General features: G+C 39.8%; 2 protein-coding genes and 1 long non-coding RNA gene across 6 annotated transcripts; 2 read left to right on the top strand and 1 right to left on the bottom strand.

Annotated features, from left to right (window-relative positions):
- Positions 1 to 26,096: 26,096 nt before the first annotated feature.
- On the top strand, positions 26,097 to 36,595 carry ZFAND5 (zinc finger AN1-type containing 5). 2 transcript variants are annotated; one of them, NM_001101045.1, is given in 6 exon segments: positions 26,097 to 26,138; positions 30,291 to 30,448; positions 30,865 to 30,976; positions 31,604 to 31,707; positions 33,885 to 34,010; positions 34,945 to 36,595. In NM_001101045.1, coding segments are annotated over 5 exon segments (642 nt in total). In that variant the 5' UTR covers positions 26,097 to 26,138; positions 30,291 to 30,297; the 3' UTR covers positions 35,094 to 36,595.
- Positions 36,596 to 66,594: 29,999 nt separating this feature from the next.
- On the top strand, positions 66,595 to 182,921 carry LOC104969353 (uncharacterized). 2 transcript variants are annotated; one of them, XR_808313.4, is made up of 5 exons: positions 66,595 to 75,276; positions 78,674 to 78,744; positions 167,394 to 167,548; positions 171,502 to 171,701; positions 179,542 to 182,921. It is a non-coding gene; the product is annotated as an uncharacterized lncRNA (long non-coding RNA). The 2 variants fall into 2 exon arrangements; XR_003036038.2 differs by lacking the exon at positions 66,595 to 75,276 and adding an exon at positions 75,286 to 75,742.
- On the bottom strand, positions 139,324 to 266,678 carry GDA (guanine deaminase). 2 transcript variants are annotated; one of them, XM_010807880.4, is made up of 14 exons: positions 266,444 to 266,678; positions 195,561 to 195,649; positions 187,974 to 188,145; positions 179,064 to 179,151; positions 176,366 to 176,471; positions 174,337 to 174,364; positions 173,170 to 173,277; positions 170,011 to 170,118; positions 168,654 to 168,751; positions 165,602 to 165,669; positions 150,074 to 150,220; positions 146,497 to 146,627; positions 144,781 to 144,808; positions 139,324 to 143,907 (listed from the first exon to the last, which is right to left on the bottom strand). In XM_010807880.4, the coding sequence occupies exons 1-14, from the start codon at positions 266,564 to 266,566 to the stop codon at positions 143,885 to 143,887; spliced, it is 1,317 nt and encodes a 438-aa protein (XP_010806182.1). In that variant the 5' UTR covers positions 266,567 to 266,678; the 3' UTR covers positions 139,324 to 143,884. The 2 variants fall into 2 exon arrangements, with proteins under 2 accessions (XP_010806182.1, NP_001179549.2); NM_001192620.3 differs by having other exon boundaries at positions 142,928 to 143,504; positions 266,444 to 266,654.
- Positions 266,679 to 288,358: the final 21,680 nt, after the last annotated feature.

Raw genomic sequence — 288,358 nt, 5'->3', positions numbered from 1 at the left:
TAGATTTTTCTACCATTTCTGGTGTGTAAATATAGTACTAGGAAGAAGAAATATGAACACATAAGATATTCTAGTCCTGGTTTATTGATATAACAGGTTGACCTCTACAAAAATGCTCATTAGGAATGTCATAATAATAATCATGGACATAATAATTGTTTACAATTATAATTACAAGTTGGACGAATGCAACTTTCAGGCAAACAAAGATTTTGGAGCAGCATGATCCTCTCCACAAGCTGATAGAATACGTATTTGTGTGTGTTCAATTGTTTAAATGGTTTGGGAACCTTGTTTTCAAAAGGCAATTTCAAGACCTAAAACTGTTTTACTCCATTAAAAAAAATATATACGTTTGAGAGACTAGCTAGAGAGTTACCCACTAATTCATGTAGCAAGTATTTCTCTAAGCATTTACTGAGTGCCTGGTACTGTGACAAGCATTGGAACACAGAAATGGAAAAACAAACATGGTTTGATGACTATACCAGTTCACATAAAAATATTAATTAATATAACACATTACCTATGGTGGATAAATAACATACTGTCAAAAGTAATTTTCTATAAAAAACAAAAAAATGATTTTCTGCCTCTGGTTTAGCAGAAGGTGCTAAACCACAAAAATTTACAATTCTGTGTGCAAATGAAAATTCACAATTTCTTCAATATGAGTGTGGAAATATACATATATTTTGGCCTTTGAGAGAGAGAAGTGTCATCATAATTTTTAACTACTGTTTATTGAGTACTATTATTGGACCTGTGTTTAATATTAACTCTGGATCTTCAAAACAACCCTGAAAGTAGGTATTATTTACATTTTATGGATGATTTATGTTGAGAATCCCCTCCCAAATAAGCCCATGATATTTTGAACAATTTGCAGTTCCAGGGCAGCAGCTGCAGCTCATTTAAAAAGATGAAACAATAGTGACCACTTACTGAACGTTAACTCTCTCCTTGTATAGTTCCAGGTCCTTTAGATTTATTGGTTCATTTCATTCACAAGAATCCTTCAGGATACATAATAATGTCCCCATATTATAGATGTAGCAACTGAGGCTGAGAGAGGCTCAGCAATGTGCCCTAAATCATACAGTCAGCGAATGACCACCAGCAAGGTTATCAAACCTGGGGCTTCTGACCTTTAAGCACTTACTCTCTTCTCTCTAACATATCCCCACGCTCCACTGACGTTCACTTCTTCAGGCCTCCTTTCACGCTCTGCCCTCTGAGTGAAATGGCCTCTTCTGCCTAACTCCCTCTCACTCTCCAAGGTCAAATGCAGTCCCAACCACCCCAGGCAAAATGTGTAATCACAGCACAGGATTTTGCTACTAGTCTAGCACTTATCACATCTTATTGTAATTATTTGTATTTCTCTCTCAGGGAGGTTAAGAAGACCTTGAGGGCAAACAATTGTTTATTATTCATTTTTTAGTGCCTAACACATAGTAATCAGCTTGGCACATAGACTGACACCCTAAATTAATCGGTGGCAGGCCCAATAACTCACTCAAGCACACTGTCAATTAAAATCTCCTCTTAAAAAGTGACAAAAAAACAATCCTCCTGCCTCTATAAACTATTTTGTTTGCATGTTTTTATTTGCTTGTTTAAAAGATCCTCAAAAGAGTAAATGCTACCTCCTCCCAATCTCTATTTGTGATTCTCCTAAAAGTGAAAGTGGAGAGTGAAAAAGTTGGCTTAAAACTCAACATTCAGAAAATGAAGATCATGGCTCTGGTCCCATCACTTCATGGGAAATAGATGGGGAAACAGTGGAAACAGTGTCAGACTTTATTTTTCTGGGCTCCAAAATCATTACAGATGGTGACTGCAGCCATGAAATTAAAAGACGCTTACTCCTTGAAAGGAAAGTTATGACCAACCTAGATACCATATTCAAAAGCAGAGACATCACTTTGCCAACAAAGGTTCATCTAGTCAAGGCTATGGTTTTTCCAGTGGTCATGTAGGGATGTGAGAGTTGGACTGTGAAGAAGGCTGAGCGCCGAAGAATTGAAGCTTTTGAACCGTGGTCTTGGAGAAGACTCTTGAGACTCCCTTGGACTGCAAGGAGATCCAACCAGTCCATTCTGAAGGAGATCAGCCCTGGGATTTCTTTGGAAGCAATGATGCTAAAGCTGAAACTCCAGTACTTTGGCCACCTCATGAGAAGAGTTGACTCATTGGAAAAGACTCTGATGCTGGGAGGGATTGGGGGCAAGAGGAGAAGGGGACGACAGAGGATGAGATGGCTGGATGGCATCGCTGACTTGATGGACATGAAGTCTGAGTGAACTCCGGAAGTTGGTGATGGACAGGGAGGCCTGGCGTGCTGCGATTCATGGAGTCGCAAAGAGTCGGACACGACTGAGTGACTGATCTGATCTGATCTAACAGATCATTCTAGCCCATTTCTGCATGTTTCTGTCCTCTAAGAAAATTGTGCCTTCTCCTAATTCAGAAAACACAAAACAATTTTCACAAAATCTGTCTTAATTTTGCCTGTTTATTGGATAACTAAGCTGTGCATGGCACAGAATTTCTCTCTAGATTCTCATCACAGTGATATGTTTTTTTCTTAACAATGAGAAATATGATGACCACAAAGGAGTCTCTGGTGCCAGAAGGAAGGAGCACACTGAAAAATGGTGTGTGGCTTCGCCCTTTAAACACAGCAAATGCATTTTTATTTACCAATGCTTTATTTCCCTGTAAGAGATAGTAAATGCTTTGATTCTTGTTTAACAGATTGGAAAACAAAGATATAGAAAGAGTAAATTATTTGGCCTAAATCCTACTGTTCTAGAGTTTGGAATTTAATCCAAAAGTTTTCACCTTCCAGCCTGCAATCAAACCCAAGGGCAAATTTTCAGAAAATGGACTGTAACTATGTTATTTTCTTTATCAAGACAATCAGGTCATTTCTTTAAATAACTCCTTTCTTCTTTAAAAGTGATATTAATATACAATTATCCTAAAAGCCTATATGCAAAACAGGCTAATAAAAATATCTGGCTTTTTTTAAAGTCTATGCTGAATAGAAATATCACAGATAATTGGCAGTGCTGTCTGGACAGAGAGTTGCAGCTTTGTGGTGTAAAAACATAGGCTGTATGTCTAAATTAGCTCAAGAAATTTCCCATTTCTGAGAGGGAGGGCGGGCTGGCTGCCAGTTCTCTAAGAGAATAAAACACCCTCCTAGAACATGAATCATTACACAGCACATAAAGCAAGTGTGCACACACAAATGCATACACACAGAGGCATTTTAGATAATTGTGCAAGACTTTCCTTCACCACATATATCAACATTTTATCAACCAAGACCAGGTTGTCCTTTCCTCATCCATGCTGTCAGAAAGGGTAGACTATTTATCAGTAGCGTTGCTACATGAGAAGGCTCAAGATGTGCTGTAAACAAGGGTGCCAAACACACAGGGCAGATGACTCAGAACTGATTTTAGAGTACATGCTGGTAGGCTGAACTTAGTGCCTACAGCTGGTTATTTCTCAATCCTGTTTTATAAACAGATTGGCTGACCTTTGTGCCTAGAACTAGTTACCTTCTAAATCTCATACTTTAAGTGCAACATTCTTAGAGAAAGAATACCTAATCAGTGCTCTTAGTATAGGTGAACTAAGATTAGCATTCTTCTTCAGAAACGTAGATTGAAATTTTGAACAACGACAGAGGTGAGTTCCCCAAGCTGAGACACAACACAAAACCAGAGGCAAAGTGACCTGCCAGAAACGAGAGTGGGCATTTGGATGGCTCCCATCCGTGTCATAAATGAATACAGTGTGTGTCCTTATTCTTTTTACTGTAAATACTCAAAATTACTGACACATTACAATTAGCTGGAGAGTTTACAATTGAAATGAGACCAAAATAGTTCCAAAATCTAAGACTAAGGAAGCCAGATGTCTCAACATGCGTCCCTAAAAAGCAAGTGTAAAGCACACAATCAAATATAGAAAGAAAACTTACAGGAATAATTGTGCTTTTTAACTGCCTTGAGACAACATATTTCTAACAACAATAAGTTCTACATTAGCTGACAAAAAGAGTTACTAATTTGGCCCAAAAGTTTTTTTCCCTTCTATCAAAATTTCTAATTTCATCATAAATGTTATGGTATCACTATCCAAAGGTCTCAGAATTTAATACATATTTTTAGAAAAATTAATAGAGCAGAATCTCAGCTTTCAAATTTCTTTTCTTTTAGTATTAGAAGAATATTTGTCCATCTTATACTACTTTTTAAAAACTTTTTTTTAATAAGGCATTTTTGGAAAGAATATTTTACACACTTTTTTCAAGCTAACTCTACTTCTTTTTAATAAAAACGAATCCACAAATGTAAGTGCAAAAGAATCAAAAAATAAATATGTTCCCTAAATTAAAAGCAAACTTTTTTCTTGCATGGTGTATCAGTAAGCTCAAAATACACTTAAACTGATAAATAAAATGATCTATAATTGTTTTATCTTCAATAATCCAAAGTCCTAGAATAAAACAATGAGAACGTCGGACACTAAAAGATGTATGTACTTCCAGCTAAATACACTGCAACACCCGTGAAGGGACAGATAATGAGAACATTGTTCCTGTAGGAGGCTTCTTAGAGGCATCCATAATGCTGGATTTTTGAAGAGATACAACAATTTTCTTCTGCGTTTTTGGTTAGTGATAGTGGTGGTAGTTGCTTATGAAAGCCATCATATATGGTTATTTATTAACACAAAAGCCTTTAAAGTGTAATGAAGCAAGGAAAGATAAAAAGTCAACTTAAAACTATAATATAAACTCTTCTATCGCAGTCCTAAATAACTGTACAAAAAGTGAGATTTGACTTTGAAAACAAAAATCCTTTTCTCATTATTTCTATCCTCTCAAAGTTCTCACAAGTTATATGAAAAGTTACACAGAGAAATTAAAGGATTTTTGATAACCTGGAAGAATGTTCAACCTACCACACAATTGCACTCATCTCACATGCTAGCAAAGTAATGCTCAAAATTCTTCAAGCCAGGCTTCAACAGTATCTGAACCATGAACTTCCAGATGTTCAAGCTGGATTTAGAAAAGGCAGAATAACCAGAGATCAAATCGCCAACATCTGCTGGATCATCAAAAAAGCAAGAGAGTTTCAGAAAAACATCTACTTTTGCTTTATTGACTACACCAAAGCCTTTGACTGTGTGGATCACAATAAACTGTGGAAGATTCTGAAAGAGATGGGAATACCAGAACACCTGACCTGCCTCCTGAGAAGTCTGTATGCAGGTCAGGAAGCAACAGTTAGAACTGGACATGGAACAACAGACTGGTTCCAAATTGGGAAAAGAATATGTCAAGGCTGTATATTTTCACCCTGCTTATTTAACTTCTATGCAGAGTACATCAGGTAAAATGCCAGGCTGGATGAAGCACAAGCTGGAATCAATATTGCTGAAAGAAATATCAATAACCTCAGATATACAGATGACACAACCCTTATGGCAGAAAGCAAAGAGGAACTAAAGAGCTCCTTGCTGAAAGTGAAAGAGGAGAGTGAAAAAGTTGGCTTAAAACTCAACATTCAGAAAACTAAGATCATGGCATCCTGTCCAATTACTTCATAGCAAATAGATGGGGAAACAATAGAAACTGTGACAGACTTTATTTTCTTGGGTTCCAAAATCACTGCCGATGGTGACTGCAGCCATGAAATTAAAAGACACTTGGTCCTTGGAAGAAAAGCTATGACCAACCTAGACAGCATATTAAAAAGCAGAGACACTATTTTGCCAACAAAGGTCCATCTAGTCAAAGCTATAGTTTTTCCAGTAGTCATGCACGGATATGAGAGTTGGACTATAAAGAAAGCTGAGAAGTGAAGAATTGATGCTTTTGAACTGTGGTGTTGGAGCAGACTCTTGAGAGTCCCTTGGACTGTAAGGAGATCCAACTAGTCCATCCTAAAGGAGATCAGTCCTGAATATTCATTGGAAGGACTGATGCTAAAGCTGAAACTCCAATATTTAGGCCACCTGATGCGAAGAACTGACTCACTGGAAAAGACTCTGACGCTGGGAAAGATTGAAGGTGGGAGAAGGGGACAACAGAGGATGAGATGATTGGATGGCACCACCGACGTGATGGACATGAGTTTGAGTAAGCTCCAGAAGTTGGTGATGGACAGGGAAGCCTGGCGTGCTGAAGTCCATGCGGTCATAGACAGTTGGACACGACTGAGCGACTGAACTGAACAGAAAATAACTCACTCAAAAATTAAAATTCTTCAAATTAAGTTAACTCAGTCAATAAATGTATTTGGTTATAGTCTGGTGTCCAGTCATACAGGTGTTTTTAAAATACAGGAATGTAAATATGTGATAGATTTTCTTGGTTATAAAATTAATAAGCATACATTTATATATTATTTTTCAATGGAAAATACATTCTCCTGTTAACGACATTTAGCTTGTTCCTATGTTGAAGCTTATGAATAAAGTTGTTATAAACTTTCCTATACCTGTCTCCTGGCACAAATGGGGGTAGACTTCTGTTGGACATATACACCTAAGAGAGGAATTGCTAGCTCACAAGCTGCTGTGTGTCCTCAGTTATGTCCAGCTCATTGTGATTCCCTGGACTATAGCCCACCAGGCTTCTCTATCCATGGAATTTTCCAGGCAAGAATACGGGAGTGGGTTGCCATTTGCTCTTTCAGGGGATCTTCCTGACCCATGGATCCAACCCACATCTCCTGAAGCTCCTGTATTGCAGGCTGATTCTTTACCCCTGAGCCATCAGCAAACTCTTTCCAAATTGGTTAAACTAGTTTCCATTCCCACTGGCAACTGTATGAGAGTTCCAGGTGCTCTACTTCCTTAGCAATCCTCATTATTTTGCCTTAATTTCAGCCATTCTGAGGCATATGTGGGCTTCCCTGGTGGCTCAGATGGTAAAGAAACCACCTGCAGTGCGGGAGACCTGAGTTCAATCCCTGGGTTAGGAAAATCCCCTAGAGAAGGGAACAGCTACCCACTCCAATATTCTGGCCTGGAGAATTCCATGGACAGAGGAGCCTGGAAAGCTATAGTCCTTGGGGTTGAAAAGAGTGAAGGACTGAGCAACCTTCACACACACAAATGTATGCAAAAAAATATGCAAATGTAGGGGCAGGGACATCTCTTTGCATTTTTAATTTGCATTTCTATTTTGACTAATGAGATTGTCCACCTTATCATATGTTTGTTGACCAATTGGATATTCCCGTTTTAAAGTGGTTATTGAGTCTATTTGCCCATTTTTCTATTAAATTGCATTTTCTTACTGAGTTGTATCAGTTCACATATTCCGGATACAGGGCCTTTGTTGAATTTATGTGTTCCAGATACCCTTTAATCTGTAGCTTGTTTTTACATGTGAGACTCTTTGTGACCCTGTGGACTATAGCCCATCACACCCTCTGTTCATGGTATTTTCCAGGCAAGAATACTGGAGTGGGTTGCTATCTTCTTCTCCATGGGATCAAACCTGCATCTCCTGTATCTCCAGCATTGGCAGGCAGATTCTTCACCACTGAGCCACCTAAGAAGTCCCTTAGTTAATTTTAACATTCTTAATTTTGCCAAAGTCTTTGACTGTGTGGATCTCAACAAACTGGAAAATTCTTAAAGAGAGGGGAATATCGGACCACTTTACCTGCCTCCTGAGAAATCTGTATACATGTCAAACAGCAAGTTAGAACCGGACATGGAACAATAGACTGGTTCCAAATCAGGAAAGAAGTACGTCAAGGCTGAATATTGTCACCCTGCTTATTTAACTTCTATGCAGAGTACATCATGTGAAATGCCGGGCTGGATGAAGCACAAGCTGGAATCAAGATTGCTGGGAGAAATATCAATAACCTCAGATATACAGACCCTTATGACAGAAAGTGAAGAGGAACTGAGGAACCTCTTAATGAAAGTGAAAGAGGAGAGTGAAAAAGCTGGCTTAAAACTCAGCATTCAAAAGACAAAGATCATGGCATCCGGTTCCATAACTTCATGGCAAATAGATGGGGAAATAATGGAAACAGTGACAGACTTTATTTTCTTGAGCCCCAAAATCACTGCAGATGGTGACTGCAGCCATGAAATTAAAAGATGCTTGCTCCTTGGAAGAAAAGCTATGACCATCCTAGAGAGCATTTTTAAAAAGCAGAGACATTACTTTGCCAACAAAGGTCCGTCTAGTTAAAGCTATGGTTTTTCCAGTAGTCATGTATGGATGTGGGAGTTGGACCATAAAGAAAGCTGAGCGCCAAAGAATTTATGCTTTTGAACTGTGGTCTTGGAGAAGACTCTTGAGAGTCCCTTGGACTGCAAAGAGATACAAGCAGTCAATCCTAAAGGAAATCAGTCCTGAATATTCATTGAAAGTACTGATGCTGAAGCTGGAGTTCCAATACTTTGGCCACCTGATGGGAAGAACTGACTCATTGGAAAACACCCTGATGCTGGGAAAGATTGAAGGCAGGAGGAGAAGGGGATGACAGAGGATGAGATGGTTGGATGGCATCACCTATTCGATGGACATGAGTTTGAGTAAGCTCCAGGAGTTGGTGATGGACAGGGAAGCCAGGAGTGCTGCATACCATGGGGTCACAAAGAGTTGAACATAACTGAGCAACTGAACTGAACTGAACTAGGTTTGTCATAGCTTTTCTTCCAAAGAGCAAGAGTCCTTTAATTTCCTGGATGTAATCACCATCTACAGTGATTTTGGAGTTCAAGCAAATAAAGTCTGTCACTGTTTCCACTTTTTCATCTATTTGCCATGAAGTGACGGGGCTGGATGCCACCATGATCTTAGTTTTTGGTGAGTTTTAAGCCAGCGTTTCCTCTTTCACCTACGTCAAGAGGCTCTTTAGTTCCTCTTTGCTTCCTGCCACTTGGAGTGGTATCATCTGCATATCTAAGGTTGTTGATATGTCTCCAGGCAATCTTGATTTCTCTTTGTGCTTCATCCAGCCCAGCATTTCACATGATGTCCTCTGCATTTAAGTTTAATAAACAGGGTGACAATATACAGCCTTGTATTCCTTTCCCAATTTTGAGCCAGTCCATTGTTCCTTGTCCGATTCTAACTATTGCTTCTTGACCTGCATATAGACTTCTCAGGAGACAGGCAAGTGGTCTAGTATTCTCATCTCTTTAAGAATTTTCCAGTTTGTTGTAATCCACACAGTAAAAGGTTCAGTTAATGAAGCAAAAGTAGATGTTTTTCTAGAATTCTCTTACTTTCTCTCTGATCCAAAGGATGTTGGCAATTTGGTCTCTGGGTCCTCTGCCTTTTCTAAATCCCAGCTTGTACATCTGAAAATTCTCAGTTCACATACTGTTAAAGCCTAGCTTGAAGGATTTTAAGCATTACCTTGCTAGCATGTGAAATGGATGAAATTGTAAGAGAGGTATACATATGTGTATACCTTATATAATACTTCTTTCTTTATCATATTATACATATAAGATATCATGTTACATAACATATTAAAAGGAAAATATGACCTAAGTGACTTTATTTTTTTTTCTGTATTCTTTTTTTTTTTCTAATTTTATTTTATTTTTAAACTTTACATAATTGTATTAGTTTTGCCAAATATCAAAATGAATCCACCACAGGTATACATGTGTTCCCCATCCTGAACCCTCCTCCCTCCTCCCTCCCCATACCATCCCTCTGGGCCGTCCCAGTGCACCAGCCCCAAGCATCCAGCATCGTGCATCGAACCTGGGACTTTATTTTTAAAATAAGATTTTCAAAGCTGGTCCTATCTAAAGAAAAACAACAGAAAAAAGTATAAAACTCTTACTAGGTTCCAGATGCCAGTTGTGGTGTACAAGAAAGAACGCTGGCTTTGGCATCAGAAGACCTGAGTTTGAGGCCTGGCTCTGCTTCTGTTGTCTCTGTAACTTTGATCAAGTTACTAAACTTTTCTGAGTCACAGGGCTTTCATCCAGAAGCAGAATGATAACACATGTGTCTCACCACTGTTATGAGGCTGAAAACAAACAACAGACAAGAAAGAACTTTATAAGTTGAAACATAAATAGAAAAATAAAATACATTTGCCAAAGAACTACATTCTCTGGGAGGGTTCAGAGGAAAAAAGTCTACATCTCTCTGAACATCTTTTCTCAGACAAAGAAAAAAAAACACACAACAGTCACCTGAATTTCCCGTGGGTCCCACCAAATAGATAAACACACCCACTGGAAACAATCATAAACATAATCATAGACTCTAAAATGGTATATAAAAACAAGTTCCTAATTCTAAGCCTATTCATTTATCTCTCCTTCAGCAAACATGCAATGAATACCAACAATTTTCCAAGCCCTTGAAACTTTTTTTAAAACATCAATTAGACAGTACTTTCAGTCATTCAGAAAGCTTCTTGCTTACAGGGGTGGGGTGCTCATGCATGTATCCTTATAGCCACAGTATAATATTGGGTTTAACAAGTTACACATGCCTGATTCAAACTAATAAGACATAGTACTTGAGTTGAGCCTTAAAAAATTAGTAGGTGATATATCATTTCCCACTAATGAGAATCACAAAATTCCAAAACGTGACAATAAACACTACTGTAAACAATGTAGAGAATCAGGCTCTCATAAACATTGCTGTTGAGAATGTAAGATGGTACAAACTTTATGGCAAAGAACTTGGCAATATTTAACAAAATTAGACATATCTTTCCCTTGTATTGCTGAGACTCAGCAGTCCCACCTCCTGGAATGTATGTAAGATACACCATCAAAAAATGAAAAGACATATGCTCAAGTCTATTCACTGCAGCTGCTGCTGCTAAGTCGCTTCAGTCGTATCCGACTCTGAGCGACCCCATAGACGCCAGCCCAGCAGGCTCCGCCGTCCCTGGGATTCTCCAGGCAAGACCACTGGAGTGGGTTGCCATTTCCTTCTCCAATGCATGAAAGTGAAAAGTGAAAGTGAAGTGGCTCAGTCTGTCCGACTCCCGACCCCGTGGACTGTAGCCCACCAGGCTCCTCAGTCCATGGGATTTTCCAGGCAAGAGTACTGGAGTGGGGTGCCATTGCCTTCTCCCCTATTCACTGCAGCCTTATGCATAATATCAAAACTGGAAAAAACCCAAAGTCCATCAATAGGAAACGTGTTGAATAAAACAGGGTCCACTCAAAAAAATAGAATATCACATGATCAATTAAAAGAAAGGGGGTGAGGGGGAAGGTCTCTAGCACATGATCTCCAGAATACATTGTTAAATGACAAAAGCTACCTGAAGATACGCATTAGTATGTTACCATTTAGGAAAGGGGTATATAAATTAACACACATATTTGCTTATTTTTAAATGGAGCAGGAGAAAAAAATGAAAGTAAAGTGTTAGTTGATCAGTCGTGTCCAACTCTTTGTGACTCCATGGACTGTAGCCCACCATGCTCTGTGTCCAAGGAATTCCCCAGGTAAGAATACTGCAGTGGATTGCATTCCCTTCTCCAGGGGAATCTTCCCAACTCAGGGACCAAACCCAGGTCTCTTGCACTACAGGTGGATTCTTTACAGTCAGAGCCACCAGGGAAGCCTGGAGAAAGAATAGTCTTTTCATAAATACCACTGGGAAAACTGTATACTTAACATCCAAAAGAATGGAGTTAACCTTTATTACACAATATAGAAAAATTAAAATGGTTCAAAGACCTAAATATAAGACCTAAAACTACGCATGTCTTAGAAGAAAACAGGAGAAAAGCTTCAGGAAAAGAAAAAAAAATTAAGAAAGAAATAAAATTTTTTAAAAAAGGAACAGTAGGTTTTCAATTGGCTAAAATAAGTAGAAGACCATTCCAGGAAAAAGGAACTAAGTTCACAATGGTAACAGATATGGGAAAGTAAGGCTTTGTTCAGGGAAGTGAAAAGCCTGGATTACCTGAAGAATGGGTTATGTATAGAGGATATAAAGCATAGGCCATAAAGGAGAGGGCTTCTTAATAAAGGCTAATGCATGTGGACATTATTCCATAGGCAATAAGAAACCCTGGAAGGTTTTCCTTATCAAAGAGGCACGTAATAAAATAGAACTTAATACCAATACTATTTTGGTTTTGTATTGACCTTTACTCTTTTTATTTTTCCTTTTTTAAGCTGTGCTGCCTGGCATGTGGGATCATAGTTCCTCAATCAGGGATGAGCCCCGTGTCCCCTGTAGTGGGAGTACAGTCTTAGTGAACCACCAGGGAAGTCCCTTGATCCTTTGATCTTTACTCCTTACAAACTGCTTTTGTAGCCACGTGATCTCATTTGATCCCTGCCACAACTCTGTGGTAGAGGTTTTGTTACTACTTGTCAGTGGAATAATCTTTAAGACATATCTTTAATAATCTTTAAGACAAATCGTAAGACATACTCCCACGTCTTATGATTTCAAATTCAATCTGCTTCAAATCTACTTCCATTGTAGGAAGATTGAAGTGTTGAAGTTGTGTACAAAATACACTGAAATGAGAAGACACTGAAGGCAACAGGGCAGCTCCTGAAGAACAAAGTAACTGCTGAGACAGAGCTGGCGATTAGGAGCCAGTGTCTAGCCAAGCAATTCAAAACAAATGAGCAGGCCTCTTCTCTTCTAGTAAGTTTGACTCTGTTCTGAAGGCAGCAGGAACAGGATTACGGAGATGATCTCAAATTTCTTTAAAATTCCCCCACTGACCACTGTGCTAGGTATAGAGCATTGCCAAATAGGTGCCTGGGGCATTCATTCCTCTCAATGGGCACTAACATTGCATGCCAAGGACAGGGAGAACCTTGATCGCTACAGGATTCTGAACTGTACTACATGCTTCCAATTGTTTAGTGAAGACCCAGATCACATCACCCCCACAGAATGAAATTAGATGCCTCTTCCAACGTGACAAAGATGTTTGTTTAAATGACAACTGTAGGATTCCCCCAAGGACATGTGGGCCATGTGAAAACTGGGAGTACAGAGCTCACAGCTGTTCATTTCAACAGTCAACAGTGGACAACTGGTAACAATCTAAACAATTTTTTATTGTTTAAGTCTTAGGTGCTGTTGTTTTTCTAATAGCTTCCCTGCTAATGATGCAAATTTGATCTCTCAAAATAAGGATTTTTCAGGAAAAATGTCTGGTGTATGTTAACAATGACTAGTGTTTGACTCAACTTTTCTAACACTGAAATTTAAAGTGATTAAGATGAAAATTTCCTAACATCATATTACCTTTAAAGGCTATTTTCTAAAACAGTTAAAAGATTAAAGTCTAGATTTGTTTCAAGACCTCCCTCCCACCAGATTCTATGTTGGAGTAAGCTGAGCTTTCACAAGACTAAGTACAGACTCACTCACCTAGTTCAGATCCTTCTTCGGGTTCCCTGAGAAATGCTGATAGAAGTGTTAAAGCAAAGGATTAACATCCCTCACCCAAATTCCCTAAAATAGTATTAATAGTTTTCTTTTTTTCTGCTTTTTTTTGCTTGGTGTATTTCAGCTCAAGAAATCCTATATTTATAAGGTATCTTTTGTTGAAGTCCACTATGTGCTGTGTGCTGTGCTTAGTTGCTTCAGTCATGTCCAACTCTTTTCGACCCCATGAACTGCATCTCACCAGGTTCCTCTGTCCATGGGATTCTCTGGACAAGAATACCGGAGTGGGTTGTCATTTCCTTCTCCAGGGGATCTTCCCGACCCAGGGATCAAACCTGTATCTCCTGCATTGCTGGTGGATTCTTTACTACTGAGCCACAGGGGAAGCCTGCTGAAGTCCACTATACAAAACTGCTAAAAGCAGAGTTGTAGTTGATGGAAATAGGAAAAGAGGTGAGGGAGAAATAGAGAACTGATCATTCATCCTCCCTGTGCCCAAAGTCTTTTGCTGGACAGAGTAAAACTGTTGGCCTTGAAGATTTCTGAAGTAGCTTAGAATTTGATGCATGATCTTCAAGATTTGGGAGCATGAAAACACTGAGTTAGACTGACCTCCTGGGTGTGAATAATAGAGCAGTCTACCTGACCTCTTCACTCATTCATTCTTTCCACAGTTATTTGCTGGATATTTACAAAGTGCCAGACACTGTTCTTGGCACAAGGGGTAGAGCAGGAAACAAAAGAGACTATTTTTCTCCTCTCACAGAGCTTACAAGATAGTGGGGGGAGACATTTAATAAAGACATAAATAAATGTATATATATTTTATGTGATAGGAAATGGATATGAAGAAAAGTAAAATAGGGTAAGAGAATAATAGTTAAGAGGGTATACACATATGAATGTGAGTGTGTGTGCTCTCTTATGTGGTAGGCAGGAAAGGACACCCTCCCATGAGGGTGACATTTAAATGGGGAATCAATAAAGTGAAACATCTGGAAAAAGAGCTATTCAGGTGGAAGAAACAGTAAGTAGAAAAGCACTGAAGCAAGAGAGCTTGGCATGTTTGAGGAAAAGTGAGGAAGTCAGAGTGGCAAGAGCCAAACAATGAAGAGTGAGAGAAGTAGAAGATGAGGCCAGGAAGACATCAGCTCTTATGGAGAAGAGGCAAGGTCATCCTTGATGTTGCTCTGAAAGGGGCCAGCTGCAAGTTATGGAGTTGATGGTCAATAAACATATGTTGAGGAGAATCAGAAAGTCCACCGTTTCAATAAAAAGAACAAGTTAAAGGTAATACATAATTTCTTAGTTCTTCCATGAGAAAGTCTGAGGTGGAAATTTTGTAATATATTTGTCTGATTAGAGTTCAGAACATCTCCTCCCTCCCTAGTGATCCCTGTCTTGGGGACAAAGTGCCCTCAGTGTTTTCAGGGCCACATCTCCCACCAGTCAGTTTCTGATGTTCTTATTGCTCGGATTACATAGGATGGCGTGTTCCAAGGAAAATGATGGTTCTTGAAGGATAAACGCCATTAGTAGATTAGATCCCCTGGCATGTGAAAATCACTTTTGTTTTAGATCAGAAAAGAAACCAATTATTGCAAAATCAATGGCTTTGCACTATAGCCCTGAGCTTTACTGCACTTCTGTCAAGTTTTGGTCAACGATTTCACTCCCTCAGTCACTTAGTGATGCATTAAGCACAATTCCAGGGCTAAACTGATATGAGGCAAAAACAGGTTGACTCTTTTACTTGAATTTCTGGGAGCAGGCCACTTTTATCATGATTTCTTAGGTGGGGTAATTTTCAAATGAAGTTTTATGGCAAGCTTTATAAAATCTCACCAAACAGGCATATGTCTTGTGTTTCTTTTTGAAAGGAAAACCATAGTTTCATTGTTCCCTCTCTTGGCACCCACTATCCAGCAAGAAACAGGAATGACTCTGTTTTTCTGATCGCTTTTGCAATTTGTAACTGAGTGAACAACAACAAGAAAAGTCATTCTGTTTGTAACTCTAAATATATCAAGACTGCCAGACTATTCAATAAAAAAATGCAATCTTTGATTTTTACTTAAAGGGACATTTTATCTTTGTTGTAATGAGATTAATTCCAGGTAACACACCCAAAAAAAGCCCTAAATCTGTGCAACATAGATAATGAAGTAACTTAGATTGTTGACTGCAGGTGAAACAAGGAAGAGTAGAATATTTTGTACGCCTATTATGAGTAGAAGCAGGACATTATATTCAAATTGCATGACATTAAAAGTCAAAAAGGATAGGAACGTTTGTAGTCAGAGAGTTTGGTTTGGTTCCTCATCAGCATCCTTTGTGCCCTGATATATCAGAATGCAACTCAAGTGGTAGGCCTCTTACTCTTTTTATCTTTCTCTGCCACACAGGGGGTACCCTACTGACCTTGTGGAGAGGGTAAGTCAGCAGCCCTGATCTCACCTTACCATTTATACAGTTGGGTTTACAAAAAGACATTCACTGCTAGAGTTCACGATGAAAGTCCTGCCAAACTCGTTGATGACCACGAGGTAGATCATCCACCCACCTGCTTCAGGTATGAACTCCCTCAACTTTCCTCACAATAAATACTACTTAGACTAGAATGACCAACCAGCTAGGACTGCCCATGACTGAGGAACTGCCTGAGATCTGGGACTTCCAGTGCTAAAATTGGGAAAGTCCCAGGCAAAGCTGAGGAAATGCTCACTCTAAGCTGGACCTCCCACCCTCCCCGCCGGAAATGTGAAACAGCTCTTGACTGGGAGCTGTGGACACTGGGCCCTGGTGGGAGTTTTGCTTCTCCCTTTCACCATACTGGGGGTAACACCTCACTGTCCAGGCCTTTGAGGTACACCATGTAGAAGTCCTCTCGATTGTCCAGTACCAGGGTAACCTTTGAGGATTTCCACACTAGCAAAATGGGGGTAATAATTGTGCCTACTTCCTAATTCTTGAGGATTAATTAAGCTAATATTAACATGGATAAAGTGCTTACAGCAAAGCTTGGCACTTGATCAGCGCTTAACAAACATTACCTACTGTCATTATGGTCATTAGTTTCTGGATGGGAGAGAAATGATGCAGGACTTCACATTGTAGTTGACACTGTCCTAATGAATCTTAAGCATCTTATGCATATTATCTTTTCAAAAGTAAGAAAGAAAGGGAAAGAAAGAAAGAAGGAAGGGGAAAAAAGAAGGAAGGAGGGAGAGAGGGTAGGAAGGAAGGAAACATTATGGTCAGTAAAGTCAGTAAGATTTATCTACTTTCTTAAAAAGTGCTCAGGCCCTAGATGTAAGGAATGCTACACTTAGAAGCTGCATAGAGAAGTCAGAACCAGCTAGTGAAACTTAGGAGTCGTCTTTTTAGGTTGGAAGAAATGATCTAATAAAAATTTCTATTAAGGTCACAATTTTGGGTGAGATGAGTGATATACAAGATATATACGGGGGGTTCACATTATAATGGGAAACATAATTATGATGCAAATTTTAAAAGGAAATGCTTTTGGAGAGACAGCAGAACTAAAAGACCAAGGGACAGAAGGCTAGAATTAAATTCCCAGCTCTGACTCTTACTAAATGAATGACATGGGATAGAACACATAATTTGCTCTGAGCCTCAGTCAATTCCCTTGCAAAAGCAGAGATATTAATATTGACCTACCTCAATGGGCTGTTGTGAGAATTTATTGAATTAATGTTTTCAAATATACACTGTAAATGAAAAATATTATACAAGCATAAGGCACTTGCCTTGGCTTTCTGCCTAGAATTTATATTCTTCCAGGACAAGTGCCCACCCTACCCATTTCTCTCTTACCAGTCTTCTGATTGAATTCTGCCTATCTGATGGCATCTACGCACATTCTGTTATCTTTTTCTGTGGCCTGATAGCTAGGGCCTTAGTACCAATTGCCACTCCCAGAGATTTATGCCATTCCAGTTGATGTGGTGTACTTGCCAAACCACTGACCCCATTCTTAACTATCTTTCTGGCCCACCCAACACCCATAAGTCCAAGTTACAATATGCTCCAAGGTGTCATTTCAGAACTAGTCCCACATAAAACTTACTGAGATTCAAAACATACAACATTCATACCTAGTTTGTTTGTTCAGTCACAAAGATTTCTTAAAGTTCTTGAGACCAAAGTACCTTGTATCTTAAAAAGGTGATATCCACAGCAATACATATAAATATAAATGAATGTATATTCACCAATTTATTTCACCTTACGTTTTTATCTCCATAAAAAATAAAGGCTTCTGTTCATTCAAATAGTCATAAAAATTGCTTATGGTTGTCTGAGGAAGCCTTACAAATAGCTGAGAAAAGGCAAAGCTAAAGGCAAAAAAGAAAAGGAAAACTATATCGACCGGTCTGAATGCAGAGTTCCAAAGAATAGCAAAGAGAGATAAGAAAGTCTTCCTAAGTGATCAATGCAAAGAAATAGAGGAAAACAATAAAATGGAAAGACTAGAGATCTCTTCAACAAAATTAGAGATACTAAGGGAACATGTCAAAGATGGGCATAATAAAGGACAGAAATGGTATGGACCTAACAGAAGCAGGAGATATTAAGAAGAGGTGGCAAAAATACATGGAAGAACTATACAGAAAAGATTTTCATGACCCAGATAACCACAATGGTGTGGTCACTCACCTACAGCCAGACATCCTGGAGTCCAAAGTCAAGTGGGCCTTAGGAAACATCGCTATGAACAAAGGTGGTGGAGGTGATAGGATTCCAGTTGAGCTATTTCAAATCCTAAAAGATAATGCTGTGAAAGTGCTGCACTCAATATGCCAGCAAATTTAGAAAACTTAGCAGTGGCCACAGGACTGGAAATGGTCAGTTTTCATTCCAATCCCAAAGAAAGGCAATGCCAAACAATGTTCACTCATGTTGCACTCATCTCACACACTATCAAAGTAATCTTCAAAATTCTCCAAGCCAGGCTTCAATGGTACGTGAACCGAGAACTTTCAGATGTTCAAACTGGATTTAGAAAAGGCAGAGGAACAAGAGATCAAATTGCCAACATCTGCTGGATCATCGAAAAAGCAAGAGAGTTCCAGAAAAACATCTACTTTTGCTTTATTGACTATGCCAAAGCCTTTGACTGTGTAGTTCACAGCCAACTGTGCAAAATTCTTCAAGAGATGAGAATACCAGAATACCTTCTGTGCTTCCTGAGAAATCTGTATGCAGGTCAAGAAGCAACAGTTAGAATTGGACATGGAACAACAGACTAGTTCCAAATCGGGAAAGGAGTATGTCAAGGTTGAATATTGTCACCCTGCTTATTTAACTTCTATGCAGAGTACATCATGTGAAATGCCGGGCTGGATGAAGCACAAGCTAGAATCAAGATTACCAGCAAAAATATCAATAAGCTCAGATAGGCAGATGACACCACCCTTATGGCAGAAAGTGAAGAGGAACTGAGGAACCTCTTAATGAAAGTGAAAGAGGAGAGTGAAAAAGCTGGCTTAAAACTCAACATTCAGAAAACTAAGATCATGGCATCCAGTCCCATCACTTCATGACAAATAGATTGGGAAACAATGGAAACAGTGACAGACTTTATTTGCTTGAGCTCCAAAATCACTGCAGATGGTGACTGCAGCCATGAAATTAAAAGATACTTACTCCTTGGAAGAAAAGTTATGACCAACCTAGACAGCATATTAGGATAAGGCAATGGCAACCCACTCCAGTACTCTTGCCTGGAAAATCCCATGGACAGAGGAACCTGGTAGGCTGAAGTCCATGGGGTCGCACAGAGTCGGACACGACTGAAGCAACTTAGCATATTAAAAAGCAAAGACATTACTTTGCAAACAAAGGTCCATCTAGTCAGAGTTGGACTATAAATAAAACTGAGTGCTGAAGAATTGATGCTTTTGAACTGTGGTGTTGGAGAAGACTCTTGAAAGTCCATTGGACTGCAAGGAGATCCAACCAGTCCATCCTAAAGGAAACCAGTCCTGAATATTCACTGGAAGGACTGATGCTGAAGCTGAAGCTCCAATTCTTTGGCTACCTGATGCAAAGAACTGACTCACTGGAAAAGACCCTGATGCTGGGAAAGATTGAAGGCAGGAGGAGAAGGGGATGATAGAGGATGAGATGGTTGGATGGCATCACCGACTGGATAGATATGAGTCTGAGCAGGCTCCAGGAGTTGGTGATGGACAGGGAAGCCTGGCGTGCTGCAGTCCATGGGGTCGCAAATACCTGGACATGACTGAGTGACTGAACTGAACTGATGTCAACAGTTTTTGGATTGTGTCTAAAAGTCTTCTCTAATTAGGTAAGCCGTTCATGTTACTTTTTTGAAGATTCTTAGATCGAATTTTTTTCATTGTAAATAATTACAGCTTTAAAATTACCAAAAGGTCTATACAATAATTAAATTTCTACCTGCTGGATCATTTTCCTGGGGAAAAATATTCAGTCACTTGTTGGGCTAAGTCTAAAACCAATCCATTGGATTAACTGATATTTTAATTAATATTATAAAAAAGGAAAATTTTAGTTAAATAACGGCATGTTCTCTTAATATTTAATTCACAGCAAATCGCTCTAACTACAAAACTAAATCCTTTTATCCTATTTGAGAATAATAAAAATACAATTTTAAAAATAATAAAAATACAATTGAGTCTTATTACCTTGATCTTTGAGATTTGGGAAAGGGCGAAGAAAGGAGACAGAAGGATACCATGAGAATATCAAATGACATCTAATGGTTTTTAAAACCCCAGCAAAGACTTTGTGCTTCACCAAGCTCTACTCAGGCACAGAAGGAAAAAAAAATGTAATACCCATGACAGGGTATTACAATTATGCCATAGAAGTAATTCTTATTCCAAAACGGAAAGCTACGTATCAAACTAAAATAACTCCAGGTCTTTTACATTTTACACTGGACTAGTAATTTTTATTGCAATTTTTAAAGGATGTCAATTTCTACTTTCTAAGAAACTAAATTTAATTTGCTCTTCTCCAATTATTAATCCTCTTTTGGCTCATCCCCAGATTGCAATGAAAAATATTAGTGAACTCGTAATGACTTTACCTAAATTTTTAAGTAGAATACAAACTGTTTCAACTTTCTCATAGGACATGCCAGTTTGCTATAGCCAACTACGTTAAGGAAGTACTCCTCGTTCCGTTGGTGATTGGGGATGACTGGTGATGGGGATAACTGGCAATGGAACTCAGATCTGGGTGAGTTTCAGCATCCATTGTCATGGGTTATATTCTCCCTGTGTTAGTCACTCAGTTGTATCTGACTCTGTGACCCCATGAACTGTAGCCCACCAGGCTCCTCTGTCCATAGAATTCTCCAGGCAAGAATACCGGAGTGGGTTCCCATGCCCTTCTCCAGTATGCTCCAATAGCTTTCTGTATCTTTCTTTCAAAGAGTTTACCAGTTTATATTTATATGCTGCTGCTGCTAAATCACTTCAGTCATGTCCAACTCTGTGCAACCCATAGACGGCAGCCCACCAGCATGAAAGTGAAAAGTGAAAGTGAAGTCGCTCAGTCATGTCCACTCTTAGCAACCCATGGACTGCAGCCTACCAGGCTCCTCTGTCCATGGGATTTTCCAGGCAAGAGTACTGGAGTGGGTTGCCATTGCCTTCTCCTCATATTTATATATTTATGTGATAATATTGCTGATGTCTTTCTCCCTAATATGACAGAAAGATCCGTGACAAAAAGGGTAAGATCAATTTTTCCCACCAACGTATATTCCAGCACCCAGTTCAGTGGGTACCTAGAATGTAGTAAGTATGCATAACATTTTATGAGAAAAAATGAATACAATATAATTCAGTGTATTTTCAAGGAATATTTAAGAATGGAGAATTCTAGGCACAGAGGAGCCTGCAGGGCTACAGTCCACAGGGTCGCAGAGTCAGACATGACTGAGCGACTAACGAACACACAGTACGAATCACTTGGTATGTCCCATGTAATGAAACTCTGCAAGAGGTATTTTTCAACAATCAATTAATAACACCACAATTAGAGTATGCCCCACTTTCCCTGTTATTTTTTGCAGAGGCTGGTTTCAACCTTCTCTAACAAACATGGTGACAGCCTTTTTGAACACTATATTAAGAGCATTCTATCATATATTTGGTGTTCTACAGTTTGTCTTTACAGTCCAATAGAAAATTCAGAACTCCAAAAACAAAACACTCCTTAGAAGTATGTCCCCTAATCTGTTACACCAGTAATAGTAATATAAGAAAAAATTTTTTTCACTTTTTCCCTTCACATGGTGTGAATATCTGAGAGATCTCCGATGGCATGGTGGGGTAATTGCATGGTTCTCAAACTTCAGCATGCATCAGAATCATATGGAGAACCTGTTTTAACAGGTTGGACAAAGTGATCTCACTCAGAGTTTGTGATTCCACAGGTCCAGTGTGGGGTCTGAGAAATTTTGTTTCTAACAAGTGCCCAGGTGGTGCTGATGTGGCTGACCTGAGGACTATACTTTGAGAAGGACTAGCGTAGTTAAACGGAGAAGGCAGTGGCACCCAACTCCAGTACTCTTGCCTGGAAAATCCCACGGGCGGAGGAGCCTTGTGGGCTGCAGTCCATGGGGTCGCTAAGAGTCGGACACGACTGAACGACTTCACTTCCATTTCTCACTTTCATGCACTGGAGAAGGAAATGGCAACCCACTCCAGTGTTCTTGCCTGGAGAATCCCAGGGACAGGGGAGCCTGGTGGGCTGCCTGTCTATGGGGTCGCACACGACTGAAGCGACTTAGTAGTAGTAGTAGTAGTAGCGTAGTTAAAAACTAGGCTCAATTCCAGGTATATTCCTGTTTGAAACAGTCTCATACAGAAAATCATAAATGGTTGTTAGAAAAAACAAATTATCAGAGGGTGCTACTTAACATATACTACACAATCCATTATTAAATAACCAGCTTGCCTCAGTTGTTTTTTTTTTTTTTTTTCAATAACACATCTTCAGAGATTATCTTGTTTCACTTTTTAATAACTAAAATGGGGGAAGGGGAAAATCTCCAAGTTATTTTTGTCCTCAGTAAAAACCACCTCTATTGATTCCCTGTCCTTCAGTGCCTCAAGGGAGTCACTTATCCTCTTTAGGCATTATTCACTTATCTGTAAAAATGGATATATCAGTACCTATCCCAGTGAATTCCTGTAAGGATTAAATGAAACCCTAAACGGAAAATACTTAGGTATCTGTAAATGGTAGCTGCTAAGTTTTTACTAATCTGTCTATTCAAGAAAGTCAATTCCAATGGTCCTGGGACCAGTGTCTGAAACTACTTCTATCTCTAATACATTAATTGCTTACAGCAATAACCTTAAAAGATGGAAGGCGGGAGGAGAAGGGGACGACAGAGGTTGAGATGGTTGGATGGCATCACCAATGTGATGGATATGAGTTTTAGTAGATTTCAGGAGTTGGTGATGGACAGAGAAGCCTGGCATGCTGCAGTCCATGGGGTCACAAAGAGTCACGAATGAGCGACTGAACTGAACTGAAAAACTTTAAACTGTAAAGAAAACGTTCAGTTATGTTCTAGGTATTCTGCTTACTTTGGCAGAGATCTGTTTGATTTGGAAATTTCGGCACAGGGCAACAAGACAGCATCCTCCTAAATACACAAAATTTAAAGAAGAATCACCTGGAGCACTACTTAAATATGCAAGTTTCTGAGCTCCACCCCAAACAACCAAAACTATCTACAAGGGAGGGGTCTAGCTGATTATTTAAAAGTAAACAGTTTCCCATCACTTCATGACAAATAGATGGGGGAATACTCAAAATCTTAAAAACTCAGCTGAATGGAAATAGTGACAGACTTTTATCTTTTTCGGCTCCAAAATCACTGCAGATGGTGACTGCAGCCATGAAATTAAAAGACTCTTACTCCTTGGAAGAAAAGTTATGACCAACCTAGATAGCACATTAAAAAGCAGAGACATTACTTTGCCAACAAAGGTCCATTTAGTCAAAGCTTTGGTTTTTCCGGTAGTCACCTATAGATGTGAGAGTTGGACTATGAAGAAAGCTGAGAGCCAAAGAATTGATGCTTTTGAACTGTGGTGTTGGAGAAGACTCTTGAGAGTCCCTTGGACTGCAAGGAGATCCAACCAGTCCATTCTTTAGGAGATGAGCCCTGGGATTTCTTTGGAAGGAATGATGCTGAAGCTGAAACTCCAATTCCTTGGCCACCTGATGAGAATTGACTCATTTGAAAAGACCCTGATGCTGAAAATGATTGAAGACGGGAGGAGAAAGGAACGACATTGGATGAGATGGTTGAATGGCATCACCGACTCAATGAATATGAGTTTGAGTAAGTTCCCCGAGTTGGTGATGGACAGGGAAGCCTGGAGTGCTGCAGTCCATGGGGTTGCAAAGAGTCGGAAATGACTGAAAGACTTAACTGAACCAATTAGTCCAGGTGATTTTTCTGATCAGCAAGCTCGGGAAACAAGGAAGGAACCTCTCACTCCCCTCTAATGATGACTATTACACGCCCTAAACATCGTTTCTATTTCTTCATTCAGTTCAGTCTGTCAGTCATGTCCGACTCTTAGCCACTCCATGAACCGCAGCACGCCAGGCCTCCTTGTCTATCACCAACACCCGGAGTCCACCCAACCCCATGTCCATCGAGTTGGTGATGCCATCCAACCATCTCATCCTCTGTCGTCCCCTTCTCCTCCTGCCTCAATCCTTCCCAGCATCGGGGTCTTTTCAAATGAGTCAGCTCTTTGCATCAAGTGGCCAAAGTACTGGAATTTCAGCTTCAACATCAGTCCTTCCAATGAACACCCAGAACTGATCTCCTTTAGGATGGACTGGTTGGATCTCCCTGCAGTCCAAGGGACTCTCAAGAGTCTTCTCCAACACCACAGTTCAAAAGCATCAATTCTTCAGCGCTCAGCCTTCTCTATAGCCCAACTCTCACATCCATTCATGACTACTGGAAAAACCATAGCATTGACTAGACGGACCTTTGTTGACAAAGTAACGTCTCTGCTTTTTAATACGCTGTCTAGGTTGGTCATAACTTCTCTTTCAAGGAGTAATTGTCTTTTAATCTTATGGCTGCAATCACCATCAGGCTATTGTTTACCAGGAAATTTCATAAGTCCTTTCTGTCTTACTAAGTTTGTTTTTTGAGTTGAACAAGTCACCTGGAGAGGCCAGCTGCAAACGGGGTATTTTTTTGTTGGTGCTTTGAAAAGGTTCTCAGTGTTTTTAGTTAACTCACCCTTTCAAACTAGTCGGAGCAGGTGCCTCATTTCTGAATTGCACCCTCTTGAACTTCCTCTTACAGCGTCTCCTTATTGATCTCTCCCTCAGGTCTGGCTTGTTTGTCCCTTAGCTTCATTTCTAGAGTAGAACATTTGGTGCTTTCCCAGTTCACGAGGCTTTGCTGGAATAGATGATTTCCAGGGATTTTACATGCTGGCCAAAACAGTTTGTTCAGAACCGTGACGCCAAGGCCGAGGGCTGGCAGCCAGTCCGGCGAGCCTTTCCTGACTCTGCACAACCACCCGTGACCTTGGGCGAGCGAGGAAGCGAGTGAGCGCCGCCTTGCCCCGCTCCTTCCCGGTAGCATCAGGGCAATGCTCAGGTTGGACTTTAGAATCGAAAAGGGTGTGAGGGAACTGGACTTGGGAGCTTCATAAACCGGGGAGAAGACCCAGAAGCAAAGAGCGGTTCATTTTCTCTTCTCGAAGCAAATCCTTCTAACTCGTTCTGGATGGGTGGGTGAGGAGGGAGAATGAGGAGGGAAGGGAAATGTCTGCCAAAGACTCTAGACAAAGCGTGAGAACTTAGAGGGCGAAAAGCGGGCTTGACTGAGAAAATCGGAAGGAGAAAGGCTGAGGGCGGACAATCGAGCTAAAAATAGAAACGCATCCTCCACAGGACTATTTCTTTCCAGCTCCACCCTGGAGCCGGCAGCCGGGCCAGTAACTAGGCCCCGCGCAACAGCAGCGCGGTCAGGCTCGGCCCCGCCTCCCCGGCCGGGTGACTGAAGACAGAGGCGCGGCGTCGGGCACGTGACGTCAAGGCGCTCCCCGCCGCCGCCGCCGCCGTCGGGGTTTTCGCTGACGCACAGACCCCGCCCCCTCCCTCTTTCCATCGCGGGGCGGAGAGAACGCGTCAGTCGGCCGGAGCGCGGACCTGCCTGCATCACCGTTTGGGGCTCCTAGTTCCCGGGAGCTGCAGAGCTTCCCCGGCGGTAGCGAAGCGACGGACAGCGCCGTTCGCGGGCCCTTGCGGTCCCCGGGCTTAGCTGCGCGTGCCCCGCTCGTCCTCGGAGTCAGCCAAACTCGAGGCTGGTGGAGGTGTGAGGCGACGACGGGCGAGCGTAGCGAGCAGCCTTAGCCGCTGCGGCCTTCTGTACTGCTCCCTCCGCCCCCTCCTCCTCCGCTGCTCCCCCCACCGCTTCCCTCCCCCCACTTCCCGAGCTCCGGCGTGTCCCGGCCACGCTCGGGGCTGCAGCGGGAACAAAGGAGGACTCCGCGGCGGCGGCGGCGGCGCCACCTCCGCCTGCGGCTCCAGCCCGCGGCGGCGGCTCTAGGGCTTCCGGCTCGCCCCTCCCGGAGGGCTCGGCCCGGTCCCCACCTCGCCGGCGTCGTGCGCGAGCCCGGCTCCCGCGGTCGAAGAGTAAGTAGCACTGGGCTAGGGGAAGGCGTCCGGCTGCTCGTGCCGGGCCGCGGGTGGGAGTGGGGGACTAAGCGCCGCGAGCCGGCGAAGCCCGAGCGGCCCACGGATGGCGGCGTCAGGGGGAGGGGAGCCCGCCTGCCAGCTCAGGAAGCACAAAGACGGAGGCGGCATCCTGTCGTCGTGACCGGAGGCCGGTTCCCTGTGCCCCGGACTCGCTCTCACACGCACGGTCGGAGAAAAAAATGCCCGGCGTGCGGCCTCGGGGAGATTCGAGCTCCGGGCCTCGCTCAAATCCGTCCCGGCCGCCTTCTGCGGTGGCGTCCCGCCTGGGCCGCGGAACCGGGAAAGACAAAGAGGCGGTGGCGATGGCCGCGCCCCCAACCCCTTGCCCGCCGCACCCCCCTTCTCCGCCTCCTCCGAGGAGCGTTTCAGGGTCGGGGGTCGGGGGTCGGCGAGGCACCGGCAGGGTGAGGGGCCTGCTTGGCCTACGGAACTGCTGTTCTGCATGACTCAGTGGTTTTTGGAGAAGGCCTTGCTGGGCTTTCCTGAACGAGGCCTCTGCTTGGAAGGGCATGGGGGTAGGGGTGGAGGACCAGTGGGATTCGAACTTGTATTAAAATCCCCTGGAACGTTGGGCGATAGGGACTTATCTCAGTTTTACCGAGATTGCTGAGTTTCTCGCCGGAGATCCTTTTCATGAAGGAAATGGAGCACCTTCCCCTTTGTTTCGTGCATTTAGGCTGATGAACGTGAAATATTTTGCTTTCTTTCCACGCACTCCGTGGATATGTGTTTTGGGAAAAGGCCTGGGTTATCTTTATTGACTGAATGTTTGCTATTAATCTGGTCTAAGAACACAGTAGTATGTAGGTCATAGAGCCGCTGTTCTTTAACTTGGCCTTTGGCTGATTTACAGACTTTCTTAAAAAATTAAACGAATCATTATTTTACTCCTTATTTTTAAAGTAGGGATTCAGAACTGAATTGGTGAAAATACTGAAATTTTATTTTTTCAAGTTTTCTTCTAAAAATGTCCCCCTCGAGAGATGTTTAAACCTTCCCTATTTTCTCTCTCTCTCTCAGGCTCTGTATTAAGCCTGAAAAGGAGCCTTTAAAATCACAGTAATCTTCTCCATTTGGCAAGAGGGAACGAAGATCTGGAGAGTAAGGGCTTGCCCAAGGTCACTGGCTTAGTTAGAGGTAGATTAGAGACTAGAACTCGTCTCAACTCCGGGTAGGGTGACGATTCTTAACGTCTTGTGCACCTGAGAGAAGTAAATTCACACAGTTGTAAAAGCCTTTTTTATTCATGTTTGAGGCTGGAGAATTTTTCAGTTACCTGCTCCTGTCTTTTTGGGTTTTGTTTTTCAGCTATGAATTAGAGGAGGCCGCAAACTGTAAAGTATATATATACACACACGTACATTTCATCCTATATTTGATAGAGCTGACACAATGAATGCTCAAGTTTCTAACAACTTTATTAAAGATGCTAAGTAATAACGGTATTGTATTTTTTTCTAAAATACAAATAGGGAAATGGCAACTTATTCCCCACACCCACCTCAAAATTGCCACTAAACAGGAGGGTTGTTTCTACCTTTGTGCTCTCTTCGTTGTGCTTGGATTTTACAAACAACTCTGACCGTTTCGTCTTTGAGTGATTGGTGATACTTGCCTTTCTGATTTGAGATTGTTCTCCTTCCCTACCTCAGAAAAAACTAACAACCTTAATGGCATCTTTTTGTTGTGTTTGCTTATTATATTAGGTATACAAGTGCTGCATCTTTAGTTCTTGGGGTTGTGTAGGAGTTGGCAGGCTCTGAGATATAAATAGAAGCTGATTTCAGAGGCCCCTGTTGACTAGGCTTTATGTGAGAGCCTCCATCCAGCTCAGCCTGTCACATTGCAGCCTTGTGACAGGCTGAAGCGCCCGCCCATGTGATCTAAGCTTCTGAGAAATATTAAGGCAAGCTGTGCACTTGTGATGGCATTTAAAAGCTGCCTTTCTAGGGGGAGAAAAGTCTACAAGATGAGAAGCCATGTATAAGACTAATGTCCTGTTATCTTCTGTGTCTCAGTTTGGAGGCTATTTATGGTAAGTTGAAGGTAGATGTGTTTCCTGAAAAAAGTTGGAATACTTTGCATGTGAAATCATTGGTTAAGATCCCCACCCACATTTATATAAACAAAAGATTTTAAGAATCAGGTTAATATTAATGTAAGTTGACTTTTAGGCCAGTTTACTCTTTAAGCCACTTGTCAAATGATAGCAAAAGTTAAAAATATAGCAGGTAAGCTAAAGCATAATTCTTAAGAGGACTTCCAGGAGTGGCCGTCCTTTTTGCATAGGGCAAAGATTCACATATTTTGCATGGTGAGCATGCAAATAAATGCACAATGCATTTTTTTTTTGCACGTTATACTCAAAATATTAAAAACTCAACTGAAAGTGTTTATCAATAAACTTCGTAAGTAATGTTGAAATGTTTACACTACCCTGCTCCAAAATGAGTCAGCTAAATTCCACTTACTATTTAAAGAGATGGTGTTAACTAAATTAGTACTGTTGTCTGAAGTAAGTTGCAAATATTGGTCAATTTCCATGCAAGCTTCATTGGCTTAAAATATTTTCAAGCTTGTAATATGTCTTTTTGCTAACAAAAGGAAAGATTACTATCATTTAAATGGTTGGGGGAATAATTGTCAGGATTCAGGCCACATCAAATATAGTCCTCTTTCTTTGTGTAATTTTAGTTAAAAGTGTTAATACTTGTTAATACTTTATGATAACTCCCTAAAGAGTGTATTCTGGTTCCTGCTGGTTGGAACAAGCAACATGAAATTATAGGAAGTAACAAGCTCTAGCTGGAAGTACTTTCCTATATATACCTGAAATGTTCATAACTTGTAAGTCACCTCTATTGTCAACATTTAGGTACAGTTAAATGACAATGACCGGAATTATTACAATCTCCCTTTGATAAAATGCCCAAATAAGCTTTCTTTACATTCATACACAATTTAAGGTGACATGGAAACCTTTTCAGGTTTTTAAAATTTTTTTCTTAAATATTTATGTTCTCTTAACTCAGCAAATTTTACTAAATTTAGCAAAACATTACTGTATTTGTGTTAATTTTAAGAAGGCTTCTGGAATAGCAAGGTTATATTAAGTTATTTCTGGTAACCTAGCATTGAATATTAACCATTATTAAAGATTGTGTATATTGCTTTACTTTGCTGTCTTGAAATTGAGCTTGGAAAAGTTTCGTTATTTTCTGGCACGAGGAAGACAAACGCTTGTTACAAGTTTTAATAGAGTTGTTGGTTGAGAAATCTGTGGCTAATAATTTGTGCTTTGCAGGTTTCTAGGCACTGGCTTTAAAGTATACTTAGACCCAGATTTCACATGTCAAATGTAGAACAAAAGAAATTTCCTAGGCAACTGACCCCTGAATTCTTAAAGAGCTTCACTTTTGGTGCCGGGTAACAGGAAGAGCTAGATGATCTACCAGCTCTCTTTCAGTGTCCTATGTGCTTCAGGTGCTGCAGCATTTTTAAAGTACCCATGCTCTGCCCTGCAGCAGAATTGACTTAATTACAAGGGCCCAATATGTTCAGGTGTTTTAAGAAACCTTTAGAGCTGCATCCACATACTAATAGCTTAAAGAACCACTAGTAGATATGAAGAGTCAGTTAATTTTTGATGATTTGAAATGATCTGCCTGTAGTGTAGGAGAACAAAAAGTGATTTAAAGATACCAGTTAGAAAAATTAATTTAAACATAAATTAAACAATGGAAGGGTGACCTTTTCAGGAATTAAACAGTGACAGGTGAAATTTTAATGTTTAATGATAGAATTTTTTTGTCCTAAAAATGTCAAGTCATGATAGATCATTGTTTATCAAGCTAAAACAGTTCCTTTCATGTACTTTGTTTTATAAAAGCAACAAAACATTCATAATTTAGCCAATTTTAAGGATTAATAACACAATTTAGGCCTTTGTTAGAAACAGTGTTTAGAAATGACAAAGATAAATGATGACTATTGTACTAATTTAGTGATTGTATGGTTTTTTCCTCTTCTTTTTTTTTTTTTTTAAACTAAATTCTGGTTTCTAAAATTTTGATTTTGTTCTGTTTATAGCAGAAAAATGGCTCAGGAGACTAACCAGACCCCAGGGCCTATGCTGTGTAGTACAGGATGTGGCTTTTATGGAAATCCTAGGACAAATGGAATGTGTTCTGTTTGCTACAAAGAACATCTTCAGAGGCAGCAGAATAGTGGCAGAATGAGCCCAATGGGTAAGTTGTTTCCAAGAAATAACGCATTTGAAGAACTGGTGACCGCAAAATATACAACCAAGAATTGGGGCCTCAAACTGAGAATCAGTGCTGAAAGTCCAAGGAGAGAAGACCTGAGAAAACCTTGAAACTTAAAGCAACAACCAAGTACTTGGAATGACTGCATGAGGAATGAGTGACATCTACAAGCATCTTCTAGCTTTTTCTTTTCAGTTTTTGAGGTTTTATTGGCTATGACTTTTTTATTTATATTTTTTGTTGTTTGGATATCACTTAAGTGTAAGATTCTGCAGCACAGTGAAAAAGTGCGTAAGTCACTAACCTAATTAAATGCAAGTATTTGTTACTTATTAATAGTTTTGATAATGAGTGTTTCTAGTGTTGCTTCATTTCTTACCAATCCTTTTTTTAAACAGGAACAGCTAGTGGTTCCAACAGTCCTACCTCAGATTCTGCATCTGTACAAAGAGCAGACGCTAGTTTAAACAACTGTGAAGGTGCTGCTGGCAGCACATCTGAAAAATCAAGGTAAGATTAAACATTTCTGAGTATTTATAATAATGCAGGGAGGAAATAAAGATGACTGACATAATTATGAATGTTAATAAATAATGATGTTGTGTTACAACATACATATTACATTATAATAAGGATGTTAATACCTTAGATGCCTGCATGTGTTGCACAATTGGGGATTCCAGTGTCCTTTAATATATGATCTTCTAGGTCATTGAGTAAAGATGTGTATAATAATGCACTGCTGCTGAGTAGCCTCAAGGATACTGTGTTGAAAATGCTGTGCTTTTTCTTGTAATTGAGCTGTGAAGATTACAGAGAATGAGGCTCTACAGATTATTGCACTGCTACATGAGGCATTCTGGCAAAGTTGTCCCTTTTGCCTTTAAATTACAGGCACAGCTAAATATTTTTAGTTGCCTCTGATGGAACACTGTAACCTTTACAAATATGCAGGCTTGAATTGATGAGCCATTTATCAGATTGGTCTCCTTATTCTCAGACATTTGTGCTGGGCATCCTTTTTAGAGTATTTAGCTCCATTTGATCACGCTAGAAATTATATATATTGAACTAACAACTTACTATCTCACCAAGTACCCTTAACATCTTTAAAAATGTTTGCTTGAACTCAAATAGAAATATGCCTGTGGCTGCCTTGCCTGTAACTCAGCAAATGACAGAAATGAGCATTTCAAGAGAGGACAAAGTAACTACCCCGAAAACAGAGGTGTCAGAGCCAGGTATGGTTTTTATCTGATTCTTTAATCTCTGTCCATCCCCTGTTAGCTTTGCACCTACACATCAGCACTTTATCATGCAAAGGCTGGAAATGTCAAGAATTTAATGAATTTAGAAGGTAGGTTACCATTACATTTTAGAAGTATCTAAACATTAAAGAAGGTATTGTGAAACATTAAAGAAGAAATTATGAAAGTTGAATTGCAAAGCCATGGAGAAAAAAATAATCAAAAGTGTTTAGTCTTGGATATTGTCAGTAGTGCAGGAAATACTCAAACAAAAGAACATATTGAACACTGAAACTTTGAAGATGAAGTTTGAGATCCCTATGGGAGTTTAAAACTCAGTGTGGAATGGCATTTTGGTTTTCATTAAATAGTGACTTGAGTCTGTGCTGAACTTAACATTAAAGAAAGCACTTCTGGTTGTGCTCTGTTGTCAGGTCAACTTTTTTACTTTTCATTGCTAGACCCTGGAACCGTGATTTGCATACTCTGGTGGTGCACATAGTTGGTTTGATCAATTCATTGTTTCCTAGTATAGTGTTGACTGGGACACAATGTTAAAACCTTTAGTGAGAAAATAGCGTTGAATATATAATCTGCTTTGGAAGCTTGCTTTTGCTAATATTACATAGCCAAGCTTATGTGAACCGTATAAATCTTGACTGATAAAGCTAAGGTGAAAATTTTTATGTTGGGTGGTTGAATCCATATTTGGTATTTAAAGTTCCATCCTTATGATGAAAAACTGACTAAATTAGTGTTGTTCCGTTTCATTTGTTTGTTATTTAAAAAACAAAATCTTGGAACAGTACTCTTTTGGATTAGATCTGTAACTATTTCTGTGCATTTATTATTTTCTTCACCTGAATGCACTTTGCTGCTCTGCCTTTTCTGTATTAGTTTTCTTTTTTTAACTACCCCCACCCCCACCAAAGTCTTGTGTATATTTTAAGAACCACTGTCCAGTTTTCACATGTAGCCAGGGAAATGGCTGTCACATCCCCTAGACTATTCCACAGACTGTCGACACTTCATTATACCATCACGAAAATACATTAGGGTTGCCATGGTAGATTGTTAGGAATAAGTAAAATAGCTAGAATATTACCAGTGGTCTCATATTATACTGTTAATTTCACTGGATATATCACTAATGTAAATGAATTCTAAATTTGGAAAGGATTTCAGTAAGTTGTTATTAAACCAGTTGGTTTGCTGTAGAGTTTGGATTTATACTGATAGCATTAATGCTGGCCTATTGTTTAGGCAGTAATTCTAGTATTATATGCTTCAATTTGCTGTTCTTGGGATTTGGACTAATACTAATTTTAAAAAGGTAGGATTAAATTTTGTTTTAAATAACCTGGAGGTAATATGAACTTACAGTTTTATCTGCAGTTTTATCTTTATATTGACAAATTCTGTTGATGTCATGAGTGAACTTAAAACTTAGACCCCTTTTACCTGGAGAAATGGACTTTTTAAAGTAGGTCCTATCTCTCAAGTATCACAAAGTAAAGCTGTGCTATAAAAATTTTGTTTTGCCTATGGAATCCTTAAGCTTCACAAGTATTTATATTGTCCTAAAGACAGTGTTTGCTAATCTTCAAAAGAAGGTTTTTTTCTTTTTCTTTTTTTTAAAAAGGCTTCCATATTTTCTGCATAAGACAATATAAAGCACTTTTTAAAATGATACAATAATTGTGAAATTTTAGAGTCTGAGAGGTTAATGATTTGGGTTTTACTTGTCAAAATTTACTGTTTATCTACAGTTTTTCTTTTAACTTTTCAGTATAAAAACAAAATGACTTTATAGCTAAGTACCTCAGAAGTTGGCAGCCTTATTTGCTGAGTATTAATGAACTTGAATCTGCCCTAATTAAGAAGATTGCATTTTGGTGTTTGCAGTGTGGAAACTGAGCAGATGACCACATTTCTCAGGTTTTTAAAACCTAGAATTAGGATTTTGTTAGTCCTAAAGTGAGTTTAATGGAATTTGAGTGGAGTGATAATAAAGTGAAAGACTGTATTTAAAATACATGTTATATGTTTTCTTTCAAGAAGGGCTTAAACATTTTCATGAGGAGTCTTAACTGTTGTTTTGTTTTTGACTTATTAGATAATTGTCAGCCAAACAGTTGACAAACTTCTAATTTTTATCCTTGTTTTTTCAGTTGTCACTCAGCCCAGTCCTTCAGTTTCTCAGCCCAGTACTTCTCAAAGTGAAGAAAAAGCTCCTGAGTTGCCCAAACCAAAGAAGAACAGGTGTTTCATGTGCAGAAAGAAAGTTGGCCTTACAGGTATTCAAGAGCTTCCTGGTTACTGCCTGTGGAACTAGTCAGTCTTAAACATAAAACACCCAGCTTTCAAGAATAGGAAGTTTCCACAGTAGACTGGAAAGGGGACAGTAAGAAGAAGTTGATTTGCTTTCCATTGGTCTCTCTAATCCTATGAAACCCTTTCCTGACTTCAGGCCTTCTGAATTATTTTCCTTTATAGGATTAGTAAAACTTAATCTCTTGATTCTTTGCTTTGTCTTTCTGGGGGAAAGATAGTTGAACTAAACAGTAATCACCTACTTTGAGCCAGACACAAAATCTTCTAGATACTTTTTAATTATTTCCTTTTAAATCTCAGAACTGTATGTGGTTGTCTTCTACAACACATTTCCTTCTACAATGTGTGGAAACATTATTAGTCAGTGTATAGTAGGAAGGCAATGGCACCCCACTCCAGTACTCTGGCCTGGAAAGTCCCATGGACGGAGGAGCCTGGTAGGCTGCAGTCCATGGGGTCGCTAAGAGTCGGGCACGACTGAGCGACTTCACTTTCATACATTGGAGAAGGAAATGGCTAACCCTTTCCAGTACCCTTGCCTGGAGAATCCCAGGGATGGTGGAGCCTGATGGGCGGCTGTCTATGGGGTCGCACAGAGTCGGACACGACTGAAGCGACTTAGCAGCAGCAGCAGGACTAGAATTTAAATCCAGTTCAGTCTGACTCCAGAGCTTTGTGATTTTTCTACTGTGTTTGATATCTACCAGAGTTTATGGAAGATAGTTACTTGTATTTCTCGCCATGTCAAAAGAGGTTGAAAACACTTTGACAATTTAAAATGACAATTGGTTTAATGTTACAGAGAATCATGAAAATCTGGTTCCTTTTCTATATTGACTTTGTTTCTTCTAATTGCTATAAGTTCCTAAATGACTCTGCTTCCTTTTATATGTACAGGGTTTGACTGCCGATGTGGAAATTTGTTTTGTGGACTTCACCGTTACTCTGACAAGCACAACTGTCCATATGATTACAAAGCAGAAGCTGCAGCAAAAATCAGAAAAGAGAATCCAGTTGTTGTGGCTGAAAAAATTCAGAGAATATAAATTACTACTTGTGAAGAGACTGATAATTTGTTTTTATTTTAATATACCGTAGGAAAACATTAAAGAGCAGATGCATGGCCATTTTCCTTTGATGTTCTCCAGAGTTTTACTTTACACTTGTCTGTCTTATAATTGATATTTTAGGATGTTTGGGTGTTTGTTACAGGCAGAATTGGATAGATACAGCCCTACAAAATGTATATGCCCTCCCCTGAATAAAATTGGATGAAAATCTGCACAGCAAATTGAAATACACAGATAATAAGGACAAAATTTAGTTCCTTCGTGCCAAACAAAATAACTGAAATACCTATCTGCATGTTTGCAGCATATCTGCCTTTGGGAATGTAATCAAGGTATAATCTTTGGCTAGTGTTATGTGCCTGTATTTTTTTAAAGAAATGGTACACCAGAAAAGGACTGGCAGTCTACTTCTACCATAGTTAAACTTCACCCTGTTAATTTCCACATGTTCCTTGGAAGCAGGAAGAAAGCTATAAAAAGAATCAGACCTTTCTATGAAACCAGTGTTCGGTGCCATATGTAAGCCTGGTTAATTGGTGTTCTAAAAACTGTCAAATAAGACACTCTGTGAAAGGTACACATTGTTTAACTGGTTAAAGAGTAAAATGCATCAAGCCAACAGGGTCTTGAGCTGTCTTTGAAGCTTATTATGCTGGCCTGCACCAGACGATGTCTGCATTACTCATTGCTAAAAATGTTGTGTAGAACAAAACTGCACTAGGATTAATTTATTTACAAGAAGAAATTAAAACTCTACGTTTGGTTTTCACATACAGCAGCTCTTTGGAGTAACATGCATCTGAATTTTAAGTTGCAAAGGTATCTGAATAGTTAATTTTTCATGTGCATATTTTGTTGAATGTTTTGGTTCAAGAAAGAATGTTTAAAGCTTTTTTAAAGACTTCAGTTCTTAATGTAACTGTACCCTTCTGCATGGAAAATCATAACCAACATGGCTGCAGTAGACTTCTTAGTGGTATCCAGCACCACTTGCAGAGGGCTGCTTTATATTAATTGTACTTGGGTGTAGGACTCTAGTGTTCTTGGGTGTATTGCATGGGCTGCATTATCTACAGCATTGTACAATAACAACTAGAAGAGGCAGTATACTTCACTGATGCTTGTCTGGTAATATCACTTCTGTGTTATAATGGAAGGTTTTTTGTGATGTATGAAACTTGTGTTTTTTATATATAAATGAGTATAGTTAGATTAGTGTCGTGGTAATGCCTGTTTCATCTGTAAATAGTTTTAAGTATGTACACGAGGCACTACTTCTGATTTATTGCAGTGTTCAGTCTTAGTTTTTACTTTTATTCTTAAAGCATTCAGTTTTGCTTTCAATTTTATGTACCTTAGTTCTAAAGTTAGATCTGCAGATGTGTACAGATAGTACATATTTATGTATTGCACATAATCATGCTATTCAGCATTGATGCTATATTGTATTATGTAAATAATAAAAGCCATGTACAGAGGGAGACTTTCCACTTGTTTATTGGGTTTTTAAGCCATAGTTAGATATCCTAAAGGGGGATAATTAGGAAATGTTTGATATTGAACTTTAGTCGTATTTATAGACTTTGCATGGCTATATTATAAATTTTTTTTCATTTCCATCCCTAAACATTCACATGAGAACCATGAGATGAGTGTCAAACATCTCTTATGGTACATAATAGGCAGTTTAATCTTGAAGACATGAATAGGCACTTTTAGGATCAAAACAGTGTTAGAATTTAGGTCAGTTATTCCATCTATCTCCCTTTTCTTTCTTTTTTTTTTTTTTTTGCTTTATAAATGGCACTTTAGGCATTACAATTGGTTTATAGCAACTGGCATAGTTTTATTTGGGGTTTGATTCTAATGTTGAGATGGTCCCATGGGCTTGGTCTTTGCAGGTGTCATGTGAGATAACAAAGAACAAGAGCTAACAGTGGCATGTTGACTTGGCCAATGCAATAATAGCTGAAGCCAAAAAGCAGAACCATTACATCTCAGTGATGGAGTTGGAAATGGAAATATTCAGTACTTACTATGATGATTCGCTGCCACCTGTCACAGTTCTCTGCTGCTACTTTTGCTTCAGGTGAGGGGATATGTATACTATTGAAGTATGAGACAAGGATAGTGTCTCGAATTATGAAGGATACTGAATCATAGTTGAGCTAAAAATTGTGGTGTTCGAAGGCAAACAATTTTTATTCAAAGTTTAAGACTTTGTTTTCCTTCAGTGCTACCTCTGTAAACATTTGCTTGGTAAGTTTTTAAATCTTCAGGTTTTGAAATCCAAGAGGGGTATATTGGGGACAAAGAAGACTTAGATGGAAAGATGACGGACCCTTAGGCTTCACTTGTGTGTAATGGCCTTTGAAATAAGTAGCTTGAGATTATGGTAATGTTTCCATAATCATTTCTTACGTGAAATATTTAGAACATATCTGACTTAAGGATTTGATTTGTCAGGAGCATCAGTTGGGGAGAAGGGATCAAAGTGTGTAAGGTAACTAGGAAGATTCAATTGTACCAGGACTCGGGTATTCAAACCTGAAAGTTTCTCAGGCAAGATTATATATAAATGGGCTTTAACTTTGAAATGCACACTGACATAAAGCATTTAAGACTAATACCACATTTCTCCTTGCACTTTGTACATCCCCACCCCAGACATGTTTTGACAGTGATGATATGAATTACCTATTTAGCCTAGGGATAGTCTCTGTATCATAGCTCTTTTCAGTGGGCTTTATCTGCAAAACTAGGGCCTATGGTTTGAGCAGAAGTGGTTTTTCCACAGCATAAAATTGCAATATAGGTGAAATGACTTAATAGTTAAGATCATGGACCCTAAAACCAGGCTTCTTTGTCTGTAAGTAAGGATAAAAATACCTGGCACTTAATGTTCCATATTAAATTTTTTAAGGACTTAATTTTAGGTTCACAGCAAAGTTGAGAGAGAAGTGCAGAGATTTCCCATGCACCCTCTTTACCCACACCACATACATTGCTGTATTACCAACATCGACCACTAGAGTGATAACATTTTGTTACAGTATGAACCTATATTAACAAAGTCCATAAATTATAGTCAACCTTTGGTGTTTTCTGAATTTGCACAAATCTATAGTGACAAATCCATCATAATATACAACTGCCAACTACTGACCTTTTTACTGCTGCTATAATTTTTCCTTTTCCAAAATGTTATATGTGGAATTGTACATTACATATCCAACCTTTTCAAATTGGCTTCTTACGCTTAGTAATCAACTTAAGTTTTCTTCATGCCTTTTCATGGCTTGACAGCTCATTTTTTTTAGTCTTGAATAATCCATTTTCTGGATGTGCCATAGTTTATTCCATACACCTACTGAAGGATATCTTGGTTGCTTGCAAGTTTGGGCAGTTATGAATAAAGCTGTTACAAACATTAGGAGATTTGTTTGGAATTAAGTTTTCAACTTGGGTAGGTAATATATAAGAATATATATTTGGTTTTGTAAGAAATCATCAAACTCTTCCAAAATGGTTGTACGATTTTGTATTCCTACAGCATTGAAAGAGTTTCTATTCCATATCTTCACCAGCATTTATCAGTGTCTGGGTTTTGGCTGTTCTGATAGGCGTGCAGTTAAATCTCATTATGGTAACTTGAATCTTTAGTATTAATTTGCAATCTGTTTATCTTTAACATGGTGTCTAATAAGCTCTTTGGCCCAGTAGTTTGTTTTCCTATTTTAAGAGTTCTTTTCGTATCTTAGATAACAATTCTTTATCAGATGTGTCTAGCAATCTGTAGTTTGTCCTCGGGTTATTACTAATTTTAATATCCTAGAGTAATGACTTCTAGAACTTGGAAAGAAAATTTTTTGATAATAGGATTGGTTACATTAAGTTGTATAATGAAAAGGTAAAGATCTGTAACTTTCAGTTTTAAGTGATTAGAATCATTCTTTTCAGTTGCATTAAATCAAGTTCTTTGCTAAGAGTGGGCAAAACTCTAAGTAATATAACTGCATATTAAGCATATTAGTTATGATCGTATTTTTTGAATTGGTAATATATTCTCAGGGTTTGAAAATGAATTCATTGATACACATTGAGAAACAAAGCATCTTTCATTTTGTTGCATATGACCCATTCCAAAGATAAGTTTTAGGTAACTGTCATAACTTAGAAAGTTTATCTCCTCTGTGTCATGTAAATTTTTGTGTACAGAGACTTAATTTGACTCATTTGCTTAAATATTTGAATGCAAAGTTACAGTGAATTTTGTTTATAAATTTAGCTTATAATTTTGGAGGGAATGATGGGTGTGGTTTATGATTGATTAGCAGTAAGATTATATAGCCTTAAACTACGTAGAAAGGTTTCCATGGGCAAAGCAGCGTGTTGTTAACAAAAAGTAATTTTAAATTTGATAAAACAGTTTCTTATGTTTGTACAGTCTGCTTTAAAGCAAATGTGCATATACAACAACACAGAAGTGCTGTTTAATGCTTATTACTGTTTTCAAACACAAACTCTGGATTTTAATTCATATAAAAGCAAAGAGCATTATTTTGTGTTTTTCCCTAGGGTGCATTTCTGTTCTAGAAGTAAAAGTTAAACCACAAAATGGTTTACATAAATGTAAGACTCCATTTTGTTTACAATTAAGTACTCTCTCCTTTCTGGGATAAGTACTGACTTGTGATTGTACCTCACACGTGATACTTAAGTAAACAGCAAGATGACAGAAGGTATATGTTACTTTCTAGTTGGTTAATAGTCTGTTGTGAGTATATTTTTTGCTGACAGTTTTGATTGAAACAGTCACCACATACCCTCAAATTATATACATCTGAAACCATCAATAACACACCAAGGCTGTTCAGGAATTCAGTTGAGTCGCTCAGTCATGTCCAACTCTTCGCAACACTGTAGACCACAGCACACCAGGCCTCCCTGTCCATCCCAACTCCCGGAGATTACTCAAATTCTTATCTCCATTGAGTGGGTGATGCCATCCAACCATCTCATCCTCTGTCATCCCCTTCTCCTTCTGCCTTCAAACTTTCCCAACATCAGGGTCTTTTCCAATGAGTCAGCTCTTCGCATCAGGTGGCCAAAGTATTGGACTTTCAGCTTCAACAGCAGTCTTAGCAATGAACACCAGGACTGATCTTTAGGATGGACTGGTTGGATCACCTTGCAGTCCAAGAGTCTTCTCCAGCACCACAGTTCAAAAGCATCAATTCTTAGGCACTCAGCTTTATAGTCCAACTCACATCCATGCATGACAACTGGAAAAACCATAGTCTTGACAGACCTTTGTTGGCAAAATAACATCTCTGCTTTTTAATATGCTGTCTAGGTTCAAAACTTTCCTTCCAAGGAGTCTTTTAGTTCATGACTGCAATCACCATCTGCAGTGATTTTGGAGCCCAGAAAAATAAAGTCAGCTACTGTTTCCACTGTTTCCCCCATCTATTAGCCATGAAGTGATGGGACCAGATACCATGATTTTAGTTTTCTGAATGTTGAGCTTTAAGCCAACTTTTTCACTCTTTCACTTTCATCAAGAGGCTCTTTAGTTGTTCACTTTCTGCCATGAGGGTAGGGTCATCTGCCTATCTGAGGTTATTGATATTTCTCAGCAATCTTGATTCCAGATTGTGCTTCCTCCAGCCCAGCGTTTCTCATGATGTACTCCGTATATAAGTTAAATAAGCTGCATATAAGTTAAATAAGCAGGGTGACGATACACAACCTTGACGTACTCCTTTTCCTATTTGAAAACAGTCTGTTATTCCATGTCCAGTTCTAACTGTTGCTTCCTGACCTGCATATAGGTTTCTCAAGAGGCAGGTCAGGTGGTCTGGTATTCCCATCTCTCAGAATTTTCCACAGTTTATTGTGATCCACACAGTCAAAGGCTTTGGCATAGTCAATAAAGCAGAAGTAGATGTTTTCCTGGAACTCTTGCTTTTTCGATGATCCAGCAGATGTTGGCAATTTGATGTCTGGTTCCTCTGCCTTTTCTAAAACCAGCTTGAACATCAGAAAGTTCACGGTTCACGTATTGCTGAAGCCTGGCTTGGAGAATTTTGAGCATTACTTTACCAGCGTGTGAGATGAGTGCAATTGTGCGGTAGTTTGAGCATTCTTTGGCATTGCCTTTCTTTGTGATTGGAATGAAAACTGATCTTTTCCAGTCCTGTGGCCACTCCTGAGTTTTCCAAATTTGCTGGCATATTGAGTGCAGCACTTTCACAGCATCACCTTTTAGGATTTGGAATAGCTCAACTGGAATTCCATCACCTCTACTAGCTTTGTTCATAGTGATGCTTACTAAGGCCCACTTGACTTCACATTCTAGGATGTCTGGCTCTAGGTGAGTGATCACACCATCGTGATTATATGGGTTGTGAAGATCTTTTTTGTACAGTTCTGTGTATTCTTGCCACCTCTTAATATCTTCTGCTTCTGTTAGGTCCATACCATTTCTGTCCTTTATTGAGCCCATCTTTGCATGAAATGTTTCTTTGGTATCTCTAATTTTCTTGAAGAGATGTCTAGTCTTTCCCATTCTATTGTTTTCCTTTATTTCTTTGCATTGATCGCTGAGGAAGGCTTTCTTATCTCTCCTTTCTATTCTTTGGAACTCTGCATTCAGATGCTTATATCTTTCCTTTTCTTCTTTGCTTTTGGCTTCTCTTCTTTTCACAGCTATTTGTAAGGCCTCCTCAGACAGCCATTTTGCTTTTTTACATTTCTTTTTCTTGGGGATAGTCTTGATCTCTGTCTCCTGTACAATGTCACAAACCTCCATCCATAGTTCATCAGGCACTCTATCAGATCTAGTCCCTTAAATCTATTTATCACTTCCACTGTATAATCATCGGCCATTTGATGTAGGTCATACCTGAATGGTCTAGTGGTTTTCCCTACTTTCTTCAATTTAAGTCTGAATTTGGCAATAAAGAGTTCATGATCTGAGCCACAGTCAGCTCACAGTCTTGATTTTTCTGACTATATAGAGTTCCATCTTTGGCTGCAAAGAATATAATCAATCTGATTTCGGTATTGACCATCTGGTAATGTCCATGTGTACAGTCTTCTGTTGTGTTATTGGAAGAGGGTATTTGGGAATTAGGGTAAAAGTCTACTCAGAAATGAATAAGAAATCTTTCTAACATATTTCTTAAATTTTAGTTGAATGCAAAAACTGTTTACAAAACAGCAATTACTTGAGCACTTACTCTTTTAAAGTTAGGAATCAGCCAGAAAAAATATAAACAAACTAGCCTAGATGAACTCAACTTGAACACCAGCATCTTGAGTAATTTGTGTGTATGGTGGTTTAGTCACTAAGTCGTGTCCGACTCTTGTGACTCCATGGACTGTAGCCTGCCAGGCTCCTCTCCGTGGTATTCTCCAGGCAAGACTACTGGAGTGGGTTGCTGTTTCCTTCTCCGGGGGATCTTTCTGACCCAGGAATTGAACCCAGGTCTCCTGAACTGCAGGCAGTTTCTTTACTGACTGAGCTATGAGGAAAGCCCTAATTTGTGTGTATAACCCACAGCAAATTAAAAAATAATAGCTAATTCTTACTATGTTAAAAGCTTCTGTTCTTTTGTCCCCTCCTCATTACTAAAAAAAAATGCATTCAAACATGCAAATTAAAATACCAAATATGATTTCGTTTCTTTAAGCATTTCTTAAAAAAAAAAAACTTACCCTGATGTGCTGGTTCCATGTCCAAACCTATGAGAAAAGTACTTCCTTACTAGAGTGATGTTTCTTAAGGTATTCCTCCCCTAAACATACTTCATGTGCTTAGAAGTATCACACATGTACTAAAAATAATTGGCTTCTAATGTCTTGTACTAAACAATGCTGTTGATGTAATTCTGTAAAAATTATACTTAAAAATTTTAAAATATGAATAGTTAGTATGCTCCCCTACCCATTAGCCTCTAGCATCTATGTTATTTAAGTGGCTGCTAAAATTATCCATGTTTGAATACTTTTAATTACTAGCTATTCTGTGGCTTATTTGGTTGGCATGAAAATGAGATTGAATATTCGAGATAACCAGTTTTTTCGGTGACTAGATTATATATCAGGTGACAGAAACATGAGACTTAGGAAATTTATCAAAGTGATAACACCTGTTAAAATGCAGTCAACAGGCATCAAGATATGCATTCATATTCATGCATGGCCCTTTAGCAGTCAAGAAATGGGCATGTTAATTGGGGTTTTTGATTAAAAGAAGGTGAGGCTTTTAAAGTTGATGAAGAGAAGCACTTTTTAGTTGGTTAATTGGAACCAAGAATTTTCTAGACTCTTAAGAAAGGTATTTTTAAGGATCCTAGTGTTACAGCTAACCAATGATCAAATCTGCCCAGTGATGTACAACCCTTGGAAAGACCCCATACTGTATTAAACATAATATTTAGTATTGAGTCAAGCATTTCAAACTTTGCAGTAAAGTTACCTTGTTCAGTGTCATGTAAAGCTTAAGGACCAATGGCTGCTTTTTTAATGAGCTGGATGTATGACATGTAGAAGAAACCAAATAAAACAGACCTATTAAAATTGTTACAAAAGGGTTCTCATAGGTTTTATCTGGAAAGCTATGTCATCCTTTACTGAGAACTGAGAGGAGCCAATAAATTATGTTTGACACTGAGCTTCTCCCTATGTCTGAGACATGCTGTGTGAGCAGGAATAGTGAAGCATACATCGTTTCTGCTTTCAAGAAGCTTATGATGTACTATATTAGGTAAGAGTGACCTCAATTACTACATTGGCCATGTTGATTCTATAACTGAGAATGTATGTTTGAGTTTTAGAAGGATGAGTGGTTAGAATTAATGTTGGATATCATCCAATATATATCATTACTTGAAAATTTGTTGTAAGTAGAAAGCAAATTTTTCATTCCAAGGTGGGAAAACTGGAGTAGGTGGTGGTTAGATAATAGCTTTAAAGTCAGTTCAGGTTTGTGACTGAAAAAGTGTGACTCTGGAAAAGTTACTTAATCTTGAGTAACTGAGTACCTTCACCTGTGCAATCTTTAAAGATTAAAGTGAGATTGACTATAACAGTAACGTCAAGTAATGTTAAGCACATTTTAAGTGCTTAATACAGATTCAGTGTTTCATAGCTATACTTACATAGCTATATTTGAGGCCAGATTCTGATCTTTGCAGTGTAACAGTCGTTTTGCAATCAACTAAAATTCATTTGGTGGAATGGAAAGAAAACCCCACTGCTAGTTCTTAAGCTGGGATACACACGTCCCTGGAACTGCATGCAAAGTCTGGAGTCTGTGTTTCTTGGCAGAATTTTCAAATTGATCCATGACTCAAAGATGACTCAGGATCTAAACAGCTTTCCTAGGAAGAACCTTGAGTATTTTAAGAGGGAGCTAGCTGTTATACAAGCCAGAAATAACAAATCCACCATGTTCAGACAATATTAAAAGAAAAGCAGAACCTTTTCTCTTGTTAGAGGCAGTAGCAATGGCTCCATGAGCTAAAGGAGGAAATGAATTCAGTTCAGTTCAGTCACTCAGTCAATATCCGACTCTGTGACCCCATGAACTGCAGCACACCAGACCTCCCTGTCCATTGCTGACTTCCGGAGTTTATTCAAACTCATGTGCATTGAGTCAATGATGCCATCAAACAATCTCATCCTCTGTTGCCTCCTTCTCCTCCTACCTTCTATCTTTCCCAGCATCAGGGTCTTTTCCAATGAGTCAGTTCTTCGCATCAGGTGGCCAAAGTATTGGAGCTTCAGCTTCAGCATCAGTCCTTCCAATGAGTGTTTAGGACTGGTTTCCTTTAGGATGGACTGGTTGGATCTCCTTGCAGTCCAAGGGACTCTCAAGAGTCTTCTCCAACACCACAGTTTAAAAGCATCAATTCTTTTGCACTCAGCTTTCTTTATAGTCCAACTCTCAAATCCATACTGAATTGGAGGGTCACAAACAGTTCTCCAGTCTTCTAAAAAATAATCTTTCTTTGCCATTTTAAATTGGCTTTTCCCTGATACCCCTGTCCTGCTCTTCCCAAAACCAGTCCAGGGCCTTATGACATCATGCTTTGCATGATACACATTCTTGCAAGCCAAGAAATGAGAGTTTCAAGCACATTATATTAACATAGTGATTGTCTTAACCTTATAAGTCCTACTGTCCTCTCACAGCATTGGCTGAAATTGTAATATGTGCTAGAGAGAAACTAAAGCATCTTTATGCTATTATTTTCCAGGCTAAAATAGTAGAGAAGTTGAAAGTTACTCAAGATAATAGCACTTTATTACTGAGTGATTCCTCTTCTTGTGTGTATTATCTCCCTGAACCCGTACCCCAGCCTGTTATTACTGGAAGAATGTCTTAGAATCAATCTTTGAAACTCTTCTAATGCTTCTTTCCCGGTCCATTGATTTAGACACAGAAGATGGATGAGATTTGCCTAACTCATGCTTAAGAGTAGCAAAATAGCCTAAATCTTTTACCACAGTTATTCCCAAACCTGTGGATCACCAAAGTCAAAACAGCAACAGCAAAAACAAATACTTCTGATTTACTTTTTGGTAAATCAGAATATCTGGGAGAATCTGTATTTTTGACAGCTCTCCCCTACATGATTTTATTAAATCAGATTTGGAAAACACTGTTTAGAATATATGTCTCCTCTCACACAAAATAACCCATGATGTATAAGTAGGGGTGAGCTTGAACAGTTCAGTGTCTCCTTCACTGAACTATTGCAAATGGAGCTTTCTGTTTCTATTATCATCCCCACTTTAAAGCACTGGTACATGTGGCTTCTTTTAGAACTCTTGTATTTTCTATCCATGATTTCTAATACCATGTTAGAGTATTTGCGAAGTACTAAGGTAAAAGCAGATCCATTTTAGTTGTAATCCCATGGTTCCTTAATATGTGGCTCAGACATTTCACCTGGAAAATCCTTCCCAAGAGTAACAACTTAATCACATTGTCTTTGGAGTTCTGTGAAACTCAACAATAAAATTCAATAAATGCCTATGCTTTAAAGGTTTTGATGCCTGTCTACCAAACTCACTTTAAAATTCATTGGTGGCACTTGCTGACTTTTCTACAACTTCTCTGCTTGGGTATATATCTGACCCTTCATGACTCCATGGACTGTAGCCTGCCAGGCTTCTCTGTCCATGGGATTTTTCCAAGCAAGAAAAATGGAGTAGGTTGCCATTTCCTACTCCAGGGGATCTTCTCGATCCAGGGATCAAACCAGTGTCTCCTCCACTGGCAGGCAGGTTCTTTACCATTGCGCTGTCTGTACCCACCAGAGAAGTTGGCTTTTCTACAACTTCTCTGCCCGAGTACACCATCCTTTTTACTTGACATTTTACCTTACTTACTTTAACTTTACCTTACTTGTGCACTGATAACACTTTATTTGCCAACCAGCCTTGAAGGAAGGCTATTTAAAGATGTAGTTAACAACAACAAAAAAAGATGTAGTTGCACTTCCCTAGGTCTGGAGAATAGTTAAGGAATGACAGTGGGAATAAAGGTTTCATTAATATTTTTCCTCTTCGTTGTGTGAATTCTTGATAAAGGTTTAGCAAGAATCCAAGACAAGGAAATCAGACAGCTCCCAGCATACCTACTGTCAGTGCTCCCTGGCACAACTTCAGAATCATTCAAAAGCATTTTCACAACAGTAGATACCCATTTATGTAAGTATAACTATATAATCAAAAGGTAGATATGAATACGTAGTCATTACCAAGGTCTTGACTTCATCTCTCTAAATGCAATCCAGGGTCACATGAGCATATTCTAAGGGAATACAGAAGGGTTACTAGATTGAGGTTTTGGTCCCAAGAGAAATGGAACAGAGTCATTCAAAAAAGTGTGCCTCGTGATCTTCTTAGGAACAGAGGAAGGGCCCTGGGGCTGGAGTGAGGTAGAGGTGACTTTAACTGAAGAAGCTGGGCATCCTTAGATAATGTGTCTCAAAGAGGAACATTGTGGAAAAATATCAAGGACCTTGAAATTATACTCAAGTCATTGCTTCAGTTCTTAACAGCAGTGTGGTTTGGAGCATGTTACTTAACCCCTATGTTTCTTTCAATGGGAAGGTGGGACTAACAAGACAACTTTATGGGCTTGTTGCCCCAATTAAGTGAAACAAAATCTAAAGAGGTGAGCACAACATTTAGCACAGGACTGATGCTGATGCTTAAAAATATTTGCACCCTTTCTTTGCCATCACACCTTCACTCTGCCTCCCCTCATCAACCCGAATTATCTCAACCAAGTTAAGCAAGATCAGAGCTGGAAAGGAGTGGAGGAGATATCAATGTTAAGCTCTCAATCATTATTATAAAAGCAGAATGGTTTATCTGCCTCCTGTGGAAGAGAAAGTGCTATTAATATAACAGTTGAGATGAATTCTGGTAGTGAAACCCCTTAGATTGATACTTAAGTCAGGTTACCTATGTTGCAAGAATAGGTCATCAGCTGTAGCCCAAGATGGATTGGATTTATGGGGGTCTGGGGAAGATATAAGGTATCTTCTGCAAGGTATTTAGAAGGATTCTGAGGCCCCTCCTGCAAAGAGCAGCAGATTTAAGAAGTGGTTTACATAGTGGCAAGTGCAGACAGAGTAGGTGGAATGACCGTATAGGAGCCAATAGAGTTCTTGAGAAGTATAATGACTTTGGGGACCTCCTGAGAGAAGGTAGAGATGAGCTATTAGGCAGTTTTGTTTTCTTGGTATTTTTTGACCTAAGTATCTGCTATGTGCTAGGCCATCTTGTAATTTAGGTTTACAGCACTTCCTTGGTGACCTGTGATACATGGACTGCAAATGAACTTCACTGTAACCTGTTGTAAATTATCTGTAGCTGACTGGTATATATACCAGTATATACTATACTCCCATGAATTGAGTTGAACTAGATTTGACTTTATATGCCAAACCAGAGCTGACTTGTTTGAAAATTCCTCTTTATCTTTTCTTGCTTTGGGAACTGTATGACTGCATAAATATTTGAACATGACAAATTTAATGTGACATTTTCTACCTGTACTGTCAAAATTGAGCCAATGAGATTCATTGAGTTCATTTTATTTGGTCCATTAGAGAATCCTAGGATTTGAAAACAGTAGTTAATCACTTGTGTAGCAAAGTTAGGTCAAAAATAAAACCATAAAATGCCAAGAGTAACACATTCATGGAGTCAGGACCCCATTATAGTATCACAGTAGTTCTTCAGTAATGAACTGACAATTATTTGGTCTCACATTTTAGCAGATATAATATGAAGGATAATTCCAAAAGCAGTCAAATAATTATCAGCACCAGTATCTATATGAAGGAAGAATAAGAGGTGACAATGTAAAACATAATTTTTGATATTTTTCTTTTTTTAGCTGAAGATTTGGAAATATAAAAATGTTTTCCCACAGTTGAATTCAAATGTCTATTTACATGTTTTTCACCTCCACTAATTTGCAAGTTCCTTATACCCACCTATGTATCACCAATGTCTAAGTGTCTGTACACAGTAGGAGCCCAAAGATGGTACGTCTCTCCTAAAGATCAATTTCTTTGCAAATCAAGGTACAAAGTTTCCTAGAGCTTCCATAACAAATTACTACAAATTTGGTGCCTTCAAACAATAGAAATTTATTCTGTCACAGTTCTTGAGGCTACAAGTGTGAAACTGAGTTGTCAGCAAGATTGCTTCCTTATGGAGGCTCTGAGGGAGAATCCAACCTGTGCCTCTGTCCTGGCTTCTGATAGTTGTCGACAATCCTTGACATGCCCTGGCTTAAATCACTCCAGTCTCTGACTTTGACTTCACATGGCCTTCTTTCTTGCTATGTGTCCAAATTTCTCTCTCCTTTCTCTTATAAAGATGACAGTCATTGGATGTAGAGACCGTCCTAACCCAGTATAACCTTTTTTTAACTTGATCTTCTGAATAAGATCACATTAACAGGTTCCAGAGATTAGGACATAAATGTGTCTTTTTGGGAGACACAATTCAACCCACTCCATAAAAGACATGACTAAGGATTAGAATAAGGTTTCAAGGATTAGAATAACTTTCCAAGGAGTCTTGCTTTAACTATTATGATGCAGAAAAAACAATTATGTTGACTATGATGAACTATGGAATGAGGTTCATGACATTGTACAGGAGACAGGGATCAAGACCATTCCCATAGAAAAGAAATGCAAAAAAGCAAAATGGCTGTCTGGGGAGGCCTTACAAATAGCTGTGAAAAGAAGAGAAGTGAAAAGCAAAGGAGAAAAGGAAAGATATAAACATCTGAATACAGAGTTCCAAAGAATAGCAAGAAGAGATAAGAAAGCCTTCTTCACCGATCAATGCAAAGAAATAGAGGAATACAACAGAATGGGAAAGACTAGGGATCTCTTCAAGAAAATCAGAGATACCAAGGGAACATTTCATGCAAAGATGAGCTCGATAAAGGACAGAAATGGTATGGACCTAACAGAAGCAGAAGATATTAAGAAGAGATGGCAAGAATACACAGAAGAACTGTACAATAAAGATCTTCACAACCCAGATAATCACGATGGTGTGATCACTCACCTAGAGCCAGACATCCTGGAATGTGAAGTCAAGTGGGCCTTAGAAAGCATCACTACAAACAAAGCTAGTGGAGGTGATGGAATTCCAGTTGAGCCATTCCAAATCCTGAAAGATGATGCTGTGAAAGTGCTGCACTCAATATGCCAGCAAATTTGGAAGACTCAGCAGTGGCCATAGGACTGGAAAAGGTCAGTTTTCATTCTAATCACAAAGAAAGGCAATGCCAAAGACTGCTCAAACTACCACACAATTGCACTCATCTCACACACTAGGAAAGTAATGCTCAAAATTCTCCAAGCCAGGCTACAGCAATATGTGAACCGTGAACTTCCTGATGTTCAAGCTGGTTTTAGAAAAGGCAGAGGAACCAGAGATCAAATTGCCAACATCTGCTGGTTCATGGAAAAAGCAAGAGGGTTCCAGAAAAACATCTACTTCAGGTATATTGACTATGCCAAAGCCTTTGACTCTGTGGATCACAATCAACTGTGGAAAATTCTGAAAGAAATGGGAATACCAGACCACCTGATCTGCCTCTTGAGAAATTTGTATGCAGGTCAGGAAGCAACAGTTAGACCTGGACATGGAACAACAGACTGGTTCCAAATAGGAAAAGGAGTACGTCAAGGCTGTATATTGTCGCCCTGTTTATTTAACTTCTATGCAGAGTACATCATGAGAAACTCTGGACTGGAAGAAACACAAGCTGGAATCAAGATTGCCGGGAGAAATATCAATAACCTCGGATATGCAGATGACACCACCCTTATGGCAGAAAGTGAAGAGGAACTCAAAAGCCTCTTGATGAAAGTGAAAGTGGAGAGTGAAAAAGTTGGCTTAAAGCTCAACGTTCAGAAAACGAAGATCATGGCATCCGGTCCCACCACTTCATGGGAAATAGATGGGGAAACAGTGGAAACAGTGTCAGACTTTATTTATTTATTTATTTATTTATTTTGGCTCTAAAATCACTACAGATGGTGACTGCAGCCATGAAATTAAAAGACGCTTACTCCTTGGAAGGAAAGTTATCACCAACCTAGATAGCATATTGAAAAGCAGAGACATTACTTTGCCAACAAAGGTTCGTCTAGTCAAGGCTATGGTTATTCCTGTGGTCATGTATGGATGTGAGAGTTGGACTGTGAAGAAGGCTGAGTGCCGAAGAATTGATGCTTTTGAACTGTGGTGTTGGAGAAGACTCTTGAGAGTCCCTTGGACTGCAAGGAGATCCAACCAGTCCATTCTGAAGGAGATCAGCCCTGGGATTTCTTTGGAAGGAATGATGTTAAAGCTGAAACTCCAGTACTTTGGCCTCGTCATGAGAAATGTTGACTCATTGGAAAAGACTCTGATGCTGGGAGGGATTGGGGGCAGGAGGAGAAGGGGACAACAGAGGATGAGATGGCTGGATGGCATCACTGACTCGATGGACGTGAGTCTGAGTGAACTCCGGGAGTTGGTGATGGATAGAGAGGCCTGGCATGCTGTGATTCATGGGGTCATAAAGAGTCGGACACAACTGAGCAACTGATCTGATCTGATGATCCAGATATGATTTTTACATGAATATTAGTTATCAAGACTTTATTAATCTTCCCACAGATAAAAATTATATTAATATAGTTTCCTTGACTTGACAGATTCATAAAGAAACCAATAACTCTCTTTGAGATTATCATGATGATTCTAAAAATTTTCATTTCCTTCTGGTTGTGAAAAATATTGGCATTTATTTTCAATGTTGACACATATTTTGAAGGATTCAGAAGAAACTAATCTCTGGCTACATGGCAGCAAAAGTGCTGCCTGCTCACCATCCCAGTTCCTCTTCCCCAGCACACGGGAAGACAGTTCTTCTCAAGGTTCTTTGCAGTTAGACATTTGTCACAATCTGACCAACAAGCTAGGTAGAACTGAAGTAAGCTACTTCTAAATTTAGGCCCTGAAACATTCTGCTTAAGGCTCCTTCCGCCCCTTTCCCTGTTAGGATGACTTTGGGCCACACTTTCCAGTAGCACAGTTACCAGATGGAGGAGGTCTACCTGGACTTATCCCAGTGGGACAAGAGTAATGAATGAAGTTGTACTAGTGCCTCCTGGCCCAGCTCGCTAAGGCAACTCTGGCTCATCCAAATACATAACATCATCTAACTCAAAGAAAACAGAGTTGATGCATTTAAAGCTCTTTGAATACAAGGACTGACTGAGATGAATTTATCCTTATATTTCTAGCATTGTTCATTGTGATGTCTGTTTTTCTTTATAGCAGGAATCAATCTTCAAGATCTAGTATGTATAACTTTTTCCAGCTTTCATGCTATTTGTAACGAAAATTCATTGTTTGGCATCTTATAGTTTTTAACTACTTAAAAGGAACAGAAAAATAAGCAGCAACAACAAATGCAAAAAACAGTGAGTGCCTCCCGTGTCACGCTCTTTCTCATTAAATAGGTAATAGAACATACTTATTTTATTTTTGGATGGGCTGGGTCTTTGTTCCTGTGTGCTGACTTTCTCTAGTTGCAGTGAGGGAGGGCTATTCTTCTTGCAATGCACAGGCTTCTCATTATAGTAGCTTCTCCTGTTGTGGAACACAGGCCCTAGGCGCAGTGACTTAAATAGTTGCAGCACGCAGGCTCAGTCGTTGCAGCACACAGGATTTAGTTTCTCTGAGGCATATGGAATATTCCCAGACCAGAGATCAAACCCATGGCCCCTGCATTAGCACCAGGGAAGTCATGGAACATAATTACTTTAGAGGACAAGATCGTGATAGTAGTGCTCTCTAGGTTTTGGAAACTAGCTTATAAAGTTCCCAAAGCACCCTGCAATATCCACCAGGGAGTAATTGGTTATTTTATTTATGAAAAGGTTCAGTTCAATTCAATTCAATCGCTCAGTCATGTCCGACTTTTTGCAACCCCATAGACTACAGCACACCAGGCTTTCCCTGTCCATCATCAACTCCCGGAGCTTACTCAGACTCATGTCCATCGCATCGGTGATGCCACCTAACCATATCATCCTCTCTTTCCAAGTTGAATTTTTCCCAGCATGAAGGTCTTTTCTAGTGAGTCAGTTCTTCTCATCAGGTGGCCAAAGTATTGGAGTTTCAGCTTCAGCATTAGTCCTTCCAATGAATATTCAGGACTTATTTCCTTTAGGATAGATGTTGGATCTCCCTGCAGTCCCAGGGATTCTCAAGTATCTTCTCCAACACCACAGTGTTGAAGAAGATTAATTCTTTGGCACTCAGCTTTCTTTATAGTCCAACTCTCAAATCCATACATGACTACTGGAAAAACCATAGCTTTGACTAGGCGGACCTTTGTTGGCAAAGTAATGTCTCTGCTTTTTAATAAGCTGTCTAGGTTGGTCATAGCCTTCCTTTCAAGGAGCAAGCGTCTTTTAATTTCATGGCTGCAGTTACCATCTGCAGTGATTTTGGAGCCCCCCAAAATAAAGTCTCTCACTGTTTCCATTGTTTCCCAATCTATTTGCCATGAAGTGATGGGACTGGATGCCATGATCTTATTTTTCTGTATGCTGAGTTTTAAGCCAACTTTTTCACTCTCCTTTTTCACTTTCATCAAGAGGCTCTTTAGTTCCTCTTCACTTTCTGCCATAAGGGTGGTGTCATCTTTGTATTTGAGGTTATTGATGCTTCTCTTGGCAATCTCGATTCCAGCTTGTGCTTCATCCAACCCGGCATTTTGCATGATGTACTCTGCATAGAAGTTAAATAAGCAGGGTGACAATATGCAGCCTTGACGTACTCCATCGCCGATTTGGAACCAGTCTGTTGTTCCATGTCCAGTTCTAAGTGTGGCTTCTTGATCCAAATACAGATTTCTCAGAAGGCAGATCAGGTGGTCTGGTATTCCCATCTCTTTCAGAATTTTCCACAGTTGGTTGTGATCCACACAGTCAAAGGCTTTGGCATAGTCAATACACCTGAAGTAGATGTTTTTCTGGAATTCTCTTGCTTTTTCAATGATCCTGCAGATGTTGGCAATTTGATCTCTGGTTCCTCTGCCTTTTCTAAATCCAGCTTGAATATCTGGAAGTTCACAGTTCACATACTGTTGAAGCCTGGCTTGGAGAATTTTGAACATTACTTTGCTAGTGTGTGAGATGAGTGCAATTGTGTGGTAATTTTTATATTGTTTGGTATTGCCTTTCTTTAGGATTGGAATGAAAACTGACCATTTCCAGTCCTATGGCCATTGCTCAGTTTTCCAAATTTGCTGGCATATTGAGTGCAGCACTTTCACAGCATCATCTTTTAGGATTTGAAATAACTCAACTGGAATTCCATCACCTCTACCAGCTTTGTTCGTAGTGATGCTTCCTAAGGCCCACTTGACTTTGTATTCCAGGATATCTGGCTTTAGGTGAGTGATCACACCATCGTGGTTATCTGGGTCATGAAGATCTTTTTTGTATAATTCTTCTGTGTATTCTTGCCAGCTCTTCTTAATATCTTCTGCTTCTGTTAGGTCCATACCATTTCTGCCCTTTATTGTGCCCACTTTTGCATGAAATATTCCCTTGATATCTCTAATTTTCTTGAAGAGCTCTCTAGTCTATCTATACACAGAAAACAAATTATCTAGAAGAAAACTCACAAATTTGTAAAATAGTCTTAAAAGGATGGAAAATCACCCCATTCTAGACTGATCCAGAGCAGCAGCTGTTTTATGACTAACCAGACCCAGAATGCAGTAGGAGAGTTTACAACTGGACATGTTGGTAAATACCAAATCCATGTGTGAATATTGGGACAATTGGGGGAGGAGGTTTAGTGGGCTGTGCAGACAGGGGAATTTTAACCAAAATGACTAGAGAAGTAAAAAGAACAATTATAACTGACAGATCTGAACAGCCGGCTCAGATAATCTAAAAATGAGTCAGACCTTCAGTCTGATGACAACTTTGACAAGACTTTTGGAATTGACAACAAATGGAAAGCTTTTTGCATCTAGATCAACATAACTGTTAATTAGAGCCCCCAAGGGGTTGATGCGTTTAGCAAATGATTGTTTTATGTACATTTTCATTTTCAATGCTTCAATAAGTTGCTTGCTGATAAAAATATAAACTCATTTTCATATTCTCGAAATGGAAGACACTTCTTTAGAGCTCGGTAAATGATTTGAAGCGTGAGTCCGAAGTTGGTGGAGGTGAGAATGTTTTGTGTCTATTAGGTATGACAATAGTCTGGCAAAGGTTTCAAAGACTGTGCTCCATTTGCAAACAAATTTTGCAAATTCCTTTGGAAAAATAAAAAAATAACTCCTATGCTGATTACAGCTCTTTCTTATCCAGGACTCCCCAACTAATTTTTTTTAATCCATAAATGCATTTGTTGCTGCTTTGTTAATTTCTTTCAAAATAGTATATGATTCAGTCTTGCCTTTTTTCTCTTTAGACAGATTGGTGAGGTTTTTAAATTATAGATTTAATAATACTTTTCTATTGTGTACAAGAATTAAACAATTAACTAGCATGTCCTTAGCATTCAAAGTAACATTGCTAGAATTGAGAAATTTCAGAGGGCAATGAAAGATGGGAGTAAGAATAATGTGAATCATTGGAGTGGGATCAGGAGCAGACCCTCTGAAAGTTTCTGTGTCATCTAGCCATCCTCTAGAAATAAGAAAGGATTTTTTTTTTAATTAAAAAATTTTTTGTTTTGTTTAGTTGCAGCATGCAGGATCTTTAGTTGTGTCATTTGAACTCTTAGTTTCAGCATGTGGGATCTAATTCCCCAATCACAGATTGAACCCTGGCCCCTTGTATTAGGAGCAAGGAGGAGTCTTAGCCACTGCACCACCAGGGAAGTCCCAAGAAAGAATTTTATTAAAAAGAAAGAAAACTTTTAGTCAATAAACAAGACATATTTTTGATAGAAATCTAAAATTCTTAATTTTTAGTTAAATGTTTTAGTCCTCTTTCCCCATCCTTTGCAATTGTAAGAATAGAGAATGGAGAGAATCTATATCCCCCACTTCCCTTTATGATGATTGGGAAATAAATGGTTCCCCAGAACAGTGTTGGAGAAAAAAATTATTCATGACACTTGTCAAAGAATGGTAAGGCCGACTTAACTCAGGACTGTTATGATAGGTATAGGGACCACTGCAATGGATCCAACTCAAAGTACAAAAAGGAAAAACGGGAATTTGTAATCTAGCAACAGTACATTGGGATGGGGGAGGTCAGTGAATAGAAATGAGTAAGAGGAAGGAGTAAGGGAGGATTCTGGTTAAACCAGCCCAACAGGATTTTTGCTGAAAGGCAGGCTAGGACAATCAGAGTGTGCAATTATGGTTAAAATGATTTAGGATTTCTTATTAAAACTGGACAATGCAGAGACAATAACAGAAGCCCAAAAGTCAAGGCCTATTTGAGAAGAGAGTGCACAGAAGCCTGACTAGAGTTTGGTCAAGGACAGAATCTTTATCAGTGGACAGAAGTGAACTGGGTCTCGAGAAAATCACAGGGTGCTTCTGGGTCTGTGAAGCGGCTCTGTGACCACAGACAGATTATTTTACCTCTGGACACCTGTAAAATGGAAGGTCCACTTTAGATGGTATTCACCTTCTTTCCAGCTTTAACATCTGGAGACTTCGGAAGAGGTTGTTGTTCAGTCTCTCAGTCATGTCTCATTCTTTGCAACCCCATGGACAGCAGCACTCCAGGCTTCCCTGTCCTTCACTATCTCCCGGAGTTTGCTCAAGCTCATGTCAACTGAGTCAGTCATGGCCTCCAACCATCTTATTCTCTGTCACCTCCTTCTCTCCTGCCTTCAATCTTTCCCAGCATCAGGATCTTTACCAATGAGTCAGCTCTTTGCGTCAGGTGGCCAAAGTATTGGAGCTTCAGCTTCAGCATCAGTCTTCCCAATGAATATTCAGGACTAAATCAGTCCCTTTAGGATCGACTGGTTTGATCTCCTTGCCGTCCAAGAGACTCTCAAAAGTCTTCTCTAGCACACCTGGAAAGCATCAATTCTTCAGTGCTTATCTTTCTTTATGGTCCAACTCTCATCCGTACATGACTACTGGAAAAACCATAGCTTTGACTGACCTTTGTTGGCAAAGTGATGTCTTTGCTTTTTAATATGCTGCCTAGGTTTATGATTGGTTTTCTTCCAAGGAGCAAGCGTCTTTTAATCCAAAAGAGGAGAAGGACTCTTATTTGGGCCTCATTTCCTCATAAATAGAAGGACAGAGTTAGAACTTGCAGAAAGTTAGAGGTTCAGCCATTAATCCTCTTCAGTGATGCTTTCCCACTTGGAATATTTGCTACTCCTAAGGGTCATCTGGGGCATTCTTCCTGGTCACAGACATCTCTGTCTAGACTTTCCTGCACTATCCACCAGCAAGAAGAGTTTCATTTTGCTAAAGCTTAACTGTAGGCCAGTTCAAATTTAAGTATGTAATCTGGCAATGCCTACATCTTTCTTTCTGGAATGAATCAGTCAGTAATTTTCGGGAGAGGAGGGTGAGAAGCACAGCGGGTGGTAAATGCATGTAAGTGGGATCAATAGTTTCACTGACCTCATAACGAGTCTATGAATTGAAAAGACAAAATTCTCCACAGTTCCATTTCTCGATTGAAATTCTGTGGAAGGGCCTGGATTCACTGAGGCTAGAAAAATATACCCATGAAATGAATTTCTGGTAACTGATTCTGACAGAACCAGAGGAATCATGTTTCAAATGCCTTGTTCTTCACAAAGGCCATGACTTCCTCACATGGTTTGTTTCACTGACAAATAGTTGCTCTCCTCAGACAGAGCTGAACCCCTCATGTGTGAGAAGCCACTTGCAATTGGCTTTCTCAGGAGAGCCACTTGGCTACTACACATTTCTCTGAAGGGCCACCTGCCTTTCCCTGAATGGATGCAGGATTCTGCCTCCAAGAGGAGGGGAAATCCATTGTTGTCCTTCCCCCACAGCAGCTCTTCTTGGGCTTTTAACTTAATCAGTCTCCATTTCGAGACCTGAGTTCTCTCTCTTCCTCATTTCCCCATCAGTCCCACAGCAGAACATATTCCTTTTCCAAATATCTCCAACCTTTGATCACTAATCTTCCCATCAGCTGTCAGTGAGAGGCCTATTAAATGTTCCAATCTTGAAATCCTTCTGATGAAGACAAATGAGAAATAAAGTTGTTGTGAAATGGCTCCTGGAACATTTATGTCTCTCAATTGCTTTTACTTTCTCTCTGCTCTGAGGCTTAGATTTAGAATGTAGACTGGGTTTCAGTGACAGATGGCAGAGGATAATCTTTCATTTCGTCATAAAGTTACCCGGAGAGGGGCTTGAAAAAAAAGACCTTTCTCTTGGAAAAGTGGTGGCTTCATATTTCCTTGCTTTTGATGAAGTAGAAAATGCATCTCTTTTCTGATTTTCAAGATAGAGAACATGCCTTTCCTTTTAAGCTAACCCACCCTGCAAAATTCTAAGTTGAGGCTGCCTTCTCCACCCTGTTTTATTTATGCTTTCTGTGAGTGCCTTGCACATTTTAATTAATGATGATTTGACTGCACTAGAGCCCTAAAAATAAATAAGAAAATGGGGCTATTAAAGATAATCCAATAAACAAACCCAAGAAAAGCTATCTTCCACTGTTATTTGTTGATATTTTTACAGGGGACAGAAGATCAAATAAAATGCAGTGCTGAAATTAATTTTCAAGGTTGATAAACAAAGACAAAACATGTGATTTTTAAGATGTCTTTTAAATCTTATACTGGCTAAGAAATCAATGGGCTATAATCAGATGAAGCATTTGTTTTATTCTTTGAGCAAGTTTAGCCAAAGACGGTTGTGATTTAATGAACAAAGAATATGCATACTAGGTGTTAGAACAAGGCTAAGAGAATGTCACTGAGACCAGTAGCTTCTGACTTTAATCACTAGAAGACAAAGAAGCCCCAAAACACATTATATACTGGACAAGATCCTGGGTATTTTATGATTACCTAATAAAAATGAGAGTTAAGATGGTTCCAAATATGAAAGGAGGCAGATGGTTAGTTCAGATTGAAGGGAATGTTGAAGAATAAAAATCTTAACCTGGGCTGATGCCTGGACATCCAAGTCACAACATGTTCAGGTAAAACTCTTCACATTTGGGCTTCAGGGAAAAGTAAAAGGGCACAAGATCATATGAAGAAGAATGGGCCTCTATGTGGCTTTGAATAATAGTGATGCATATTCTCCTTCAGGTAGCTTCACATGATGGTAATGATTGGAGAATACATGTATGATATATGAAGGGAAACCTGGATTTCATTAGACTCCAGATCAGGGACAAACTATTATTGCATACGTTAACAATCTCTCCTAAACTGCCCTCCTACATTGAAAGTCTAACTCCAGAGAAGCTGATGAGCAAGAATAACCTCTGTCAACTGAAAAAAAAAAAAAAATACATAAGCTAAAAGTTGAGAATTATGTTTTATTTCGGATCCTTACTGAGGACTATAGCCCAGAGAATCAGCCTTCCATACCTCTAAGCCACTGTTCTAAAGAGGTAAGGGAAGAGCCAGGATATATGGGAGTTTTAGATGGGAAAAAAGCTGTAGTCAAATAAAAAAATATCCCTGCTATCAATAATTATGGGCTTCCCAGATGGCTCAGTGGTAAAGAATCTGCCTGCCAATGCTGGAGATGCAGGTTTGATCCTGGGTCAGGAAGATCCCCTAGAGAAGGAAATGGCTACCCACTCCAGTATCCTTATCTGAAAAATCCCATAGAGAGAGGGGCCTGGGGGGCTACAGTCTATGGGGTCTCTAAGAGCAGTATATTTCTTAGTGACTCAGTTCAGTTCAGTTGCTCAGCCATGTCCGACTCTTTGCGACCCCATGAACCGTTGCACACCAGGGCTCCCTGTCCATCACCAACTCCTGGAGTCTACCCAAACCCATGTCCATTGAGTCAGTGATGCCATCCAACCATCTCATCCTCTGTCGTCCCCTTCTCCTCCTGCGCTCAATCTTTCCCAGCATCAGGGTCTTTTCCAATGAGACAGCTCTTCACATCAGGTGGCCAAAGTATTGGAGTTTCAGCTTCAGCATCAGTCCTTCCAGTGAACACCCAGGACTGATTTCCTTTAGGATGGACTGGTTGGATCTCCTTAAAGTCCAAGGGACTCTTAACAGTCTTCTCCAACACCACAGTTCAAAGCATCAATTCTTCGGTGCTCAGCTTTCTTTATAGTCCAACTCTCACATCCATACATGAAGTGAAGTCGCTCAGTCGTGTCCGACTCTTTGCCACCCCATGGACTGTAGCCTATCAGGCTCCTCTGTCCATGGGATTTTCCAGGCAATAGTACTGGAGTGGATTGCCATTTCCTTCTCCAGGGGATCTTCCCTGGAGACCTGGGATCGAACCCGGGTCTCCGGCATTGTAGACAGGCGCTTTACCATCTGAGCCACCAGGGAAGTCCACATCCATACGTGAGCACTGGAAAAACCATAGCCTTGACTAAATGGACCTTTGTTGGCAAAAGAATGTCTCTGCTTTTTAACATACTGTCTAAGTTGGTCATAATTTTCCTTCTAAGGAGTAAGCGTCTTTTAATTTCATGGCTGCAGTCACCATCTGCAGTGATTTTGCAGGCCCCAAAAAATAAAGTCAGCAACTGTTTCCCCATCTATTTGCCATGAAGTGATGGGACCAGATGCCATGATCTTAGTTTTCTGAATATTGAGTTTTAAGCCAACTTTTTCACTCTCACCTTTCACTTTCATCAAGAGGCTCTTTAGTTCTTCACTTTCTGCCATAAGAGTGGTGTCATCTGCATATCTGAGGTTACTGATATTTCTCCCAGCAATCTTGATTCCAGCTTGTGCTTCCTCCAGCCCAGTGTTTCTCATGATGTACTCTGCATATAAGTTAAATAAGCAGGGTGACAATATACAGCCTTGACGTACTCCTTTTCCTATTTGGAAACAGTCTTTTGTTCCATGTCCAGTTCTAACTGTTGCTTCCTGACCTGCATACAGATTTCTCAAGAGGCAGGTCAGGTGGTCTGGTATTCCCATCTCTTTCAGAATTTTCCACGGTTTATTGTGATCCACATAGTCAAAGGCTTTGGCATAGTCAATATACCTGAAGTAGATGTTTTTCTGGAACTCTCTTGCTTTTTCAATGATCCAGCGGATGTTGGTAATTTGATCTCTGGTTTCTCTGCCTTTTCTGAAACCAGCTTGAACATCTGGAAGTTCACGGTTCATGTATTACTGAAGCCTGGCTTGGAGAATTTTAAGCATTACTTTACTAGCATGTGAGATGAGTGCAATTGTGCGGTAGTTTGAACATTCTTTGGCATTGCCTTTCTTTGGGATTGGAATGAAAACTGATCTTTTCCAGTCCCGTGGCCACTGCTGAGTTTTCCAAATTTGCTGGCATATTGAGTGCAGCACTTTCATAGCATCATCTTTCAGGATTTGAAATAGATCAACTATTCAAGTGGAGGTGAATTCCATTACCTCCACTAGCTTTGTTCATAGTGATGCTTCCTAAGGCCCACTTGACTTCCCATTCCAGGATGTCTGGCTCTAGGTGAGTGATCACACCATCATGATTATTGACTTAACAACAACAATAATTGGTAATTATAGAAACAGACATCTCAGGTTAGTGATTTCAGTATTTTTCTATGTATGGAAAGATGCAAGAATCTGGGCTATTGAAATTACTCTTTTGAAATGCATCTTAACTATCTGGGGTCAGTATCTTGTTTTTCTCCATCCTGAATTCCCCTCAGGGTACATCGTCAGTTGTGGCTGAGATGGCTGATTGCCTTATGGCCATAACATCCCTTGTTTAGTGAATGCCATTTTTTGTCCACATCACTTTGTAAAGAATGAGGGAGTGGAGAAACTGGATTGAGAGAAGGTCAATGTTGAACCCTGGTTCTGTCACATCCCAAGCCCGTTCTATGACCAAGTAATTGCTTCTCCTGCTCTAAAGAACAGACACTTATCCCAGGCTTGGGGAATATTTGTTGTTGTTGTTCAGTTGCTAAGTCATGTATGACTCCCTGTGACCCCATGGACTGCAGCACTCAAGGCTTCCCTGTCCTTCTCTATCTCCCAGAGTTTGCTCAAACTCAAACTCATGTCCACTGAGTCAATTGACTGGTTGATTGATGCCATCCCAACCATCCCATCCTATGTTGCCCCCTTCTCCTCCTGCCCTCAATCTCTCCCAATATCAGGAGGAAAATTGGAATTATTGTTGAAAAGGACAGGCAATCAAGGTAGCAAAGAATAACAAGAAAGGATTTGGAGGCAGAGGAGATAGGGGCTTTAAAACCTGCAGTATGGGGATTTCTCTAACAGACTATCGTATCCCCAAAGGCTTTCTTGCATGCTTTCTTCCGCTAAGTAGTGTCCCAAGACTGGGGACACTCAACCTCCCATCTAAGTTTCATTGCATAGTTCCCTTTAAGAAAGGAGCTTGTCTTTGTGCTGTGCTTAATCGCTCAGTTGTGTCCAACTCTGCAACCCCATGGGCTGCAGTCTGCCAGGCTCCCCTGTCCATGGGATTCTCCAGGTAAGAATACTGGAGTGGGTTGCCATGCCCTCCTCCAGGGGATCTTCCCAACCCATGGATTGAACCCAGGTCTCCCGCATCACAGGCAGATTCTTTACTGTCTGAGCCATGAGGGAAGCTTGTCTTTGGAGCGTAAGAACTCTTTATCTTTTTTTTTTTTTTTTTTGCTTCTAGACAGAAATGAAATGAAGGACAGCTTCTTACTATGTAAAAATAAACGCTACATACTCATCCACACATCCTTCAAATCTTTGTAAATCAGTTTTCTTAGAGAAATTGTTATAAATAGTGATTGACATCTATACTATCATGGATCAGTTTTACCATGGGTGAAATTATCTTTTGAGTGCTATCAGAAGAACCTAGTTATCATTCTCCATGCTTCCCTCCACAAAATTTTTTCTTTAAAATCTAGAAATAACTGATTTACAAATTTTGGGGCCCACAACATATTTAACAGTATTTTAGGTGCCAGTGACAAAAATGAAGCAGATAGCAGCACAGACAGAATGTGACACATACACATTTCTCCAAAAATAAATTAGAGGAAGATGATTCTTGAAAGGCAAAAAGGTTGACCCTTTAGTTACTCATGTATAGTATTTACCATGATGTCTGTCCCTTAGTGAATGCCCAATCAATCTGGATTAACAAAAAGGAGTCTTACTTTGTGCCATCCCAGGGAGTATCAGGAGAGTTGTTCTGAGGAGGTGACAATGCTCAGTCATCTCAGATGATACAGAATCAATTAAGATGAAGATTGAGAAAGGACCTCTGTAACTGGCAAGGAGTTGCTTGGTGACCTTGAAGATAACAAGGAGTTGTTGAGTTTGGAATCAGATTCCAGTGCACTAAGGAAAAGGATGAAGGCATGAAGGGAATTTTTATAAGAAGGCAAATCAGGGCAGATCAAGGTAAATTTATTTAGGATGGCACAGAATTAAGCAGACTAAGGAAATAGAGTTATTGTGCTAACTATATAAAGACATAATGGTATTAAATGTTGATGTTGATTGAATGGGCTAATGCATATAGTTCTACTATAATTTCAAGAATACATAAACTCAGGACTTCCAAGGAATCAAAATCTATAGTCTACACTTATGGTTCTGCAATTAATTCCCTTGACAGCCTAGATAATTAATTCACTTTCCCTGGGTCTCAGTCCATCAACAAATATTACAAAGTGTATAATATTATAGTCCATAATGATTAAAATATGTGTATAGTATATATACATATTTTATAAGAAGAAGACAGAAAATGCTTTGAAAGTGAGAGTAGTAGAAGACAGTGGTAAAGAAGTGCTAAGTGTTATTAGCAAAGTGAGTGTTGCAATGACTGCTACTATGTGCTCCTCTCTAATGATGATATTATATATTCAAATTTCAAATGCTAGGGCTATGGGACCTAGTTTATGCAGGTCTAGGAAATTATTATTCTTACCAACGTGTCATCTTTGAAGCAAAGGAGTAATTTTAGGAATAAAACATTCACAGAAGTATCAAAATAATACCTGTAATGCCTCAATAATTAGTGAAATTACCTTGAGATAATGAATGCTTCTAGGAGGCAGCAGGAGTGAGGGATGAGAGGAACTGATGAAAATGCCCTAACTAAATTTTCCTATAATGGAGTTATGATATAATCTGTATTAGTTGGGTTAGGATACAAGTTAAAGATCCTAATTTGGTTCATGTAAAATCTCTCTGAAAGCATCTTTTATTTTGTAATTATTATTATTATTTTTGGATCCATAAATTTTATTTTATTTATTTTTTTTAAGTAAGTAATGATGTTTATTTTATTTTTTTACACATTTTTTTTTCTAATTTTATTTTTATTTATTTTTTTTCCCAATTTTATTTTATTTTTAAACTTTACATAATTGTATTAGTTTTGCCAAATATCAAAATGAATCCACCACAGGTATACATGTGTTCCCCATCCCGAACCCTCCTCCCTCCTCCCTCCCCATACCATCCCTCTGGGCCGTCCCAGTGCACCAGCCCCAAGCATCCAGCATCACGCATCGAACCTGGACTGGCAACTCGTTTCCTACATGATATTTTACATGTTTCATTGCCATTCTCCCAAATCTTCCCACCCTCTCCCTCTCCCTCTCCCACAGAGTCCATAAGACTGTTCTATACATCAGTGTCTCTTTTGCTGTCTCGTACACCGGGTTATTGTTACCATCTTTCTAAATTCCATATATATGCGTTAGTATACTGTATTTATGTTTTTCCTTCTGGCTTACTTCACTCTGTATAATAGGCTCCACATTGAATCCATTTATTTCTTCTCATATTGTATGCTGCTGCTTTTTTGTATTCTATTTTTTTTTAATTTTATTTTATTTTTAAACTTTACAATATTGTATTAGTTTTGCCAAATATTGAAATGAATCCGCCACAGGTATACCTGTGTTCCCCATCCTGAACCCTCCTCCCTCCTCCCTCCCCATACCCTCCCTCTGGGTCGTCCCAGTGCACCAGCCCCAAGCATCCAGTATCGTGTATCGAACCTGGACTGGCGACTCGTTTCATACATGATATTATACATGTTTCAATGCTATTCTCCCAAATCTGCCCACCCTCTCCCTCTCCACAGAGTCCATAAGACTGATCTATACATCAGTGTCTCTTTTGCTGTCTCGTACACAGGGTTATTGTTACCATCTTTCTAAATTCCATATATATGCGTTAGTATACTGTATTGGTGTTTTTCCTTCTGGCTTACTTCACTCTGTATAATAAAAAATAATTTTGTAATTATTTTTTAAAAGAGTTTTGTGTCAGCTCTGAGCATTCTCATTTTTATTCTTTCCAGCTTATTTTTAACCTTCAGGTAGCTACTCAAAAGCTAATGAAGTAGCAGAGTTATACCTAGTAAAAGAGAAATTGAGAACCAGTGGTACGGGATGGTGAAAGGAAAGGCAGTGATTTAAGATACCCTTCTCCTTCCCTGGTGGTTCAGACGGTAAAGAATCTGCCTGCAATGCAGAAGACCCAGATTCAATCCCTGGTTGGGAAGATCCCCTGGAGAAGGGAATGGCTACTCACTCCAATGTTTTTGCCTGGAGAATTCCATGGACCAAGGAGCCTGGAGGGCTGCAGGCCATGGGGTCACAAAGAGTCAGACACAACTGAGAGACTGATACTTTCACTTTACACTTTTCACTTTACTCTTTCCAGGGCTCCAACATAAACAATTTAATCATCAACACTCTGATAATACTGAGTGCTTTCACATGCCAGCATTTTACATGACTCTTACCTATGAAATAGGTACTATCATTGTCCCCCACTTCTCAGATGAAAAAAATTAAACTTGAGGTCAGTTGGCCCGGATCACACAGCTGGTGTGTGGTGTGTACCAGCATAGTACTCAAATGTAGACTCAGCTATACTAGTCCTTTTAAACATTGTGCTGTCTGGCTTTCTAGTGAATCCTAACTGGATCACTGTTATCACTGGAGTCGGAGCACAGACTTGTCCTAAAGCAGGTCTCAACCTCAACTGGGCATTTTGCTCCCCTTGACTCACCTAGCAACAACCTGATGTTTCCATTGTTGGCATCTTCCCAGTGCTACCTGGAGTTGTGTTTCCTCGTACTTATTTTAAGGAAACTAGAAGCTAAGATTCTGAAATGCATTCAAATAGAGCTGCTTAGGGAAACAGACTCTGTGAAGGCCATACATTAAAAAAAGCAATCAGATCCTAGGAACCAGTTTTTCACCCTGAAAATCAGAGAGAGGAGGGAAGGAAAGACAGAGACACAGAGAGCTCTATTGTCTTGACCAAGCAGCAGACTATCCTAACATTGCTTATCAAGAATGAGCTTCTGGGCTTTATGTAAATTCTAAAAGTTTTTCTTGAAATTTGGTGGATAATTAGGCAGTTATTTTATATAATCTTTGCCAAGAAAAAAATTCTATGTAAAAAAAAAATACATTTTATGTTATTGGAATTATCTCATGTTTCTTTTCACTGGCGAGATAATAGAGAATTATGTAATGCAAAAAAGAAAAAAATGTGTTCCTGGAATAGTACAAATCCAGTTTCAGGGATTTCATCCCACAAAGGAGACCATTAACCAACATTTCCCCCATCTTTTCTAGGATATGTGAAAAATCAGAAGAAGAATTCAGAAGACTCTCCAGATGACAGTGATTAAGAGAGACTCTAAAGTCAGATCAGCTGAGTTTAATTTGGTTCCATCATTTATCAGGTGAGTGGATCTTTATGTATGTATGTTATGTTTACATATGTTACTCGACTTCTCTGGATGTCAGTTTTCTCATCTCTAAAAGGGATAAGTGAAGTTGCTCAGTCATGTCTGACTCTTTGCGGTCATGTCTGACTCTTTGCGATCCCATGGACTATAGCCTACCAGGCTCCTCCATCCATGGAATTTTCCAGGCAAGAGTACTGGAGTGGGTTGCCACTTCCTTCTCCAGGGGATCTTCCTGACCCAGGGATCGAACCCAGGTCTCCCGCATTGCAGGCAGACACTTTACTGTCTGAGCCACCAGGGAAACCTGTACAAGGGACAAGAATAATCCAAATTCATAAGATAGCTGTGAATATTTAATATAATAACCTGTGTAAAGCCACACATAAGAAATTCTAAATAAATATTAGCTATTACTAGTTTAACACTTAACTTGGAGCTTGTATTAGCTTCTGAGCTTTCTCATAGCAGTTAAACAAACTGCTGCTGCTGCTGCTGCTGCTTCTAAGTCGCTTCAGTCGTGTCTGACTCTGTGCGACCCCATAGATGGCAGCCCACCAGGCTCCCCCGTCCCTGGGATTCTCCAGGCAAGAACACTGGAGTGGGTTGCCCTTTCCTTCTCCAATGCACAAGAGTGAAAAGTGCAAGTGAAGTCGCTCAGTCGTGTCTGACTCTTCGTGACCCCATGGACTGCAGCCTACCAAGCTCCTCCATCCATGGGAGTCTCCAGGCAAGAGTACTGGAGTGGGCTGCCATTGCCTTCTCCGAATTAAACAAACTGGGTGGCTTAAAACAACAGAAATGTAGTTTCTCACATTTCCGGAGACAGAAGACCAAAATCAAGGTGTCAGGCAGGGCTGCACTCCCTTGTGGGGGCTCAAAGGGAGATGGCTTTCTTGCCTCTTCAGGCTTCCAGTGGTTATGGGCAATCTTTGTGTCTCCATCACTCCCGTCTCTGCCTCATTCTCAGTGACCCTCTCTTCTGCGTGTCTTCTCTTTGTCTCTTGTAAAGATACTTGTCATTGGATTTCAGATCCATTTGGGTAATTCAGGATAATCTCATCTCAAGATCCTTAATTTAATTGCATGTGCAAATATTTTTTTCTATATAAAGTCACATTCACAGTATCCAGGTATTAGAAGGTGAGCACAATTTTTTAAGGGCCACCATTCAACCCTCCATAGGTGTTAAGCATGTTTTTTAACTTCTCTTTTCAACTGTATTTGTATTCTACTCTTAACTATTTCCTAAATGCTAATAATCCTGGCCTCCGCATTTCCCATCCCCACACCTCACACCACCTTTCCCCAACCCCACTCTACCCCCCACCCCCACCCAGCCATGCCATGCCACTTGTGACATCTTAGTGCCCCAAACAAGGATCAAACCTGTTCTCCCTGCAGTGGAAGTGCGGAGTCCTAACCACTGTACCCCCAGGGGACCTCCTCATTGCTATCAGAGGGGTATAGATGAAGGCATTTAAGAGTATAAGCAGTTGCTTTGTAAGGGAGAGAGTAATCAAACCAGGTTATGAGTGCAATATGGAAGTGTATGGATGAGAAAACAACATTCCAAGTAGAAGAAGCAGCAGGAACAGTGGAATAGAATAGTATACATATTTACAATAGCAAATGGCTTTTGCTTAGAATAAAAGTCTACAAACCCAACCATCCTACCATCTGTTTTTGTATGGCCTCCAATCGGCGGCAGGGGGTGGGGAGGCGTACAGGTTATATTTTTAAATCATTGGGGAAAAAACTGCAAAGGTTGAAGAAGAACTTGCAGCATGTAAAAATCACATAAATTTCCAATTTCAGGGTCCATAACTAAAGTTTTATTGAAATACAGCTACACTCATTCATTTATTTATTGTCTATGGCTTCTTTTGTACTACAATGACAGAGCTGAGTAGTTGTGACAGAGACCTTAACAGCTAAAGAACTGAAATATTTACTATCTGACTCTTTACAGAAAAAGCTTGTAGACGTGTGCTTTAGCAGAAGTGTAAAGGGCCTAAAGGCAAATAGTGAAAGAAGACGACCTGGTGGTTTGCTTATGCCTGTTCAGTCCTTTGTAATAGCCCATGTTTTTCACTTTGCATAGTCTTTTTCTACCCATTTAAATATACTGTTCTAAATCTTATTCTTTCAAGGCTTTGTGTAGTTATTTGCAAAATTGCCTGAGAGGTAAGTTTGCAATCCTCTTTAAACTGTTCAGTTCAGTTCAGTCGCTCAGTCATGTCCGACTCTTTGCGACCCCATGAATCACAGCACGCCAGGCTTCCCTGTCCATCACCAACTCCTGGAGTTCACTCAAACTCACGTCTATCGAGTCGGTGATGCCATCCAGCCATCTCATCTTCTGTCGTCCCTTTTTCCTCCTGCCCCCAATCCCTCTCAGCATCAGAGTCTTTTCCAATGAGTCAACTCTTCGCATGAGGTGGCCAAAGTACTGGAGTTTCAGCTTTAGCATCATTCCTTCCAAAGAACACCCAGGGCTGATCTCCTTCAGAATGGACTGGTTGGATCTCCTTGCAGTCCAAGGGACTCTCAAGAGTCTTCTCCAACACCACAGTTCAAAAGCATCAATTCTTCGGCACTCAGCCTTCTTCACAGTCCAACTCTCACATCCATACATGACCACAGGAAAAACCATAGCCTTGACTAGATGGACCTTTGTTGGCGAAGTAACGTCTCTGCTTTTGGATATGCCATCTAGGTTGGTCATAACTTTCCTTCCAAGGAGTAAGCGTCTTTTAATTTCATGGCTGCAGTCACCTTCTGCAGTGAAACTGTGGTCGAAACAAATAACAGTTTAATGTATAATTTATTATATTGTACCTGGTAGGTAACATACTTTGAATTTAGGAGAACCCAAGTCACAGAATTGCCCCCTTGGCAGACTGGTGGGACAGAGATACTTGCAGAGATGAGCCTTTCTTCAACCCTCTTGATGCACCATATAGGCAGCCAATTCTTCTACCAATTGAAGCCAAATTTATTTGGTTGTTAGTTTTATTTCCAATTGGTTAAGGTAATAGCGAGACACATGCTGCTAAATTGCACCTTGGGGGAGGGAAAAATGGCAAGAATTACCATGCAATAATTGCCAATCATTGAGTGTTGAGTCTCTGTGCCCTGGGTAACAATCATTAAGATGGAAAATTTTCCATGAAGGAGAAAACAGCCTCCCGAGATTAGAAATGCTGGAAGAAATATTCTCAAACTTTATCACAGGGAAGACTTTCAAGGGAAATCTGTTAATATTCAGATTCTCTAATCTCTCTCCCAGATAATCTGTGGGTCTTCAGTGGAACTCAGGACTCTGTAGTAAAGATTTAAAGGAAAAAAAGAAGGGGCCAAACTGCATCCCACAAAGGAATTTTTATATTTTGTTCTTCACTTTCCTACAATTCCCTAATTTGTTATGCTTACATGTATGTTCTTATATATAGCAAGAATAAAATAGGAATGGGCATCATTTTGAAAAACTTTCCTACTCTCTCACCTTGCTTAGCTAGTTTATTTGTTTAAATATAAATTGGTTCCTAATCTAAGTAAAAAATAACTTGACCCAAAGAAGGGCTGGTTTTTGAAGGCGGTTTTATATATATGATGGAATGTTATTCAGCCTTAAAAAGGGGAAATTCTGCCATCTGTGAGAGCAGAGATAAACCTTGAGAACATTCTGCTAAGTGAAATAAGCCAGTCACAGAAGAAAGCAGTGAACTCTCTCCTCAGTTAAAGAGGTGCTTGCTCTCCCAGTCATAGTATTCTACTTTAGATTCAAATTGCACGGGGGAAGTCTGTTTAACTTAATCACGAGTTCTCCCTAGGCTAACCAACCATGGCCAGGGGTGTTCTATTCTGTTTGTAAACAGACTTTGAAGATAGGATTCATGTCTATTTCGTTCTTGAATTTTCTGAAGTACTTGCTCTAGTGCCTTGCACATAGCACATATACAAATATTGGTTGAATGAATAACAGAATGAAACACCAACTCTTCAGGGCTTATCTTGACCTTTGTCTCTTATTTTGTAATTATAGCATGTGGTTGTGTTGTTTCTGTGGTAGATTTAACCTAAGAATTATGTGGAAAAGCCTTTTTTAAAAAGTTAAAGTTCAGGTTCAGAAATATGCTATTATTAAACTAATTTTCAGAGGTTTCCTCTTTATAGTAAAAAATGAACTGAGAGTGTTCAGAAGGAACCAGACTATAATTTAAACCCAGATATACATAGTGCATTAAGTAAATCAACAAAGAAATGAATAAAATTCATAGTTTATCAGTTTGGGCTCACTAATATACTTTTATTCAACCTAGTAAATATTCTCAGTTTTCTTGAATTACAGCAAACCACAGCCCACAGGTTAAAGCTGGCCCACTGCTTGTTTTGCAAATAACATTTCATTGGAACACAACAATGCTCTTCTCCTTACTGCTTTGTCATAGCTGCTTTGGTGCTACGATGGCAGAGCTGAGTACTTAACAACAGCAATCCTGTGGCCGGCAGCGCTAAAATGTTTACTATCTAGCTTTTTACAGAAATATTTGCTGACTCCTGATTTGGACTCTACAAGTCTCTTTATTGGCAATGTACACTAACCTTAACAAAAAAGCTCAAAAGCCTACCCCTTACCCTCTTTTCTCACTCCAAGAGGAGAGGATTGTGAACTGAATCAAAGACAGGTGAAGGGCACTCAGATTATAGTGGGGCTTTGTTGGGAGGTGAAAGGAGCCAAATTCTTTTCCTATTCATGATTTATGCTATCCTGTCTCATAGTGTCTTTGGAGATAGATTGCAGAAACAAAGTGGAACCACGGTGGGTACTGGGAAAGCATCCTGCAGTTGTTGAGAGCAGATTTAGGTTTACATTTCCAGAGAGAAAAGTCAAAGCAGGGTGTATGAAGCTGACCCAGACAGGCATTGGAGCAGGGCTGGGAATAGTGAGCCTAAACTCAGCGAAACCATCCTGTCATTCTTTAGCTCTGTTCCATTATGGGAAATGTTAAAATATTACAAAGCTTCCTTCTCACAGTGAACAGAAATTCTCTTCACTGGTATTGATCCATTCTTCTAGAACTTTCTTTGTGTTGTGGGCTGAACTATCACCCCACCTCCCCAAATTCACATGTTGAAGTCCTAATCTTCAGGACCTCAGAACATGGTATCTTCCTTGAAAACAGGGTCTTTAAAGAGGTAATTAAATTAAAATGAGGTTATTAGAGTGACCCTAATCCAATCTGTCTGATGTCCTTAGAAGAGGAAACTGGAACACAGACACACACAGAGGAAAGGCTATAGGAACACACAATACCATCCATAAGTCCAGGAGAGAGCCTTCAGTTAGCCCTGCTAACTCCCTGATCTTGAACTTTTATCCTTGGAAACTGTGAGAAATTAAATTTATATCATTTAAGCCACCTGATCTGTGGTACTAGCACATGAATATGCCATGTATCGGCCTTCATATATGAGTAGACAGCTATCATCTCTTCTGTTCATCTGTTAAATATCTCTTCTCTCACATAGTTTAGTTTACTGACTGGATACCATCTCCAGTATATATTATCTTTTAAATATATATTTCTCCAAAGGTTTCTATCCATTGGTTCAACAGTTCTACCTCCAGGAATCTTCCATTTTAAGGAAATCATTCTACAGTAGTGCAACGCTTTATGCACAAAGATTTGCACCCCAGTGCTGCATTTTATTTTCAACTTAGAAAAATGGTCTATATATCTATACTACTTTATTTATTTTACAAACAAAAATTAACCCCAAGTGCATGTCTGGTGAAGTTTTCAAAAATATGAAAATTTGTAAGTAAAAATTTCCTCTTGCACTCTCCAGAGATAACTATAAACTTCACATATGATTATAAACAATATACTCATACATATTTTTAAACAGAAATGGGGAGACTTGTACATAATATTAAAATTTTTTCCCTTATGATAGCAGGGAGATCTCCCTACAGTTATTGAATTCCTCATTGTTCCTTCCATCACTGCTTTCATAACTCCTGCCCAGCTTTAAAGATTCTGGTTGTCATCTTCGTCTTCTTCCCTAGTGGTAAGTGTCCTTTCTCTAGGCTCTAAACCATAGTTAAGAATAATGGGGAAAAAAAAAAAAGAATAATGGCTCTAGAGTCAAACTGCCTGGGTTTGAACCTATTGTTTTCATTTTGTATGGTTGCTATAACAAGTTATTACAAACTCACTCTGGGGATTAACAGGTAGACATCTTTAACGAGCTATTATTCTATCAATACCTAGAAATACCACCTTGTTAGCAAGATGTGCCTCAGTCTCTGACAACTATTGAAATAGTAGAGAGATTGTCCCTACTCATGAGGTTGCTAAGAGAATTCAGTGAGTTAATTCATGTGAATAGTGCCTGGAACGAAGTATATGCTCAGTACCGTTAGCTATCATAAGCATATAGTTATCTATGTGTCTTATTTGCCGAGTTACTAGACTGCTAGTTCCTTGAAGGAAAGAACAGTGTTGCATATTATGTGCTCAATAAATGTTTCTTAAACTGAATTGCTCCACCTAAAAGACTATTACGTAGCCAATAAAATAATAGAAAATTTGAATTGTTATGAAAAATATCATATCTTGTTGTCTTGCTGCTGCTGCGAAGTCACTTCAGTCGTGTCTGACTCTGTGCAACCCCATAGACAGCAGCCCACCAGGCTCCCCTGTCCCTGGGATTCTCCAGGCAAGAATACTGGAGCGGGTTGCCATTTCCTTCTCCAATGCATGAAAGTGAAAAGTGAAAGTGAAGTCGCTCGGTTGGTCCGACTCTTCAGGACCCCATGGACTGCAGCCTACCAGGCTCCTCTGTCCATGGGATTTTCCAGGCAAGAGTACTGGAGTGGGGTGCCATTGCCTTCTCCGATTTTATTGTCCTATTAAGTGACAAAAACAAAATAAAATATGCATAGACAATCACAGCTGTTTTAAATGTGCAGAACTAAAAATTATGCATAAAAATAGACTGGAAGTATGCCTACATGTTAACAGTTGGTGGTCTAGGAATGATGGAATGATGGGTAATTTTTTTATTCCTATTTTTACTTTCAGACTTTCTCTATTGAGATTTAAGGTGTACAAATAATTTATATCTGATTTACACACACACACACACACACACACACACACACATACCTCTTGCTTGTTAAACATTAGAGGTGATGTTATATAGAGCCAGAACTCAGGTTTTGAGTTATTAATATTACCTAGGTTAGTGACAGTTCTGGTTCATCATTTAGGAGCCCTGAGTGCAGGGAAGCAAGCTGCTGTTGCCAATGTTGTTATCATTGTAATTGTGTTTCTGCTTCAATGTCCTCACCTGAGAGTCAAGGTGAACGACCCTCCACCCAGAGGGCTATAGTGGTTCCAGTGGGATAATGCATGTAAACTCCTAGCATGTCATATGACACACAACAGGCCCAGAATAAATGTCAGCTCCCTTCTCGGGGTTCTTATTCCTGAGAGAATGATGCTGATCTGATCAGACACTTCAAGTTTTAAGGAGACATTTGTTCAGATGAAGGAAAGAAGAGAAAATAGAGAATAACACCAGCTTGATGAATCTCAGGATCTATAAGGCTTGTTTAAACCCCTCGCGTGTAAAGATGTGCCAAATCTGATTCTACAAGAATGTTTTTCAAGTATTCTGTTTTTAGCAACAGAACTCCCTACCCCCCTCCCCAAATCTCATGCAGATTCCTCTAGATTTAAAACAGATCAAAACCGCTGCTCTGGTAAAACAGAGGTCAGGTCACTCATCTGAGCTCCACATTACTCTTACAGAGCTGAGGCTTCTCAGAGAATAATGTGGAAAATGCTCTTCGAACATAAATGTAACTGGTTCACAAACTGTAACTTGGCCAGCCTCTTCTGGGAGAGGGGGCATAGTGTCATTGGCTCTCTATTGTGGTTTGCAGGGCAGCAAGGGGCAGAGGGATCATGAGCAACAGCTGTCTCCAGGCTCTTGAACTACTTGGCAGGGCATTTGTGCATGTCTCAAGCCTGTTCCTTAGGAGCTGTGCCCTTATTTGAGCCAGAACTACACAAAGGCATTGTCCTCAAACACTGGGTCTCCTCTTTCTTGACTGGCCCTGTTTACCCATTCATCAGCAGGTGGTGGCTGGAACATTCCCCTTTGATTTTGTGGTTCAGGAGCGGCAAGCTAAGACCTAAGCTGAATAAACATAGTATCATTTGGCACTGGCAAGATTCCTGGTAGTCCGGGTCAGGAGAGGTTTAAGGAGGATTAGGTTTAGATTAGAAAAGGGGTTGAGTTATTTTTTTTCCCTGTGGTTTCTCTTAAGTGCCTTAGGGTTTTGTAAGAGGAAAGTGGGCTGACAGCCTGGACTCAGTTGCTCCAGAGATAAAAGTGGTGAGCTCAGTGTTCTTTTCTGGACCATCAGGAGGGTATGTTCTTCTCCTGAACATGGTTTTTCCCATGAGACTCATGAGTTCCTGGGAATCTGCTGAAAGCTCTAAACCTTTTCTCTAGAAAACTGGGGGCATCTGTGCACAAGCACGCACGGGCAGGTACACAAGGGCACGCCCACACCTGCTTGCGCGTGCGCATACATCTGATTTGACTTACTCGCAGGCGTTCCTGAAATTCACCAGCCAGAAAATTTTCAAGAGCCTACACAACTCACTTTTCAGAGAGACCTCACCCTTCCCAGAGGTGAGCTAGAGGAGGGTGGGGATGGTTGTTCTCCATAGAGTGGCTCCTGAGTGACCACTGGCCGTGCTGCCTGGCCCTTGCTGTCACGACGCCAGGTTCCTTTGGCAGGCTGGCCCTGGAGGCTGGCCGGGGGCTCTGGCACTTGCTCTTGTTTATAGCACAAAGTCTTGCTCCACTCCCTGGCGACGGCTTGCAAACCAAAGCTGTTTCATTTCCCCCAGACAAAGAGGTTAGTGGGTAGTGGAGGAGGGGAACAACACCAAGGTAAACACCTTTGGAAAGCACACTTTCTCCTTAGATTCCCTGGAAGACTGTCCTTCCACCCCAGTGTCTGCCAGCTCCGGCTTTGCTTCTGGGGCAATTGTGGCTGGCTCTGCCCTCCAGGGAAAGAAACTGATGACTGCATTTTTCCTCCTTGTTCTTCTTCTCTGTGGTGTCCTCCCTACCATCATCGTTTATTTAAAGGGTGAGCCTAACGTGTTTTTTTCTCAAACAGATGGATGTTCCCACTTAAAATTAAACACGGGAGTGCCTAGGCTGCTGTTTACTTGTGTAACAATGACCAAGTCTCTCAACCTCTCTGAGCCCTAGTTTTCTCCTGAGATTAAAACAGTATCTGCAGTATGGGGTGGTCAGGAAAAATCAACACTGGGCAAGTTGTTAGCAGTTCTCTCATTCTATAAGTGTATATTGGGGAATGGTTTACCATTTTATTATAAGCACATTCTTATTCTCCAACGGAACATGATTTTCTCTCTAGAAACATCTCTAGAACCTTAAATAGAAGCAAAAAGCTTTCTCCAACTTGGCATAGGGAATTTCTATTTGCCACCTCTAGGGTGAGCAGCTACTCAGGTGGTGTCAATTTTAGGGACTGTTGAAAATTCTAAGGGCTTCCCTGATAGGTCAGTTGGCAAAGAATCTGCCTGCAATGCAGGAGACCCTGAACCCAATAGTACTCTTAGCATGAAGGTAAGGGAACTTGGTGGTCCAATCTAGTCTATTGTGTAATAAGCATATTTTAAAACATTCAAATTCTGTTTTTAATTATTATACCACTATATATATACACACACACACACACACACCATTATATATGGTGAAGACCAAACTGGTTTCTACAATAATTAACATTCATTTGCACACTTTCCATGTCCTGGTAAATGTCTTAAGCATTTTACCTAGTTTAATCCTTTCAGTAACAGTCCAAAAAGGTCCTATTATTATCATTTTATAAATGGAAACAGAGACTCAGAGAGGTTAAGTAAGTGGTCCAGGGTCACAGAGCTTGTACGTATCAGAGCTGCTGGTAAATCTTCAGCCTCCTTCTGCTTTGATCTCTCCAAATTTTTATGAGAATGTGTTGCTTCTCTTTACACTCGCTAAAATAATAATTTTCAGTTGAGAAGTTCATTCTTGCTAGCTTTGATCGGCCTGAGAGTCCCCTCCTAGCAAGAATCTCAGATGGCTTAACACTGTCCAGAGCTTCAGATTTATTTAATGCAGCCTTCACATTGTTTGTAAAGCTGCTGGATAATTTATTTTTTAACCTCCATGCTGAAGAAAATTATGTAAGTGCTCACATGCTTCAGTGCTCATCAGTGAGGGAGGAAGAAGTAATAGTGTCTGTTTACATCATACAGAATGTTTGCTACTAAACATAAGAAATCGTGAAACCCAAACACAGACTCACATGGTGGAGCTTATGTTGGGTTGGCCAAAAGTTTGTTCAGATTTTTGCATACGAGCTTACAGAAAAACCTAAATGAACTTTTTGGCCAACCCCAGAAAGTACGCCATGCTCTCCAGCTTATCCTCTCATTTTTATTGATCATGAGCAAGTTTTGGATATGAACTAAACTTCTTTATGTGATTTTTTTCCTGATTATAAAAGTGATGTAACCTCAATAAAAAGTAGGGGAAACCAAAACATAAATAAATAAATAAATAAAAAGTGATATATGTCCATGGAAGGAAATTCAGAAAATACGGAAGAATATAGAGAAGCCAATAAAATAGAGCTAAATTTCTTAGTATGTGATCTGGGCCTGGAATCAAAGCTCTTTTGGGTTTAGAAAATACCTGTTCAGTAATTTTTGTGATGAACTACAAAGAAAAACCCTTTGATTCTAGTGCAATTTTAGGGTATTTTACCATAAGTCATTTTAAAGCAATCAAATGAGAAAAAATAAAATTTTCCTGTTCCTCATTGTTACAGATGAGTCTCTAGAGAGTTTTTGAATGGGGTGGGGGGGGGGAGAGGTTAGCTTTTCATATCCCCAAATGCTTTGTATTATTTGGCAAACTAGATTCTTGCTTTCTTTAAACTTCCAAAGTGATCTAGAATCTTGAGTTTCCAAAACTGTGAGTTAAAAAGATTTAACTAAAAGTGTGATTTCCTGCTCCCCATTTTCCTTCCTATCTATAGAAAATTAAAGTACTGTTAAAAAGAAAATTTACAAAAATCAAGTTTTCCATAATCACATTTGAATATTTGCAATACTTAATATTTACATCTCACCTGAATATGACTCAAAGAATGAGTTATCCCACATGTATTTCTCACTATAGTGGCCATCAAATATTTTAAAATATTTAAAAGTTATTTTTATGCACTGACTGCGTATGAACACATAATAGAAAAAGATCAGGCTATTTAATTATCCATGTCCTTATATCAACTATCCTGAACTGATACTGTGTTCAGAATGTCTCCTGTGGTACATAACAAGTTAGATAGATTGGAACTTTATTTTCTTCTTTGGTAAGAGAGCAGTTGATTTCAGCATCACTTCCAATATTGTCTACAGGCCTGGGTCCTATAAAGCAATTAGGGTTTTCCAATTTACAATCCATAATTTCAGAGGCATTAATTGTGTAATTATTCATGTAGTATTTATTTACTTATCACTTCACTTCATCTGAGAGCCTCAGTGTGATTTGTAAATATTAATACATTGTAATTATGTTTCATCACAAGAAAAATATGATATACTGTCACTGGTAGTTTGAAACCATTATTAGCTTTGTACTTGACCTAGAAATCTCTCATTTAGATTTGTAGTTGTGGTTTCTCTCTGCTGCTGCTGCTAAGTCGCTTCAGTCGTGTCTGACTCTGTATGACCCCATAGACGGCAGCCCACCAAGCTCCCCTGCCCCTGGGATTCTCCAGGCAAGAACACTGGAGTAGGTTGCCATTTCCTTCTCCAATGCATGAAAGTGAAAAGTGAAAGGGAAGTCGCTTAGTCGTGTCCGACACTTTGCGACCCCATGGACTGCAGCCTACAAGGCTCCTCCGTCCATGGGATTTTCCAGGCAAGAGTACTGGAGTGGGGTGCCATTGCCTTCTCCGGTGGCTTCTCTCTAACCTTCAGTAAATCATTCTTTTTTGTGTCAGTGATTTGCTACCATGTATTGAGAGAAGACTGGATGATGCTACATTGCCACATGATACCATAAGAACTCAATGTAAGTTTACTCTTCCTGCTTTAAGATTTTCACTGTTTTTCCTTTAAGATGTTAGGAGCATCTTTAACTGAACACATGAGATTTTATTCTTAGGGTCCTCTAAGTAACTGATATCACACTTCCTAGAGTGACCTTTGAGAACCAATCAACCAACCAAAGTCTAGAATTATAAGCATTGCATTTACCAAGATGAAAAACAATAAATGAGCAAGCCAACATTACAATGATACCTAGTTAGTCTGCCTGGGCTTGTGACCTTTCCGCCTTTGCCTTTTCCTCTGGACATTTTGCCATTTTACTTATAAACTTCAGATCCCTGACCTGTGTTACTTGTTGTCATTGCCTTTACTCTTATTGTTGCTTTTTAATTACTTTTGTTAGGATGGTGGGGCTCCATGCTGTGAAATATGGTTTATAATCTTTTGTCTTATGTTCATGACTTTCTGCCTCTTTCCAACATGATTTATTGCTGAACTTGTTTGTAATATTTGGACGTAATGCGTTTATATTTCAAAGCTGAACTTTGATCTCTGTGTGTTATATTTTGTTAATCTTGAGCAATGAATCTGGGGAACCATAGATGAGAAGCAGGAAAAAAAAATCCCCGAAATGCAATAGTAGCGGCTGTGATTCAGCAGCACGGATGGTAAAGCTGCGACGTACACAGCCACTCACAGTAGGAACTTGTTTGGACTGTAAATCTGAGTCACTCCCTGACCCAGTAACACTTTCCAGTGCCTCTGAATCTAGAAAAACGATCATCTTTGACTTTATAGTGAATAACAATGTCTGCTTTTCCCAAAGAATGGAGAAGGATGGAAGGGGAAGGCACTGTTATCTACTTTTAGTTATACATTTTCCCTAGCAATATGCTAATTTAATAAACAAATATCTGAATATTATCACAACATGTCAACGATATTAGTCATGTTCATGTTAGCATGTTTAAATGTTGGTAACTGTGTCATTCTGGCCATTTGTGTTTGTACTAACTATAACACAGCTGTGTCCCCATGAGGACATCCTGAGATGATCTTAAATTTTCAATTTTACATTTAATGTTAACAGAAGTAATTACATTATAAAAATCATACTTTTCCAAAAGGCTTTTGAATCCAGGTTCTTACTGTCCTAAATGAAGAAGGAAATGGCAACCCACTCCAGTGCTCTTGCCTGGAGAATCCCAGGGACGGTGGAGCCTGGTGGGCTGCTGTCTATGAGGTCGTACAGAGTCGGATATGACTGAAGCGACTTAGCAGCAGCAACTGTCCTAGAAGGTGGCGATTACTGATTGTAGATCTTAGACACCATAATTTTCATTAAGGCAATTCTATTAATTGCTTGGTGGTCCGTGCTTACACTGAGTAACCCTCTTTCTAGGATACCGTCTTTATAAGTAATAGAAGTTCCTTTTGAAGCAATTTAAAACTGACCTTTTATAAATTATTATTCCTCTTAAGCAGTCCTCAGTAGAAGCAGAGAACAGTGATCATTTTTCTTCCTTTGTTTCTTCCTTCCTGATTTACAGTATAGTTAAAGCAAATATATGAAATCTGTACCGAAGCCATGTAAATGTACAGAAGCAAATCAGTATTCTATTTCCAAAGTTTATCTCATCTTTAGCTGAGATAAGAGATCCACCAAACTCTACCAGATAAGGGCCTCTGAAGAATATCTTTTGGCAAAAGCACAAGCATTAACTTTAGATGCATCTCTATCCAAATATGGGATTTCCAGGTGGCGCAGTGGTAAAGAATCTGCCTGCCAATGCAGGAGACCTGGGTTGGGAACATCCCCTGGAAAAGGAAATGGCAATCCACTCCAGTACTTTTGCCTGGAGAATCCCATGCACAGAGGAGCCTGGTGGGCTACAGTCCATGGGGTTGCAAAGAATCAGACATGACTTGGTGACTCAACAGCAGCTAACTAAATATGTCTCTTCCGTGTAACTTACCATGTGACCTTGGACAAGTTTATCCTGAGTTTCAACACATGTAAAAGGAAGAATATGATAGCAAACTTGTAAAAGGACTAGATAAAAATATAAGTACCTAAAATTACACTTTCTTCTTGCTAGACCTAAGGTAATGAACTAATCTGCAAAATATTCTTACAACTCTCATTAAATCTTCTCATAATTCTCTCTAGAAGCTTATGAAAAATAGTTAGCTTTTCTTTATGTAAAAATAATCTCACCTTTCAAAAAGAAAATTGCCACTTTCTCCTTACCGACAATTATTTCTTATTCATTTTTTTTTGTGCAGTTAAAGACATATACAATAATTGAAACAGATGAAGAGGAGTCAAGACACTGTGCCCTTATTCAGGTTGCCACAGTTGATAATGATGTTCCAAAAGGAATAATACTTTTTATTTTTAAAATATTTATTATGTAATTTATGTATTTGGCTGTTCTGGGTCTTAGTTGTGGCACGCAGGATCTTTAGCAGTGGCATGCAAACTCTTAGATGTGGCATGTGGTATCTAGTTCCCCTGACCAGGGATCAAACCCACGTCCCTGGTATTGGGAGCACAGATTCTTAGCCACTGGGCCACCAAAAGGAATTATTATCCCTAAAGGAATAATATTATAGGCAGAATGAATTAGAATTGAACTTCAGAAAATCTAGAAAGATAAGAAGCCACATAGATACGGCATCAGAAAAATGTTAAGATGAAATTCAAGCAACGTGTTCCAATATATTGGCAAAATGGAAGGGGTTGTTAAACCCTGGAATCACTTAACCTTAGAAGTAATTATGAAGGAAAAATCCATTCTAAGAAGGTAAGTTCAAAAGAGCCACTGAAAAAAATGCAATTAATCCTATCAAATATTCATTGGAAGGACTGATGCTGAAGCTGAAACCCCAATACTTCGGCCACCTGATGTGAAGAACTGACGCATTGGAAAAGAGCCTGATGCTGGGAAAGATTGAAGGCAGGAGAAGAAGGGGACAACAGAGGATGAGATGGTTGGATGGCATCACTGACTCAATGGACATGAGTTTGAGCAAGCTCCAAGAGTTGGTGATGGACTGGGAAGCCTGGCAGTCCATGGGGTCGCAAAGAATCGGACACAACTAAACTGAACTAATCCTATCAAAAGCAATAGGCAGAGGGGATCAGAATAATAATGAGACTTAATCATTTAATGACAACCTTTTATCATGCCATCTCTGTTTCTCAGCGCAGGCTTGGAAGAGAAGAACCTTATTGTTTCATAGATGTGAAACTGAAGCTCAGGCACAATCAAGGGACTTGCTTGAGGTCATATAGCTAGTACAGGATTCAAAGTCCATTATAACCTGCTCTTAGGGAAAATCTGATGTGGCCGTTTCACTGAAACCTAATGATTTTGGTTAACGCTATTTTTTATAGAAGGCAAACTGTTTTTCTGCCTTGAATATGTTCACCTGACTAATTTAGGAAAATATTTAGAAGTCTTAATTGTAGACATTATCTTTTGGGTTATCTTCAGCCTCTACATGTTTATGTAAATACACTGAATTTCTGAGGGATATAGAAGTCCCAAAAGAGACTTCAGACAGACGCAACTGTATTCCAACTAAGACCTGAGCCCAAATCCATATTTAGGTTTTCTATTCTGATAACCTCAGCTAAGCTATGTCTTCACCTCTGGATGAATAAGGCTTAGTGTAAAGGCAGACCAAAGATAAGTAGCTTGATTATTGCACTGCAAATCACACTGGACATTTGTTGGTCATATTGAAAAAATTAAAAAATAGTATTAACTGAAGTGTAATAACAAGTATATGGTAAAATACACAGATCTTAAGTGTACATCTTGATGAATTTTTAATTTGTACAAGGAGAGTGAAAAAGTTGGCTTAAAATTCAACATTCAGAAAATGAAGATCATGGCATCAGGTCCCATCACTTCATGGCAAATAGATGGGAAAACAGTGGAAACAGTGAGAGACTTTATTTGGGGGGGCTCCAAAATCACTGCAGATGGTGACTGCAGCCATGAAATTAAAAGATGCTTGCTCCTTGGAAGAAAAGTTATGACCAACCTAGATAGCATATTAAAAAGCAGAGACATTACTTTGCCAACAAAGGTTCGTCTAATCAAAGCTACAGTTTTTCCAGTAGTCATGTATGGATGTGAGAGTTGGACTATAAAGAAAGCTGAGAACTGAAGAATTGGTGCTTTTAGACTATGGTATTAGAGAAGACTCTTGAAAATCCCTTGGACTGCAAAGAAATCCAACCAGTACATCCTGAAGGAAATGAGTCCTGAATATTCACTGGAAGGACTGATGCTGAAGCTGAAACTCCAACACTTTGGCCACCTGATGAGAAGAACTGACTCATTGGAAAAGACCCTGATGCTGGGAAAGATAGAAGGTAGGAGGAGAAGGGGGCTACAGAGGATGAGATGGTTGGATGGCATCACCAACTCAATGGACATGAGTTTGAGTAAGCTCCAAGAGTTGGTGATGGACAGGGAAGCCTGGCATGCTGCAGTCCATGGGGTTGCAAAGAGTTGGACATGACTGAGTGACTGGACTGAACTGAATGCTGCATTCCCATATACACTGATAAGCAGAGGGATGTACATGTGACTCACTCCTGCCAACTCAATGCAGTGAGACTGCTGAGACTTTTGGAATTGAGGCAGGCTCAACGTTTCAGTTGGTGTTGAATGCTGCAAGATGTGAAAAGTTAGTACAACGATCTTGCTACTGTGAGCAAAAGGTATTTGAGAGGGAATCAGTATCAGGGAGAATGGAATCAACAGACTGAAAGAAGGAAAGCTGGTCTGCAGGCAGGGCAGAGCTTCTGCATCCAGAGGTGCCTGAAATAAGATCTAGTTCTGGACTTTCATTAAAAAGACTCAACAGATTCTCTTGAGTAAACTGATTTGAACTGGGTTTTTTGCCACTTGCAGTCGAAATGACCTAAAATGTGTCTATTAGGGAAAATTATTCTCTATAAGTGAATGAGGGGATTTTTCTTTTCCTTCTTTTAAAGAGCATGGGCACACAGGAAGGGGGCAATGAAGACAGGGTGGCTGGAGTGAGAATTGTTGCTGAAAAGGATGAAGGACTTATTTTTAAAACATAAGGATGAGATCATACGCATGTTTTTGCAGTGTGACTTTCGTCTTTTCAAAACTCTAGTAAAGTTGACTACATACAAGAATGCCTTGTGTGGATTGTAATATTATGTATGTGTGTGTGGTGGGGAGGTGGGAGACTTCCCAGGTGATTCAATGGTGAAGAATCGACTTGCCAATGCAGGAGACGCAGGTTTGATCCCTGGGTTGGGAAGATCCCCTGAAGAAGGAAATGGCAACTCCAGAATTCTTGCCTGGAAAATTCCATGAACAGAGGAGCCTGGTGGGGTGCAGTCCATGGGATCACAAAGAGTCAGACATGACTGGACACAACTTAGAGACTGAGCATGCACGTTCAAGAGGGAAGGAGGGAGACAGGAGGACTGGATTCTGTGTTATACTGAGATGGTACAAATAAGGAAAACAAGAGGTGATGAAAAGATCAACTTTAAACTCAACAAATTCAACAGAAAGTAACTTGGAGTCAGAACTGACAGTGAGAATATAAGCCCTCCAGAAATTCATAGAATTGTTGAGGAATGCCTTGGACTTTCCACATAGTGTAGAGGGTTGAGACTATCTCCCCTAGATCTGAAGGGGCAAGAGGATCCCAGCTAACTATGACATATTATTCCTAAGACTGACAATAACATTACTTGCTAGTAAGAATTTTCTCAACTAATTCTAACTTTGGATCCATCAAACAGGAACCCAGAAGGCCAACAAATACAATTCTGTGTGTAGAATTAAAATAAAATGGGAAGACATTTTCCAGATATTTCTTGAAATAAAGAACTTTAAATTAAACTTTTCACTTTGCAAAACGTCAGTTTTCCCAAGCCCAGCTGAGCCACCAGGAAAGCCCCTCCCCAACCCCAAACCCCAATTCCCAAAGGGAATCAATATGCAGCACTTCCCAGTGTTTATAATGTAGCTGCCTGTGCATAATGCTATTCCAAATGAATTTAACTCAGAATCCCCTGAAAATACTAGTTAGCCCCAGTCAGATATTTACCACTTAATGTGAGTAATAATATTTGCTACCCCAGCCTACCCTGAAGCTTCTTCTGTTCAGTTGTTGCTGCTAAGTCGTGTCCTACTCTTTGCAACTTATGGATTGTAGCACGCCAGGCTCCTCTGTCCTCCACTATCTCCAGGAGTTTGCTCAAATACATGTCCATTGAGTCAGTGATGCTATCCAACTATCTTATCCTCTATCACCCCCTTCTTCTTCTGCCCTCAGTCTTTCTCACTGGAAAGATTCCCATTGGCTCCTTGCTTCAGGTGGCCAAAGTATTGGAGCTTCAGCTTCAGCATCAGTCCTTCAAAGAATATTTGGGGTTGATTTCCTTTTGGATTGATTGACTTGATCTCCTTTCTGTCCAAAGGATTCTGAAGAATCTTCTCCAGCACCACAATCCAAAAGCATCAATTCTTTGGTGCTCAGCCTTCTTTATGGTCCAACTCTCACATCCGTACATGACTACTGGAAAAACCATAGATTTGACTATACGAACTTTTGTCAGCAAAGTGACGTCTCTGCTTTTTATTACACTGCTTAGGTTTGTTATCCTTTTTTTCCAAGAAGCAAGTGCCTTTTAATTTCATGGCTGCAGTCACTATCTGTGAATTTGGAGCCCAAGAAAATAATGTCACTGCTTCCATATTTTCTCCTTCTATTTGTTGTAAAGTGATGTGTCCAGATGCCCTGATCTTAGTTTTTAATGTTGAATTTCAAGCTGGCTTTTTCACTCTCTTCTTCCACCTTCATCAAGAGCCTCTTTAGTTCCTCTTCACTTTCTGTCATTAGGGTGGTATCATCTGCATATCTGATGATGTTGGTATTTCTCCTGTCAATCTTGATTCCAGCTTGTGAATCATCCAGCCCAGCATTTTGCATGATGTACTCTGTGTATCAGTTAAATAAAGCAGGGTGACAATATACAGCCTTGACATACTCCATTCCCAGTTTTGAACCAGTCAGTTCCATGTCCAATTCTAACTGTTGCTTTTTGACCTACATACAGGTTTCTCAGGAGGCAGGTAAGGTGGTCTGGTATTCCTATCTCTAAGAATTTTCCAGTTTGTTGTGATCTGCATAGTCAAAGGCTTTTGTGTAGTCAATGAAGCAGAAGTTTTTTTAGAACTCCGTTGCTTTTTCCATGATCCAACAAATGTTGGTAATTTGATCTCTAGTTTCTCTGCCTTTTCTAAACCCAGCTTGTACATCTGGAAGTTCTCAGTTCATGTAGTGCTGAACCCTAGCTTGAAGTATTTTAAACATAAACTTGCTAGCTTGTGAAATGAACCCAATTGAATGGTAGTTTGAACATTCTTTGGCATTGCCCTTCTTTTGGTTTGGAATGAAAGCTAATATTTTCCAGTCCTGTGGCCACTGCTGTATTTTCCAAATTTGCTGGCATATTGAGTGCAGCACTTTGACATCATTTTTAGAATTTTAAATACCCGAGCTGGAATTCCACCACCTCCACTAGCTTTGTTCATAGTAATGCTTCCTAAGGCCCACTTGACTTCACACTCCAGCATGTCCAGCTCTAGGTAAGTGACCAGTCCATCATGGGTATCTGGGCTGTTAAGACTTTTTTTTAAAATTATGAAAGTATGGTAACACATTTACAGGAGACTTGGAAAATACAGAACAAGATTACATATAGTTCCAGTATATATTATGATACTTTTTAAGTAGATAAATTAAGATTTTTAGTTGGAGTTTCAATGTCACACTCTTAAAAATTAATAGAATGAATATACAGAGAAGTAGAAGGATTTAAGATATAGTAGACCTAAAGAGCACTATGAACCAATTCAACATAATTAACATAATTAAGATTTATACAATTTTCACACAACAAATTCTATTCAATTTCCATAGACTGTAAACTAGGAGACACTGGAACATATCCAGGGACATAAAATAAGGTACAAAAATTAAGGTATTGAAATTGTATATAATCTGTTTTCTTGTCACTGTGGAATTATGTTAGGAATCAGTATCAGAAGATACTTGAAAATAACCCATATATTTTCAAGTGCAATATGACATTTACCAAGAGAGATCTTTGACTTGGCCATTGAAAGCCTCAATAAAGTTAGAAGAATGAAAAAAAAAAAAGAGTTATTTGAGAGAAGAAAACATTTAAGTGAGAAATTAATATCTCAATGAGAATTGATACTTTTAAAAATCACGTGTATTTCATAATTCAATGTCCACTATGAAATGATGGGTGTATCTAAGAAGCCATAACAAGGAAAATTAGAAAATATTTGTAATAGAATAATGAAAAGAGATTACCTAACAATATAAAATATATACAGTTTGAGGCATTAAGTAAAGTGATGTGCTAAGTGGAAGGGCATACATGCATATGTTTTCATCTGCCTCACCAGTTTGTCTTTTGGTTGGTGCATATAATCCATTTACATTTAAAGTGATTATTGATATGTAGTATTCTTGGGCTTCCCTTGTGAGTCAGCTGGTAAAGAATCTGCCTATAATGTGGGAGACCTGGGTTCTATCCTTGGGTTGGGAAGATCCCCTGGAGAAGGGAAAGGCTACCTACTCCAGTATTCTGGCCTGGAGAATTCCATGGACTCTATAGTCCATGGGAATGCAAAGGGTCAGACATGACTGAGCGACTTTCACTTCCATGGTTCTATTACCATTTTCTTAATTGTTCTGGATTTATTTTCTCTTTTCCTTCTCTTGTGTTTCCTGCCTAGAGAAATTCCTTTAGCATTTATTGTAAAGCTGGTTTGTTGGTGTTGAAGTCTCTTACTTTTGCTTGGCTGGAAAGCTTTTGATTTCTGCATCAAATTTGAATGAGAGTCTTTCTGGGTAGATTATTCTTGGTTGTAGGTTCTTCCTTTTCATCATTTTAAATATATTGTGCCATTCCCTTCTGACTTGTAGAGTTTCTATTAAGAAATCAGCTGATAACCTTATGGGAGTTCCCTTGTAGGTCATTTGTGGTTTTTTCCCATGTTGCTTTTAGTATTTTATCTTTGTCTTAATTTTCATCTTTTTGATTACCATATGTCTCAGTATGTTTCTCCTTGGGTTTATCCTGCCTAGGACTCTCTGTGCTTCCTGGACTTGGTTGGCTAGTTCCTTTCCCATGTTAGGAAATATTTCTCTTCAAATGTTTTCTCAGGTCCTACTCTCTGTTTTCTCCTTCTGGGATCCCTATAATGCAAATTTTAGTGCATTTAATGTTGTTCCAGAGATCTCTTAGGCTGTCTTCATTTTTTCATTCTTTTTTCTACATTCTGGTCTGTGGCAGTGATTTCCACCATTCTGTTCTCCAGGTCATTTATTCATTCTTCTGCCTCAGTTTTTCTGTTATTGATTCCTTCTAGTGTATTGTTCATCTCTGTTTGTTCTTTAGTTCTTCTAGGTCTTTGGTAAACATTTCTTGCATCTTCTTCATTCTGTTTCCAAGATTCTGAATCATCTTCACTGTCATTATTCTGGATTCTTTTTCTGGAAGTTTGCCTATCTCCACTTCATTTAGTTGTTTTTCTGGAGTTTTAGCTTGTCCCTTCATCTAGGACAAAACTTTCTGCTTTTTCATTCTGATAAACTTTCTGTAATATGGTTTTTGTTCTAGCTAGTGGGATTGTGGTTCTTCTTGCTTCTTCTGTCAGCTCTTAGAGCTTCCTGATGGGAGGGGCTGGTGGTGGGAAAAACTAGTTCTTGCTCTAGTGGGCAGGGCCAAACTCTGTAAAACTTTAATACAATTATCTGCTGATGGGTGGGGTTGCACTCCCTCCCTGTTGTTTTGCCTGAGGTGACCCAGCCCTGGGGTCTACAAGCTCTATGGTAAGGTTAACGGTAACCTCCAAGAGGACTTATGCCAAGGGGCACCTTCAGGTTAACGGTAACCTCCAAGAGGACTTATGCCAAGGGGCACCTTCAGGTTAACGGTAACCTCCAAGAGGACTTATGCCAAGGGGCACCTTCAGGTTAACGGTAACCTCCAAGAGGACTTATGCCAAGGGGCACCTTCAGGTTAATGGTAACCTCCAAGAGGACTTATGCCAAGGGGCACCTTCAGGTTAATGGTAACCTCCAAGAGGACTTATGCCAAGGGGCACCTTCAGGTTAACGGTAACCTCCAAGAGGACTTATGCCAAGGGGCACCTTCAGGTTAACGGTAACCTCCAAGAGGACTTATGCCAAGGGGCACCTTCAGGTTAACGGTAACCTCCAAGAGGACTTATGCCAAGGGGCACCTTCAGGTTAACGGTAACCTCCAAGAGGACTTATGCCAAGGGGCACCTTCAGGTTAACGGTAACCTCCAAGAGGACTTATGCCAAGGGGCACCTTCAGGTTAATGGTAACCTCCAAGAGGACTTATGCCAAGGGGCACCTTCAGGTTAATGGTAACCTCCAAGAGGACTTATGCCAAGGGGCACCTTCAGGTTAATGGTAACCTCCAAGAGGACTTATGCCAAGGGGCACCTTCAGGTTAATGGTAACCTCCAAGAGGACTTATGCCAAGGGGCACCTTCAGGTTAACGGTAACCTCCAAGAGGACTTATGCCAAGGGGCACCTTCAGGTTAACGGTAACCTCCAAGAGGACTTATGCCAAGGGGCACCTTCAGGTTAATGGTAACCTCCAAGAGGACTTATGCCAAGGGGCACCTTCAGGTTAACGGTAACCTCCAAGAGGACTTATGCCAAGGGGCACCTTCAGGTTAATGGTAACCTCCAAGAGGACTTATGCCAAGGGGCACCTTCAGGTTAACGGTAACCTCCAAGAGGACTTATGCCAAGGGGCACCTTCAGGTTAATGGTAACCTCCAAGAGGACTTATGCCAAGGGGCACCTTCAGGTTAATGGTAACCTCCAAGAGGACTTATGCCAAGGGGCACCTTCAGGTTAACGGTAACCTCCAAGAGGACTTATGCCAAGGGGCACCTTCAGGTTAATGGTAACCTCCAAGAGGACTTATGCCAAGGGGCACCTTCAGGTTAACGGTAACCTCCAAGAGGACTTATGCCAAGGGGCACCTTCAGGTTAATGGTAACCTCCAAGAGGACTTATGCCAAGGGGCACCTTCAGGTTAACGGTAACCTCCAAGAGGACTTATGCCAAGGGGCACCTTCCAGGACTGCTGTTTCCAGGGCCCCATCACCACGACAAGCCACTGCTAACCCACACCTCCACAGAAGACTCTCCAATAATAGCAGGTCTGGTTCATTCCCCTATGGGGTCACTGCTCTCTTCCCTTGGATCTTGGTGCACACAAGATTTTGTTTGTGCCCTCCAAGAATGGAGTCTCTGGTTCCCTCAGTCCTGTGAAAGTCCTGTAATCAAATCCTGCTTACCTTCAAAGGCAGGTTCCCTCGAGGTTCCCAGTCCCTTTGCCAGATACCCAGTCTGGGAAGCCTGATGTGAAGCTCTGAACCTTCACAACAGTGGGAGAACTTCTTTGGTGGTATTGTTCTCCAGTTCGTGGGTGACCTACCTGGTGGGTGTGAGACTTGATTTTATCTTGTTTGTGCCTCTCCTACCATCTCACTGCAGCTTCTTCTTTGTCTTTGAACATGGGGTATCTGTTTTGATTGGATTCCAGCATCTTCCTGTCAATGCTTGTTCAACAGCTAGTTGCAATTTTTGTGCTCTCACAGGAGATGAGCACACGTCCTTCTATTCCACTATCTTGAACCTGTCCCTGCATTGTCTTAAAGACCAAGACCTTTTTGGTATAGTTCTATGTATTCTTACCACCTCTTCTTAAACTCTTCTGCTTCTGTTAGGTCCTTACCATTTCCGTTCTTTATCATGCCCATACTTGCGTGAAATGTCCCTTGATATGTACAGTTTTCTTGAAGAGACCTCTAGTCTTTCCCATTCTATTGTTTTCCTCTATTCCTTTGCATTGTTCATTTAAGAAGACCTTATCTCTCCTTGCTATTCTATGGAACACTGCATTCAGTTGGGTATATCTTTCCCTTTCTTCCTTGCCTTTCACTTCTCTTCTTTCCTCAGCTATTTTTAAAATCTTGTCAGACAACCACTTTGCCTTTTTGCATTTCTTTTTCTTTGGTATGGTTTTGGTCATTGCCTCCTATACAATGGTATTATCCTCTGTCCATAGTTCTTCAGGCACTCTGTCTACCAGATCTAATCCCTTGGATCTATTTATTACCTCCACTGTAACCATACAGGATTTGGTTTAGGTTATACCTGAATGCCCTAGTGGTTTTCCCTACCTTCTTCAGCTTAAGCCTGAATTTTGCAATAAGGAGTTCATGGTCTGGACCACAGTTAGCTCCAGGTCTTGTTTTTGCTGACTGCATAGAGCTTCTTCATCTTTGGCCCCAAAGAACATAATCAGTCTGATTTCGATATTGACCATCTGGTGATGCCCACGTGTAGAGTCATCTCTTGGTTTGCTGGAAAAGAGTGTTTGCGGTGACCAGTGTTTTCTCTTGACAAAACTGTGTTGGCCTTTGCCCTGCTTCATTTTGTGCTTCAAGACCAAATCTGCCTGTTATTCTAGATATCTCTTGACTTCCTACTTTTGCATTCCAATTCCTTGTGATGAAAAGGACATCTTTCTTTTTTTGGTGTTAGTTCTAGAAGGTCTTGAGGTCTTCATCAGTTCAGTTCAGTCACTCAGTCGTGTCCGACTCTTTGTGACCCCATGAATTGCAGCACGCCAGGCCTCCCTGTCCATCACCAACTCCCGGAGTTCACTGAGACTCATGTTCATCGAGTCAGTGATGCCATCCAGCGATCTCATCCTCTGTCATCCCCTTCTACTCCTGCCCCTAATCCCTCCCAGCATCAGAGTCTTTTCCAATGAGTCAACTCTTCGCATGAGGTGGCCAAAGTACTAGAGTTTCAGCTTTAGCATCATTCCTTCCAAAGAAATCCCAGGGCTGATCTCCTTCAGAATGGACTGGTTGGATCTCCTTGCAGTCCAAGGGACTCTCAAGAGTCTTCTCCAACACCACAGTTCAAAAGCATCAATTCTTCAGCACTCTGCTTTCTTCACAGTCCAACTCTCACATCCATACATGACCACTGGAAAAACCATAGTCTTGACTGGATGGACCTTTGTTGGCAAAGTAATGTCTCTGCTTTTCAATATGCTATCTAGGTTGGTCATGACTTTTCTTGCAAGGTCTTCATAGAACCCGTCAATTTCTGCTTCTTCAGCATTAGTGGTTAGGGAATGTTGAATGGTTTACCTTGGAAATGAATCGAGATCATTCTGCAATTTTTGAGACTGAACCCAAGTACTGAATTTTGGACTGTCTTGTTGACTATGAAGACTACTCCATTTCTTCTAAAGGATTCTTGCCCACAGTAGTAGATATAATGATCATCTGAACTAAGTTCACCCATTCCTGTCCTTTTTAGTGCACTGATTCCTAAGGTGTTGATGTTCACTTTTGCCATCTTCTGCTTGATCATGTCCAATTTACCTTGATTCATGGACCTAAGATTCCAGGTTCCTGTGCACATTGTTCTTTACAGCATTGGACTTTACTTTCACCACCAAACACATCCACAGCTGAGTGTTTTTCCCACTTTGGCCCAGCCACTTCATTCTTACTGTTAGCTGTTCAGTTAACATTTACTAAATTGTAACTATATTTGATTTTCAGTGAATATAGACTGTAAAGTAGGCAAGATCTACATCCTCAGAAATTCTGTGTGCAAATCATACATAGACATGATTAACACATTCTCCACTGGCTAATTCCAGTTGCAAGAAAGCAATGGTATGTATAAGGTAAGGAAAAGGGAAAGTCAGATATTTGCATGTTGATTCTTCAGGAAGTGGACTGTGAGGTAGAAATTAGTATGTAAATTGTTAATTAGGGAGTACTCTAAGGATTAAAACCTGTGGAAGGAAAGAAATGGGAAGGAGTAGGATTAGAAAGAGAAAGTGTTAGTGCCACAATGAAGTCTAGTGGATCCCACAAGGAGCGCTGAAGCTGGAATGGTTAAGAGTTTTCTTATTTGGGAAGAGGAAGCATGAACCAATCATTGGACCCTGGCTGCCCAAGGGAGGGATGTGACATTGGGTAAAACAGCCCTGTGGACTGTCAGTTGACATCCTTCCCAGAAATGGCCCCTTCAGTCCTGGAAGGGACATCTGTGGCAAGGCACACAGCATCTGCACCACCAGAAATTATTTAAAGTTTTGAAATTCAATTAATCTAGTTATGCTCTAGACATATTAACTTCCTAGGTCTTTTGCAAGGTGCAGGGTGGGTAGTTAGAGTGACTCTCCTGGACAGATTTCCTTGAGAAATAAGCCTCTTCATTCTTAGCCACTTTATTAATCCATCTGATATAGTTTTCCCAGAGGGGGAACATGTTAGCCACAAGACAATCTTGCTTGGGATAAGAAAGACGTTACTGATATTAGAGCAAAGCAGTTTGGAGTTGATTCTGAAGTCAGACAGAATTCTAATCTTGTCACTAGAGTGGTCTAAAGGCTTTGCATACTGTTAACTCACTCAGAATTTTGGGCTTAAGGGGGCACCAAATGGTTGATAATGTCTGTCATGGGAACACAGCTGAAATGCTACTCAATTCCTACTATTTGCAACTTAAACATGTGCTGTCAATGAAGAGAGCAAGTAGCCAAGCTTGTGAAGATGCCCTGAGTTCAGAGCTACCAGCTGTGACTTCATATTTTCAACCACATTATTAATGTTGGTTGACTATCTGAAGACACTCAAGAAACATGGAAATAATTGCTGCATCTACAGATTTCGCAGATGTGACTGGAATGTGTCCCACTTCAGGATAATGGGAATGGGCTGTCTGCATTATTGCTCAATTAATTAATTATCATAATGGTCCCAACCACATTATAAAGGCCAGCACCTCACAAATGATTGGCTTTGTGTGGCAGAAGCAACTGAAAATAATACATGAGAGACGGTTGTGGCTAGACCCTGTGCTAATTCAATTCATAATAACTTAAAAAACAAGAAAATCAGTTCAGTTCAGTCTCTCAGTCTGTAAAGTGTCCCAACTTTTTGTGACCGCTGTAGACTGCAGCACACCAGGCTTTCCTGTCCGTCACTAACTCCCATAGCTTACTCTTAATAAGAAACATCAAGTGCTCTTAATTGGTGATCTCTTCCTTAGAGAAATATGCCTTGCCATATTTTTGTCTAAGAACCACCATGAAGTGTACAGGGAGTTTGGAGACAGCTCTGAGCAGAGTTAATCATAGCCTGCTCAGTTGATTATAGTACGCTTTCTGTTTGCTTGTCACGTGAGTAGAGAGAGCTTCAGCCGCCTGACATAAAAGGACTGGACGTGCCAGAGGATTATGTATTGTGTTATTTGTTAAACTTTAGAAATGAAACCAATGCTTAATGCTGAAAACCTCTAATCAGCATTGGATGGTTCAAACTCAAAACTGTGTTTATAATAATAATAGTAGACAGTAGGATGGAGGTAGTATCTTCCATTTGCAAGTTAAATGGAAATACTATAATTGAAAGCTCATTAAATTTTCCCACATAGAGCTAAAAATTAATAACAACTTGAGTTTACTGGAAAAAAAAGGAAAAACTATTTGTTAAAGTTTTTTCAGTTGCTTGAAGCATCTCTATCTGTCCCCAGTGAACACTGGGGGGATAACACAAAGTAACAAAGCCTAATTTATTATATTTTTCATACTAATAGGTAATATCTAAAGAAAACAAGATATTTTAGCTGCCATATTAATAATTGTAATACCCAGTGTAGGGGGAAAAATCACTTCCCTTGTCCTGCAATATACCAAAATTTGAGTAGAATGCACAGGAATTTTATTATAGTAAAGGGTACTCATGCAAAGATGGGCTCAATAAAGGACAGAAATGGTATGGACCTAACAGAAGCAAAAGATATCAAGAACAGGTGGCAAGAATACACAGAAGAACTGTACTAAAAAGATCTTCATGACCCAGATAATCATGATGGTGTGATCACTGACCTAGAGCCAGACATCCTAGAATGTGAAGTCAAGTGGGCCTTAGAAAGCATAACTACGAACAAAGCTAGTGGAGGTGATGGGATTCCAGTTGAGCTATTTCAAATCCTGAAAGATGATGCTGTGAAAGTGCTGCACTCAATATGCCAGCAAATTTGGAAGACTCAGCAGTGGCCACAGGACTGGAAAAGGTCAGTTTTCATTCCAATCCCAAAGAAAGACAATGCCAAAGAATGCTCAAACTACCGCACAATTGCATTCATCTCACATGCTAGTAAAGTAATGCTCAAAATTCTCCAAGCCAGGCTTCAGCAATGTGTGAACCGTGAACTTCCAGATGTTCAAGCTGGTTTTAGAAAAGGCAGAGGAACCAGAGATCAAATTGCCAACATCCACTGGATCATGGAAAAAGCAAGAGACTTCTAGAAAAGCATCTATTTCTGCTTTATTGACTATGCCAAAGCCTTTAACTGTGTGGATCACAATAAACCGTGGAAAATTCTTCAAGAGATGGGAATATCAGACCACGTGACCTGCCTCTTGAGAAATCTGCACGCAGGTCAGGAAGCAACAGTTAGAACTGGACATGGAACAACAGACTGGTTCCAAATAGGAAAAGGAGTATTTCAAGGCTGTATATTGTCACCCTGCTTATTTAACTTCTATGCAGAGTACATCATGAGAAACGCTGGACTGGAAGAAACACAAGCTGGAAGCAAGACTGCTGGGAGAAATATCAATAACCTCAGATATGCAGATGACACCACCCTTATGGCAGAAAGTGAAGAGGAACTCAAAAGCCTGTTGATGAAAGTGAAAGTGGAGAGTGAAAAAGTTGGCTAAAGCTCAACATTCAGAAAATGAAGATCATGGCATCCGGTCCCACCACTTCATGGGAAATAGATGGAGAAACAGTGGAAACAGTGGCAGACTTTATTTTGGGGGGCTCAAAAATCACTGCAGATGGTGACTGCAGCCATGAAATTAAAAGATGCTTACTCCTTGGAAGGAAAGTTATGACCAACCTAGATAGCATATTCAAAAGCAGAGACATCGCTTTGCCAACAAAGGTCCGTTTAGTCAAGGATATGGTTTTTCCTGTGGTCATGTATGGATGTGAGAGTTGGACTGTGAAGAAGGCTGAGCACCGAAGAATTGATGCTTTTGAACTGTGGTGTTGGAGAAGACTCTTGAGAGTCCCTTGGACTGCAAGGAGATCCAACCAGTGCATTCTGAAGGAGATCAGCCCTGGGATTTCTTTGGAAGGAATGACGCTAAAGCTGAAACTCCAGTACTTTGGCCACCTCATGCGAAGAGTTGACTCATTGGAAAAGACTCTGATGCTGGGAGGGATTGGGGGCAGGAGGAGAAGGGGACAACAGAGGATGAGATGGTTGGATGGCATCACTGACTCGATGGACGTGAGTCTGAGTGAACTCCGGGAGTTGGTGATGGATAGGGAGGCCTGGCGTGCTGCAATTCATGGGGTCGCAAAGAGTCGGACACGACTGAGCGACTGAACTGAACTGAACTGAACTGAAAGGGTACTAAAGTATTGGTTTTAGAATAGTACCTTAAAACTTTAAGGATATCTCACTTTGTTTTCCCCTGTTCATAACCTCCATAGTCACTTTTTGTTTTCAATTAGGGTGGGGAAGAGGGGTATCTTTTGCATTATTTATTTTTTAGCAGATAATTTTTAATAGACAATTTTTTGAGCAGTTCCAGGTTCATAATAAAATTGGAAGGAAGATGCAGAGATTCTCCATGTGTCCTCTACCCCCAACACATACCATAACCCTCTTCATTGTCAGTGTTACCCACCAGAATGGGACACTTGTAACAACTGATGAATCCACATCTGCGTATCATCATCACCTAAGGTACATAGTTTACATTAGGGTTCACCCTTGGTGTTGTACATTCTATGAATCTGAACAAATGTATAACATGTATCCACCACCATAGTATCATATGGAATAGTTTCACTGCTCTAGAAATCCTCTGTGCTCTGCCTATTAGTTATTTTTAATAACATAATTAAAATAACAGGCAAACTCTGAAGGCAGCTCTTAAAAATCAGCCTGAAAGATGGTAACGATGACCCTATATGCGAGACAGCAAAAGAGACACAGATGTAAAGAACAGACTTTTGGACTTGGTGGGAGAAGGCGAGGGTGGGATGATTTGAGAGATTAGCATTTTCATATGTGAAACAGATCTCCAGTCCAGAGTTGATGCATGAGACAGGGTGCTCAGGGCTGCTCCACTGGGATGACCCTGAGGGATGGGATGGGGAGGGAGGTAGGAGGGGGGTTCAGGATTGGGAACATATGTACACCCATGGCTGATTCATGTGAATGTATGGCAAAAACCACCACAATATTGTAAAGTAATTAGCCTCCAATTATAATTAATTAATTAAAATAAATAAATAAAAACATTAAAAAAAAAGTCATCAGCATGAAGAAATCCTATCTGGCTCACAAGACTTAGATGACTGTGGCCTGCATTTATCGTTGTATTCTGTTCTCTGAACTATCAGCATCTGATTGTAGCTCACATTACACAGGCCAGGAACATCTGCCTGAAACAAATATATTTGAACTCACCCACTAAGGCAGTGGCGTGAAACTGAGTTCTGAGATGACTGTACAGCGTGACAAGGAGACACATTTTCACTTACACTATTCAAATATGCAGGCAGGAACTTTTTTGCCCTGCTTTGGTCTATGGCTTAATTCTTCTAGTCTTTACTTTCCTCTTAAATTCCATCTCATTTGATTAAATGAAACAGAAAGTAAATTAGGAAAAGCCCAAAATACTTTGATGAATTTAGGTCATTGAAAAGGCCTAAGAATTTTTTTTTCTTCTCATTAGAGGATCAAGTTCATTCATTTGTTTGTTCATTTGTTCAGTAAGTCAAGAATTATAAATTGAAAGTCCCTGTGTTCCAAACCCTATAAGACCCTTGGGGTGCAACAATGACATAGTTTTGAGAAATGGAAAGCCCTATCTTCTCTCCTCCCATTTCCTTTGTTTCTCCTGTTTGTTTAGTACACGCATACTCTGAAATACGCCTGTGGATCTACTTACCTCTTTGGGCTCCACTGTACATCATTTTAACAGAATTATTTTATGTCAGGGAGCAGCAACTATTTAGGTTTTTTTTGAAAAATCAAATACTCCTTTCCTAGTATATCTTTCTGGGTTGTATGTTACCACAGAGTCAATTGCAGTGAATTTATAAATGAAGCCCCAGTTTTCTTTGTATCATCAAGTAGGTGGGAGATGTGCCAGTCTTGTTAATCCCTTAGTGATTAAATATATCATGGTTGAGAGCATGGGAGAAAATAGGCAATGTCATGTATACACTGTGGAGTCACAAAGACATGGACTTGAATCCAGGCTCTATCACTTAGGAGCTAAGTGATTCTGGGCAGGCTGTTTACTGTTTCTGAACCTTGGTTTCCTGCTTTGTAAACATTAATGATTTTACCTGCTATTCTCATATTTTGAGAGTTAAATGTGAGTCTACCCAAGTTGCTCCAGGCTTCCCTGGTGGCTCAGATGGTAAAGTATCCGCCTGCAATGTGGGAGACCTGGGTTCTATTCCTGGGTTGGGAAGATACCCTGGAGAAGGGCGTGGCAACTCACTCCAGTATATTTGCCTAGAGAATCCCCATGGACAGAGGAGCCTGGCAGGCTACAGTCCATGGGGTTGCAAAGTCAGACATGACTGAGTGACTAAGCACAGCACAGCAGTCAAGTTGCTTCAGGTCTTCTCAGCCTGAGGGCATGAACCTGATCTTAGGGATAGTGTATAAGTCTGCTAGGGATGCCATAACAAAATCCCACCACAGACTGGGTAGCTTAAACAATACAGTAAGTCTCCTACGTACAGACCTTCAAGTTGCCAACTTCCAAAGATGGGAATGTGTGTTCCATCAGCATCAGGTATGAGTGAAATCGCAGCTTGCCCTCTGTCTCCTATTACTGACGACCCCTTCAGCTCCACCATCTCCCACCTCCTCCTCCTCCTGCAGTCAGTAACTCTTCTTGCCTGTTCACTCGATGCCAGCCCCTGTATGCCAGCTGTTGTTCTATACTGCTATAGTCTTCAAGATACTGCACTGTGAGATTTAAAATATTTATTTTTTGTGTTTGTTTTTTATGTGTTGTGTGAAAAGTATTACAGAGCTATTATAATACAATACTATATAGCTGATTGTGTTAGTTGGGTACCTAGGCTAACTTTCTTGGACTTATAAACATGCTCTTGGAAGGGAACACATTCATATGTGGGGGACTTACTGTAGAATTTATTTTCTCAAAGTTCTGGAAGCTAGAAGTCCAAGTTCAAGGGGCTGGCCAGTTTGGTTCCTCAGGGCCTCTCTCTTAGGCTATCTTTTCGCTGCTTCTTCACATGGTTGCCTGTTTACGCATATGTACCCCTGGTATTTCTTCCTCTTCGTGTAAGGTTACCAGTATGTTGGATTAGGGTCCACCCTGACAGCTTCATTTTAACTTAATTGCTTCTTTTAAAGGCCTTAACTTCACATTTTGAGGTTTTAAGAGTTGGGCTTCAACATACAAATTTACAGGGATTCAATTCAACCCATCAGATCAGATCAGATCAGATTAGTCACTCAGCCGTGTCCGACTCTTTGCGACCCCATGAATCACAGCACGCCAGGCCTCCCTGTCCATCACCAACTCCCGGAGTTCACTCAGACTCACGTCCATCAAGTCAGTGATGCCATCCAGCCATCTCATCCTCTGTCGTCCCCTTCTCCTCTTGCCCTCAATCCCTCCCAGCATCAGAGTCTTTTCCAATGAGTCAACTCTTCGCATGAGGTGGCCAAAGTACTAGAGTTTCAGCTTTAGCATCATTCCTTCCAAAGAAATCCCAGGGCTGATCTCCTTCAGAATGGACTGGTTGGATCTCCTTGCAGTCCAAGGGACTCTCAAGAGTCTTCTCCAACACCACAGTTCAAAAGCATCAATTCTTTGGCGCTCAGCCTTCTTCACATTCCAACTCTCACATCCATACATGACCACAGGAAAAACCATAGCCTTGACTAGACGAACCTTTGTTGGCAAGTAATGTCTCTGCTTTTGAATATGCTATCTAGGTTGGTCATAACTTTCCTTCCAAGGAATAAGCATCTTTTAATTTCATGGCTACAGTCACCATCTGCAGTGATTTTTGAGCCCCTCAAAATAAAGTCTGCCACTGTTTCCACTGTTTCCCCATCTATTTGCCATGAAGTGATGGGACAGGATGCCATGATCTTCGTTTTCTGAATGTTGAGCTTTAAGCCAACTTTTTCACTCTCCACTTTCACTTTCATCAAGAAGCTTTTGAGTTCCTCTTCACTTTCTGCCATAAGGGTGGTGTCATCTGCATATCCGAGGTTATTGATATTTCTCCCGGCAATCTTGATTCCAGCTTGTGTTTCTTCCAGTCCAGCGTTTCTCATGATGTACTCTGCATAGAAGTTAAATAAACAGGGTGACAATATACAGCTTTAATGTACTCCTTTCCCGATTTGGAACCAGTCTGTTGTTCCATGTCCAGTTCTAACTGTTGCTTCCTGACCTGCATATAAGTTTCTCAAGAGGCAGGTCAGGTGGTCTGGTATTCCCATCTCTTTCAGAATTTTCCACAGTTGATTGTGATCCACACAGTCAAAGGCTTTGGCATAGTCAATAAAGCAGAAATAGATGTTTTTCTCGAACTCTCTTGCTTTTTCCATGATCCAGCGGATGTTGGCAATTTGATCTCTGGTTCCTCTGCCTTTTCTAAAACCAGCTTGAACATCTGGAAGTTCACGGTTCACACATTGCTGAAGCCTGGCTTGGAGAATTTTGAGCATTACTTTACTAGCGTGTGAGATGAGTGCAATTGTGCGGTAGTTTGAGCATTCTTTGGCGTTGCCTTTCTTTGGGATTGGAATGAAAACTGACCTTTTCCAGTCCTGTGGCCACTGCTGAGTTTTCCAAATTTGCTGGCATATTGACTGCAGCACTTTCACAGCATCATCTTTCAGGATTTGGAATAGCTCAACTGGAATCCCATCACCTCCACTAGCTTTGTTCGTAGTGATGCTTTCTAAGACCCGCTTGACTTCACATTCCAGGATTCAGCCCATAAGGGATAGTAACTTTACTGTCATACATTGGTCTGCATCATGCTGGGATGTAGCTCAATATAAATCCCAGAAGGTACCATATAGTTGTTCGTGGTTTTCCAGTTTTTCCACTCTTTTCCTGCCCAGGAAACTGCTTGGGGAACCTCTCTACCACCTCTCCCACCTGAGCACAAGATGTCCGTGCCCAAGATGCCCTGGCTGGTGCTGAGCATGCCTGGGCAGCACACCCCCCTTTGCAGACTGTGCTGCAGAACAGCCAGGTCCTAACAGTGGGAAGCATGACATTCACCCTGCTCTGCATCACAGCCTGTGGCTGAGTCTGCAGCCACACAGCGTATACCTCTGTGTTTCTGCTTCCCTTGTGAAAACAGCTGCTTCCTCATCTTTCTGCATCCCCTTGCCCTAGAGGGTTGAGACAGTCTGGAACCAAATGCCAAGCTCTGTTCCCTTCCCTGGTCCTTCTGGTCAGGCAGCAGAACATCCCCCATCACCACCCTCCACAGCTGAGCCTGTGGGCAACCTGGTAGGAAGGGTTGCCAAAAACCTCATTGACATTGACTTCTGGCAACCCTTCCTACCAGGTTGCTCGCAGGCTCAGACAAATATGAATCCCAATTCCAGCTTAGGGCACTGGATTCCTTTACATGCCAACTCTTGGACTTTCCCAACATGTTTCTTCAACCAGTGACTTAAGGAGGGCAATGCCATTAGTTTCTGATTCTGCTGTCTTTGCCACTTGGCATCCTGTAGTGATTAAGAACGTGGCTCTGCAGTCAGATTGCCTGGACTTCAAACCCTTTTCTGTGACCTTGGGCTGGAAACTTTTCTTCCGTAAGCCCCAATTTTTCTATCTGTAAAAGAGGTATAATAGCAATTCTTATTTCATAGGATTATAATAAGAATTAATGGGTAAGAGATGTAAAGAATTCCTCCCCATGCCTCAAACCCTATGATCCTTATCATTGTCATCTAATAGTCTCTGCATACTAACTCTTCTAGGAATTTTTTAGGTATTATGTTATTTCATTCTCAAACAATCCTTTGAGGGAGGTGCCCTTTTGATAGTGATTTACAGATAGGGTAATAGTTGTCAGTAGCCTGAGATGGCATAGTTAATAAGGATTCAGTCCAGTTTGGTCTGATTCTGCACAGACTGTTCTAAACACTGTGCTCAGTAAGTGATTTATATTATTACTGTAGTCATGATCAGTCAACAGATTTTATTTAGATGCTAAATGTACTTCAGGAGGTGGAGTGAAAAATACAGAACTTTATAAGTAGTGTTTTCTTTCAAGGATCTATACTTTCATTGGGAAGATTGGACATATGTATGTAAAGACAGAACTGAAATAACAAGGTGCTATGTGCAAATAAATAGTGGGAATAAAATGTATTACGAGTCTCAAAGAGGGAGAAAGAGAGACTGTGGCCAATCAGTGTGGTCAAGGAAGGCTTCATGACCAAGCTTGAACATACAAGCTTGGTAATTAATGATTGAACAACATAGGCAGACACTGATAAATAAGTGGGACTGGGAGAAAATAGGGGGAGGGAGGAAAAGCATTTCAGAAGAGGAAGTGAGTAAACTACTAAATCGGAAGAAATACCAATATTGTTTAGGTTAGTAACTTAGAGTGACCCTGAATACATGTGACCCTGTGAGTGAAAGTTGCTCAGTCATATCCGACTCTTTGCGACCCTGTGGACTGTAGCCCACCAGGCTCCTTTGCCCATGGAATTCTCCAGGCAAGAATACTGAAGTGGGTAGCATTCCCTTCTCTAGGGAATCCTCCCAACTCAAGGATCAAATCCAGATCTCCCGCATTGCAGGCTCAGCTTTACTATCTGAGCCACCAGGGAAGCCCAAGAATACTGGCGTGGGTAACCTATTCCTTCTCTAGGGAATCTTCCCAACTTAGGAACTGAACCGGGGTCTCCTGAATTGCAGGCAGATTCTTTTCCAGCTGAACTACCAGGGAAGCCCACATGTATCCCTAGATAAAGTCAAATGAAAATACTTTTGCAAAGCTACCAAACCTCTTTAACTTCAGCACATATTTAGAAAATGGTAAGATATTGATAACACATTGGAGTAAATGAAGGAAGCTTCTAGAAAATGGAACAGTAGTCACCGAGCTCCAGCTGCCAGGCCTCACCAGCTGCCTGAGGGCTGAAGGGAATCAGTATCTTAGTTCTAGGCCCTGTTCTACACAGCTTTTAAAAATAGGCAGAATAGAAATTACCAGTATTTCTCAGTGTGTTTTTATATAATTACAACCTGAAAGTGTCTAAAACTCTAAGCTCTGTGTTATCCAAGCAAGCAGAGAAACTGTACAATTAATTTTACATGAACCCAATGGTGAAGCTAGTTCAAAATTTCAATATGAGATGAAGGATGAAAGCCATGGAGAATGAAAACAAACTAAGACCTAGTGGTTTCTGAGTTTAAACACTCCACCAGCAAACATCAAATAGGAAAAAGGACAGTTAAAAAGCACAGTTTTATTAGGTGGTGTCTGACCACACAGAATGCTGGGAACTGTATTTTACTTATCTAGTCCACCCGAAACAGCAGGATAGCACATGCATGGCTGCACATTTTGGGTGGTGGCCTGTCAGTTGCTCCCTCCAAGGCTAGTTGAAAGAAAACATTCTGTGCATTTTGCATGATTAGTAAATTGGAGTGGACATCAGCACACAGAAGTATCACTCTTAGACCCAGGCAGGAGGGGCCCTGTCCTGGGATACATAATTTAGAGGGTTCTGCTCTGGCTCCTCACATGAGACAGCTCTGCTTATGGAATAAGGAATCCCTGGAGCCAAAGGGCTGTGCCCAACTGGAATCCAGCAGTCCCCTCCCCACTTGACCAAATGGCTTCCTGCCACGTTTGAGGGCTTTTGCAGACCTCATCCCAGGTCTATCCTTGGAGAAGTAGATGGCCCACTGGCGGGAAAACACTAGGCCATAGGGCAACCAGGGGCCAGCTGCCTGTGTAGTGAGGACAGAGCTCAGTGGGCTGTCTGGGGTGTCCACACTGTTGGCATAAAGCTGCTCAGAGTTGAAGATAGGGCCAGGATGGGTGGGAGAGTTGGACAAGTGTCAGGGCCCACCTCTCCCTATGCCACTGTGTTCCAACAAGGAGGTTTGGGGGGTCTAATGATTCCAAATTCCAGCCTGGCCCTCTAGGTCATTATAGAGGCACATTTGTCAAGGTATACCATTTATACAATTGTCCATTTATAACATTTAAATATTTAGACATAAAGTATGTGGATCTCCTTTGTGTTTTTACCCTGGGCTCACAAATGTTTGTGGGGGACCCAGGACACATGAGAGTCTGACAGGAATCACATAAAGGACGAGGACATAGACATTCTGAGTCCTGTCTCCTCTTAATCCAGGGCTGGGAAGTCGGTGGTGTGAATTTGGCCTGTGGGTACTATGCGTACCACCAACCCTGCGTCTTTCTGTTCTCTTTCTTTTTTCCCCCCCACTTTCTTGCTCATGTTCTGTTCTCTCCCTTGCACAGAATAGATCAGCCAGGGTCCACCTTGGGTACCACATAGGTGATCACCAGCAGGTGTGTGATGATAAAACACAGTCACTCAGAATTACAAAATGTGAATTATGGATACTTATGTAATAGCACATCCCCTCATCAGCATAAATGCCTAGCTCTGCCTCACACTCAAAACCAACCCATGCATTGAAATAGTTCTCTTTTCCTAAAATTGGCCATTTTTAGCCTTTTGGAGTAAAGTGTATTTAATATTTTATTTTAACGGATGATCAGTGCTTAAGCCAGAATCAGTGTTAAAAGTTCTTTACCTTAACATAGCTTTCATTGTAGGATGTTTTAAAGAAATTCCCATTCCTATCCTTACATTGATGCATTTTTGTAGTTTAGGTTAGGAATAAAGGTAAATCAGGACGTAGCCTTTGAGTGTAGTTTGTACCAGTGATGTTAATTATTGATTTCATCAACCTTTAGACGCTAGGACTCAAGATTTTACACAAGCTTAAAGGAGAGAATATTCTAGTTTGCCTACATCTGCCTAATAACTATAAACACTTTCTTGACAGGCTGACTTTGGGCGTGTTTAACAAGATGATAGAACAGTAGAGTCAGGCGATATTGTCATTTTCTAAAGAGAAAGGAAGAAGGTGGCAGTGAGGAAAGGTCTTGAGATGTGAATACAGAAAATGTAACTTTGAATTATCCTGGATTTTTTTTTTTAAACACAAATGCCCAGGTATTGCTTTTCTTTTCTCCAAAGCTCCAGATACATTTCTAACAAACATCCATGTTTGAAAAACAACTCGACTATATGATGATCTTTTATCTAATTTGTTTCACTTTTTAAATTTTATATCCAGTGCTTTCATATCATTTAGTTTGTTTTCCAATTTCTCCATCTCTTCTTTTTTTTTATGTGCTTTCTCAAGCCTTTATCAAGCATAATAGAAAAGCTTTTTTTGTATACATATATATAGTTTGTGTAATATAATATATTTTAGAAATATGAATCTTTAAAAAAATCTATGACATTTTGAGTCCACTTGTTTGACTCAGTATGAATAGGATGCTATATTTCTAATTAAAAAAACAAGCAATGAAGTTTTACTGTATAGTACAGGGACCTATAGTCAATATCTTATAATAACCTATAATGGAAAACAGTCTGAAAAATAATATATATGTATATGTATGCCTGAATAACCTTGCTGTGTACCTGAAATGTTGTAAGTCAATTATACTTCAATAAAATATATATATTAGGGAAAAAAAAATAAGGCCAGAAGTTATCACTGTCAAAAAGAATGGAGCATGGTTTCCATGGGGCCTTCTTAGAGACAGAGAAATGGGCTCAGGCGGCTCTTTTCATAGGACACCCAATTATTGGGCATCGCATCACAGGACAGGCTTGCATCCTCCTCTCTCCAATCTCTCAAGGTGGATTCTCAGTGCACTAACTGCCATCTCCATATCTGAGGGCCTTGTCTCTCCTTTCGACAAACTGCTGTTGCCTTAATGTGCCAGGATATTAACAAGTCCCTGGGAATAGTCCACAACTCTCAGGAGTGGGTGTATGAGAACTCCAGTCCTTTGCCCCTCAAGTGAGATAATTCCGGGGCATATATTGGGCACTGCTTCCAGGGTTTCCCAGTGAGATTAACTTCCAGTTATCCACTGAGGTAGCTGGCTTTATCACACACATTGTATTGGCTGTCTTCTCTTCCCTGTATGAACTCTCCTCTTCCCCACCTGTGTCCCAGCATCGCCCAAATAAACTACTTGCTAAAAAAGAAAAAAGAAAGACTTTGAATCCCAGCAGTGCCTCTCACAGCTGCACAACTTTGGGTAGGTTACCTGCAATCTCTGAATCTTAGTTTCCTCAACAGCAAAGTAGAAATAGCTCCTAGGAGTAGGATTGCTGGTTGTCTCAAAAGAGATTATGTGTGATAAAATATTTTGGAAACTAAAAATCACTGTAAAAATATTAGTTATTATTAAATGTCCATTAAAAGGCTATTTGCTTTCAAATTTCTGTAAGAACAGGATAAGGAAGAACTTTCAGAAAAAGACAGAAAAGTAAATAGGAAAACTGATGCAAACTAAACCAGAAACCACTTTAAATATTTAATTTCCACCTGTTAGACTCTGTCTGCATTGGGTGCTGAATAAATAGTATTGACCATAAACAAAACTGAATTCCTTATTTTTAATTTTTTAATTGAAGTTTGGTTGATTTACAATGTTGTATTAATTTCCAGTGTATAGCAGTGATTCATATATATACTTTTTTCATATTTTTTTCCATTATGGTTTATTATAAGACATTGAATATTGTTCCCTGTGCTACATGATAGGACCTTATTATTTATCTGTTTTATATATGTTAGTTTGTATGTGCTAATCCTAAACACCTAACATATCCCATCTCCATCTCCATTTTCCGTTGGTAATCACAAGTTTGTTTCCTATGTCTGTGAGTCTTTCTGTTTTGTAAATAAATTCATTTGTATCATATTTTTATTTTCTTCCTTTAAAAAAATTTATTTCTTATACTTGTAGGCTAATTAGTTTACAATATTGTGGTGGTTTTTCCATACATTGACATGAATCAGCCACGGATATACATGTGTCCCCTATCCTGAACCCCCCTCCTGCTCCTTCCCCACCCCATCCCTCTACGTTTTCCCAGCGCCCCGTTTCATGCCTCGAACTTGGACAGATTCCACATATAAGTGATATCATATGGTTTTTGTCTTTGTCTGATTTCACTTCGTATGATAATCTCTAGGTCCATCCATGTTGCTACAAATGGCATTATTTCATTCTTTTTATGGCTGAGTAGTATTCCATTGAGTGTGTGAACACGACGTGTTCTTTATCCATTCGTCTTTCAGTGGACATTTAGGGTGCCTCTGTGTCTTAGTTATTGCAAATAGTGCTGCTGTGAACGTTGGGGTGCATATATTTTTTCACATTAGAATTTTTCTTTTCTGGATATATGCCCAGGAGCAGGATTGCTAGATAAAGCTGAATTCTTAATGAAATTTCCCCCAAGAGTAAGATGAAATAAAAAATAAAATCAGTGTTTTTAAGGACCCAGAAATTTGCTCATCATTTCTGGATAAATGAAAATGCCAAATTTATTTAAAATATTTCTCATCCTATTATATGAGCAAACAGAAACCCTAGTAACTATTATCTCACACAGAAATGGAAGCTCAAACACAGCAGAGATTTTTGTCTGTTTTTTTCACTGAAGAATCCCTTAGGCCTAACCCAGTGTCTGGCACAGAGCAACTGTTCAATATGTATTTGTTAAATAAAATGAATTACTACATTTATCTAGATCAGTGCTGCAATGTGGGTGCTAGTTTTCACAGAGAATTTACTTAAAAGCCCATGTTTACCATTCCAATGAGAAAAAGACTTTTGTTAGCATCAAACACTATGCCTCAATGATTAAGTTTTTCCTTTGTTTTTAAAAATTAGATGGACAGCTTTATTGCAAGATGAGAGCAGGGAGTGATTGGGAGGGAGGCTCAAGAGGGCAGGGGATATATGTATACATACAGCTGATTCACTTGGTTGTACAGCAGAAACTAACACAATATCGTAAAGCGATTATACGCCAATAATAAAATTTTTTAAACAATAATATAAAAAAGATGAGAGCAGAACCCCTCTCCCCCGCAGTCCTGGTGGAATCAGCCTTAGGTTCTGAGCATCCAGGTGTCCTGTAGCTGGGCGCGGGGGCAGGGCGGGGGCTTGATTAAGATTTTTACATGAAAATTTTGAGTGAAACTAGTCTCCCTCCGTAGAAGGTAAGATTGGAACTCACACATTTTTTGCCTTTGAATAAATTGTTTTCTACCGGCAGGAGGAAAATTGTAAGACCAAGTGTTTCTTGTTTTAAAAATTAACTTACGCTTGTGCAGCTTAGTTGTTTTAAAAGGCTCTTTTATATGTGTTATCCTTGACTAGCTCAGCAAGGCACTGGGGCAGGCAAATGGCAGACTCCATTTTGTGCAAAATGAGACCGAAAGAAGGGAAGTGATTAGACAAGCGGGGGGGGGGGCGGGGTGATAAAAATAGAAGTTGGGTCCCTTGAGTCCTTGTCTAATGACCTGTTTACCCCAGCATGATGTATGCATGTAGTCATAATTAATAAACTGCTCATTGATTGTTTATCAATGCAAAGATGTTCAAGGCCCAAAAATGTAAACAATTGCTTGGACTACATTAAAGCACCTTCAGCTGAACGTAAATTGTTCCCCAAAGGCATTCTTTTTGTCTCAACTTTCTGGGCAGTCGCCTTGACTTCATTTCAATCCTGCATGCTTGAACAGTCTTTGTTGCTGATCCTTAACGCTAAGTGCTCATTACCACCTAGTTTCATTCTGTTCTAAAGTGGACTGCTTGTTGTTTTGTGACTTAAAGCTTAATCTTATTTTAAATAATTTCTATTTCCTGCACCTACGCAAATTATGGTAGAGATAAATGTATAAAAATTTAAATCCATGAACCAAAAGTAGAATGTGAAATCTTGTGTTTAATTTTAAAAGCCTGCCCCCTGCTGGAGTAGTGGTGACATGACATGTAGAAATAAAATAGGAATTGTGCAGTTTTGTTGAAGGCCCAATCTTACACCCATAAGGCTTTATTATCATTTCAAGACCCTTAAAATGATAGGTCTTGCTGCCTGTTCAGATTAGCTTCAATCATGTACTCAGTCCAGAAAGTTCAGTGTTTAGGAATAAGATAAGACCACACTACTGAGCTCTCTTAATATAAAATTCTATCTTAGACCCTAGGGATTTTCTTTCATAAATTATTTATGAGAACACTTTAGAAGCAAATTTTTTAAATTACCTCTTGAAAATTTTAAAATAAAAACTCAGAGACAAACATAGTAGCAGAAATAGAGAAAAATATCTTTTCTTAACTTGCCTTCTGTAGCTGACAAACTCCTATTCCTCTTACAGGATCCAGCTCAAATGTCTTCTTTCCTTTTAAGCATAATCATACTCTCTTAAGGAGGATTAGCCGTTTTCTTTTCTGTACTACTGTAAATAAATTTTGCATTTATCATACTGTATTGAAATCATTGATATATTTTTCTCCTCCAAAGCTTCAGAGACATCATATGAGAATTTTAAAGATTTGTAAAATGTTCTGATTTTTTTTTTTTTTTTTTGAGGGAGAGAGGCGTTCTGCTTGGCTTGTGGGATCTTACTTCCCTGACAGGGGATTGAACTCAGGCCCTGGCAGCAGAAACACCAAGTATTAACCACTGGACTACTAGGGAATTCTCAAAATGTTCTTCTTAAAAGTGAATTTCATATGTATTTTAGAGAATCATAGATTATTAGAACTAAAAGGTATCTGAGAGATTATTAATTTAAATACATCCCTTCCTCAAGCTTTGTCCCCACCCCCAACCTCCATTATTATATATAGACAATGAAACAAAGCCTATCTAAATAAGGTACCTATATACAAGTTCTCTCTCCTAGGAATTAGCAAAACTGTCATCCCTTTTTTTTTTAATTTTTGCTAAAATAATTTTTTAAATTGACGTATAGTTGATTTGGAGAAGGCAGTGGCACCCCACTCCAGTACTCTTGCCTGGAGAATCCCATGGGCGGAGGAGCCTGGTAGGCTGCAGTCCATGGGGTCGCTAAGAGTTGGACACAACTGAGTGACTTCACTTTCACTTTTCACTTTCATGCATTGGAGAAGGAAATGGCAACCCACTCCGGTGTTCTTGCCTGGAGAATCCCAGGGACGGGGGAGCCTAGAGGGCTGCTGTCTATGGGGTCATACAGAGTCGGACACGACTGAAGTGACTGAGCAGCAGCACCAGCAGCATAGTTGATTTACAATGTTGTGCTCGTTTCTGCTGTGCAGCTCAGTGACTCAGTTGGTGGTGGTGGTTTAGTTGCTAAGTTATATTCAACTCTTGCAACCGCATGGACTGTAGCAGCCCTTCAGGCTCCTCTGTCCATGGGATTTCCCAGGCAAGAATACTGAAATGAGTTGCCATTTTCTTCTCCAGAGGATCTTCCTGATCCAGGGATCAAGCCCACGTCTCCTGCAGTGCAGGTGGTCTCTTGCATTGAAGGCAGATTCTTTACAGCAGAGCCACCAGGAAAGCCCTAAATGACTCAATTTTATGAGTCTCTCTCTCTCTCTCTCTCTCACACACACACACATATATATACTCAGTTTTACTTATATATATATACACACACACACATATAAGAGGAGGGCACTGCAACCCACTTCAGTATTCTTGCCTGAAGAATCCCTTGGATAGAGAAGCCTGGCAGGCTACAGTCCATGGGGTCACAAAGAGTCAGACACAACTGAGGTGACTTAGCATGCACACACATACATACACACACACACACTTTCTTTTCCATTATAGTTTATCCCAGGAGACTATAGTTCCCGGTGTTATACAGAAGGACCTTGTTGTTTATCCATTCTAAATGTAATCGTTTTGCATCTACTAGCCCCCAATTCTCAGTCTATCCCTCCCCCTCCTCTCCTCCCCTTTGACAACCACAGGTCTGTTGTCTGTGTCTCTGAGTCTGTTTCTGTTTTGTAGATAGGTTCATTTGTGCTGTATTTTAGATTCCACATATGAATGATATCATATGGTATTTGTCATTCTTTTTGACTTCATGTGAGAATCTCTAGTTGTATTCATGTGACTGAAAATGGCATTTTTCTTTTTATGACTAAGTAATATTCCATTGTATTTATGACCGAGTGATATTCCATGGTGTGTATGTATCACATCTTCTTTATCCCTTCGCCTGTTGATGGACATTTAGGTTGTTCCCATGTCTTTGCTATTGTAAATAGTGCTGCTATGAACATAGGGGGTACATGTATCTTTTTGAATTATAGTTCTGTCCAGGTTTATGCCCAGGAGTTGGATTACTGGATCATATAATAGTTCTATTTTAGTTTTCTGAGCAGCTTCCAAATTGTCTTCCACAGTGGCTGCACCAACTTACATTCCCACCAATAGTGTAGGAGGGTTCCCTTTTCTCTACACCCTCTCCAGCATTTGTTATTTATAGACTTTCTCATGATGACTATTCTGACTGGTGTGAGGTGGTACCTCTTTGTAGTTTTAATTTGCATTTCTTTAAGAATTAGTGATGTTGAGCATCTTTGCATGTACCTGATGGCTATCTGTATGTATTCTTTGCAGAAATATCTATTAAGATCTTCTGCCTGTTTTTTTATTGAGTTGTTTGTTCTTTTTTATTGTTGAGTTGTATGAGATGTTTATATATTTTGGAGATTAAGCTCTTGTCTGATGCATCATTCACTAACATTTTCTCCCAATTCATAGGTTGTCTTTTTCATTTTTAAAAATAGTTTCCTTTGCAGTGCAAAAGCTTGTAAGTTTGTTTAGGTCCCATTTGTTCATTATATTTTTATTGCCTTGGGAGACTGACCTAAGAAAACATTAGCACAATTTATGTCAGAGAATGTTTTGCCTATATTCTCTTCTAGGAGTTTTATGGTGTCATGTCTATGTTTAAATCTTTAAACCATTTTGAGTTTATTTTTGTGTATGGTGAGAGGATGTGTTCTAACTTCCTTGATTTACATGCAGCAATCTAACTTTCCCAGCACCACTTGAAGAGACTGTATTTTTCCCATTTTATATTCTTGCCTCCTTTATCATCCCTGTCTTTTGATTCCAGTATAACCACCTCCTTTCTGCACAGTGATTCTGCAATAATACATCCTGCCAAACTCTTCGTGGGTACTAATTTTGTATCCTTGAATTTCCTAAAATCATATTTTATATACATTTTATCATATGCAAAATTTGTATGCATGTGTTTTAGGGCCTGCCTATGTGAGGGATGTCTTCTCTCTCTAAATGTTCATTCACTTATGCATGCATGCATTTATTCAACACATATTTATCAAAAACACTATGTGGAATCCTCAACAAGATGCAAACAAACTGAAACCAGCAACATATAAAAAGGATTATATGTCATGACAAAGTGTGATTTTTTCCCCCAGGAATGTAAGATTGATTTGACATCTGGAAATCAATCTTGTGATATACCATATTGATATAATAAGGGGGAAAATCACATGATTATCTCAGTAGATACAGAAAACATGTTTGACAACATTCAACACCATTTCATCATAAGAACACTATAAACTAGAAATAGAAGGGAACTTCCCAAACCTGTTAAAAGGTATCTATGAAAAGCTTACAGCTAACATCACACTCAATGGGAAAAGACTGGATATTTTCCTCTTAAGATGAAGAACATGACAATGCTATCCTCTCTCACCACTTTTTAAATATTGTACTTGCAGTTCTAGCCGGGGCAATTATGCAAGAAAAAGAAAGGCATGCAGTTTGGAAAGGAAAAAGTAAAACTGTCTCAATTTGCAAAAGACATGATCTTTTATATTAAAATATCCTGAGGAATAGACACACAAACTATTAAAACTAATAAGTTCAGCATGGTTGCAGGATACAAGATGATTATGCAAAAGACAGTTATATTTATATATTTAGCAATGAACAATATGAAAAAGAAGTTAAAATATTTCATTTACAATAGCACCCAAAACAATAAAATACATAGGACTAAATCTAACCAAAAAAGTACAAGACTCGTACACTGAAAACTTCAAAACATTATTGAAAGGAATGAAAGTAGATCTCAATACATGGAAATAAATGTAAATATATCCATGTTCTTAGACTAGAAGACTGACCGTTAAGATGCAATACTTTCTAAATTTATCTACAGAATCAGTGCAATCCCCATCAAAATCCTAGGTGCCTTTTTTCTTTTTTTGTGGAAATTGATGAATTGATCCTAAAATTCATATGGAAATTGAAGGGACCCAGCATAGGCAAAACAATCTTGCAAAAGGACAATATATAGTTTTAGCACTTTGATTTCAGTCTAGGATTCGATTTGAGTTAATTTTTGTATGTGGAGTAAGTCAAGGAGTTCAACTTCATTCTTTTGCATATGGTTTTCGACTTTCATGGGCGTACGAATTCCCTGAAAGTTGATGAAGATTTTATCAACTCAAGTTACATGATGTCTGGAAGTTAAATCAAGTTCAATGTTTGAATTCATATATTGGACTAGATGTTCAAATTTCTGAATCAAGAGTAAGTTTGGCTCTCAGGATGATAGTGGGTTTAAGAGTGCTGCTTAGAGTGAGCTTGTGAAGGCATGGTACTGCTAGGAACTAGGGAAGCTCATCCCCATGGAATAATCTTGCAGGAATGCAAGCAAGTTAGAAAAAGTTGTGTTTTGATTGTGCCATGACCCAGTCTTGGTCAGCATACTGTTTACATATATAGATATGTATTGAAGAAGAAGTCTGTCTTAATGATGAAGGTGAAACATCAGAGTGTGAGGGCATATGGTCACCAGCCCCCAAGATGACCCTCAGTGTTTCCACCTCTCTGTATTCTTGCCCTTGTATAGTCTTCCCACACACTGAATAGGGCTGACTTGTATAACTAATAGGATATTGTGCAAATTATGGAATGTGACTTCTGAAACTAGGTCATAAAAGACATTGCCTCTTCTGCCTTACTCTCTCTTGGGTCCCTGGTTCTGAGGGAGGTCCACTGCTGTATCATGAAGATACTCAGGCAGCTTCTGGAGCTGTCCACGTGGTGAAGAATTGAAGCCTCCTGCTAACAACTGCTGCTGCTGCTGCATCGCTTCAGTCATGTCCGACTCTGTGCAACCCCATAGATGGCAGCCCACCAGGCTCCCCTGTCCCTGGGATTCTCCAGGCAAGAACACTGGAGAGGGTTGCCATTTCCTTCTCCAGTGCATGAAAGTGAAAAGTGAAAGTGAAGTTGCTCAGTCGTGTCCGACTCTTATCGACCCCATAGACTGCAGCCTACCAGGTTCCTCCATCCATGGGATTTTCCAGGCAAGAGTACTGGAGTGGGGTGCCGTTGCCTTCTCTGCCTGCCAAGTTAGTGTGAGATTTTAGCAGATTCTCTAACCAGTCAAGATGATGAAAGCCCATGGAGGCATTTTGAAGAGACTTGAACTAAAATCAGTCAGCTAAGCTGCTCTTGGATTCCTAATCCATAGAAAGTACGTGACATAATAAATGTTCATTATTGTTTTAGGCCATTAAACTTTTAGCTAATTTGTTATGCACCAGTAGTTAAGGAAGGGCAGTTCTGGATACCAAAGAGATACCTGAGAGCAGAGGGACCAGTCCTGACCCTGCCACATGCTGGCTATTCATTAGTCCACATCTTGACAAACTGGTAATTTCACCTTGCCTGGTCGGACCTGTGGGGCCAGCCATATGCAGTAATATTGAATGGAGACCCTGGTGAGTTCAAGACAAAATAGAGAAGTAGATCAAGTTTATTTCCAGAACTCTTTTTAGAGTTTTCCTACTGCTTTATAACTCCTCCAAGATCCCCATCTTGACTTATCAGCTTACTGTTTCCTGTTCCATCACTGCTTCTTCTTTCTTTATCTAGTTTTATAAATTACACCAAGTTAACATATATCGAGAGTTTGTTATGTGCAAGGACCTTAAAGATGAACAAACTACTATCCTTCTCCTAATATAAACTTCCTTTTATAGACTTATTTATGTTGGAAACATATTCATTTGCTTCTAACATCAGTGTTAGTCTCTCGGTTGTGTCCAACTCTTTGCAATCCTATGGACTGTAGCCCATCAGGCTTTTCTGTCTATGGAATTCTCCAGGCAAGAATACTGGAGTGGGTTGCCATTCCCTTCTCCAGGAGATCTTCCTGACCCAGGGATCAAACCTGGGTCTCCTGCATTGCAGGCAGATTCTTTACCATCTGAGCCTCCAGGGAAGCCCTCTAACGTCAAAGGCAGAGGTTGAATTGTGGAGTCTGATTCAGCAAATCTGGGTTGGAGTCTGAGATTCTGCATTTCCAGGGAGCTTGTATGTCAGGCTGCTGGTCCTGGGACCACACTCTGAGCACAAGGCTTTAAAAACTCTGCAAGTATAGGGATGGCAGATAGTGCAGCATGCCCAGCAAACATGTGAACTCTCATGGCAGAGGGGCACTCACTGCCTGCAAAGCAAACCATGTGTACTGCTCTGGCTCAACTTACATCCAAGGTCTGTCATAATCACCGTGAATGAAACATGAGAGAGAGACTGTGATGGCAGAAGTCAAAATTTTAACTCCTTTTCTTATTATAGGCCACTAAGATCTCCCTGCCCTAATCTTAAGAGCTGCACACATTTTCTTAAACCTGATGTGGTACCAGTACACTACTATACCTGATCCTGTAGGAGTAAGGGACCTTGGGCGCCCTCTAGAGGCCAATGGTAATAGGGGCAAAGAGAACAGATTGGTATTTGAGAGCAAAGCCTGAAATAGAGAGGGCTTGTTTAACCTACAGCGAGAGGGGCGGGTGTCAATATACTCTATAGCCTTTTAGATCAGCAGTTCTCAAAGTGCGGCCTGGTGACCCCAAAGGGGTCCACAAAATTAAAACTATTTTTATACAGATTTTCTTTTTTTACTCTTTCCAGGGGCCACATGATTAAATCTCAACAGAATGAATACAGAAGCAGATTTGAGAATCTTACTGTATTCTATTAAGATAGGCATTAAAAAGACCTGCAAGCGTGTAAGACAGTGCTTCTCTTCTAAATTTTTTATTTTTAAAAGTACAGCTATTTTTCATAAAAATGTTATTTATGTTAACGTATAATAGGCTTGGGCTTCCCAGGTGGTGCTGCTAGTGGTAAAGAACCCACCTGCCAATGCAGGAGACATGGGACACGGGTTTGATCCTTGGGTCAGGAAGATCCACTGGATCAGGAGGAAATGGCAACCAACTCCAGTATTCTTGCCTGGAGAATCCCATGCAAGGGGAGCTTGGCAGGCTGCAGTCCATAGGGCCTCAAAGAGTCAGATATGACTGAAGTGACTCAGTGCACATAATGGGCTTATTGCTGCTGTTATTTTTAACTAACTTAACACACAAAATTTTTATATTCTGGTTTCTAACACTACAAACTTCTACAGATATAATCCACATAAACAAGAACACTTCAGGGGGCCCAATAATTTTGAAGAATGATAGGGTTCTAAGGTTTAAAAGTTTAAGAATCAATGCTTTCAGCCTTGGCTGCATATTGAAGTCAACCTAGGAACTTGGAGAAGATACTGATGCCCGGGTTCCATGCCCAGAGATCCTTATGTAATTGGTCTGGTGTGCAGCCAGGCCATGAGATTTCTAAAAGCTTTCAGACCATTGTAATGAACAGCCAAGGTTGAGAACCACTGCTGTGGGCAAAAGGCTTTTTATTAGATGTGAAAACAAACACCCGGCCATGGCCAAATAACAGGAAAGCAAATACAATTTTTAATAGAGAGTAGGGGGAGAAAAGGAACAAGTTGCTCTATCACATTATCCCCAAAAGTACAACAGGACAAGGGAGGTATTTTGTATCTCTAGCAATCAAAGAGCTTTTTTCTTGCCAAGAATAGGACAAAGGAGAATACATTAACATGTGACCAGGTGAGGCTCTGAACAGCTTTGGGAGACATAAAGTAATAAAATCTATCTACAGAGCATCCCCAAAGAATAGGCAGCAAACCAAAGAAGTCATCAGGATAACTATTCTGATTCCAAAGAAGCCAGGTAACAGCCACGGGAGTGGAGATCAAGGGCTTCCTTGTGGGCCAGAAGTCCTCTCCTTTGCTCCCATCCCTCTCACCATGTGATGAATAAGCTTCAGCAGTTCTCAGGTGATCGTTACTTAGCTGACCAGGGTGGTGCCAGGAGAGTTTGAACTGGATACAGATCTATGAATGCAATGATAATCATACCACAGCTTTCAAGCTGAGAGAGCTCTCAAGCTTCCAGGTAACCAGCTGCTCTTCAAAGCTTAAATTTTACATTAGATTATTTAATTCAGAGCAGTCTCAAGCTCTTTTGGTAATGTGGTCACTAATGACTATAAATTCGTGTATGGCTTCTGTGAAGATGGTTTGCCACTGAGTAGAAGGAAGAGACTTGTAACAATAGTTATTGCTCAGTTGCTAAGTCATGTCCAACTCTTTGTGACCCAATGAACTGCAGCATATCAGGCTTCCCTGTCTCTGACTATCTCCCAGAGTTTTCCCAAGTTTGTGCCCATTGAGTCGGTGATGCTTTCCAACCATTTCATCCTCTGCTGCCCTCTTCTCCTTTTGCCCTCAATCTTTCCTAGAATCAAGGTTTTTTCCAGTGAGCCAGCTCTTCATATCAGGTGGCCAAAGTACTAGAGCTTCAACATCAGTCCTTCCAATGAATATTCAGGGTTGATTTCCTTCAGTATTGACTTGTTTGATTTCCTTTCTGTCCAAGGAACTCTCAAGAGTCTTCTCCAGCACCACAATTCAAAAGCATCAATTCTTCAGTGCTCAGCCAAGCTTCCCTGGTGGCTCAGCTGGTAAAGAATCCACCTGCAATGCGGGAGAGCTGGGTTTGATCCCTGGATTGGGAAGATCCCCTGGAGAAGGGAATGGCTACCCACTCCAGTATTCTGGCCTGGAGAACTCCATGGACTGTATAGTCCATGGGATTGCAAAGAGTCAGACATGACTGAGCGACTTTTAACAGTTTCGACCTTCTTTATGGTCCAACTCTCACATCCATATATGACTTCTGGAAAAATCATAGCTTTATACGGACCTTTGTTGGCAAAGTGATGTCTTTGTATTTTAATATGCTATCTAGGTTTGTCATAGCTTTCCTTCCAAGAAGCAGGTGTCTTCTAATCCATGGTTGCAGTCACCATCCACAGTGATTTTGGAGCTCAAGAAGAGAAAATCTGTCATTGCTTCCACTTTTTCCCCTTTGCCATGAAGTGATAGTACCAGATGCCATGATCTTAGTTTTTTGAATGTTGAGTTTCAAGCCATCTTTTTCACTCTCCTCTTTCACCCTCATCAAGAGGCTGTTTAGTTCCTCTACATTCTGTCATTAGAGTGGTGTTATCTTCATATCTGAGGTTATTGATATTTTCCCCTGCAATCATGATTCTAGCTTATGCTTCATCAAGTCCAGCATTTCACGTGATGTACTCTTTATATAAGTTAAATAAGCAGGGTGACCATATACAGCCTTGACGTACTCCTTTCCCAATTTTGAACCATTCCATTGTTCCATGTGTAGTTATAACTGTTGCTTCTTGACCTGCATACAGGTTTCTCAGGAGGCAGGTAAGGTGATCTGGTATTCCCAACTCTTGAAGAGTTTTCCACAGTTTCTTGTGATCCACACAGTCAAAGGCTTTAGCAAAGTCAATGAAACAGAAATAGATGTTTTTCTGGAATTCCTTTATTTTCTCTATGAGCCAACAAATGTTGGCAATTTGATCTCTGGTTCCTCTGACTTTTCTGAATCCAACTTGTACCTCTGGAAGTTCTTGGGTCATGTACTGTTAATCCAAGCTTGATGGATTTTGAGTATAACCTTACTAGTATGTGAAATGAGCACAGTTGTCTGGTAGTTTGAACATTTTTTGGCACTGCCCTTCTTTTGGGATTGGAATGAAAACTGATCTTTTCTAGTCCTGTGATCACTGCTGAGTTTTCCAAATTTGCTGGCATATTGACTGTGGTATTTTAACAGCATCATGAGCAAAAGCATAGCTCAACTGGAATTTTATCATCCCCACTAGCTTTGTTGATAGTAATGTTTCCTAAGGCCCACTTGACTTTACTCCAGGATGTCTGACTCTAGGTGAGTGACCACACCATTATGGTTATTTGTACAGTTCTTCTGTATATTCTTGGCATCTCCTGTTAGTAACAACTAATATTTATTAAGCATCTATTATATCAAGCAATGGTTTAAGCATTTCATATGCATTATCTCATTCAGTGTTCTCAACAACCCTATGAGATAGTCCTATAATTTCCAGTAATAAGGAAACTGAGGCTAAGTGGTAGGTAGCCTCCAAGATAATCCTCTCTTCCTGGAATTCATGCCCTTATGTAGTCTCTTCCATAGTGAATCAGAGCTGGCCTGTGTGACCAATAACATAGAGAGGAAGAGACCATGTATGACTCTGAAAGCTACATCATGAAATGTACCACTCATGTCATTTTGGTCTCTTGGATCACTTGCTTTGGGGACGCCAGCTGCCATGCCCTGAGGATGTTCAGGCAGCCCTGTGGAGAGCCTCAGCTGACATCTGATGGCAACCTTATGAAAGACTGCCAGCCAGAACAGCCCAGCTGGGCTGCTCCCAGATTCCCCATTCACAGAAACTGTGTGCTTTTCAGTGTTCCCAATAGGACTGAATCCATACTGCTCATGATGGTAACCTTGATAATGTATCCCTATACAGGCTTTTCCTCCTTCCCTGTCTTACATTCGCACTCCCACTTCCTTCACTCCTGCTTCCTGGGATCACCTTTCAATAAACTGCTTACACTCATGTGCTTTTCTTAGGCTGTTTCTAGGGAAAACCCTAACTAAACAGACATCATGATGAGCTTGGCTTTTACAGATTCAGATGATGTTCTATTAAAAGTGTATTATGCAAGGAGTAGGAATTTAGGGAACATTTCTCATAGAGCTGGGCTTTTTTAGTTTTTGTTTTTATTTTTTCTGGTCACAAAAAAATAGATTTAGGAATTCCTAAAAGTATGATGCTTCCCCCAAATTGATGTGCATGACTCAGAAGACTCTGAGTTTGGTTTCATGGATGTTAGCAGTTTTTAGCCATGAGTCTTTCCCACCTGCAGAGCTGACCTTGAAATGTTGTTGGTGACAAAATTTACCACAAGACTCTAAGGGCATCTGCCCTGTGAAGTGTGCCCTTGGCCAGCATTGTCTCACCTGCCTGCTTGCAATGAATTTTGACCAGAAATCAGAAATAATCAAACTCTTAATGAAAAGTTTCTAAAGAAAGACACTGGCTATTTCTTGGCTCTTTCCTTAAGCCACTATAAAATATTCCTTTGATTTAGCCAAGTCATGGATATTCTCTTGTATCCTTGGTATTGTAGGTTTTTGTTATTATTGTTGTTCAGTCACTAAGTCGTGTCCCATGCTTTTTGCAGCCCATGGACTGCAGCATGCCAGAATACTCTGTCCTCCACTGTCTCCCAGAGTTTGCTTGAATTCATGTCCTTTGAGTCAGTGATGCTATCCAACCATCTCATCCTCTGCCACCCTCTTCTCCTCCTGCCCTCAATCTTTCCCAGCATGAGAATCTTTCTAATGAGTTGGCTCCTTGTATCAGGTGGCCAAAGCATTAGAGCTTCAGCAGCAGTCCTTCCTATGAATACTCAGGGTTGATTTCCTTTAGGATTGACTGGTTTGATCTCCTTGCTGTCCAAGAGACTCTCAAGAGTCTTCTCCAGCACCACAATTCTAAAGCATCAATTCTTTGGCACTCAGCCTTCTTTATGGACCAACTTTCACATCTGTACACAATTTGGCCTCTATAAAATATTACTGAATTTTAAGACTTCCAGTGACAGCTGTCAGAAAATCATATTAACATATCCATGTCTGCCCTATTGATAAGCCTGAATACATTGAAAAGATGAACCGAATAGTTTCTGACAGGCTGTTGCCAAAGATTGTATTCACTAAGTTGACTTGAAATCAGTTGTTTGGAGTGCAGAAAGTATTTTCTCATAAAAACAGCAGTTATTCCTAAGGTGATGTACTCATTGATGTTCAGTTGCTCAGTTGTGTCCCACTCTTTGCAACCCCATGGACTGCAGCATGCCAGGCTTCCCTGTCCATCACCAACTCCTGGAGCTTGCTTAAACTCATGTCCATCAAGTCGGTGATGCCATCCAACCATCTCATCCTCTGTCGTCCCCTTCTCCTCCCGCCTTCAGTCTTTCTCGGCATCAGGTTAGCTGGGGCTTTTCAAGTTTTAGCCCTGCTAGTTCTACATTCTGAGAACACCCTCAGCCCTGGAAAACCAAGACAGCTGGTTATTCTACTTATTTCTGATGGTTATATTTCCAGATTAGCACACAGAAGTCTGTTTAACCCTTGGTTCAGTTGAAATTTAGTCCTGATCCTGGAGGAGTTCTGAATAATGGATAAGATAAGGCAATGTGCTATGGTGTGTCTGAGAATTTCAGAGCTGATCAAGGAAAAGCCAGTACCAGGATAGTGTTGGACAATATGCTTCTTGGGCACCTCTAGGACAGGGCTATGTGAGAAAGGATGTCCCTCACAGCAGGAGGTCTTCCAGAGACGCTAGTGCAGGCCACCACCCAGAGGGGAAGAGGGCCAGAGAACTATCAGGGGAGAGGGGAGTTGGAGAAGGGACTTTGTGTCAAGACAGTGTCACTCAGAAGTAATGCAGGCATATCTGAGTCAGACAGCTCTGAAAGACAGCAGAGACTAAGACCTTTTGGAGTCTTTTATAGCTGTGGGTTTGATCTTCTATATGGCCAGCAATTGTTTGGTGTAGTTTCATGAGAGATGAAAAGCAGCTTCTAGATCGGAAACATAGGCTTAGTTGGGATATATATTGTTGTTGTTCGGTCACTAAGTCATGTCCAATTCTTTGCAACTTCATGGAGTGTAGCATGCCAGGCTTCCCTGTCCTTCACTATCTCTAGAAGTTTGCTCAAATTCAAGTCCATTGAGTCTGTGATGCTATCTAGCTATCTCATCCTCTGCCACCCTCTCTGCTTTTGCCTTCAGTCTTTCCCAGCATCAAGGTCTTTTCCAATGAGTTAACTCTTTGCATCAGGTGACCATAGTATTGGAGCTTCAGCTTCAGCAAATTTTGTTGTTCAGTGGCTAAGTCATGTTCATCTCTTTGCTACCCCATAGACTGCATCATGCCAGACTTCCCTGTCCTTCACCATCTCCTGGAGTCTGTTCAAACTCTGTTGAGTTGATAATGCCATCCAACCATCTCATCCTCTGTCATCCCCTTCTCCTGCCTTCAATCTTTCCCAGCGTCAGGGTCTTTTTCATTGAGTCAGCTCTTCACATCAGGTGGCCAAAGTATTGGAGCTTCAGCATCAGTCCTTCCAATGAATATTAAGGGTTTATTTCCTTTAGGATTGACTCGTTTGATCTCCTTGCTGTCCAAGGGCTCTCAGGAGTATTCTCTGGCACCACAGTTCAAAAGCATCAATTCTTCAGTGCTCAGCCTTCTTTATGGTCCAAATCTTACATCCATATATACCTACTGGAAAAACCATAGCTTTGACTATACGGACCTTTCTTGGCAAAGTGATATCTCTGCTTTTTAATACTCTGTGTAGGTTTGTCATAGCTTTTCTTCCAAGAGCGAGCATCTTTTAATTTGATGGCTGCAGTCACCATCTGCAGTGATTTTGGAGCCCAAGAAGATGAAGTCTGTTATTGTTTCCATTTTATCCCTATCTATTTGCCATGAAGTGATGAGACCAGATGCCATGATCTTAATTTTTTAAATGTTGAGTTTTAAGCTAGCCTTTTCATTATCTTTCACTTTCATTAAGAAGCTCCTTGGTTCAACTTCGCTTTCTGCCATTAGATAGGGTGGTATCATCTGCGTAGCTAAGGTTGTTGACATTTCTACAGGCAGTCTTGATTCCAACTTATGATTCATCCAGCCTGGTATTTTGCATGATATACTCTGCATATAAATAAGCAGAATGACAATATATAGCCTTGATGTACTTCTTTCCCAATTTTGAATCAGTCCGTTGTTCCATGTCCGATTCTAAACTATTGCTTCTTGACCTGCAAACAGGTTTCTTAGGAGGCAAGTAAGGTGGTCTGGTTTTCCCATCACTTTAAGAATTTTCCACAGTTTCTTATGATCCGCACAGTCAAAGGCTTTAGCGTAGTCAATGAAGCAGAAGTAGATGTTTTTCTGGAATTCTCTTGCTTTTTCTGTGGCCCAACAGATGTTGGCAATTTGATCTCTGGTTCCTCTGTCTTTTCTAAATCCGGCTTGTACATCTGGAGGTTCTTGGTTCACATACTGTTGAAACCTAGCTTGAAGGATTTTGAGCATTACCTTGCAAGCATGTGAAATGAATGCAATTGTGTAGTAGTTTGAATATTCTTTGGCATTTCCCTTCTTTGAGATTGGAATGAAAACTGACCTTTTCCAGTTCTGTGGCCACTGCTGAGTTTTCCAAATTTGCTGACATATTGAGTGCAGCACTTTAACAGCATCATCTCTTAGGATTTTAAATAGCTCAGCTGGAATTCTATCATCTCCACTAGTTTTGTTGGTAGTAATGCTCTAAGCCCCACTTGACTTCATACTCCAGGATGCTTGGCTCTATGTGAGTGATCACACCATCATGGTTATCCAGGTCACTAAGATCTTTTTTGTCCTTTATTGTGCCCATCTTTGTGTGAAATGTTCCCTTGGTATCTCTAATTTTCTTGAAGAGATCTCTAGTCTTTCTCAGTCTGTTGTTTTCTTCTATTTCTTTGCATTGATCACTTAGGAAGGCTTTTTATATCTCCTTGCTATTCTCCGAAACTCTGCATTCCACTGGATATATCTTTCCCTTTCTCTTTTGCCTTTTGCTTCTCTTCTTTTCTCAGCTATTTGTAAGGCTTCCTCAGACAACCATTTTGCCTTCTCACATTTCTTTTTCTTTAGGATGGTTTTGATCACCACCTCCTATACAATTTTATGAACTTCTGTCCGTAGTTCTCAGGTACTCTGTCTTTCAGATCTAATCTCTTGAATCTATTTGTCACTTCTACCATATAATCATAAGGGATTTGATTTAGATCATACCTGAATGGCCTAGTTGTTTTCCCTACTTTCTTCAACTTAAGTCTGAATTTTGCAATAAGGAGCTCATGAGCTGAGCCACAGTCAGCTCCAGGTCTTGTTTTTGTTGACTGTACAGAGCTTCTCCATCTCTGATTGCAAAGAATATATTCATCAGATTTCAGTATTGACCATCTGGTGATGTCCATGTTTAGAGTCATCTCTTGTGTTGTTGGAAGAGGGTATTTATGATAACCAGTACCTTTTCTTGTCAAAACTCTGTCAGCCTTTGCTCTGCTTCATTTTGCACTCCAACACCAAACTTTCCTATAACTCCAGGTATCTCTTGACTTCCTATTTTTGCATTACAGCACCCTACGATGGAAAAGACATCTTTTTTGTTGTTGTTGTTAGTTCTAGGAGGTCTTGTAGGTCTTCATAGAAACATTCAACTTCAGCTTCTTCGTCATTAGTGGTTGGGGCATAGACTTGGATTACTATAATGTTGAATAGTTTGCCTTGGAAATGAACCAAGATCATTCTGTCATTTTTGAGATTGCACTCAAGTACTGCATTTCAGACTCATTTTGTTGAATATTCCAATGAATATTCAGAGTTGATTTCCTTTAAGATTGACTGGTTTGATCTCCTTGCAGTCCAAGGGACTCTCAAGAAACTTTTCCACCACTTAATTCAAAGGCATCAGTCCTTCGGCGTGAAACCTTCTTTATGGTCCAACTCTCATATCCATACATGATTACTGGAAAAACCATAGCTTTGACTATATGGACCTTTGTTGGCAAAGTGATAGCTGTGCTTTTTAATATGCTGTCTAGGTTGGTCAAGGCTTTCCTTCCAAGGAGTAAGCATCTTTTAATTTGATGGCTGCAGTCACTGTCTGCAGTGATTTTGGAGCCCAAGAAGTCTACATGTATCCAAGTTCTTTTCCCATTTAGGTTCTTGCTTCTGCTATCTGCCCCTGGTGGATGAAGCTGTCTAAGAGGCTTGTGTGGGCTTCCTAGTGGGAGGTTCTGTTTCTTTCCCTCTAGAGGGTGGAGCTGAATCTTGTCCCTCTGGTGGGCAGCGCCGTGACAAAGGTTGTGTTTAACAGGCAGCTGTGTGCTCAGAAAGACTTTAGGCAACCTGGCTGCAGTTGGGTAAGCTGTGTTCTCATCCTGTTGGTTGTTTGGCCTGAGGTGTCCCAGCACTGGAGCCTACAGGCTATTGGGTGGGGAGGTCTGGATGAGAAAATGCTGGCTTTCAGGAGGGCTTAATCCAATGAAATACTTCTCAGAACTGCCCCCACCAGTGTCTTTGTACCCAGAGTGAGCCACAGCCACTCCCCACCTCTGCAGGAGACCCTCCAAAACTAGCAGGTATACCTGGCCCAGGCTTTTATGAGGTCACTGCTTTTCCCCCCTGGATCCTGGTGTACATGAGACCTTCTGTGTGCCATCCAGGAGTGGAGTTTCTGTTTCCCCCAATCCTGTGGAAGTCCTGCAGTCAAACCCTCCTGGCTTTCAAAGCCAGATTCTCTTGCATCTCCTCCTCCCATTGCCAGACCATCAGGTTGGAGAACCTGACATAGGGCTCAGAATTTTTACTCCCATGGGAGAACTTCTGTGGTACAATTCTTTTCCAGTTTGTAGGTTGTCTGCCCAGCAGGTTTGGGAATTTGATTGTAATGTGATTGCACCCGTCCTGCCATCTCATTGTGGCTTCTTTGTCTTCAGATGTTGAATATCTGTTTTGGTAGGTTCTAGTGTTTCTTTCTTTTTATCAGTGGTTTTCAGCAGTTAGTTGTGATTTGGTGTTTTTGTAGGAAGAGGTGAGCTCACATCCTTCTGCTCCAGCATCTTGTCTCCATCCTTAGTTGGCCTATATTTAAAGCAATTGGATGCATAAATATTTGAATTTGGTGATGGTGGACTTTGGGCTAATAGACTTAGGCTGCTGTGAAGAAGTAAACTCAGGACAGTATGCAGAACTCACCTTTGGTCCATTTGTATCACCGTGCATTCAGATTTCTGACCACGGATATCAGAACACACATCATTCCTGCTGCAGCTCTGACAGTGAGAACAAGGACTGTCCTGGGCAGATGACCTTCTGCCTCCACCTCTTTGCACTTCTGTTCATCCTTTTTTAAACACCAGTAAGTATTGTCTCTCATGACCTTGGAAGAAAGATCTAACATAAAATGGAAGGAAATGGTAGTTGCAGGGTGGAGAGTAAAATTACCGGCAGATCAGGAGTTCTGGGGCTTGGGAAGGAAGAAGGAGCTGAGGCAGTGCATTTGATGTGAGGAACAAAAACATTACTCTGGGAGATAAGAAGAAGTATAATGGGATCTGTAGTCCGTACTTGCCTACACTGTAGAGAGAACTATTGTAGGCAGTTTTCACTTTATCCAGACTGTCATCACAGTCAACCCCGTTTTATCCCCCATTCAGCATGGTGTACCCCAGCTTCACTGAGGAAACTCAGGATGAAGTCTTCTGACTTATGCCCCTTAGAGAGGAAGGAGCACATGACATGACCTGGCCCATCAGATGCCCAGGAACCCAGCAGAAGGGCAGTTAGAATCATTCAGCTTGCTGGCATTCCACAATGGCAACAGCACCCCGTGGTGTTCAGCACTGGCCGTGTCCACTGAAAGTGGTGTCATCAGGGCCCTGAACAGACCGTTCCTATTTGGTTGTGGTTCCAGCCAGTGAGACTCACATTGGATAATGCCCAATTTCTCAACCTGGTTCTTCATGATGAGGTTTTAAACAGCTACCCTTAAATTAGCCCAGGTCAGTTTCTGTTGTTTATAACAGGGAATCCTGATCAATACCAATGACATAGCCTCTTTTGGATCGAGAAGTTGTAAATGTCTACATCTCTAGGCAAACCCACATCTGTCCTCAAAGCCTTAAAACACATATCAGGTGCATTTCATTTTTTCCCCTTTCCCTTAGAAAGACAAATCCTTTCTAAGATAATCAAGTCTCTAAATAATAATGAGCAGTTTTCATTACAATAAGTAAATAGTATACAGTCGTCTCTTGTATCTAAAGGTATTGGTTCTAAGATCCCCATAGATACCAAACTGTGGATGCTCAAGTCCCTTATGGCCAGTACAGGTGGTCCCCTCTATCTCTGGGGTTCCATATCCTCGATACAAAGGCCTGACTATATTATCAACCTATTATCTTCATGGACAGAAAAAAATGTGAATTAGCAAATGTGAAAACATTTTTATTGACCTTAAGATAGAGTAATTTTAGGAAAGCAGATAGTTGACATTGTTTTCAGTTATTCACAGCAAGGTGCCTGTGAAACCCTTATAATTGGACTGAGTGGCACCATTAATGACACTTGAGATACATGCAAAGCTTGTCATACACTTTAAAATTCACAAAGGCAGATCAGTTTAATATGCTTTATTCATTTTCTCAGTTGAACACTGGGTTATATCCCAGTTGAATAAAGCATCGGATGTACTCCGATTTGCATTTTTGCACACAACATACTTTCCAATTCTACCTTGTTCACATCACTGTGATTGTGTCAGTTTCTTACATAGGAGGACATTAGTCACATTCATTATCAGCTAAACGATTTGACCCAAATGACAATAATAAATCATGCCCAACTTAGACAATTGAAATATCAGAATTTTTAACTATGACTTGCTTAGCTTGGGCAAAAGACCCATGGTCCTGCCTATCCTAACTGTTCCTCCCTCCCAGGGAACATAATATCAGACATGTTAGGAAGTCTGACATTAGACAGTGTCACTCTGCATTGTCTTTGTTAAATTAGTATGTGTGGACGATTATGTATATGTGATTTAGTAATAGATTGTGGATTTGTGTATGATCTCTAATGAACAGCTTATTTTATGTGATCATCAAAACAAAAATCTACAGAAATGTGTGTCAGTAACAAGCCAAAGAGAGACCGTGACATTTTGGATCAGTTTGAAGCCCAAATCAAGAGTGTTCACTGTTGCCTGCCAGCAATTCAAACAGTATAGAAGTATATAAAGTATAATTCAGTAACTAACCTGTCTGCCCTCCAATTTTCCTTCCTTGAAGTAAGCAAATATTCACAGCATGTGTGTGTATGTGTGTATATACACATACATGTGTGCATGTGTGTGTATATATACAGGAAATGGCAACCCACTCCAGTATTCTTGCCTGGAGAATTCCATGGACAGAAGAGCCTGGAGGGCTACAGTCCATACAAAAGAGTCAGACGTGACTTGGCGACTAAACAACAAGATAAGCTGTGGGGCTGAGGAAAGCCTTTGGGAAGCAGCCCAGGCTGGGATGTGGGTCTGCATTGTCAGGGCCTCCTAGCCATGTCACCTCAGCCTGAGTCAAGAGCTAGAGAAAATAACTGATGCCCAGTTGTGGGGAAAGCTGTGTTCCTTGGAGTTCCTCTTGGAATGTCTCCTCCAGCATCATCTACCAATGAAACTTAATATTGTGTCAACTGCCAAAGGAAGAACGTTTAAAGGGTCAGTTGCATTTTCACAGATTAGCCAACAAAGGATGAATTTGAGGTTGACAGGCAATAAATTGATAACTGCCATAACTGTACATGTTACTCTGCCAGTTGAGTTGTTGGTTGGACTATTAAAAAATTCCCCAAATAGAATGGCTTAAAACAACCACTATTTTATTTTCTCTCATGAGTCTGTGGGTTAATAAAGCTTAGCTGGGAAGTTCTCCTATTCTGTGTGATGGCATCCGGGACTGACTGTGGTCATCTGGAGGCTCTCTTGGGCTAAAATAGCCAAGGTGGTTTGCTTACATGTATGGCATTAACTGGGATGCTGGAAAAATTGTCTTCCTCTCTCTTGTCTCCATGTAATCTCAGGACTTCATCTCAATGTGGTCATTCCAAATTGTTTCCTTAATAAATTTCTTCAGCCATACTTCTTAAATTGTGGCTTAGAACTCTCCCAAAGCACAAAAGCAGAAGTTTCCAGGCTTCCTTAAGGCTTAGACCCAGAACCAGCACAGCATCACTTCTGCATTCTGTTGATCAAAGTAAGACAAAGGTCTAGCCCAGACTCAGTATGTAAGAGGCATGAATACTGGGGGGCATGGTTCATTAACATCCACCTTTGGACACTAGCTTGGCCACCTGATTTTTTCTCTATAAATAGGATTAATATTGCCTGACTCTCAATTACCATCGCTTTTGAGGCATCATCACCTAATAATGTTGCAAAGATGAAATAAGGCATGGTGACTGCCTGCTCAGGATGAAAGGAAGCAGGCTCATCAATTTGAAGATGGCACAAAACTGGTAATCAAGTAAATTCTGGTTCTAAAGACTAATAAGTTGAAAAGATGAACTGACTCTAATACCATGCAGTTCAGTAGGGGTTAAGGAAAAGTCCAGTAGTTGGATCTGAAACTCCAGTGATAGGATGATAAGAGGACATAGGACCTAACAGAGCAGTGTGAAAGAGAATGAAAAGTTTAGGTAGATAATAAAGCTCAGAATGCATTTATAGTGTCATGTGGTCTAATACCAAAAGTAGATTAAAGTCTTGTATCTAAAATTTTTTTTCAAAAAGTCATTAAATATTAGTGGAATATTAATAGGCATCTTATGGAGAAAAATGTCTGGAAGATGGTTCTGTGGCCTAAAAGTTTCATAAATAATGTGTAATGCAAAGGTAAACAAAATTATTAGGTCACAGAATCACCCTCCAACCATGTTGAAGAACTCCTCAAAATTAGTAATGTGCTATTATAAATAGTGAATCTTTAGGGGAAGGGGGACATGGATAAAGGTTGTGGTATTTCCCAAGTTTATTTGGCCACAGAAACTTTTTTTCCTGAGGCATCTCCCAGGACCTGTATTCTAGGGGAACATATTTTGAGGAACATTGGTCCAGAATGAAGGATTTGATATTTGTATCTTTCTTTGCTGGCCACTCAAGTTTAAAAACCTACCTTTAATTTATGGCAACATATTTAAAGGGGGGTAATGGATATTGTTCAGGGAGAAGAGATCTTTTTTTTTAAACTTGTTATTTTGTATTGGGGTATAGCTGATTAATGGGCTTCCCTGGTAGCTCAGCTGGTAAAGAATCCGCCTACATTGCAGGAGACCTGGGTTTGATTCCTGGGTTGGGAAATTTCCCTGGAGAAAGAAAGGATAGGCTACCCACTCCAGCATTATTGGGCTTTCCTGGTGTCTCGGACAGTAAAGAATCTGCCTGAAATGCAGGAAACCTGGGTTCGATCTCAGGGTTGGGAAGATCTCCTGGAGTGCATGGCAACCCATTCCAGTATTCTTGCTTGGAGAATCCCCATGGACAGCGGAGCCTGGCGGGGTACAGTCTATGGGGTCGCAAAGAGTCAGACACGACTGAGCGACTAAGCACAGCACATAGCTGATTAACAGTGATGTGATAGTTTCAGGTGAACAGTGGAGGGACTCGGCCATATATATACATGTATCCATTCTGGACAGGGAGGCCTGGCGTGCTGCGATTCATGGGGTCGCAAAGAGTCGGACACGACTGAGCGACTGAACTGACTGATCCATTCTCCCCCAGAGAGAGGTGGTCTTGATGATGAAAAGATGAAGAACAGTGAAATATAAAATACTGAGGATGCTTCATCTGGAGAAAAAAAGTGCTTCAGGGGGACATAGTAGATATCTTCAAATATGTGAAGATTGTCACATGCAGGTGGAGTAGACTTGTTTTTATAAGGGTTAACAATTGAAAGGGTTAACGGGTAGGAAGCCCAGAGGTCTCCAAGCAGCAGGAGGAAATAAACTGCAAGAGGTAGACATTTTTTTTCCCTTGAAATTTTGTGTAGAGAAGAAAAAAAAAAGTCTGCATAGTTTATTTCCTCGTACCACTGGGGGGCCTCTGGCCTTCCTATCTGTTAACCCTCTCACAATGGGATGGGGTAGGCCAAGCAGTTGCAAGGTTTTCTCTGTTCAAGAAAGGATTTTCCAACTTGGAGGTCCAAGAATGGAAAGAGCTTTGAGATGTAGTCTTGAGCTCCCCATCACTCTCAGGGCTTACACAAAGTTGTATCTCCATGGTTGGAGATGTTAAAGAAGGGATTCAGGCTCCAGCTAGCTGGCCAAACAAGATGATCTTTAAAGTTTCCTTCCAAATCTGAGATTCTAAGACTTGACTCTTAATATCCTTCTTGGGACCATCCCAAGCACCATTCTCCATTTCTCAGACGATGATTTCATTTGACTATCTAACCCTGGTAGACGGGTTGATACCTTTAACTTAAGCCAGAACAAATTTTATGGTTTGAATCATGCATCTAAAATAGTTGATCAAACTCTAAGCAGTGTTGGTGAATTTTATTATGGTGAATGTGTAAAACAATTTGTACTGGATTCCTACTTCTAAGCCAGCTTTAGTATGCCCACAGAAATTCATTATTTTGCAGTATTTCCACAAGTAAGATTCCTTTCTGATAGAGAAATCTTTGCCTTTTATCTTCCAAGTACCGAATTGATTCAACAAGCCATTTTGGATATCATATTTTTTTCCTTATGAAATTGCCCTTATTAGGACAGTAACTAGATTACATTGATTTCTATCAAGAATATAATTTTATGTGTGGTCTATTATAGAGTCTGGGTTCAACCTAAGAGATTATTTATTAATTTCCTTGTACAGTAAAAAATTCCAACTTCCTGATAGAAAAATAATACTCTAAATTTTCTTGTCTTGTTTTATTATTTTATTAAGATTATGAATTTATATTTTTCTGGATATCAAGATAAAATTAATTTAGCCTCTTTTTTCCTCTGCAACTTGACCCTTTTGGAGGGAGACCATGTTTCACAGAGCAAACTGTTCAAGTTTTGGCCACTAGGTGGTGCACTGGTTAAACATTTTCCCCATCTTCTTGGATCGCTTGCAGTCTCAACTTGTACTTGAAAAAGACCAATTTGTACCTTATACCCAGAGGCCAGTTTCATTCACTTTGAACTAATCGTATATATTCTTGCATTTTGGCAAGTTACTCAGTTTTTTGGGCTCTCTCCCATGTATACATGTTATTGAACATTTTGTTTGATTTTCTCCTGTTAATCTGTCTTGCAGTATGCTCAGTCTCTCAGTCTTGTCTGACTCTCTATGGACCCCGTGGACTGTAGCCCTCCAGGCTTCTCTGTCCCTGGGATTTTTCAGGTAATACTGGAGCAGGGTAGCATTTCCTACTCCAGAGGATCTTCCTGACCAAGGGATGGAACCCACGTCTCATGCGTCTCCTGCATTGGCAGACGAGTTCTTTAGCACTGTGCCACCTGTCTCATGTCAATTTAATTGTTAGGCCAGCCAGAAGAACCTCGAAGACTAGAGGAAAGTTTATTCCTTCCTGACAAAGTGCACACTGTTTGCTATTATTATTATCTCAATCTTAGTTTTACTTGTCACTTTTAAAAGAAAAGTAGTAGGAGAGGAAGTCAGGAAAACCTGTTCCTCCTCAGAGTGGGAAGTAATCTAGTTGCGGTGTCCCACCTCCGGAAAACTGGTGCTGTCCTATCAAAGACTGCAGAGTCCACTCCATAAGTCACTTGTTTGTTCCCTCCTCTTGTAAACCATGAGAGACATTCAGCTACTACTGGCATGTAACTGAGAAGCAGGCGGGAGGTGGCAGCTATTTAAGTGCAGAGGATTATTCATAGGTATTTAGTGGAAACATAAAGAATATTAAAAGGGTAATCAGATCAACTAATTGTGGTAACAGAAGCTTGTTTCACCTCAACGGTGAAGACTTTTAATTCTTAACTTGTTGTCAGAAGGGTGTAAGGAACCCCTGACACGTCTCACCCTTCAACTCCCATAGTAGCCTTAAATAATGTTTGCCAGGATTACAACTGCCTGAGAAGGAATTTTAAAATTCCATTTTAATATGGCGGACAAGTCTTTATTCAAGAGTTGTGTGATTACCAAAAATAAGTAAATAAAGCCAAATAGGATTTAATAGAATAAATTTAAGGAATTTTATGGGATCCATGACAAGTACACATAGGCCCTTTGGGAGCCTCAGCTGAGGGTGAAAACAAGTTATCATGAGGCCAACATAGCCGCTCTCCTCTGGGGCCACACAGTCTCTTGTCTTCGCTTCTCTGCACAGGTCTGCCCTGTTCCACAGTACTTCTCTTTATAGACTGAATCTGCCTACTCATCTGGCTCACTGATGGCTTTACACAGCCACTCCCAAGTGGAAATATATACTCAGCCTCTGAAAATAATCTAGTATAAACCCACTTGGTTTATTTAGGTCTTGAATTATAATTCTAGGAGCTTCCCTTGTGGCTCAGCTGGTAGAGAATCCACGTGCAACGCGGGAGACCTGGGTTCAAGACCTGCAATTCTAGGGAGAGATCTTTGGATCTAGCTTGAATCAAATACAAATACTTGGCCAACTGTCTGTGATGGTGGGGAGGCAGAGTCACAGGAGAGCATCCCGTGTGGAGGAAACGACTGTCACCTTTTGTGCAGGACAGTTCAGCAATGGCCGCCTGCTGGCAGGAGAACATGTCCAGTTTTTTCTTTCTTTTTTTAATTTTATTTTTAAACTTTACAAATTGTATTAGTTTTGCCAAATATCAAAATGAATCCACCACAAGTATACATGTGTTCCCCTTTCATAAGACTTTTGACTGCATAAAATTTAGAAATATTTAAATAGCAAAGAATATCTTAAGCAAAATAAGGGCTAAGAAAAGTTACAAAAGGAACAAACAGTTGCAAAATGTCAACTCCCCTAAAATAACCAGAAAATTCAGGATTAAATTAATAAAAATATTACTAAATTTAGCTGTGGGTGTTGTTATTTAGGTCTTTTGTGGGGTTTTTTTGGGGGGCGGTTGCACTGTATTTGAAACCAATGAAAACTTGATATAAATATTAAGTAACTTTTATAAACTTCTAGTAAATCTCATAGAAGATAGAAATGATCTTTATTGTTTGAAATGTCTTCATCCAGTCATGTCAAACCTCTCTCAATTATGGTTTAATATAGTGGATTTTTATTTCAATCAAAATAAAATACTTACACCTTCTGATTCTAGATGATATAAATAATAATTTTTATTTATCTAGAAATAAAACTGAAGTGAAAATAATGTATTCATAAGAATTATATTTAAACCATCTATATTTGGAAAATACTGTTTTAGGCAATAAGAACAAATACAGCGTTAATTAAATAACAGCTGTTAAACTAAAAAGGTAAATCAAAAGTATTTTCTCAAAAAGACCTGGATTCAATCCCAGGGTTGGGAAGATCCCCTGGAGGAGGGCATGGCATTTTCCATGCAAATTGGGACCAAAAGAAAGCAGGAGTCACAATACTCGTATCAGATAAATTAGACTTTAAAACAAAGGCTGTGAAAAGAGACAAAGAAGGTCACTACATAATGATCAAAGGATCAATCCAAGAAGAAGATATAACAATTATAAATATATATCCACCCAACATGGGAGCACCACAGTATGTAAGACAAATCCTAACAAGTAATATCATAAAAAACAAAGAAAGGCTGTAAAAGTGTTCCAGATTAAAAGAGACTTTATCAACATGACAATGAAATGCAATATCTGATCCTGGACTAGATCTTGTACTAGAAGGAAAAAGTGCTAAAAAGGACACTGAGGGTCAGTTAACAGTATTAGAATACAGACAGTAGATTTAATAAAAGTATTTTATCCAAAAAAAAAAAATAAAGCTCCTATAAACATTTTGTCAAGCTCATAATATATACCATGATAGATACATGTGTAGCTTAATATATTAATCAATTAAATCAGTAATTCAGAGAAATATTTTTAGTACTTTAATTTTCACATTTAGTCAATTCAAAATTAATATAAGATTTGTCATTTAAAATATATATTGTCATCTTATGTAAAACAAATGCCCACTCCAGTTCTTGCCTGGAGAATCCCCATGGACAGAGGAGCCTGGCGGGCTACAGTCCATGGGATCACAAAGAGTCAGACATGACTGAGCAACCAAGCACAGCACAGCATGGTAGTTCTATTTCAGTTTTCTGAGGAACCTCCTTCTATAGAAAACTATAGTGGTTGCATCAACTTACATTTCCACCAACGGTGTAGGAGGATTCCGTTTTCTTTACACCCTCTCCATCATTTGTTATTTGTAGACTTTTTGATGATGGCCATTCTGACTGGTATGAGGTGATACATCATTGTAGTTTATATTTGCATTTCTCTAATAATTAGTGACGTTGAGCATCTTTGCACGTGCTTTTTGGTGATGTATATATCTTCTTTAGAGAAATATCTGCTTAGATCTTGTGCCCATTTTTTGACTGGGTTGTTTGTTTTTTTTTTTAATTGAGATACATGAGCTGTTTGTATATTTTGGAAATTAATCCCTGTCGGTCACATCATTTGCAAATATTTTCTCCCATCCAGTGGGTTGTCTTTTCATTTTATTTATGGTTTCCTTTGCTGTGCAGAAGCTTTACAGTTTAATTAGTTTCTATTTTTTAATTATTTTCATTACCCTAGGAGATAGATTCAAAAAAGATAATGCTGCAATATTTATGTTAAAGAGTGTTTTGCCTATGTTTTCCTCTAAAAGTTTTATAGTATCCAGTCTTACATTTAGGTCTTTATTCCATTTTGAGCTTATTTTTGTGTCTGATGTTACAGAAGGTTCTAACTTCAATCTTTTACTTGTAGCTATCCAGTTTTCCCAGCAACACTTACTGAAGAGGCTGTCTTTTCTTCGTTCTGTATTTTTGCCTCCTTTGTCACTGATTAATTTACCATAGGGTGCACGGGTTTATTTCTGGGCTTTCCATCCTGTTCCATTGATTTCTGTTTTTGTGCCAGTACCATACTGTTTTCTTTTTTTTATTTATTTATTTGGCTGTCCTGGGTCTTAGTTGTGGCATGCGGAAACTTCAGTCTTCACTGTGGCATACAGGTTCTTCAGTTGCAACATGTGGGATCTTTGGTTGGGGCATTTGAAGTCTTAGTTGCAGCATGTGGGATCTAGTTCCCTGAATAAGAATTGAATTTGAGCCCCCTGCATTGGAATGGAGTCTTAGCCACTGGACCATGAGGGAAGTCCCACCAAACTGTTTTTATTACTGTAGCTTTATAGCATAGTTTGAAGTCAGGGAGCCCAATTCCTTCAGCTCTGTTTTTCTGTGATTTCTTTCGTCAGCACCTTATAGTATTCAGAGGACAGGTCTTTTGATTCCTTAGGGAGATATATTCCTAAATACTCTTTTTGATGCACTGGTAAATGAGATTTATTTCCTTCATTTCTCTTTCTGATCTTTTGTTGTTAGTATAGAGGAATGCAAAAGATTTCTGTGTATTAATTTTGTGTCCTGTAACTTTATTTGTCCTGTAACTGAATTCATTGATGAGCTCTAGTAGTTTTGTAATTTTCTTGTTTCTGAAAAGTGAAAGTTGCTCAGTTGTGTCTGACTCTCTGCAAGCCCATGAACTGTAGCCCTGCCATGCTCCTCTGTCCATGGGATTCTCCAGGCAAGAATACTGGAGTGGGTAGCCATTCCCTTCTCCAGGGGGTCTTTCTGACCCAGGGATTTAACCCAGGTCTTCCACATTGTAGATAGATTCTTTACCATCTGAGCCATTAGGGAAGTCCCAAGAACACTAGAGTGGGTAGCCATTCCCTTCTTGAGCTCTAGTAGTTTCATAATTTTCTTGTTTCTAGTTGTGGGCTTTTCTTTTCTGCCTTTACCGTTTACTGTGAAGCTGATTTGGTGGTGCTGAATTCTTTTAGCTTTTGCTTGTCTGTATAGATTTTGATTTCCCTGTCAAATCTGAACAAGAGCCTTGCTAGGTAGAGTATCCTTGTGTGTAGGTTCTCCACTTTCATCATTTAAAAAATATCATGCCACTACCTTCTGGCCTGCAGAGTTTCTGCTGAAAAACCAGCTGATAACCATATGGGGTTTCCTTTGTATGTTATTTGTTGCTTTTCCTTTTTTGCTTTTAATATTTGCTCTTTATCCTTTTGTCAATTTGATTACTGTGTGTCTTGGCCTGTTCCTCCTTGGGTTAATCTTGTATGGGACTCTCTGTGCTCCTGGACTTAGGTGACTGTTCCCTTTTCCATGTTAGGGAATTTTTCAGCTATTATCTCTTCAAATATTTCCTCGGGTCCTTTCTCTCCCTCTTCTGCTTCTGGGACCCCTATAATGAAAATGTTGGTGTGTTTGATGTTGTCTCGGAGGTCCCTAAACTGTTTTCATTCCTTTTTTCTTTATTCTGTTCCACAGCAGTGACTTCCATTACTGTCTTCCAGCTTACTGATCCTTTCTTCTGCCTCATTTATTCTGCTATTGATTGCTTCAAGTGTATTTGTCATTTCAGTTATTGTGTTCAACTCTGGTTGTTCTTTATATTTTCTTTTTGTTAAAAAAAACTTCTTGTAACTTCTTGCTATGTGCTTCAATTCTTTTCCTGAGTTTTTGATTGTCTTTACAATCAAAAGTAAAGGGTTCTTTACTGTGAGCTCTTTCTCAGGTAGATCGCCTATTTGCACTTTACTTAGTTATTGTTTTAGGGTTTTATCTTGTTCCTTCATCTGAAACATATTCCTTTGCCTTCGCTTTTGTTTAAATTTCTATTTGTGCTTTACGTGTACAGTAGCTTAGTTATGTTTCCTGGCCTTGGAGAAGTGGCTTTCTGTGAGGGATGTCTTATGTGTCCCTCCCAGAAGTACAGTGTCCTCTCATCACCCAAAGGCCAGGGATCAGGGTCTCAGGGTAGGTTCTGATGTGTTTGTGTACTCAGTTCTGCAGGCTGCAGGATCATAGTTTTCTTGCTTCTGGTATCTGCCCCTTAGTGGGTGAGGCTGGTCTAGAGGCTTGTGCAGGCTTCCTGGTAGGAGGGGCTGATGCCCACCCACTGGCAGGTGGAGCTCAATCTGGCCCTTTGATGGGCAGGGCTATGTCAAGGGGCATGTCTAGAGGTAACTGTGGGCTCAAGAAGTCTTTAGGCAGCCTGTCTGCTGATGGGTCTTTGTTTCTGCCCTGATAGCTCTTTGGCCTGAGGTGCTCCAGCCCTGGAGCCTACAGGTCATTGGGTGAGGGCAGGTTTCTGTGCTAATGATGCAAGCAATATGTCTGCCTCCTGGAAGAGTAGGTGTACTCTCTTCAAGTAGGTGTACATTCACCAATATTTCCGCCACCAGGTTTTATGACCCCAGACAGATCCACAGTCACCCTCCTCCCAACTCCACAAGAGGCCTTCCAAGACCAGCAGATAAATCTGGCTCAGGCTCAAGGAAGGAAGTCAGCTGCATTTGCTCTGCGTGCTGGTGTGCACGAGACCTTGTGTGTGCCCTCTAGAAGTGGAGCCCCTGTTTCCTACCATCCCCCACCCCTGTCCTGTGGAGCTCCTACAATCAGGCCCCACTGGCCTTCAAAGCCAGATCTGCTGAGGGCTCCTCCATTCAATGCCAGGCCCCTAGACTGGGTAGCCTGATGTGGAACTCAGAGCTCTCAGCTCTGTGGGAGAATTTCTGTGATGTAATTAGTCTCTAGATTGTGGGTCACCCACCCAGGTAGTATGGGATTTAATTACATTGCAAAGTACACCCCTCTCATTGCCTCATGTGGTTTCGTCTTTATGTCTTTGGATGTAGAGTATTTTTTGTGGTAGATTCCAGTCATATGAAATATCAACTATGCTTAAATCAAAGGCAATACTAATCTGAATCTAAAGGGATGAACATTATAGCTCAGCTTAATTTTGAAAAACCTATGTATGGTGACTATTATAGGATAGAAGATACATGTTGGCCCACAGCTAAATATCCTATTTTTTCTACAGTTTATGATATTTCTTTTTTTATTGAGATAGTATTGGTTTATAGTATTATATGTTTCATGTGTACAGCATTATATTTCTACCTCTGTATACAACATGCTTACCATAAAATTTTAGTTTCCATCCATCACCATACAGTTGACCCCTTTCAATCTCTTAAAATTCATGTTAAAAGGAGAAAAACATTGTAAAATGAATCTCACTTCTATCAGACAGAACTCACATCAACAGAAACATATAAACACAAAACCTCATTTATTTTTGTTTGAAGCAGAAAGAGATCACAGCACAGGAACAATAAACAAATCATATAAACATTGAGGGAAAATGTCCCCATGAATACATACATGTATATATTCTTAAGAGCAGCGATCAGAAGTTTAATACAATGTAAAGTAGTTTTCAATTTTAAGAAAGTGGTTTCTGACAGACTTTTGAGTAGGAAGTGAACAGGTAAATCAATACCATATATCATCTATGGTTCAAGTCACTTGAATCCTGTGGACTGTGGAAACCATCTTGGGATTTACATTTAGTGTCATGATTGGCCTGTTCAACTTTTGCATTTCACTCAGTTTGGACCAGATTTACAAATTAACCCCTCACCTCTGATCTCTCACACTCAGGACTGTAGGAGGGGAAGGAAGGAGGGGCTGAGAGTGAAAACATGCAGGAGACAAATGCCAGGGTTTCTAACATTTGTCAGTTCATTTCTGCACTTCTTCCCATGCTTGAGAGACATTAAAGTGTCAGGGTCCAAAGTCATACCTACAGTGGCTAAATAGATCTGAAATTGCAAAGAAAAAAACCTCAAAAATTTACAGTCCACCAATTTGAAAATTACTTCAAGACACTGCCCATGACTCATTTTTTAGTCTACCTTTTAATAACTCAGAACACTTTTAAAAAACAAACAAGCAAACATGTGATTGTTTGCATCATCATCTCTGTCCAGTTGGCTACAGGAGCATCCAGCTCTGAATATCTTCCGTGAATAGCAAGCACAGGGTAGAATTGATACAACAGGCCTGCTAGCTGGCTTTTAAAGCTTTCCATATACCTGGCTCTGAGGTGAAAAAATGAAAAACAGGAGGAGTCTGGAAGGGAATAAAGATTTAAAATTCTTTGCTGGATCTCACAGCCACTGTTTCCCTGCTAAGATCTCAGTGGTAGCTGCAGACGGGGATATTCAAGGCCACACCTCAGATCAACTAAGTATAAAAGGGGTGTTTCCCATCAACTTCCTTCCTTGACCATGCAGAACCCTCACAGAAATAAAAAGATCCAATGGGGTTCAATGATCATAATATTAATTTAGAAAGACCTCCTTCTAGCATGAAGGAAGCTTATTCCAAGATATTCTCTTGGATTCTAAAACCTTCAGCAATTAAATCAGAAGAAGCTGAGCTAATAAATAAGGAGACAGAGTTTCCTTGGTCTCAGTTTATAATTACAAGGACAACCTCTTCTGTGCTAATCCTACGTTTTACTCTCTTTTGAAAATTAAATTTACATTGGCTAATTAGCCTGCTTTTGTGTTCTGGTTGCAAAAATATTTTTAAATGTATGATAGTCTCTACTATCGAATACATTTTTACCTGTTAAAGTATATTCTATTAAAAATCTCATGAAACCTGAGGCAAATAGTGCAGAGTAGGGTGAGGGGGCTGTGAAGATGTTTTAATCCTTCCTTTGCTGTCTGGGACCAAAATATTCAAAATAAAGTGATAAATAGAATTGACTTGGAATACTGCCTCTCTGCAATTCAAAAGTCAACCCACATTGAGCAAAGGCAACATTTCAAAGTGCAGAACATCTGGGCATGTGTATGTCTAATGCCTGCTGCTGCTCCTAAGTCACTTCAGTTGTGTCCGACTCTGTGCGACCCCATAGACGGCAGCCCACAAGGCTCCTCTGTCCCTGGGATTCTGCAGGCAAGAATACTGGAGTAGGTTGCCATTTCCTTCTCCAATGCATGAAAGTGAAAAGTGAAAGTGAAGTCTCTCAGTCATTCCTGACTCTTAAGCAACCCCATGGACTGCAGCCCACCAGGCTCCTCCGTCCATGGGAGTTTCAGGCAAGAGTACTGGAGTGGATTACCACAAAAAGCATATGCAACATTCAGGAATACTGTACTTGGGGAAGTAAAACACATAAGTGATGCAGGGAGCTCAAATTTTAACACATTCTATTTTTACTAGAAAAGAAATTCAGGTCCTAATATATTATCAGGGCTAAATTTAACATTTGGCAGGCTGGTTGTATATGGCCATTCTTCCTGCTTCTGATGCTACACTTACATTTACTGCACATGCGACCTAAATCTAAATGAAAACTAATGTTCAGCATCAAAATGTACATCCTTCGGGAAGGTAACGTGTGCAATCTTTCCAAGGCTAAGAACAGTTTCTGCTGATTAGCAGATCTTGCATGTCATCCAAATTCCTTTGCCCACTCATGTGGGTTAGACACTAGGGTAACCAAGTTCCTTTGGCAGGGATTGAGGAGATAGAGCAGAACACACCTGCCAGCACTAGAGAGAAATGGAACGAGCTTTGCTGGGGCATCTGTGACATGGCTCTGTAGCGAGGAATTCTGGGAAGACTGAGACTAAGACTGGAAACTGGGTTTTTACTGAGTTAACCTCACAACACAAACTCTATAAAACCAAATTTTGTTCTGTCTTTATGTGAAGTGTATGCACAAGTCTGGAAGTGTTTCCCCGGGGGTGAGAGGCCGGAGACTGAGCAAATGATTACTGAATTAGCATAACTGTATAAGAATAAAATTTATCATACCAGAGAAGAAATTTTCTTCTTCATTCTGTAGATATGGAGTTAGTGATATTACATATAGTTCTCTATTATGAGGTGATAATAAGGAGTCAGCTCTAAGCCCTAGGTATGAGTGTTATTATATATTAAGAAAATCTCCTTTTTCTTGTTGGTTTATAGGGTTTGGAGTTAAATGAGAAAAATATAGCATCTAAATAACATTTAGTATAGCATTTAAATATAGCATTTAAATATCAATATTTCTTAGTGATTTTATCATAAAGTCATAATTTGTTTTTAATTCTAGGTTATAGGAAAGCACACTATATTAGGAAGCATAAAAACACTATTTGTTTACTGTTTCTAGATGTCTAGTACAGATTAAGTCCTATTAATATAAACATTAGTGGGGCATCTAAATATTTTTCATCATCCTAGAATTCTAATGTCTTGAAAATTATTAGGAATTAAAAAGGCAAGGTAAAATTGAAAATAGAGTAATTTCAATATGCAGGGTTTAAAGATTTTTAATAATATTTATCAAATAGGATTTTTCCTTCATTTTAAAGTTCTAACAGATTGACATGAGTATGAAAGTCCAATGACTATTCCAATGACTGTGGAATAGTTCTTTGGGAGGACAGGTCATCACAATGAAACCCTTCCGTTTAGTACTGACACCTTCTGGATGCCCAGAACTTGCCCCAATTTATGAAGACACCAATCTACACAACAGTGCAGTATGGAATTTGTTTCTCTTCTGATAAAACTGAAGCAATAATAGCATCACACAGTTATACTCTAAGGTATTTTAAAGTACACAAAAGTACAGCTATTTATGCTATGTAGTTACGTGAATAATATTCCCAAGAGACATTAAATCTTTAATAACCAACTTCTGTCAAACACTTAAGCACAGAACTATATTAAGACAGCATGTGGCATTCAATATCTGACATTTCATCCCATAAGAAGGCAAAGCACAACAATAACATGTCTCTGAAAAGCAAATGCCATTAAGTGCAAATTTCTAGAACACAAGGTCAATCTAGAAACACATTTTAAAATTCAACAGATTCACTTTTTAAATTAGTATGCTCAGTATATAATTTTCAAACACAATCCGAAGTGATTTTCCAATGTTTTCCATAGTCTTAACTTTTTCTCCCTTGTAAAAATATACTCACTGGTTCATTTTCTGTTTTCCAATTTTCACATCTACTAGCTGAAACTAACCTTATAGGAATATCCTTTTTTCTCCACATTTCCAAATGTGAAATAGATTTTATTTAAATCCCATAATAAGAACACCACCAGTAATAACATTCCCTTATGTTTGAGCTTTAAAGTAAACCTTAAACAGTTCTAAAAGGAGAAATTTTTAATCCTCCCAGCCAGAGCTGAGAATTAGCACAACTTCCTTCAAAAGATTTGTCAAGTGAATACTGTAACTAGACACAGAGGGAGATAGTCCCCCCAAGAACAAGGTACTGTTTTTTGACTCCTAACTCCACGTGGGCATGAGAAGGTACAGAACTGCGTTACCCCAGGAAGACTTGTAGACACCGAGGGCCTTACACTGAGCTCGAAAAGGGAACCACCTGCTTTCCGCCCACATACACCTCCTCAATATTTCGGTCATCTCCTGAAAGAAACATCAAGGAATCATTGTTTATAACCTGAACAGGGAGATATTATCAATAGAAAATGCAGCATCTAATCTGAGGATTAGAGCCTGAAATACATGCCTAAAACAGAATTCACGTAAAGTTGAATAGACCCTCCATCACTGTCCTTTTAGCTAGAATAAGTGTTTTCCATTTCCAGCCCCAGTTGTAAAAGAAATACTTATCTTTACGTCCCAAAATAATACTCAGCATGGTGAGATGAAGGGCTTCAAGGAATTGAACTTCACAAGAAATACCACGTGTCTCTTCCACTCCAAATTCACTCAGAACTCAGAGGTCACCCAATGGAGTGAGAGGAAGAATAGAATCTTCTATACTATTTACTTCTCTGTCTCTCTCAGTGAATAGAATTGAATGTGACTATGGTAAAAAACAAACAAACAACAACAACAAAAAAAACTGGCTTCCCTGGTGGCTCAGTGGCAAAGAATCCACCTGCCAATGCAATGGGTTTGATCCCTGGGTCGGGAAGATCCCCTGGAGAAGGAAATGGCAACACTCCAGTATTCTTGTCTGGGAAATCCCATGGACAGAGGAGCCTGGTGGCCTACATTCCATGGGGTCACAAAAACGTTGGACACGACTTAGCAACTAAACAACATATTAAAAAAGCATGCATGGAAAGACTCCACCACATACTTATCACAATGTGGTGGGGCAGACCGAAGGGTCAGAACAAGTGTAGGAGGAAGTATAGGATGATCTCGTCTTGCCTGCCATTCCTCAAGTTTAGGTTTTAATACTATGTTCTCAAAGAGCATGTTCATTTCAAATAGTGCCTTTAAATATTATACCATAAATGGGCTCAGTGCTGCTGCTGCTACTGCTGCTAAGTCACTTCAGTCGTGTCTGACTCTGTGCGACCCCATAGACGGCAGCCCACCAGGCTCCCCCGCCCCTGGGATTCTCCAGGCAAGAACACTGGAGTGGGTTGCCATTTCCTTCTCCAATGCATGAAAGTGAAAAGTGAAAATGAAGTCGCTCAGTCATGTCAGACTTTTGTGACCCCATAGACGGCAGCCTACCAGGCTCCTCCGCCCATGGGATTTTCTAGGCAAGAGTACTGGAGTGAGTTGCCATTGCCTTCTCCAGGGCTCAGTGCTAAGGAATGCTAAAAACAGTAAGTCTAAGCAAATGATCACACATAATGCTTAACATATGGTACAATATTTGCAGAGAGCATACCAAGAGACAACAAAAGATTTTATTTAGCATAGAGACATATATACCTACCTAGATATAGGAACTTCTGGATAACAGCCTAAAATGAAAAATAAAGATAATAATAAAAAAGAGTATTTTCTGCACTTAGAAAACCAAATTGACCATGAATAGTGGTTGGCAAAACCCAGAAATATAAACTTATTTCTCGATGGCAAAAATCTATTTTTATTTTTTTCTAAACACAGACTTTTTTTCTTTTGTATATATATATATATATAGCCCACAGAGGAGAAAAATGTTGTACATTTCAATGCCCAAACTTATTTATATATTTACATAAAAGATGCTATCTTGATTATCACTATGTTTGCAGTTCCACATGTGAATTTCTTTAGTCTTGCATTCCATATCAAGGAGTTACAGTGAAAATATTTTTAATTTAAGCCCTAAAAAGGTCTTGAGATAAGATACATAATCCATCCATTTGACAGGTACTGTAATTCCCTCTGTTGTGTACATTAGCCTGGCTGGAACTTAGTCCCAGAAATGGACACACTGGTGTCTGTCTATTCCAATAACAGAGCTGGGTAAAGGGGAAGAAATTATTTGTCACCCACAATCCAGTATCCCAAGTCAAAATGCTAAACTATGGCCAAAAGTACATAACTCTACTCACTGGAACTAGCTTCTATGGCTAATAGTCACTGTCTCACTTAAGCTAGTATCCAATGAACACCCCAGAATCTACTTTTATTAATGAAAAAGAAATGGTCTTTTGCCTAAAAAAATAAAAGTACTGATTATTAACAAATGTTTTCCAGTGCCTGAAAGTTCTTAATATATAACCTTGAAATCTTCAGAGGGAAAGTGTTAACATAAATTAAATAATTTAATATAATAATATAAATATTTTAAGAGGTGTATAAGACAAGAAAAATGCCTAGATGAATGGGACTGAACCCTATTCCCAGAAACTCACTCTAATATTCCAGGAAATTCACTCAATCAATAAAAAGTAAAAGATTAAATAATATAAAAATAACTAATGCTATTAACTTCAAATAATCCAGCACTTTCCTTCTAAAAACTTCAGTATGTTACATATAATATCACACTTACTCTCATAAGTGGATCATTTTTAAATGGCAATAGTTAAATTTTAACAAAAACTATCTCATAAAGAATTGTTATTAAAGTAAGAAGAACCAGTTTATTTTATATATACAAAACATGATAAGAGGGACAAAATAATGAAACTCACTTTCTTATAATTAAGAGAGTCAATGTAGCATTGTGATCAAGAACCCAGACCCCAAAAATCAGAAAGTCCTGGAATGGAATCCAAACTCTTGTCTATTAATTACTAGCCATGAGTTCTTAGGAAATCATTTAACCTTCCTTAGGTCTCACTGCCCCATAAACCACATGGTAATATTAATAGCACATTCCTCTCATTATAGTTCTGATAGTTAAACAAAAATTGATGTATGAAGGTGCATAATCCCATGCCATTTAGCACATACAAAGTGTGTTCGATAAGTGGTAACTATATTATGTTTTCTTAGAGTCAAGTACCTTCAAATATACAAATATATTCAAAATAGAAGTGTTTATTTATACCATTATTGTCATGAAATTATAATAACTTAAAAGGATCCAGCTTCCCTTATAAGAGTCTCCTCTGTTCCATTAAACTTTTTCAGTGTCTTTTTTTTTTCCTAATAGGGAAGTTGTTATGACTAGTTCATGAAATAAATGCTTTTTGATCAACTTCCTTTTACATACCTCAGAAATCTCACCAACAAAATCTCCATAAAACAGGTCAATGGGAGAGTCAGATGCTTTGGGGTTGATCAGGAGGGCATCAAATTCCTTACCCACTTCAAAGTTTCCAATCTCTCTATCCAGCCCCAGGACTACAGGGTGGAATAAATTAACAAACAGTCAGTATCTCCAAGCTTTGGACCATGTAAATATCCCAATTTACAAGGACAGAATCTGCCAACATATCACTAGGAAAAAAAAAAAATCAGTATCTTAATAATAAAGCATTCCAATAGACCGCAAGACTTCAATTTACAGAAAGCAGAGTAAGGAGAGGGAAAGCAAAATCTGAGAATAGAGGTCTCTTCAACACCCTGATCATATTAATAATTCTGATCGTATGTCTGTTTTGGCTCTACCAGTGCCCTTCACAGTCCAGTTGGTCTATGATTTCCATTCGTCCCTCTAAGAAACGTGATGATTGACCTAATATCTTTCTTTTCCTCTCCTTTTCACCTTCCAACATTCCAACTCCTTTCGTTCCCCGTTTTATTATTTTGTTCTATAAAATAGCTGATAAGATCTACTTTTGTGGCAGTGAAATGAACTTCAAATAAGTAAAAACTAATTATCTTTTTTTTTTTTTGCATGTTTGTCAATGCAGGCATATCCATCCTAGGTTCCTTAAATGATTTGAATAGAAAAATATTCACTTCTGAAAGTAAATGGATCCTCATAACTCAAGAGTCCCAGTGCTTTAGAAAGCAGACTAATTTCTCCGTAACCTTAAAGATTTCCTGGTTGCCAGAGAAGAATGGTTCTTTACATAGGGCATAGGTCAATAATGTCTATTGACTTGATCCATCTCACAGCTAGAATTCTTGTTCCATGAACAGTGGATGTTAAGGAAGAACATCTCTCATTTTTATGGTTTACTTTCAAAAGATGAGGGTAGCTGGTTTTCCTGGTCAGTGAGGGTATTGAATTTAAGCTCCTTAAAGCCAATAATGTGGATAGAGTGTTCCAAATGGAAGCATGCATAAAATAAAGGTCAACTGGAGTGCAGCATGCTGTAGTTGAATTTTTACATGTATTTCTTTTATTCCGTCACTGTCAGGATACAGTCCTGTGTGAAAATATTAGACAATAACCGCTGCATTATATTTCTATGTATGGATATCCAAAAGTCTTTGGCAACGCTCTAAGCACACATTTAGAAATCCTGCTTGTTCTTAAATGGTTATTTAAAGGGTAACTCATTTATTCTGAGAAAAGAAAGAGACTTTTTAGCTGAAGAATTCTTATAGGAAGACAGAGGTGCAAACATAAATAGAAAAGTTAAAAAGCAGCCGGGTGACTTCTGATTGTGGGGAGAACTGAATGAAATAGAAAGTCACTAGAAATCTTCTCCCCCTTCGTTGATTACACTTGACATTTTTCATTTGACACTTGTCATTACACTTGCCACTTGTTGTTTTTCACTTGACAAATAGCATGACAAACATGAGTTTTTGATGACTGTATTCAACATAAAATTATTGTATGTTTAATAGGCCAGATAACCAGGTTCATTTGCCAGGATTTGACAAGGGTGTGTGTGTGTGTGTGTGTGTTGTGTGTGTGTGTGTGTGTGTGTGTGTGTTATGTGTTATGTGTGTGTGTGTGTTATAGCCCCACTATGCCACTATGTAAGGGCTTCCCTGGTAGCTCAGACAGTAAGGAATCTACCTGCAATGCAGGAGACTTGGGTTCGATCCCTGGGTCAAGAAGATCCCTTGGAGAGGGAATAGCAACCCATTCTAGTATTCTTGCCTGGAAAATTCCATGGATAGAAGAGCCTGGGTGGGCTAGAGTCCATGGGGTTGCAAAGAACTTGGATATATATATATATATATATATATATATATAAACTAACTGGATTATTTGTTAGAATCTGGAGAGTTCTGGTATGAACTAACCAAAAAAAGACACAACTACTTTCAGTGAATTGTAAATTGATCTAAATTCACATTATTGCAGAGGGGCCTAACCGTGCTGGTAAGCAACTCAAATGCACTTTAAGAAATGCAATTTTACTGTCTCTGGAGCAGATGTTGGCTCTGTGAAGGCAATTTGTCTTAATCTTGAGAGTGAATGTAAAGCTAGAAGAGTCCAGCTTTTAACAGGGAAGCATTCATCTCATTCGCTCAGACTCTTGTGGAGACACAAGCTAAGGAAAAGAAATTCTGTAACAGTAACCTCAGAGGCCCAGAAAATAGATCTGGAAGCTGTACAGCAAGGTAGAAATAATTTGGTAAACACCCCATGCCAGCCTGGTTAGATAACAGGATCCTGATGAAACAACTCACAGTCGGCCTAGAATAAAAAAGCATTATTTAAATATAAGTCATTTACACCATGAAGTTAAGGTGGTAGGACAACTATGTGAACTCAGATGTGAAAGTGGGGAGTGTCACACTTGTTAAAAGTACAGAACCTTTAAAACTTAGAACTTTAGAAAATGAAGTCTTAAGACATGGGAAAATGCAAAGCATATGACCTTTTTCTTGAAATGTTCTTTATGGCATTCATCATAGCAGAACATTCAGAGAAGAGCCAAGAAGTTTCTCTTCCCAGGATACCCTGGCCTCCATCATACTTCATTTCTAAGATCTAGGGTATTTATCATAAATATCAAGATATATTAAAAAATATACACTTGCCTCAAGATCTATGTTTTTCTTTCTCACTAGCTACCTAAGGTTTCATGCTATGCTCATTATCATCCATCCACATTATATTACAATACTAAAGTGAAAGCAATACTGTTACCAAGTTCTATTTTTTCAGTAAAAATACAATTACATATGAGAACTGGGAAAAGCTGATGAACAATATTTGCATATCAACCAGCTGTATTTTTACAACTTTCTCTTTTGAAGGAGGCTTGTAATTAGTGTACTTAAGTATATAAACAAAATACATAGTCTAGGCTAAGCTTTATACAGGAAGGAAAAAAAGAGATTTATACAGGAAGATATTGCAGTGGAAAACATTGACCTGCACTCTGGCATCAGATTTCTAGGTTCAAATAATATACCGCAGCTTGACAGGTGTGTAAGCCTCACTCAGGTAACTGGTTGGTAAAATAGAATAAATAACAGTAGTTCTGAGGATTAAATAACAGCATCCATAAAGCATGTTGCATAGTGCCTACCACATGGTAAGAAACCAGTAAGTCTTGGCTATTATTATTATTACTACTCAGGCCAATACAGAGCACTTTACTTGACTTGATGGGAAAAAACCAATTAAAGAATTCATATGCATGTGACCAATGCAAGTATCCATTACAACAATATGATAACTGCATACTGAACATCTCTTCTGCCAAAAACAAGGAACTTACTATATTAATGATTCAAATCATTCAAATAATGATTTACCACATGCTTAAATGTGCACTTTACTTGCTAAACTTTGGGTATATTATGTGATATGCAAATCATGAATATGGGGATACATGCTGATGTCAGCATCATGAGCCTTCATACTTCAGCCACGGACGTAGATTGGTATGGTTGTACATTGTGTGAGAGAGAAAGAAAATGCTCATTACCTTGGCTGCCTCCAAGAGTAGCTAGTCTGAAGACTTCATTGAGGGTGAGGCTTTTTGCATTTATCTGATTAATTAAAAGGATATTGGAAACCATCACTGCTCTTCTGATTGCATCAAGCATGGATGATGAATAACCACCAGCCACATCTGTGGTAGAAAAAATAAACAGTAACCTTATGAGCTGGATTATTAGGTATATTGGGTTTTTTCTGTTTTTAATGATGGATATTCACTTTAATATACTTCAGAGAAAAGACCTTATCTACAAACACAGAATAGACACAGACTAATATTTAAAGGAATTCAAAACTTGCAATTAGTATCAAATTATACTTCTACTAGTTTTCTAGGGCTGCTGAAACAGATTACCACAAATGTGATGGTTCAAAACAGCAGAAATTTAGACTTCTCTGGTAGTCTGGTGGTTAAGACTCAGTGCTCCCACTGCCGAGGCATGGGTTCAATCCCTGGTTGGGGAACTAAGATCTCACATGTGTGGCCAAAAAAAAAAAAAATCAGAAATTTATTCTCTCACAGTTTTGGAGGGCAGAAGTCTTAAAGTGTAGCAGGGCCACCATCCCTACAGTGTCTAGGGAAGAATCTTCCCTGATTTCTCCCAGTTTAAGGGGGCTCCTGGTATTCCTTGGTTTGTGGCAGTGTAGCTCCAGTGTCTGCCTCCATATTCAAATAGGCTTCTTCCTTCTGTGTCTTTATGCGCCTTCATTGCTTGTTCTTATAAAGACATTCATCATTGGATTCACCTTCATTCACAATGACTTCATCTTAAGAGCTTTACCTTAATTACATTTGCAAAGATCTTTATGCCAAATAAGGCCATATTTACATGTTCCTGGTAGATATTTCCTTTTGGGGGAGGTGGTACGGGGAGCACAATTCAACCCAGCACAAAACCCAAATGTTCAATAAAGTTAAGAGAAGAAACATCTTTGACTACTCCCTAAACTCTCAGAGAAACTGGTCAAATATGATTCCATTATAGATAACGTGAGATCTAAAATAAAGTCATAATTCTGTGCTCTAAAAACTTGTTCTGCTGCTACTAAGTCACTTCAGTCATGTCTGACTCTGTGCAACCCCATAGATGGCAGCCCACCAGGCTCCCCTGTGCTTGGGATTCTCCAGGCAAGAACACTGGAGTGGGTTGCCATTTCCTTCTCCAATGCATGAAAGTGAAAAGTGAAAGTGAAGTCGCTCAGTCGTGTCCCACTCTTAGCGACCCCATGGACTGCAGCCTGCTAGGCTCCTCTGTCCATGGGATTTCCCAGGCAAGAGTACTGGAGTAGGTTGCCATTGTCTTCTCCAAAAAACTTGTCCTAACTCTATTTTAATTCCAATGAGGACTTTGGGAATTAAATAGCTACTTCTTTATGATAATTTTTTCAGGAAGAGCTTTTAGAATGAACTAAAATATTCTGGAAAAATTAGTGTAATAAATGATCAGTGCTGATATAGACAGCTTTACATTTGTCACTGCCATCATTAGATGAGGAATGAGAATTTTTATAGTGTTTTAAATAAGTCCCTAATCATAATTAAATTGAAATACTGCCTTTGACAAGAATGAATATAGAAGTTAAATGAATTTGTATAAATATCAAGTAAGCTAACATGTTTTATTAGAGGAAAAGTACATCTATAGTTAATCAGTTCAGTTCAGTTCAGTTCAGTCGTTCAGTTGTGTCCAACTCTTTGCGATCCCGTGAATTGCAGCACACCAGGCCTCCCTGTCCATCACCAACTCCTGGAGTTCACTCAAACTCACGTCCATTGAGTCAGTGATGCCATCCAGCCATCTCATCCTCTGTCGTCCCCTTCTCCTCCTGCCCCCAAACCCTCCCAGCACCAGAGTCTTTTCCAATGAGTCAACTCTTTGCATGAGGTGGCCGAAGTACTGGAGTTTCAGCTTTAGCATCAGTCCTTCCAAAGAAATCCCAGGGCTGATCTTCTTCAGAATGGCCTGGTTGGATCTCCTTGCAGTCCAAGGGACTCTCAAGAGTCTTCTCCAACACCACAGTTTAAAAGCATCAATTCTTCGGCACTCAGCTTTCTTCACAGTCCAACTCTCACATCCATACATGACCACTGGAAAAACCATAGCCTTGACTAGACAGACCTTTGTTGGCAAGTAATGTCTCTGCTTTTGAATATGCTATCTAGGTTGGTCATAACTTTCCTTCCAAGGAGTAAGCGTCTTTTAATTTCATGGCTGCAGTCACCATCTGCAGTGATTTTGGAGCCCAGAAAAATAAAGTCTGCCACTGTTTCCACTGTTTCCTCATATATTTCCCATGAAGTGATGGGACCAGATGCCATGATCTTCGTTTTCTGAATGTTGAGCTTTAAGCCAACTTTTTCACTCTCCACTTTCACTTTCATCAAGAGGCTTTTGAGTTCCTCTTCACTTTCTGCCATAAGGGTGGTGTCATCTGCATATCTGAGGTTATTGATATTTCTCCCGGCAATCTTGATCCCAGCTTGTGCTTCTTCCAGCCCACCATTTCTCATGATGTACTCTGCATATAAGTTAAATAAGCAGGGTGACAATATACAGCCTTGATGTACTCCTTTTCCTATTTGCAACTAGTCTTTTGTTCCATGTCCAGTTCTAACTGTTGCTTCCTGAACTGCATATAGGTTTCTCAAGAGGCAGGTCAGGTGGTCTGGTATGCCCATCTCTTTCAGAAGTTTCCACAGTTTATTGTGATCCACACAGTCAAAGGCTTTGGCGTAGTCAATAAAGCAGAATTAGATGTTTTTCTGGAACTCTTTTGCTTTTTCCATGATCCAGCAGATGTTGGCAATTTGATCTCTGGTTCCTCTGCCTTTTCTAAAACCAGCTTGAACATCAGGAAGTTCACAGTTCACGTATTGCTGAAGCCTGGCTTGGAGAATTTTGAGCGTTACTTTACTAGCGTGTGAGATGAGTGCAATTGTGCAGTAGTTTGAGCATTCTTTGGCATTGCCTTTCTTTGGGATTAGAATGAAAACTGACCTTTTCCAGTCCTGTGGCCACTGCTGAGTCTTCCAAATTTGCTGGCATATTGAATGCAGCACTTTCACAGCATCATCTTTCAGGATTTGAAATAGCTCAACTGGAATTCCATCACCTCCACTAGCTTTCACTAGTTCGTAGTGATGCTTACTAAGGCCCACTTGACTTCACATTCCAGGATGTCTGGCTCTAGGTGAGTGATCACACCATCATGATTATCTTGGTCATGAAGATCTTTTTTGTACAGTTCTTCTGTGTATTCCTGCCACCTCTTAATATCTTCTGCTTCTATAGCTAATAAAATACATGTAATATTTCAAGAGTTCCTTTTGTCACGTCTTGGTAGACACATATAATTGTTAGTGCCTATGTATATTGCAAAGATCAAAAACAATAGCCCACTAAGTAATCTTAGATTGCAGTTTAATTTTATGTTCAGCTGTCTTATATGTCTTTAGATAAACTTGTATGATTTTTTTTTGTTTTAGAAAATACTTTGTTTTTTTTTTTTTAATTTTATTTTATTTTTAAACTTTACATAATTGTATTAATTTTGCCAAATATCAAAATGAATCCACCACAGGTATACATGTGTTCCCCATCCTGAACCCTCCTCCCTCCTCCCTCCCCATACCATCCCCCTGGGTCGTCCCAGTGCACTAGCCCCAAGCATCCAGTATCATGCATCGAACCTGGACTGGCAACTCGTTTCTTACATGATATTTTACATGTTTCAATGTCATTCTCCCAAATCTTCCCACCCTCTCCCTCTCCCACAGAGTCCATAAGACTGTTCTATACATCAGTGTCTCTTTTGCTGTCTCGTACACCGGGTTATTGTTACCATCTTTCTAAATTCCATATATATGCGTTAGTATACTGTATTTATGTTTTTCCTTCTGGCTTACTTCACTCTGTATAATAGGCTCCAGTTTCATCCACCTCATTAGAACTGATTCAAATGTATTCTTTTTAATGGCTGAGTAATACTCCATTGTGTATATGTACCACTGCTTTCTTATCCATTCATCTGCTGATGGACATCTAGGTTGCTTCCATGTCCTGGCTATTATAAACAGTGCTGCGATGAACATTGGGGTACACGTGTCTCTTTCCCTTCTGGTTTCCTCAGTGTGTATGCCCAGCAGTGGGATTGCTGGATCATAAGGCAGTTCTATTTCCAGTTTTTTAAGGAATCTCCACACTGTTCTCCATAGTGGCTGTACTAGTTTGCATTCCCACCAACAGTGTAAGAGGGTTCCCTTTTCTCCACACCCTCTTTAGCCAGAATAGTATTGCTAGAGACTCATCCAGTTCCTTGACAAGTTTTACTCATCTACTTAGTCCACTTTAACATACAGTAACCATCCATTAACCTTTCATTTTATCATAGCATCCAACTAATAAAACACATATGATTTGAAATACTTTGTCTATTGATTTTTTTCTTTATTACTAGAACAAAGAAAATGTTCAATCTATAGGCAGAATAAAATGCTAGTACTACATGGTATGGAAATAAGTAAAGATTGAATATATATTTCAAAATATATAAGAAGCAGCTAAGAAAACCATATAAGAATAAAAACTTGAGCCAGGGGGCAATAGAAAAATAAAAAGAAGTAATTCTATATGTATGTGTTCATCCTGTTCATTCATTCATTTATCAGCAGATTTACTGAGCACCTTCTTTGTACTTGATTTATTACAGCAATCATAAGTAAAAGTTACAGGTACTGCATGAGACTACTATCTTATGGAGAAGGAAAAGAGACATACAAAGAAACAAATATTAATAATAAACCATGTTCAGTTAGTGATAAAGAAAATGGAGGTAGAAAGCCATTGTGACAGGATGGTCAGAGAAGACATCATTAAGTCAATAACATTTAAACTAGGACAAAAATGAGAACCATGTTTAGAGAGACATAAAGGGTATTCCAGGCAGAGGAACAAAGGCACTCAGGTCTTTTGGCAGGAGGGAGTGTGATTCACAGAGGGGATTAAAAGGGAGCACTGTAGGGAGGAGAGCAGCACGAGGTGGGGCTGGGAGGTGGAGAGATGTCACACCATGCAGAACTCTGGCCTCATAAAGAGGTTTGCATATTCAAAATCACACTGAAGGTGGTAATCAGGAAGGAGTGAAATAATCATATTTTCATTGTGATTCTTTTGAAAAGAGAATACTGGATTAGAAGGGCCCAGGAATATGAGACCATTAGGAAGCTGCTGCTAAGTCGCTTTAGTTGTGTCCGACTCTGTGTGACCCCATAGATAGCAGCCTACCAGGGGCCCCCGTCCCTGAGATTCTCCAGGCAAGAACACTGGAGTGGGGTGCCATTTCCTTCTCCAATGCATGAAAGGAAAAGTGAAAGTGAAGTCGCTCAGTGGTGTCTGACTCTTCACAACCCCATGGACTGCAGCCTACCAGGCTCCTCCGTCCATGGGGTTTCCCAGGCAAGAGTACTGGAGTGAGGTGCCATCGCCTTCTCCGATTAGGAAGCTAGTGCAGGAGTTTAAGCAAGAAGCAATGGCTTCTTGTATGCTTGTATGAGGTGTTCAGTTCAGTCACTCAGTCGTGTCCAACTCTTTGTGACCCCATGAATCGCAGCACACCAGGCCTCCCTGTTCATCACCAACTCCTGGAGTTCACTCAGACTCACGTCCATCGAGTCAGTGATGCCATCCAGCTGTCTCATCCTCTGTCGTCCCCTTCTCCTCCTGCCCCCAATCCCTCCCAGCATCAGAGTCTTTTCCCCTGAGTCAATTCTTCGCATGAGGTGGCCAAAGTATTGGAGTTTCAGCTTTACCATCAGTCCATCCAATGAACACCCGGGACTGATCTCCTTTAGGATGGACTGGTTGGACCTCCTAGCAGTCCAACGGACTCTCAAGAGTCTTCTCCAACACCACAGTTCAAAAGCTTCAATTCTTTGGCGCTCAGCTTTGTTCACAGTCCAACTCTCATGACCACTGGAAAAACCATAGCCTTGACTAGACGGACCTTTGTTGGCAAAGTAATGTCTCTGCTTTTTAATATGCTATCTAAGTTGGTCATAACTTTCCTTGGAAGGAGTAAGCATCTTTTAATTTCAAGGCTGCAATCACCATCTGCAGTGATTTTGGAGGTGTATGAGGCATTTAAGAGGACAGGCTTAGATGTTTGAAGGTATAATAAAGTTTGGAGATTGTATGAGGAGGGATCAAGGAGAAAGGAGAAAGTAAGCAATTGAAAATACAGGTTTGGAATTCAAAGAGGAATCTGGGCTGGATATAAAAATCTGAGTCATCTGCATATATGTAGCCCATGTAAAATCATGGTTGCAGATGATGACTCCTAAGAAGAGAGTTGAAAAGAGGAGAGAGCCTAGGTCTGAGCCTTGAGGAAAGCTTTTGAATGGCCAGGAAGAGAAGGGACCTTCTGAGAAGATGAAGAAGGGCAGGCAAGAGAGGAAGAAGGGAAACAAAACCAGTGTGGTGTCACTGAATCCAAGGAAAGAGTATTTGGACAAGAAGTCCAGTGCGATAAAGACAGACTAGTGTCTTTTGGAGTTGTCAGCAAAAGAGATCATGTGTGTGTGTGTGTGTGTGTGTGTGTTAGTCACTCAGTCTTGTCTCACTCTTTGTGACCCCATGGACTGTAGCCTTCCAGGCTCTTCTGTCCATGGGATTCTCCAGGCAAGAATACTGGAGTGGGTTGCCATTTCCTCCTCCAAAAGAGATGGTAGTGTGGTAACAATCCAGGGTAGAAAGGACAAGGATAGTAACTATGGATGGTGGTAAGAAGCCAGGCTGAAGTGGGTGGAGGAATAGAAGAGTGCCTGGGAGGCAGTAGCAGTGTGAGTACCTACTCAATGAAGTTTTGCTGTGAAGGGGGATAGAGAAGTGGGGCAGGAGCCAGAAGAGGGTGTCTAATTAACAGAAAGGTTTTCTTCACACCTCTGCTTAAAAGATCAGGAGGTCTACAGAATGTTTGTATGCTGAAGGAATGAGCCAGGAGGGAGGAGGTAACAATGATACAGGAGAGTTACTGGCCACAGGAATTGATTTATTGAGATCAAGGGAGAGGAGAGAGTACAGAACACACCTCAGGGTATGTTTGTTTTTGACTTAGATTGGAAGAGAAATTTTTTTCAGCTGCAGCGAGAAAAAGAAGAGAAAATGCAAGCAGATGGAGGAAGGTATATAATTTAGTGGTGGGAACATAAAGGAAAGGCTTCTGATTGTATCTGTTTTCTCAATGACTGATGAGATAAGGCCATTAGCTGGAAGCGAGGAGGGTATGATTTGGGATAAAATATTTAGGAAGAAATAGGTAAGTCTGTCTTGGAATATGGGAACATATTAGAGAAACATAATTGTCTATTTGGGTAGTGCTAAGGGCCACTTAGGTTTTGAAAGCAACATTTAAAATGAAACCACTAGAAAAATTTTTTCCAGCAACATCCAGCTGCTCAACTGTAAACACTGAGAAGGGAAAGAGCTGAGACAGCCAAGGGGGGTGGGCTTGTCAAAAGTTAATTAAAAATTTAAAAAATGAGGGAGGGATGGTGGAAGGAAAGAAAGGAAGGAAAAAGAGAGGGACATGAGAAACGAGGAAGTTTCAAGGAATGATTATAGTGAATACTCTGGCATCTAAGATGTGTAGATTAGGAAAAGAATAATGAATTTTGAAAAAGCATGTAATCACTGGATTGGAGTCTACAAGTTGATCAAAGAATATTGCTTTTGAATTAATTGAAGTAAGTTAGAAGGATAGGAATTTGTCCCTAGAGAGTGGCATCCTAGCTCCATGTACATTGTTTTGATGAGTTTGTAGGTCTTGTTGACATAAACTTGTTCCATATTTTTTCAGGTTACTGCTTTGTTTTTTGATAATTTGCTATTTCCTTTTTTTTTTGAGATAAGGAAATTTTATACACTCATAATTTTGCTCCCACTTGCCAAATACATCTTCATCCTTTCAACCTTACACATAAACCACAACTTCTTGGTTTCTGTTAATAGAATCAGAAAGTAAAACAATTTTTAGTACTTGGGAAGTTCTTTCTTGCAGCCTGTACATTATTTTAAGATTTTATGATAAAATATTAAAGACATTCAAATGATACAGGGAAAATATAATACCAAAACTCAAGGACCTAACACTCAGTTTCAAAGACAGTATTATATATTCAGGTCCCAGGAACCTCTTCCCAGAGGGAAATACCTTGATTTATGTTGCCATTTTGATTTTTCAAGTGTTTATATTATTGTTTATTAAAGCTGTTAGACCAGTTTAAAACTCATAGTCTGATAGTTTTTCAAAAAGGTATTACTTTTAACATTGTACACATTCTGTCATTTTTTAAACTCCTTTACAACTTTTTTTCATATTTCTGTTTTAAATGAATTTAGCCTTCCCTGACATCCTGTTGTATCATACTTTCCTATACCATGACCCTTCACTTTGCCTCATCACTCATTGAATCATATAGATTTTCAAGTAATTTTTTCAAAGGATTCATGGGGAGAATATTTTCCAAACCTTTGTACATTTGAGAATTTTGTTGCCTTCACACATAAGGGAGAATGTGGCCCAATATAATATTCTTGAATAACAACCACTTTCTCTCCAAACTCTTGTTCTTGATATTTTGCAGGCCAACAAAAATTGGTTTTTAACTGTTTTACTGATAAATGACTTTTCCCCCTGCCTCAGCGTTTTAGAACCTTCTTTTCTTTTTCTTTATAATTCAAATATTTTGCCACAATTGGTTCAGTTATGGTTTAGCCCAGAAGAGGGTAAGTTCTTTCATTATGATATTCAGTATTGAAAAGCAGAGACATTACTTTGACAACAAAGGTCCGTCTAGTCAAGGCTATGGTTTTTCCTGTGGTCACGTATGGATGTGAGAGTTGGACTGTGAAGAAGGCTGAGTGCCGAAGAATTGATGCTTTTAAACTGTGGTGTTGGAGAAGACTCTTGAGAGTCCCTTGGACTGCAAGGAGATCCAACCAGTCCATTCTGAAGGAGATCAGCCCTGGGATTTCTTTGGAAGAAATGATGCTAAAGCTGAAACTCCAGTACTTTGGCCACCTCATGCAAAGAGTTGACTCATTGGAAAAGACTGATGCTGGGAGGGATTGGGAGCAGGAGGAGAAGGGGACAACAGAGGATGAGATGGCTGGAATGCATCACTGACTCGACGGACCTGAGTCTGAGTGAACTCTGGGAGTTGGTGATGGACAGGGAGGCCTGGTGTGCTGCGATTCATGGGGTCGCAAAGAGTCGGACACGACTGAGCGACTGAACTGAACTGAACTGAACTGAACCTCAGAAAAGCTTTGTTCTTCAGAGCTCTGATGGTTGCTTCTGTTCCATTAGTTCTGGATCCTTAGTCAGGAAAATCCCATTTGCTGGTGCCATGCTCTCTTTATCTTCCATGTAGATTGTTCTCAAACACCCTCTTTGATCTTTGGTCAACTTCATTCTCCACATCACTGATTTAATTTTCCACAACAATAATTCTGCTTCTCATGGCTAGCTATGTGGTTTGTTTGTTTTTTTTAACTGAGGGATAATTAGGGTATCATAAAATGCTTAGAACTTGTGTTCAGTTTGATGAATGTTAATAACTATATATAGCCATTTAAGTACCTTTCAAAAAACAAGATATTAAACATTTCCCTCACCCCAGCAAGGTCCCTCATGGCCCTTTTCAGTAGTTTCCTTCCCCACACTCACCCCAAATCTTGACAACCACTTTTTTTAATTGATGTTTTATTTTTAATCACTTTTTATTGGAGTATAACTGCTTTACAATGCTGTGTTAGTTTTTACTGTATGGTAAAGTGAATCAGCTTTATGTATACATATATCCCTCTCTTTTTTGGATTTCCTTCCCATTTCAGTCACCACAGAGCACACCCCAGTGTTCACTGCATTGCTGTTTACAATAGCCAGGACACGGAGGCAACCTAAACATTCATCAACAGACGAATGGGCAAAGAAAATGTCGTGCGTATATACAAAGGAACACCACCCAGCCACAAAAAAGGAACGAAACTGGGCCATTTGTAAAGATGTGGTTGGACCTAGAGACCACCCTATGGAATGAAGTCAGTCGGAAAGGAAGGGCCACACCTCTTAACAAGAAAACTAGTTAGAAAAATATATGAGCCACTTTGGACAGAATAAAGTGCACATGGCAAATACGAACGTCTACCTGCTTTTGCTTGGCAACCGTTTTCTGATTTCTGTCAATGTAGGTTAGCTCTGTTGCTGCTAACCTGGACAGTCTGTTGCCCTGGACTTCATACATATGGGACCATACAATGTGTGCTCTTTTGTGCTTGGCTTTTTTCACTTAACGAAATGACTTTTAAATGAAAATGTTTTATTTTATTGAAGTAGAGTTGATGAATAGTATTGTGTCAATTTCTGCTGTATGGGAAAGTAAAACATTTTTTTTTCATATTCTTTTCTATTATGGTTTATCACAGGATATTGAATATAGTTCCCTGTGCTATGCAGTAGGACCCTGCTGTTTATGCATTCCAAACGTAATAGTTTGCATCTGCTAACCCCAAACTCCCAGTCCATTCCTCTCCCTCGGCAGCTACAAGTCTACTTTCTATGTCTCTGAGCCTGTTTCTGTTTTGTAGATAGGTTCATTTGTGTCATATTTTAGATTCTACATATGAGGGATACCATATGGTATTGTCCTCTTTCTGACTTCTTCACTGGGCTTGATCATTTCTAGGTCCATCCATAGTGCTTCAGGGCATTACTTCAGTCTTCTTTAACGGCTGAGTAGTATGCCATCGTATGTATTACCACATTGTTTTTACCCATTCATCTGTCAACATTTAGGTTGCTTCCACTCTTGACTATGGTAAATAGTGCTGCTATGAACATAGAGGTGCATGTATCTTTTTGTATTATAGTTTTGTGTGGATATATGCCCTAGAGTGGGATTGCTGGATCATATGGCGACTCTCTTTAGTTTTCTGAGGAACCTCCATACTCTTTTCCATGTAACTGCACCAAGTTACCTTCCCACCAAGTGTATGAGGGTTCCCTTCTCACCACACCCTCTCCAGTATTTTTAACAAAATATTTTTGTTTTGTATATATCAATGATTTGTTCTTTTTTTAAAAAAGAATGATGAATGGTGTTTCTTTGTATGAATATGCTGCATCTGCTTATCTGTCCTCCTTAGAAGGTTTTTAAACTTTATTTCCAGTTTGGGGCTATTATTAATAGATCAGATCAGATCAGATCAGTCACTCAGTCGTGTCCGACTCTTTGCGACCCCATGAATCGCAGCACGCCAGGCCTCCCTATCCATCACCAACTCTCAGAGTTCACTGAGACTCATGTCCATTGAGTCAGTGATGCCATCCAGCCATCTCATCCTCTGTCATCCCCTTCTATTCCTGCCCCCAGTCCCTCCCAGCATCAGAGTCTTTTCCAATGAGTCAACTCTTCGCATGAGGTGGCCAAAGTACTGGAGTTTCAGCTTTAGCATCATTCCTTCCAAAAAACACCCAGGGCTGATCTCCTTCAGAATGGACTGGTTAGATCTCCTTGCAGTCCAAGGGACTCTCAAGAGTCTTCTCCAACACCACAGTTCAAAAGCATCAATTCTTTGGCACTCAGCCTTCTTCACAGTCCAACTCTCACATCCATACATGACCACTGGAAAAACCATAGCCTTGACTAGACGGACCTTTGTTGGCAAAGGAATGTCTCTGCTTTTGAATATGCTATCTAGGTTGGTCATAACTTTCCTTCCAAGGAGTAAGCGTCTTTTAATTTCATGGCTGCAATCACCATCTGCAGTGAGTTTGGAGCCCAGAAAAATAAAGTCTGCCACTCTTTCCACTGTTTCCCCATCTATTTCCTATGAAGTCGTGGGACCAGATGCCATGATCTTCGTTTTCTGAATGTTGAGCTTTAAGCCAACTTTTTCACTCTCCACTTTCACTTTCATCAAGAGGCCTTTTATTTCCTCTTCACTTTCTGCCATAAGGCTGGTGTCATCTACATATCTGAGGTTATTGATATTTCTCTCGGCAATCTTGATTCCAGCTTGTGTTTCTTCCAGTCCAGCGTTTCTCATGATGTACTCAGCATATAAGTTAAATAAGCAGGGTGACAATATATAGCCTTGACGAACTCCTTTTCCTATTTGGAACCAGTCTGTTGTTCCATGTCCAGTTCTAACTGTTGCTTCCTGACCTGTATACAAATTTCTCAAGATGCAGATCAGGTGGTCTGGTATTCCCATCTCTTTCAGAATTTCCCACAGTTTATTGTCATCCACACAGTCAAAGGCTTTGGCATAGTCAATAAAGCAGAAATAGATGCTTTTCTGGAACTCTCTTGCTTTTTTGATGATCCAGCGGATGTTGGCAATTTGATCTCTGGTTCCTCTGCCTTTTCTAAAACCAGCTTGAACATCTGGAAGTTCACAGTTCACGTATTGCTGAAGCCTGGCTTGGAGAATTTTGAGTATTACTTTACTAGCGTGTGAGATGAGTGCAATTGTGCAGTAGTTTGAGCACTCTTTGGCATTGCCTTTCTTTGGGATTGGAATGAAAACTGAACTTTTCCAGTCCTGTGGCCACTGCTGAGTCTTCCAAATTTGCTGGCATATTGGGTGCAGCACTTTCACAGCATCATCTTTCAGGATTTGAAATAGCTCAACTGGAATTCCATCACCCCCACTAGCTTTGTTCGTAGTGATGCTTTCTAAGGCCCACTTGACTTCACATTCCAGGATGTCTGGCTCTAGGTCAGTTTTCACACCATCGTGATTATCTGGGTCATGAAGATCTTTTTTGTACAGTTCTTCTGTGTATTCTTGCCACCTCTTCTTAATATCTTCTGCTTCTGTTAGGTCCATACCATTTCTGTCCTTTATCGAGCTCATCTTTGCATGAAATGTTCCTTTGGTATCTCTGATTTTCTTGAAGAGATTCCCTAGTCTTTCCCATTCTGTTGTTTTCCTCTATTTCTTTGCATTGATCGCTGAAGAAGGCTTTCTCATCTCTTCTTGCTATTCTTTGGAACTCTGCATTCAGATGTTTATATCTTTCCTTTTCTCCTTTGCTTTTCGCTTCTCTTCTTTTCACAGCTATTTGTAAGGCCTCCCCAGACAGCCATTTTGCTTTTTTGCATTTCTTTTCTATGGGGATGGTCTTGATCCCTGTCTCCTGTACAATGTCACAAACCTCATTCCATAGTTCATCAGGCATTCTATCTATCAGATCTAGGCCCTTAAATCTATTTCTCACTTCCACTGTATAATCATAAGGGATTTGATTTATTAATAAAACTATTATAAATATTCTTATATAACTATATGTGTTTATTTCTCTAGGGTAAATACCCAAAATGAAATTACTGAGTCATATGTAGATGTATTTTCAACTTTAGAGAACTATTTGGCAGTTTCTTATAAAGTGGTTGTACCATGTAGTCTCCCTCCAGTAGTGTATAGAGATTTACATGATTATTTTTTCTTTTTTAGTTTTCTTCTTCCATTTTCATTTTTTCCTTTTCCATCAAAACTCAAGGTCTTTTCATGGGGCCATGTCTTCTTGTCCTCTAAGGATGATAGCAATATTCTGAACTCTTATTCTAGATCCTAAAAACATGGGAGATATGTTCATCCTCTTATTATTTTTGATACCACTTTCTCTTGTTTTGTAATGGTTTTGTGAAGCGTCATGCACGTTTCTCATATTTAACAATTAAGAAATGAGAAAGTTCAGATCTGCCTCTATTTGTTATAGAGTGAATGATCCACTTTTAGACCTACACTCTTGGCACAATATAAGTTAAACAGTCTTTAAAAAAAAAAAAAAAAAACAGTCTTAAAGTTCAAAGGAAAAGAACAAGTTTATGGATAAAGGTCATGTTTAGGAAATAGTTTTATATAGGATGGCTATGTAAAATGCAACAGCATCTTCCAAGTTAACATATGAGAATATATCATATTAAATCAAACCTTTAATCAGGAAACCAATGTTATTCGTTCCCTTTTAAGCCAATCTTTATTGACTAGGGCAACTTGCCAGGTATCTGCTAACCACATCACATGCATTTTTTTCATTTAAGCCTCAAAACAAGCATGTAGCATATATATTGTTATAATTATTGTTGTTCTTGTATGGAAATTAGGACATGAATCTTTAGAAAATTAAGGTATTTTGCTTAAGTGATGGCTAAGTGACAGAGCTCTACATAATTATTTTAGATCATTACTATGCAACCCAAACTCAAGAACTGGAAGTCATGTGAGGAATTAAAGTTGTGGAGACCAAACTCCTTGAAAATCTGAAAGCAACATCTGAGTTTTGCATTTCTACTAAATTTTCCATTGACAAAAACTCTTGACCACTTTTTTTCTTATCCATTAAAGGTTTCCTGTCAGAGTAAAAACAACTGGTTTCCTACCTTAATACCTGAAACTATATCCCAGTATTACACAACCTCAGTGATTCAAGGCTTAAATTCAAATTTTAAAAAAAACCTCAATTGCTTTGATTCATGTAAAACTGAGGAAAACCTCTAATCTAGCACACCTCTTTAAAATTATAAATGAATCATATTTTATTATTGTAGTCTTACCAATATTGTTTGGTATAAACTGAGACTTGAGTTGTTGCAAAAAATGATGAAAAGCATTATTTTCAATTTGCAAACATCCTGGTGCTCTTACAAATCAGTAAAACAAATGAATCAAGAATGAAAAATAAGACCTTGTGCCCCAAAGCCATTTAAAAAAATTTTTTAGTTCATTCATACCCAATGATAAAATAAAGGTCATAGCAGATGCCTAGACATTTGGGCCTGACTCCCTTCCAAAGTGAGCAGCACTACACATACTCAGGAAAAGCAATTCAAATGTACTCTGAGAAAAAGGGTACATCACTAATTCATCAGCCACCTCGATTGTCCTTCAGCCTAGCAAACATCAGACTGCCTGTGGGAATCAGAATCTCATTTTGTTAAAAACTTCTTAAAAGCAAAGCACGTTTTTTAATATATCTCAGAGTTCTCCATTATGGCATAGACTGAATTTGTGCTCACTATTCACAAGGTCGAATAATTTTCTTTTGAGACAGTATTTGTGATGACACAGTTATTGAAGACTAAAAACATAAAAATCCAAGCCATTGAAATTTAGCAAGAAGGACAAAACAAAAAGGAAAAAAAAGAACAAGGACTTTTTAAAAAGAATCTCTAAAGCACTTGAGAAGGACTTATCCTTTATAGCCCTGTGTCTGAATATAAACATGGATAATGGCTTTCAAGAGGTTAATGCCACCAAAACTTTTCCCTTTGCATATATTTTCTTACTGCTTCCAACTTCACTATTTTATTAGCATAAGATGTGACTGCCAGAAAATAAAACTAAGTTTTTTAAATCATACAACTGTTACTTGAAAATTAGTCACAGTAGAAAGTTGTGCACTTTATCAACCACTTTGCCATGGCTCTTAATGGGAAGCTACTAACCTGTACCCAGCCCTGTCTTCACTCCATGTTTCAGGACCTCTGGCACATTGAGCAGGCCGCTGCTGAGCCTGCAGAGAGAGGAGACGGTCAGAACAAGGAGACCCCCACGTGGGTCCAACAAGAGAAGGACACTAACAGTAACAATGGTGATGTCACTGAAAATTGTGATTCCCATTGTCTCAGCTCTAATGCTGACACAAACACATTAGTCACATCTGATCATCTGAGTCCTGGAGTGAAAAAGGATCAAAAACCTTGAGCAGAGGTTCCTATTAGGAGAGCACAAAACAGCAAGAATTAGAAAGGAGAGCAGGGGATTATGTGTAAGGAAAAATAAATAAGAACTTAAATCTTGCAATTAGTTCAATGGTTTTACCGAGTTTATATTTATTTTTCAGCTTTCAGTTCAGTTCAGTTCAGTTGCTCAATTGTGTCCGACTCTTTGTGACCCCATGAATTGCAGCACGCCAGGCCTCCCTGTCCATCACCAACTTCTGGAGTTCACTCAGACTCACGTCCATCAAGTCTGTGATGCCATCCAGCCATCTCATCCTCTGTTGTCCCCTTCTCCTCCTGCCCCCAATCCCTCCCAGCATCAGAGTCTTTTCCAATGGGTCAACTCTTCGCATGAGGTGGCCAAAGTACTGGAGTTTCAGCTTTAGCATCAGTCCTTCCAAAGAAATCCCAGGGCTGATCTCCTTCAGAATGGACTGGTTCAGCTTTACAAACAACTTATTGACCAGAGACATATTAATGCATCTTTTGTTACCTGAATGTTATTGATTAGAGATATTTCAAAATTCACTTATATAACAAATCACCAGCCACAAGCATTAGTTTCTGCAAAAATCCTGTGGTCAATAATGTGTTAAGATATAAATGACAAAATTATAGGATATTTAAAGTATACAACATGATGATTTGATGTATGTATACACTGGGAGAGGATTTCTCCCCATTGAAACATCTATCACCTCATGTATATTTACCTTTTTTTGTTGTTGAGAACCTACAAGTTCTACTCTCTTAACAAATTTCAATTATACAATATGGTGTTAGCAACTTGTAAAAAAAATTTTTTTTTTCAAGCAGCCCATCCTTCTATGCTAGGAAGTAGAAATTATAAAGCATTGCCTTTCCTCTCCTCCTGGAATCATTTGTTGCCTTGAATGACTAGCGATTTGCAAGGGCAAAGAAAGAGGGATAAAACTGGAAGAGGGGATGCAGGCCATAAGTCAGGGCCTGATGGATCAAATGCTGCTTCTGAGGACAGCAGCAACTAGGACAGATTTCAAACATCATGACCCTGAGCTCAATAGATGTGCCGCCTTTCTAAAGAGACAAAAACTAAAGCGATCCTCAGAAGTCTGTGAAGATGCACAGGTCAAAGTGGTTTGCTTGAAAATGTATGTAACTATCATTTTCAAAGCCCAGTGCACGTGCAAGAAATCTCTCAAAGTTGTTGGAGAAAGAATAGCAGTGACCATTCAAACCAAAACATTAGCCATAAAGAAAAATTTAACTTCAAACCTCAGTTTGCAAAGCTGAGTCATGTTTTCATTTAGGTGTTGCATAACTAAACTCATAGGATGTTAAACCCCTCCTCTAACTGGTCACCAGACCATAATTATGGTCACTAAGATGTACATAGGCAAGATTCTCTGTTAGGTATGATCACTTTATGTCTGAAAACGAAAAGCCTCTGGAACCTCTCAAAACACTCCAGAAATATATTGCCACGGCTGACGTGCATTTCCTATACTGCCACTGACTAGAACTTTTTTACTCACAGAGTCCCCAGACTTCTGACAGCCAGAACCGTCTCCTTTCTGCCTGGAGGCTCTCTCACAAAGCTGCAGCCTGCTCTGCTCTCTTTTGGGGAAGGTTTGAAATTGCAGAGATTCCATGCCCCTTCGCCCTGACCCAGCAGCCCTCCACCAATAACTGGTAAGTTTGGGTATAACTATTTCAGCTCCCCCATCTCTTGGGCAGGGTGTTCTTGAGGTGTACATTGGTTCCCTGAGTATTCCAGGAGGATTAAATTCCAGGAGCCTATGGTGATAACCTGCTTGGTAACGTGCTCTTTACTGACTTCCTTCCCTTCTCTGTCTCTCCCCACTAAAGGTGCTTTCTGAGATCACCTCCCAAATAAATTACTTGCACATAAATCCTTATGCCATGTTCTGCTTTTGCAAGAACTCAAAATGAGGAAGGATATAAAGTAATCCTCAAAAAAATGAAAATCTAACAGAAACTAAGAAATTTATTGAATGAATATATTAATGATCCACTGCAACCTGCCTCTCGCTCTGTTCTGGGTCAACTAACACCAGAAATGAGAGATCCTTTCAGTATGAAATCCTGGAACAGGAACTCTTAGCCTACCATTCACGGGTTGGCATTATGGGATCCATGAATTCCCAAAAATTAGATGCAGCATTTTCATGTCTGTGGGGTTTTTTCTGTGAAGATACAGGCAACTTTCATCTGATTCCCTTATGCATCTATAACTTTTCAAAAGGTTAAAAAAAAGTTGTAAATAATGTGTTCTCCATCCTGGGGAATTAACAGTAGGACAGGGTCCCTCCTAAATGCATCTTGTCAGGTACAGAAGCATGACATCTAGCAAAGGGTGACGGCTTCTGGTAGCGCTGCACCATTTCTGGTAGTTTGTACAACACAAAGTAATGGGAGGTCAGTACCCTCTCTTTAGAACACCTGGTTGGCATATGCACTCTTTCCGTCCTTAGCTCTAAATTCTCAGTGCTATTGGTTTTGAACTCTGTTTCCTATTGTTCTGTTTTGTGCAAACTCAGAAATTTTAAGAGATATGGTGCTCCTCAAATGTACACTCTGTAAAAAATCGCCTCTTTTTAAGTGCTCTCAGTCTCCTCAGTGTAGTACAGACAGGCATCGTTCTATCTAGGTCACATCCCAATCGAACATAACTACAGAAGAGAGATACTGGAGGACTGACAGAAAACAAAGATATCTGGCTGCTGCTCTGCAGTCCAAACGTTCATAATCTACCAATCCATAATTGCCGACTTACGATAAGTTAGAATTGGGACAATGCGAGATGGACGCTCCTCGTTCCCTGAATACATCCAGTTCTTCTTCAGAAAGGTAGCAGCCATGTGCCATCACTGTCTGGAGAGAAGAGCATTCCAGGTGGAGTCTACCACTTCAAAGTGCTAAAGTTAGTCCTCACTCCCAACCAGGTATTTAGCTGGTAAAATTGATTCAAGAAGGCAGGCACTGCACACATGTGAGACTTCTCTTAATGTTTAATCCTGATAATATTTGTGGGTTTTCCTGAATAAGATTTTACTCTTGCAAAATTCTTTTTCTGTCAGTATAAAACCTGTATTTAAATAGCTTTCTTCTTTGGGGAGCATGGTTCAATGACCACAGAATTATCATTAAAATAAAATCTTTCCAACCTCTGTGCAAATAAAATTAACATGCAAATTAACATGCAAATTAATTTATTAATCATATGGAAATAGATGTAGAGTAGGGTGAAAATTACAATGTAGCATAAACAAGATCTATGCAGAATATTAACCTTTGAAACCAATCATATTCAGATGTCTGCTCACATACTCCCTAAGAATTCATTTGCCATAATAATTAAACTTTCCATGCAGTTCATACATTTCATTAAAGGCCAAGGCCAGGGGATATATTGCTGTAATGAGATCTCTCCTCACTCATTAATTTTAATTAACTTAAAATTGTTTAATTATAAATATAATACATACTCATTTCTTTAAAAAAGCAGTCTTAGAGTGTTTAAAAATGTCAAAAGTCCTCTGCTTTCTTCTTCAGGAAGGATCACTTTTAACATTCAGTGTCTGTCTTCCAGGCAGTGTTTGCTAAGTGAGCATATACCCACACATGTACAAACACACATCAAACAATATTTCTACAAACCCTCTCCCTTGTAAGTTTGTATACCTCATTCTTTGTGAATGCTGGATAAAATTCTAATTACCTATGTTCTATAATCTAAACAATTCCCTACTGATAGCCATTTTTTAACTTTCATATGTAATTAACATCCCTACTCATGTTCCTTACAGAATGGATCTTCAGAAATACATTTGCTAACTGAAAGAGAAACACATTCACATTCTAATGGATACTGACAAAAATGTCCTTGGACCAAATGACATTCCCACCCTCAAAGAAGTTTTTAGATTTATTTACCAATAAATTTAATGATTTATTCACTAGGGATGAAATGTCCGGCCCATTTTTAATTGTATGCACACATGCATATGCACACTGTGCACTTTTATTTGGAAAATGCATGTGTTACAGAATTCTGAAGATTCTACTGAGATTTTAAAATTTAGATAAATATGCCCTACTTCATATAGATTGTATCATGATGTGCAATTTACCTTATTTGTCAGAAGACTGTTTTTATCATACACATCTGTGTAGTTTTTATAACCAGGGTATAAGTTTTTCACAGCTTTAACTTCATCACGAGTTTCACTTATATGGCTCTACAAGAAAAGAAATAACATTTTCAGTTTCTTAATGTAAAATACCATTAGAAATTATACTTCCTACCCCCAAATGATGTGGATGGTGTCTACCTTCCTGTATAAAATAACGGATGGTTCATGTATTTTATTTAAAACAATTCTTAGTATATATATGACAATGAAACTATGAATATATACTTATATGAACATGTACTATTCTAACCCTAACCCATGTAATGCTTTCTAACAGTCTTTTCAAATTTCAAACTATAGCAAGAATAAGTAAAAATAAAAAATACTAATTGAAGAGAGTCAGGAGCCTAGCTATTCATAAGTCACCTGCCTTTTCTGGTGTTGGCCATTTAAGAAAAGAGTTCATTGGCCATCAAAATCATAGAGCATGGTTTACTATAAAAAAGCTGAAATATGAATTAAAAAGTTGAATTTTAGCCCAGGTTCTGACCCTACATATGTGTCTTAGGGTAAGTCAGTTGTTTTCTTTCCACCTCCATTTTCTCATCTTGCAAATAAAAGTGTTGGGCAAGATGAGTGATTTTCTAAATTCTTTTAGCTTTCAATGTGTTATTCTTATAAAAATTCAAAGATATTCAATATTTAAAAGGTATAAACGAGTTGCCATACAGAATGAAGCAGGTTTGGGCTCTGGGACCCTGCTCCCATTCTGTCCCCTTTGTCAGCTTCCAGAATGAGTTCTTCTTCAGGAAATAGCTTGAAAATAAGAGACAAACAGTCCTGACATCATCAAGAAAGAGCGTATAAGAATGCACATACAAGCAAAACAAGCAAGTCCTGGCCCCAACACTCCTTTCTCCAGGGAACCACAAAACCTGAGATGGTATAAAGTGTTTTTGAGACACGATGTGTCACCATACCGACCCCTCACCTAAAACAAAAATCACTTCTGACCAACCAGTGATGAGTATAGTATATGTTATAAGAAATAACTCATGAGCAAGTTACTACTTCCAGAAATGGCAATGCCACTTCCCTTCCTCCCAGAGGTAGAGTATAAATAGCCAAATAAATAAAAAATAACAATGGACTAAAAACAGAAAGTTCCATCTGAAGAATGAGCTCTCTCCCTGCCTTGAGGAAATCCAGACCACTGAGAAATGGGCATGGACGTTGGAAGAGAGGAAAGGAAAACCAGATGGTTTGTGTCATTTTGATAAATTTGAGTAAATATGCACATATACATGTATATACACCTCCAGCAAGTAAATACTTGATTCTTCTGTGTGTTTACAGGGTTCAGGACACACTAACCCAAAATATGGCACCTTGGAATACTGAATATTTTAAGCCGAAGAAATTTGAGAAAATGGTAAAAGTAGGATGGTTCACTCTGACCTTACCTTCACCCCCTTTTTCCTGAAACAGGTCATAAAACTCTTGTATGAGAGGTTCCCACCCTATACCTAAAGGAAAGGAGTACCCTTATCTCTGAAGACAAAGGAAACCAAGAAGAACCAGGCCTTGCTAAGTTTTCCCTGTTTACTATGCTTGCTTCATACTCCTTAACCCATCCTGCTCCTCCAGGACTGTACACTCGTCACCATACCTAACATAAAAATACTCAGGTATGTTTCATTGTGTCTCTGTTTCCTAATGAGGCTCTTGTATCATATAAAACTTATATGTTTGTATGCTTTTCTCCTGTTAATCCATCTATGTCAGTTTAGTTTTCAGGCCCAGCCAGTGGCCCTAAAAATGTAAAGGATAATTTTTTCCTTCCCTACAATTGTGTGGGATTGAATAAAAAATTTCAAATATCACAGACCACCAAAAAAAAAAATGGGGAAAGACAAAAATAGTTAATGAACCCTAACAAGATAAATCTTAATAATCCTCCATCCTATGAAATGATAAAGGATCAATGTGTTGCCTTTCCCTGACATGCCCTTTGTTTTTGGATAGTCAACTCTTAAGAGGAAAAATTTTAGTGCAGTATGTAATGTAGCTTGAATGGAGGAGGAAAGCTCCCAACTCCCAATTTTAACCCAGCTGGAAGCTTGAGAAAGTGTTTTATTCCTAAATTGCAACCACTTAATGACAAAGTAAGATATACTTTTTTTTGTTCCTGACTTTAAATTAAGAAACTTGGAACAAAAGGGCTTTTAAATCCATTTTTGTAAGGTGGAAATTAGGTTCTTTCTGCTTTTCAAATAATAGATGGTTCCTCCAAAAAGGAAGGATTAGAACACTGAGAAAGTATCAAAAGAGAAGCAGGAAAGAAACGCATTAGATGTATCCTATGGAGAGCAGGTAACCAGTTTGTCATTAATCCTCCCTTGTTACTTAAGATGTCCTCATCTCTGGCAGCCAGATTGGAGATGACTCAGGGCAAAAGGAACCTTCAGGTTTTTAGCTAAATAGCAAGCTAGATTTAGGTAATGTCCCTAAGGAACCTTATATCCTATGTTGCTATATCTTGAGATCTTATGAGGCTAAGGGCAGGCTGCCCCCAAAGTGTGCCACTCTGGATGTAGATTATTTTGAGGTAAAAACTAATCAAGGCCCAAAAGACTCAGAAGAAGCTTTGAACTTCCTCCTTACCACCTACTTAAGATAGGAAGCCTGTCCCAGGAAAGAGCTATTATCAGAGATAACTATAGTAAGGTACTAGGTATATAGACAGGGGGAGCCTAGCAAAGTCCACTTGCTCAAAATGGTTCAGCACATATTTGCTTACCAAATAGTAACTTCTTATTTTCAGTGCCTTATTTCTGCTTGAAGCCTGAGACCCCTACTTTCTTCTTAGTCTAGAACATATATATATATATATATATATATATCTCACCTTGCCTTACTGTCTTTGGAATCCTGATACTTATGTGGATTTCCTGTGCACACGTAATAAATTCTGTTTTCTCTTGTTAATCTGTCTTATGTCATGCTAATTGCCAGTCAAAAGAACTGAAAGAGGAAAGAGGGGAAACCTACCTCTTCCACAGTAGACTTGGAGATTATGAAATTACTGCCAGAATTCAGAGTACAGAGAAGTCTTGCAGGTCAAGACATAGGCACGAACAGGAGAAAAATGCCCACCTGAATGTGCAAATCACGGGCCTTCGCGAGGTTTCCGAGTTCACGCAACAAAGTCTCAGAGCAGGAAAGGGGAAAACGCGGTGTCACTATGGGCTGTACTCGAGTATACTGGAAATCAGCAAAAACACTTGGTAAAGAAACTATGATATCTGAATGTGCAGCACACCCCAAAATGCATTTCATACCACAACACGATTTTATATCTTCATCTCTGGGAATAGTTCTTCATTCCAAGAGTAGTGGATGGGTTTCATGGAAATGGCTCATGGTTGAGGACAAGGAAGGGTATTTCTGTACCACCAAGTTCAATGGAAGAAGACCCCATCTCAAATGCAAGACACATGAAAGCTCAGACTGAGTGGCTTTTATGAAGAGAATCAGGAGGCAGAGGAGATGTTTCAAAGGAGAGTGCTGGGGAAACTGAAAATGAGGTGGTGGTCTGTTCCCCTTTCTACATCTTAGGGCAGTGGTGAGGCTAAGGATCCACTAAGTTGCATCTAGGTCTCCCAGGATTAGACTGAAAGAAATACTGAGGCATCCTATGGTTTCCAATTGGACCTTAAAAAATGGTGAGGGAAGAGTCTGGTTTGCCATCTAAGAGATTGCCCAGTAGAGCCAGAGACCAGCCTGCTAGGGGGGTGGGACAGAAGACAGCACTGCCTCCACAGGCTCACAACACCAGGACGCTGTGAAGGAGGTGCCTAGCTAGGGCCTTTACATGACATGCCAAACATCTATGGACCAAGGCAGTCTGGCGGGGGCATCTTGGCTGGACACCACCTGTGTTTCAGACCCGATCGGGGGTACAAGAGGCCAGAGCCAATGGTGATATAGCTAACAATCCACACCACAACATCTAGTGGCCACCAACCTGTCTACATCAATGAAGCCCTCTCCCACTTCCCACAGACCCATCCTGTGAAATTAGAAGGTCTCAGAGGAGAGGGAGGGAAGACCACTGAAAAAGTAAAAAAAATGCCTGACCTTACAAAGCTGAGTTGATGGGTTCCCCATGAAAACAATTTAAGGTTTTAGGAAAATACTTTTGCGTGAATGAAAAACATAACCATACAGTCTTACCATACAGACTAACCTCTACCAAAACCAACAAATCCTCTAGTCAACACAAAGGCAATCCAAAAGTGAGCTAGGAACAAGTTTACTTACATTCCTCTGGAGCATTTCTGACACAAATCTGAAAGAAAACAACAAATGTAACATTAGAAAATTTAGGCATTTCTCAAATAAATTTTTTAAAAGGATAAAAACATGATCCTTACATTTGCCCTAATTTTAATATAAACATTTCTAATGCTGAATATGTTTCACCACCACTAATTAAGGATTAACAAGTAGTAATTACTTTGTTCTCTCATTTGTAGTCCAGGAGATGGAGTACAAAATCACAGGGAAATGCAATTTTATCATCTACCATCAGCTGGGCTGTTCACAAGTATTCCCAGCACTCAAGGCATTCAGATACATTAAGCTCTGTTTCAGGGAACATTGCCGTATGTTTATGTTCCATGGACATTAGAGTCGTGGGGTCCTATGTACCTGGAGGTGTTTAGAAGCCATGGGCTCTGCACTTTCAATTTCCCTAAAGTAGAAGCTGCTTGCCCACACAATCCAGTAGATCATTTATTTTCAAAGGCCAGGTCCTGCTGGGCATGGATGTTGGAGTAAAGCAGAAGGACTAGGCCAGACATGGTCGTGAGGCAGGTAGTGACAGGGGTGGTGATCTTACCAATTATATCAGCAGGGATGATGGTATCTACATGGCCTATGAAATGACTACTTCTGCCTTGGCTGGAAATATTTATGAATTATAGCCTCCTGCCTTCTGGTGTTACTTTGTTTAGTAATAAAGTGTGAATTAGGGTTCACTATTCCCACAAACAGGGCCTCCGAGGTGGCGCTAGTAGTAAAGAACCTGCCTGCCAGCACAGGAGATACAGGAGACCTGGGTTCGATCCCTAGGTTGGGAGGATGCCCTGGAGAAGGAAATGGCAATCCACTCTAGTATTCTTGCCTGGAGAATCCCATGGACAGAGGAGCCTAGAGGGCTATAGTCCATAGGGTCGCAGAGTCAGACACAACTGAAGCAACTTAGCACACAGCACATTCCCACAAACACAGATTCCTAGAAAAGTTGAGCATATGGCCAAATGCTAAGGGGAAAATGTGTGCTTTCTTCTCTCTGTGGGCACATAGGAACCTCTAAACCACTGTTTTCAGAGGACACGCTTAAGGTGGAGGCCTGAGGAGTGGAGAAAAGTTGGACTTCTCAAACTTTGCATCAGGATACATTTGGTCTTAAGGAAGGTATAAAGCTAAAGAATTTCCTTCTGTATTTCTTGGATGTTGAGTGTCATACAACACAGTTCCTTGTGAAAGCCTCAAGGTACCATGAGAAAGCCATTAAAGAAATGTAGGGAAAAGGGCTTCCCTGGTGGCTCAGTGGTGGTGAGTCTGTCTGTCAATGCAGGAGGCACAGGTTTAATTCCTGATCTGGGGAGCAGGATCCCACATGATGCAAAGCAACTAAGCCTGTGCACCACAGCTATTGAGCCTGTGCTCTAGAGCATAGGAGCCACAACTCCTGAAGCCTGCATGCCCTAGAACCCATGCTCTAAAACTAGAGAGGCCACCAGAATAAAAAGCCTGCACACTACAACAAAGAGTAGCTCTCACTCGCCACAACTCCAGAGGGCCCAAGTGTAGCAACGAAGACCTATCACAGCCAATAAACAAATAGAAAAAGTACCTATGGCATCAGTAGCATATCCCCATGTAAAATAAAAAGAATATAACAAAAGCTCATGATCTCAAGCAATAGGATGACCTATAACCAAAAGTAATTTAATGAGCAGGCCACAGACACTCAACACAAGTTTAACCTACAGGAGAAGCCCAGATCTATAATGAAGTAGGCAAATCATTCACTTTTTTAAAAATCCTTCATTTTAAAAAGGGATTTGCTTTTCCTAAAGTATAGTACGTACCCAGAGGCTTTCAAATATAACTTGACATACAAAAATAGTATTGACATGCAACATTTTCCTAAGGATCAGGTCAATTTCATAAAAGTTAGACAAACCTAGTCAGCGACATATGTGCACATTCTGCCTGGGTTAAAGGGGTTTCTTCTCTCCATCTGTAACTCTATGCATAAGATAAATCAAGACAAACATACCTCTCTGTTTCCGTGATTGATTCCTCAGTGGTTTCTTTGTATTCTGGAACAGTCTCATTCAAATCCATGCAAACTTTGCCCACAAATGCCCGCTGCCCAAATTTTTCTGTGAGAAACACAGAAACAATTTCAAGTCATGTTTCTTTCCTAAAATGTACTTTTCTGAGCCCTTTAAAAACATTTTAAATGAAAATCATTATGAAAACATAAGTAAGGGTATAAAATATCATCATACCATTTAAGAACAATTTTTTTAAAAAGCCAGTTAATTCTGTAAGTAGTAAAGATTCTCCCATTGGCACCTGATGTAAAATATCTCTTTACACCCAGGATGAAGGATATTATTTGCTTAAGGTCTAAACTCAGATGTGTGCAATGTCCTCTACTATGTGCAAGGTTATGAGGAATATACCCAATAATGTATATAAAGTGTCTGGCACATAGGGCTTAGAAAAGATACTGTCACTATTCTTAACTGTAGCAGTGCCAGTGTTGTTCAGTTCAGTCACTCAGTTGTGTCCGACTCTTTGTGACCCCATGGACTGCAGCACGCCAGGCCTCCCTGTCCATCACCAACTCCCGGAGTCCATCCAAACCCATGTCCATCAAGTCCGTGATGCCATCTAGCCATCTCATCCTCTGTCATCCCCTTCTCCTCCTGCCCTCAATCTTTCCCAGCATCAGGGTCTTTTCTAATGAGTCAGTTCTTCGCATCATGTGGCCAAAGTATTAGAGCTTCAGCATCAGTCCTTTCAATGAATATTCAGGACTGATTTCCTTTAGGATGGACTGGTTGGATCTCCTTGCAGTCCAAGGGACTCTCAAGAGTCTTCTCCAACACCACAGTTCAAAAGTATCAATTCGTTGGCGCTCAGTTTTCTTTATAGTCCAACTCTCACATCCATACATGACTACTAGAAAAACCATAGCTTTGACTAGACAGACCTTTGTTGGCAAAGTAATGTCTCTGTTGTTTAATATGCTGTCTAGGTTTGTCATAGCTTTTCTTCCAAGGAGAAAGTGTCTTTTAATTTCATGGCTGCAGTCACCATCTGCAGTGATTTTGGAGCCTAAGAAAATAAAGTCGCTCACTGTTTCCACTGCCAATATTGTTACCTGTGGGGAATTTTGCTTAATCCTACTAGAAGTTCTCAGCACTGAAGAACCTAATGCTTATCAGAGGTGCTAGAGGAATTCTATTTCAGTTAGAAAGTTGATGCTACATGAGGCAGTGTTCATTATTTTAATATCTCTACCTCTGTCATAAGAGTCTTTCAGAAGTCTTTCTACATCTCTCATTCCCCTGTAATTCATTGTAATACCTGGCCATTAGATTACTCTTCCTTAAATCACCACCTTCATCACATACCTTATCTGGCTCAAAATCTTTTTTGAGTCTTTGATGCATATCTGAATCACTCCACAGTCTGAATCATCCCCTCAGCCCAACTTCTTCCATCCCACCATGCAATGAATCCTTCCCTTTAGTTCATCTCCTCTGTCCCCTGCTTCCTGAATCCTCTATGGACATTCCTGACCCCATACCCATACCTTCATGTCACTTCTCCTGTCTTAAAGGCATTTTCCTCTCTCCTTGTCTCCCTTGAAAGTCCAGTTTAAAGGTTCCTTCAATGAAATCTTTCCAGATGATCCAATTCTGGCTTCATTCTGTCTCCTCCAAAATTCACAATACTTACTTTTAGTGTCACACTTGAGGTCCTTGGCTTACACTACCTTGGCCTGAAAACAGTAGTGTCAGCACATCAGTCAGTAGTATTTACTGAGCACCTGCTATGTGGTGGGCAATGTGCTGGGTATAAGTTTTGGAAACATCAGTCTAAATCCAGTCTCAGCTCTGCTGACTAGCTGTGTGACTTGGGCATGTTGCATACCTTCTCTGAGCATCAGTTTATCCATCTGTAACACAGGGACATGAATAACTGTCCCAGATGGCTATTTACAGCTAAACTGAACTAATCCGTGTAGAGTGCTTTGCACAATACCAGACATCTAGTAAGAACACTACAGCTGTTACTGGTTATTAATCTATGTTGTTGTTTAGTCACTAAGTTGTGTCTGACTTTTTTGTGACCCCATGGCCTGTAGCCCACCAGACTTCTGTCTATGGGATTTCCCAGGCAGGATAATTGGAGTGGGTTGCCATTTCCTTCTCCAGGGGATATTCCTGACCCAGGGATCGAATCCACCTCTCCTGCATTGGCAGGCCAATTCTTTACCACTAAGCCATGAAGGAAGACCATTAATCAATGTGTGTACCTATTAATCAGTTAATCCTATCTGGTTCCTCAAGGGCAGAGACTATTTTCCATTTTACTGTGTTCGTTCCCAGCATCTAGCACAGTGCCCTGAGTCTAGCCAACAGCCAAGAACTATCTGTTGATTAGAATAAACTGTGGTCATTGCTAGAATTAGTAAATCTGCCCCCAAAAGCCCTAAATTAATACAGACCTATTTACATCGTCCTACAACCAAAAACAAAAAGTAAATAATCAAATTACTTAAACAATAGAAAAAGTTCAAGGGCCACTGTAATACACAAATACCTAATCACTTGCAAGACGTGCAGTGCTCAAATTCTAGCAGTTAAAAAGCAGGACTGCTCATAAGTATAAGTCCCTGCCATCATAGTCCGCCTGTCTGCTTCACGTGCCTGTAAATCATCCTTTTATCTCCTCACCTGTAATTTCCGCAAGAAGCAGTGATGAGTCAGTGTGAATTGTTCCAAAGTAACAAGCTGTGGTTGTTCCATTCTTTAGTGTTCTCCTCTAAAAATAAATCACAAAAACCATGAATTGCCTGTGCCCAGAAAAGTCACATGGCATATACACATGAAGATGGAATTTTGGTTTTCAATTTTAAGATGTTTTTACTAAGAAATGCCATCTCGACATGAAATGTAATTAAGGTAAATGGCAAAAATATTCATATTTCAAAAATGTTAGAACTTTTGATTTCCTAGATTCACAAGGTTCTATGTTGCAGAATTTATAAAATGTGATACTAATTCCTGACTTTTTAGGATTGTTTATCGATATGCAAGCTTTATTGGGAAAGAATAAATACATTTTTTCTAGAAATTACAGGATAAAATTATTCAGCCAGCTATGTAGTTCAAACTGGCAGATTGATCACATGTATCTATCTCTCTTCCTCAGGAAATTTCCACTAAAATAATGTAATGGAGTGTAACATTTATTAACCCATGAGAAGAGAGGAGACATGAGCAGAGGAAATATTTTAACATCTTCACAGAAGAAAAAAACATGAATAAAAACCTGGAGGCAACTTGGAAAAAGAGAGAAGCATGTGGTTGTCAACAGGGAATTGGCTGAAAGTGTGTATACAGATGATTAAACCTTGGCAGGACTCTTTCCTGTTGAAATCAGCAGTTCCTTGCAAAAGAGATTTACTCTTTGCAGAAATTGGATAGTATTTAGAGAATATAAGCCCAAAAGGACAAGGTGAGGCACAGGCTGAAAGGAAGAGGCTTAAGTAGACAGGTGGCTGACTCTGGGACCCATGGTCATCTTCCCCAAAATGTCACGGGTACTACTTCCACCAGTTTTGGCAGGACTGAAGGACTTCTTTCTAGAGAAGATAAATGGCTCTAGAAGACAGATGTCCTCACAATGACATTTAGGATCCACGCATAGAATGGCTATTCACTGCCTTCACTGTTCACCCTATAATGAAGCTTACCAGGCAACCAGTGTGACCCCATCTTTTTCAATCAACGTCTTAGAGCATCACAGGCAAATACTACTGTACATTTGAGGTTCAATGGACACTGGTGGAAAGCTACCATAAAAAAAGGGGAGAGGGAAAGGAAGAAAGAATCTGGAAAGAAATGTTGGAGGAAACAGCCAATCTGTAGCATCAGGAGGAAGCTTGATTAAAAAAAAAATTGATTAACAATCTCAGAGAAATAAAAGAAGATATCATACCCACACACACATAAAAAAAAGAATGCTGTGGAAATCAGAGAACAGAACTCTCCAAAAGTAAAAATACTAAAAAATGAAATATGGAAATTAACAGAAGGTTAAATTAGAAGAGAATTTTTCAGGAAAGAAAGATGAAAGTCAAGGATGAAAAGATAAGAAAAATATGCTCAGTCTAGGAAATTCAACATTTAGAATACGAGTTCTGAAGAAAAAAGTTTTCTTTTAAAAAAAGAAAGGAAGGAGGTGAAATTGTCTAAGAAATAATATTAGTCTCCAAACTTAAACTCCTCATAGAATGCTCAGTTCAGTGAATGAAAAACAGAAACCAAGGAAGGCATATAACTGTAAGCTATTAAGTCTACAAATAAAGACAAGATACTAAAAGCTTCCACAGAAAGGAAACCATCACAGACAAATGATGGGAATCACAGTGGCACTAACGTTATCACCAGTGATGCTGAAAGCATAACAATGCCTTCAAAATTCTGGAGGAAAGTTGTTTTATTTACTTTTTATTTATTCACTGAAGTATAGTTGATTTAAGGAGGGAAATCACTTTTAATGTAGAATTTTATACCCTGGTAAATTATCAGTCAAGTGTGAAAGTCAAATAGAGATATGATTAGATACGAAGTCTTAAATGTTTTTCTGCTTTCGGAGTTTAGGAATTTCCTAGAAAATGTGCTTTTAACAAAATGTGAGAGTGATGAAAAGAAAAAGAATTCCCAGGTTGAGAAAATGGGAATTAAACACAGAGGAGAAGCAAAGGGAATCTCCCGATGACAATAGTATGAGGGACAATTCCACCCAGAATGAAACAGAAGAATGGGAAGATTGTGAGAAACAAATCACAACTGATATTGCCTGGTTTGTTTGGACACTTGGAAAAGTACTGATTTACCTGAGTTTGGTCTGTCTTAAGCAGAAGCTTTTTTTCTTCTTCTTCTTTTTAAATTTTAAAACATGTTTTAGAACAGTTTCAGGTTCACAGCAAATTGGTAGGAAAGTACAGAGATAGCCCATATACCCCCCAAGCCCCACACACAGCAGAAGCTTTTTAAAGTGCAGAGAAAAACTACATGGAGTTCTTGCTTCTTGCAGATATGACCTGTGTGACCTTGAGAAAACTGCTTTACATTCTCAACATCAGTTTCCTCATTTATGAAATAAGGGGACTCTTTTGACTAGAATGGGACTGGGTTAGAAATGTAAATGTCTGCAGGAAGAAAATAATTTGGACTTAAGATAATAGGAAAGAACACGCCCTATCCTAGCAGCCTCTACTCAGCTTCAGCCAATTTTAAGAGATCAGTGATGTTGGTTTATCTTGAAGATCAACAGAATTAGGAAAACTGGATTTTTATGTCAGTTTTTTCAAATTTTAAGACACTTAGCACATGAAATGACCAACCTAGACAGCATATTAAAAAGCAGAGACTTTCCTTTGCCAACAAAGGTCCATCTAGTCAAGGCTATGGTATTTCCAATGGTCATGTATGGATATGAGAGTTGGACTGTGAAGAAAGCTGAGCGCTGAGGAATTGATGCTTTTGAACTGTGGTGTTGGAGAAGACTCTTGAGAGTCCCTTGGACTGCAAGGAGATCCAACCAGTCCATTCTAAAGGAGATCAGTCCTGGGTGTTCATTGGAAGGACTGATGCTAAAGCTGAAACTCCAATACTTTGGCCACCTGATGCAAAGAGCTGACTCATTAGAAAAGACCCTGATGCTGGGAAAGATTGAGGGCAGGAGGAGAAGGGGACGACAGAGGATGAGAAGGTTGGATGGCATCACTGACTCAATGGACATGAGTTTGGGTAGACTCCGGGAGTTAGTGATGGACAGGGAGACCTGGCATGCTGCGGTTCATGGGGTCGCAAAGAGTTGGACATGACAGAGACTGAACTGAGCACATGAAATAAAATATGTCTGATTGTAAGTAAAGGATGTTTAGAACCTGTCTGTTACAGAAAAGGATGCACTAGCTTTCTGCCAGAATCATATGCTGAAGAGGAAAGTTAACACCTTGACAGAGGCATTGAATTCAATCTTCATCTACCAGGAAAGTGCTTGCATCCTAGTGTGAAGCAAAGTGAAATCACTCAGTTGTGTCTGACTCTTTGCGACCCCATGGACTGTAGCCTACCAGGCTCCTCCATCCGTGGGATTTTCCAGGCAAAAGTACTGGAGTGGGTTGCCATTTCCTTCTCCAGGGCATCTTCCTGACCCAGGGACTGAACCCAGGTCTCCCGCATTGCAGGCACACACTACCGTTTGAGCCACCAAGGAACCCAGAGCTTAGTGAATATTGCTGAATGAACACATGAGGAAGCAGACCAAACTAAGACAATCAGAGGCATAAAATTATCTAAAATTAGCATTGCTACATGTATATAACAGGACACAGTATCCTTGAAAGAGGAACAGGCTACTGAGCAGCAAGAGTGAATCAATGACTTGCAAAGTTGGGATACTGGCATTCTCTAAGAATGTAGCATAAAAGTATATACAGAAATGTCACTGTTTTTCTAACAAGAGCTACCAAAAGAAAGAGCACATTGGAAAGGAAAATATACTAAGAGCAAGAGAAATGGCGGGTGGGGGTGGGGTAGGGGGCGGGTGAGAGGCAGAGAAATTGAATGAGCATGTGTGCATGAGAAAGATTTATTTCCCAAAATGGAAATGATACTATATTAAAGAAATGAGCTGAAAAAAAAAGAACAGATCTATAAGTGAAATTGCAGAACACAAGGATGAAGAAAATCCTGTAGGACAGCAAATTAACTAGAAAGGAAAGAAAATCAGATTTACATTAGTACATTGGATGCTGGTGAGCAAATCAAGAATTCTCTGTAGAGCTAAAGTGCATCATTCAAGAGTCAAAACAAATTTTTGGTAATTCAAGGGTTTGGATTATCACCCACTTTATTGGGAAAGATTATCATTGTCTATATCCTAAGAAAATGAATCCAAAAGAAAGACTGGGCATCCAAATTTAAAACATTTTAAATTTAGATGGTGAAAAAAAAAATGGAACTAAAATCTCACATGATATAACACAGGACATGGTGAGGGAGGTTCTGTCTTGAAGAAGAGAAGACTAGGTTTCTTATCCTATTAAATGGGAGACTAGAGGAAAATGATAGAAGACTTGTAACACTTAATAGAAGACTTGTAACACAATTTAATCTAATAGATATTTTTTCAAAAGTCATTTTGACAGACAAAAATGTCTTTTTAAAAGTGTACAGAATAATCATAAAAATTGACCTTTTGTTAGGGAGGGATTGGGGGCAGGAGGAGAAGGGGACGACAGAGGATGAGATGGGTGGATGGCATCACTGACTCGATGGAAGTGAGTCTGAGTGAACTCCGGGAGTTGATGATGGACAGGGAGGCCTAGCGTGCTGCAATTCATGGGGTCGCAAAGAGTCGGACACGACTGAGCGACTGAGCTAAACTGAACTAAAGAATGGAGAAGGAAATGGCAACCCACTCCAGTATTCTTGCCTGGATAATCCCATGGACAGAGGAGCATGGCAGGCTTCAGTCCATGGGGTCGCAAGAGTCGGACATGACTTAGTGACTAAACCATCCATCCATCCAATTACCAAGAAACATAACCACACAAGTTACATTTACTAACCAGAATAAAATGAAACTCAAAACAGAAGTGTAATCTGACATTTTCTAAATTCTCAACACTTTAAACACCTTTCTAAAACGGGCTTGAAGAAGAGATCAAATGGAAAATTTCAGTTAATTAGCTATGATGACAGTGGAAGTAATACTACCAGACACCAGGAGCAAGTCCTTTCTCTGAGTCAGGGGGGATAAAGGTTCTCAAATAGAAAGGCTTCTAGATGAGCAACTGCCGTTTCATACTGGACTGGAACAAACTAGAGAGACTAGAAAGTTCAAGAATTGGCTCAAATTATATTTAAAGGACAGGACAAGGAGAGCTCACAGAGGAGTGGGGTAGGGGGGAAAGTGGGGGAGGAAGAGAGGCAAGGAAGAATAGAAGGAGGAACCCACAAAGCTACTCATATTGGAACCCACTGAGTTCAGCCAAATGTGGGTGCCTTCTGTATGTAATTTAAAAAGTAAGGAACAAATCCGGTTTTAAAATCTTACTGGATAAGCCATTTAAAATGCAGCTACTGTTCTTCACATGTTCTGTGTTTGGGTGTCCCAGGTCCCTGTTCCACCCTGGTTTCTCATAGGCTTTTGAGAGGGCTCTTCCATTAATGATCAATTTTGTATTTTTCCCATTTATAAAGAAATCTAGCAGCAATAACATCAAAATTGTGGCTGTGTTGCCCAACCTTTCCCCAGCTTTTAATTTTTGATAAGAATTGTTGAAACCAAGCCTTTTGAGCTCAAAATAGATTGCAAACTTAATATGACCAAATGCTGGAGACGATGTGGAGAGAAGCGAACCCTTCTGCACTGTTGGTGGGAATGTAAATTGGTTAAGCCACTATGGAGAACAGTATGGAGGTTCCTTAAGAAACTAAAAATAGAGCTACCATATACCCCTGCAATCCCACTCCTGGGCATATATCCAGAGAAAAACATGGCCTGAAAAGATACATGCACTGCAATGTTCATTGCAGCACTGTCTACAATAGCAAGACAAGGAAGCAACCTAGATGTCTATCAACAGAGAAACGGATAAAGAAGATGTGGTACATATATGCAATGGAATATTACTCAGCCATTAAAAAAGAAATAATGCCATTTGCAGCAACATGGATGACCTAGAGAGTGTCATACTGAGTGAAGTATGTAAGTGTCACACTGAGTGAAGTAAGTCAGACAGAGAAGGAGAAATAGCATATGACATCCCTTCTATGTGGAATCAAAAAAGAAATAATCTTTCTTGCAAGATAGAAAGAGACTCAACCAACTTAGAAAACGAACTTACGGTTGCCAGGGAGGGAAGGGATAGTTAAAGAATTTGGTCAAGTACACACTGCTATATTTAAAACTGATAACCAACAAAGACCTATTGTATAGGATGTGGAACTCTGCTCAATGTTATATGCCAGGCTGGATGGGAGTGGTGTTTGGTGGAGAATTGATACCTGTATATGTATGACTGAGTTCCTTCTCTGTTCACCTGAAACTACCACAACATTGTTTATCAGCTATACCCCAATATAATGTTTTTGGTATTAAAAAAATTTTTTTTAATTTAAATATTTATTTATGTATATATTTATTTAATTGGCTGTGCTGAGTTTTACTTATGTCATTCAAACTCTTAGTTGAGATATGTGGGATCTAGTTCCCTGACCAGGAATCAAACTTGGGCGCCCTGCATTGGTGGCTTGGAGTCTTAGCCACTGGACCCTAATTAAAAAAAAAAAAAAAAAAGTTAATATGATCATGAGCTTCAAAGCCACTATCAACAGGCCCCTTATCAGATTATATAATTTCCATAAGCTAAAATAGGGGAATAGAGTGGCCCTGACCTCTTGTCTTTTTACCTTGTACTTAAATTATTTGATACCTCTTTGGAATTAACTGAATTCATCTGCTGAATTTTCAATAACCCCATAGAGTAAACATATTCATTCCATTATCCAGAATATTTGCAACCAGTTTGTCTTAGTATATTTACAAAGAATCTCATTCTCCTGTCCTTTGACTCATATTAATCTATATAATATACCAATTCCTGAACTTTCCAGTCTTTCTATTTCATTCCAGTCCAAAGTCCAATTTGAAATTTCAATCTCTTACCCAGTTTGCAATGTTTAAAGGGAGATTTAGGACTGACTTATTGGAATTTTTTTTCTTAACAATCTCAAGAGATGTTTGCTAACATATACTTTAAATTGTTTTCAGATTAAATTATTACTGTGCAAAACTCTGGGGTCTTGATTGCCTATTTATAGATCCAGGACTGTTTTCTGAGGCAGACAATAAAAAAACAAAACAAAAAATGTCTTGATTTATGAGTATTGCCTCAGCACCTTGGTTTGCATTGCCACAGGTGATCTTCAGCCTAAGGGACAGATTCTAATTAGCAAATCTCAACTTTCTTAACCAGATGTCCATTATACTCTCAGCTCATCCAACTCTTAAAGTCTATGAGCCTGGCTCACAATCAGAAACAGAGGATATGTACACTGAAAATACTTGTTGAGAGTAACACCTATTTCTCCTATTTTGTACTCACTGACAGCAAATATTTGATTTCCCTCTCTGGTTCAATTAAAGCCAAATTTGTGACAGATTCGAACAAATGCATGGACCCCCATAGTATACATTTTTCTTGGTTTATTTTTTCCTTTGCTCTGATTTCATGACTCATTTTCTTCTCTTGTACACAATGCAATTTTAAGATATCTCTTTTTAGAACAATGCAAGGCAAAAATAAATTTTGAGAATAAAAGATTTGGTGTGGTTAAAACGATTCATTAACACAATGCACTAGCAACTTCCTACACAGCTTTAGTCCTCAGTTTTCCTGGTGTCATGTGGATCCATGCTAAATATGTAAAATCCACAATTACACTGAATTTATAACTAAGCAAGGCAAATATATAAATGACAACACTTGCTTTTACTGTTCAAGGCTTGGATGCTGCAAGATGTAAGAAACTGGCAGGAAGGCTAGGTCACTGTATAAGGCTTATTATATTATCACCATCACAACACTACTTTAAGAGAAAACCCATCAATGAGTCTAACAAAAATGCAGGAATGCTCAGACTAAGTGTTCTACATGACAAGAGTTAGTGGTTAGATAAGATATTTGCAGCTTTAATTCTCAAATGCAGAAGTTATCTCTGGCTGCTGAATCGCTTGGGCTTGGGGTTGGAGCAGATAATGGGAGCTGGTTTTCCTCAGAGAGTGAAAGGAAGGGTATTTCAGGGCCTTTAGTATATACTGGGTTGGCCAAAAAGGTTGTTCATGTTTTTCTGTAAGATGTTATGGAAAAACTCAAACAAGCTTTTTGGCCAGCCCATAGTTGCCACACACTGCAGCCACTGTCCTCAGACTGAATTAGCTCCATAGTTCCCTCTAGTGGGCTAATATTCACCACATTCCCACACGCCCTGCAACAGGAGACCATCCTAAAAGCTACCAAAATAATGTGATATCCTTCTAATTTTAATTTTAGATTTCCTTGGATATTTCTTAGAGCAAATACATATGTTAGGCACTATTTTAAGAGCTTAACAAGTATAGACTTTCTTAATTATCATAACAATCCTAAGAAGTAGGTGCTGTCATTATTTTTTTTTTTTTTACAGATGGAGAAAGTGAGTCACAGAACTTTAAAAAGGTTACACAGCTATTCCATATGGTGCCCAGAATAGCACTGTGGGTTGGCAGGAGTAAAGGAATACACATATGCATTAAACCCAAATTTAGTAAAAAAAAAAAAAAAAAGTAATGAGAACCCAGGGGGATTTGAGGATTTAGATTCAGGTGTTTCTTGGCTAGTGACTAGCTGTGTAGGTGAAGTGGTCACAAACTCACTGAGCTGTGAAAGAACTAAAAACATCTCTGTAGTCCATGATAGTCTTAGCTGCCTGTTTTTAATAACTTAAATCTGCCCCCAAAAAATGGATGTTTCTATAGATGACTGAATATAATACACCAATACTCATATGCAAGATACTTACAACAACTCTGGTATATACTTCTTCAGCAAAGTCAATGCTCTGGAATTTGTGTTCTGTAGGAAATGTGTACTTGGTCAACCATTCCAAAAGTGGGAGGTCCATATTACTCCCGGCAAAGTAGTACTGAGGGGCATGGATGTGTGTGTCGACCAGCCCAGGCATGAAGAACTCACTGGAAATTAAGATAGGGAGAAAAGAATTTAATAACATCTTTAGTCATTTTCCATATCTTTAAATCATGTTTTCTCTAGACAGTGATTTAATTGTTTATTCCACCCAGAGTAGATGCAATGAGATGAATGTAAATTATCTTATTATTTAGAAGTCAGAAAATAAAAAATGAAACTCTGCTAGGGGAGAGACAGCCCTAAATTGGAATGGCTTGGTGTGAAGTTAACTAAAGAAAAGTGTTTGAATACTCAATTTAGTGAATTAATATATATTTGTTACTCTGTAGCTAGGAGGGAGGGAATCATGAGAATACTTGACCCTCTGTTTTTTATTTTCTTTGGCAGAACTGTGACATATTGAACCCTGGGTTCAGGAAGATAAATCTGGTGGTGACAGGCATGCATGGGGACACCCTTTCAATCTGTCAAGCATGAGAGCATTTCTGAATAAAGGAAAAGTATAAGTATGAGGGAAAGAACTTGACCTTTTATTAGCTCTAGGTAGTAGACAGAGTCGGACACAACTGAAGTGACTTAGCAGCAGCAGCAGCAGTAGAAGAGAGGAGGTCACTCGGTCATGTCTGACTCTGTGATCCCATGGACTGTAGCCTACCAGGCTTCTCTGTCCATGGGATTTTCCAGGCAAGAGTACTGGAGTGGGTTGCCATTTCCTTCTCCAGGGGATCTTCCTGACCCAGGGATCAAACCCAGGTCTCCTGCATTGCAGGCAGATGCTTTACCCTCTGAGCCACCAGAGAAGCCCCTTAGTAGAGGAGAGGAAAGAGTCAAAGCATTCTAAGTATATCATTTGTGGAAGGCAGTTTATTATAGGGGTTACATATATACATTCTTGACTAAGACTGCCTGATTTTGAATTTAGGCCCCACCATAAAATGGCAGTGGTATATTCAACATATTATTTAACCTTTCTGTGACTCAATTTCCCCATGTAAAATGGAGATAGTAGTTTCACAATAGGGCTGTTGTGAGGATTGAGTTAGCATTTGTAAACACAGTGCCTCGGTAATGGAAAGCACCCAGAAAAGTAGCTGTGAAGATGATATAATACTCACAATAAACACATGAAGTAGTACTGTGATCCCCAGCCACAAAAGAGTAAACTGAAAGCTGGGGAAATTTAAATAGCTGGAAAAAAGTAATCATTCAACTTCAGCTCTGGAGTCAAAGAGAGTAAGTTTTTGAGCATGTGAGGCTGAACATATGACATAAAGTACAGAGAACTTATCAGGAAAATCCATTATGAGGGAGGGGCAATGTCATACTAAACCTACAAAATATGACCTCCAAGTCTCCAAAAAACGATTGAACACATGGGATAAGAGGTCACAGAGTTATAAATGGGATTCAGATCTGACAGTCTCCCCTGATTAGCTATCCCTAGAAGTTGGTGGTATAAGAGATTTCTGTAGAAGAAAGAACAAAGCTAAAATTAAGCCTTGAGCAGTACCCTCCACTTAAAAGAGTAAGATTAAGGAAGAGAAGGCCATGCTCAATCTAGGCACAATCACTGTCGGGAAGATAGAGACTCATGATAGAGAGGTGTCGAGGACAGCAGTGAGGGAAGGACAGTGACCAGTGTCAAAAACTGCAAGAGTCAGGACCCTGAGAGAGCACTCCATACAGTGACTGGGGAGACACCTGATTTCACATGGGCAAGCACTTCATTACCAAAGTACTTACCCAGTCCAAGTATGTCTTAGTTACTGTCCTAGATGCTGACAAGGAAGCCATGAATAGGAAAGACAAGTGGAGACAGAAATGACTGGACAAAAACTCTTTGGTAGTGAAGGTTAGAATGGTAATATAGGGGAAGAGTGAAAGTCACTTTTGTTTCCCATGTAGGAGAAACCTGAGCATGTTATGAAGATAGCAGAGATGGAAGAAGGACATAAGGCAGGGGACAATGTCTTCAGAGGCAACAGGGAGTGAGGATTTATCATATCAAAAGTTTAACTTTCATCAAGAAAACCTAGCAATCCTTTTTTAGGAAACAAAGTATTATGAAATGCTTATTAATAGAAACATTCACTTAATCAAAGTTAGAGTTCAAGGTTAATACAGAAAGCAGTACATGCAGGAATGTGGACTGTCAGGGCTGCATTGAGATAAGCAGTCACCGAGCCCAGTTACTCACTAAACAAAGAACAAAAGGAAGTTTGAGGATGGCAATCTCATTAGTGGCCCAGCCAAGCTTAGAACTCAGTTCTCCACTCAAGACGTCACTTGTAGCTAAACCATTATCATCAAAAGTCAAACTGGAGGCAAAGCAGAGAGGTTTGGAGGCTGAAGCAGGATAAGATGAAAAAGCTCTCCTTTCTCATCCTATTATACTCTTCCACTGTCCTCTTTTCACTTTACTTAATCACTATCCTAATTTCCTTATAAAAATCTCAATTTTCCCCTGATAAAAACCATCAACTTCACATTCTAAATCTGGAGTGCTGGCTAGGCCTGATCAGAACCTGAGGAAAAAGAACAATATGTGCTCCTATGTACATTTATCAGAACACTCACCTGTCTTTTAATCAACTGGAAAATGCTAGTAAAAGCCCTACCCTACAATCAAGACACATGACTCTCTATTTAAAAGTTTGAGTTACCCAATCTGTCTGCCCTCACACTATTTACTACCCTCATCAACATGCCCTGCAGGGGATGTGATGGTTTCAAGGGCCTGGGAACCCCAGGCTGTTTGAAAACCACTCTCGCTGCACAAAGAAATGCAAGGGTATGATAACAACATCTTGTACTTATTAAAATTTTTGGTATTTGTTCATTGTGGAGTTTTTGCATTAATTTTGATTTTTAAAAATACTGCAGTACACTATTGTTTATCTTGATTATTAAGGTTTTTGCCCTCCCCACCTTTAAATTCCTGTGTTCAAGGTGAATGTCTCACTCTAATCCTGGCTCTGCCATGTCTGTCTGGTGCATGGTCACAGTCTGATCCACTCCTATCAAAGCACTGCTGAGTGCTCCAATTATAATTTTCATTAAAAAAAAAATCCACACTGTGCTGATTTAATTTTTTTCTTCCCTTGTCACTTTTCTATGTGTAGTGCATATAAGTCTCCTGGAATGTACATATGTTAGATGGATTTAACTCCAAGAGAAGCCTCGTAAAGAGGGAACAAGAGGATATAAAATCCACAGATGCATTCACCTCGATCCACATCCTCCAAACACTCCACCATCCTCTCATTTTCCCAACCTCTGTCTCATTCACTCCCAAAGCTTCTTCTGATCCTTCATGATAAAAGCATGCAAGAAGGTGACTTATAAATGTCAATTGTTCTTCAACATATATCCTGGTGAAAATGCTCCAAGAGGAAGCAGATGGTAACACCAGAGGTGAAATGATCTCCATGACCACTGATTCATCCACATGCCTATTGGCTGCATACTTCTAAGCCCATGAGAGGCAGCGAGAAGGAGGTAAGAGATGTGATTATAAATGTAAAGTGCAATAAAACTTTAGGGCCAGTCCCTCATCACTCTGGATTGTCACCAGCTTTTCTGCCTCAAAGCCTTAGGGGAAACACAGTTCACAGATGTGCTTCAGTGGATGAGGTATCTACACCATCTAGGACAATCCTTTGCTAACAGCCCAGGAGACAAGCTTAAAGAGGGGAAGTGCCTGCTTTCCACCTAACAGCTGCAAAACTGTAGGGTGAGGATTCATGCCAGGTGTTCTGATTCCTAATTCAGTGTTCTCACTACATTATTCTAAACCCTAAAAGTGTTTGTAGAATGAAAACTATTTGGTTGACTTTGGAAGTTTTATTGACTTTGGAAACACACTTGGCCTAAACCCAGACAAAAATCTTTGAATTTAAAAAAAAGTATTCCCATTTCTTTTTAAAAATTTTTATTTATTTATTTTAATTGGAGGCTAATTACTTTACAACATTGTAGTGGTTTTTGCCATACATTGACATGAATCAGCCATGGGTGTACATGTGTTCCCCATCCTAAACCCCGCTCCCACATTCCTCCCTATCCCATCCCTCAGGGTCATCCCAGTGCACCAGCCCCAAGCACCCTGTATCATGCATTGAACCTGGACTGGCAATCTGTTTCACATATGGTAATATACATGTTTCAATGCTATTCTCTCAAATCATCCCACCCTTGCCTTCTCCCACAGAATCCAAAAGTCTGTTCTTTACATCTGTATCTCTTTTGCTGTCTTGCATACAGGGTCATTGTTACCATCTTTCTAAATTCCATATATATACATTAATATGCTGTATTGGTGTCTTTCTTTCTGACTTACTTCACTCTGTATAATAGGCTCTAGTTTCATCCACCTCATTAGAACTGATTCAAATGCATTCTTTTTAATGGTTGAGTAATATTTCATTGTGTATATGTACACCAGCTTTCCTATCCATTTGTCTGCTGATGGACATCTAGGTTGCTTCCATGTCCTGGCTATTATAAACAGTGCTGTGATGAACATTAGGGTACATGTGTCTTTTTCAATTCTGGTTTCCTCAGTGTGTATGCCCAGCAATGGGATTGCCGGGTTGTATGGCAGTTCTATTTCCAGTTTTTTAAGGAATCTCCACACTGTTCTCCATAGTGGCTGTACTAGTTTGCATTCCCACCAACAGTGTAAGACGCTTCCCTTTTTTCTGCACCCTCTCCAGCATTTATTGTTTGTAGACTTTTTGATAGCAGCCATTCTGACTGGTGTGAGATGGTACCTCATTGTGGTTTTGATTTGCATTTCTATGATAATGAGTGATGTTGAGCATCATTTCATGTGTTTGTTAGCCATCTGTATGTCTTCTTTCAAGAAATGTCTGTTTAGTTCTTTGGCCCATTTTTTGATTGGGTCGTTTATTTTTCTGGAATTGAGATGCAGGAGTTGCTTGTATATTTTTGAGATTAATTCTTTGTCCATTGCTTCGTTTGCTATTATTTTCTCCCATTCTGAAGGCTGTCTTTTCACCTTGGTTATAGTTTCCTTCGTTGTGCAAAAGCTTTTAAGTGTAATTAGGTCCCATTTGTTTATTTTTGTTTTTATTTCCAATATTCTGGGAGGTGGGTCATAGAGAATCCTGCCATGACTTACGTCAGAGAGTGTTTTGCCTATGTTCTCCTCTAGGAGTTTTATAGTTTCTGGTCTTCCATTTAGATCTTTAATCCATTTTGAGTTTATTTTTGTGTATGGTGTAAAAAAAGTGTTCAAGTTTCGTTCTTTTACAAGTGGTTGACCAGTTTTCCCAGCACCACTTGTTAAAGAGATTGTCTTTTCTCCATTTTATATTCTTGCCTCCTTTGTCAAAGATAAGGTGTCCATAGGTGTGTGGATTTATCTCTGGGCTTTCTATTTTGTTCCATTGATCTATATTTGTGTCTTTGTGCCACATACTGTCTTGATGACTGTAGCTTTGTAGTATAGTCTGAAGTCAGGTGGGTTGATTCCTCCAGTTCCATTCTTCTTTCTCCAGATTGCTTTGGCTGTTCAGGGTTTTTTGTATTTCCATACAAATTGTGAAATTATTTGTCCTAGTTCTCTGAAAAATACCATTGGTGGCTTGATAGGGATTGTATTAAATCTATAGATTGCTTTGGGTAGTATACTCATTTTCACTAAATTGATTCCTTCAATCCATGAACATGGTATATTTCTCCATCTATGTGTGTTCTCTTTGACTTCTTTCATCAATGTTTTATAGTTTTCTATATATATGGTTTTTTTTCTTTAGGTATATTTATTCCTAAGTATTTTATTCTTTTCATTGCAATGGTAAATGGAATTGTTTCCTTAATTCCTCTGTTTTCTCATTGCTATTGTATAGGAATGCAAGGGATTTCTGCATGTTAATTTTATATCCTGCAACTTTACTATATTCATTGATTAGCTCTAGTAATTTTCTGGTGGAGTCTTTAGGGTTTTCTATGTAGAGGATCATGTCATCTGCAAACAGTGAGAGTTTTACGTCTTCTTTTCCAATCTGGATTCCTTTTATTTCCTTTTTCTGCTCTGATTGCTGTGGTCAAAACTTCCCAAACTATGTTGAATAGTAGTGGTGAGAGTGGGCACCTTTGTCTTGTTCCTGATTTTAGGGGAAATGCTTTCAATTTTTCACCATTGAGGATAATGTTTGCTGTGGGTTTATCATATATGGCTTTTATTATGTTGAAGTATGTTCCTTCTATGCCTTCTATCTGGAGGGTTTTTTTTATCATAAATGGATGTTGAATTTTGTCAAAGGCTCTCTCTGCATCTATTGAGATAATCGTATGGTTTTTATTTTTCAATTTGTTAATGTGGTGTATTACATTGATTGATTTGCAGATATTCTCAGGCAAGAATACTGGAGTGGTTGCCATTTCCTTCTCCAGAGGATCTTCCCAGATCAGGGATCGGACCCACCCTTCTGCATTGGCAGGTGGATCCTTTACCACTGAGCCATCTGGGAAGCCCTGTACCACTAACGTAGTTGGAAGATAAAATCGTAGCTTAAGTGCTCTTTTGGAGATAGGTCTATATAGTCAAAGCTATGGTTTTTCCAGTAGTCATGTACGGATGTGAGAATTGAACTATAAAGAAGGCTATGTGCCAAAGAATTGATGCTTTTAAACTGTTGTGCTGGAGAAGACTCTGGAGAGTCCCTTGGATTGCAAGGAGATCAAACCAGTCAATCCTAAAGGAAATCAGCCCTGAATATACATTGGAAGGACTGATGCTGAAGCTGAAGCTGAAGCTGAAGGTCCAATACTTTGGCCACCTGACTCCTTGGAAAAGATGCCGATGCTCAGAAAGATTGAAGGCAGGAGGAGAAGGGGATGACAGAGGATGAGATGGTTGGATGCCATCACCAACTCAATGGACATGAGTTAGAGCAAACTCTGAGAGATGGTGAGGAACAGGGAGGCCTGGTGTGCTACAGTCCATGGAATCACAAAGAGTTAGACATGACTGAGAGATTGAATAACAACTTCCTTATGCACGCTGTCAGAGTTTTTCCTCCCTAAACCTCGTCTCACCTCCCACTAGTTCATCTCTATCATGCTCCCTAATTACTTCCTTTACAGAAGGCATCACTGTCATGCTTACCTATCTGTGCACTTGTTTATGCTCTCTCTTCGGCATGGACCATAAACCCAGTAAGCACCAATACTCTGTATATCATTTTCACCTCCAAATCCTATTCTTGCACATAATAAATGCAATAAGTATTTGCTGAAGAAGTAAGTGAATGATGGAAGCCTCTAGTTCTCAAAGTTTCCACCTTTCAGCTCCATGTTCTCTATTTACCTTCTCTTGCCCATCTCATCCTCAAAAAAAGAGAAAGACCTCTCTGTCTCTCAAGACAGGTTCTTAGCATTTGAGACTAGTTAATAGCATCAAGTAAAAGGGAAGAAGTTGACTCTGACTTACTGGTGGCTCAGTTCTCTTATTTCACACGACTTGAAGCACCATTCTTTGGCCAGCTTTTCTTGTTGGGATGCTTCTTCCAAAAACACTATCTTTAAAAAAAAGAAAGAAAGAAATGATAAATTAATGAACCATGGCCATTTGTTGTTATTAAATGTCTAAATTTTTCAAGGGACTATCCCATAGCTGAACTAATTTTAAAGGGTATTTGACACCAAATGGGATACAGATTAGGGGTAAAGACAGAGATTTGTCTTTGTTTGTCCAAAGAAATAAACTGCATGAAATTTCTCCTTTTCTGCCATTCTATAGATATAAGTAAGACTTCAAAAATTCTAATTTTAAGATACAGGGTATTAAAAATGGATAATTGATGTCTATTTCTGTTCACCCCCACAAAATGATTAAGGGAAACAATTGTTTATAGAAAGCACCTCAGTGCTGATGAATGAGAGATTTTTGTTAGGCTATTATAGGGAACCCAAGCCCAGAACACAAAAGGAGTACATCGTAAGGCAGTTTATTAACAGTGAATATAACTGCATGTGATAACTGCCTGACAATGGAGTCTTAGCATGAACTATGTTGATGTTCTGATGCTAGACATCCATTGTAAAGAGGTCTGCCATATTTTCTAGTATTGTGCATGAAACACTAACAGAATGATCTCTCACATGGGGCTTGTGAGTCCATGCACAATAGGTGAGAAACCTTGGACGGGTCTCAATCTCTCTTGGTCTGGTTTTCACATCTGCAAACTGAGGCTAACATCAGTACATACTTCACAAAGTGACTGTGAAGATCAAATATTCTTAATTTTTATTAAGAAGTTAGCCCATCCCTGGAACATGTTAAATGCTAGATACATTATTTTCTACTGTTTATTCTTTTTAAGTAGAGTGTGATTGCTTTCTCTATAAAAGTGGATTGTAAAGCAAGAAAAGACAAGGAAAAATGAAATATATGTGAACAAAATAACCTGTTTTATGCAATAAACATTATTTTCATATATTTTCACATTAGTGAAAATAAATGTTTCATGGAACATGAAATATTGAAAATACTTAAAGAAAATGTATCTAGACAATTAGAAGCCAGACAATGTTGTGCAGGAAAGTTTGTGGAATAAAAAAATAAAATAAATACTGACTTTTCTATTCTTTGATGATATCTTTTTATTAAAAAATAGGGATTTTTATCAGAAGAGAAAATGAAAAATGTAATTCCTACAAATAAGAAAAAGTAAATTGATGATTCCAAAAATATTTTTGAATCAATAAATCAAAGCAGATATAAAGTTAATTAAAAATCACAAAAACAGAACTTATTAGTATATCCCAGAGCTGATCTACCATTTACCACTATCAAAAAAAAAAAGGAGGGAGGGAAGGAGGGAGGGAGGAAGAAAATTTTTGTAAAGTTCTACATTCATACATTTGAAACAAATACTTTTCAGGAAAATATAAATGGTCAAAATTTATTCTGGAGATATAGGAAAACTGAATGAACCAGTAATTCTATGAGAAACTAAGGAAAATTTACTAACCATTTAGGGAAGCTCATGGTTCAGAACCATGCTGTCTAATAGAAATAAAATGCCTATCACAAATGCAAGCCACATTTATAATTTTAAGTTTTCTAATACCTACACTAAAAGCATAAAAGTATAAAACAGTAAAATTAATTTTAATGACATGTTTTATTTATCAACATAGGTGGCCATGGTAAAAGATTATCATGTCAATATAAAATCAACATAAAAATTTTTAATTTTACTTTTTTTCATATTTAGTCTTTAAAATCCAAGGTATGTTTTATATTTAAAATATATTTAAATCTGGTTGATAAATTTTCTTTAGAAATACTTAATCTATATATTTTGACTTTACATAATCTACAAAACATAGACTCACATAACCAGGTTGTCCTTAAAAGACTGCAACACTGAAGATAAGTATCAATTTTTAATGAGAAATTAAATTTAAAATAAAGATAAAATTTTAAAGTTCAGCTCCTCAGTCATATTAACCACATTCAAGGTGCTTATTATACCATATTAGATAGCACACAGAGAATTTTATGACAAAGCTCTTTCCAGCTTACAAAGAACATATAATGTCTGTGCTAAGAGTTCCAGAGCATGGAAAACAATGGACACCTCTTTATTTCTACAAAGCTACCACAATCCTCATACTAAAACCTGACAATACACACACATATACGTAAAAACAGATACACAGACAGTGAAAATTATTATAACCCAATGCCTCTGTAATATAATTATTAAATAAATAATAATAATATAGATGCAAGGGGCTTCCCTGGTGGAGAATACACAACAGAAGAACTATACAAAAAAGCTCTTAATGACCCAGATAACCACAATGGTGTGGTCACTCAGCTAGAGCCAGATATCCTGGAGTGTGAAGTCAAGTAGGCTATAGGAACCATTACTATAGACAAAGCTAGTGGAGGTAATAGCATTCCATCTGGGCTATTTAAAATCTTAAAAACTGATATTGTTATGGTGCTACACTCAGTATGTCAGCAAATTAAAAAAACTCAGCAGTGGCCACAGGACTAGAAAAGGTCAGTTTTCATTCCAATTCAAAGAAGGGCAATGCCAAAGAATGTTCAAACTACTGCATAATTGTGTTCACTTCATATGCCAGCAAGGTAATGTTCAAAATCTTTCAAGCTAGGCTTCAGCAGTACTTGAATCGAGAACTTCCAGATGTATAAGCTGGATTTAGAAAAAACAAAGGAACCAGAGATCAAATACCCAAAAGTCATTATAGAGAAAGCAAGAGAATTCTAGAAAAGCATCTACTTCTGCTTCATTGACTATGCAAAGGCCTTTGACTGTGTGCATCACAACAAACTGGAAATTTCTTAAAGAGTTCGGAATACCAGACCACTGACCTGTCTCCTGAGAAACCTGTATGCAGTTCAAGAAGTAATACAAATGGATATGGAACAATGGACTGGTTCCAAATTGGGAAAGGAGTACATCAAGGCTGTATATTGTCACCCTGCTTATTTAACTTCTATGTACAGTATATCAGGCAAAGTGCTCAGCTGGATGAATTACAACCTGGAATCAAGACTGTAGGGAGAAATATCAAAAACCTCAAATACGCAGATGATACCACTCTAATGGCAGAAAGCAAAGAGGAACTGAAGAGCCTCTTAATGAAGGTGAAAGAGTAGAGTAATAAAAGAGCTAGCTTAAAACTCAACATTCAAAAAACTAAGATTGTGGTATCCAGTCCCATCACTTCATGGCAAAAAAAAGGGGGGGGGGAATGGGAAAATGTGGAAACAGTGACAGATTTTATTTTCTTGGGGTACAAAATCACTGCAGATGGTTACTGCAGCCATGAAATTAAAAGATGCTTGCTCCTTGGAAGAAAAGCTATGACAAACTTAGACAACACATTAAAAAGCAGAGACATCACTTTGCTGACAAATGTCCATGTAGTTAAAGCTATGGGTTTCCCAGTGGTCATGTACGGATGTGAGAGTTGGACCATTAAGATGGCCTAGTGCCAAAGAATTGATCCTTTCACATTGTAGTGCTAGAGAAGACTCTTGAGAGTCCCTTGGATAGCAAGGAGATCAAACCAGTCAATCCTAAGGGAAATCAATCCTGATTATTCATTGGAAGGACTAAATTTGAAGCTTCTATACTTTGGCCACCTGATGCAAAGTGCCGACTCATTGGAAAAGACCCTGATGCTAAGAAAGAGTGAAGGCTGAAGGAGAAGGGGGTGGCAGAGGATGAGACGGTTAGATAGCATCATCGATTCAGTGGACATGAATCTGAGCAAACTCCAGGAGACAGTGAAAGACTGGGAAGCCTGGAGTGCTCCAGTCCATGGGGTCGCAAAGAGTCAGACATGACTTAGTAACCAAACAACAACAGATGCAAAAATAATCCCAATGATATACTGACAATAAAAAGCAAAAATATGTTAAAATAATAATTCAGCATGTATGCAGTATATAAGCCTCAATTACTTCAACCAAGCAAGACACACTTTCAGTGAACTTATCAGTTCAGTTTAGTTCAGTTGCTCAGTCGTGTTCGACTCTTTGCGACCCCTTGAATCACAGCACACCAGGCCTCCCTGTCCATCACCAACTACCGGAGTTCACTCAGGCTCACATCCATCGAGTCAGTGATGCCATTCAGCCATCTCATCCTCTGTCGTCCCCTTCTTCTCCTCCCCCCAACCCCTCCCAGCATCAGAGTCTTTTCCAATGAGTCAACTCTTCGCATGAGGTGGCCAAAGTACTGGAGTTTCAGCTTTAGCATCATTCCCTCCAAAGAAATCCCAGGGCTGATCTCCTTCAGAATGGACTGATTGGATCTCCTTGCAGTCCAAGGGACTCTCAAGAGTCTTCTCCAACACACAGTTCAAAAGCATCAATTCTTTGGCGCTCAGCTTTCTTCACAGTCCAACTCTAACATCCATACATGACTACTGGAAAACCATAGCCTTGACTAGATGGACTTTTGTTGGCAAAGTAATGTTTCTGTTTTCAATATGCTACCTGGTTGGTCATAACTTTTCTTCCAAGGAGTAAGCATCTTTTAAATTCATGGCTGCAGTCACCATCTGCAGTGATTTTAGAGCCAATAAATAAATAAATAAATAAAGTCTGACACTGTTTCCACTGTTTCCCCATCTATTTCCCATGAAGTGATAGGACCAGAGGCCATGATCTTCGTTTTCTGAATGTTGAACTTTAAGCCAACTTTTTCACTCTCCACTTTCACTTTCATCAAGAGGCTTTTTAGTTCCTCTTCACTTTCTGCCATAAGGGTGGTGTCATCTGCATATCTGAGGTTGTTGATATTTCTCCTGGCAATCTTGATTCCAGCTTGTGCTTCTTCCAGCCCAGCATTTCTCATGATGTACTCGTTAAATAAGCAGGGTGACAATATACAGCCTTGACGTACTCCTTTTCCTATTTGGAATCAGTCTGTTGTTCCATGTCCAGTTCTAACTGTTGCTTCCTGACCTGCATACAAATTTCTTAAGATCACCTGCCGGTCAGGTGATCTGGTATTCCCATCACTTTCAGAATTTTCCACAGTTTACTGTAATCCACACAGTCAAAAGCTTTGGCATAGTCAATAAAGCAGAAATAGATGCTTTTCTGGAACTCTCTTGCTTTTTCCATGATCCAGCGGATGTTGGTTCCTCTGCCTTTTCTAAAATCAGCTTGAACATCTGGAAGTACATGGTTCACATATTGCTGAAGCCTGGCTTGGAGAATTTTGAGTATTACTTTACTAGTGTGTGAGATGAGTGCAATTGTGTGGTAGTTTGAGCATTCTTTGGCATTGCCTTTCTTTGGGATTAGAATGAAAACTGATCTTTTCCAGTCCTGTGGCCACTGCTGAGTTTTGCAAATTTGCTGGCATTTTCAGTTCAGCACTTTCACAGCATCATCTTTCAGGATCTGAAATAGCTCCACTGGTATTCCATCACCTCCACTAGCTTTGTTTGTAGTGATGCTTACTAAGGCCCACTTGACCTCACATTGCAGGATGTCTGGCTCTAGGTGAGTGATCACACCATCATGATTATCTTGGTCATGAAGATCTTTTTTGTACAGTTCTTCTGTGTATTCTTGCCATCTCTTCTTAATATCTTCTGCTTTTGTTAGGCCCATACCATTTCTGTCCTTTATCGAGCCCATCTTTGCATGAAATGTTCCCTTGGTGTCTCTAATTTTCTTGAAGAGATCTCTGGTCTTTCCCATTCTGTTGTTTTCCTTTATTTCTTTGCATTGATCACTGAGAAAGTCTTTCTTATCTCTCCTTGCTATTCTTTGGAACTCTGCATTCAGATGCTTATATCTTTCCTTTTCTCCTTTGCTTTTCACTTCTCTTCTTTTCACAGCTATTTGTAAGGCCTCCTCAGACAGCCATTTTGCTTTTTTGCATTTCTTTTCCACAGGGATGGTCTCGATCCCTGTCTCCTGTACAATGTCACGAACCTCCGTCCATAGTTCATCAGGCACTCTGTCTATCAGATCTAGGCCCTTAAATCTATTTCTCACTTCCACTGTATAATCATAAGGGATTTGATTTAGGTCATACCTGAATGGTCTAGTGGTTTTCCCTACTTTCTTTAATTTAAGTCTGAATTTCTCAATAATGATTTCATGATCTAAGCCACAGTCAGCTCCCGGTCTTGTTTTTGCTGACTGTATAGATATTCTCCATCTTTGGCTGCAAAGAATATAATCAATCTGATTTCGGTGTTGACCATCTGGTGATGTCCATGTGTAGAGTTTTCTCTTGTGTTGTTGGAAGAGGCTGTTTGCTATGACCAGTGCATTTTCTTGGCAAAACTCTATTAGTCTTTGCCCTGCTTCATTGTGTATTCCAAGGCCAAATTTGCCTGTTACTCCAGGTGTTTCTTGACTTCCTACTTTTGCATTCCAGTCCCCTATAATGAAAAGGACATCTTTTTTGGGTGTTAGTTCTAAAAGGTCTTGTAGGTCTTCACAGAACCATTCAACTTCAGCTTCTTCAGTGTTTCTTGGTAGGGCATAGACTTGGATTACTGTGATATTGAATGGTTTGCCTTGGAAACGAACAGAGATCATTCTGTTGTTTTTGAGATTGCATCCAAGTACTCCATTTCGGACTCTTTTGTTGACCATGATGGCTATTCCATTTCTTCCAAGGGATTCCTGTGTGCATTAGTAGATATAATGGTGGGCCACATAGCATGGGTGGCTGCAACAGCACACATAGCATGGCTGAGAGGAGCTACCCCACGTCCGAGGTCAGGGACAGAAGCCAAGAGGACCCCATGCCCGAGGGGCAGTGGCCAAGAGGAGTTACCCCACGTCCGAGGTCAGGGGCGGCAGCCAAGAGGAGCTACCCCACGCCGGAGGCCAGGGGCGGCGGCTGGGAGGAGCAACCCTATATCCAAGGTCAGGAGGGGAGGCGGTGAGGAGATATCCCTCGTCCAAGGTAAGGAGCAGTGGCTGCGCCCAAGGTTAAGAGAAACCCAAGAAAGACGGTAGGTGTTGCAAGAGGGCATCAGAGGGCAGACACACTGAAACCATAATCACAGAAAACTAGTCAATCTAATCACACTAGGACCACAGCCTTGTCTAACTCAATGAAACTAAGCTATGCCCTTGGGGCCACCCAAGACGGGCAGGTCATGGTGGAGAGGTCCACTGGAGAAGGGAATGGCAAACCACTTCAGTATTCTTGCCTTGAGAACCCCATGAACAGTATGAAAAGGCAAAATGATAGGATACTGAAAGAGGAACTCCCCAGGTCGGTAGGTGCCCAATATGCTACTGGAGATGAGTGGAGAAATAACTCCAGAAAGAATGAAGGGATGGAGCCAAAGCAAAAACAATACCCAGCTGTGGATGTGACTGGTGAAAGAAGCAAGGTCTGATGCTGTAAAGAGCAATATTGCATAGGAACCTGGAATGTCAGGTCCATGAATCAAGGCAAATTGGAAGTGGTCAAACAGGAGATGGCAAGAGTGAACGTCGACATTCTAGGAAACTGAACTTATAGCTGATGTTAAATAGTTATGCAAGGGCTCTACTCCTCAGAGACCATTGGAATAAATCCATCTGCCTTCTTTTCTGTTTCTTTCAGTCAACATGTAAACTTGAATTCACCTACTTCTCAAATACACAGCAGGGATCCTGATCTATACCATTATCTTCATAAAGCTCTGTACTAGTACCTTGTTCCTGACCTGCTCCCACCACTCTGCACTCCACTATGACCTCTTGCTGCTGCTGCTGCTGCTGCTGCTAAGTTGCTTCAGTCGTGTCCGACTCTGTGCGACCCCATAGATGGCAGCCTACGAGGCTCCCCTGTCCCTGGGATTCTCCAGGCAAGAACACTGGAATGGGTTGCCACTTCCTTTTCCAATCCTCTTGTTACTGCCCATCCATAAATAGCAAATTCCTCTGTCTTCAATATCTCCTCTGAGTTTCTCCCTCCTGATAACTGGGGCTTTTCTCTGAGGACATGGCCTCCCCTACACTTCTCAAATGGCAAGTATTCATATATCAGGGTCAGGCAGTGAGTTTCCATACCCACAATGGCCATTTCTAAACCATGTTTCCTGCAGCTTTTTGCAAACCTGCAACGCTCCTTTAAGACCTGCTCCTTTTGGCTTTCAAAGCATTCTTCCTCTCTTTGTTCTTCTGCTTTACCAGCCCTTCTCTCACTGTTCCCATCTGTTAATGCCTGCCCCACACTCCTTCTGTCCACTGCAAGCCCTGCCTTTACTCCTTATAATATCAACATGGACAATCCTTTCAAGATCATAGGACTTATTTCCATTAACTCATTTTCAGTGACCTGTTTATGAACACATGAAATTTATGAACTTCACATCATGGCTACAGCTCAGGCATTTTCATAACCTTAAATGCCCTACTTCTAAAACCACAGAATCACACAACTGACCACCATTTCCTCTTTTTCCTGTCTGCCATTTCAGCTATTCCAAACAATCATCCACCTTAAAAAGCCTTCCCTTTCCGTTCTCCTCTCTACTTTCCCCCAGTCCATCAACCGTCTTCTTTTGCCAATTTGGATTCTACCAGCTATTATTTTATATTTCTTATATCTTTTAGTTGACACACATATAGTAAATGTTTAATCCTGACTACAACCAGCCCTACTTCTCTGGGTTGCACCCAAGGAGTCAAGCAGCACTGCAGCAAGCACACCATACAGCAGATGGAGTATCCATAGTTATCAAGCTTGAAGGTGCTCCAACCAATGTCTGCACCTTGCTCCCTATGACATTTCTCTAGCCCTGTCTTTACTGTCAATAAAACTGACTGACAGCCTAAATGCTTATCCACTGATAGATTATTAGAAGTATTTTTTGGTAATAGATTAATACACAGTTTTTTAATAGAATAACTCAAAAGGAGTTCAAAGAATTGAGGGCTATTGGTACAACAAAACCCATCCCATTCCCATCTTCTTGATTTATGTGAAAATGTTTCTTACATCTATAAAAATGAAAAAAATAAGAAAAACATTGATACTGCTTCTGTTTAATTCTACCAACAAGTAACACTCATCCATAGATACATTATGTAGGTTGGAAGAAAAAACAGCCTTTTTGTACTTTTACATTTAACAAATTACTTTTCAAAATGTGTGATATACTTTTAAAATGTTCCTTATGGTCCCAAGAAATTTAAAATATTTAAATTTATGCACAGAAATTTTATTGCAATGGTCGATCAATAAAAGAGTTAAAAGTGTAAAACTATACTATATTAGCACAAACTGTAAGGAAAGGAGAATAGAATTAGTAATTCTAGAAGAAAAAGGGTCTATATAGCATTTCAGATTATTAATAAGGAGCTAATTCATGATTTTTAGAAAAAGAGATTAAGGTAGATATCAAATCACTATGTTTTGATTCCATCAGACATATTTTAAAAAGTAATAGCATAGCTTAATTTTAACATGCATATATCTATAATGCTAAAAATTATAAGCTTTATATGTTTCCAAATTTAATAAAAACTATATGTATCAACTTTTAAAAATGCAAAAGCATATAGGTTTTTTCAAAATTATTTTGGGAGCATATTAGTAAAAAAAACCATGAAGAGTATTTCTCTAGTCAACTCATGTTCCAGCCCTCCACCATGATAATTTAAAATCTCCCTCTCTTCAAACCTCTTACTCGTCTTACCCCCAAATATATTTATCAAACATTTGCAATAGTTAAAAAATGCAAATAATTTCAAAGTAGTCAAATAAGAGATTGGTTAAATATAACCAAACTGCAGCAATTAAAAGTATCACTGAAGACATACTTATTGAATTATTCTCAATACGATCTTAAGATTTTTTTTAAAATGCAACTTACTAGGTAACATATGATAACAATTTTTTGATAACAATAGTGTGTGTGTGTAAGTGAGTGCTATGATGAAAAATAAAGCAAAGTAAGTGGATAAAGTATGATGTGTGATGAGATGTTCTCTGAAATATGATGTTTAAGCACTGATTTGCATGAAGGGAATAAACCACTTACATATTCTTAGAAGAACATTCCAAGCAGAGGGAACAGCCAGTACAAGGACCCTGATATGTATATTCGAGTTAAATTTAAATTAGATGCTTGCCCTGTTTGGAAACACCAGGAAGAAAAGTAAGAATACAGTACAAAGACTAGAAGAAAAAGTGGTAAAAAAATCAGATAGAGGAGGCAGCAAGGGGCTTTGTAGGTCATAGCCTTGAGTTTTGCTTTTAGGAAACCTCTAAAAATATTTTGGAAAATGAATGTGGAAAACTTATAAAATATCTTTGATATTGCCTATATGGGGCAATGGCCCTCTTGTCCTGGTGTTACCTGGGCTTATGTGGCCATTCACATCATTGACTCAGATCATTCACCAAGAGTGCCTATTAAGACCCACCACCTTCCTCTTCACAGGCCTCAGTCTAGGTGGGCTGTCAAGCAGATATATAAGTCATTAAAACCCAAGTTTCAAAAATCATAGCTGGTGCCAATTGGGCAGAAACCTTCTCATCCGACCCCTTGTTTTTCAAATGAGAATACTGAATCCCTTTTGTTAAGCAAACAACTCCAAGTGCACTCTTAATGGAAACAGGGACTATTTAGGATGAATAATAATGAGAATGTCAGAAATACTAAAGCCAAAAGCAGATGAGTAATGACTGTCAGCTAATGAAAAGAATCTGTGCAAGATAGAGGCTTCAAACACCAGATGGCAAATGTGGGCAAGAGGCTTGTTGCTATGGAACAGAGTAAACTCCTCTTTGGGCCATTGTGAAATAGTTTGGCCATCTAACAAAATAAGGTAATGTATGTTGCATCACAAAATCCACTCTTAGGCATGTTAATGGGAGACAAAAAGCAGATAAAAATGTGAGATCCCAAAGATTTCTGAAGCTTTTGGACAGAGATGAAAATTGCCATATTAGCTCAATTCACATCAAAATGATTAATGGAAAAGAAAGATGAAGTGACATTGCCTTTAAGAAAAAATGTCAGCCTATAAAGGTAGAAACAAGGGAATTTGTGTTATGAATCACCAAAGGATAGCATGAAGGACTTAGATCTTCAGGTACAATATTCTCATTTTACAGATGAGTAAACAGGCCAGGATATGTGACTTGTTCAGAGTCACCAGACAAGGCAGGAGTATCTCCTGGACTTGACCCACCTTTCCTGAGATTCTTCCAGATCTCTACAACTGCTTGTAGGGTACGGAGTTAGAGAAGGCGAGGTTCAGAATAAGAAAGAGACCGGCACTTTATAGGAATAGATCACCTTTTAATGGGGCGAGAAGGGACAGCAGTCAGATTAGTGAGCTGCAGCACTTATCTAAGAAAAGAGTAAGTATATATAGGCATGTATGTGGAAAGCTACTGTCTTAAGGGGGCCTGTTCTCCTCCAACGTTGTTCAGATAGTTGTCTCTTAAATGGCTGGGGCAAGGAATTTTGGAGATCAGCCAGAGGCTGGACCAGCTGGTAGCTGGGCATAATCAACCTGATGCCCATTATTTTTTCTTCCAGTGAGAGTTTTTTGTTTTGCATAGAATGGTGGGGAGGGCCTGGAGGGGAGTTTTAACTCCAAGCTATTTTGACCCATGTACCTTTCCTTTACTGCTTCTCTAATACAGTATAAACCAGGAGTCAGAACACTTTTTATAATAGGTCAAATAGTAAATATGTTAGACTTTGTGGACTGTATTATTTTTGTTTTAACTAGTTAACTCCATCACTGTAGAGCCAAATCAGCCATAGACAAGATGTACAGTATGGCTTTGTTCCAATAAAACTTCACTTACAGAAAATGAAATTTACATTTTACATAATTTTCACTTGTTACAAACTATTCTTATTTTTTAAAACCATTTAAAAATGTAAAAATGGGCAGACAATCTAAATAGAAATTTCTCCAAAGACATATAAATGGACAATAGGCACATGAAAAGATGTTCAACATCACTAATTATTCAGTTCAGTTCAGTTCAGTAACTTAGTCCTGTCTGACTCTTTGAGACCCCATGGACTGCAGCGCTCCAGGCCTCCCTGTCCATCACCAACTCCTGGAGTTTACGCAAACTTACGTCCATTGAGTTAGTGATGCCATCCAGCCATCTCATCCTCTGTTGTCCCCTTCTCCTCTTGCCCCCTATCCCTCCCAGCATCAGAGTCTTTTCCAATGAGTCAACTCTTCGCATGAGGTGGCCAAAGTAGTGGAGTTTCATCTTCAGCATCAGTCCCTCCAATGAACACCCAGGAATGATCTCCTTTAAATGGACTGGTTGGATCTCCTTGCAGTCCAAGGGACTCTCAAGAGTCTTCTCCAACACCACAGTTCAAAAGCATCAATTCTTCGGTGCTCAGCCTTCTTCACAGTCCAACTCTCACATCCATACATGACCACTGGAAAAACCATAGCCTTGACTACATGGACCTTTGTTGGCAAAGTAATGTCTCTGCTTTTGAATATGCTATCTAGGTTGGTCATAACTTTCCTTCCAAGGAGTAAGCGTCTTTTAATTTCATGGCTGCAGTCACCATCTGCAGTGATTTTGGAGCCCAGAAAAATAAAGTCTGACACTGTTTCCACTGTTTCCCCGTCTATTTCCCATGAAGTGATGGGACTAGATGCCATGATCTTAATTTTCTGAATGTTGGGCTTTAAGCCAACTTTTTCACTCTCCTCTTTCACTTTCATCAAGAGGCTTTTTAGTTCCTCTTCACTTTCTGCCATAAGGGTGGTGTCATCTGCATATCTGAGGTTATTGATATTTCTCTTGGCAATCTTGATTCCAGCTTGTGCTTCTTCCAGCCCAGCGTTTCTCATGATGTACTCTGCATATAATACGCAGGGTGACAATATACAGCCTTAGAAATGCAAATCAAAACTACAATGAGGTGCCACTTCACACCAGTCAGAATGGCTATCATCAAAATGGCTACAAAGAACTAATGCTGGAGAGTCTGTGGAGAAAAGAGAACACTGTTGGTGGGGATGTGAATTGGTACAGCCACTATGGAAAACAGTGGGGAGGCACCTTAAAAAACTAAAAATAGAGCTACCATGAGACCTAGCTTTTGAGTGTGTGGATCACAATAAACTGTGGAAAATTCTGAAAGAGATGGGAATACCAGACCACCTGATCTGCCTCTTGAGAAATTTGTATGCAGGTCAGGAAGCAACAGTTAGAACTGGACATGGAACAACAGACTGGTTCCAAATAGGAAAAGGAGTTCGTCAAGGCTGTATATTGTCACCCTGCTTATTTAACTTATATGCAGAGTACATCATGAGAAATGCTGGGCTGGAAGAAGCACAAGCTGGAATCAAGATTGCTGGGAGAAATATCAACAATCTCAGATATGCAGATGACACCACCCTTATGGCAGAAAGTGAAGAGGAACTCAAAAGCCTCTTGATGAAAGTGAAAGTGCAGAGTGGAAAAGTTGGCTTAAAGCTCAACATTCAGAAAATGAAGATCATGGCATCTGGTCTCATCACTTCATGGGAAATAGATGGGGAAACAATGGAAACAGTGTCAGACTTTATTTTTCTGGGCTCCAAAATCACTGCAGATGGTGACTGCAGCCATGAAATTAAAAGACACTTACTCCTTGGAAGGAAAGTTATGACCAACCTAGATAGCATATTCAAAAGCAGAGACATTACTTTGCCAACAAAGGTCTGTCTAGTCAAGGCTATGGTTTTTCCAGTGGTCATGTATGGATGTGAGAGTTGGACTGTGAAGAAGGCTGAGCGCCAAAGAATTGATGCTTTTGAACTGTGGTGTTGGAGAAGACTCTTGAGAGTCCCTTGGACTGCAAGGAGATCCAACCAGTCCATTTTGAAGGAGATCAGCCCTGGGATTTCTTTGGAGGGAATGATGCTAAAGCTGAAACTCCACTACTTTGGCCACCTCATGCGAAGAGTTGACTCATTGGAAAAGACTCTGATGCTGGGAGGGATTGGGGGCAGGAGGAGAAGGGGACGACAGAGGATGAGATGGCTGGATGGCATCACTGACTCGATGGACGTAAGTCTCAGTGAACTCCGGGAGTTGGTGATGGACAGGGAGGCCTGGTGTGCTGTGATTCATGGGGTCGCAAAGAGTCGGACATGACTGAGAGACTGATCTGATATGATGTGACCTAGAAGTTCCACTCCTAGGCATATATCCAAACAAAACTATAATTTTAAAAGATACACGTACCTCTATATTCATAGCAGCACTATTTACAATAGCCAGGACATGGAAGCAAACTAAATGTCCATTTACAGGTGAATAGATGAAGATGTGGTACATATATACTATGGAATGCTACTCAGTCATAAAAAGACTGAAATAACACAACTGCAGCATCATAAATGGACCTAGAGATTATCATATCAAGTGAAGTAAGTCAGAAAGAGAAAGACAAGTACTATATGATATCACTTATATGTGGAATCTAAAATACAACACAAATTAACTTATTTTTGAAACAGAAACAGATTCACAGACATAGAAAATAAACTTATGGTTACTAAAGGGGAAAGGGGGTGGGATAGGGATAAATTAGGGACTTGGGATTAAAAGATACAAACTACTATATATAAAATAAACAACAAGGTCCTACTGTATAGCATAGGGAACTACGTTCAATATCCTGTAATAAACCATAATGAAAAAGAATATGAAAAAAGTGTGTACACATATGTATTCAGTTTCATATATACACACTATATCACTTTGCTATATACCATAAATTAATACATTATAAATCAACTATACTTCAATAAAAGTAAATAAATTGTTAAAAAAATGTAAAGCCCATATTCAATTCATTGGTTATAGAAAATCAGATAGTGAGCAGGATTTGACCTGTGGGACACAGATTGCCAACTTCTGATGTAGACTCCTAAAAAGATACATGCAAATTAAAATTATATAATTTGAAAACCATTCCAGTGGTTTTACACTAGTATTTCTAAGAAGCTTTATCTTCAATTGGCAATAACTTTTAATGATTTTTCCTTTAATTTCAGAGCCTGATTTGTGTGTGTGTGTGTGCTAAGTTGTGCAGTCATGTCTGACTCTTTGTGACTCCATAGACTGTAGCCCAAGAGGTTCCTGTGTCCATGAGGTTTTCCCAGCAAGAATACTGGAGTGGGTTGCCATTTCCTGCTGCTGCTGCTAAGTCGCGGCAGTCGTGTCCGACTCTGTGCGACCCCATAGACGGCAGCCCCCAGACTCCCCCATCCCTGGGATTCTCCAGGCAAGAACACTGGAGTGGGTTGCCATTTCCTTCTCCAATGCATGAAAGTGAAAAGTGAAAGTGAAGCCTCTCAGCCGTGTCCGACTCCTAGCGACCCCATGGACCGCAGTGCACCAGGCTCCTCTGCCCATGGGATTTTCCAGGCAAGAGTACTTGAGTGGGGTGCCATTGCCTCCAGTGGAAAAACTCTTGGAAAAGTACCAATTTTGGCTGCCCTATAAGCCCCATGTACATAGAAAACATGCACTTTTTGACAGATGAAAAAGTAACTTTAGTAATTTTTCTAAAGTCTACTTAAGACATCACTAATGATTCATTGGTACTTAGTAATTTTTTAATTGGGGAGAAAAAGCAACATATTGGATTGGCCAAAAACTTTGGGTTTTCCATAATATCTTATGGAAAAATGCAAATTTTCTGGCCAACCCAATAATAAAAATATTTAAATGTACTTACTGTGTGCAAGACACTATCCTATATACTTTACACATATCAACTCTCTTACACCTCACCAGAACCCTATGAGGCAGGTATTGTTACTAGCCCCATTTTACAGGTGAGAAAATTGAGGCTCAGAGATATTAAGTTCCTTGCCCAAGATTACATAGCTGGTAGGTGGTAAATGTGAATCACAGTCAGAAATTGACTGTGAACCACAGTCAGCCTCAAGGTAAGAGCAATTAAATGCTATGCTATATATATATTTAAAACTTTCACACATAAATAAAACAACTCTCCTATTTCCTTTCTTTTTTTTTTTTTTATAAAATATTTTATAGTCTTTCCTCTTTCTTCCCTCCCCTTTTGTAGCCCAGGCTGGTGGGCCTGCTAGGGCCAGGAATATGGAGGCAGTTGGGGCTCAGGGGATAATCAGGACTGAGAAGGCTAATAGGGTCAAGGCAACTGGAACTGGAGAAGCACAGAGTCAAAAAGTCAGGTTAGGTGGACAGAGATGTGGCTGAAGAGATAGCCATCATGGTAATTATACATAAGGGTAATAAGTAGGTATGTAGATACATTGTGAATAATGAGAGCCAGGCTTCTCAGAAAAGAGTTTCAAAGATGGAAAAGGGAGAGGCTAAAACAAACTCTTCTTAAGTGAACAATGCAAATAAACAGAGGAATACAATAAAATGGGAAAGACTAGAGTTCTCTTTGGGCTTCCAAGGTGGTGCAGTGGTAAAGAATCCACCTGCCAGTGCAGGAGATGAGGGTTCAATCCCTGGGTCAGGAAGATCCCCTGGAGTAAGAAATGGCAACCCACTCTAGTATTCTTGCCTGGGAAATTCCAGGACAAAGGGGCCTGGTGGGCTACAACCCATGGGGCCACTAAGAATCGGACATGACTGAGTGTATGCATGCACACACACACACACAGATCTCTTTAAGAAAATTGGAGATACCAAGGGAAACTTTCATGCAAAGCTAGGCACAATAAAGAACAAAAATGGCAAGGACCTAATAGAAGCAGAACAGATTAAGAAAATGTGACGAGAATACACAGAATAACTATACAAAAAGAGCTCTTACTAACCCAGGTAACCATGATGGTGTGGTCATTCACCTAGAACCAGACATTCTGGAGTGTGAAGTCAAGTGGCTCTTATGAAGCATTACTATGAACAAAGCTAGTAGGGGTGATGGAATTCCAGCTGAGCTATTTCAAATCCTGAAAGATTATGCTATGAAAGTGCTGCACTCAATATGCCAGCACATTTGGAAAACTCAGCAGTGGCCACAGGCCTGGAAAAGGTCAGTTTTCATTCCAATCCCAAAGAAAGGCAATGCCAAAGAATGTTCAAACTACCACAAAATTGCACTCATTTCACATGCCAGCAAGATTATGCACCAAATCCCTCAAGCTAGGCTTCAGCAGTATGTGAATCAAGAAATTCCAGATGTACAAGCTGGATTTAGAAAAGGTAAAAGAACAAGAGATCAAATTGCCAATATATGCTGGATCATATACAAATCAAGGAAATTTAAAAAAAAATCTGTTTCATTGACTATGCTAAAGCCTTTGACTGTGCTGATCACAATAAACTGTGGAATATGTGCAATGTGGTCCAGTGTTCCCATCTCACATTACCTGCCTCCTGAGAATCCTGTAAACAGGACAAAAAGCAACAGTTAGAACTGGACATGGAAAAACAGACTGGTTCAAAATTGGGAAAGGAGCATGTCAATGCTGTATATTGTCACTCAGCTTATTTAACTTATTTGCAGCATACATCATGTGAAATGCTGGGTTGGATGAATCACAAGCTGGAATTAAGATTGCAGGAGAAATATCAACAACTTCAGATATGCAGATGATACCACTGTAATGGCAGAAAGTGAAAATGAACGAGAGACTCTTGATGAAGGTGAAAGAGGAGAGTGAAAAAGTTGGCTTAAAAGTCAGCATTCAAAAACAAAGATCATAGCATTCAGTCTTAGCACTTCATGGCAAACAGATGGGGAAACAGTGGAAACAGTGACAGACTTTATTTTCTTGGGCTCCAAAATCACTGCCGATGGTGACTGCAGCCTTGAAATTAAAAGACGCTTGTTCCTTTAAGAACAGCTATGACAAACATAGACAGAGTATTAAAAAGCAGAGATATCACTTTGCCAGCAAAGGTCAATATAGTCAAAGCTATGGTTTTTCCAGTAGTCATGTATGGATGTGAGAGTTGTACTATAAAGAAGGCTGAGTGCTGAAGAATTGATGCTTTCAAATTGTGGTGCTGGAGAAGACACTTGAGAGTCCCTTGGACAGCAAGAATACCAAACAAGTCAATCCTAAAGGAAATAAGTCCTGAATATTCTTTGGAAGGACTGGTGCTGAAGCTGAAGCTCCAATATTTTGGCCACCTGATGCGAAGAGCTGACTCATTGGAAAAGACACTGATGCTGGGAAAGATTGAGGGCAAGATAAGGGGTGACAGAAAATTAGATGCTTGGACGGTATCACTGACTCAGTGGACATAAGTTTCAGCAAATTCTGGGAGATAGTGAAGGACAGGGAAAACTGGTGTGCTGAAGTCCATGGGATCGCAAAGAGTCAGAAACAACTTAGTGACTGAACAACAACAAAACAACCTGTTTCATACTGGATTTGAATTGGAGGTATTTGTGTCAACTAGTGATTTTTAATTTAAGTAGACCAATAAATAAGTACATGTATGCACACACATGTGCAGATAGATCTAAGAAGGATATATATACACACAGGTGTATATACACATGCACAAGTGTATGTATACATACATACACACACACAGGCTCTGCTTACGACATATTACTTTTCAAAAATATCAAAATCTATATCATATCAAATGCTCACACTGGTAATCTGTGGAACACCTAAATGACCAAGAAGAAAAATATGCATGTATGTGTGTCTGTCAATGTATGTATTTCCCAGCTTTATCTGCTAAGTTCAGTTCAGTCGCTCAGTCATGTCTGACTCTTTGCGACCCCATGAATCACAGCACGCCAGGCCTCCCTGTCCATCACCAACTCCCGGAGTTCACTCAGACTCACGTCCATCAAGTCAGTGATGCCATCCAGCCATCTCATCCTCTGTCGTCCCCTTCTCCTCCCGCCCCCAATCCCTCCCAGCATCAGAGTCTTTTCCAATGAGTCAACTCTTCGCATGAGGTGGCCAAAGTACTGGAGTTTCAGCTTTAGCATCATTCCTTCGAAAGAAATCCCAGGTCTGATCTCCTTCAGAATGGACTGGTTCGCTATTTCAAATCCTGAAAGATGATGCTATGAAAGTGCTGCACTCAATATGCCAGCAAATTTGGAAAACTCAGCAGTGGCCACAGGACTGGAAAAGGTCAGTTCTCATTCCAATCCCAAAGAAAGGCAATGCCAAAGGATGCTCAAACTACAACACAATTGCAGTCATCTCACAAACTAGTAAAGTAATGCTCAAAATTCTCCAAGCCAGGCTTCAACAATACATGAACCATGAACTTCCAGATGTTCAAGCTGGTTTTAGAAAAGGCAGAGGAACCAGAGATCCAATTGCCAACATCTGCTGGATCATGGAAAAAGCAAAAGAGTTCCAGAAAAACATTTCTGCTTTATTGACTTTGCCAAAGCCTTTGACTGTGTGGATCACAATAAACTGTGGAAAATTCTAAAAGAGATGGGAATACCAGACCACCTGACCTGCCTCTTGAAATATTTTTATGCAGATTAGGAAGCAACAGTTAGAACTGGACATGGAACAACAGACTGGTTCCAAATAGGAAAAGGAGTACGTCAAGGCTATATATTGTCACCCTGTTTATTTAACCTATATGCAGAGTACATCATGAGAAACGCTGGGCTGGAAGAAACACAAGCTGGAATCAAGATTGCTGGGAGAAATATCAATAACCTCAGATATGCAGATGACACCACCCTTATGGCAGAAAGTGAAGAGGAACTCAAAAGCCTCTTGATGAAAAAGAAAGAGGAGAGTGAAAAAGTTGGCTTAAAGCTCAACATTCAGAAAACGAAGATTATGGCATCCAGTCCCATCAGTTCATGGGAAATAGACGGGGAAACAGTGGAAACAGTGGCATACTTTATTTTTTTGGGCTCCAAACTCACTGCAGATGGTGATTTCAGCCATGAAATTAAAAGACGTTTACTCCTTGGAAGAAAAGTTATGACCAACCTAGATAGCATATTCAAAAGCAGAGACATTACTTTGCCAACAAAGATCCGTCTAGTCAAGGCTATGGTTTTTTCCAGTGGTCATGTATGGATATGAGAGTTGGACTGTGAAGAAGGCTGGGTGCCAAAGAATTGATGCTTTATTTGCTAAAGGGGCCTTTAAACAATGACATCCTGTATTAATCAGCACCCCTAATGCTCAGATATTGGTTTTAATATATCATTCTCCACTAGAAAAACCAGAATGACACTAGAAGTGGAGCAAAGAAAGTGCAAGATAAATCTGGAATAAAACTGTGTCAAAAAGTGAGGAAGTGCTAAAGATACAAAAGGAGCCTCTTGAAGAAGCTCCTGCTAGCCAAATACAGGCCAATTTGAGCATCAAAATATTGAATTAAAACCCAGTGAATAAAATAGGAATCTATGAATCTAAATAAATGAATTAAGAATGGAGTGCTCTTCCCTACAGTAAAATACATATGGGAGGAATGAAGGAATTAGAAAATGAATGTTGGGCAGCCATCACTGTAACAAATGATTCACATAAAAATCACAGATGAACATTAAAGCTAGTGGGTGAAAATTTGTTGACGAATAGGATATTTACATAATTTCAAAGTATCTCCCACAAAATTCAGTTTACAGAGAAGAATATTAACTTTGTGGTGGATAAATCTGGTATATACCGCCTTAATCAAGTGAACAAAGTTAACATCAAGAATAATGGAACAAAATCAATGTCATATGCCTCTTGATATAATGCACTGAGAACACTGCATCATTCCTACCAAAAAATGCATGGCATGAAGAAACATCAGGAAAACCCAAATTGAAAGATACTCCTAAAAAAATAAACAAAACTATTCTGTATTCTCGATGATTATCTGGGACATGAAGGACAAAGAAAGACTTAAGGCTTGCTCCAGATGGAAAGCAACTAAAGAAACATGACAGTTAAAGGCAACTGTGACTCTGGAGTGGTTCCTGAACCAGAAGGAAAAAAAAAAGTATCAAGAATATTATAGGGCCAATGGGCAAAGTTTGAATGGATCTGTGGATTACGTAGTAGCTATATCTATGTTAATTTCTTCATCTAGATGGTTGCACGTGACTATGTAGAACAACATCCTTATTATTTTTTTTTTTAGGAAATACACACTGAAGTATTTAGACTTGAACAGGATATATGTAACTTACTCAGAAAAAATATGTATGTGTATATGTATAGCTATATATATCTAGAGAGAGTGGGAAAGAACTATGAAGCAGATATGGTAAAATGTGAACATTAGGAAATGTGGAAGCTTATATGTGAGATATTTATACTATTCCTGTAACTTTTAAAATAATTTTGCAATGACTTAAGTTTAAAAATTTTAACTAAAAACTTAAACAGTATATTCGTTTAGAAACACAAATACTTAAAAACTATAAGGGAAAGTAAGGACATGATAACATAAAATTTAGGATAGTGATTTCACCAGAGTGGAAGGAAAGAAAATGGGATGGGGAGGATTATAGACTTCAAAGATAACAGAAGGGTTCACCAAGTCTTCACTCATTACACTTCACAGAAACATTATAAATGTTCTTTTCTTATATGAGCAAATATATGAGCAAAAACAAATTCTCCACTCATATTAAATGTTATTTTTTTGAACAGCAAAATCTGTATCATATGAAATGCTCGCGTTGGTAATCTGTGGAAAACCCAAAATGACCAAAAAGTAAAATTACTAAAATTACAAGCAATGAGAAAACAGAATGACACAGATGCAACATTTATAGTATTCAGATGCTTGTAATCTAAAATGATTGTATTTGTCCCTTGTTTTTACAAACAGCAATATGTGAAACAAACTTTACATGCCCCTGATAGTTTGTGAATACTTTGGGGGTACAAACTCTTACTCCCTAATTTATTTGTACCCTGAATTCAGAATCCCTTGATGCCTTAACTAATTTATGGAATAAGGAATCCACTTAGATGGGTGTTTAATCATCACTAAGCACAGAGTCAAATTCACCACAAATCTCAGAGCCAATGTTATGATACATCTGAACTGTAAAACCATTAAACAAGCTAATAATTTCAGCCACTGCCTCACAAAAGGCATCTTCAGAGACAAAGGTCAGCAAGTGGACAACTGACAATGACTTCAGGAAAAGCACCTACTCTTTCTTTTGAAAACTGAAAAGTGATATCAACTGATCTTAAAGTTTATCTCAGCAGACTTCATCACATACATAGATATGGATAAGGAAATGCAGGCACATATTACCTACACTGGCCTCACAAGCTTGCTCCTTTGATCATTACTTTAAATATAAAATCTGCCTTAGAGACCTGTTGTAGGTTGAATCATCCCCCCAGATTCATATGTTAAAGTTCTAAATGCCTGCTGCTGCTGCTGCTAAGTCATTTCAGTCGTGTCGGACTCTGTGTGACCCCATAGACGGCAGCCCACCAGGCTCCACCATCCCTGGGATTCTCCAGGCAAGAACACTGGAGTGGGTTGCCATTTCCTTCTCCAATGCAGGAAAGTAAAAAGTGAAAGGGAAGTCACTCAGTTGTGTCCAACTCTTCGCGACCCCATGGACTGCAGCCTACCAGGCTCCTCCATCCATGGGATTTTCCAGGCAAGAGTGCTGGAGTGGGGTGCCATTGCCTTCTCCAAATGCCTAGTACCTCAGAATATAGCTAAATTAGAGATGAGGTTTTTAGAGAAGTAATCAAGTTAAAATGAGGTCATTAGGGTGGGCCCTAACTCAATATGACTGCTGCCCATACAAAAAGGGAAAATGTGGACACAGAGACATGAGAGAAGACGATATAAAGAGACACTGGGAGAATATGGCCATCGACAAGACAAGGGGAAAGGCCTGGTTTAAAAGATCCTTCCCTCAGGGCCAGGGAGCCAGGCCTGCCACCTCTTTGATCTTGGACTTCTAGCCTCCAGAACGGAAAGACAATACATTTCTGTTGTTTAAGCCACCCAGCTTGTGGCCCTAGCAAACTAATTCAAGATGCTATGGGAGAAGGGATTATTAGACTGGTCTAATAAATCAACAAAGGAAAAACATTGCAAAACCTCTCTGTCTGTGTTCCCTGTAAGCAGCTCATCTGAGAGGTGATTTAAAAAAAAGTACACTAGACTTAACTAAAAAATCAAGACTCTGCCATTTACTAGCTCTGTGAACAAAGCAAATCCCTTAGCCTCTGATTTACCATTTTTGAAAATATAGTAATATCTGCCACATCTCCTCTTAATGCTATGCTGCTGCTGCTGCTAAGTCACTTCAGTCGTGTCCGACTCTGTGTGACCCCATAGACGGCAGCCCACCAGGCTCCACCATCCCTGGGATTCTCCAGGCAAGAACACTGGAGTGGGTTGCCATTTCTTTCTCCAATGCATGAAAGTGAAAAGTGAAAGTGAAGCCGCTTAGTCGTGTCCGACCCTCAGCGACCCCATGGACTGCAGCCCACCAGGCTCCTCCATCCATGGGATTTTCCAGGCAAGAGTGCTGGAGTGGGGTGCCATTGCCTTCTCCCTTAATGCTATAAAGACAAAATATTTTTAATGGAGATATGTAAAACACTCCATGAACTGTAAAAGTTCTCCATGAAGTATTATGAGTAGCTCTAACTTTTGATATAGTAACCAGAGTGGTATTTCAGGACACAAGTGCTGACTCAGTGTGCTCTGATTTCAGAAAGGATTCTGATGACACCAGAAAGTTAACTTTGTTGAACAAGCTCAAAATAGGTAGATTTGGAGAAATTCATATCTGGATGTCAACTTCTACTCAAAGGGCTGATTAATAGGATGAGGGAAGCATGGCTGGAGAATCTAGAGATATATTACCAAGCTCTGCCCCAGCCATGTACTTATTAATGGCTTATATGTGAAAATAATAACAATTTGGAAGGGACGGTTTGTTCCCTAGATCAAACAATCAAGTTTTAAAAAGATAGCCACAGGCTAAGACTAACAAGATGAAGCTTAACGGGAATGCAAGTAAAATCCAACGTTAATGTTTAAGGAAAATCAAATACACAAGATAAAGATCATAAGACTTGATAAGAGCAAGAATCATGAGTTAATATGAGCAGTGTGGAATAGCTGCCTATAAAAACAGATACTAAGGTCAAATTTGTATAAATACAGGCAGTCCCTGTTTTGCATGATTCTCGTATACACAAATTTCAGGTATTGACATTTAAATGAGCCTCCCAACAACATGGTTCAAATACCAGTTACCCTGATATATTAACTGTGAGTGATTGAATAAAGTACAAACTTGGCTTCTCGCTCTTCATTCCAGAAATCATTATATAACATAACAGATGCTAATCATGATCAACAGGCAATCACATCACTTCTTCCAAAGTGTGCGGTGATTGGCCCCTGTGCATCAGTTCATACATAGACAACAGTGCGTGTAGTTGTAGTGCCTCTTTGTCTTCTAGCAATAAACTTACATGGCATTTTACAAAATGAATATTTGAAAGCGTGAATTACTTAACAACGATGAAGGTGCAAAAGAAAGAAATGAAAAGTGGCAGCAGAAACAGTAAAATTTGAATCTAACATAAATGGAGTTATGGAAGAAACAGCTTACCATCAGGAACGTTGGCACTGCCACCATTCAAGATATTCTAGATCTATGGCCCCAGAAGCTTAGCAGAGGTAAACTTAATGACACAAATGAGGATAGTGATTGAAGATGCCTCAGAAGAAACAACACCAGCCAAAAGCTTTATGTTAAAGAAACTCTCAGAAATGTATCTCAGAGATATTCATAACATTCAGAGCTCAAAAGATAAAATGGAGGAAGCTGGTCCAAATTTAAAAAGCAAGATGACAATTTGCAAGACAAAAAATGCTTATTCTGTATTATCAGTTTTATGATATGAAAAAGACAAGCATTGTTCAAACTACTCTTGCTAAGTTTTTTTTTAAACAAAGAAATAAAACACTTTAATTACCTATGTTTCTAATGTTTTAAATTACAGCATACTAAATGAACACTGGTTTCACTGTTTCTTTCATCTCCGCATGCATTTAGATCTGAAAAAAACAGTTTTAATGTTTTAATGTAAGTTTTTTTTTAGATAAGATGACTTTTATTTATTTTTCTGGCTGCTCCATACAGCACTGTGTCTTAGTTCCCTGACCAGGGATCAAACTCACACCCCCAACAGAAGTTTTAAAAGGTCTCAGAATAATCACAATTTTTCACATTAATTTTTAAGATTACTTGCATGATTTCAGCTTTCAGGGTCCTTCTTTCCATCCTGCTTTATTGTACAAAGTGAAGACTACCTTCTTTTACACTTAGCTTGGAGTATAGTTGATCTTCAGTTGTGGAGGGATGAACTGAATTGAAATGTTTTTACATGAAAATGACTGAAATGTAAGGCCTTGGAATCAAAACATGAGAGTAAATTCTGAATGGAATTGACTATTTTGTCTGAAGGAGAAGTCAAGAAGATTGAAAATAATGAAAAGTCAACATATAAAAAAAACTAGCTTCAATAATGAAATAGTCAGCAAAAGTGTTTTCAAGCTCATGAACAGAAGAAGCTTCTAACAATCAGGACTGGATATAAATGGAACTCAATGACTCACAACGTAGTGAACTCCTCCTAGTTGGAAGTGTTAAGCAGAGGCTGACTGACCATCTGTCAGGGATGTTGTAGCAGAATTTAGTTCCTACACAGGGTGAGAGGGGAGGTTCCATCCAGAGCTCAGATTCTAAACAGCCATGTGGTGACTTTAAATACGTCCACAAATTCTTACACATTCCTCTCTTCAAGAGGTGCCTCGAGGTTCACCAAACTTAGTAATGTGCTTGGAATGAAGCATTCATGATGCTATGTGACTTCTCAAACTGATAAAAAGGACAGCTTCCAATGGCTCTTGCACTCTTGGATTATTATAATGGGAGAAGCCCTGAGGATATTAAGAAGCCCTGGGAGAAGCTCTCATGGGGGGAACCACAGAGTTCTATCCACAACTGTAAGCACCAGCTCACTGTCATGTGAATGAATTTGAACCTTGGAAGTGGATCCCTCAGCTCCAGTCAAGCCAGCAGCCCTGGCCACCATCTTGACTGAGACTTCATGAGAGATCCTGAGCTTAAACTGCTTCTGCATCCCTGACCCCAAAAAACTGTAAGATAGTAAGTTGGTGTTTAAGCCCCTAAATTTGGGGGATAATTTGTTATGCAGCAATAGCTAACAAATACAATCTATTTTGATCTAAACAATGTATTGTAGTCCAAAGAAGCCTGCTCACAGTTTTGTTTCTTTTCTGTTTCTTTTTTCCTCCCTATCTCTTTTTAATACATTCAAGTGACAATTTCAAAAAAATAGTTTCTATCATTGAAGGGTAAATTATTACCAATAGTATTCTGTTGTAAAAAGTAGAAAGTAGAGAAGGAATCTAAAAATAATTCCTCCCACTCTGGCTGATTATCAACCCACATTCAAATCTGCTGCAAGAGACTAACACAGACCTCACAAATAGGTCTTAAAGTGCTCTTTAGCAGGAGAGAATTTCTTCAACAAATTTATCTCTCTGTCAAAAACGATCAATGAAATAAGGTTGAGCCCTTCTATTTCCTTCAATGTGGTACCATCTGCTCACCCAAACTTAAAGGTCCAGCCCAGACGTCTTCTAAATGGACTCCAGGTTCCAACATCTGACATTGTCCTTGATATCTCATTAGTATTTCTCACAAAGCACTTCAAAGTCAACATATCCAAAACAAATTCCATGATCTTATTCCTGAATCAAGTCCCTTTCCAGAATTGTTCTTCTAGAGAATGAGACCACATCAATTAGAGTGCTATCCAGAAACCTTTGTCATATCGCTCTTACCCCCTGGGAAACCATTAAAACCTCAATGGTTTCCCACTGCTTTTAGAGTCAAGAAAACCATTCAAAACATGGTCTACAGTGGGGTTGGCATCTACCTGCCTCCCAGCCTAATCCCACTTCAGCCAGATCCAACGCTCTGTTCCTCCTTCCCCATCTCTCTCTGCTCCACCACACTGGTTCACCACACTAGTCCCATTTCAGACTCTGTAAGCACCCTGCTCTCCCTACCATTGGGCCTTTCCCTCTGCTCTGCATGGAACACCTTTCCTTTCCTCTTGCCGAATTTATCCCAACTGATTTCTTCTATTTCAGTTTAGCTGTTCTTCCTTAAGAAGCCTTTCCCAGTGAGCTCAAATTCTTCTTGCAACTCCCCCTCATACATATCCCCACCCCCAATTAACAATTCTCAAAGCACTAGGCACCTACTCTTTAGGAAAATACAACATCATGGTTATTAAAGGCATAAATCTAGAACCAGGCTGCCCGCCTTCAATCTTTTCTGGTTGTGTGAATTTGGACAAGTTACTTAAATTCTCTTTGCCTGTGTTCCCATCTATAATGTAGGGATAATAGTTCTGAATATGTGAAAATTCAATGAAACAATATAGGTAAAATACTTAGATTGATGATAGACACATCACAGACATTACATAAGTCTGAGCTATTGTTTTACAACAGTTGCAATTTCACACGTATTCATAATTATTATTTTATTCATATCTGTCTTTACCATTAGATGACAAATTCCACAAAAGTAGAGATGTCTATTTTTACTTATTATCATACCTCCACTTCCTGGGTTGCCATTCCCTTCTCCAGAGGATCTTCCCAACCTAGAGATTAAACCTGGGTCTCCTGCATTGCAGGCAGATTCTTTACAGTCTGAGCCACCAGGGAAGCCTATATAGTACTAGGGAGTTATTTTTGCTGAACAGGATTATGTAGTACTAGGAGAGTCATTTTTGCCAAACAGGATTCTATTAATGCCCCCTCATCCACCCAAGCTATTGCAATTGGTTCATAACAAAAGCACAGGGATAATTACATGTTTTCATGAGCATAGCATTCACTAGTAAAATCTGTGGATCTAATACAACTTTCACTGCAGATAGTGACTGCAGCCATGAAATTAAAAGACTCTTGCTTTTTGTAAGAAAAGTTATGACCAATCTATATAGCATATTCAAAAGCAGAGACATTACTTTGCCAACAAAGGTCTGTCTAGTCAAGGCTATGGTTTTTCCAGTGGTCATGTATGGATGTGAGAGTTGGACTGTGAAGAAAGCTGAGTGCAGAAGAATTGATGCTTTTGTACTGCGGTGTTGGAGAAGACTCTAGAGAGTCCCTGGGACTTCAGGGAGATCCAACCAGTCCATTCTAAAGGAGATCAGTCCTGGGTGTTCTTTGGAAGGAATGATGCTGAAGCTGAAACTCCAGTACTTTGGCCACCTCATGTGAAGAGTTGATTCATTGGAAAAGACCCTGATGCTGGGAGGGATTGGGGGCAGGAGGAAAAGGGGATGACAGAAGATAAGATGACTGGATGGCATCACTGACTCGATGGACATGAGTCTGAGTGAATTCTGGGAGTTGGTGATGGACAGGGAGGCCTGGCGTGCTGCAATTCATGGGGTCGCAAAGAGTCGGACACGACTGAGCGACTGAACTGAACTGAATTGAATACAACTTTCCCATTGTATTTTTATGGAAACCAGAGAATGCTATTTGATGTCATATTTCTTAATTTTAAAGGAGGAAAAAATCTTTATGCTTCATTCTGCTTGTTTAAATCACAATTCATTTCTCTTCATCCGATTTGGTCACTGAGATAGAGCTGTATGAAGTAACAAGATCAGCTTCTACTGGAAATTCGGAGACCTGCACCTGTTCTCAGAGCTAGAAGATACACTTTTTATATGACTATTTTTTCTATCATATGTGGTAAAATTTAAAACCTCTTTGTTTCCGTTTCTCTTCTATCACATTAATAACAAAGACCTTCCTAGTGCCCCTCAAAAATCAAGTGTTTCACAGTTTCTAATTCCAGTGTGAGGTCACTAGCCTGACATGTTTTTCTGGGTCTTTGGTTTAATCAGATTGACTACATATAGAGTTGGATGAAAGAAGAAAAGCAAAATTTTGGTTCCATATGTTGCTGCCAAACAGAACTCCCAAGACTTTGCATCTGTGACTGGGAGGAGATCTTTAAATTAGTTACATCAGGACAGTTAGTACAAAATTTGATTTACAAAGCCTATTTAAAAGTCGATAAGAACATGTAAAGAAATCATGGTGGCCATCTAGAGAATATACATTCAGAGCAGCCAAAGCCAGTCAAATTGCAGCTCTAGGTCCAAAAGAGTAGATGTAAAAAATAAAATCTGAGTCCAGTCAGAAATGTTCCATGTGATTGATATTCCCTCATTTTTCTCCGTTCTCTGCGGAAGCCCTAAATATACCTGACATTAGGTTTCACATGGTTAGCATATTGTGAACTTCATTGAACTGCCTGCTTATTAGCTCAACAAACCCAACTCCTGAAGCTAATATAAGAAATTCAGAACAAGCCCAGCTACTGGTCTTGCAAATCCCTCTCCTGCATGAGAATGGCAGCCATGCGCTGACACTAGCTTAGTTTTTACCACTCCCAAAGCCAATGCCGACTCCCCTGGTTCCAAAGCTGTGACACGGAACAACATAACAGCATCTCTGAAAACTTGAGTCAGTTCAGTTCAGTCACTCAGTCATGTCTGACTCTTTGCAAGCCCATGGACTGCAGCACGCCAGGCTTCCCTGTCCATCATCATCTCCCAGAGCTTGTTCAAACTCATGTCCATCAAGTAATACCATCCAACCATCTCATCCTCTGTCATTCTCTTCTCCTCCTGCCTTCAATCTTTTCCAGCATTAGGGATTTTTTCTAATGAGTCAGTTCTTCACATCAGAGGACCAAAGTATTGGAGTTTCAACTTCAGTATCAGTCTTTCCAATGAATATTCAGGACTGATTTCCTTAAGGAGGAACTGATTTGATCTCCTTGCAGTACAAGGAACTCTCAAGTGTCTTCTTCAACACCACAGTTCAAAACAATCAGTTCTTCAGCGCTCAGCTTTCTTCACAGTCCAAATCTCACATCCATACATGACCACTGGAAAAACCATAGCCTTGACTAGACAGACCTTTGTCGGCAAAGTAATGTCTCTGCTTTTTAATATGCTGTTTAGGTTGGTCATAACTTTCCTTCCAAGGAGTAAGCGTCTTTTAATTTCATGGCTGCAGTCACCATCTGCAGTGATTTTGGAGCCCAAAAACATAAAGTCTGTCATTATTTGAATTGTTTCTCCATCTATTTCCCATGAAGTGATGGGATCGGATGCCATGATCTTAGTTTTCTGAATGTTGACTTTTAAGCCAACTTTTTCACTCTCCTTTTTCACTTTCATCAAGAGGCTCTTTAGTTCTTCCTTTCTGCCATAAGCGTGGTGTCATCTGCATATCTGAGGTTATTGATAGTTCTCCCAGCAATTTTGATTCCAGCTTGTGCTTCATCCAAACCGCATTTCACATGATATACTCTACATATAAGTTAAATAAGCAGGGTGACAATATACAGCCTTGACGTACTCCTTTCCCAGTTTGTAACCAGTCTGTTGTTCCACGTCCGATTCTTACTGTTTCTTCTTGACCTGCATACACATTTCTCAGTAGGTAGGTAAGGTGGTCTAGTATTCCCATCTCTTTAAGAATGTTCCACAGTTTGTTGTAATCCACACAGTCAAAGGCTTTGGTGTAGCCAATAAAGCAGAAATAGATGTTTTTCTGGAACTCTCTTGCTTTTTCAATGATCCAGCGGATGTCAGCTGGATCTCTGGTTCCTCTGCCTTTTCTAAATCCAGCTTGAATATCTGGAAGTTCATGGTTCACATACCGTTGAAGCCTGGCTTGGAGAATTTTGAGCATTACTTTGCTAGCATGTGAGATGAGTGCAATTATGCAGTAGTTTGAGCATTCTTTGGCATTGCCTTTCTTTGGGATTGGAATGAAAACTGACCTTTTCCAGTCTTGTAGCCACTGCTGAATTTTCCAAATTTTCTGGCATAATGACCGTAGCAATATAACAGCATCATCTTTTAGGATTTGAAATAGCTCAACTGGAATTCCATCACCTCCACTAGCTTTGTTCATAGTGATGCTTCCTAAGGCCCACTTAACTTCGCATTCCAGGATGTCTGGCTCTAGGTCAGTGATCACCCCATCATGGTTATCTGGGTCATGAAGATCTTTTTGTATAGTTGTTCTGTGTATTCTTGCCACCTCTTCTTAATATCTTCTGCTTCTGTTAGGTCCACACCATTTCCGTCCTTTATTTTGCGCCTCTCTTTGCATGAAATCTTCCTTTGGTATTTCTAATTTTCTTGAAGAGATCTCTAGTCTTTCCCATTCTATTGTTTTCCTCTATTTCTTTGCAGTGATGGCTGAGAAAGGCTTTCTTATCTCTCCTTGCTATTCTTTGAAACTCTGCATTCAAATGGGTATATCTTTCCTTTTCTCCTTTGCCTTTAGCTTCTCTTCTTTTCTCAGCTATTTATAAGGCCTCCTCAGACAACCATTTTGCCTTTTTGCATTTCTTTTTCTTGGGGATGGTCTTGATCCCTGCCTCCTGTACAATGTCATGAACCTCTGTCCATAGTTCTTCAGGCACTCTGTCTATCAGATCTAATCCCTTGAATCTATTTGTCCCTTCCACTGTGTAATCATAAGAGATTTGATTTAGGTAATACCCAAATGGTCTAGTCGTTTTCCCTGCTGTTGCTAAGTCGCTTCAGTCATGTCCAACTCTGTGTGACCCCATAGACAGCAGCCCACTAGGCTCCTCTGTCCCTGGGATTCTCCAGGCAAGAATACTGGAGTGAGTTGCCATTTCCTTCTCCAAGGCATCAAAGTGAAAAGTGAAAGTGAAGTCGCTCAGTTGTGCCTGACTCTTAGTGACCCCATGGACTGCAGCCTACCAGGCTCCTCCATCCATGGGATTTCCCAGGCAAGAGTACTGGAGTGGGGTGCCATTGCCTTCTCTGCTGGTTTTCCCTACTTCCTTCAATTTAGGTCTTAATTTTGCAATAAAGAGTTCATGATCTGAGCCGCTGGTCTTGTTTTTGCTGACTGTATAGAGCTCCATCTATGGCTGCAAAGAATATAATCAATCTGATTTTGGTATTGACCATCTGGTGATGTCCATGTAGAGTCTTCTCTTGTGTTGTTGAGTAAGAATTGGCAAATTAGTAATCTTACCTGAGTAAAAATTGAGTTGAGTAAGAATTGAGTAAGAATTGGCTAATTATTAATCTTGGAAGGACACGTAATTGCTTTAGAAGGTTTACTGACAAACTGCTAAAATGCCTTAGGAGTTCTCTTTGGTAAACAAAAAGCCAAAAGCAGACAAACTATTGTTGGTCACTGTAAGATTAATAGGCTAAAATTGGTTGTTGAAATACAGAAAAATACGTTGACAAGGAAAAAAAAAAAGCAGACAAAAATTTTATAAGAGACTAGTGAATATATCCTAAGGTTTTCATGTACCCCCAAACATCTGAGTGCCAGTGGTGGTTTAGGTGCTAAGTCATGTCTGACTCTTGTGACAGCATGGACTGCAGCCTGCCAGGCTCCTTTGTCGATGGGCTTTCCCAGGCAAGAATACTGAAGTGGGTAGTCATTTCCTTCTCCATGGGATCTTCCTGACCTAGGACTGAACCCAGGTCTCCTGCATCGCAGGCAGATTCTTTACCAACTGAGCCACCAGGGAAGCCCTGGTACTGGTACCAGGTCAGCATTTAATTTCTCCCAAATCAGAACTGCTGAAAGTAGAGATCTTAGAACCAGACCATATAGATTTACATCATATGCCCTAATTCCATCAGTTTCCAGCTATGTGACCTTGAACAAGTCACTCAAACTGTTGATGACTCAGTTTCCTCATCTGCAAAATGACAATATAATGGTACTTATTTCACAGAGTTGTAATGATTAAACGAGTTAGTATATGTAAAGGTTCAGACTAGTGCCTGCCACACAATATATGCTGCACAATCTTTTACCTTTTTTAGAAATTAACCATTTTCTTACTTATCCATTCCTCAATATTTGCTAAGCACATTCTATCTACCAGTTGATGTGTCCAGCCTAGGGAATGTCATATGAACAAGCCATAAATCCCTGCCCTCAAGGAATTAATAGTCTGGGGCAGCAGCAACACCAGTAAAAAGAAACTCATTTGAAAGCAATACATCTTCTCTTGCTTATAATTTTTTTGTATTTGAAATATAGATAATTTGCAATATTTTATTAGTTTCCAGGGTACAACATAGTGATTCAATATTTTTATAGAATATTCACCATACAAAGCTACTGTAACAGACTGACTGTATTCCCTGTGCTACACATCACATCCCTGTGACTTATTTATCTTATAACTGGTAGTTTATACCTCTTAATCTTCTTTATCTATTTCACCCTTCTCTCCACTCCCTTTATTCTGGCAACCACTAGTTTGTCCTCATATCTGTAAGTCTGTTTCTGTTTTGTTATGTTTGTTTTGCTCTTTTAGATTTCATATATGAGTGAAAGCATACAGTATTCATCTTTCTTTCTTTGACTTATTTCACTAAGCATAATACCCAACAGGTCCATCCATGCTGTTGCAAATGGCAAGATTTCATTCTTTTACCACTAAGTAATATTCCACTGTATATATTTTTATTTATTTTTTTTTGATGTTACTCTATGAATTTTTTTAATTTTTTTAAATTTTATTTTATTTGTAAACTTTACAATATTGTATTGGTTTTGCCAAATTGTATATATTTTTAGCACGTCTTCTTTATACATTCGTCTATGGATGGGCATATAGGTTGTTTCCATATCATGGCTATCATAAATAATACTGCTATGAAGATTGGGGTCATCAATTTTTCAAGAACACTGAAACACTTTATAAATATGCTAAGTGTGGGCTCTTTTCCCAACTTCTTCCTGAGAGTTACTGCATATACAAAAAAGGCAAGAAACTGCATTGAGGTGTTGATGCTGAAGGACAAGATGGGCTCAATGGTTGATTAAGTGATAACTGGCCAGCACACCACCATGCTTTATAAATTCAGACATACACCTCCAGTAAATTACAAATATATTCCAAGTTCATCTGAGAAAGTCATACCTGTGCTCACCAAGGGCCTGTAATAGTGTCCATGGCAAACAAATCATTAGGTATAAAGGTTAGGAAGAAAAATGCCAAGATTTGGCAGGAAGCTGTATGAAGTATACTTCTTGGCCTACCTTTTGTCATGTCCAGTAACACATTTTACCTGGTAACCACTCAAGGCAACACATTGCTTAAATGTACATCATATACCCATCAAAATGTTAAGTATTTGGATAAATGTACAAGAAATAATTCTCACCTTTAAAGAGTTTATCTTCTGGCTGAGGAAATAAAACTTATGTGCAGATAGGAACTAAGAACAAAGCACAGAAGCATGTTTCTAAGAACCAAATTAGCAGTATAAACTGAGCTGTGAAAACTCAGAGAAAGGAAAAATCATTAAGAACAAGAAACAGCAGGTTGTTTTTTTGGAGGAGGTGATGGGTAAGTTATAAATTGGGGGATTTAGGGTGTAGACAGAAAGATGGGGAAGCCCAAAGACATGAAAAACGTAAATTGATGTATTTTTATTGTCCTAATTATCACATCATTTCCTTTCCATATATTTTCCCCTGTCTTCTTTATCTATAGTGATTTGGCATTTTTTTGAAGAATTCAGTTCTGTCTAGATTACACAGATAGTTTTCCTTATTCTAATTTCAGTTGCCAAAAATCTAGCATAAGTCTTGTCTTTCTTCTTCCTACTTGATTGTCTGGACAGAGAAAGAAAAAAAAGGATGATTATTCAGGCTTCTATTCATACACATAAGTTTTTCTTACTAATGTCAGTCATTGCCAGGAGCCGGCATACTGCATATTGAGTGCATATTACATATTGCATATTGAGTGCAGCACTTTTCACAGCATCATCTTTCAGGATCTGGAATAGCTCAACTGGAATTCTATCACTGCTGGGAGCCAGCGTGAGGAACTCCGCCCATGACAAAGGTCATGAGGAAGGAGGCTCGGCATACGCAAAGGCGGGATCGAGCCTCAGGAGTCCCCCATCTACCCCCAAAACCAGAGTCTGCCTACTTTCTGCTTTGTGCTTTCACCTACACCTCTGACTTTATGGGGGGCTGTCCCCCACTACCTGTCTCTGAAAAAAGAGTTAGCCTACAGCTCCAGTTAATAATTCCTGGATGTGACAGTGTTTCAACCTACAAACTCCTTTGGAAATCCTCTAGCCTGCCTGAATAGGTTTTTCCGGCCACATGTGATTGTTCAGAGCCTCCCAACTGTGAGAGGCGGGAGATGTTCTAAACTGTCTAAACACAGATTCCTTTGAGTAGTTAAAAGATTGATTAGAAATTGTATTGGTGAAGGGTTTTTCACTTATTGGGCCAATGTTTGCTGCTAAGTCTCCATACTCCTTACCTACTGTGTCCTTGGCAGTGTATTGATTGATACAATGGGTGTACAGAAATGTAAGTAGTAGCCTCAATGTTTGTAACCTTGGACCCTTGAGTTAATGCTTTTCTTGATTGAGCCCACCTCACCTTTGCCCTATAGGAATGCAGCTTTATCCTATGCTTTTTTGGAGGCTGGTGCCTGACTTTGGAATAATCACCTTTAGAGAAAGATAAGTTTCTTAAAATGTTAACAGACCTCCTGGCCAGAAGATGATGTAATTCACCTGAACTTTTGCATATGATAAGTTTGAAAGCCTGGCTTCGATTAGGACCAGGAACTGCTGTCCTTGCATGACTCCACCCCTTCCCCCATTATCCTCTATGCACAACTTAAGGTATAAAAACTACTTTGGAAAATAAAGTGCGGGCCTTGTTCACTGAAACTTGGTCTCCCCATGTCGCTCTCTCTCTCAAATTCTAGCTGAGTCTCCATCTGGAGCGCAGAACCCGCCATGCTTGCTAATTATGCCTGGGCTTTTAAGATCCGACCAGGGAGGCCTCAGTGTCTCCTCTCCTTCGGGAGAACAGAAGGACGCCTGTGGCCTACGTAAGTGGTGCAAACTTCTTGCCTTGAAGTTTTATTGGCCTCCCGCATAAACCAAGCTACTCAGCCTCTTTTCTCCACTGAATTTCCTCACTGAGCTATCCTCATTCTATTACTCTTTATATCCTTAATTAACGTTTAATTAAGCAGTTGTTTCCTGATCCTCGCCGACGCCGTCTCTCCTTCAAATACCCTGGATCAGCTGGGGCTGGACCCCGGCAAGTCATTTCAGTTCAGTTCAGTCCTCAGTTATGTCCTACTCTTTGCGAACCCATGGACTGCAGCACTCCAGGCTTCCCTGTCCATCACCAACTTCTGGAGCTTGTTCAAACTCCATCAAGTCAGTGATGCCATCCAACCATCTCACCCTCTGTCATCCCCTTCTCCTCCTGCCTTCAATCTTTCCCAGCATCAGGGTTTTTCCAAGTAGTCAGTTCTTCACATCAGGTAGCCAAAGTATTGAGTTTCAGCTTCAGCATCAGTCCTTTCAATGAATATTCAAGACTGATTTCCTTTAGGATGGACTGGTTTGATCTCCTTGCAGTCCAAGGGACTCTCAAGTCTTCTCCAACACCACAATTCAAAAGCTTCAATTCTTCAGCACTCAGCTTTCTTTATAGTCCAATTCTCACATCCATACATGACTACTGGAAAAACCATAGCTTTGACTAGATGGACCTTTGTCAGCAAAGTAATGTCTCTGCTTTTAACATGCTGTCTAGGTTGGTCATGGCTTTTCTTCTAGGAGCAAGCATCTTTAATTTCATGGCGGTAGTCAACATCTGCAGTGATTCTGAAGCCCAAGAAAATAAAGTCTGCTACTGTTTCCCCACCTATTTGCCATGGACTGATGGGACCAGATGCCATGATCTTAGTTTTTTGAATGCTGAGTCATTTATATGTTGTTTTTCTAATCTAGATTAAATCTTCCTTGCACAGTCATCAGCAGGGAGACAGGGAGGGGATGAGGTTTTCTTAATTCCCTTAGAGAAGTCATTGAGTTCAGTTCAGTTCAGTTGCTCAGTCATGTCTGACCCTTTGCGACCACATGAATCGCAGCACACCAGGCCTCCCTGTCCATCACCAACTCCTGGAGTTTACACAAACTCATGTCCATCAAGTCGGTGATGCCATCCAGCCACCTCATTCTCTGTCGTCCACTTCTCCTCCTACCCCCAAACCCTCCGAGCATCAGTGTCTTTTCCAATCAGTCAACTTCTTCGCATGAGGTGGCCAAAGTATTGGAGTTTCAGCTTTAGCATCAGTCCTTCCAATGAAAACCCAAAACCGATCTCCCTTAGAAAGGACTGATTGGATTGCCTTGCAGCCCAAGGGACTTTCAAGAGTCTTCTCCAACACCACAGTTCAAAAGCATCAATTCTTTGGCGCTCAGCTTTCTTCACAGTCCAACTCTCACATCCATACATGACCACAGGAAAAACCATAGCCTTGACTAGATGGACCTTTGTTGGCAAAGTAATGTCTCTGCTTTTGAATATGCTGTCTAGGCTGGTCATACTTTCCCTCCAAGGAGTAAATGTCTTTTAATTTCATGGCTGAAATCACCATCTGCAGTGATTTTGGAGCCCAGAAAAATAAAGTCAGCCACTGTTTCCACTGTTTTCCCATCTATTTCCCATCAAGTGATGGGACCAGATGCCATGATCTTCATTTTCTGAATGTTGAGCTTTAAGACAACTTTTTCACTCTCTTTCACTTTCATCAAACTTCAACAAACAAATAAGAGGAACTTTAGTTCCTCTTCACTTTCTGCCATAAGGGTGGTGTCGTCTGCATATCTGAAGTTATTGATATTTCTCCCGGCAATCTTGATTCCGGTTTGTGCTTCTTCCAGCCCAACGTTTCTCATGATGTACTCTGCATATAAGTTAAATAAGCAGGGTGGCAATATACAGCCTTGACGTACTCCTTTTTCTATTTGGAACCAGTCTGTTGTTCCACGTCCAGTTCTAACTGTTGCTTCCTGACCAGCATATAGGTTTCTCAAGAGTCAGGTCAGGTGGTCTGGTATTCCCATCTCTTTCAGAATTTTCCACAGTTTATTGTGATCCACAGAGTCAAAGGCTTTGGCATAGTCAATAAGCAGAAATAGATGGTTTTCTGGAACTCTCTTGCTTTTTCAGTGATCCACCGGATGTTGGCAATTTGATCTCTGGTTCCTCTGCCTTTCCTAAAACCAGCTTGAACATCAGGAAGTTCACGGTTCACATATTGCTGAAGCCTGGCTCGGAGAATTTTGAGCGTTACTTTGCTAGCGTGTGAGATGAGTGCAATTGTGTGGTAGTTTGAGCATTCTTTGGCATTGCCTTTCTTTGGGATTGGAATGAAACTGACCTTTTCCAGTCCTGTGGCCACTGCTGAGTCTTCCAAATTTTCTGGCATATTGAGTGCAGCACTTTCACAGCATCATCTTTTAGGATTTGAAATAGCTCAACTGGAATTCCATCACCTCCACTAGCTTTGTTAGTAGTGATGCTTTCTAAGGCCCACTTGACTTCACATTCCAGGATGTCTGGCTCTAGGTCAGTGATCACACCATCATGATTATCTGGGTCGTGAAGATCTTTTTTGTACAGTTCTTCTGTGTATTCTTGCCACCTCTTCTTAATATCTTCTGCTTCTGATAGGCCCATATCATTTCTGTCCTTTATCGAGCATATCTTTGCATGAAATATTCCCTTTGTATCTCTAAATTTCTTGAAGGGATCTCTAGTCTTTCCCATTCTATTGTTTTCCTCTGTTTCTTTGCATTGATGGCTAAGAAAGGCTTTCTTATCTCTCCTTGCTATTCTTTGGAACTCTGCATTCAGATGCTTATATCTTTCCTTTTCTTCTTTGCTTTTCACTTCCCTTCTTTTCACAGCTATTTGTAAGGCCTCCTCAGACAGCCATTTTGCTTTTTGCATTTCTTTTTCTTGGGGGTGGTCTTGATCCCTGTCTCCTGTACAACGTCATGAACCTCTGTCCATAGTTCATCAGGCACTCTGTCTATCAGATCTAGTCCCTTAAATCTATATCTCACTTCCACTGTATAATCATAAAGGATTTGATTGAGGTCATACCTGAATGGTCTAGTAGTTTTCCCTACTTTCTTCAATTCAAGTCTAAATTTGGCAATACGAGTTCATAATCTGAGCCACAGTCAGCTCCCAGTCTTGTTTTTGGGGACTGTATAGAGCTTCTCCATCTTTGGCTGCAAAGAATACAATCAGTCTGATTTCGGTATTGACCATCTGGTGATGTCCATGTGTAGAGTCTTCTCCTATGTTGTTGGAAGAGGGTGTTTGCTATGACCAGTGCGTTCTCTTGGCAAAACTCTATTAGTCTTTGCCCTGCTTCATTCTGTACTCCAAGGCCAAATTTGCCTGTTACTCCAGGTGTTTCTTGACTTCTTACTTTTGCATTCCAGTCCCGTATAATGAAAAGGACATCTTTTTTGGGTGTTAGTTCTAAAAGGTCTTATAGGTCTTCATAGAACCGTTCAACTTTAGCATCTTCAGCGTTACTGATTGGGGCATAGGCTTGGATTACCATCATATTGAATGGTTTGCCTTGGAAATGAACAGAGATCATTCTGTCATTTTTGAGATTGCATCCAAGTAATGCATTTTGGACTCTTTTGTTGACCATGATGGCTACTCCATTTCTTCTAAGGGATTCTTGCCCACAGTAGTAGATATAATGGTCATCTGAGTTAAATTCACCCATTCCAGTTCATTTTAGTTTGCTGATTCTTAGAATGTCGACGTCCACTCTTGCCATCTCCTGTTTGACCATTTCCAATTTCCCTTGATTCATGGACCTGACATTCCAGGTTCCTATGCAATATTGCTCTTTACAGCATTGGACCTTGCTTCTATCACCAGTCACATCCACAACTGGGTATTGTTTTTGCTTTGTCTCCATCCCTTCATTCTTTCTGGAGTTATTTTTCCACTGATCTCCAGTAGCATATTGGGCACTTACCGACCTGGGGCGTTCTTCTTTCAGTATCCTATCATTTTGCCTTTTCATACTGTTCATGGGGTTCTCAAGGCAAGAATACTGAAGTGGTTTGCCATTCCCTTCTCCAGTGGACCACATTCTGTCAGACCTCTCCACCAGGACCCGTCTGTCTTGGGTGGCCCCACAAGGCATGGCTTAGTTTCATTGAGTTAGACAAGGCTGTGGTCCATGTGATCAGACTGGCTAGTTTTCTGTGATTATAGTTTCAATGTGTCTGCCCTCTGATGCCCTCTCGTAACACCTAGCATCTTACTTGGGTTTCTCTTACCTTGGACGTGGGGTATCTCTTTACGGCTGCTCCAGCAAAGTGCAGCTGCTGCTCCTTACCTTGGACGAGGGGTATCTCCTCAGGGCTGCCCCTGAGAAGGCCACCCCTGAGAAAGCCGCCTCAGGGCTGCCTTCTGCCTTAGAGAAGGCAGAAGTCCAAAAATGCTTCCCAAGGATCAAAATGCATTTTACACACAGGAAACATTTATTTCTATTGTCTCACCTGATTTTGTTTGCTTTAACTTCAAAATAATCTTAAATTTATAGAAAAATTATGCCTTCATTCTTGATCCTAAGAAAATTAAAATGCCTTTACTAATGGCATCCCTGGAGAAGGCAATGGCACCCCACTCCAGTACTCTTGCCTGGAAAATCCCATGGACGGAGGAGCCTGGTAGGCTGCGGGCCATGGGGTTGCTAAGAGTCGGACATGACTGAATGACTTCACTTTCGCGTTTCATTTTTATGCATCGGAGAAGGAAATGGCAACTCACTCCAGTGTTCTTGCCTGGAGAATCCCAGGGACGGGGGAGCCTGGTGGGCTGCCGTCTATGGGGTCGCACAGAGTCGGTCACAACTAAAGTGACTTAGCAGCAGCAGCAGTGGCATCCCACACTTTAAAACAAAAATACTGACTAAATATGAAGAGGTCCAGTGACACTGAGGTGTCAAAGTACTTTTCTGAAATAAGATTGCAAAATGATTATTAGGAAAGCTGTAACTACTTCTAAGGAGAACTTGGCAGGCTACCATCCATGGGGTCACAAAGAGTCAGATACAACTGAGTGACTAATCACAACTACTTCTAAACTCTGACACGTATATGTTTGCCAATGCTTTGGCATCCGCTCAAATTTAATATTTGTACATGGGCAATATAAGAATGCCTATGTACTTTTTATAAGCACAAACATTTGTAGAGAAGCTCTCAAATAACTTAACTGGAGGAATAAAACCTGTGTAACTTATCTGTATTTTCTTACTATTGGAAGCACTTTATGATAAATTAAAGTATTACATATTTATTATCTCAAAAGAGTTGTCTATGATCACATCTGTATTTCCTTATCTTTCATCCATTCCAAAACCCAAACCAAGTTGTTTGCCACCCTCTCTCTGCACCAAAATAAGTCTTCCTAAGTTCAACAATAATTTCAGGCTGCTAAATCCATTGACTATTTTTCCAGTATCATCCCATTTCTACTTCTCAGAAACATGTCACATTTGTTCTACTCCCCTCCATCTTGAAATACCCCCATCCTTTGCCTTCTATGATATTACCTTCTTGTGCTTTTCTCTGACTTACTCTCTTTCACTCCAGCTCAACCATTGGAGTTAATCTACTTCCTGTTCTCAATCTTTACTCCATAATCTCCTACTCAAAAATCTCTTCCAAGCTCCAGACTTGCAAGTCAATACCTACTTAACATATCCATGTAGATGTCACAAGGACACCTCAACGGAGTATGACCAGAAGAGACCTCAGGATCTGACATTTCTCTGTTCCCTAACTCAGCAATGTCCACCATATCCATCCAGTTATATAAGCCTGAAATCTAGGGGAAGCTTGTCCCCCACAATCCATATCTAACCTGTCACCCAATCTCATTGAGTTTTTTGAATCTTTATTGTCTCACAGATGCACCCACTTCTCTCCAACTCTACTACTACCTACCTGTCTCTTTCATAGTTCACTGCAATTACCCTCTAACTTGTCTCCTACAGCAACTAATCTTGGCCGCTCTAGTCTGTTCTCCACTCTGCATACATATATGGTTTGTTTGTTTTAATTTATATATATCTACATATATATCTTTTTTATTCATTTATCTGTTGATGGACGCTTAGGTTGCTTCCATATCTTGGCTATTATAAATAATGCTGCTATGAATACTGGGGTGCAAGCCTTTCTTTGAATTACTGTTTTTGTTTTCTTCAGCTATAACACAAGGGTAGAACTGCTGGTAGTTCCTTTTTTAGATTTTTGAGGAATTTCCATACTATTTCCCACAGTGGCTGCACCAATTTACATTCCTATCAACAGTGTACTAGGGTTCCCTTTTCTCCACACCCTTGCCAACATTTGTCATTTGTAGGGGTCTTTTTATTATAGCCATTCTGATGGGTGTGATTGTTCATATATTTTTAAAATGCAAGTCTGATCTATATTCCTCTAACACTCTTCACTGCCTTCCTATTGCCTGTGGATAAACAGAAAGGCATACAAAGAAACTGATATGGCTACTGCTTATCTCTCTGGCTTAATCTATTTCCACTATTTTTTCTATTACAAGTTCCTAGTTCCTCTACCAGAGAAGGCAATGGCACCCCACTCCAGTACTCTTGCCTGGAAAATCCCATGGATGAAGGAGCCTGGTAGGCTGCAGTCCATGGGGTCACTAAGAGTCAGGCACAACTGAGAGACTTCACTTTCACTTTTCACTTTCATGCCTTGGAGAAGGAAATGGCAACCCACTCCAGTGTTCTTCCCTGGAGAACCCCAGGGATGGGGGAGCCTGGTGGGCTGCTGTCTATGGGGTCACACAGAATCCGACACAACTGAAGTGACTTAGCAGTAGCAGTTCCTCTATCCCACTGGGTCTTTGCATTGCCTTTGCCCTCGTCTTCTCTGCCTAGTTAACTTTCATTTAGACTTCAAATTCAACCAAATGTCACTTCCTTAGAGATGCATCTTGAAGCACCTCCTCAAAATAAGCTAGGTCCTCTTGCTTCACACCTCCATATCACTCTGCATTTTTCCTTTGTAGAAGTCATACACTTATCCATACTCATTTCATTATTGACTCTGAGTAAAAATAAGTCTGAATCAGCATTTCTTTTGCTCACCATTTTATCCTAAACCCCTCTAAGTCTTTGTTCCTCATCAGCCACTGTCAGTTGTTATAAGCTCCAAGTGCACTTAGCTCCACAGGGCTAGTGAGTCCACCTGCTGGAACTGGAGGTTCATATCCCAGGGACCTGCAAAGGCTTCTCCCTGTGTTTTGCACTTCAAAACAAACAAACAAACAAACAAACACACAGGGCTTATTTAAGACCATTTTCCACAGGGGAGGAGGAAAACAACTTCCAGGTCAAAGAGCACAAAGTAATAAATCTGCCCCAGTATTGGAAGCCATTAACAATGCTACTTCTTCTGTTGTACCTTCACACATATTGACTACAACCAGCTGAGAAGATTGATTAACTATTTCCTGTTGACACAGCCAGGACTATCTGGGCATCAAAAGGAATAATGTACAGAGTATAGCAGCCCATTCTATGCATTCTTTTACTCAGAAGCATTTACTGAATGCTGATTTTGGGCTAAAGCATCAAGTACTATGAGGGGCAGGAGATGGATAATTAGAACTATTGTTTATGGAGGCTCTACCATGTTCCAGGAATGTACATTATAAGTGGCAATTTACAAGCCATGTTTCAAGTAAATTACCATTTTATGAAGAAGTGAACACTTAACAAACCATAATATAAAACCAAAGGGAGTAAGCAGACCTATATAATCCACATTATTCCAGATCCTTAACACAGTCCAAGTTAAAGGCATTTGAGAACTTTATGAGGTCTCAGAGTTCCAATTAGAATCTGCTCTTCAGGGTTCTTAATTACTCACTAGGACATGAAACTAATTATAGCTCTCAGTGGCCAAATACATTGTATTAAGCATCCAAATTAGAAAAACCCAGAGTTCTTATTCAAACAATTATTTGGAAGATATTTTTAGCTGGCTGTACATTTTGCTGATCTTAAAGTGAACTTTTCCAACCTGGTTATCCTGCAGTTAAAAAAAAAAAATCCAAGCACTATTTATCTAACAAATATTCATTTGAGTGCCTACTATGTGCTGCTAGGAGTCATGAATATAAAAGTGATCAAGTCATGGCCCCTGCTTTTAAGGTTGAGACTCACAAAATAAAGTAAGAGCCACAAAGAGGTGCGAAGCAGAAACTGAGGCACAAAGGAGCCTTCTGCAAACAGAAGGGTGGGCGCAATGTTGGCAATACCCTCACTGAGGAAGCAACATTCAAATTAGTTTCCAAAGGTATATTCAACCAGCAGTTAGAAGATGAGGAAGAAATATAAACAAAGACACAAAGGCATAACTTATATGAAGGGTGGGTCAATTAGTCAGCAGGGCCAGGCCTATATTTATCCCACAATTAAGCAATGAGGGATAATGACTTTGAACAATAAACTGGTTTTAAAAACTGGCACATGAGCCAGGACTCATAAACTGGTTTTAAAACACAACAAACTGGTTTTAAAAACTTGCACATGAGCCAGGACTTCTCTGGTGGCCCAATGTCTAAGACTCCATGCTCCCAATACAGTGGGCCTGCGGTTGGATCTCTGGTTAGGCAACTAGATTCCACATGTCACAACAAGAGTTCTCATGCTGCAACTAAAAAGAAAATTATCCCACATGTCACAACTAATGATCCTGAAGACTGAAGCTGCAATGAAGACTGAAGATCCAGCAAGCCACAACCAAGACCTGGCACAGCCAGATAAATAAATTATACATATATATATATATGTGTGTGTGTGTGTGTATATGTATATATGTATGTATGTATATGCAGGTCAGGAAGCAACAGTTAGAACTGGACATGAACAACAGACTGGTTCCAAATAGGAAAAGGAGTACGTCAAGGCTGTATATTGTCACCCTGCTTATTTAGCTTATATGCAGAGTACATCATGAGAAATGCTGGGCTAGAAGAAGCACAAGCTGGAATCAAGATTGCCAGGAAAAATATCGATAACCTCAGATATGCAGATGACATCACCATTATGGCAGAAAGTGAAGAAGAACAAAAGAGCCTCTTGATGAAAGTGAAAGAGGAGAGTGAAAAAGTTGGCTTAAAGGTCAACGTTCAGAAAACTAAGATCATGGCATCTTGTCCCATCACTTCATGGGAAATAGATGGGAAAACAGTGGAAACAGTGTCAGACTTTATTTTTCTGGGCTCCAAAATCACTGCAGATGGTGACTGCAGCCATGAATTTAAAAGACGCTTACTCCTTGGAAGGAAATTTATGACCAACCTAGACAGAATATTCAAAAGCAGAGACATTACTTTGTCCACAAAGGTCTGTCTAGTCAAGGCTATGGTTTTTCCAGTGGTCATGTATGGATGTGAGAGTTGGAGTATAAAGAAAGCTGAGCGCCGAAGAATTGATGCTTTGAACTGTGGTGTTGGAGAACTCTTGAGAGTCCCTTGGACTGCAAGGAGATCCAACCAGTCCATTCTAAAGGAGATCAGTCCTGGGTGTTCATTGGACGGACTGATGCTGAAGCTGAAACTCCAATATTTTGGCCACCTCATGTGAAGAATTGACTCATTGGAAAAGACTCTGATACTGGGAGGGATTGGGGGCAGGAGGAGAAGGGGACGACAGAGGATCAGATGGCTGGATGGCATCACCGACTCAATGGACAAGGGTTTGGGTGGACTCCAGGAGTTGGTGATGGACAGGGAGGCCTGGCATGGTGCAGTTCATGGGGTTGCAAAGAGTCAAACACGACTGAGTGACTGAAATTAACTGAACTGAATATTTATACATATATTTATATATAAACTTCCACATGAATGTTCATGGTAGCACTGTTGACAATAGGTAAAAGGTGGAAACAATTCAAATGTCCATCAACTAATGAATCAATAAACATAATATACTGTATCTATACAATGGATTGTTAATCAGCCATAAAAAGGAATGGTGTTCTAACACATGCCACAATATGGATGAACCTTGAAAACATTAAACTAAGTGAAAATAGCGACACACAAGGTCACATATTATATATGTCCATCTATATAAAATATCCAGAATAGGCAAGTTTACAGAAATGAAAGCAAACTAGGGGTTGCTAGGCTTCCCTCATGGCTCAGATGGTAAAGTGTCTGCCTATAATGCAGGAGACTTGGATTCGATCCCTGGGTTGGAAAGATCCCCGGGAGAAGGAAATGGCAACCCACTCTAGGACTCTTGCCTGGAAAATTCCATGGACAGAGGAGTCTGGTAGATGGGGTCACAAAGAGTCAGGGTCAAAGAGCGGGAGGAATACAGAGTGACTGCTTCACAGTTAATGGGTTTCCCTTTAGAGTGATGAACATATTTCAGAACTAGACAGTGGTGATGGTTGTACAACATTGTGAATGTAATAAATGACACTAACCTGTACACTTCAAATGGTAAATTTTATGGAAAATTATAAAAAGTAAAACAAAAAACACAGTAAACTAGTAATACAGAAAGTTATAAAGTGGACCATGAAAATTCTCATTCACATCCCCAACTCTCTACTCCTACTCTACCAAAGTAAATGTTATTTCAGTTTTTAATTTTAATATTGCCTTCCAGCAATACTGCATAGGAACCTAGAATATCAGGTCCATGAATCAAGGCAAATTGAAAGTGGTCAAACAAGAGATGGCAAGAGTGAATGTCGACATTCTAGGAATCAGCGAACTGAAATGGACTGGAATGGGTGAATTTAACTCAGATGACCATTATATCTACTACTGTGAGCTGGAAACCCTCAGAAGAAATGGAATGGCCATTATGGTCAACAAAAGAGTCCGAAATGGAGAACTTGGATGCAATCTCAAAAACGACAGAATGATCTCTGTTCATTTCCAATGCAAACCATTCAATATCACAGTAATCCAAGTCTATGCCCCAACCAGTAACACTGAAGAAGCTGAAGTTGAACGGTTCTATGAAGACCTACAAGACCTTTTAGAACTCACACCCCAAAAAAATGTCCTTTTCATTATAGGGGACTGGAATGCAAAAGTAGGAAGTCAAGAAACACCTGGAGTAACAGGCAAATTTGGCCTTGGAATACACAATGAAGCAGGGCAAAGACTAACAGAGTTTTGCCAAGAAAATGCATGGGTCATAACAAACACCCTCTTCCAACAACACAAGAGAAGACTCTATACATGGACATCACCAGATGGTCAACGCCGAAATCAGACTGATTGTATTCTTTGCAGCCAAAGATGGAGAAGCTCTACACAGTCAGCAAAAACAAGACCAGGAGCTGACTGTGGCTCAGACCATGAACTCGTTATTGTCAAATTCAGACTTAAATTTAAGAAAGTAGGGAAAACCACTAGACTGTTCAGGTATGACCTAAATCAAACCCCTTATGATTATACAGAGGAAGTGAGAAATAGATTTAAAGGCCTAGATTTGATAGATAGAGTGCCTGATGAACTATGGACAGAGGTTCATGACATTGTACAGGAGACAGGGATCAAGACCATCTTCATGGAAAAGAAATGCAAAAAAGCAAAATGGCTGTCTGGGGAGGCCTTACAAATAGCTGTGAAAAGAAGAGAAGTGAAAAGCAAAGGAGAAAAGGAAAGATATAAACATCTGAATGCAGAGTTCCAAAGAATAGCAAGAAGAGATAAGAAAGCCTTCTTCAGCGATCAATGCAAAGAAATAAAGGAAAACAACAGAATGGGAAAGACTAGGGATCTCTTCAAGAAAATCAGAGATACCAACGGAACATTTCATGCAAAGATGGGCTCGATAAAGGACAGAAATGGTATGGACCTAAAAGAAGCAGAAGATATTAAGAAGAGATGGCAAGAATACACAGAAGAACTGCACAAAAAAGATCTTCATGACCAAGATAATCATGATGGTGTGATCACTGACCTAGAGCCAGACATCCTGGAATGTGAAGTCAAGTGGGCCTTAGAAAGCATCACTATGAACAAAGCTAGTGGAGGTGATGGAATTCCAGTTGAGCTCTTTCAAATCCTGAAAGATGATGCTGTGAAAGTGCTGCACTCAATATGCCAGCAAATTTGGAAGACTCAGCAGTGGCCACAGGACTGGAAAAGGTCAGTTTTCATTCCAATCCCAAAGAAAGGCAATGCCAAAGAATGCTCAAACTACCGCACAATTGCACTCATCTCACACGCTAATAAAGTAATGCTCAAAATTCTCCAAGCCAGGCTTCAGCAATATGTGAACCATGAATTTCCTGATGTTCAAGCTGGTTTTAGAAAAGGCAGAGGAACCAGACATCAAATTGCCAACATCCGCTGGATCATTGAAAAAGCAAGAGAGTTCCAGAAAAGCATCTATTTCTGCTTTATTGACTATGCCAAAGCCTTTGACTGTGTGGATCACAATAAACTGTGGGAAATCTGAAAGAGATGGGAATACCAGACCACCTGATCTGCCTCTTGAGAAATTTGTATGCAGGTCAGGAAGCAACACTTAGAACTGGACATGGAACAACAGACTGGTTCCAAATAGGAAAAGGCATACATCAAGGCTATATATTGTCACCCTGTTTATTTAACTTATATACAGAATACATCATGAGAAACGCTGGACTGGAAGAAACACAAGCTGGAATCAAGATTGCCGGGAGAAATATCAATAACCTCAGATATGCAGATGACACCACCGTTATTGCAGAAAGTGAAGAGGAACTAAAAAGCCACTGATGAAAGTGAAAGTGGAGAGGGAAAAAGTTGGCTTAAAGCTCAATATTCAGAAAACTAAGATCATGGCATCCGGTCCCATCACTTCATGGGAAATAGATGGGGAAACAGTGTCAGACTTTATTTTTCTGGGCTTCAAAATCACTACAGATGGTGACTGCAGCCATGAAATTAAAAGACACTTACTCCTTGGAAGGAAAGTTATGACCAACCTAGACAGCATATTCAAAAGCAGAGACATTACTTAACCAACAAAGGTCCGTCTAGGTAAGGCTATGGTTTTTCCTGTGGTCATGTATGGATGTGAGAGTTGGACTATGAAGAAGGCTGAGTGCTGAAGAATTGATGCTTTTGAATTGTGGTGTTGGAGAAGACTCTTGAGAGTCCCTTGGACTGCAAGGAGATCCAACCAGTCCATTCTGAAGGAGATCAGCCCTGGGATTTCTTTGGAAAGAATGATGCTAAAGCTGAAACTCCAGTACTTTGGCCACCTCATGTGAAGAGTTGACTCATTGGAAAAGACTCTGATGCTGGGAGGGATTGGGGGCAGGAGGAGAAGGGGACGACAGAGGATGAGATGGCTGGATGGCATCACTGACTCGATGGACGTGAGTCTCAGTGAACTCTAGGAGTTGGTGATGGACAGGGAGGCCTGGCGTGCTGCGATTCATGGGGTCGCAAAGAGTCGGACACTACTGAGCAACTGATCTAATCTGATCTGGTCTGATTGCCTTCCAGAAATGTGTTTTGTGTGCATGTATACAAGGGTTTTGGTGAGTGGAGGGTGCTGTATGATTATATGATACATTTTTTCAGTCCACTTAAATTTTACTACTAGGAAATCTTGGGTTCTTAAAATTCCTATACCTATCAGTATATGTACGTCTAAAAGGACTCACTTTAAATTAGAATTACCTTATAATTGTTTAGCCTTCAAAGTTTTTTTTTTTTTTTTTAACTCACGTTATCAATAACTGGTTGATAAATTGAGATCAATATAGTTGGGTTTTCAAGTGGAGGTTACTAGGGAAAGCTCATTCTGTCAAAATAATTTTTTAAAACCCAATAACAGCCTGAAAAGAGAAAAAGCATTGTGCCTATAATTAAGCAGGTCTCATGGTGGTGCCAACCTGAGCAGAACCACGATAAGAAAACATGAAGTGTACTTATTATGAAATGGTCTCAGGTAACAGTGAATAACTAATTCATAAAAAACAAGTCAGCATGTCACAAGCAGAGGCACCAACTTCAACAGTCAAAAAATTTTGAAAAACAGATCAATTAGGAGTATAATTAAATTTAATTTATCCTTTAGAGTCAATGAGTTAGTGTAATAAAGACAATGAAATAATGCTTTCATAAAGGAGAAGGGTGAGGCTTTTTAGAAGGTAGGAAACAATGTCCTGGGAACTTTGGGGGAGATGATCAACAGTTATTGTTCAATCTTTTTTCTTTTGCCACACGACATGACATGAGATCTTAGTTCCCCAACTAGACCTCCAGCCCTTGGCAGTCAAGTGTCAAGTCCTAACTGCTAGGGAACTCCCTACTGTTCAATCTTTAAAAATGTATGAGAAGAGAAGAATCTGTCTTCACCTTTAATCTTAGAGATTAAACTTGTATTAACAATTTAAGTACAGGAGGCTCCTATAATTTTGCCATTTGATTATCTGAAAACAAAGGGTTACACAGTGGCTTTAAGACAGCAAAGTCATCCAATGTACTGTATGTTGTGTTAGTAGCTCAGTTGTGTCTGACTCTCTGCAACCCCATAGACTGTAGCCTGCCAGACTTCTCTGTCCATGGAATTCTCCAGGCAAGAATACTAGAGTGGGTTGCCATGTCCTCCTCCACAATGTACAGTAATTAGATGTTTATTTCAGAGTTAGGATTAACACTCTGAGTCTCAGCTTCCTTGTTAATAAAATAAGAAGAAGTTTTGTCACCCAGGGAAACAAATCAAGGGTCCTTAATTTGTATCTAAGCTGTCTCTGTAAAGCAAAAGTGTACCTGTCTTAGGCAAGAAAGATCCCCTGGAGTAGGAAATGGCTACCCATTCCAGTATTCTTGCCTGGAGACTTCCATGGACAGAAGAGCCTGATGGACTATAGTCCATGGGGTCACAAAGAGGTAGACATGACTGATCACACACACATGCAAAGAAGTCCACCACTACTGGTAAAACCCCCTTCTTGTTGTTGTTATTTTAGTTGCTAAGTCATATCCAACTCTTCGCAACCCCATGGACTTGAGCCCACCAGGCTCCTCTGTCCATGGGATTTTCCAGGCAAGAATACAGGAGATAGGTTGCCATTTCCTTTTCAGGGAATCTTCCCCACCCAGGGATCAAACCTGCATCTCCTGTATTGCAGGCAGATTCTTTACCACTGAGCCGCCTAGGAGGCCCCATAGCAAACTTGAGAAAACCAAAAACTGACTGTATCTTCTAGTTTTTATGTAATTAGAACAGGAGGGCTTAATGACAAGAAATTAATGGCATTAAATAATTAATCAGCTAGCAATGGCATAAGCTATCTAAATTTAAAAACTGGGACAAAGGTGTCTCTACAGCTTATTACCACCTCACAGTAATAAGATCTCGGCCTGCCTGCACCATACTAGTTAGACCCACTTCTGACCAGACACTGAAGGACCACACGAGGGCTAAAAAGAGGCATGAGCTGCTTTCTGAAAAATTGCCACCTATTTCCACCAGGTAGGATGATAAAAGGTCCCTGTACCCCATAACCTCTTTGGCCTTTTGCTCTAGAAAGCTCTTCTTGCCTGTAATGGGAAGAGGTGCTTTTAGAGCATGAGTTCCTCCTTTTCCATTCTTTGGCCAATGAATAAAGTTTCTGTTTGTTGCTAAACAAAGAAATTTCTCTTTATTGATGAGAATAAAAACCAGGTAAGGAAAGAACCTAACCAGGAACAGTAACGGTTTCATCTCATAAAGTAGTCAAGAGAATTATGCTTTGTAAAACACTGAGCACAGAACCTAGAATACAATAAGTGTCTAATAAATGTCCAGTATTATTATAGTGGGGCTTCCCCAGTGGGTCAGACAATAAAGAATCCACATGCAATGCAGGAGACTTGGTTTCTATCCCTGGGTCAGGAATATCCCCTGGAGAAGGGAATGGCTACTCACTCCAATATTCTTGCCTGGAGAATTCCATGGGCAGACGAGCCTGGCAGGTTACAGTCCATGGGGTCGCAAAGAGTCAGACATGACTAAGCAACTAACACTTTCACTTGTTACTTTCTAATACGAGCATTAACACCATCAGTGTACCTCCTGTCTACAAGTTTATAACCCAGCGTCATGGGCTAGAAGCCCAATGCAATTTAAGAAGATGACTTACAAAGTTTATTTCCTTTTTATTCATGTTGTTGTTTTTCAGTCACTAAGTCATGTCCAACTCCTTGTGACCTCATGAACTGCAGCAGTCCAAGCTTCTCTGTTCTTCACTGTCCCCTGGAGTTTGCTCAAACTCATGTCCATTGAGTCAATGATGCCATCCATCCATCTGATCCTCTGTCACCCCTTTCTCCTTTTGCTTTCAATCTTTCCCAGCATCAGGGTCTTTTCCAGTGAGGTGACTCTTCACATTTGGTGGCCATATTTTAATGCACAACTGCTTAATATAAGAAATGTGCTACTTACCTTTTATGGATTAAACTTTTTAAATCATAATTTAAATATATCATGGAACTCATTTTAAAAGTATCACAAAAACCACAATATTATAAAGTAATTAGCCTCCAATTAAAATAAATTAATTTTTTTTTAAAGTTAGTATTGTAAAGGTGAAAATTTACCTTATATTTTCTTAGTGCCTGGGATACACCAGAAAAGAATGATATATTGTTCTCCTCTCTAGAGGGGAACCTAAATATGAAGGCCAGTGTGACCACAGCAATCTGCATGAGTTGTTCTAGAACAAACAGAGCTCAGCGGTGTGGCGTTTCCACTGAGCCGACCTTAGGTAAAGCTCAGCTTTCCTGTTTCCTGTTTCCTGTCCAACCTGGACAGAACAATAACAGCAGACAGATGCCTGGGATCAGAAGCCAAATACAGCATCATGTGGTTACAAAGGGAAGCCATGGCCACCATGGATATAGAGACAAGGGGCTATGCTCATTTAAAACGAGATGTCTGCTTTCGGTAGTATACTCGTTTTCACTATATTGATTCTTCCAATCCATGAACATTGTATATTTCTCCCTATCAAGCTACCAATGGTATTTTTCACAGAGCTAGAACAAATAATTTCACAATTTGTATGGAAATACAAAAACCTCAAATAGCCAAAGCAATCTTGAGAAAGAAGACTGGAACTGGAGGAATCAACCCACCTGACTTCAGGCTCTACTACAAAGCCACGGTCATCAAGACAGTATGGTACTGGCACAAAGACAGAAATATAGATCAATGGAACAAAAGAGAAAGCCCAGAGATAAATCCACGCACCTATGGACACCTTATCTTTGACAAAGGAGGCAAGAATATACAAAGGATTAAAGACAATCTCTTTAACAAGTGGTGCTGGGAAAACTGGTCAACCACTTGTAAAAGAATGAAACTAGAACACTTTCTAACACTATACACAAAAATAAACTCAAAATGGATTAAAGATCTCAACATAAGACCAGAAACTATAAAACTCCTAGAGGAGAACATAGGCAAAACACTCTCTGACATACATCACAGCAGGATCCTCTATGACCCACCTCCCAGAATATTGGAAATAAAAGCAAAAATAAACAAATGGTACCTAATTAAAATTAAAAGCTTCTGCACAACAAAGGAAACTACAAGCAAGATGAAAAGACAGCCTTCAGAATGGGAGAAAATAATAGCAAATGAAGCAACTGACAAACAACTAATCTCAAAAATATACAAGCAACTCCTGCAGCTCAATTCCAGAAAAATAAACAACCCAATCAAAAAATGGGCCAAAGAACTAAATAGACATTTCTCCAAAGAAGACATACAGAGGCTAGCAAACATGAAAAGATGCTCAACATCACTCATTATCACAGAAATGCGAATCAAAACCACTATGAGGTACCATTTCACGCCAATCAGAGTGGCTGCTATCCAAAAGTGTACAAGCAATAAATGCTGGAGAGGGTGTGGAGAAAACGGAACCCTCTTACACTGTTGGTGGGAATGCAAACTAGTACAGCCACTATGGAGAACAGTGTGGAGATTCCTTAAAAAACTGGAAATAGAACTGCCTTATGATCCAGCGATCCCACTGCTGGGCATACACACCTTGGAAACCAGAACTGAAAGAGACACACGTACCCCAGTGTTCATTGCAGCACTGTTTATAATAGCCAGGACATGGAAGCAACCTAGATGTCCATCAGCAAATGAATGGATAAGAAAGCTGTGGTACATATACGCAATGGAGTATTACTCAGCCATTAAAAAGAATACATTTGAATCAGTTCTAATGAGGTGGAGCCTATTATACAGAGTGAAGTAAGCCAGAAAGAAAAACACCAATACAGTATACTAACGCATATATATGGAATTTAGAGACATGGTAACAATAACCCTGTATGCGAGACAGCAAAAGAGACACAGATGTATAGAACGGTCTTTTGGACTCTGTGGGAGAGGGAGAAGGTGGTATGATTTGGGAGAATGGCATTGAAACATGTATAATACCATATAAGAAACGAATCGCCAGTCCAGGTTTGATGCAGGATATAGGATGCTTGGGGCTGGTGCACTGGGATGACCCAGAGGGATGGTACAGGGAGGTAGGTGGGAGGGGGGTTCAGGATGGGGAACACGTGTACACCCGTGGTGGATTCATGTTGGTGTATGGCAAAACCAATACAATATTGTACAGTAATTAACCTCCAATTAAAATAAATAAATTTAAATTTAAAAAAATAAATAAAATGCAAATATTTTGTCTGGAACATCGCTTTTCAAAACTGTAGTAAAGTTCCAAAAGGGCAGCAGCTTTGTCTTACTCACAGCTATAGACCCTGAACAAGAGCAGCACTTGGGAAATTATAATAAACACCAAATCAATATCTGGGAGGGAATGAATACTTGGATCATAAAAGTCTCCAAGAATCCTTGCAGAGTTACGGAAAGAAAAAGGCTCCAAGTTACTGATATTGGACTTTCCAATGATTATGTTGCTAGGGCTCATTTTAAAGTTCCCTTAAAATTTGAGAAATGAGTAGAAAAGAAACATTATTTGCACCCAAATGGGTAGGTATATTAATCATTGACAGCATTTAAATAAAGCCTAGACAGAGATGTTGAAAAGGTGAAATGATCCTCTTTGAGGTGCAACATTAGAGAATCTAGAGGTTTTTTTGACATTCAGAAGTCACTGACTCTTTTGAGATCTGATGAAAAATGCATATATGGACATTGAAACAATTGTGGAAAAGGTGAGGGGTTAATAGATGAACTAGTTAAAGAAAAGTATTATAAAAAGAATCTGAGGTTCATTTTGAATCCATCTCTGTTGGCCTATTAAAAAAACATCAACTCTTGAAAAACACAAGTATCTCCTTCCTTAGATTAAGAAGCATGAGTTTTGCATTGTTTGGGGAAGTTTTGGTTGTGGAAAGGCTGTGGATTGGGAGTACTTTCAGATTTTGATTTTATGGGTACTGAGAATTGAAGAATGTTTTACTGACAAGAACAGAGCAAACAAGAATAAAGGAAAAGATCAAGAAAGAGGTGGCACACTTTCAGTGGAAAGATAATCAGGAGGAGAATAACAGGAGCACAACAGGAGATTCTGGACTTGGTTACTAAATGAGTCATGGTTTTGCTCTCTAGAGGTCAAAGCCCAGAAAGGAAGGAGGCTAGCTGAGAGAGTTAAGTACTCAAATGGCTGAAATGATAACCAGGGTATTTAAAATCAAATCCAGAGAAATAATAAATACTAGAGAGGAAACGGGAGATGGCGATGGCACTCCACTCCAGTACTCCTGCCTGGAAAATCCAATGGATGGAGGAGCCTGGTAGGCTGCAGTCCATGGGGTTTCGAAGAGTCGGACACGACTGAGCGACTTCACTTTCACTTTCACTATCATGCCTTGGAGAAGGAAATGGCAACCCACTCCAGTGTTCTTGCCTGGAGAATCCCAGGGACAGGGGAGACTGGTGGGCTGCCATCTATGGGGTCACACAGAGTTGGACACGACTGAACAGACTTAGCAGAAGCAGAGAGGAAACAGATCTAGATTCAAATCCCAGCTTCATTCATTCCTAGCTGTATCCCACTCAGCACGTCACTAACAGTTTCTCTGCCTTGCCAACACGGAGAACTTGATCTTAACTGGTAAATCCTGAAATAAAATGTGAACTGTGGTTGGAATGTGTTGTTTGTGACTTCATCACTGGCCATAGGATCCAGTTTTTAAGTATATTAAACACATAGCATATAATTCAATTCAGTTCAGTTCAGTCGCTCAGTCCTGTCCGACTCTTTGAGACCCCATGAACCGCAGCATGAGAGGCCTCCCTGTCCATCACCAACTCCCGGAGTCCACCAAAAACTATGTCCATTGAGTCAGTGATGCCATCCAACCATCTCATCCTCTGTTGTCCCCTTCTTCCCACGCCTTCAATCTTTCCCAACATCAGGGTCTTTTCCAATGAGTCAGCTCTTCGCATCAGGTGGCCAAAGTACTGGAGTTTCAGCTTTAGCATCAGTCCTTCCAATGAACACCCAGGGCTGATCTCCTTTAGGATGGACTGGTTATATCTCCTTGCAGTCCAAGGGACTCTCAAGAGTCCTCTCCAACACCACAGTTCAAAAGCATCAATTCTTTGGCGCTCAGCTTTCTTTATAGTCCAACTCTCACATCCATACACGACTACTGGAAAAACCATAGCCTTGACTAGATGGACTTTGGTGGACAAAGTAATGTCTCGCTTTTGAATATGCTATCTAGGTTGGTCATAACTTTCCTTCCAAGGAGTAAGCGTCTTTTAATTTCATGGCTGCAATCACCATCTGCAGTGATTTTGGAGCCCAGAAAAATAAAGTTAGCCACTGTTTCCACGGATTCCTCATCTATTTGCCATGAAGTGATGGGACTGGATGCCATGATCTTAGTTTTCTGAATGTTGAGCTTTAAGCCAACTTTTTCACTCTCCTCTTTCACTTTCATCAAGAGGCTTTTGAGTTCCTCTTCACTTTCTTCCATAAGGGTGGTGTCATCTGCATATCTGAGGTTATTGATATTTCTCCCAGCAATCTTGATTCCAGCTTGTGCTTCCTCTAGCCCAGCATTTCTCATGATGTACTCTGCATATAAGTTTAAAAAAACAGGGTGACAATATACAGCCTTGAGGTACTCCTTTTCTTATTTGGAACCAGTCTGTTGTTCCATGTCCAGTTCTAACTGTTGCTTCCTAACCTACATACAGGTTTCTCAAGAGGTAGGTCAGGTGGTCTGGTATTCCTATCACTTTCAGGATTTTTCACAGTTTATTGTGATCCACACAATCAAAGGCTTTGGCATAGTCAATAAAGCAGAAGTAGAGGTTTTTCTGGAACTCTCTTGCTTTTTCCATGATCCAGAGGATGTTGGCAATTGGATCTCTGGTTCCTCTGCCTTTTCTAAAACCAGCTTGAACATCAGGAGGTTCACAGTTCATGTATTGCTGAAGCCTGGCTTGGAGAATTTTGAGCATTACTTTACTAGCATGTAAGATAAGTGCAATTGTGTGGTAGTTTGAGCATTCTTTGGCATTACCTTTCTTTGGGATTAGAATGAAAACTGACCTTTTCCAGTCCTCTGGCCACTGCTGAGTTTTCCAAATTTGCTGGCATATTGAGTGCAGCACTTTCACAGCATCATCTTTTAGGATTTAAAATAGCTCAACTGAAATTCCATCACCTCCACTAGCTTTGTTCGTGTGATGCTTACTAAGGCCCACTTGACTTCACATTCCAGGATGTCTAGCTCTAGGTGAGTGATCACACTATCATGATTATCTGGGTCATGAAGATCTTTTTTGTATAGTTCTGTGTATTCTTGCCACCTCTTCTTAATACCTTCTGCTTCTGTTAGGTCCATACCATTTCTGTCCTTTATTGAGCCCATCTTTGCATGAAATGTTCCCTTGGTGTCTCTAATTTTCTTGAAGAGATCTCTAGGCTTTCCCATTCTATTGTTTTCCTCTATTTTTTTGCACTGATCTCTGAGGAAGGCTTTCTTATCTCTCCTTGCTATTCTTTGGAACTCTGCATTCAAATAGATATATCTTTCCTTTTCCCCTTTGCTTTTCACCTCCCTTCTTTTCACAGCATATAATAGGTATTCAATATTGTAGAATGAATGATTAAATGTGTAAAAATATTTGTAAGTACTAGACTACAAAAAAGAGTAATCTCCAATTCCTGTGTTTTGATAAAAAAGAAAAACCTCTTAAAAGTTATATCATTCTCAAACCAGAATAAATTTAATCAGCAGAATTAACTTCTGAATATTTACATTTTGTGTAACAAAAGTCACTACAGATGAGATTAAATTATATGCAATATTGTACTTTCTAAAGTACACACAAATATAGTTTAGAAATATTCTCAACAAAGATTGAAACAATTTGTACAACAGTTTTTTATAATGCTTCAGAGAATCCACTGATTTATTAAATATCTATTAAGCACCTAAATTATTTGCAAAATCCTGTGCTTGATAAGTAGTAGGTTTCTTCTACTTTCTTTCACCATGTGACTAGACTTAAAATCAATTTGAGTGAAAATATAAACAAATAAGGTACATGGTCAGCAAGTGTAGATACATACTGTGTAAGAAGAAAAGTCAATAAAAGAGACGATTAATAATTAGTGATGTTGTGCATCTTTTCATAAGTTTGCTGGCCACCTGTATGTCTTCTTTGGACAAATGACTATTTAAGATGCACAAACATCACTGATTATTAAGAGGAACACAAATCAAAACTACAATGAGGTATCACTCACACCAGTTAGAATGGCCATCAGCAAAAAATCCACTAACAATAAATGCTGGAGAAGGTGTGGAGAAAAGGGAACCCTCTTATACTACTGGTCGGAATGTAAATTTATATAGCCACTATGGAGAACAGTATGGCAGTTCCCTAGAAAACTAAAAAAGAACTATCATGACCCAGCAATCCCACTCATGGGCATATACCCAGAGAAAACCATAACTTGAAAAGATATATGCACATCAACATTCACTGCGGCACTATTAACAGTAGCCAGGACATGGAACAACCTGAATGCCCATCATCAGAGGAGTAGATAAAGAAGATGTGGTACATATACACAATGGAATATTACTCAGACATTATAAGGAGTGAAACTTGTCATTTAAAGATGTGGTTGGACCTAGAGACTGTCAGAAAGAGTGAACTATGTCAGAAAGAGAAAAGCAAATATTGTATATTAATACGTATATGTGGTACCTAGAACAATGGTATAGATGACCTTATTTGAAAAGCAGAAATAGAGACACAGACATAGAAAGCAAATGTATGGATAACTAGGGGGAAAAGGAGTGGGATTAACTGGGAGATTGAGATGATACTTATACACTATTGATACTATTTGCAAAATAGATAACTAATGAGAACATACTGTATAGCCTAGAGAACTCTACTCAAAGCTCTGTGGTGACCTAAATGGGAAGAAAATTCAAAAAAAGAGGGGATATATGCAAACATATAGCTGATTTACTTTGCTGTATAGAAGAAAACAACACAACATTTTAAAGCAAATATACCTCAATAAAAAATTAACTTTTTAAAAAGAGATGGTTATACACACAGAGAACACTTTGAGGGTAGGGAAGTAGTAAAAAGATTTTGGAGATGGTACTTGAGGTGAGCCTTAGACAATGAGCTTGCACCCAAGTGAAATGGAAGATAAGCAGGCTAAAAACTGGCATGCCTTCTAGGAAGAGTATTTCTCACCAATAAAAATGAATTTAAAATTATTGAACAAATGTATTCTTTTTAATGGCTGAGTAATACTCCATCAGTTCTAATGAGGTGGATGAAACTGGAGCCTATTATACAGAGTGAAGTAAGCCAGAAAGAAAAACACCAATACAGTATACTAACGCATATATATGGAATTTAGAAAGATGCTAACAATAACCCTGTGTACGAGACAGCAAAAGAGACACTGATGTATAGAACAGTCTTATGGACTCTGTTGCAGAGGGAGAGGGTAAGAAGATTTGGGAGAATGGCATTGAAACATGTATAATATCATGTATGAAACGAGTTACCAGTCCAGGTTCGATGCACAATACTGGATGCTTGGGGCTGGTGCACTGGGATGACCCAGAGGGATGGTATGGGGAGGGAGGAGGGAGGAGGGTTCAGGATGGGGAACACATGTATACCTGTGGCGGATTCATTTTGATATTTGGCAAAACTAATACAATTTGTAAAGTTTAAAAATAAAATAAAATTAAAAGAAAAAAAATAAAATTATTGAACAGACTCTTTTAGCCTCCTCAACATCCACAAAACTGGATTATCAGTAAAGGCAGGTGGTTCTACATTTTACTGGCCACAGAAAACCAGCTTCACTCCAGGCTTATGCCAATAACTATTAATACTAGGTTCCTCCCTCTTGGTGTTCATCATAACTCCATAAAAAGGACCACCTTTAAGAGGAGTGCCTGGGAGACTTGTGGTCCTGCCCATCCCTCTGACAGCCTGAAGCCTATCTCTAGGACAATTTCAGATCAGCCAAGACCTAGGTACCTGGAACACCTCCCACAGCCCCTTCCCCACAGCTTTAGCCCTACAGAACGGTTTTATGAACCCTCTTCTTCCTGTCACATCTGCAGCTCAAGAGAGGCAATTCTACAAAATGCTACCTTGCACAGGAAAGTTGTTAAGACTTTAATTATAAGACACAATGTCCACCTAGGAGAAATTCCCATCTGAACCAGCATCAAGAATAGGTGTGTTTCTCACAAACATGTGGTGGCTAAACAATATGCTGGTAAACAACCATTGGATCACTGAAGAAATCAAAGAAGGAAAAAGAAAAAAAGAAACACCTAGTAACAAATGAAAGCATCAAGATCCAAAACTTATTGGATGCAGCAAAAGCAGTTCTAAGAATGAAGTTCATAGCAATACAATCTTACCTCATGAAACAAGAAAAGTCTCAAATAAACAACCTAACCTTACCCCTAAAACAACTAGAGAAAGAACAACAAACAAAAGCTAAAATTAGTAGAGGGAAGGAAATCATAAAGATCAGAGCAGAAATAAATGAAATAGAGACAAAACAATTGCAAAGACCAATGAAACTAAAAGCTGGTTCTTTGAAAAGATAAAAAGATTGAGAAACCTTTAGTCAGATTTAGCAAGAAAAAAAAAAGGGAGAAGAATCAAATCAGCAGTGAGAATTAGAAATGAAAAAAAAAGAAATTTACAACTGACTCCATAGGCATACCAAGAATCATAAGAGACTACTATGAACAACTGTATGTCAATAAAATGGACAACCCAGAAGAAACGGACAAATTCTTAGAAAGGTACAGTCACCCAAGACTGAACCAGGAAGAAACAGAAAATATGAACAGAGAAATCACAAGCACTAAAACTGAAACTGTGATTAAGAATTGACGTGTTTCTATGTGGCAACCTGGATGGGAGAGGAGTTTGGGGAAGAATGGAAACATGTACATGTATGGCTGAGTCCCTTCTCTATTCACCTGAAACTATCATAACATTGTGAATCATCTATATCCCAATACAAAATAAAAAGTTTTTTAAAAAAAAGAATAGCTGTGTTTCCCTTGTGCAACTGCTTTTAGCAATTGCCAATTAGGCAACATATCCTTTCAACAGCTGGTGCCTAAGACAGTTAGAAACCAGTAAGAATGTAAGTCGTTTCACAATGCACCTTAATTTATAGTTTTGTTTTATGTCAACAACTAACTTTTTCTTCTCTCTTACATGTATAAAAGCATCACCACTTGCCTACACCCTCTTCTAAGTAAATAAGTAAGTGAAGTCGCTCAGTCGTGTCCTCTTTGTGACCCCATGGACTGTAGCCTACCAGGCTCCTCTGTCCATGGAATTTTCCAGGCAATAGTACTGGAGTGGATTGCCATTTCCTTCTCCAGAGGATCTTCCTGACCTAGGGATCCACCCCAGGTCTCCTGCATTGTAGACAGATGCTTTACCATCTGAGCCATCAAGGAAGTCATGCCCTGGAACTGCCTTAATTCCTTTCTACAGAAAGGGGATTGTAAACACATGACCAATTAGATTTTTCTTCCTGCAAGTGAGGGAAGTCCACCCTGACCTTTATCCATACTAAATAGTCAGATCAACAATAAGAACAGTGACAGATTTTATTTTCTTGGGCTCCAAAATCGCTGCAGCCAGGAAATTAAGACACTTGCTTCTTGGAAGAAAAGCTATGACAACTTAGACAGCATATTAAAAAGCAGAGACATTACTTTGCCAACAAAGGTCTGTATAGTCAAAGCTATGGTTTTTCCAGTAGTCATATACAGATGTGACAGCTGGACAATAAAAAAGGCTAAGTGCCAAAGAACTGATGCCTTTGAACTGTGGTGTTGGAAAAGACTCCTGAGAGTCCCTTGGACAGCAAGGAGATTAAACCAGTCAATCCTAAAGGAAATCAACCCTGAATATTCACTGGAAGGACTGGTGCTGAAGCTGAAGCTCCAACACTTTGGCCACCTGTTGCGAAGAACTGACTCACTGGAAAAGACCCTGATGCTGGGAAAGACTGAAGACAAGAGGAGAAGAGGACAACAGAGGATGAGATGGTTGGATAGCACCACCGACTCAATGGGCATGAGTTTGAGCAAGCTCTGGGAGATGGTGAAGGACAGGGAAGACTGGCGTGCTGCAGTCCATGGGGCTGCAGAGTCAGACACGACTGAGCAACTGAACAAAGTCAGATCAATGCCCATTAAGTGAATGGGCATACCATAGGCCTGCAGGACATCCTGTCCACCACCTCTGTACCCGTCAGAACCTCACAAGCAGTCAGCCATGTGTAAGATACACCAATACCTATGCTGCCTCACAGCAATGAATCAACCAGACTGCCAAGACATTCCAGGAATTAACAGACAACTTTATGCAACTGGAAGGACAGCAAATTCCAGTCACATTCAGCAGCACCGCTTTAAGGCCTCAAAGAGTAAATCAAGTTGTGCTTTATTTAAAAATCTCTCTGGAATCAGAAATGTCTTTTTCTAAATTACCACACACGATAATCCACTACATCACATCACTACGTATCCCCTTCAAAACACTTTTCTGATCGCCTACATTGTGTTACAAACAGTAAGACAATGTTGAGGAGCCTTAAAGATAAAGGAGTGCCAGCGCTCTTCATGAGAGGAGGCAGCCAGAACCCCTGGAAAGCATGTTAGAAATCAGACAGGCTTGGGTGTCAATCTTGGCCTTGCCACTCACTTGCCATGACTGCAGTCAAACCAGCTAACTCTCTGAACCTCCGTTTCCTTATTTGTAGGATAGGGATGACAAAGATGATGATGATGTCTCATCTCGGGACTGTTGTATAAAGAGTCTGACAGAGTGTCTGACACAAATTATGACTTAATAAATGTTACCTTCTCCCCAGTTCACCTCCCATTTGTCAAAGAATTTTAAATCAATTCAGTGAGTGAGAATATTCTATAGAGCTAAGTATAATTAAAGGCAAAAGTAAATAATCACTTTGTGAGAAAAAATAATAACAATGCCCAATATTTGTTAAGCAATTACTATGTGCCAAATGCTTTACACATACTATCTCATCTGCCTCACCTCTCCTTCAGTGTGCTATTGTTGTCCATATTTTATAAATGAGGGTACCAAGGCTCTAATATGTTGGGAAATTTTTCCAAATAAGTGGCAGAGCTGAAATTTGAATCCACATAGTCTGACTCCAGAAGCCATGCACTTAACCACCAGGAAAACACTGGTTTGAATATACATGCAAAATTTTATGGAAAAACAAAAGGTAATTTATTTCAACTGGGGGATGGTGGTCAAAGAAGCCTTTGGGAAGAAGGGGATATTAGAACTGGGCCTTGGAGAAAGAACAAGATTTCACTTTGATAGAGGTAGAGTGGAAAAGGGATTTATATAAAGGAGGACTATTCCAGGCTGAGGGATTCACACCAAAAACGTGGAGGTGTAAAATGATAGGATGTGCTGGGACACAGTGAGAAATTGGCATAGATATCCCTGGGAGAAGGCAATGGCACCCCACTCCAGTACTCTTGCCTGGAAAATCCCATGGACAGAGAAGCCTGGGGGCTGCAGTCCATGGGGTCGCTAAGAGTTGGACACGACTGAGCGACTTCACTTTGATGCATTGGAGAAGGAAATGGCAACCCACTCCAGTGTTCTTGCCTGGAGAATCCCAGGGCTGGGGGAGCCTGGAGGGCTGCCATCTATGGGGTCACACAGAGTTGGACACGACTGAAGTGACTTAGCAGCAGCAGCAGCAATCTCTGAGCTCATGGTAACCCTACTCCTAATTGCAAGCAAGAAGGATGGAGCAGGGAAAAGTATTAAGAAAGCAGCTTGGGGCCAAATGTCATGCCTGAAATGTGTTCCAGGGGCATTTGGATCTTAGAGGCACCAGAGAGTCACAGGTGGTTGCTATGATACAGCAAAGAGAAGATACATGACATTACCCATCCTTCAAGAAAGAAACTGTCAATAATGAGGAGGAGGTATTAGAATGGGGGAGAGAAAACTGTTAGGAGGTTCCTATAATACTTGAGGAAAGACAATGGAAGCCTGGACAGGGCCAATGACAATGGAAAGGGGTATACACAAAGATATCCCAGGGCCCAGTTAGGGGGCCTGAGTCCTGATATGGGTGCCTGGGGAGACACTGACATTTTTGGCCAATAAGGAGAAGATAGAAATGAAAAAAAGGACAAAGCAGCTAGCAGTTCTTTGAAAAATAATGTAATTCTTTGACAAAGCAGTGTAATTGTTAGAGGTGCTTTGAGCTGCAACTGACAGAGAAGTAGACAATGAAGTAGACAATGAAGACATTTTGTTATTTCATGGAATAAGTCAAGGGACTTCTTGGAAAGCTCCAGGGACAGCTAACTGTTCAATGATGTTATTCACATCTATATGTTCAAAGAGGGACTAGGTTGGTGCCTCTGGAAACCTCTTAATTTTTCCTCATTGACCCAAGCAGTGGCAGCAGCAGCCCCATTCCTCACGTGAAAACATCTAATAAAGGAAGGACTTCTCTTTCCACATCTATGTCTATTTTTTAGGGATAAAAATATTTCCCAGAATCCTCTGAGATGACTTCCTGTATGCTGGAATGCCACCACTGACCACCCTTAGCTACCAGGAAGTTACAGAAATAAGTATCCAACAAGCAGAATTATGATTATTGTGGATGGCTTACACCATGATATATCTATGAGCCAAGTATTACAGGTTATCAAATTCAGAAAGTGTTAATAAGAAAGAAGGGGTTATGACTACCGAGTGGGTAACCAACAGTGTCTGCCATAAGCATTTTGAACAAAGCAATCTGCCTTCCAGAAAATGGGAATTTACAAGAAGAAAATGTGATATTTGGCCATGGACACACATTTCTAATGAAAGTGAAGCTCTGATCTGGCAGCCTCAGAACAAATAGCTTATCCTAAATTCCCTCTTCAAGATCATGAGATATTCTGAAGTCTTTAGCTTATCAGAAGATCTTCACCAGCCTAAGCAAAAGGAAAAGATGATACACAACTACTAAGATTTGTGATTCAGACTATGAGAACTCCTAACAAAGCAAGATGATGCAGTTTCAGGTGAAATACAACTCTTGCTCCTCTGAGTAGTTTTGGAAATTAAAGAACATTGACTCATTCCCTTAACCACGGCTATTTAACTCTTTTCTGAATGTTCAAGTCCTATGTGTTCTTTAATGTCCAGTTCAATTTAGGCTTTCTTCATCAAGTTTTTCCTATCACCAACCAATTTGTAGCTCACCATACAATTTAATACATTCACAAACATCTTCCTAATTCTGTTATCAAATTCAGTTGATTTGACCTGAAATAGTTACCAATTCTGTCCACCTCTTTTCATCTCCATTGCTGATAACTGTTTATGTTTACTGGGCATGTGCTTCATTGCAAGGCATTATTCTACACACTTTACAATTATTAATTCATTTAATCTTTTAACAACTCTATGAGACAAATTATAGTAATCATTTTATACATGAGGAGACTTGGAAATAGAATTGTTAAGTAACTTGTTCAAATTCACATAGATAATAAGTGATACAGATACTACTGAGAAATCATTTCTTAATTGATACATTACATTTCATCTCTTATAACTCACATCCCATTTCACCTAAACTATTGCAACAGGATCCTGTCAATTTCCTTGCCTGGACTTAACTCCTCTCCATGCAGTCTTTATCCTAAAGCTAGAATGATCTTTAAAAAATGCAAAACTTGGCCATGGTAAATTCCTCCCCAAACTTTCTACGCTGTCCAAGATTTTGCCCCGTTTACCTCTCCAGTCTTATCTTGGGTTATCCTTCTCCTAGAACTTTTGATTCTAACCACCTTTACGCTTTCATTCCTTCCTACCCAATAGCCTTTGCACAGGCTGTCCCTCTACCTAAAAGGCTCTTCCTTATCTCCAATTTTGCCTTCCCTACCTATTCAAATCTACTTATCCTTCAGAACATCACTGAAATGTCACTCCACACACAGCAAAGCCTTCTTCCCACCTTCAGTTCAGTTCAGTTGCTCAGTCGTGTCCGACTCTTTGCAACCCTATGAACCACAGCACACCAGGCCTCCCTGTCCATCACCAACTCCCAGAGCCCACCCAAACCCATGCCCATTGAGTTGGTGATGCCATCCAACCACCTCATCCTCTGTCGTCCACTTCTCCTCCTGCCCTCAGTCTTTCCTAGCATCAAGGTCTTTTCAAATGAGTCAGCTCCTCACATCAGGTGGCCAACATTTTGGAGTTTCAGCTTCAGCATCAGTCCTTCCAATGAACACCCAGGACTTATCTCCTTTAGGATGGACTGGTTGGATCTCCTTGCAGTCCAAGGGACTCTCAAGAGTCTTCTCCAACACCACAGTTCAAAAGCATCATTTCTTTGGTGCTCAGATTTCTTCACAGTCAAACTCTCACATCCATACATGACCACTGGAAAAACCATAGCCTTGAGTAGATAGACATTTGTGGACTAAGTAATATCTCTGCTTTTTAATATGCTAAGTTGGTCATAACTTTCCTTCCAAGGAGTAAGCATCTTTTAATTTCATGGCTGCAATCACCATCTGCAGTGATTTTGGAGCTCCCAAAAATAAAGTGAGCCACTGTTTCCACTGTTTCCCCATCTATTTGCCATGAAGTGATGGGACCAGATGCCATGATCTTAGATTACCCCACCTAAAGATTAGCTCAAGTTCTGAAGGTCATAGCAGATTCTGTTAATTACTAAATGATCAGTCATACAAGGGCAGGGTCGAGTTTGCATATTTCATTCATCAGTGTATTTCTAGCAGTGAGCCCATTGTTTCACTCAGGAAGCAGTCCACTTTTACAATAAGTACAAGTCTAAGCTTTCTTGCCAACAGTGCATGTTCTTTGAGGTCAGTGACTGTGCCTCAAAGAGGTGGGCTACTCTAGTAAAGAGAATACGGGCTTTGGTTATGTTAATTCAAAACCCATCTCTGGATGCATGATTTCTCAAGTCTCAACTTTCCCAACTTTAAGAGGAAATAATTACATTGAAGAATAAAAGAGATACTGAAAGTAATGTACTAGGAAACCTGGCAGCAAATGCTCTTTAAATTGTTCTTCCCAGAGGGTCACTGGCATGAGCAGTGACGCTGCAAGCAGAGGTCCAGTGACCTCCCCCACCTCCCACACAATTCACCTTGGGCCAAGCTTCCTTCTCCACCTGTTCACCTTATGAATATCATCATGTGGAGATAGGCAAAAATGCTACAGTGAGCAAGAGGTTAAGGATTTGCTAGGTGCAGAGGGAAGAAAGAGGACAAAATGAACATGGTATGTGATGAGTATCCACTAAGTGACAAGCATTTTCATACATTATCTCATTTAATATTTAGCAGAAGTAAATCTCATTCTACAAATACAGAAACTGGGGCTCAGAGAGGTTAAATGTCTCACCCATGGGCTTTGAGCAGGTAGGTGGTAGAGACCCGACTTGAACTCTGGTTTACATAGGATTTGCTGCTGCTACCCCAAGGTAATACCTCCAAAACAATTTTCTTCCTCGCTCTTGTTCTCAGGTAAATGTGCTTTAAAGACCCAAGACATCTTTTACCTATCTTTAAAGTCAACCTGACCCAGTGGGAAGAATTAAACAATTTAATAATATGTGAGCACTCAGTGTCTCACAATTACCTATCTGCAAATGAATTACACATGCTGGAGTTTCTCTTTCAAAAAGCTACATGCTGCTTAAGTAGAAAAACTAACTCAATTCAAAATGCCCAATACTAAATTGTTGACTAGAGAATTTTTTAAAATTAACCTAATTTTGAATGAGTTTTAATTGATGAATTAAAAGTAGCTAGTCATTATCATTCTCTGGGCCTAAATGAAGTTAATAAAATGAAAGATTAGGTGGAGAAGGGAGAAGGAAGACAGGGGAAATCGTGTCCCCTCTGAGATGCTACACAAGCCCAGGGCTTGAAATGAAGAACTGAGCACCCAAGACCCGCCTACAACTAGTTCCATCACGCAACCTATATACTGAGGTTACCCAACATGCAACCCATCCACTGCTGCTGCTGCTAAGTTGCTTCAGTTGTGTCCGACTCTGTGCAACCCCATAGACAGCAGCCCTCCAGGCTCCCCCGGCCCTGGGATTCTCCAGCCAAGAACACTGGAGTGGGTTGCCATATCCTTCTCCAATGCATGAAAGTGAAAAGTGAAAGTGAAGTCGCTCAGTCGTGTCTGACTCTTCACAACCCCATGGACTGGAGCCCTACCAGGCTCCTCTGTCCATGGGATTTTCCAGGCAAGAGTACTGGAGTGGGGTGCCATTGCCTTCTCTCAACCCATCCACCACCCGTGCCCAAATCTCCTGGGACTTTTGTGAACGCCACTTCTGAGGACTTCCTCCAGATCTACAGATTCAGATTCTCTGGAAGATGATGCCCAGGAAATGGCATTTTAACAAACACCCCAGATGTTTCTGATTCATCCCAAGGTTTGGAAACAGCATTGGGTGCTCAGTAAAAATGCAAAGATCAAGATGATTCTGCATATTTACTTACTTTGTGGGGATACAATTTTCTGTAAGAATCTTGAAAACGTTTTAATGAATAATATATTTATCCCAGCAACTCTAAAGACCAGGCAGTCCCACTTTCAAAATGAGGGAATCAAGTCTTAAAATATATGTGACATGTCCACCCTTTACAATCAGGAATCAACTACTTGCACCTAGAGGAGAGGGATAAACAGTTACCCATTCACCGATTAGTGCATTTTATACTGTAAATCTAATCCACTTGATTAACTTATGTTTGTATGCAATTCCTAGTTAATTCTTTCTTGTGGGGGAATGGTATTTTTCTAAATTTATAACTTCAGTATGCTCCTTAGTTACAAATAGACTCCCTGACTCAACTACTAATTGCACGTTCAGGACACTCTTTTATTCTTCTGTACAACCCCCAGGAATGGTAAATTTTTTAGATAAATTACTTCCTTTTCTTCCTCCTTACCACTGATTAAAGGCAATCCACTAGCCAATTCTCTCACCTGCTATCCTACCATTTCAAATTTTGGAAATGGAAATGTAGATCGTAAAAGAAACCTAATTGTTGAACAGCTTCTTGTGATTAAGCAAATATCTCTAATCTTTCCTTAGTTTAGCAGTCTCTCTTCCTTTGTTTCTGGGGACTTGCCCCAAGCCTAAGGGGTCCCTGAAACTTGAGGGTCAAGTACCCAAGGCAACAATTCATTAGCCATGGGCTTTACTGGAGTCTTCCCAATTGGAGGAGCTCTGAGAGTCTCATCACCTTGGAAACACAACAGCAAGCTCCCTGAATATACACAGAATATAGATTTTTAAGCACCATAAGAAAATAGGATTTAGTTATCCCCAAATGTAAGAGTCATGATTCAAAAGTGTCACTGACTGGGAAGCATCTTTAGTCAGGAATAGCATCTTCAAGCTGACAAGTCACAAATATGTGTACTTTTGCTAACCAAACCGGTAGTTGAGGAAAAGCTCAAAAATATCCCATCTCTATCTTTAATTTTTCTCCTAAAAACGGAATGGCTTCCTCTGAAACTGGCAAGGCCACTGCCAATACAATTACCACTGGTGTGTATGGAACACTCAATTTACCTACGTCTTTAAATCCTGATTTTTGGAAATAGAAGTGCGAAAGATACACTCATAGAAGACATTTTGAACCTTAAAATGGAACTGCTTGTTTTGATGCAAATGGCTGGGGGGTGGGGGTGGGGGGGGGGCGGTGAGGCGGTAAATTTCTCTCTGACTATCCTTTCTAGTATTACAAGTTGTCTAGTCTGGATCATTAGTATCAATATGTTGTTTGTTGAATGATTAGATGAATGAAATCAGTTCTTAACTTATTCGAATGCACTGAAAGGGCTCAACAACACTGATCAAATGACTCTTCTATTATTTCGTTCGCAATAAATTCAATCAAATTTACGGAGCGCCTAGGCGATGCTATGCCAGGAGCCTGAGATACAAAAATGAATGAAGCAAGGTGCTAGTTTATTAATGATTTCAAGATTTGAGAGGGCACAGCCTCGCTCCCCCTTCCACCGAAGCCTGCAAGGCTGTGGAACCAATCGTACTCTACATCTCCCAGCACCTGGGAACATTTTACTTCCATTCCAACTCACGAACCCAGCACCAGGGCTCTCCCGGAAAGAGCCAAACCCTTAAGTTCAACTCCGCACCGAGCTAACTCCGGAGTCCGTGGCTCACCGGGCGAGATTCCTTGCACCTGTCCGCCCGCCCGTCGGGGTGCGCCAGACCCCGCACCCGCTTACTTTGCCACTGTCGCTCACACCAAGGAGGTGGTCCCGTAGCACCTCCATGGGACAGGTCCAGGTGGAGTGGACGAACGTCCCTCGGAAGATGTGCGCCAGGGGCGGCATCCGGGCGGCACACATGTTAGCGGTGGAGCGCAGCGCGGAGTCCGCGGGCGGAGGAGGGCGCACCGGCCGAACGCGCGGCGAGGACTCCCTGTGGCTGCGGGCAGCTGCCGAGCCGGCACCCGCTCAGGCCTCGGCCTGCCCCCGCTTCCGCGCTATCGCCTGCCCCCTGCAGACCGCGCCCAGGGGCTGGCTTCCTGCCTCCTCGATGCCAATAGGATTTGTCTCCCGTGAGTTGGTTCCAGTCTTTCTCTCCTCCCCTGCTTTAGTTTTTGATACAGTTAACTCTTTGAGTTTCCAAAATCACCGCTCACATAGCGATTCTTTTAACCCTTGGTGGCTGTCGCCCATGCAGGGGGCCGGAGGTGAAGGGAGGAGCTGGAGGATTCAGGATTCCAGACCTGTAACTTTAACTGATTACTGCATCTGCTTTCTCCTCTGCCTTTAATTGGCACACCCAGAGTCACATCTACCTGCTTTCTTGCCCTTTTAACTCTTAGCTATTTGTGGCTCAACTCTGGGCCTATTCAACCACAAGGTCTTACCTGGCACAAGTTCAGTGCCAGGGTGACAGGTCTGTTATGGCTGCCTACCTGGAGAAGGGGATGGCTATCCACTCCAGTATTCTTAGGCTTCCCTGGTGGCTCAGATGGTAAAGAATCTGCCTACAGTGCTGGAGATCTGGGTTCAATTCTGGGTTGGAAAGATCCCTTGGAGAAGGAAATGGCTACTCCCTCCAGTATTCTTGCCTGAAGAATTCCATGGACAGAGGAACCTCCTGGGCTACAGTCCATGGGGTCACAAAGAGTCAGACACAACTTTCACTTTTCTTTCACCATACCAACCAGTTTCATTTTCATTTCTGTGGGTTGCAGAATTTGTCTTAACCTGATGTTCTGGAAGCATGTCCTACAGAATTGCTGGGCTCCCACCACTGGAGGTTAATCTTGACCCCAAAGTTCTTTTGTTCACCTGAGGCTAACGTTTTGGCCCTTGTGTCCACCCACAAACAACTCCAATTTTTCTCATACCTAAAATAAATGAATCTCTTTGATTTACTTCCAGTTGTACACTGGAATCAAGATTGCCAGGAGAAATATCAATAACCTCATATATGCAGATGACACCACCCTTGTGGCAGAAAATGAAGAGGAACTAAAAAGCCTCTTGATGAAAGTGAAAGAGGAGAGTGAAAAAGTTGTCTTAAAGCTCAACATTCAGAAAACTAAGATCATGGCACCTGGTCCCATCAGTTCATGGGAAATAGATGGGGAAACAGTGGAAACAGTGTCAGACTTTATTTTTGGGGGCTCCAAAATCACTACAGATGGTGATTGCAGCCATGAAATTAAAAGACGCTTACTCCTTGGAAGGAAAGTTATGACCAACCTAGACAGCATATTCAAAAGCAGAGACATTACTTTGCCAACAAATGTCTGTCTAGTCAAGGCTGTGGTTTTTCTAGTAGACATGTATGGATGTGAGAGTTGTACTGTGTGAGTTGCCGAAGAATTGATGCCTTTGAACTGTGGTGTTGGAGAAGACTCTTGAGAGTCCCTTGGGGACTGCAAGGAGATCCAACCAGTCAATTCTAAAGCAGATCAGTTCTGGGTGTTCATTGGAAGGAATTATGCTAAAGCTGAAACTCCAATACTTTGGCCACCTCATGAGAAGAGTTGACTCACTGGGAAAGACCCTGATGCTGGGAGGGATTGGGGGCAGGATGAGAAGGGGACAACAGAGGATGAGATAGCTGGATGGCATCACCAACTCAATGGACATGAGTTTGAATGAACTCCAGGAGTTGGTGATGGACAGGGAGGCCTGGCATGCTGAAATTCATGGGGACGCAAAGAGTCGGACATGACTGAGCGACTGAACTCAACTGAACTGTACAGGGGGGAAAAATTAAGTACTCAAGCCAAGTTACCAGAAATGGCAGTGTGGCATGGCTTGGTGGAAAGAGTGCTGGATTAGGAATCAAGAGTTTTTTGGTCCATGCAAGTGGGCCTCAGCATCCTTATCATCCTTGTTTGTGAAAATGGAACTTGGACTGGGTAGTTGCTAAGACAGAGACTAGGTCAGCAGTCCTACCCTACAGCATGTGCACAAAGTCCTCTCTTAAGTTCCTCCAGAAAGAACAACTTGTTTCCACTCAGGACATTTGTACATGTGGATCCTTCTGCCCCTAATGCCTCCTGTGGATACTGACTGGCTCCTCGTAGTCACTAAGTCATGTATGACTCTTTTGCCACCCCATGGACTGTAACCCACCAGCCGCCTCTGTCCAGGGGATTTCCCAGGCAAGAACACTGGAGTGGGTTGTCATTTCTTTCTCCAGGGATCTTCCTGACCAAGGGATCAAACCCAAGTCTCCTGCATTAGCAGGTAAATTCTTTACCACTGAGCCACCAGGGAAGCCCCTTCTCATCACTGGTTTGCCTCATATGTCAGCTCTTTGGCGTAATCTACCTCCAACACCAAGCTAATAGCACAACCCTATCCCTCGCAGTTTCTATTGCATTAAACTATCTTGTTTCTGCTATTGCATTTATCATAGCTAATTTCATTTATTTTATGCTTTTTTATTTATTTCTGCTTCCCTTCCCCCAGTACACACACACAGATACACAGAGTAATAAAAGTGCCACAAAACCAGGTGTCTTATGCCTAGAACAGTGCCTGGTATTTCTTACATATTAAATGAATGAATGGTTTTTTGGGGAGCGGAGAAGTAACTTGACATAAACATCTATTTTGGCTCCTTCATAAAGTATCAGGGTTTCACATTGCCATGCATGAGTAGGCTTTCTCTGAATCTCTGCTTTTATGACCAAGGGATAGCTTATATAAATGATTGATCCCCTTCTCGATTCCTTCACCTCCTCCTTACCAAGGTGGAGGAGGACCAATTCATGAGGACTTTCTTTGCTTTAGCACTGAAAGTCTCACAATGCAGGAAACTGCCAGTCCCAGGCACACCAAGCTGAGTGATCATCCTGCCAAGAACTCAGATTAAGAAACCCTGAGATTAGGAAACTGAGAGCTCTGCTCTTGCCTCTGGGAGGCGTCAGCCCTTTCTCCCTGTTGCTTTCTTCTGATTATGCAGACCACACTCCCTGCTTGCAGTCCCAACTGAAACATTCTCTTGATTTGAATACACACACACAAACCTTAGAAAGAAAAGAAAATGTCTCGCTGTTATTGTAAAAGTGGAATCAATTCAACATTTCTAAAAGATGTATTGGTTTCCTAAAATAAATACAACTAATTTATTATTTAATGAAAGTCACCTAAATTCCAACAATTGAGTCTAGTGAATTAGAATCCATTTACTTAGTAGAATATTATGAAGTTTTAAAAAACAATAGGGGATATATGCAACCTTGTGGGAATTACATGTAATAAAATGTCAAGTTTTTTTTTAATTAATTTATTTTAATTGGAGGCTAATTACTTTAAATACTGTAGTGGTTTTTACCACAGATTGACATGAATCAGCCATGGGTGTATATGTGTTTCCCATCCTGAACCCCCCTCCCTACCTCCCTCCCCATACCATCTCTCAGGGTCATCCTATTGCACCAGCTCTGAACCCTGTCTCAGGCATCGAACCTAGACTGGCAATCTATTTCACATATGTTTCAATGCTATTCTCTCAGATCATCCCACCTTCGTCTTCTCCCACAGAGTTCAAAAGTCTGTTCTTTATATCTGTGTCTCTTTTGCTGTCTCGCATATAGGGTCATCGTTACCATCTTTCTAAATTCCATATATTCCATTAATATACTGTATTGGAGTTTTTCTTTCTGACTTACTTCACTCTATAATAGGCTCCAATTTCATCCACCTCATTAGAACTGATTTGAATGCATTCTATTTAATAGCTGAGTACTATTCCATTGTGTATATGTACCACAGCTTTCTTATCTATTCATCTGCTGATGGACATCTAGGTTGCTTCCATGTCCTGGCTATTATAAACAGTGCTGTGATGAACATTGGGGTTCAGTTCAGTTCAGTAGCTCAGTCATGTCCGACTTTTTGCAACATCATAAATCGCAGCACGCCAGGACTCCCTGTCCATCACCAACTCCCAGAGTTTACTCAAATTCATGTCCGTTGAGTCGGTGATGCCATCCAGCCATCTCATCCTCTGTCGCCCCCTTCTCTTCCTGCCCCCAATCCCTCCCAGCATCAGGGTCTTTTCCAATGAGTCAACTCTTCGCATGAGGTGGCCAAAGTATTGGAGTTTCAGCTTTAGCATCAGTCCTTCCAATGAACACCCAGGACTGATCTCCTTTAGAATGGACTGGTTGGATCTCCTTGCAGTCCCCAAGGGACTCTCAAGAGTCTTCTCCAACACCACAGTTCAAAAACATCAATTCTTCAGCAATCAGCTTTCTTCACAGTCCAACTCTCACATCCATACACGACTACTGGAAAAACCACAGCCTTGACTAGACAGACCTTTGTGGACAAAGTAATGTCTCTGCTTTTGAATATGCTATCTAGGTTGGTCATAACATTCCTTCCAAGGAGTAAGTGTCTTTTAATTTCATAGCTGCAGTCACCATCTGCAGTGATTTTGGAGCCCCCAAAAATAAAGTCTGACACTGTTTCCCCATCTATATCCCATGAGGTGATGGGACCAGATGTCGTGATCTTAGTTTTCTGAATGTTGAGCATCTGAATGTTGGTGTGAGATGGTACCTCACTGGGGTTTTGATTTGCATTTCTGTGATAATGAGTGATGTTGAGCATCTTTTCATGTGTTTGTTAGCCATCTGTATGTCTTCTTTGGAGAAATGTCTGTTTAGTTCTTTGGCCCATTTTTTGATTGGGTCATTTATTTTTCTGGAATTGAGCTGCATGAGCTGCTTGTATATTTTTGAGATTAATTCTGTTGCAGGAAGAGGGACCCCTTCCAGGGCCTGAAACTGTGCTCTTGTCTAACACTCAGAAATGAATTGTCTGAGAAGACACATGTGCTGAAAAAGCAAGAGATTTTATTGGGGAAAGACACCCGGGTGGAGAGCAGTAGGGTAAGGGAACCCAGGAAAACAGCTCTGCCACATGGCTCGCAGTCTAGGGTTTCATGGTGATGGGATTAGTTTCCAGGTTGTCTTTAGCCAATCATTTTGACTCAGAGTCCTTCCTGGTGGTGCGTGCCTTGTTCAGCCAAGATGGATGCCAGAGAGAAGGATTCTGGGAGGTGGTCAGACATGTGGTGTCTCCTTTTGACGTTTCCTGAGCTCTTCCAGTTGGTGGTAGCTTATTAGTTCTGTGTTCCTTACCAGGATCTCCTGTCATAAAACAACTCATGCAAATGGTTAATATGGTGCCTGGCCAGGGTGGGCGGTTTCAGTCAGTGTGCTTCCCCTAACAATTCTTTGTCAGTTGCTTCATTTGCTATTATTTCTCCCATTCTGAAAGCTCTCTTTTCACCTTGCTTATGCAAGGTGAAATTCGTTGTGCAAAAACTTTTAAGTTTAATTAGGTCCCATTTGTTTATTTTTGCTTTTATTACCAATACCCTGGGAGGTGGGTCACAGAGGATCCTGCTGTGATCTGTGTCAGAAAGTGTTTTGCCTATGTTTTCCTCTAGGAGTTTTATAGTTTCTGGTCTTACATTTAGATCTTTAATCCATTTTGAGTTTATTTTTGTGTATGGTGTTAGAAAATGTTCTAGTTTCGTTCTTTTACAAGTGGTTGACCAGTTTTCCCAGCACCACTTGTTAAAGAGATTGTCTTTTCTCCATTGTATATTCTTGCCTCAAGTTTTTTTAATGGCATTTATGCTATGGTTCAGAGAAGGCAATGGCAACCCACTACATTACTCTTGACTGGAAAATCCCATGGGCGGAGGAGCCTGGTAGCCTGCAGTCCATGGGGTCACAAAGAGTTGGACACGTATCAGCGACTTCACTTTCACGTTTCACTTTCATGCATTGGAGAAGGAAATGGCAACCCATTCCAATGTCCTTGCCTGGAGAATCCCAGGCATGGGGAGCCTGGTAGGCTGCCGCCTATGTGGTCACACAGAGTTGGATATGACTGAAGCAACTTAGCAGCAGCAGCAGCATGCTATGGTTAAAATCAGGAAATGCCTAGGACATAATGGCTAGAATTAAAAAGGTGTGCCAAACAATGGCAGTCATTCTACTGAGGTAATGGAATTAGTAGGAAATAGGGTTTCATTGTTACACATGGTTGATAGAATGACTAATCACTATGTAGCTTTGAATAAAGTTAATCTTCTTAAGAAATCAGATTGATTATATTCTTTGCAGCCAAAGATGGAGAAGCTCTATACAGTCAGCAAAAACAAGACCAGGAGCTAACTGTGGCTTGGCTCAGATCATGAACTCCTTATTACCAAATTCAGACTAAAATTGAAGAAAGTAGGGAAGACTATTAGACCATTCAGGTATGACCTAAATCAAATCCCTTATGATTATACAGTGGAAGTGAGAAATAGATTTAAGGGACTAGATCTGATAGACAGAGTGCCTGATGAACTATGGATGGAGGTTCATGACATTGTACAGGAGACAGGGATCAAGACCATCCCCAGGAAAAAGAGATGCAAAAAAGCAAAATGGCTGTCTGAGGAGGCCTTACAAATAGCTGTGAGAATACGAGAAGCAAAAAGCAAAGGAGAAAAGGAAAGATATAAGCATGTGAATGCAGAGTTCCAAAGAATAGCAAGGAGAGATAAGAAAGCCTTCCTCAGCGATCAGTGCAAAGAAATAGAGGAAAACAACAGAATGGGAAAGACTAGAGATCACTTCAAGAAAATTAGAGACACCAAGGGAATATTTCATGCAAAGATGGGCTCCATAAAGGACAGAAATGGTATGGACCTAACAGAAGCAGAAGATATTAAGAAGAAGTGGCAAGAATACACAAAAGAACTGTACAAAAAAGATCTTCATGACCAAGATAATCACAATGGTGTGATCACTCACCTAGAGCCAGACATCCTGGAATGTGAAGTCAAGTGGGCCTTAGAAAGCATCACTATGAACAAAGCTAGTGGAGGTGATGGAATTCCAGTTGAGCTATTTCAGATCCTGAAAGATGATGCTGTGAAAGTGCTGCACTGAAAATGCCAGCAAATTTGGAAAACTCAGCACTGGCCAGAGAACTGGAAAAGGTCAGTTTTCATTCCAATCCCAAAGAAAGGCAATGCCAAAGAATGCTCAAACTACCGCATAATTGCACTCATCTCACACGCTAGTAAGGTAATGCTCAAAATTCTCCAAGCCAGGCTTCAGCAATACGTGAACCATGATCTTCCAGATGTTCAAGCTGGCTTTAGAAAAGGTAGAGGAACCAGAGATAAAACTGCCAACATCCACTGGATCATTGAAAAAGAGAGTTCCAGAAAAACCTCTACTTCTGCTTTATTGACTATGCCAAAGCCTTTGACTGTGTGGATCACAATAAACTGTGGAAAATTCTGAAAGAGATGAGCATACCAGATCACCTGACCCGCCTCTTGAGAAACCTATATGCAGGTCAGGAAGCAACAGTTAGAACTGGACATGGAACAACAGACTGGTTCCAAATAGGAAAAGGAGTACGTCAAGGCTATATATTGTCACCCTGCTTATTTAACTTATATGCAGTGTACATCATGAGAAACTCTGGGCTGGAAGAAGCACAAGCTGGAATCACGATTGCCAGGAGAAATATCAATAACCTCAGATATGCAGATGACACCACCCTTATGGCAGAAAGTGAAGAGGAACTAAAAAACCTCTTGGTAAAAGTGAAAGTGGAGAGTGAAAAAGTTGGTTTAAAGCTCAACATTCAGAAAACGAAGATCATGGCATCTGGTCCCATCATTTCATGGCAAATAGATGGGGAAACAGTGGATACAGTGTCAGACTTTATTTTGGGGGCTCAAAACTCACTGCAGATGGTGATTGCAGCCATGAAATTAAAAGACGCTTACTCCTTGGAAGGAAAGTTATGACCAACCTAGATAGCATATTCAAAAGCAGACATTACTTTGCCAACAAAGGTCTGTCTAGTCAAGGCTATGGTTTTTCCTGTGGTCATGTATGGATGTGAGAGTTGGACTGTGAACAAAGCTGAGTGCCGAAGAATTGATGCTTTTGAACTGTGGTGTTGGAGAAGACTCTTGAGAGTCCTTTGGGTGGCAAGGTGATCCAACCAGTCCATCCTAAAGGAGATCAGTCCTGAATGTTCATTGGAAGTACTGATGTTGAAGCTGAAACTCCAATACTTTGGCCACCTCATGCGAAGAGTTGACTCACTGGAAAAGACCCTGATGCTGGGAAGGACTGGGGGCAGGACGAGGAGGGGATGACAGAGGATGAGATGGCTGCATGGCATCTTTGACTCAATGGACTCAATGAGTTTGAGTAAACTCTGGGAGTTGGTGATGTACAGAGAGGCCTGGCATACTGTGATTCATGGGGTTACAAAAAGTCGGACATGACTGAGTGACTGAACTTAACTGAACTGAGTCTTCTTAAACAGAAGATATGGCCATAGGCCACCAGGTGACATGGCATTAGCACTTCTCAGGTAAGTGTTAGTTTTTCCAAGCAGGCACAATTTCACCTCCTTGCAGCCACAATATAGGCACCTCACTCAGGATCCAGCACCTTCAGCTCAGCCACACATCAGGAAATCTTGGCTTCCCAACTATTGCCTGTTCTCCACCCTCAGATGTGGAGACTCTTTTAAATTGCTAGTCCTCTTGCAATTTTGACGCCCATTCTGTTATGTCTAGGGAAATGTTCTCAAGGCTACTGATGTTTGGAGGAAGCAAGGAATACAGAGCTTTTATATTCACCTTTGAAACACAGCCCAAGTACACTGCAAGCCAGCCACTTGTTTAATATAATTATTCTGCCCAGGGCTAAGTATGCAACAAATGCTTATTATGCCTCTGAAGTTTCAAGGAAATAGCACTTTCTATTATTAAGCTCTTTCTGTAGCCCGTGTTCAATATTCATGCAATATTAGAACTGAAAGAGCATTAGAGGTTATCATTCATTGTGCATTTCACTGCTGTTTTCTAGGATCACTGTCAGTCAACCCTCACCAGCTTAATTCATCAAAAGGAAATCCAGCAGTGGTATGCACTTTCAGGGCCCTACCCCCACATATCACTTTCTTCCTTCTGGGGAAAACAGACTCTCTATGGCGTGGATGCTTCCTGAAGCCCTGGATGCTTCTTCAGGCTCTTCTCCTTCCGGTTTGCCACATACAATATATCTGCTGTGCTCACGATCTCTTTGCCTGCAGTACCCTGATACCACTCTACACTGTGCCTACTTTATTTTACTGCCCACTCTTTCCTAGCTAAATCCCTGGCTAAATACTTCAGCTTAATTGCTCACTCCCACCCCCTTCCAGGAAATCTTTACACCTCCTGTCTTTCTCAGGTGTTAAATGCTCCTCCTCTGAGTTTGTGGGGGTGCTCTAAGTATTCCTTTATCAGTCTGTCTCCCTGAGAAGACTGCTGTTTTCCTTATGAACCACATTTTCTTCCTTCCCGTATCCCCTTAACACAGTGTCTGACTAATAGGAGCTACTCAATAGACATGAAAGTTGGATTTCAAATGATGACTCTATTGCCTAATTTTAGTGCTAAAAAATAAAGGGCTAATGACGTCCCTGGTGGTCCAGCAGTTAAGACTTCCCTTCCCAAATCAAGGAGTGCCAGTTTGATCCCTTGTCAGGGACCTAAGATCCCACATGCCTCCTGGCCAAAAAACCAAAACAGAAACAGAAACAATATTGTAACAAATTCAATAAGGACTTTAAAAAATGTTCCACATTCAAAAAAAAAAATCTAAAAAAAAAAAAAAGGCAGTATAGTGGGTATGTGCTGAGTGAGTGAGTGAAGTCGCTCAGTCGCATCCGACTCTGTGACCCCATGGACTGTAGCCCACCAGGCTCCTCCGTCCATGGGATTCTCCAGGCAAGAATACTGGAGTGGGTTGCCATTTCCTTCTCCAGGGGATCTTCCCAACCCAGAGGAACCCAGGTATTCCTCATTGCAGGCAGACGCTTTAACCTCTGAGCCACCAGGGAAGCCCATGGGTATGTGCTGCTGCTGCTGCTGCTGCTGCTGCTGCTGCTGCTGCTGCTGCTAAGTCACTTCAGTCGTGTCTGACTCTGTGCGACCCCATAGACAGCAGCCCACCAGGCACCCCCGTCCCTGAGATTCTCCAGGCAAGAACACTGGAGTGGGTTGCCATTTCCTTCTCCAGTGAAAAGTGAAAGTGAAGTCGCTCAGTCGTGTCCGACTCTTCTCGACCCCGTGGACTGCAGCCTACCAGACTCCTCCATCCACGGGATTTTCCAGGCAAGAGTACTGGAGTGGGGTGCCATCGCCTTGTGCTAATAGTGAGCAATTCATAGACTGGAACTTAAAAGTGAGCTTTATTTCACTTATTTAGTTTTCCAACATTTTATTGTGAAATTTTTCAAATGTATAGAAAAGACAAAAAGCTTCATTTCTTAAGATCACATTTCTCGTACTTCAGATGCAGCCGAGTGTTCTCAAACTCACTAACAACTGGATGGGACTAGTATAACTGAAACTCTAATTGTGTGAAGAAAAGAACAGGAACATAGTATAATCAGTTATGGCATTTTGATCATCTTCTCAGTCTAACTATACTGGTAGCTGGTCATTCTTGCTAGATGGAATTTGACTGTTTTAAAAAGCTTTCTCTTTTACTATCTCATTTGAACCTCACAACAGCCCTATAAAGTAGGAAGAGAATGTATTTTAACAATTTCAGAGATGAGGAAACCAAAGTTCAGTGTGGTTGGCTTGACTATCCAGTTAGTATAGAATAAAACTCGGTTTCAACTCATAATTCTCACTCATTGTCTCATTAGACTAGACTGAAGAATTTTCCATTCAGTTTTGCCATGGCTCACTTGGTCACTGCACTGCGGGCTGTCATCTACAACTTTCGCTTTGTACATGGTTTTTCAACAGTTGCCAGTGACATACAGATCTACTCTGAAGAAAAACCAAAGGAGAAATAATGGACCTCCAGGAGAAGAACAATCCAATCTCTATCAGTTAGTAAAATGATTTAGAGAGAATAATTCACACTTTGAAGAGGCACAGGGAGTGAAGGGCAGGCAGGTTAAATGAAAAGCCACTTTCCTCTCCTATCTGGGAGAGAAGTTGTCATTGCACAGTGAAATAAATGCCTGCCTATTTTATTTATTCTTTTTGTGTAGTTAAATCTATCAGTTTCCATGGTGCCCCCTATTCACCATGGAAACTCTGACAAGCTCGTTATGCTTTAGGAAAAAAAACACATACACCGAAAATCTGAGATGGGATAAATGCACTTCTTTTAAAACTGTGTTCTTCTGAGTAGGAAGCCTTGATGGATAGCAAATCATAATGATCTCGATTTTTCCACTTCTTAAGTGGGAATAGAGTTTTGCCTACCCATCAAAGGAGAACCTTTGATCCCCCAAAATCTGTGTGGCAGTAGTTATGTGTATGAATACTTCACTTCTGAATTTACTGGCAGCAGAGACATGACTCAGTCCTCATTTAGCTGATTTTTATGAGAATATGGTACTAGTCCCTATATAATTTCTTTTTTGTTCAGAAATTTATATTATGATAGGCACCCTGCTAGCCTCTGTGGACATGACAATGCATGAAACAGACATTGTCTTGTCCATATGCAACTTACACTAATCTTTTTCTCCATCACCTCTAGGAGTAGGAATTAACTGTGTTCATAGTGTTACCATAATATTTCCCTAGTGTGATTGACAAATTACGTATTGTCTTATATCAGTTCAGTTCAGTTCAGTTCTGTTCAGTCACTCAGTCGTGTCCGACTCTTTGCAACCCCTTGAGTTGCAGCACGCCAGGCCTCCCTGTCTATCACCAACTCCCAGAGTTCACTCAGACTCACATCCATCGAGTCAGTGTTACTGCATATCTAATTGTAAATAATACAAATATGATAAAAATGCACCTAAGAGTAAAACTGAAGTGATATATATTGATAGCAATGAAGAGGTATATGATTTCTTTAACATTATTTGTTTTAAAGAAGCCTTTTTTTTTTGGCTGGGCTACATGGCTTGCAGGATCGTAGTCCCTCTGGCATGGATTGAACTCAGGGCCTGGCAGTGAAAGCACCAAGTCCTAACCACTGGACGACCAGGAAATTCCCATAAAGAGGTCTATATTTTTAAGTAGCTACTTTATTACTTTTGTAAAATTTATATATGTTCATTTTTCAAGATTTGAATATTTTTAAAAATACTCATATCTCATCACCCAAATATATCACAGTCATCAGCACTCTTGAGGTTTTCTTAGAAAAGTTCCAGTGTAGAAAAGACAAAAATAATAGAAGAAGTTTATAGAAAGGAAAACTAAGCTAGAGAAAAGCTACCTCTACTTTGTAGAACAGAAATTGAATTTGGAGAAATTTGGGAAAAGGCATCTATTTTACCTGAATTTTAGTTAAGAAAGGAAAACTACAAAACAAGAGGACTGCATTTCTACTTCAACCAGGTTTTATGCCAGGCTGGTGCAAGAAGATATTTTTCCTGGCAGGAAAGCTTTCAGTACCATGTAAGTAGTCATCTCCATCACCTGCTCGTGCTGCTAATCCTTAGAATAACATGGCACCTTAGCAGAGATCAGCCGATGCCCCTTTCCCACCAGTTCAAAGCAAATACTATTGACCTGATGTTACTTTGTCTCCATTTCTACCCTAATGTAGATGATACTACTCTACATTTACTACCAAAGGATAAACACTAAATATTGGGGTGGCCAAAAAGTTCAACTGGGTTTCCTCGTAACATCTTATAGAAAAACCAGAGCAAACTTATTGGCCATCCCAATAAAATCAAATTTTATAGGCTCAGGTTCCAGCTCCACCACTAGCCGGTGCTGCCTTAGGAAAAGTATTCCACCTCTTTGGCCTTGGTTTCTTCATCTGTAAGATGTAAGGTTACATATTGTCACTGGTCTCATACTTCTTTACTCTCAATGATTCATTTTCATATCTCTCCTGCTAAAATATTTTGTTTTAAAATTTTTTACCTATCAAGAAGACTAGATAGATGCTTGATATGAATTTTTCTTGAATAAATTATTTCCTTGTTTTTCATTAAAGACCAAATTAACTACTAATCAAAGCTGCTGATCAATATAAACTGTCTAGCATCAGTATGTTGAGTTAACATAATTCAAAACTAAAGCAGATCTAACATTTCATTTAGCCCATGCAATCTATCTCAAATTGGACAAATTCTTTTAGGCTTTGTGAAATGTTAGTAACAGCTTAAGGAACATGCTTCTGAACTTGTTGATTAATCCTCCTTAGTATCCTGGCACTCTCGGTTGATAAATATCAAACTAATACATAAATAGCTTATACAACTCAATAGCACAAAAATCAAGCAATTTTGTCCAAAAATAGGCAGAAGACTTAAATAGAAATTTCTCCAAAGGAGACATACAGATGGCCAAGAGGCACTTGAAGAGATGCTCAACATCACTAATAATTAGATAAATGCAAATTAAAACTACAGTGAGGTACTACCCACACCAGTCAGAATGGCCACTGCTGAAAATCTACAAATAACAAATGTTGGAGAGGATGTGGAGAAAAGGGAACCCTCCTACACCACTGGTGGGAATGAAAGTTGGTGCAGCCACTGTGGAAAACAGTATGGAGGTTCCTCAGAAAGCTAAAAAAGAGGGTTACCATACGATCCAGCTATCTGACTCCTGGGCATATATCTGGAAAAAACCATAATTTGAAAAGATTCCTACACACCTATGTTCAGAGCAGCACTGTTCACAATAACCAAGACAAGGAAAGAATGTAAATGTCCATCAATAGATGAATGGATAAAGAAGCCATGGTACATATATACAATGGAACACTACTCAGTCATAAAAAAGAAGAAAATAATACCATTTGCAGCAACATGAATGTAAATAGAGATTATCATAGTAAGTCAAAAAGATAAAGTCAAAAAGATAAAGAAAAATACCATATGATATCACTTATATGAATCTAAAATACAACAAATGAACCTATCTATTAAAGAGAAATAGAATCAGACATTAAAAAAAAAAAAAAAAAGAATCACAGACATAGAGAACAGCCTGATGGTTGCCAAGGGGAAGAGCACTGGTTGGGTCGCAGATGTAAGCTTTTATATATAGAATGGATAAATGACAAGATCATACTATATAGCACTGAGAACTATTGATACATTCAATATCCTCTGATAAACCATTATGGAAAATAATAGTTTTTAAAAAGAACGTGTATAAGTATATATATAACTGAATCACTTTGCTATACAGCAGTAATTAATACAACATTGCAAATCAATCATACCTCAACAAATAAATAAAAATTTTATAAAAAACTAGGAGAGGGAATCATTGATATAACTGTACACATTTTGGGGAATTATTTGTTAATTTTTATGCCTTGAACTAAACAGTTTATTTTATATACATTCATTATGCCACATCAATGACTGAGACCAAGAGGATTAAGTGAATATTATTTAGGTGTTAATTCTGAAGATCACAGAAAAAAGTTGGTTTTCCTCAAGAATATCAATGAACAGCTCAAGTGGCTTGAGCATGGTTTTGAAGTTAGGAAAATGCTGGTCCCAGGTAATGATATGCTAGTCAATATACAATAACAGCTGGTGCATGCCTATAGAGCCCATGATTCTAGAAGCCATGTCACATTTGGACTCTACCCTAGGAGAAAACGAAATATTACCACACCATCCTTAGAGCCCCTTTAGATATGGACATCAAATGCTAACTGAAACTCAAGTTAAATGATAAAATAATGATTTTTTTAAAAGGAGAAAAAAATTCTGAAGAAGTCTTATAGTGGTATTTGAGTGTATAAAGTTAAACGTCAAAAATTCCTCTGCATATTTCTAAAGGGACAATTTTTAATATTACATATAAATGAAAGAACTGACCATTTATGGTCTATATGAAATGCAAAAGTCCATTCATTATATCTATAACAAAAGTCTAGCCCTAATGAGAGAAAAACTTTTTAAGTATCTAAGAGAAGCAATTCTTCTACTTGCTTTTATAAGTTTGGTTTGTGTTTTCAGAATTTTTTGTGCAATGGAATATAATAGGGACTCAGTAAATATTAGATGAATTAATGTTTTATTATATATACTAAAACCCCAATTCAGGCTTCCTCATCATCCCCTCCCCCTACCCTCCACCCAAGCATTCAAATTGTCATAGTGTATGTAATACTATAATATGCCAAGAAAAGAAGAAAATGTAACTTGCATTTAGGTCATGTATGTATATGAGAGTTGGACTATAAAGAAAGCTGAGAGCCAAAGAATGGATGCTTTTGAACTGTGGTGTTGGAGAAGACTCTTGAGAGTCCCTTGGACTGCAAGGAGATCCAACCAGTCCATCCTAAAGGAGATCAGTCCTGGGTGTTCATTGGAAGGACTGATGTTGAAGCTGAAACTCTAATACTTTGGCCACCTGATGTGAAGAGCTGACTCATTGGAAAAGACCCTGATGCTGGAAAAGATTGAGGGCAGGAGGAAAAGGGGACAATAGAGGATGATATGGTTGGATGGCATCACCAACTCAATGGACACGAGTTTGGATAGGCTCCAGGAGTTGGTGATGTACAGGGAGGCCTGGCATGCTGCAGCTCATGGGGTTGCCAAGAGTCGGACATGACTGAGTGACTGAACTGAACTAACTGAACTGAAGTAAAGACTATGAGTTGAAAGTGGCAGAAAATTAGTTCAAATTTTTAAGCCAGAGAGTATATTGTCTAACATAACCAAAAACATAACTTCACTGGCTTCTGGCAGAACTTGGTTGCAGGTTCAATGTTCACAGCACCCAGTTCTTTCTCTCCCTCTACCTCCTTTCTGCACAACCCCCTCAACCTTCCATACCTCCTTCACACAGACTCAGTTCTCTGGCATCTCTTTCCTTATGGCTACAAGATGGCAACAACAGCTCTATACTTCATACTGTCTTAAATTCAAGTTATGGGGAACCCAAGCAACTTTCCAAACAACAACTCTGCACCTTATTTGCCCCCGTTGGACCAACGTTGAGTCCCACAGCAATCACGATAAAAGTCAATGTGAGACGTTATGCCTTGAACAACTTAGGGTTGCTTGGAGGCACACCCGCAAGTATTAAAAATCTGTGTATAAGCCAAGGAAACCAGAATTGAAAAAGACACATGTACCCCAATGTTCATCGCAGCACTGTTTACAATAGCTAGGACATGGAAGCAACCTAGATGTCCATCGGCAGACGAATGGATAAGAAAGCTGTGATACATATACACAATGGAATATTACTCAGCTATTAAAAATAATACATTTGAATCAGTTCTAATGAGGTGGATGAAACTGGAGCTTATTATACAGAGTGAAGTAAGTCAGAAAGAAAAACACCAATACAGTATACTAACGCATATATATGGAATTTAGAAAGATGGCAACAATGACCCTGTATGAGAGACAGCAAAAGAGACACAGATGTAAAGAACAGACTTTTGGACTCTGTGGGAGAAGGTGAAGGTGGGATGATTTGAGAGGATAGCATTGAAACATGTATATTATCATATGTGAAACAGATTGCCAGTTCAGGTTCGATGCATGAGACAGGGTGCTCGGGGCTGGTGCACTGGGATGACCCTGAGGGATGGGATGGGGAGGGAGGTGGGAGAGGGGTTCAGGATGGGGAACACATGTATACCCATGGCTGATTCATGTGAAGGTATGGCAAAAACCACTACAATATTGTAAGTAATTAGCCTCCAATTAAAATAAATAAATAAAATAAATAAAAATCTGTATATAACTTTTGACTCCCCCAAAAGTTAACTACTAATAGACTACTGTTGGCTGGAAGCATTACTGATAACATAAACACTCAGTTAACACCTATTTCATATGTTAATGCATTATATACTTTATTCCTACAATAAAGTAAGCTAAAGAAAAGAAAATGTTATTAAGAAAATTATAAGGAAGAGAAACTATATTTACAGTACTGTACTATATCAATACCATAAGTTTGAATCATCTGTTTATAAGATGAATCATCTATCAGTACCTGTATAAAAATTATCTTGTGATATAAAATACTTTAGATGTTATTATTGATACTAGATATCAAAAAAGAAAAGATAACATGAAAAAGAAGTTCATATTCATCTACAGGTATAACAATTCATGCACTGATAATGAAGCAGTAATATGATTGCTTTATGGTAATCAATACAATTGCTTCACATATTAATTATATAGCTTAGCCTATATACTAATGAATGAATCATTTATGTTGTGGCATACAGTATTACAGTCATATTCATGATTCATAGGTATTGAACATAATTTGTTTTTTTAAAAACACTTACCTAGGATGATGGTCTGATATGCAGTTTCTGCAATTACTAGAGGAGGTATCAGTTCAGTTCAGTTCAGTTCAGTCGCTCAGTCATGTCCGGCTCTTTGTGACCCCATGAATCACAGCATGCCAGGCCTCCCTGTCCATCACCAACTCCCAGAGTTCACTCAAACTCATGTCCATCGAGTCGGTGATGCCATCTAGACATCTCATTTTCTGTCGTCCCCTTCTCCTCCTGCCTCCAATCCCTCCCAGCATCAGGGTCTTTTCCAATGAGTCAACTCTTCGCATGAGGCAGCCAAAGTATTGGAGTTTCAGCTTTAGCATCAGTCCTTCCAAAGAACACCCAGGACTTATCTCCTTTAGAATGGACTGGTTGGATCTCCTTGCAGTCCAAGGGACTCTCAAGAGTCTTCTCCAATACCACAGTTCAAAAGCATCAATTCTTTGGTGCTCAGCTTTCTTTATACTCCAACTCTCACATCCATACATGACCACAGGAAAAACCATAGCCTTGACTAGACAGACCTTTGTTGGCAAAGTGATGTCTCTGCTTTTGAATATGCTATCTAGGTTGGTCATAACTTTCCTTCCAAGGAGTAAGCGTCTTTTAATTTCATGGCTGCAATCACCATCTGCAGTGAGTTTTGAGCCCAAAAACATAAAGTCTGACACTGTTTCCACTGTTTCCCCACCTATTTCCCATGAAGTGATGGTACTGGATGCCGTGATCTTCATTTTCTGAATGTTGAGCTTTAAGCCAACTTTTTCACTCTCTTCTTTCACTTTTATCAAGAAGCTCTTTAGTTCTTCTTCTCTTTCTGCCATAAGGGTGGTGTCGTCTGCATATCTGAGGTTATTGATATTTCTCCCGGCAATCTTGATTCCAGCTTGTGCTTCTTCCAGCCCAGCATTTCTCATGATGTACTCTGCATATAAGTTAAACAAGCAAAGTGACAATATACAGCCTTGACGTACTCCTTTTCCTATTTGGAACCAGTCTGTTGTTCCATGGCCAGTTCTAACTGTTGCTTCCTGACCAGCATACAGGTTTCTCAAGAGGCAGGTCAGGTGGTCTGGTATTCCCATCTCTTTCAGAATTTTCCACAGTTTATTGTGATCCACACAGTCAAAGGCTTTGGCATAGTCAATAAAGCAGAGACAGATGTTTTTCTGGAACTCTCTCACTTTTTTGATGATCCAATGGATGTTGGCAATTTGATCTCTGGTTCCCTTGCATTTTCTAAATCCAGCTTGAACATCTGGAAGTTTTCAGTTCACGTATTGGTGAAGCCTGGCTTGGAGAATTTTGAGCATTACTTTGCTAGTGTGTGAGATGCATGCAATTGTCGGTAGTTTGAGCATTCTTTGAATTCCAACAAATATAAAAATATACTTTGCACTCTTAGTCCCAGGTGCTAAACCCAAATTTTAAGTTAATGGAGGCTCAAAATTAATACTCCTAAATCTCCTGAAATGATTTCAATTAAATAAGACTGGCTCTTGAAATACAATAAAAAGTACTGACACTGAAAGGAGGAAAAGATGTCTTTTCACTTAATTGTTAAAATCCCCCCAACTATATCCTGCCCACATAATTCTCAACTAATAATAGCCTATTTCACTCAGTGTCAGCAAAGAATACAGAATGCTGTAATCCACATGTGTGTTATTTTGTTGCATATGCCTGCAGACTATAATTAGCAGATATCTTCTTCAAACATCAAGTCAAACATTTTTGATAATTATTTTCTTGCTTACAGAAAATTCAGGAGCAAACAGCTTGGAAAAATATACTTTCTTTTAAAAAGGGGCAAGAAAACAAACCCTGTTCTATTTTACATCATGATTTTACTTTGAATCTATCATCACATTTGCTGGTTCTTCTTAAATCTTGTCTGAAATAGGTGTGACTTGAAGCAAAGTATATACTATTCATAGCACAAACATCAAAGAAAAACACATCAAAGACAGTAACATCAAGAGAGGGTCGCATAAGAACTAAAAACAGACTCACAGGATTTAAAGAAAAGAGTCATTTTGTTATTGATGAATGTTAGGCACAATTGCACTGGGTTAAAAAACTATAGTACCTTCATAGAGTGGATGTTCTGTAGTGGTTTAAAAGACTTGAGATGCATCTACAATTTCTAAGTTAGAAGCATGTCTACGAGAAGTCTAAGTCACCAAATAACACGAGTAGAGTGATTTCATATTTGCAATGGAAAATATCAGTGAATAGAAATGTGTGTGGGTGTTGATAAAGCCCATGGATGGAGGAACCTGGTAGGCTGCAGTCCATGGGGTCACACAGAGTCGGACACGACTGAAGCGACTTAGCAGCTTAGCAGCATTGATATAAATATATAGCCTTATTCATATTTTTTTAATTGTATGAGAGAATTATGTGAAAGAACACATACTTGTGCCGAGACTTTTTGAGACTCCTAACCATCTCTGATATCAACCACAGGATGATTCCACACAAGCTCAGACTCAAGCTGATGATGTCCCACCAAAAGAGAATGCCTGTGATCTTTCCAAATTCTGCCTTGTGGATTCTTGAGACCACTGAGCCTTGCAAACAAGAGCCAAGTGAGTGAACTCCTCCATGAGAAACACTCAACCAGTAGGGAATAAAAGCTAATGAATAGGATTTCCTTGGTGGCACAGTGATTGGGAATCTGCCTACCAATGCAGGAGACATGGGTTTGATCCCTGGTCCAGGAAGATTCCATATGCCCGGAGCAACTAAGCCTGTGTGCCACAACTTCTGAGCTTGTGTGCCACAACTACTAAAGCCCGTGAGCCTGGAGTCTGTGCTCTGCAATGAGAAGCCTGTGCACTGCAACTAGAGAAAACCTGAGTGCAGCAACAAAGACCCAGTGCATAACATAAATTTACCATTTTGACAATGAAGAACACAATTCAGTGGCATTAAGTACATTCAAATTGTTGTGCAAACAGCACCATTATTCATTTCCGTGTCATCATCTCCAACATAAACTCTACTCAAAATCCAGTAACTCTCCATTCTCCTCTCCCCACAGTCTGTGGGAACCTCTGTTTTTTCTGTGCCTGAGAATTGGTCTATTCTAGGTACCTTGTATTAGTAGAATCATTTAATATTTATCTTTTGTGTCTGGCTTATTTCACTTAGCATAATGTTTTCAAGGTTCATCCATATTGTAGCATACATCAGAATTTCATTTTTTAATTAAAATTTGAATAATTTTTGCTTTTTAAAAAAATTGAGATATAATTGACTTATAACATTGTGTAAGTTTAAAGCACACTGTGTGTTGATTTTATACATTTATATCTTGCAATATGATTACCACTGAAGTGTTGGCTAACATCTCCATCACTTCACATAACTGTCATTTCTTTTTGTAGTAAGAACACTTAAGATCTAGTCTTGTATCAGCTTTGAAGTATAATATTCTATTGCATGTATAATCTGCATTCCATTTATGCATTCATCTATTGATAGACGTTTGTGCTGTTTCCACCTTTTGGCTATTGTGAATAACACTGCTATGAACATGAGTGTTCAAGTATCTGAGTCCTTGTTTTAAATCTTTTGGATATCTATACCCTTGAGTGAAAACACTACTCATAATATAACTACAAGTTTAATTTTTTGAGGACCTGTCAAACTGTATATTTCTAGATTCTGGTGGAATTGACACCCAGAATCTTGATAATGTTCCATGTATTGGCTTTTCCTTCTTTCCTGACTCTTTCTCCTGCTCCCTGTGACCTTTCACATGGAGCACCTACACCAAAGTCCTGCAAGCCCTTGTCTAAGGCTCTGTTTCTAGGGGATCCCAAACTATGACAACACTCATCTCTAAGGGTAATTAGGTCTGAGAATTAGACTGGAAAAGGAGAGACATTTACCTTTTAAACTTTTGTGCCTGTATCACTTTTGTGTTTTTGAGTGTTTAAGGTTATAAATAAGAAGTCACAGAATCACAATTTTTCTATTCTTGTGAAACATATATAAATGACTAAATAAAGCACAGATTGGAGGACAACAACAGAATGGGAAAGACTAGAGATCTCTTCAAGAAAATTAGAGATACCAAGGGAACATTTCATGCAAAGATGGACTCGACAAAGGACAGAAATGGTATGGACCTAACAGAAGCAGAAGATATTAAGAACAGGTGGCAAGAATACACAGAAGAACGTACAAAAAAGATCTTCACGACCAAGATAATCATGATGATGTGATCACTCACCTAGACCAGACAACCTGGAATGTGAAGTCAAGTGGACCTTAGAAAGCATCACTACAAACAAAGCTAGTGGAGCCGATGGAATTCCAGCTGAGCTATTTCAAATCCTGA

Source organism: Bos taurus, chromosome 8, assembly GCF_002263795.3.
Source record: "Bos taurus isolate L1 Dominette 01449 registration number 42190680 breed Hereford chromosome 8, ARS-UCD2.0, whole genome shotgun sequence".
In the NCBI taxonomy this organism is placed as follows: domain Eukaryota; kingdom Metazoa; phylum Chordata; class Mammalia; order Artiodactyla; family Bovidae; genus Bos; species Bos taurus.
The sequence above is the reverse complement of the archived record's forward strand: the minus strand, read 5'-3'. Positions and strand labels throughout refer to the sequence as shown.

Bases quoted from the DNA above. Each gene is read 5' to 3' on its own strand.
- ZFAND5 (XM_010807884.4), top strand. From the start codon at position 28,181: ATGTATAAGACTAATGTCCTGTTATCTTCTGTGTCTCAGTTTGGAGGC. The intron at 30,449-30,864 runs GTAAGTTGTTTC...TTTTTTAAACAG, and splicing joins TGGCAGAATGAGCCCAATGG to GAACAGCTAGTGGTTCCAAC. The intron at 30,977-31,603 runs GTAAGATTAAAC...GAACTCAAATAG, and splicing joins AGCACATCTGAAAAATCAAG to AAATATGCCTGTGGCTGCCT.
- GDA (NM_001192620.3), bottom strand. From the start codon at position 266,566: ATGTGTGCCGCCCGGATGCCGCCCCTGGCGCACATCTTCCGAGGGACG. The intron at 195,650-266,443 runs GTAAGCGGGTGC...TTTTTTTTAAAG, and splicing joins GTGTGAGCGACAGTGGCAAA to ATAGTGTTTTTGGAAGAAGC. The intron at 170,119-173,169 runs GTGGGCATTTTT...CTTTTCTTGTAG, and splicing joins CCCGTGATTTGCACATTCAG to AGCCATATAAGTGAAACTCG.